The 250,008-nt window shown below is 40.5% G+C and overlaps 3 protein-coding genes across 4 annotated transcripts in view; 1 reads left to right on the top strand and 2 right to left on the bottom strand.

Annotated features, from left to right (window-relative positions):
- The first annotated feature begins 26,628 nt into the window (after nt 1-26,628).
- Nucleotides 26,629-129,944, top strand: LOC146166721 (uncharacterized). Its single transcript, XM_083384792.1, has 102 exons — nt 26,629-26,853; nt 27,788-27,915; nt 28,519-28,663; nt 29,900-30,054; nt 31,114-31,217; nt 32,414-32,605; nt 33,021-33,124; nt 33,920-34,045; nt 35,037-35,199; nt 37,799-38,001; nt 38,509-38,693; nt 39,184-39,370; nt 41,313-41,497; nt 41,903-42,143; nt 43,180-43,341; nt 44,383-44,554; nt 45,674-45,828; nt 46,507-46,668; nt 47,860-48,015; nt 48,458-48,591; nt 49,378-49,512; nt 50,501-50,774; nt 51,560-51,619; nt 52,231-52,385; nt 53,358-53,514; nt 54,308-54,499; nt 55,525-55,734; nt 56,175-56,307; nt 56,964-57,083; nt 58,189-58,372; nt 59,185-59,398; nt 59,928-60,081; nt 61,100-61,225; nt 61,920-62,088; nt 62,985-63,216; nt 64,923-65,159; nt 66,012-66,128; nt 66,629-66,745; nt 67,918-68,054; nt 69,023-69,209; nt 69,770-69,937; nt 70,769-70,887; nt 71,635-71,825; nt 72,347-72,644; nt 73,175-73,343; nt 73,872-74,071; nt 75,355-75,528; nt 76,612-76,804; nt 77,569-77,751; nt 78,714-78,833; nt 79,811-79,948; nt 80,809-81,088; nt 81,573-82,419; nt 82,710-82,791; nt 83,883-84,022; nt 85,437-85,518; nt 86,184-86,402; nt 86,924-87,081; nt 88,108-88,228; nt 88,657-88,819; nt 89,462-89,684; nt 91,150-91,367; nt 92,006-92,312; nt 93,237-93,420; nt 93,709-93,786; nt 94,447-94,593; nt 95,867-96,055; nt 96,815-96,905; nt 97,219-97,323; nt 98,722-98,942; nt 99,870-100,071; nt 101,080-101,238; nt 102,027-102,331; nt 102,775-102,858; nt 103,551-103,734; nt 103,975-104,237; nt 105,777-105,983; nt 106,734-106,874; nt 107,669-107,909; nt 109,148-109,234; nt 110,095-110,281; nt 110,933-111,245; nt 112,289-112,459; nt 113,755-113,915; nt 114,668-114,796; nt 115,505-115,715; nt 116,620-116,694; nt 117,200-117,383; nt 117,971-118,035; nt 118,871-118,985; nt 119,635-119,790; nt 120,616-120,847; nt 121,470-121,637; nt 122,252-122,381; nt 123,553-123,657; nt 124,650-124,761; nt 125,338-125,516; nt 126,413-126,683; nt 127,353-127,594; nt 128,324-128,416; nt 129,230-129,304; nt 129,876-129,944. The coding sequence occupies exons 1-102, from the start codon at nt 26,638-26,640 to the stop codon at nt 129,942-129,944; spliced, it is 17,709 nt and encodes a 5,902-aa protein (XP_083240918.1). The 5' UTR covers nt 26,629-26,637.
- A 7,726-nt stretch (nt 129,945-137,670) lies between these two features.
- Nucleotides 137,671-184,408, bottom strand: LOC146166720 (homeobox protein Meis1-like). Of its 2 annotated transcripts, none has more exons than XM_083386286.1 (11): nt 184,289-184,408; nt 183,764-184,044; nt 173,676-173,817; nt 170,027-170,083; nt 168,400-168,450; nt 167,843-167,986; nt 158,557-158,788; nt 151,689-151,837; nt 149,056-149,132; nt 138,575-138,741; nt 137,671-138,082 (listed from the first exon to the last, which is right to left on the bottom strand). In XM_083386286.1, the coding sequence occupies exons 1-11, from the start codon at nt 184,304-184,306 to the stop codon at nt 137,745-137,747; spliced, it is 1,656 nt and encodes a 551-aa protein (XP_083242412.1). In that variant the 5' UTR covers nt 184,307-184,408; the 3' UTR covers nt 137,671-137,744. The 2 variants fall into 2 exon arrangements, with proteins under 2 accessions (XP_083242412.1, XP_083242420.1); XM_083386294.1 differs by having other exon boundaries at nt 137,671-138,073.
- Nucleotides 184,409-240,812: 56,404 nt separating this feature from the next.
- Nucleotides 240,813-250,008, bottom strand: part of LOC146166719 (adenosine receptor A2b-like) — a 9,594-nt gene continuing 398 nt past the window's right edge. The window contains exons 2-7 of the mRNA XM_083384784.1: nt 247,463-247,667; nt 246,516-246,696; nt 245,803-245,925; nt 245,127-245,256; nt 243,781-244,140; nt 240,813-241,648 (exon numbers count right to left, since the gene is read on the bottom strand). Of these exons, the coding sequence (XP_083240910.1) occupies nt 241,010-241,648; nt 243,781-244,140; nt 245,127-245,256; nt 245,803-245,925; nt 246,516-246,696; nt 247,463-247,667 (1,638 nt within the window). The 3' untranslated portion in view covers nt 240,813-241,009. The remainder of the gene's footprint in view (nt 241,649-243,780; nt 244,141-245,126; nt 245,257-245,802; nt 245,926-246,515; nt 246,697-247,462; nt 247,668-250,008) is intronic.

The raw sequence follows: 250,008 nt of genomic DNA, 5'->3' as shown, positions 1-250,008 counted from the left end.
GCTGAGGCATTATTTTAAGAAAAAATGCTGTAGGTATTTTCGTGTCATGTTTGCATAGTATACTATGCAGAATATCGGCAGCTAAATTACATGGTTGCTTTTACATGGAATAAAAATCTAGAAAATTATTTGAAAACTTGAACATACCATATCAGTAACAACATATAGCCCAGTGCTTTCGAAGTTGGTCTATACAGGTTTTCCAGAATTTGTTTGTTTATTAAGCTTTGTTAAAATTTTGGAAAATATCCACTTCAAAATTCTCATTTTACTTGATAAATGGTTTTACAGCTGTCAAAAAAAGTTTAGCTATCTAAAAAACATTACGAATTTTCAGCATTGGGGTGAGCAAGTTTTTGGGCTAAAGCAGTGGTTCCCAAACTGTGGTACGCGAGAGTCTTTCAGGTGGTACGCGACTAACTTCAGCATACGTTTAAATTTGCGAAAACTCCCAACTTTTAAAACTTTCAGATTGGGTAATTTGCCATGTTGCGTTTTAGTTACCTTTTATGTGAGGTTTCGCACGTTTATGACGTAACACTTATCTTGTTCAAGATAATAAAACGCCAATTGTTAGCTGTTTAACATGAGAGCAGTAAATCGTCTACAAATTAACCACCCAGGCCTCTCTGATTTGGACAAACGGCTTGAACAGTATTTGTTGTCTTTCTCTGCTGGTGATTTGAAATTAATCCATTTCCTATTTCAATAAGTAAGTCTTTGTTAATTTTCTGCAATTATTTTTACGTTGCATTTCAACCGTTTACATCACATTTTTTTATAAAATAACCATCGTCTTGTTTTCTTTGACATTTTTATAGTTGTTGTAAGTATTTTTTTGAGTTTTGCTTAAACCCGAAAAATATACTGATTTGTGTTGGAAATCATGTGGTTGAAGACGCCAAGACACTAATGCAGTACTTCAAACAACAATAAGCTATTTAAATCAATGTATTTCTAACCTAGTCTTAGGTGGTACATGAACACTGTGCAAAAGCTGAAAATGTTACGCGAGAAGAAAAGTTTGGGAATCACTGGGCTAAAGAATAATAAGTTTTGGTTAAAAAAATTCAAATACACCAAGGAGCTTCTTTCCCTACAAAAACAACATTAAAAAAATGTAAATTAGGTGCGTCCTTTCAATTTTACATTAATTCGAACAGGCTGTCGGGATACCGGGAAATTGCTTATCAAGTATACTCGGCAACCGTTCAGCTTGGGAACTGGTCAAAGAACAATGTTCAATGCACATTTACAAGATACAGGCCGACAGACTGACGATAAGCAAAGGCCACTGCAAACCGACTAAACACAATTGCTGAACAACCACCATAAAATCAAGGCAGCTGTCCGTTAGCTCAACTCACACTACCTATTAATTATTATCCAAAATACATGCCTTTAGAATCTATTGTTCGAAACAATGCTGTCGAAATCCTGAAAAAAAATACGAAGCCAGTTTATTTACGCCACCCGATAGACGCGACGGGCGACGGTAGTTGTCAATACCGCGGCTCCAATCGCTTAATAAGGGGAAGTGTCATACGATCCACAAACTATATAGCTTGTAAGGGGTTAACCGCACAACTTAATAGGCTTCTGTATGCCACCCGCTTTGGCTGGCTAATATTGGCGCGCACTCCCGACCGGCGCAACCTGTATTAACCTCAAATTAATAAGCAACCTCTTTTGGAATTATGCTGCACTGAATATTTGCCAAAGCTCTCGACCCTTTGGGCAATCGTTTGCCGCGGCCTTGATTACAAAGCGATCTTTGTAAAGCGACGGCTGGACTTTGTATCACTCACCTGGAACGAACATAAAGTGTAGAAACTTTGCCAACCGCCTTGCTCGAAATAATTCTCTCTGTTACTAGTTCAGCTGCGAAAAGACAAACGCGTATGTCTTAATCAATCTAATTTTGCCAGCTTTGGAAACTATTAGCCTTGGCTCTGTCCTGATTTCTTGAACGGAATTTTTCTACTTGTATTCCTAGTTTAGCGAAAAGCTGTTTTTTAGCGTTTTCCGTTGAAAGCTGAAAATCATACAACATAATTCCAATGAAGGAACACGAGTCTGTTATGCAAAACATTGCATCCCTCTCGATAAAACTGTTAATGTTAAGCGCGAACGCTAGTGGTGCTGAAACTTTATAAGCTTGGGGCACACTAACGACATAAAAAAGATTCCCGACACAATTTCTACAAAACGACACAGTTACACTTTGACATTCAAACGTACACAGCAAGGCAATAAGTAAATGCCAAAATATTGACAAACTAAATGTGTAAAATAGGAATATATCTTCTCCCCCTTACACGTAAAGACGACAATGGCTTTAAATGGGGGCAAATATACTTAGACTTTCCGATCTTAGTCAAAGTCAGTCATTCAGAAGTTCTAGTATATTTCTCTGTTAAAGTCTAGAACTTCTGGAGGTCTTACTTTAATTAAGACCGGGAAGTGTAAAGTATATTTACCAAAATATTATTAGGCTTCTGAACGGATGTATTATTAAGTTTCGATTTGCTTGCCTGTACCCTTTTGTAATGGTAGGGGCTACTTTCGAGAACTACCAAAAAAAATAACGCCACATTGACAAATTCTCGACGCACACAATCAACGAAAACTGGTGTACGCAATTTACAAAACTTGCATCTGCCTAAAACGGCCCTTATACGTTGCGATTCGAAGCAATTTGTCGAACGTTGGATTCGCTTGGGGAGAAACGAATCTAGCTATGCACTACTGCTGCTGGTTGCTAGACCAGGTAGCCTTTTTAGGAAACTCCAGGTAAGCGATACGTCCCGCGGGGTTTACACACCAGGCGATTGCCTACGGGAGAAAACAAGCCAAAGTGCTGGAGCCTCAACGGGATAAACACTTGCACACTGTCTAGTTTCCACACAGTGACGTATTTTGTGAAAAAACAAGGCACCCTTGCTTATATTTTTGCTGAGTGGTTAACGGTAACGTGACAATAAACCAGATTGAAACAGCACATTAACTGTTTTTAATTATTGGCACTTTTATTATACACAAAAAATTGTATCAGGAATCTTATTAATAGAGCAACATTTGGAATCTTGAGTTTGAAATTTCTCTCAGCACCCTTGAGCGTTAAAAATTAAAAACACTGTCCTACTGCATGTTCCTATTTGTAGGCTATAGAAATTAAGCCAGCGAAGTTGTTTTCACTGAAACAATGGCTCGTTTCCCTTCTCAAAACGATGCGGTTTCGGCCACTCCAGTTCAACAAGTTTTATCACGGACAAAAATCCCAACAAAAAATCTCTGTACTATATTTACCTCTAAGCGGAGTAGAAATAAACGAATCGACTTTTAAATAACTAGGTAAGTATAGTCCACTACAACAACAATATACAACTTTTTTTTACGGAGTGACCTGGTTATAGCGAAATCACGTAACGTTTAATCCAATAGGAATTTTACTTTTAAATACCTGGATAAGTATAGTCCTTACAAAAATAAAACTTTTTATAAAGTAAACTGGTTATAGCGACATTACATTACATTACGTTTAATGAAATATGAATTTTACTTTAAATAACTCGATGAGTATAGTTGTTGTATGTATTAATAGTATACTATTAATACATACAACAACAATATAAAACCTTTTACGAAGTAAACTTGTTATAGCGACATAACATTACGTTTAATCCAATAAGAATTTTTATCGTAGTATTTCTCTCATTTCTTTTAAAAAAGCGCATACAGGTATTTGTTCAATTACCTTCCATACGTTACCAACCAGTTGACTGAAGGTCGCATTCACAACTAAGAAAGTCCGAAGACCAAGTCGGTCTCCCTTTTGTACACCCATATGCCGCTTACTGCAGTTCGGTGAATTTGGTTGGCAGGGACTCAGTCAGGTGGAAAGCAAACCCAGACTAGGATGACCTCGCAGTCGGCGTGACACATTTTCCGAGCCCAGGCGCTCGCGTGGTGTGTTTGTCTGGTTTTACGGGGGGGCTCTCGACTAGTTTGTTTGGCAAATGGAAAAGGTGCTCCCCAGCAATTCGCCAAAAACAGGAAAAGGCCACCGAAATGGCGAACCGTGAAGTCGGACCAAACAAAGGGCGCAAACAAGTGCCCCCTCTTTCTTTTAAAGCCACCCGCAGTAAAACGTTGCTAGAATCGAAATGTTATTGCGCACTGCGGTTTCGGCGCTGGCCCAATATAGACGAGTTTATCGTAAGGCGTGTTCTGACTTGGGCACAGTTTCTAAACCAGTGGTTCTCAAACTTGCGTGGCCCATTTACGTTGCAAAAAAATTCTGTGGCCCAATAGAACATTCATGAAAGAAAAAACTTTAAAATAGGTTTAGAACAAAACACAGCAGAACATATTTCAAAACAGATTATTTATTCAACCGTGCATTAGTGAGATAATTGCGGCTGAACAATAAATTTACATTCCTTTTTTAATTCCTCCCCATAAAATATAATGACACAAACGAAACTAAATCTAGCTTTTTAAATTGGTCTATGGCCCACCTCAAATGTTCTGATGGCCCACTGGTTGAGAACCGCTGTTCTAAACTGGTGTGGTAGCAAAATACAGTAGGCTGCTTTAGAAGGCGAAGGCGCCCAAATTTTTTGCTAGTTCGGTCGTCGCTTGTAGGTTTTATGTTTACACAAATGCATGTCATTTTCTATCTCGGGGAAATTAGTTCAAGTTTTAGCAGCGGTGATTCAGCTCTTAAGCAGCCGATAACGAAGCATATGTTACTTCGTAGGCCTATAGTTGGAAGCCGAACTGTTAAAGGCACAACGCAGTTCTGCGAATTTCTCTGCCGTTTCCCGGCGTCAGTTCACAACGGAAAGAACAATTCCATACGTCTTAGCGACTTGTTTTACCGCGGACCCCTTATTTTTTTTGGTTTTGTATGGACCAGTGTCGGTACAAGGTTTTTAGAGATGACGTCATAAATTTACGTCACAATACAAATAGACTTGAAAAATATTTTTATTCTGGTCCAAAAAATGTGGAAGTGAAAGGGAGCCTAAATACCTTCAGTGTTAAAACGTTTTATTTTTAATTAAACGTTTTTTTTTAATTTGATTACTTTTTAAATATATACTAATACTCAATAATAAGGCCTTCATCGACCTCCTAAAATGAGTTCATCTATCCCCAAGGGGTCAACGCCAAATCAATAAATATCCAGAACTTGAACGTGGGCGTTTCAGCGACCAGTAATGTTCTCCATACAAGATATCTCTTGCCGTTTGGACGATTGAAAATCTTACAGCTCAAAAAACCGGCCAAAATCGAACACACCAGCCTAGATCTGTCATTCTCTCAAGATAAGCCACGAAACAGGTCTCTCGCAGTAGGGGATTTTCGTTTAAAGCCTTAACCATCTGTAAAGTAACATTCACGGCAAGCAAACAGACGCGATCGTGCTTGTTTAGCGGCTCAACACAATTTTTAAAGGTCGTTTCCTCGCTGGATATTACTCATCGCTTAAGGATGAACAAAAACAACCAACTAAAAAGCACACGTTGCGCCGTGGTAGGTAAACAACCCAAATTTTTTTTAACACTTGAAACTATTGTATAATACCTTGAAAACCAACTAAAAAAATACAACATTAATCTCAACAAAACAGTTTTTCAAAACTATAATACGCCCAACTAATACGCATCGAAATCAAAGTAGTTGGACTACGGTTAAGTATTTCGCCAATGTTCTGGTGCAGTTTCGCATTGATGTTTAATCACGAAACCACGCGGTTAGTAACCGTTTAAGAGACTCGCCGTTGTCAATACAAAGAATTTCCTCAGGCAAATGGATCCTGCATAATACGAAAATTTCTGTATTCAGATTTGGAGCGAGGAGATTTATAGCTTTACACATCACAAAAACTGGAAACGGTTGTTTCTCCGGACTTACGACGGAAGGCATTTAATGAATGACAAATGATACAAAACAATGGGACCAGTTTCTAAAAAATATCTAACCAGAAGTTCCAAAAAATATTTAATGTTGGACTTTTAAACTTTGCTATAAAACTGATTCTAAGAAAAAACATTTATTTAAAATCTGCAAATTAAGAATCTCTCTCTTTTTTTAGTCTAATGTTGACAAATTTTCGCACTAATGCGCTTTATCAAGTACGAGTAAACCTACTAATAGTAAAAAGAATCTAAGACCATTTTTTATGAATTTTCGCAAACCTCGCAACTTTAACCGAGAGACCTTCGCTCAACACACAGCTTTCCGAAATTTCCGCAAACGATTTTCAACGACTGCCCAGCAGTAGGCACGCCTCCTATACCACTGCCGTCAAAGAAAAAAGTCGGGCGGGAGTAATTCGGGTGGAGGGGGGGGGGGCAATTTTTAGCTTAGCCGAGTCGGCATTTGCGGGACTGCGGCGGCCCGCGGCCAAAGCAAGCGCGCGTAGCCAGGGAAACGATGGGGCCCTTCTCACTAACCGATGACGTCAGCGGTGGGATTTTGACGCGTCGACGTCCCAAATAGAACTGGCGCACGGCTACGGCGGCGGCGACCGCTGGAGAAAACGCGCCAATTCGGCATCCTGCTGAAGCCTTTCGGTGCAATTATAGGGCGCTTTCCGATCGGGAAGAATTTCTCGTTTGCTTTCGAGTTGATTTCTCTCTTTCGCCGTCACGTATTCGCGGAATCAGCAGAATTGGGGTTTAGCGTGCGTACCGAATGGCTTGAAAGGTATGTTTTTGCTAACAATTTTGGTGCAATGGACTAATATAAAACGGTAAAAATAACGGTAAAAATAACGGTAAAAATAACGGTAAAAATAACGGTAAAAATAAGTTTCTAGATCCAGGAAAAATAACCTCAAGATTTACTTCGGTCGAAGAAAACTAGTTTTTATAAATGTCAATACTCGGTTTGAACTTTTTAACATTCCAATGGGTTTCGTCAAAGCCATTGCACGACATTACGCAAACTCGAGACGGCGAGATGTATTACATTATTGAAACGGAAAACAAATAGACCTTTAGGCTTGGCTGTCGTAAATCAAGCTGCCCTGGCGGAACGACACAATTGCGCTTCTAACTCAAAAGCCAAACGTCGTTGATTTACGCTTTTCACTATAATAGTATTGGCTCATGGCAAAAAAACGCGGCGCCCAGTGCCCATACATACACGCACACACACAACCAGCGTCTTTTAACGTCATTCCCGTTTAGCGTTCGCTTTAGGAAAAGAAAATAGGCGCGTGCGGGCTGGCGGCGTCACTCTGTTGATTTGGCGCGGCGAAACGAGCAAGGGCTCTGGGTTCCAGCCAACATTTTAACTGCCACTCGGATACAAGACGCTTAACAGTGTGCAGAGCTGAGCTGCCTGCGCCTACCAAAATACTGTGGTCGTTGGACGACCTTGGTTAACCGACAGCTAAAACATTGCCCTATCATTCTTGGCTATAATGAAGTATTTCAGTCTCGGGGTTGTGGCACCTTAACGTATTTCATGTTGACCGGAATTAAAAGATTCGCACCTTTTACATGAAACGTTTGAAAGGCAGCCTCAACTTTTAAGCACTTGAATTAAAAGATATGTGATGCATGGTACTTGGTACAGTAAACAGAGGTTTAAATTTGTTAGAAATAATGGCGTTTATAGCGTAATTTAACAGAAATTGAACTGTAAAGTTTATGAGTCACGCGACGCAAAATGGCACACAATAAAAATCGCCTTTATGTTGAATAGACGAATAAAAAGATCACGCGAAAAATTACTATGTACATAGTTAAACTTGGCTAAGAGTATAGTTTAATTGTGCCTGGGTATGGATACCTAGTATGAAAATCATATTAAATCTGAAATTTCCGGAAGGGAAAGAATCGCACAGCAGAACTATTCTAATCCTGTGACTTGAACCATTTTTAAGGCAATCTTAACTTTTCAAGAAAGCGCTTACTGCTTTCTGCACTGCTTTCAGTCATGTATACATAGAACTTCAGCCTTCAGGTGAACTAACTCACAGCCAATTCCCTGCGACACAAATTAGTTAGCCGTAAAAGCTTGACTTGGGACTCGCTTGAAATCGCCTGACGCCCCAAGCTGGCCTGTGGCGGCCCATGGACAATAGACATACCTCAAAACGTCAACTCTACACACTGTACGCCAGCCGCCCACTCTCGGGCAAAGCGTTTCTCGAATAGCTTGGTTGACCTTTCAACAACCACTGGAGACGAGGGTTGGCGTGACGTCGAAAATCAATCAAGCGTGAGTGCACGAAACACGGCGCGCAGCAGGGCAGCAGCAGAAAGAACAGTAGGCAGGAGCAAGTTATTGCAGTGGGTAGTGGTCTAGAATCCTACCACAACCAACATTTTTGGGTTAAGGTTGGTGTTTGAGTTGGGGTAGGTCAAGTATTATAATTAAATAATAAATGTAATATTGCTTGACCCACCCACACACAAACGCTAACCCGCACCCTAACCCAAATATTGTGCGTTGATTTAATAATTGTTTCAACGCTGTGGTAGGATTCTAGACCAGTGCCTTTATTCAGATTATTGGATAACTTGTTTTTATTGTAAAAATTATCTAAAGGCAGTTCGAAACTGTTGGCTAAAAGCGTTATTGCTGCTTCTTTACATAAAAGAAACTGTCACTCGCAACACTATATTCTAAACTCCGACTTCTAGCTGACTTAATAATCTACCATCCTAACTGTTAGCGACAGTACGAGCAGAAAGTTTGCGGAACTGCTTAAAGCGATTTTTGTTCCGTCCTTTACCTAAAATAAACCAAACCACACGCGCAACACTGCGATCTGTACCGTTCCTGAAAACCCTTCAACTCTAACTGCCTGCCAGTGTACGCATAAACAGGTTTGCAGAACTTTTGAAACGCTAGCGAGGATGACTATTACACGATCCAGTTTGCACAGAACGAACTTGCTCACGAAAACGTGGCTGCTGTAAGCGCGTCTCGGTCCAACCACGAGACGCAACACACTCGAAGAACCGTTGACCTAATTTCGCGACAGGCTGCCTGCTGTTGGGCCAAACGGAAAACCTGGACGGGGTCCGTGTTCGCGTGTTTGACTTGCTTCTGCACACAACTGCTGGTGCTACAGAACCGCCGACTTACACGTCACGTACAGTGCAGATAGTCCGAATACACAGCTAAACGCTGTTTCGCAGCAAACGAATGTAACATGCAGATCAGCCTGGCCTAAGAAGTTCACTGAAATTTTAGAGCAAAGAAAAACATATATTCCACTCCACAGTGGAACAAACAGCATTTTAAATACTGATGTTTCGTCCTAAATCAGTGTTGCAGTCCTAAATCACTGTAAAGTTGATTTAACTCGTCCTAAATCACTGTAAAGTCGATTCAACACACGAATAAATATGTACTATCAGCAAAGCAACCCACATTTTAGTTCGTATGTAGGTGGATAACTCTACATTTGATATTTCAAGTCCTTAACCCACGCTAAATCATCTTCCGGTGGCATTTAAACCGGGCGAAATTTGAGCCTTTGTAAGCAACTAGCACCCGAGCAAATCGGCGTGAGTCATCGTGCGAATTCCCCCGGTAGAACACCCACTTAGTACGCGACACGGCAACGTTGAACTGCTAGCGGCGCGACGCAGAACCGGGCCAACCCCGCTCTGCTTGCTATTCGCGGTTATTTCCCACAATTGCTGAACGGAAAGAAGTCTGTTTCCACCCATTGGCGCGCGACGTACCGTGACCCTTGTCGGTTCTCCTCCGTCGCCCGGAGAAACGCGATATAAGGTTACAGGCGCTCGCCCTCTGATCTTTTAAAACAAATGCCATGCTCTCCGTTTTCAATGACGTTCTGTTCGAGCTTTTGGTCTGCTTACACAGCCGCTTCAAAACCAAAACTTTATGAATTTGCAGAACGCCACTAAGATATGCTTACTTTTCTATTTGCTTTAACACCTACTTCTGTATGAGCTTCTGGTCCTCACATATGGCTGCCTCAAAACAAGCCAGGACTTTATGGAATTGCTAAAACCACGAAAACATAGCGTGAACTAGTTGGTCGGGCGCTAGTTGCAGCAAGATTTCGTGTAAAACTGGTCTCTTTTATCAGAAGTATGTCAATGACAGATCGTTGACTGGTGGTCGGCGCGTTTAATACGCCCACGTTTTCCTTGAGTGCGTGTGACTGCAGCTTTCCACTATAACGCAAACAAAGGCTGCTTCTGATCTGCTGAGTTGAATAACTGCGGGTCTGTAGTACGAATCTTGACATACTGTTTTTCTTAGTCTGCGCAGTAACTTAATTTTCCTCGACGTTTTGCTAAAATTGTGCTCTGGTAGTTATAAATAAACTGCAAGTCACGAAACCTTGGGCGCGTCATGTTACGCAAAGAACGTAATGGAACACAAAAATAGGTGGGCGATAAATTTAGTCACGGAAACGACGTTTTTAAACATCTCAGCGGCAAGGCATTTCTTTTAAGTCCTGATACGTTTAATACATGTGACCGAAAAATATGATAAAAACTAAATGTCGAAGGGGATGAGATACTGAAGTAAATAACAAAGCAGGCTGTAATTAAAACAGAAATATAGAATATGCTTTTAAGTCAATGTATAAATAGAGAGTTATGTTACTTCTTATGCGATACACTTATGTTACCTTCTTCTTTGTATGGTATTCGATATCTGGCCTATGTCTAAATAAACAGCTTGCAGATACAATACTCCATCTCGTAATACATTTAAACCCACCGTTCTGCCTATTTTTAATATACGATTTTTTTGTTGTTGTTTGTTTTCCAAAAATGTCTATATTGGGCTCACTTAACATGTATTACTGGGCGCTCTAAATATGCTAGTTAGGGCTACACTAGGGTAAAGTTTACATGGCCTATTTGAAAACACTTAAACACAATCCCCTCGTATCCTGTGGCCGCGCGCACTTGAAACGCCAAAGGGTAGCTGGACTGCTTCTGAAAGCCGACATAGGCTGGCCAATAGTTAGAGCTGCAAAAAATTCAAGTTAAGTTTCTGCAAAGTTTTTAGCTGACCTGCTAGCAGAAAGCAGAACTGAGCAGTGGCTGCAAATCTAAAAGCTGAAACTTCGCCCGCTTCCGCCGTCCTGAGCAGTGAGTCACCACCTCCTATGCGTTTTCTCTGCTCGCGCTACCTGAACGCCCTGCCAAGTCGCCTCCTAATTGCCACCTCCCAGTCGCGACCGCTTTCAGCTACGCCCAAAACTGCGCAGTATTATCCTGGCTTGAGATCGCGTAAGGCACGCACGTCGCCCACGCAGAGCAATGGCAGTTTCGCGTCCTTTTCGCCCATTGCGCGCAAGGTGCGGCGGCATCGGCAGCGGCGGCAGCGGCGGCGGGTAAAAACTGGCACGTCCCCCCCCGGGGCGATATGCTTTCGAAGCAGCGCGCGCGCCGCTTGTCGCCCGAACCGGGCCGCACCTAGCGCGATCGTTTTCCCCGAGACAGGAAGTTGCTGAGGAAAGCTACGCCCCTCGGCAGCCGCCGCTGTCGCCAAGTTAGCCGCCTTCTTCTGTTTGTGGTTAAACGCCTTTTAAGATTTGCCAGATCTGGCAAAGAGCGTTCCAAAATTGTATATTGGTAATGTGGCGAAATAAAGTAGATTATTTGAAATTGTCAAACATTTTACCTTGTCCCGTACTCTTTCGAAAAACGGTCCAATATTTTACTCTATGCTTCTCAGGGGTGAAAATTCTCAGGGGTGCAATCCCACTATACGACTACCCACCACTCTGCACCAAAATATCTGTCATTTTTTACTTATTACCAGATGATAACTTGTACATTATATTTAGTTTAAGTTTTGAATTAGGCTTATATTAAATTAACCGAACGTACGTAAATTATATCGCCACGAGTTTGAGTAAAGTTCAGGTGAACTTCTAGTATGCGAGAAGGTACTTTGAAAGAATAAATCCTATTTTGAGAATTCTGTATACCATATATATATAATATAATATATATATTATAAGACTCACTGTACGTATTAATCTTTGGCCGTATGGACCAATACTTGGTAATTCGTGACTGATTTATCCAGTCCAGCGGACGCCAGAAAATTAGTTAGACGTTGTTACCATAGTTAGATAGGGAATTTCTCAACAAATTTTTCTCGGCCGATTTACGAGAACCGCACAATTTTGACGTTCCGCTTTACTTGACATAATGTGATTTCTACACTTTATGAACACTGGTGTATTTTAACTCTCTGTATCTCTAGCTTTCAAACAATTAAATTGCCGAACTGAAAGTGCTCTAAACCAGTGCTTCGCAACCTTTATAAGTTCGTGACCCACTTTTAATGCAAGTTTGATTGTACGACCCACAATAAGATATGACCAAGCGAATGAAATACAAATTAATGAGAAAAGAAAAACAATGTATACACATGTAATTTACTATTATTGCGAAACTTGGGCTTGCATGTTGGATATTATCAAATTGAGTCGAGGCTTGATTTGGGACAAGCTCACACGCAGAGTAACATTCCGAGTGTCCGAATGCAGTAATTTCCCGATCTAATAGAAAACTGTAACATTTAGAAATGCTTCGCGACACACTGGTTGGGAAGCACTGCTCTAAACTGTAGTTTCCCTGTATCGTAATCAAATTTGCGGCAAGCAAAATAAAGACGCCCTTGTGGTGTTTACTTCCACGGGATCACTGTACTGGTTTCACCCCCGCCTTACAAACTAACTGATTCTAATCACAGTCGAAATAAAGCACAGGTATGGCTTTATTTTTATCTGCGTTAGTACTCGCGTTCTCCTATATATTTCATGACGACAAAATAGACTCGTGACTATTTCTGTTTCCCACGCAAAACACACTAAGAATAGGCAACTGACTAACGTCATAACGTTGTTTTTCAGAATACAAGTATTCCGTTCCTTAGATCTATACAACGCTTCCGAACTTTCCGTCGACATCCTGAATGGCTAGATATTGGCGTGAATCAGAAAACTGCGATTACATATGTATATATACTCGAGCGACGAAACCGAGGAATTTCGCCTTTCGTCGCAAATAAGCACCCAGCCCCGGGGCTTACAGCGTGTCGTTTCGCCCGTTTTGCCAAGCGATCTTTCTGTTATACGGACAGTGAGTGAAATACCCTCTCACATATACGACGAATGTATCCCCCAAGTAAATTTCTGTTTTACAATATATTTTTTTTTGTATAAAAATCTGTGAAGAAAAATGCCTGTAAAATCAAGATTGTAATCAGAGAAATATGGAACAGGTGTGACCCAAGGTGTTGCGTTTTAAAATTAAAACCAAATTAATTTTCGTAATGTTGTTATTGGTTTTCAGACTAATACCGTCGGTTCTTTTTATTTCAACGGCTCCATTTGGTGCGGCCCCCGTTTATTTATTTTTCTCAAGAAGTCGCAAATCTGTGTTCTAATAATGACCTAATTTAGTGACTTGACTTAAGTGCACTTAAGTCACAGTTTTCAAATAATTTGACTTGTCTTAAGTCTTTTTGACAAATGAATTTGGTTGAAATAATGTGTCAGGTAGTTTTTTTAATTTGGTTCTTTATCTTAATTATTGCACATAAAACAGTTCACTTGCAATATGTTGCGTTGATATTATATTTTACTTGAGTTATTGCTCATAATCGAACAAGTTTATCAGTTATAAAACTTTAATTTTTATGACAAGGACTTAACTTGAAGTGGACATGTTATTTATTCAAAATAACTTGACTTAAACCTAAGATATTCCACAAATGACTTGAGTGGACCTAAGTCATTTCAAAATAACTTGTTTGTAACACTGCCTCAAATTATTGCTTTGCGATAGCTTGACAAAACTTTCCGATTTAATATTTTGAAGGCGAAACCAGAACTACACGAAAGTATGACTAAATGGACTCTTGTTGTAGAAGCTGTTGCGATTAAAAAAAACTACGTTTTAGGGATTTTCGTTTAAAATAAAATTCCCATTGTCAGACGTTGTTTGATTCACAATGCGCCCAAAGTGAAAAAAGTTTAACCGCTAAAGTGTTTTGTACAATTTACGCATTACAGTTTATACCACAACGCCGCTTTGAATTTTGAGCAATGTTATGCCGATTAAAGTAGCAACTGGCGATCCTCAATTGTTTAATTTGGAAATGAGATGGTTAAACAACGCGTATATGCATTGTCATAAACTTGTCCTGTTGGAAGTTGAAAGATAAGGTTATTCTGCCAATATGTAACAAGTTGTTCTATGCGGCAAACTAACATCACTTTATTTTTTATAAGTTACCTTGCTCTAGTGTATACGACATTTTTTATTTTATCGTTGACGTATAGACAAGTTTTGCCGTAGAGTAGCAACTTGCAAGACTTATACTGCAGAGATTTTGATATTCGTATTCTGAATAAAAGAATAATACTTTTTGTTAATCTCGTCCAACCTATGTATAACCGATCCAATATATGCAAGAATCGGTTTAATCAAAAACAAAAATTAAGATAACCAAAGCAATAATTTTATTCTAGGCCCTAATAAACCTCCCGGATTTTCGGTTTCGTTCGTTTTCTAAAACACTGTCTTGAAGAAAGGCGTTGCACATACTGTCACGTTTCTCGTGATTATTGCTTCACGTTTTTTAAAGTTTCGCATGAAAAACATCTGGTTATACCCACAAAGAAAATTCTTCTCGTGCAAATACCGCGCACCACAATATTCATGCTTGCACAGTGAAATTATGCACCGGTACAAAAGTGTGGGTTGCTATAGCGGTCTCCGAGCATAGGATATTAATAGAATTTTTTTTACAAGCATTATGATTCACCTTCGGGCCCTGGGAAATATGATTTCGAATGGGATCGTGCGGTTGCCGAAAAGTAATAGAGTGCACCACTGCACCTGTTTGATGGAGCCAATAAAACTCAAAGTTTAAAAATCCAAGTAGTTTTTTTGTTAAGATACGTGTCATCGGAACAGTGACCGACAGGCAGAAACCTGCTGCCAATGGTTTTGAATTCCAGAAAGCTACGCCCTAATATAGATTTATTCGAATTAAGAGACTGATGATGCCTTTATGGCGAAATAAATTCTCTTCTAAATTACTAGAACTTTATTTGACTGACTTTGACCAAGACAGGAAAGTCTAAAGAATATATCCTTATTATATATATATTATATATTTCGTTTGATGGAGAGTAACACGTTGGTTTCGTGCAACTATGAATCCATTTGATTACTAAAATCGCGTGGAAAACGCGTGGTATTGGTTTATTAATTACTGAAAAAAATGGGGCTACAAAATTTTTAACATCAACAATAAGGGGCGGATATGACACCGCGGTGGCAAGACAGCACAAAAAACATAAAAAAACAAAAGTAATTGTCGAAACCCGGTTTCAGCTGCGCGTGAAAGCGAAAAAACCGAACCCGGCGAAATTTAAAGAGGAACCTGATACCGTCTCGGTTACAAAAATGTGCGAAGAGTCGTAAGGCTACAAGCACGAACCCCGAGGCTGTGGAATAAACTGCCTTTATGGCCGTGGTCGGCGCCGATGTATTACTCGACCTGCCTTCGCGGGCATTTTGCGCGCTTCTGTAGATTTTGGTAAATTTTGTGCGCCCGAGGGCTGAAAGATTTCAAGCGGATTTTGGCGCATGATGCCGTCCCTGCTGTAATTTCCGTATTCGCCCGCAAATTTCAGCGAACGTTAGAGCGGTTGGGCGAGAAACGATCCGAAACGAGTTTCTCCCGAAATGACGAAGCGCTGTAACGCGGTTCTAATAATAAAGTATTAGGTATTCGTTATTTTATTGTTGGGTTGTTTTGCTTTCACTGGAGCTCTACTATACTAGTTTTGTGCGTTCGAAACGAAAACGAACACAGCGGTGTGTCCCGAAATAGCGTCATGTCTTCATATAACTTTTCGTTTATTTACAAGCTTTTCTGTGTGGAGTATCAGTGGAAAGTTTTTTTTGGTAACTGCTTATATGGCCATGATTTAAACCCAATCCATCTTTGTTTATTTTGGTACTTTTGCCCACTTTTATTCAGCGGCCTGATTACTTTTATTTTAGCTGTTTATCGTTAAATAGGCTACTGTCACTATATACTGGATAACGGCAAAACAATCAGAATTTATATCTCAATTTATTTATCTATCGCAATTCTTCAATAAGCATAAAAAAATGCGAAACGTGTTTTTATGTTAAAAAGCCAATGACACCGCAAATTTTACAACTGACTGTTCAGTAGTTTTTTGGTAATTATATGCCTATGTTTTCAGCTCACGAAAATTTCAGAAATACGCCCATTTGTAAAAATTTTCGATAGCTACGTTCAAAACGCATGAAATTGTTGGCAAAGTTATTCCGTAATTGGTGCGGAACGGTTTAAGTGTTAAAGCTTAATTTCTGGTACTTTTGTGCACTTTTATACAGAGGACTGGTTTGACTTTTCTTTTAGCTGTTTATCGTTTAAAACGCTACTGCAACTATATACTTAATAATGGCACAACAATTTAAACCTAAATTCTTCAATAAACACATAAAATTTAAACCTAATTCTTCAAATGAGTTTACATTGCATTTTACAACTCACTGTTTAGTTTGAGCAGTTTTATTGTTTATTAAATGCCTGTTTCAGCTCATGAAAATGTCAGAATACTCCCATTGTAAGTTTTCGATATCTATGTTTAAAGCGCACGCAATTGTTAACAAAATTATTATGTGATTGGCGCGGAACAGTTTAATTTCCCTTTGCGTGTTTTGACCGATTCTAAACAATTAGAAAGCCCGAACCTAGAAATTGAGTTACCCAGGAAGTAGGCTAAAAAGTGATTTCCCTAAATAATCTAGCCCTTGTTTAACTCGCGAGTGGATCCATTGATCGTAGTCTATAGGCTTGCGAGCAGTGAGTCAAGTTATGTCACACGGCGACGTCGTTTCATGACTCCAACGATTTCAATTATGTTACGTGTGGTACACTGGGGTTAAAGATAGGACACCTCGCAAAGTGCCAAGTCACGATGTAGCTAAATAAAGTCTACGTATAGGACCGGGTTTACCAACGCTCTGGTAGTTCTTTGCAATGAGTCAAGGGTTACGGCTAAGGTTTTGTGATACGCCAAGAAGGGAGAATTTTTGTATTGCGTAGCTCACAAACGAGACTTTAATACTCGCAAACGATTCAAGTGGGCCATACTTTAAATTCTATGCTAATATTAGTTCTGCAAATGAATTGTTTACAGAGCTTCACGCTGTAAGGATTGTATTTTTACATGGTTTAAATCACAGTGCCTTGTTACAAATATTTGAGTTTTTGGAATCTCTTGTTTTATTCCAAATATTTGATCTTATGTGACTACCTTTTTAAAATAACAATTGGGTCGCTGAATGCTGTAACCCGTAACTTTGTAACCCGCGGGCCAATTGTTTGTCATCCTTTGCCTAGTTGCATACTAGCGCGGGGTTTGCTAACAGCAGCAGGATTGTAAAGTCAATTTGTTTTATAACGTCATCACTTGGTGCACGCAAACCAAAAAAATATTTTAGGGATAACTGTTTAAAAAAGCTCAAGAATCCCTGCTTTACATGGTAGTTATAATTCTTGAGTTATAATATCCTGACGTTTAACGCCATTGCGGTTAAACTTTTGTGGGATGTAGCAACACCCTTAACCTACCTAAAAATATATATTTACACAAAACTTGACTAAAATGTGCAGCTATATGTAGTACAGCGAAACTGATCGGCAAAATAAAGCCTATAATTTATAACATGAGCTTGTTAACGTCTCATAAACTTATCCTGTACTGGACATATCGCCTGTCTTTTCTATCTGGGTCATGGATATAGTCATCTGGTTAGTGTCACGCCAGTATAAAGGCAGGAAGACGCTTAGACAAACAAGTTTCAGAGCGGCCCTTGTGTGGACAGTTGTCTGGCTATCCCGTGCAGCCTTCCGTTATGACATACGTGTCCAACCTTTTTGAGTAAAGGGCCAAATTTGCGTTTAAAAAGTTTTCGTGGACTCTAATTTAGTAACATTCCGGGGCGGACCCGGGATTTTCCTTTGCATGGCCGTTAATTTATAACGTTAAATCATAAAACAATTAACCTTTAAAATACCTGCTGTTCTCCAGCGAACTCGAGCGCAAACATGCAGCCATGTCCCAAATGTTTTCAAACTACTGAATGCTGTTTAAACAGTTGACAGTCGCTGCGTTTGGGGGTGCCTTTTCATGGGACCATGACGGCTATTTCTTCAGTATTGTAAAAATACACGCACAAAAAAGGATAACTATTATGCAGTATATTTGTTGTCCGTGCTTTTACTAAAGGTGAATGAAATAAAATGTAAAGTCTCAAAATTTTGATGGTTCTTAGATGCGACTCGTTGCTTAAATAGCTTATTTTTCTTAATATTGTTTTAATATTTATCGCCATAGGTTGCTAAAGTAGATTGCTTTTGTTTCGATTAATGCTTTCACAATATACCTTTTAGGCTGTAGTGGCAACAACAAATCCTTGTTGAAGGAAAATTTGTTAAAAATATCTGTTGTCAAACAAGCCCTTTTTACAGGTTTGTAATTTTTTTCTCTTTTATACTTTGGTGCACGAGTTGGTATATATATTTATATATATAGTAATTTAATATTATACTCCTACAACTCTGAAAATGAATTTTGCGCTTAAACCTGAAGATATAGATCGTTTTTTTTCTTGACTCGTACTTACCATACTCAAGGGCAATATACCGCATTGGTTTGGGTGACCCCTAAGTAGTTTTAAGAGACCGCAAGTGTTTCATTTAAATACCAAAAAGTTGCGAGTCCAAAATTTGAAAAACCGGTGGAGAAATTTGGGGGACCGTTTCGGTCCCCCAAAACACCTTAAAAAAAACACTGCGTACATGATTAAAAATTTTCGTTGCTCAAAACAGATTAATGCAACAAAAATGTGGATTAAAGTTTTGGATTATTTTATCTGATTTTTTTTATTATATTATATATTTTTTTATTAAAATAAAATTTTGTGCTAGTGGACCGTTATAAATAGCGTTACTTATCAGGATTGAAATTTATTTTTAATTTGACTTTGGTTTAAATTATATTAATTTGACTTTAATTTGACTTTTTCAAACATTATTAGTTTGACTTTGCTTTGTGATTTAGTATAAACGTTGCCTACTTTGTAATTTCCTTAACTTGTTCTGCAAGCAAAAGCAGATATGGGCCGCATATCTGCTTATTAAAATAATAATACCAACACAAAATAATAATACCAACAAAAAACAAAAATACCAACACAAAATTTTAATACCAACACAAAACAAAAATACCAACTCAAAATAATAATACCAACACATAACTGAATCCAATTTTTAGACAAAAATAGGGTCGTACTTTCGCATCAAATAACAACACAAATAGTAAAACCAACATGCCAACACGGAATAATAATACCAACACAAAGCAAAAATCCCAAGTCAAAATAATAATACCAGCACAAAATAATAATACCAACCCAAAATGACAAAACTAACGAAAAAAAATACCAACACAAAATATAATGTTGATTAGGGTTGAAATGATTAAGAAAGTTAGTAGGAGTGGGGTTTGTGGTAAATTGAAGTGTAGATCATGAGAAGAATGCCTTACTTCGTCGGGTTTAGGACTTATTTTGATTTATACGGTAATACGATTATTACTTATGTATTAGTCCCATTCTGGTCTTCATCCGAACTCTGTTTTATTCGGACGTTGGTGCTGTTCTTATTTTGGTCTTATGACTAGAGTCCAATTTTTAGACAAAAAAAGGGTCGCACTTTCGCATTAAACAACAACACAAATAGTAAAAACAACATGCCAACACAAAACAATAATACCAACAAAAAACAAAATCCCAACTTAAAATAATAATACCAACACAAAATAATAATACCAACAAAAAACAAAAATACCAACACAAAATAATAATACCAACACAAAACATAAAGTTGATTAGGGTTGAAATGATTAGGAAAGTTAGTAGGAGTTGGGTTTGGGGTAAGTTAAAGTGGAGATCATGAGAAGAAATCCTTACTTTGCCGGATTTAGGACTTATTTTGAGTCACAATGTAATACGACTATTACTTATGTATTAGTCCCAATCTGGTCTTAATCCGAGCTCCGTTTTATTCCGACGTTGATGCTGTTCTTATTTTCGTCCTATGACTAGAGTTCAATTTTTAGACCAAAAAAGGGTCGTACTTTCGCATCAAATAACGACACAAATAGTAAACCAACATGCCAACACAAAACAATAATACCAACACAAAACAAAAATCCCAACTTAAAATAGAAATACCAACACAAAATAATAATACCAACAAAAAACAAAATTACCAACTCAAAACAAAAATACCAACACAAAATTTTAAAACCAACACAAAACAAAAATACCAACAAAAAACTAAAATACCAACACAAAATTTTAATACCAACACAAAACAAAAATACCAACAAAAAACAAAAATACCAAAATAAATAATAATACCAACACATAACTGGAGTCCAATTTTTAGACAAAAAAGGTCGTAGTTTCGCCTCAATTAACAACACAAATCGTAAAACCAACATGCCAACACGAAACAATCATACCAACACAAAACTAAATCCCAACTTAAAATAATAATACCAACACAAAATAATAATACCAACCTAAAATGACAAAACCAACACAAAATATATTGTTGATTAGGGTTGAAATGATTAGGAAAGTTCGTAGGAGTGGGGTTTGTTGTAAATTGAAGTGTATATCATGAAAAGAATGCCTTACTTCGTCGGGTTTAGGACTTATTTTGATATATACGGTAATACGACTATTACTTATGTACTAGACCCATTCTGGTCTTAATCCGAACTTTGTTTTATTCCGACGTTGATGCTGTTCTTATTTTGATCTTATGACTAGAGTCCAATTTTTAGACAATAAAAGGGTCGTACTTTCGCATTAAATAACAACACAAATAGTAAAACCAACATGCCAACACGAAATAATAATACCAACAGAAAACAAAAACCCTAACTTAAAATAATAATACCAACACAAAATAATTATACCAACAAAAAACAAAAATACCAACTCAAAACAAAAATACCAACACAAAATTTTAATACCAACACAAAACAAAAATACCAACTTAAAATAATAATACCAACACAAAATAATAATACCAACAAAAAACAAAAATACCAACACAAAATAATAATACCAACCTAAAATGACAAAACCAACACAAAATATAATATTGATTAGGGTTGAAATGATTAGGAAAGTTCGTAGGAGTGGGGTTTGTGGTAAATTGAAGTGTATATCATGAAAAGAATGCCTTACTTCGTCGGGTTTAGGACTTATTTTGATTTATACGGTAATACGACTATTACTTATGTATTAGACCCATTCTGGTCTTAATCCGAACTTTGTTTTATTCCGACGTTGATGCTGTTCTTATTTTGGTCTTATGACTAGAGTCCAATTTTTAGACAATAAAAGGGTCGTACTTTCGCATTAAATAACAGCACAAATAGTAAAACCAACATGCCAACACGAAATAATAATACCAACAGAAAACAAAAACCCCAACTTAAAATAATAATACCAACACAAAACAAAAATACCAACTCAAAACAAAAATACCAACACAAAATAATTATACCAACAAAAAACAAAAATACCAACTCAAAACAAATATACCAACACAAAATAATTATACCAACAAAAAACAAAAATACCAACTCAAAACAAAAATACCAACTCAAAATTTTAATACCAACGCAAAACAAAAATACCAACTTAAAATAATAATACCAACACAAAATAAAAATACCAACAAAAAACAAAAATACCAACACAAAATAATAATACCAACCTAAAATGACAAAACCAACACAAAATATAATATTGATTAGGGTTGAAATGATTAGGAAAGTTCGTAGGAGTGGGGTTTGTTGTAAATTGAAGTGTATATCATGAAAAGAATGCCTTACTTCGTCGGGTTTAGGACTTATTTTGATATATACGGTAATACGACTATTACTTATGTACTAGACCCATTCTGGTCTTAATCCGAACTTTGTTTTATTCCGACGTTGATGCTGTTCTTATTTTGATCTTATGACTAGAGTCCAATTTTTAGACAATAAAAGGGTCGTACTTTCGCATTAAATAACAGCACAAATAGTAAAACCAACATGCCAACACGAAATAATAATACCAACAGAAAACAAAAACCCCAACTTAAAATAATAATACCAACACAAAATAATAATACCAACACAAAACAAAAATACCAACTCAAAACAAAAATACCAACACAAAATAATTATACCAACAAAAAACAAAAATACCAACTCAAAACAAATATACCAACACAAAATAATTATACCAACAAAAAACAAAAATACCAACTCAAAACAAAAATACCAACTCAAAATTTTAATACCAACGCAAAACAAAAATACCAGCTTAAAATAATAATACCAACACAAAATAATAATACCAACCTAAAATGACAAAACCAACACAAAATATAATATTGATTAGGGTTGAAATGATTAGGAAAGTTCGTAGGAGTGGGGTTTGTTGTAAATTGAAGTGTATATCATGAAAAGAATGCCTTACTTCGTCGGGTTTAGGACTTATTTTGATATATACGGTAATACGACTATTACTTATGTACTAGACCCATTCTGGTCTTAATCCGAACTTTGTTTTATTCCGACGTTGATGCTGTTCTTATTTTGATCTTATGACTAGAGTCCAATTTTTAGACAATAAAAGGGTCGTACTTTCGCATTAAATAACAACACAAATAGTAAAACCAACATGCCAACACGAAATAATAATACCAACAGAAAACAAAAACCCTAACTTAAAATAATAATACCAACACAAAATAATTATACCAACAAAAAACAAAAATACCAACTCAAAACAAAAATACCAACACAAAATTTTAATACCAACACAAAACAAAAATACCAACTTAAAATAATAATACCAACACAAAATAATAATACCAACAAAAAACAAAAATACCAACACAAAATAATAATACCAACCTAAAATGACAAAACCAACACAAAATATAATATTGATTAGGGTTGAAATGATTAGGAAAGTTCGTAGGAGTGGGGTTTGTGGTAAATTGAAGTGTATATCATGAAAAGAATGCCTTACTTCGTCGGGTTTAGGACTTATTTTGATTTATACGGTAATACGACTATTACTTATGTATTAGACCCATTCTGGTCTTAATCCGAACTTTGTTTTATTCCGACGTTGATGCTGTTCTTATTTTGGTCTTATGACTAGAGTCCAATTTTTAGACAATAAAAGGGTCGTACTTTCGCATTAAATAACAGCACAAATAGTAAAAACAACATGCCAACAAAAAACAATAATACCAACACAAAACAAAAATCCCAACTTAAAATAATAATACCAACACAAAATAATAATACCAACACAAACCATAAATACCAAGTCGTTCAATTTTTAGACAAAAAAGGGTCGTACTTTCGCATCAAATAACAACACAAATAGTAAAAACAACATCCCAACACGAAATAATAATACCAACACAAAACAAAAATCCCAAGTCAAAATAATAATACCAACACAAAATAACAATACCAACACAAAATAATAATACCAACAAAAAACAAAAATACCAACACAAAACAAAAATACCAACTTAAAATAATAATACCAACACAAAATAATAATGCCAACAAAAAACAAAAACACCAACTCAAAACAAAAATACCAACACAAATTTTCAATACCAACACAAAACAAAAATACCAACTTAAAATAATAATACCAACACATAACTGGAGTCCAATTTTTATACAAAAAAAGGGTCGTACTTTCGCATCAAATAACAACACAAATAGTAAAACCAACATGCCAACACGAAATAATAATACCAACACAAAACAAAAATCCCAAGTCAAAATAAATTCCAACACAAAATAATAATACCAACTCAAAACAAAAATAGCAACACAAAATTTTAATACTAACACAAAAAAAATATAACAACACAAAATATAATGTTGATTAGGGTTGAAATGATTAGGAAGTTAGTAGGGGTGGGGTTTGTGGTAAGTTAAAGTGTAGATCATGAGAAGAAGGCCTTACTTCGTCGGGTTTAGGAATTATTTTGATTCATACGGTAATACGACTATTACTTATGTATTAGTCCCATTCTGGTCTTAATCCGAGCTCTGTTTTATTCGGACGTTGGTGCTGTTCTTATTTTGGTCTTATGACTAGAGTCCAATTTTTAGACAAAAAAGGGTCGTACTTTCGCTTCAAATAACAACACAATCAATAAAACCGACTTACCAACACAAAATGATAATACCAACACAAAACAAAAATACCAACACAAAATAATAACACCAACACAAAATGACAAAACCAACACAAAACAAAAATACCAACACAAAATTTTAATACCAACACAAAATTATAATACCAACACAAAACAAAAATACCAACACAAAATAATAATAATACCAACACAAAATATAAATTGATTAGGGTTGAAATGTTTAGGAAGTTAGTAGGGGTGGGGTTTGTGGTAAATAGAAGTGTAGGTCATGAGAAGAATGCCTTACTTCGTCGGGTTTAGGACTTATTTTGATTAATACGATAATACGACAATTATATATTAGTTCAATTCTGGTCTTAATCCGAACTCTGTTTAATTCCGACGTTGATGCTTTCTGTATAACGTTTCATTTTTGACTTGACTGGCGACTCATATTAAGATGTAAGGAATTTCATTGAATTTTTACAACAAACAAATTTATTTATTTGTTTTTCTGAAAATAATTTGCGATTGCTAAACATGAAGTATTGCAAAACAATGAGTTCGAGTGCATGTGACATAAAATAGAAATATATGTTTTTATTTTATTATCGCACTTGACTCCATATGGGAAACAAAATCATGAACCGATGTCTTTGAAATATCAAAACAACGTACCATGGCGTCGCGACGTACAATTTGAGAGCCTTTTAGTCTATAGTTAGAAAATGATAAAATTATATTTGCAAGATTAAATCAGTTCTATAACAAAATATATTTAATTCATAAAACACTTATTACTATTAAGTATTCTATAGCGTCGCGTGCTTAGTTGTCTATAACAACGCGATCGACACGGCTGAGTAGGTTCAGTTAACAATGATACATTATAAAAATAGGTTTTTGAAATAGAATAAAAACTTAAACGACGCCAGCAAGCAAATATTCAAATACCTTTACATTTTTTGCACGTCTTTTGCATTTCAAAGAACAAAACACCAAATAATGTAGATATGCTGGTACAAGAGCTAATTGAAATTTAATTGTTTGTGCAATAGTTCCTAACTCTTTTTTATCCATGTAAGACAGCTAGAGCAAGCTAGTTATACTTTACCACCATGTTTTTTAGTATATGTTCTTATAAAGACGTATGTTGTGTGACCTCCATTATCTAAATACATTCTACTGTTTTAAAAAGCTTGTCTAATGCTTCTCAAATTAGAATAAAGTTTACCATAACAAGTGTTGTGTGCATAAAACTATGGACGCAATTTTGATTAGTGCAAATAGGGCGCTGGTATATATTCCTATCACAATACACAGTATTTGGTTAGGGTGCCTGTTAGTGTTCGGGTCGGTCAAGGATTATAAAATAATAAATATAATAGTATTTGATCCACCCATACCCAAACCGCACTCTAACGCAAATATTGTGCGTTGATTTAATAATTGTTTGGACTCCGCAATTAATGATCACTTTTTACTATCTGCCGATTCATTCTGCACTGAAAAGTCTGAATGTCGTTGCACTTTTTGTGAAATCTTTTGTATCCAGCTCCAAATTTTTGTATATGAGAGTGTTTGTTTTGCGTGTCACATATATAGTTTTAAGCAAACACAGGATAAAATTTGGCGCTGGTCTAGAATCCTACCACAGATCTAAAATCAACGCACAAAATTTGAGTTAGCATGCGGGTTAGCGTTTGGGTGTGGGTGGGTCAAGTATTATTATATTCCAAATTTAATAATAGTACTGGACTTACCTTAACCCAAACGCTAACCTGTACCCTAACCCAAATGGTGTTTCGTTGTGGTAGGATTCTAGACCAGCGCCTAAAATTTAGATGTTCAATTTACAAAATCGGCTGACCATACAAATTGCTTTAAAACAACTTGGGAATGCAAGCTGATTACTTTTAATTCAGATTGTTAAAAGTTTTGCACTGGAAAGTTCAGATTATTAAAAGTTCTGCACTGGTCTGGAATACTACCACTTTTTTTATCGCAACAAAATGAGCTGTCAAAATCAAGAAATAAATAAATATGGGAGAATCAATATATAAAAAATATTTGACCCACTATATAATAATAACAAAACTCACACGCTAATCAAAATAATGTTTCCAATATAAACCTCAAGACAAATGAAGTGTGGTAGGAATGTAGATCAGTGCCAGAAGTTCTGCATGGAATTTTATATTTTTGAAGTAATTATTTTATTTTAAAATGTACTAAACATGATAACTCTTTATGTTGATTTATTTTTGTTAGAATGAAGTCATTATAACTAACATGGATACAGATGAAAAGTTAAAATGGCTGGAATCGAGAATTTCTACGTCTCTGCGACCGAGAGCTGATGAGCTAAGGGGAATCTTTGTTCGAGATGAAACAAGAGCAACCTTTATTGAATTTTTCTCAAACGATGAAGCGCATCGTTTGTTTGTATTTTTTGCTTCTGAAGACAAGGGAGGGGGACTTAAGGTTTCACTGAACGCACCTAAAAAGGTAATGATAAAGATAAAAACCTTACCATTACTTGTCGGAAAGGCTATATATGGAAGAATGAGTCCGTCGCCAAAGTTTGAAATTTAAACTTTGACAAACAGCTATAGAATTGCAATTGCAACTAAGATATGTACCTTCTTGTACTATGCCTTAGCTGCACAACATTTGGTAGTGTTTGGAGAGGGTGTGTCAAATATTATAATATTTAATAATAATGGTTTACCTATACCCAAACGCTAACCCGCACCCTAACCCAAATAATGTTTGTTGTGGTAGGATTCTAGACCAGCGCCAAAGTTATTTCCCACCGTTTACCGAGCTTCAAAATTCACACAACCTTAAACGCAATTAGCAATAAATCGTATCGTAATTTTTGCGGACCGGGTTACTATAGTAAGAATTTGTTTGGTTAACAGGCGAGCTGGGTGAATAGCCTCTTTCCCACTTTAAAGGACATAGGAGTTTTTAAACCATTTCTGTGGTCTTTTACAATTGTTTTACTAATAAATGTATTATTGATTAAAATCATATAACTTTTAAGTGATGTTGATCATTTTTACTGCTTGAATATATGTATAATGTATTTGCTTGCAAGGTAAACAAATATTACAATAGATTTTCGTTATTTACAAATTGGTTTGATAATGAATTGCAAAGTCAACAAGGTCAAGTAGATCAACATCATCTTAATAAATATGTTTTCCTGCCAACTTGTATCATCTTCATTTGTAACTTCATTCATTTACTGAAAATGATGCAAGTTTGTATCGAAACATATTAATCAAGATGATGTCGATCTACTGAACCTTTTTGGCTTTGCAATTCATTATCAACTACATTACGGATCCGTGCATAGTGCCCCCAACTACAAATTAGTTTAAATGTTGATTTTATTTATTTTATAAACTTATAAACATTTCTTGCTAATGTGTAGGTAATTGAAAAATGCATCTGCTTTGTGAAAACTGGTACAGCTTCCCAACTTCACTCTGGAAATTTTGATGATGGTCTTACATGTTTGGATTGGTCACATGCCTTACCACATGGAGACATGTTTGTCAGGTTGGTTTAAAGAAAAAACACTTATTTTGTGTTTATGTTATTTCCAAATCTTTGTTATTCTGATTAGTTTGCAAACAAGTTACCTGAAATTATAAGATAAATGGAAATTTACATTAAAAATTATAGAATGTTTTTCTAATGCCTGTGTTAAAGAAGTTTTTTTTTCTACTTGCACAGTTTGTTTTTATGTTATTTAGATTTGAATTTAATGTTTTGCATACATTCCTATTTATTTTACCTATCAAAATAAATTCTCATTATTAGTCATGTATTTTGTGTTTATGGTATTTTCAAATCTTTGTTATTCTCACGAGTTTTCAAAAAAGTTACTCAAATTAATAACATAAATGAAATTTAATGTAAATAAATTGTAAGATTTTATTTTCTAATGCCTGAGTTAAATAGTTTTTTTTTCTTATTGCACAGTTTGTTTTTATGTTACTTAGATTTGAATTTAATGTTTTGCATACATTCCTTTTTGTTTTACCCATCAAAAAAAGTTCTCCTTATTAGTCATGTATTTTTTGTTCTCTTGCTACTTTTGTTCAAGTCTGAAAATCTCTTAACATGGCTCATAACATGTATACATTATTGTTGTTATAGAGAAGTCTTGCTTCCACTGCTATGCACTGATACAGATCTGATATCAGCCGATGCCGGCCTGGCCATTACTTCAGATAAGCTTATGGACATACTGCACAGGCTGCTTGGCAATATTGAAGTATCAATGGGCGTAGCAGAAGGAAATGTAAGCATTTTTATTGTGACATTTTTAGTTTTCTTATTGTATTACCCAAATGTAAATTCTCATGGTGATCATCTCACATTTTGTAAATTATTTTGCATTCTATGCATATAAAACAGTTTTTCGTTTAAAAAACGTTAATTAGAAAAAAATAGTTTACAGAAATTTTTGGTGGAATTCGTTTCTGAAATAACAAAAAAAACTGCTGGGTTACAACCAAGTCAAATATACTTAAATAAACTATTCAGGTTGCTTTACCCACATGTGTTTTATACTTCTGTGTCGGTGGTTGTTAAACTTTCTAGTAAAAAGGTATAACATTAATCACTTACAACAAACTTTTTGGAATCGGAAAACTTTTAAACTTTTAAGGACCGAAAATCTCAGTTTCAGTCCTCATGATCTTTGGCCGGAAAACTGTTAAAACAAGGGAAATAACTATTCAATAATAACTGTAATGATCTCTAATAAATTGTGGTGCAGTTAAAACTTTTATTAAAATTTAGCTTTACATTGCATTCGAAATCATTTCAAATGTACTTCATCTTCATTAAGGAAGTATGTGGATTTTTTTATCTGGCCGCGAACCGAAGTTTAGTGACTGAGACTTAAACGACCTAACAGCAGGACCTTGAAAAACAAAAGGAAACATTATAAACAACATTTATACTGTAATGCAAAGACAGTTAATTTCACTTGTCTAGATATTGTTGACACAGTGAGTCGGTAGCTAACATTTTGCCACAGTAAGTCTGTTGCTTTAAAATCGAAGTTTTTCCACCGCTGGTCAGAATCAGTTAATGTTAATGTTTTACTTTAATCTGTATTGGATACCAATATACTTAGGTACACTACGCACGGATCTGTAATAGCTTGATAATGAATTGGAAAGCAATAAAAGTCGAGTAGATCGGTCATCTTGATTTAAGACGTTTCGATACGAGCTTGTACATAGAACATTAAAATGGTAACAGTTGCGTCCCTCCTTTTTTAGTGATGCTTTGATTTACTTCTCAATCACGTTAAATGTAGATGATACAAGCTCGTATCGAAACGTCTTAATCAAGATGACGTCGATCTACTCGACATCTTTAGCTTTCCAATTCCTTATTAAGCTACATTACAGATCCGTGCATAGCGTACCCAAGCACTATTGACTAATATATGGCCAAACCTCGTTTTTAAAAGGTGGAAGCGGGAATTTGTCTTAAAAACGTCGAAAAAACTGATTTTGTCCAGGTTACGCTGGCTCTGCCTTGTATCGAAGTCCTAGCCGAAGCGGCCGCGTTCGACCAACGTCAGCCTGCCGTCGTACACGTTCTCGAGTCGGCAGTTGTCGGTTGGATCCGCCAGATTAAGAACGTCCTGCATCACGACGCCCTAGCCGCTACAATGTAAGACAATTTTTTGCATGACCAGCTAAATGTATCTCGACTCGCTCCTCTCTGAGCCTGTGAAGCTGAGTTGCAGGTAGAGCGACGGTCCCGGTCTTACCGAAGTTGGAACCTCACTGTGGGCTGGTTGTGTGTATATTTCATTGAATGAATATATGGAAGAGTAGATCTACCAGTAGATCTTTAATGTTAAGTTGCTTGTACTAATAGAATGTAGCAAGCATTGGTGTATGGTTGTTTCTCGATTCGCTCCTCTCTGAGCATGTTTAGCTCAGTGGGTAGAGCGACGTTCCTGGCATGCTCGAGGTCGTGAGTTCGACCCTCACTGCTGGCTAGTTGTTTTTCTAGCCTGCCCTGCTTGCATCATTGATCGACAGATTCGGCGAGTCTGCGATGGATTTTCGGTGTGGTAAATTTTGATCAGTATTTGAAATGTTTTCAAAGAGATGCGTAAAAATAAAAAAAAATCGTATCGAGCATATAGTAAAGTAAAAACCCTTTTCGGTCAACTTTAACAAAATGCGCGTTTTGTAAAAAATTAAATAACTTATTTCAAACTAGTGCTTATTTTCTGAGTGATTCTCACTGATAGAACAAGAGTTTTACTGCAAAGTGGTTAACGTTTTAAAAAGGCGACATATGCGTATGTATACTTAAAATCTCTGCAAAATTTTGGCCATTTAAATTAACATCGAAATACTGATTCTATACGCAGCTGTTTAACAAATATCAGTTGTGTATGGTTGGAGGTTGTAGTCAGTCGTAGAGTGAAAATCAAAGCGCATACAGCAGTATAGGCAGCGTTTTGTGAATGTTTCGAATAAATATAAGATAATGGCTCTTCAGAGATATTCGAAACGTTCAAAATGCTCCCTACTTCTGTATGGGCGTTCATATACTTACCTTTAGAGTTACGTTGCTGGGTTTGCAGATAACATTAAATCCCATCTCAATCGAGTTCAAACAACCACGAGCAACTAACTGAGCATAAAGGTTGATATCCCATGACCAAAGCGCTTGATATCCCATGACTAAAGCGCCATGGTTTTTTTATCGCAGACAAATCAGCAAGGAAAGGGGAGAACCGGTTCGGCCTCACCACGAAATCGAGATGTGGAACAAGTACATCGAGCACACCACTTCCATTCTGCAGCAACTCGAAGGTGCGTATGTTAGTTTATGTATATGACAAAATGCGTTCGTTCCATGCGCGTGAAAAGGGATAAGCGCGCAACGTTACGGTGCCATAAACAAAGCAGAAATTATATTTTTTTGATATTAGCGAAGGCTATTTTCACCTCTGGTCTATACTGTATATATCCCTTGGTGGCCCGTGAAATAGTTTTAGGTGATCCAAGGCTTAATTGAATCAATTTTTCAAAGAAAACATAATCATTTTTCCATAGAAAATAGTTTAATTAAAAATTAAACGGTTTGCACTGAACGTACTTTTCACTTTCACTATTTTTGACCGAAATCTGTAGATATATTAAGTCTATTTGTATTTAGACGTCAATTTATGACGCGAAGTCTAAAAAAATGTAGGGGTCCGCGATTAAATAAGTTTAAGAATCCCTGGTCTAAGGTGAAAATAGCCTTCGCTGATATCAAAAAAATCTAATTTCTATCAAAAAAATATAACAGAGCAAAATTGTCGACAAACGAAGAAGACTTAATGAAAAAAACATAGGCGTTCTTTTTTGTCGAGAAATTTTGCTCTGCGACATTGCCAGTAAATATATGTTACTCTTCACAGAAAGCCAAATCGCATTGCAACATTTTCAGCCGATGTTGAAATTCTCTTTCAACCGCACCGTTTTAAATTTTTAACCCTTGAAAATATTCTAAAGCTGCTTTCGTGTTGCGCAACGTCTTTGGTGCACAACGGTCCGAAATAAGTTTGCGTTCCTGAATTTTGTAACATTTATTCATAGCGTCGTAATGCCTTAAGTCAATGACTTGACTTGAACTATTTCTTTCGAACCAATGGCTTGGCTTGAACGGAAGTTTTTTCATTAGACATTTTTTTGGTTAAATTGGGTCATTTATCTTATTATTTGCACATCAAACAATTTGATTGCTATAATTTGCGTTTATCATTTTTTTTACTTGACTATTGCTCATAATCGGACGAGTTTACCACTTTTAATAATCTAATGTTTGGGGGACTTCACTTGAAGTTGACTTGCCTCAATTATGACTTGACTTGGACTTGACTTGGGCAACGGCTGACTTGGACTGTGGCTTGGCTTGTTATTTATTCGAAAAGACTTGACTTGGCTTAAATTATTTTACGAATGACTTGACTGGGACTTAAGTCATTTAAAAATCACTTCTTTACAACGCTGCTTTTTCACAGCGCCCGTGGCTTCGGACATCCTAATGAACCTGACCCACGCAAACAGCGTTTACGCGCAGTCGTTCGGCGAAGTTCGTGGTGAGATAGAAAGAGCTCTGGCCGAGGCTCGAGCCAGGTTGAGGTGCTTTGAGACTGTGAGTCCCTGGATCCACGACATGTACCGCACTTCTTCCGTCGATAGCATGCTGAAAGGTATAATTGGTCATTGAAAAACGTCCTATACTCGAACTATTTTGATACCTGGCTGAACAGGCTGAAATGTTTAACTAAGTTTAATTACGGAGTATCAAACTCGTTATAGCTGGGTATGTACATATATTGGTATTTAGCAAATAACAATATACTTAACAGACTAACCAAATCAGTCGATCACTTAACTGAAGATGATACAAGTTCGTATCAAAACGTCTTAATCAAGATGATGTCGATCTGCTCGACCGTTTAAGCATTGAAATTTATCACCAATTCAAGTTTTACTCTGTTAAATATTAAAAAAAAAAATCCTTGTCAATATTTTCCCATTAAAAATCGTATGCCGATAGCGTTCGAGATTGTTTGGACAGCTGCGGTGGCAATATATTTAACCCCTTCTTCTCTAAAAACGCAGTTTTTCCCGCGTTGCTCCACACTGTGCTGTTGATTTGGAAACACTCGGAGTATTATCACGAACCCAAGCCATTTGCCCAGATGCTTAAGATGCTGTCGAATGAGGTAGGTGTGCAATAAGTACGCAGGCATGAATGCCAAGTGACAGATGTAAACAAAACCTATCCACATTTTTGCTATTGTTTTATTACATGATCGTTTTCGTCGAAAAGCGCTTGAAAACCTGGCTGTACGAATAAAATTAAGCAAAAAGAGAGCTGCTTGTTTTTTTGATAACCTTCCTAGAGCTAAAAAAAATCCATACGCGTTTTACGCTGGCCTGAATGCCAGTTGACAGCAGTAAACAAAACAAATCCTTGTCAAAAGTTCATTCTTGTTTTGTTACAGGATTCTTTTTTGACGAAAAGCGCTTGCTAACCTGGCTATACGAGTAAAATTAGGAAGGAAAAAGAGCTGCTTGTTCTTTTTTAGTAAGCGTCCTAGGGCTAAACAATTTCAAACGCGTTTTACTAAGGCCTGATTGCCAAGTAACAGCAGCAAACAAAACAAAACCACATTTTTATCCTCGTTTTGTTACATGATCCCTTTTCGTTGAAAAGCGCTTGCTAACTTGGCTGTACGAATAAAATTAGGCAAACAAGAGAGTGCTTGTTCTTTGTTTTAAGCACCCAAGAGTCTAACAATTCCAAACGCGTTTTATGTGATTTTATTTTACGTTTTCTCTGGGACTTTGACTCTTTTTCCAAGAGGATCCGATTTGTTGTTGTTCTACATTACTTTATGTTTTTGACCTCCAAAGTGGTAAAAAATATGGCGTGCGCTTTATGCAAGTTATCCATAACAGAAATCATGTTTGAAAACACTATTAAAAAAGCTTATGCACGTGTTTTAATGTTTTAGGTCGTTGCCCGGGCAAGAAGTTTGGTGGGGGAGAATCCCTTCGATGACACCCAACGTTCATACAAGGCACTAAAAGACGCCCTGAGACTTTGCGCCGCTTTTCGTGGAACCTATTTGGATTTTAAGGTTTAACCCTTAGAATTATGTGTATCAACCTACAAGCATGGCTGCGGAGTCGGTTAAAAAAGGCTCGAGCCCGACTCCTGCAAAAAAACTAACTTAACCCGAGTCCGACTCTGGCCAAAATAATAAACTCGATTCCGACTGTTGACTCGTTAGCCAAGCAAATTTAATTGCTGTTAACAAGTGTTGCATAAGGATTGAACCTACAGTCGTATACGTGTTACGATAAACTATTTCAGGACTCCCTACTTCACGGCCTGTCGGATGCCTGAGCACTACACGAGACTTATCTGTATTGTATATAATATAGGACGACAGAGGCGAACTAACATATAAAACATAAAACAACGGAAGCGCGTAATATAAAGCGACCAGAGATTAAAATAGGGCGTAAACGACGACGATCTAAACGGTTGGTAATCCCAGCCTTGCCCAGCCTGACTGTCCACCACCATCTAGCCTTTCTGAAACTACAGGTCAGGCGAAAAAGGTGTGAGGCTACAGTAGCCAAAGATAAAAAGGTGTCAACAGCAAATGTGATTAGGTAAGGTATAAACGGGTGAAAAGTGAGGTGTAGAAGTGAGGAGGCAAGTCAGTTAAATGAGTGAGTGAGTGACAACGCAATAGTTGAAATAAGGCGAAAACAACACACAACAAACAATAAAACATTTTGTGTAACATACGCACCTATAGCGATATAGCTTTTTGTGACTAGTTGTTAAAATTATTTGAATTTCAAATTTAATAGAAATTATCATCGAAACATTGAAATCATTTGAATTAAGAAACCTATATATGCCAGTATAAACGAAATATATATTCCTTTATCCTATCTGATCCTGGTTTTACTCGGGTTTTCAAACTTTGAGTTTTACTGTTTCTATACGCTTCAGCGGAACAGTGATGACAAGCAGAAACCTGCTGCCCAATGGTTTTGGATTCTATAAAGATACGCCCTTTTATATAATATCGCGCTTATGTTCGATTTTTGAAGGAAACGGCCAACGCATACAACCAGGAGAAGGTACAGGCCACCGTACTTACCATGGCCCGTCTGCGGCCCAAGGACAAGAACGTGCTCTTCCGTACACGAATGTACGGCGCTGCCGGCTACCAAGACTGGGTGTCCAGGGCCGGACAACGAGAGGAATCTGACGGTAGGAATAACATAGGTTTTATGTTGTTTGCAAGTGAAATAACGCTAAAGCAGTATACAGTACTAAGGAGTTAATAGCGATAACTGAATACCGAAAATTGGTAAGAAGTTAAATAGCGAAAATTGTCATAAATATTAATGAGTTAAATGAGGAAATTTGAATAGCGAAAATTAATATACCAAGAAATGAATTCGCGAAAATTGATACAAATACAAAAGAGTTGATTTAGGAAAATTGAATAGCAAAAATTGATATATTAAGAAGTTAAATTGCGAAAAATGATACAAATATAAAGGAGTCAAATTAGGAAAATTGAATAGCTCAAATTGATATACTAAGAATTAAATATCGAAAATTGAGTAAAATTTGTTGAGCGAAATGTTACAGCTTGACAGAGCAGTAACCAATTTTTACCAACTGAATACGTGGATTAAATGAAATTCTTAACTAAACCAATGTTGATTTGAGAGCGTAAAGTTTCTGTAAACAGTAATCTACGCTGTAACGGATTTGCGGTAATTCAATTCATAATTACACGGTACCGCGTTAATTGTTTTTTTACTAAAATCGTTTTTAAGTTAAATAAAACGAAGTCGTTCGGTGAATTCAAATGTCTGTCGAAAAGTTTTATTTATTATAATAATCTCACTTTGTATTGCAAATGGCCGTATATAGCTTTTCTTAAAATATTTTTGATTTTTTATAAAAATAAGTCAAACTCCATGTCCAACGATGGAATTCCCTGGCAAACTTTGAGCTAACCTTTCGGTGAAAAAGTTTCCATAGACGTATTTATATACTTTTTTCAACAGTGACACGCTCGTCGATTTACAGTTTATCAGGTATACAATAGAGGTGTTAGTGGTATCTAAGGTACATGAATTAGCTGTAAGTATAGTTACTGTAGTAGTTGTCATGATCCTTTATACGCCTGCCGAGATTCAACTGTACCAGTAAATATTACCAACTAACCCGTAGCTTTTCTCCTAGCGTCTATCTGCAAGTTTTCTGTACCTGGTTATAGCGAAATGCTTAAACGCTTTACGAGGACTGTTATATATAGGTATGTGTAAAGGCATGACGTACACACTTACACACGAGCGAACATTAAAAGCACTGTTTCGCCACAGCTTGATTTGCTCTCCCTAAATGGGTTTGAGTAAAATGCATGATTTATCGCACAACAATGTCCTACAAGCTGCATGCATGTATGCCTTTTCTTATTCTCCTGTATTCCGTTTGTTAACTTCTGAACCGTAATATTGCGGTAATTTGCGTTTATTCACCAAGCTTTACAGCACATTACACACATGTATTTTTTATCATCCGCATTTTATGCACATAAATGGGTTTAACAGCATGTTTTCACGTATTATCTATTACCAATATTGCGATTGTAGCGCATCCTATCCTGCCGTGCATTATCACACAAAAAGTTGTTGTACCCAGTTATTTTTGAGGGTATACATTAAAGGATGTCCACTTTTAAATCTAAATTTGAACCTGTACCAATTAATTACAGTATTATACATTTTGACTTTGTATTCGAAATAAATACCTTGAAATGAAAATTTTCCAAAAATTTGTAACAACCACAAAAATATCAATTAAATAAAGCCTTTAAAACAGTTTTAAGTAACTCTAAGGCTGGGCCTACATCGTTGTAATGCATCGTTCTAAAAAAAAGGAACGCGTCCCTATTTTGGTCTAATATTATCATGCACATTTCTCCCAGCACGAAGAGTTGACCTGATGACCAACGGGGCGTGAGTATGTCACGAAAACTGCATGAAGTTTTTCTCAAGTTTTCGCGTTAATCGCGTAATGGGAGAATTCGTGTTTCGAAAATATGTCAAAAAGGATTGGGCCGACTTCAAATAGTCCTCAGCACGTCAGTTTACGCAAATTCCCAAAAAATTGCAGGGCTTCTTATTTGAGCATGACAGATTTATTTTCATGGCTGATTTACAAAAACCTTCTTTTATAACCACACGTCGTGTTTATGCCCTTGGTCAGATTTTCCTACCCTTTTTGGCTACTTAAATTCGCCCAGTATTACGCCCTTATACTTACTATATGTTTTGGTGTTTGTTTCCTTTCGCATGTTGTCTTGGATGTTTTAAATGTGCACAGCGACTTTTTCTTCTTTCTTTTTTTTGTTTCTCTTTTTTGAAATGCTTGCAAAAAACACGAAATTATCGGTTGAAAATAGAGCCTGGATCCTGCCCGCTAAACAATATAATCCGGCCCGCTGCTCAATTTTAATAGAAGTGTTTTTGGCAAAATAAGACTTAATAGTCATTTTTTTTATTTTATAATATTTAATTAAATACATTACTCTTGTAAGGCATCCTCACCCATTCCCACTCCTACCATCTTCTCAAAACAAGGATATTTAAAGATTCTTTTAAAAGAAATCACACGTTGTATTGGGAACACACAAAAAGACCAATAAGACAACAATATCCCAAGCAAAATAATCTATAATACCTCAGCATTAAGACCGACGACATGATAGCCACTGTTTGGGGTTAGTGGAGGGTAATGCTAGGGGTTAGAAATCAAAATATTTAATTGCTCACCCCTGGTCTATATACAGACGATGCCGAGCAGTGGGCTGACTCTCCGTGGCCTGCTCGCAACACACGTTGTTTCGCTGGACTCAGCCGATTCGTGGAGCGCTGCAACGACCTGCTTGACCTTGTCGAGACCACGCGCCACTTTCTCACGCTCGAGGAAGCTGCGCGGATTGGTGGAGCTGGGTCACGTGCGCTTGACGCGCTCATCGCCGACATCCACCAGGTGAGTCATAACCAGACTTGGACAACTATTGATAAATCTAATTTTCTAATTCAATGAATTAGAGCAAAATGCGGCTGATTGTAATTCTAATATAGTTTGTGAATCGATTGTCTGCTTTAATTCTAGTTCTAATCTAATTCGGATCCAACGGCATTTTTAGTCACCCAATCGTAACAAAATTTAAATTATTACAGTTTGGTCGGAACGACTTGCACGATTCGGTAATTCTAATTCCAATATAAATTGAGAAACAAAATTATCTAATTATATTCCAATTTGGAAAAAAAATGCTCTAATTTTGATTCTAACCTAATTTAAAAAAAAGCAAAATAGGCTAAAATAAATCTAGTTGTTCAATTCTAGGCATAAGTAATTTATCGGCATAGTTGCCATTTTAGATTATTTTAGTATAGATCTAGATGTTTTGGTCTGGTTTTGGATATAGGATTATACAATCTAGATCTTGGATGTTTTTTCAGATGATTTAAAAAAATATTGTATTTCCAGGTGTTCGTACGCACCATTAAGGACTTTACGAGCCACAATCGCAACGTACTGACCATCGACGAACGGCAGCACTTCGAGAATTCCTTCTTCCGATATCGTTCGGTGATCAAGACTCTCGAGCACCGACTGGCCGGCGTCCTACGCAGCGCGATTCGACTCTGTCCAAACGCAATGTCACACCTCAGGTCAGACTGGGACAACTGGCTAATTCTAGGGTGCACTATGCACGGATCTGTAATGTTGCCTCATAATGAATTGCAAAGCCAAAAAAGTCGAGTAGATCGACATCATCTTGATTAAGACGTTTCGATGCGAGCTTGCATCATCTGCAGCCTTGGATAAATCTACTCGACCTTTTTAGCTTTGCAATTAATTCTTAAGCTATAGATAATCCTATAGTTTCCTATTTTAACAAACTAGGGCAAAATGCGATCAATTCTAATTGTAATCTAATTTGTGAATTGTTTGTATTTTAATTCGGATTTTATCAAAAATGCCGCTTTGTCCAACGGCATTTTCAGTCTCTCGTCTTTTTTGTTTCTCATCCATATACGTGGAAGAAGCAAAAATTTGATGTAGAGGTCGTAGTGAAAATATGATATCAATTATTCGACTGCCTTGTAATTACTAAAACACCCGCCGATGTGTTAACACGTCTCTCGATTTCGCGCGCAGAGTGCTCGAAGTATTCGAGGGTATCAGCGCCCGAGAGTTGCTGCAGAAGGAACTGCAGAGCGAAAACCAGTCGCTGATCGTCTCGCTTACGAACGAGTTCAGGCGTGTAAAGGAAATGTTCTCGGCAGGACTGCACGACGTTCCTCACCACGTCAACATGCCGCCCACTGTCAGCAAGCTCGTCTGGGTGAGTTTTATCGTCTTTTTAGGCTTGCTCGTTTTTGCTTTACTCGTCTTATGTTTGCTGCTCAGTCGGTGTGAGAATTGCAGTGTTGTAAACTAGTGAATTTGAAATGACTTAAGTCTAAGTCAAGTCATTTAACAAATGATTCCATGTCAAGTCATTTGTGGAATGACTTAAGTCCAAGTCAAGTCTTTGAAAACAATGATAAGAAATAAAGTCCCCGCCTAAGTCATCAGTTGCCCAAGTCAAATCCCAGTCAAGTCATTATTTGAGCAAGTCATTTAAGTCCAAGTCAAGTCATTTGTCCAAAAGACTTAGGTCAATTCAAGTCATTTGAAAACAATGACTTAAGTGCACTTAACTCAAATCATCCGAAACAGTCTTATGCCCTGTTTTTCCTAATTTGATGGGGACCTTATTCAAATTTAAAATAGTATTTACCAATTTTTCAAGATCTTAAAGATGCCTCGTGCAGTTTGCTAGGCAGAGCGTCAGGCTTAAATCTGTAGCTTGTTTAGCCTATACCGAAATCATAGCGACTGACCCCCATTGAATTATAAGCCCAATTATCAACAATTGGGTCGCCGCCTTAGCAGTAAAATGTTAAACATGCTTGAAATGTACCGCTAATTTTGTTTAATATAATGTAATTGGTTTGGAGTTTTTGTTTGTCATGTATTTACGATTAGGTTTTTTGTAACGTGTTTTGTTTCATTTTTTTCTTGTAAAATTGCTTCACGCGATTTGAATCACAGCCAGGGGACAGCTGACTAGATGACTTGACAGTCTTTTGCCGCCTTCTGGAACTGTGCGGGCGCTTATTTTATTTCAATTATTTTGCATGCATGTACTGTTGTTCCGAAATAATATAAATCTATCTAAATCAGGGGTTCCCAATCTCTTAACACGGTGGCACCCTTTGAAAATTTTGAAAAATCAATGGCTCTCCTATTTTTGGAAACCTTTGGAAAAATTACCAAACGTGTTTATAAATTAAAATATGGTTTATACAGTAACCGGTAGTTAGAATCAGGGCTGGGGAGCCACCGTAAAATAGCATTAGCTTTGGCTCCAGCTCCGGAGCCATCGAGCAATGATTAAATGGCTCCGGCTCCAGCTCCGGAGTCGTAAAACTCAATCCTTTGGCTCCGGCTCCGGCTCCAGCTCCGGAGCCATCAAACACACACCCAATGACTCCGGCTTCAGCCCCGGTGCCACCAGTCACTTATTCAAAGGCAAGTTTTAAAAATTGCTTTTGGCTAACTAACGTTGGAGATGGAACAAAATATAATTTCTTAGCTTTAGCACCACAAATTGAAAAATGGCTCCAGCTCCACAAAAATAATAAAATGGGCTCCGGCTCCGGCTCCAGCTCCACAAAAATAATAAAAATGGCTTCGGCTCCGGCTCCAGCTCCACAAAAATAATAAAAATGGCTCCGGCTCTGGCTCCAGCTCCACAAAAATAATAACAATGGCTCCGGCTCCGGCTCTGGCTCCAGAGAAAATGCTTAGCTCCGGGCTCCAGCTCCGGCTCCGGCTCCCCATCCCTGGTTAGAATGATAAAATAACAACACAGCTAACTATTGTCATACTTCCTTCTTTTAAGTGGGGTAGCCATTTATATTAATAAATCTCAAAAGTAAAATAAAAAAATTAAACTCAAGATCATAGCTCATTGCTGTACTAGTAGTTTTATTAAATTTTAATTTATTTATTTTGTTATAGTGGAGACAAATTAGAGATGATAAGTAAATAAAAATATTTTTCAATTTTTTGCATGACCCACTTAAAAAGATTCATAGTCCCTTATAGCATAGGTCCATGTCTCCCAGGTTCGGAATCCCTGATCTAGATCAATGGTTGAATTCGACCAGTTATATACCAATACACATTTCACTTCGATCGCCCCGTGGCCCAACTTCTAATTTTTCCTGTCCCCAAAGGTGCGCGGTATGAAGGAACGCGTGGGCCATCCGATGGCCAAGGTGCGCCAGGTGTGCCCGCACGCGCTCGAGAGCGACATCGGGTGGCAGCTGCGTGACGCCTTCATGGAGGCGATGAACGATTTGGAAAAGTACGAGACCAGGCTGCTGCTTTCCTGGGCTAAGAGCGTCGACTCCGATCTAAGGCGAGCGTTCGTTAGAGTTTTCGCTTTTTAAACTGATACTGTTTGAGTTGAGTAATAATGGCCGCCGTCTTTGTAAACATCTCGGTCGCTTGTGCCCTCTTGCGGCCAATATAGCTTCAACTTCATACCAACCTGTGCGACAATGAGTAACTGGGATTGTTGCTGCCAAAGCGGCTTACCTTACCCCTTATGCAATATCTTGTCCGCCCTTTTTTACGACTTTTAGGTAACAATCCTAATTTAGTCCGTTCTTTTGATTGATTTTACTCAAACTTATGAGTCCGAAATAGTCGTCTTTCACGCCAATATCTCGTTTCCCTTTTTTCGTCGATCTCTTGTTTTTCTCGCCGCCTTCCTTTTTCCTTCGCAACTCTCGCCTCACTCTCTCGCTTTCGAACCGCGCAGAGAGAAACTGAAGCAGCCGGTGCTGGCAACCGAAAGCCTGGAGGCGGTTCGAGGTAGGAGCGAGTCGAGACTCTGGAACCCGCACAACTCAGCTCGGGACACGACCTCGAACGGAGGAACCGAGTACAGCTCGGAAAAAGGCGAAAAGGCGAGCGCCGTGTCCGGCCTGAAAATCAACCTGGACCCAAGGCTGCTGGAAATGCTGCGCGATGTCCATTACCTGCAGCGCTCACCTCACGATGTGAGAACCGTTTTATTTTTTTTTGATTTTGCTTACAGATGTTGTAAGCCTCTCCGAAGGTATCTTGTGTTAAAAGTTGACTCTAATTACCTTTAGATTAAATTGATTTCTAAATCGTCTGTGCCTTTCAAACCGATTAATATCAGTAAAAAAAAACAAACGGGGTCTTCGGTAGACTTTCTACAAGTTTGACTACAGTATGAAAAGTACGTTAATTGGGAATACACCGAAAGCCATCGCAGAATCACTGAATCTGTCGATCAATGATGCAAGCATGGCAGGCGCTAGTAAAACAATGAGGTTCGAACTGACGACCTCCGGTCATACAGGGACTGTCGCTCTACCAACTGTGCTACACAGGATCAGAGAGGAGCGCGTCGAGAAACAACCATACGCCAAATGCTTGTTTTTCTAGCCTGACCTGCTTGCATCATTGATCGACAAATTCAGTGAGTCTGCGATGGCTTTCGGTGTACTAATGATACGTAAGCCGTAATTGTTGGTCAAAAATCAGCTTCAGAAGGGCTAGATCAGTGCTCTTCAACCTTTTTTGGTTTGGTGAACCCTTAAAGTTGTTGTGACGAACTCATGCACCCTGTTTACTTGAAAGGTAAACTGAGGTAAGAAGCGATATGAAAAATCATTATGCATATCAATATCATAATGTCAATTACACCAAGCGGAGCTGCCGACGTTTTACACACTGTCGGTGAGAGTTTGATTTTGGCTGCAGGCTGCTTGCGAGTACTATTGCATGTCATACAACAGCATTCAACGTCAAATATTAATGATTCATTAAAAGTTTGTGGTGCACCCTTGTATACCTTTTAGTAATGGTGCACCCCAAGCATATTTTGGTGCACCCTAGGGTGCACCGTGCACAACGTTGAAGAGCACTGGGCTAGATCACAGTGATTAACGCACACATGTGTGTGCAGGTTTCATTAAATTGGGAATAGCGTGACTTTAGTTTTCAACCTCTCCGAAGGCATCTTGCGTACTCAAGAACTTGTAATTATATACGTTCGTTATCCAGGTGCCCGTCCCGGCCTCTGTTCGTGCCTTGCTGCGAAGTGTGGACAGCTCGATTCTTCAGAAGCGCGCCACCCGCCTTGCCACAGTCGTGTCCAAGTACAATCACGTCAAGCAGAGGATGGAAGAATACGAGGAGCTGCTGTTTGACGGCAGGATGGAAAAGGTGCGAGAACAGTGGTTCTCAAAGTTTATTTTTTGTATTTCCTCCCCTACAGGCCCAAACTCTTGTCAATTCCTCCTTCCCACAAAAAAAAACACGAAGTATTTTACCTATTATTACTGATTACTTGGATGTATTTATAACTGTGAAAGAAAGTAACTGTGAAAAAAACAATATAATTAGATTGTTATGTGCCTAGTAGACTTTTTACAGTACCAATCATTACAGTTAAATAAGGTTTTAATTGCCTTTTAACGATTAAATAACTTTGTTTGTTTTAATCTTTGTTTTAATCCATTTATCCTAATTTCTCCCTGGAAGAAAATTCGTCCCTAAATTTAAAAATCCCTCCCTTTGATTACTACTGTGCTGGAGCTTCCACGGGTTTTCATTTAGATTTGTATCCTCGGAACTAGAGCCAGTCTTTACGCCAGTGTTGTTAACAAGTGATTTTGAAATGACTCAAGTCAAAGCAAGGTCATTTGTAAAATCACTTAAGTTCAAGCCAAGTCTTTTTAAATAAATAACATGTCGAGTCCTGGCGAAGTCCCTGTCCAATAAATTAAACATTAAAGTATTAAAATTGGTAAGTTCGTCCAAATATGACAATAACAAGTAAAAAATAGACCAAAACGCATCATATAACAAGCAAATTGATTTATATGCAAGGCTTATAAACAACCCAATTTTATAAAATATGCTTAGTGAAAAATCATTTCAACCAAAGTCATTTGTCCTAAAGACTTACGTCAAGTTAAACGCCATTTTGCGCAAAAGACTTAAGTCAAGTTAAGTCATTTGAGTACAGTGACTTAAGTGTACTTCAGTCAAGTCATTGACTTAAGTTATTACAACACTGCTTTACGCATGTTTATTGCTTAAACAAAGTGAAGCTAAAATTAAGGATTGGACATATTTTTAAACTGAGTTTTATTGTTGATTAAATTAAATTAACTATGGTAAAAAAATTATTTTAACTTAGCAAAATAATACCTAACGTTTTGTTTTGGGCATTAAAAGCAACTGTTAAATTCGACTTCGAAGGTGGAGAAGATAATACAGGACGGTAAGGAGAAAGTCACATGGGGCTCGGCTGACCTCGACGACTTTCTGGAGCAATCTTCGTCAGTGGTGTGTGATGACGTACATGCCGTACTCACCCGAGTCCACAACAACTGGGACCGCGCTAAGGACATGTCGATGTCTTGGTCACAAGGTGTGTGTTGAAATATATTAGCTTTTTAATGAAGTTGACTCATTCTTATACTGTTGCGTTTGTTAATTCAGATGTACTGACAATGCCTTTGTTGACGAATTATATAATCAATTAAGATCTTTTAATAGTCTCTGACTTGTATTGCTAGCTTTGCTAGAGTATTCTGCTGTTACCGATCAGGAATTAAGGTCGACATTTATGTTGCAATGGTCAAGGTAATTTCTAATATCAAATATACAGTCCAACATAATATATTTGCGTTACTGTGTTACGTCGGCGGTCGGTTATAACAGCTTGTAAATTTTCCTGTTGCGTCTGAAAAAAATATAAACCTCCGGAATAAGTCCTAAATTTATCGTAATACGGCCTAAATGGCACAAATAACGCTAAAAACCGTAGAGAGGGTATGAGACGATCGGGGCCGACGGTCTGGCATCGGCCGTTTGGTGTCAACGTTTGACGCCCTAGTTTGAACGTTTTAGCACCAGATTCTTGGGCTCTGTTTGGGGTTAGTGGCGAGGTTAGAAAATGCACCAGGGTTAAAATTATCATATTTTGGTCTTATTTCGAATGTGTTTTATTCCAACGTTGTTGTTGTTCTTAACTCGGTCTTTATGGTTGGAGTCCGAATATTTACTTATTTACTTTTTTACGTCGGTAGCCAGTTGTAGCAGCTTGAAGTTTTTCAACACGTTAAACTGATATATTACATAACTATCATGTCTGTTGCCCCTATTATGCGTCCAACATTTACTATTACTTCTTACACTTTTAGTTCTTCCGTTCCTAATTGGCTGTGTTATCAAATGGTGACTGGTTGCTGTGTTTTTGCTTCCCCCTTTGTCAGTCGGCGTTTTGCGGAAATCCATCAAAGCACTGTAGAATTAGAATAGAGGCTGTCAGTAAACGCGGTTTGATTTACGAATTTATAGTGGAACCTTAAAGAATTCCGTGGAGCTTTGATGAGGTTAGCTGGTATCTGCTGCCGAAACGTCGGTTTATAACTTCGTTTACACCAGAAGGGGGGATTTCTATCTATTATTAAACAAAACATTGGAAAGCTGCTCATTCCAAACGACACTGTTTTTTCACTGTTTTAATAAATTCATTGCTCGGCAGGAGCGTTGGACATCTTCACCAGTCACATCCAGGAAAAAGCCACCAAAGGTCTGAAGCAACTGTTGGATGAGCAGAATCTGCTAGATGAGGAATACCGCCGCAAGATTCTGCCCTCAGGACAAGAGATCCATCAAATCCTCTACGATTCTTTCAAAGTAGGTGCTTAGAAATTAGGTTAGACTAAAGTGGCCAATTTTTTTGCATTCTTAGAACTTTATTGAGAGCATAATGGTCGGAGGTTATAATAGGACGTGATAAAATATCAAAGTCGGATATTGAAAATAAATAGATAGTTTTTCGAAACGTTGAAAATGATACCTACTTCTGTAGAAGTATTTTCGAGGTTCCTCTCATTGTTTAAATATAAAATATAAAATTGCCGATTTATTATTTTAAATGTAAAAAAGTATGATTTTTTTTGCTGATTGTAACATAAGTCTGATAGTATATTTTAACACTACAACAGTTACCTGTTTAAATAAACAATATCGAATATGATTTTTCTGTTATCTGTCCGCTCTTTGTGATTCCCAAAGTTAACAACCGGTATTGTATAGGTTAGTTTAAAATCACTTTTGGCAAATATCGGTTTACCTAACATAACAGTTCAAGAACTACATAAAATTGTTTGAACCCAAAACAGCTTGATACTTTAGAGTTAGTCTATCAATATACTTGTTAATAAAATAAAAATAATAATATGCTTTAATTTTAATTCTAATCTAATTTTAAAAAGCTAAAAAAATCTTATTGCCCAAGTCTGCCTTATACCACTGCCCGTACCCACTGCTAAACATATTGATTTGTCACTAAACCGCGTTTTTTTACAACAGGCCGTTGAAATGAGCGAGGCGTCCCCTGCCTGGCAGATGTACACTGTCCAGATGGACGCCCTGGTCCTCATGGCTTTAAAGAGCAGTATCCTGACCAGCCTGGACGCCATGTACCGGACTGTGGCCGGACTGGACGCCGAAGGCCGGGACGACCCAACTTCGGTTTGTTTGGCGTTTTATTTATTCCAGCTACATTACAACGTAGACATTCCAGTGTTGACATTCCAGTATTTAGATATCACCATATATAATCCTTAGATAGAGGAATCAGGTGGCACTTATCGGTCGAGAATGCAATACAATTTATCTTTATACAGTACTACCTGATTCCTCTATTTAGAATTAGACAAATGCGGCATTTACAAAGCCTTATATAGAAATCGCTCTTATGTTGTAAACGAAGTATAAACCGACGTTTCGGCAGCATATACCAGCTTGCCTCTTTAGGGTTCATAATTAAAATTACACGTTATAATTGTACGTTTGCCGTTTCACTAATTCCAGCGATATTCCAGCGTATATAAGCCTTGTTTACGATATCTGGTCGTGCTTGTTTATAAGTAGCTCTACGCCTGACCCACTTCCTTGTTTCATTCAATTCACTATAAACATTAGTTCCCTTTATCAGTATTTTTTAAACAAGTTTAGTATTTAAACCATTAACTCCAGGCTCAAGTTTTACGGATGTTCACTAGTAGCGGTTCACCTTCATAGTGGTAGTTGACGTTAAGGTTGGTTCACACTAGACGCGTCTTTGAAAAACGTTTTCGGTTTTTGCGCTGGCAACGTGTTATGTGTGAACTGGCAACGCTAGCGTTTCGCACCAGACGCTAACGCCAGAAGCAAAACGGGTCTAGTGTGAACCAACCTTAAAAAGTATAAGTTTATGGTTTTGTGCGTGTTGAAAAACAAATCCGCCCGGAAAATCGTAATCTCTGTTTAGTCTTGCGCTGCCTACACATACCTTAAGTACAAGGAACTTCATAACAGAATGTAGCAAGCATTGGTTATGGTTGTTTCTCGACTCGCTCCTCTCTGAGCCTGTTTAGCTGAGTTGGTAGGGCACGGTCCCGGCATGGCGAGAGGAGTTCGAACCTCACTGCAGGCCAGTTGTTTGTCTAGCCTGCTCTGATTGCATGATTGATCGACAGATTAGATGAGTCTGCAATGGCTTTCGATGTACTAATGATGCTTAAGCCGTAATCGTTGGTCAAATAGCAGTCCAGAAGGGATAGTTCGCAGTCGTTAACACACATATGTGTTTGCATGTTGTATTCGTCAAGAAAATGTCTAATTGTTAGCTGTCAGCCCAAAATATAGAACATCCCCAAATAACGCCCTACACTTTGGTAGACTTGCATCCTCGAGATACGACTTGAGTTGGTCGAGCAAACCGTCGCCTTCTCTCCTCCTCTCGACCGTTCTGCATCGGTGGACAATGTGGAGGACGCGGTCTCCTCCTGGCTCTCCTCATTTCTCAAGCGATCCACTCTCGTGAAGAGGCTCACTGTGAGTAAAGACCAGGAGTATTTCAACTTTTGTTAGTATCTGAGCCAAGTTTAAACAGTCAACTTTAAGTGGAACCTTTAAATAATCTAGGAGTTAACAAAAAAGTAATAGCAACAAAAGAATGAAGTAAATGCGTTTTTATCTTTTTCAATTATAAATGTTTTTTTTATTTACTCTAAAACGTCTTATTTTCTTGCTGAACAGTGCAAGCAAGTATTTTAAACTGCTGTTTGTGAAGAAGGCTGACCGTGAGTCCAGTGATTCTTAAACTTCTTTCACGGCGGACCCCTAAAATTTTATTTTACTTCACGTGGACCACGGTGTCAATGGTTAAAAAATATTCACCATATACTATTCCACCTTGGTAACTGGCAAAATGGCGCGATTTAGTTGTTGGTTGATTTCTGACCTTCTTTATTTTTAACACTTTCTTTTCTGGCAGGATGCTAGCGAGACGTACAAGGACTTCCTGACCACCGATCAGGATGTTTACGAGATCGTGGAGGAGATACGCAACGTTGTTCAGGAAAACACGAGCTTGTGCAAGAAGCTGCTCTCAAAGTTCGACGACTATAAGTACGTATTAGGCAGTGTTGTAAACAAGTCATTTTTGGAATGACTTAAGTCCAAGTTAAGTCATTTGTGAAATAACTTAAGTCCAAGTCAAGTCTTTTTTTAAAAAGCTAGTCAAGTCCCAGTCCAAGTCATCAGTTGCTCAAGTCACAGTCAAGTCATTATTAGAGCAAGTCATCTCCAAGACAAACCACTAATGTAATAATAAAACCATAAACCATTAAAATAGGTAAACTCGTCCGATTATAAGCAATAATTGAACTAAAAAATAGCAAAATACAACATGAAGCAATATAATCGTTTTATGTGCAAAACTTTAATAGCTTAATTTTATATGTTAAAATCGTAAATGAAAACCCTTAATTTTAACCCAAGAGATTTGACTTGATGAATTAAGTCCAAGCCAAGTCATTTGTCTAAAAGCAAGTCAAGTAATTTTACCGAAACGACTTAATCCAAGTCAAGTCATTCGAAAACAGTGACTTAAGTGCACTTAAGTCAAGCCATTGACTTAACTCGTTACAACACTGGTATTAGGACGCAAACTTTATTGGTGTTAGGACGCGAAGCATCATTTTTTTTTGTTTAAATCACAGTACACTTGTTTTGCTTATGAAAGCATCTGCCACTGCGTAGCGTCACTTTAGTCGAGGCTGAGTAATTCCACCAGTTGATTCAAACCTAAAAACACCTACCTAACTCACGCTGATCTCATTTAACCTGACGAAAAGTTATGTCTTTAAAAATGGTAAATTAGTCATACACCACTGACACTGGTTAATTATCCAGGTTCCTATGGGTGCAAGATGTCCAGCAGTCCTTCCGCGACTTCTTGAGCGGTCGTCCCTCACCCAACCCGCTGCGAGTCTCAAAGCAGTCGCATCGCAAGCGGAGCGATATGAGTCGCGCCACCACGGGTCAAAGGTCAGTCAAAGTCATGTTTTTTCTGTTGATGTTGTACCGCAATTTTTACTTTGTAATACAATTTTTGGTTTATTCGGCTACTGGACTAATTCTGCGTACACTACAGGTTTGGTAGGAATGTCCCTGATTAAAACTGCTTAGACATTTGGTAAGATGTACAAAACAATAGAAAAGTAAACATTTCGCATTGTACATAGTTGAACAAATTTTATTAATATTGCTTGTAGTATGAGTTCACAAAATTCTAAAAAAACAAATAAGCAAAAAAATTATAAAAAGTTATAAACTTTGTATAAACTGAAGGTGCTAGTTGCTGCTTACCCCCAACGCCAAGAGTATAGCGTTCCACATCGTATAAGTGAGCGTATTGAATAGATCATAGTCTTTTAACAAATTATCATACAAGTATACGCATCGAAACGTTTTCCTAAAGATTATTTTGATTTATTCGACCTCCTGGATTTGCCGTTCGTATTCAAAACATGATAAAAATTGCTTAAAAAAATTGGGTAGCCGCAAAAAAAATAGCTCTACCCCAATATTTAACTTTTTATACTGATTATATTGGTTCCAGGTTGCATTAGTTGTTAATTCTGCTTTCATGCTGTCTCATGCTTAGATCAAAATTACACATTTTAGATTAGTAACTGAAGAAAAACGTTCATAATTTTGCGAATTGCGAACTTTGGGGATACTTATGTTTTAATATAGTTTTTTAGGGACAATATTTGCTACTTTTTACGACCGACTGGGGCTAGGATATTTTTAACAACAAAACGATATATATTAAAAAAAATGAATTACAATTAGTATGATTATTGTCCAACATCTAAGGGAGGCGCAAGGCACAGGACAATTACCAAAGGGGGTGCGCTAGAAAAAAGATTAAGAACCACTGGTGTATAGTATATGCCTGGTAGCAACAGCATATTTATTAATTTCCGAAGGTTAACGATTTTTTATTATCAACCAACGACTTATTTCCCAGATCCCGTTTCCTGGTTCACAGCCCGGACGCGATAAACGAGGCCGAACGGGTGTTCCTGACGCCGCACGCGGACCGGGGCGATTTCGGGAGCGGCGGTGGGTCCGACCCGGACCTGGAACCAAGGGCGCCCGGGGGCGAGTTCGTTGTGGTGCCAGGCCTGGCCGATTTCGACGATGAGATCGCCATCTACCGGACGGCCCGAGACAATATTGCCGGCCTGCCGGATCGTCAGTCGGTCGGCTGGCTCGTCTTCGACTTTCAGCCCATCAAGCAGGTTTGTGCGGCTGACGTTTTGGGTTCTGTCAAAACAACTTAAAAAATTTTTTTTCGATATTTACTTCTGTTTTTTATTCGAACTGTTGGGGTGTATTTCCGAACATGAACAGCATAGTAGAAAACATAATACTGTTAAAATGTCGTTGAATATAACTCAAAACTAATTTTTTTGGATAAAATGTTAACTAAACAACAGTTCAGTTAAAATGTAACTATATTTTTTGTTTAATTTTGTAAACGATTATGTGCATTTTTAATTGATTTTGACTTGAAATAATTTTAACAAATTTTAACCTAACGTGTAAATTTTGACAAAAGAAAAAAAGTCAAAAAATAATCGCCCTAGTGGTAAGGTGATTAATTTATGAAACGGCGTTTTAGGCGTCGTTTTTGGACGGAACGCGTTTTTATGTATAGACAAGACCACAGTGTTGTAAACGTCATTTCGAAATGACTAAAGTCCAAGTCAAGTCATTTGTAAAATACCTTATGTCCAAGTCAAGTCCTTTTGAATCAATAGCAAGTCAAGTCATAAAATTTTGATAAACAGCTCAATTTTATGAAATTAAAATACTTCATTTCAGACTGAGTCATTTGTCCAGACTTAAACCAAGTCAATTAGTTTTGCCCGAATGACCGCCATGTTTTGCCATTTAACCTAAAAGTTGTTTATCCTCAAATTTATTAGAAAATATTAAAAAAAATGATCTTCGCTAGAGCCTTTATAATGCAACAATACAATTAAAAACATCACAATACAAACCAACACTTTAATGTTTGTAGGTGCTGACCACTTACGCCAGCAAGTGGATGTGGACCTTTGTACGTTTTCTGTGTGATCAGGTGAGATAAACCCTTTTCTACCTGTTTTTCAGCGAACTTACACATATTCAAAATGTTTCCGAACCTAGGCTTAAATCCTACTAACAATGCAAAAAGTGTGTTATTTTTTATTTATCTTTTTTAGTTTAGGAGAGTCAATCTTATTTAGTCTTCTTTCGCCGCCAACCCTCCAACAGGAAAAGTGCTAGGTTTGAAACGCCAACCCCACTAACCCCTGAGATTCCTTGGCCCTGTTAAAATATTAACTCTAATTTTTCATTAGACCAGACATGAAAGACGATGTTAATATTGCATATAAGCCTGGAATAACTGAAACAAGTACACAATGTGTTACCTAAAAGCACTCTTAAAATGTAAACTATTGCTGCCGGCATTATATTAATCCAAACAGCTCCTTTTGTTGTAGTAAGACCTAGGAGGAATATCAAAAATAATGAAGAAATTAAAGAGTTTTTCAAAACGTTAAAAATGATACCTACTTCTTTATAGGATTTGAAATCCTTACTATAGCTCCTCTGGTAACTGTAAATTCGGACTTCTGTTTGGAACTTTTACTTCGTTAATTTAGCATTCGAGTTTTCAACCTCCGGTGTTTTACCCTATCCATGAAGGTTACGGACTCCCTGGACACTCTGGCCGACTTCCTGGCGCGCACGGAGCCGGAGATTGAGAGCATCACCGGGGAGGAGAGGGACACGGCCTCCTTCATGAAGATGATGCGCCTCTTTAACGAGGTGTCGGCGCAACAGCAGGACATGGACAGCAGGTCTGGCAGCATTCAAGCTTTTCAGGCAGTGTTTTTAATGCATTTAGCCCCTGGCTGACTGGGTTCACCCTTTCACCCCTTTTTTAACTTGCGTCCATATAAAAATATTTTTAACGAGGTGTTGGAGCAGCAGTAGGAGATGAAAAGCAAAAATAAAAGTGGTGCTCATTTATTGCAAAACTTCAGCTAGAATTCCATCGGTTTAATTCAATGCGACGGCTGCCATTGCTTTCTGGCAACGAGTTGTCCAATGTCTGGTAGTAGATAATAACTGTACCAGTAGTAGATAATAACTGTACCAGTTAAGCTGTACTCAGTGATTCGAAATTTACCCCAGGTTAAGAAGGGCTGTTTTATCTTCTGCGGCAATACAGCCTAGTTTATTCCTTGAAAACTCCCCTCTTCGGTCGCCCTAACCCTTTTTTAGGTCACTTATCGCTTTTCTTAAGTTATGTGTTCGTTTTTGTCCTTTCGGCAGCTTTAATGGAAAATTGTGTTGGGTTCTAGTAATTCATAGGTCGTTACCTCAAATTGCAAATCCTTCATAAATTTCGATAATTTTTATATTACTTTGTTAAGTCGTTATCGCACTCGGGACTCGAGTAAGACCACGCAAAACAACACGAGCCCGAGTCATGAGCAGTACCAATTTTAAAACTGATACGGCCGCCGACTTTAAATTGTAAAACGGAATGGCATACCGTGTTTTGTGCGTGGATCAATTATATGATGCCCTTATGAAGGGATTACTGAAAACCAACCCTAATTTAGTTACGTAAATAGGTGAAATAAAAGCTGTAGAATCTAAGCCGGACACTGGACTTTTGGGAGTTGGACAGTATTTTTAACCGTCTGTTTAGCCCAGGTGGCAACGGCATATTTCTTAGTTTCCTAAGGTTAATGAGTTTTACTATTATCAACCGACGACTCTTCATCATCCCAACTTATACCAACACAAATATCCGTGTGCAGATTCGCTGTGATGCAGCGCACAGTAAACCTGCTCGAAAAATACGAGATGAAGCTTCCCGCCGAGACCCAGCAGATGTTTCGCTCGGCTCCCGACCGCTGGAACCACCTGAAGACCAAAGTGTCGCTCGCCAAGCAGAGGCTCGGGCCCAGGATACAGGTCAGCTTTAATCTTTTCCAGACTTTTTTTCTGACTTAAAGTTTGGGATACTTTTACGCCTATTGGGTACCTATACTTGCCTGTCGCACGGCCTGTCGGATGCCTGAGCACTACATGAGACGTATCAGTGTTGTTTGTAATTTAGGGAGATACAGGCGAACTATAAAACACAAAGCAGTAAAAGAGCGTTATATGCGTAAACGAAGACACTTAGTGATGTACTTAGGGATGGGTGTTCACTGCTTAGATTAGGTAAAATATTGTATTGGCCGGATTCTGTTTATTTAGGTCTAATACCGACAGATTTAAGACTCATTCCGATTGAAACATTATTACGAATTTAAGGTATTAGTCTTATTTTTCCCTTATTCCGAACTGTGTTTCATTGGAACGTTGATATTGTTCTTATCTCGATCTTATAGCTAGGGTCCGTTCACATTTACCTTATCTTTTTCGGTTTCTTTTGTGCGAAACATCATTGTATTCTTGAATTACTTACTACAATTAATATTCTAAATTATTTATTGAAAGTTTAATAATGAATTGCAAAGCCAAAAAGGTTAAGTAGATCGACATCATCTTGATGAAGGCGTTTGGATACAAGCTTGTATCATCTTCATTAAGAGGATAATACACATTAACTGAAGATGATACAAGCTTGTATCAAAACCTTCTAATCAAGATGATGTCGATCTACTCGACCTTTTTGGCTTTGCAATTCATTACCAAGCTACATTACAGATCCGTGCAGAGTCTACCCAAGTTTGTTGAAAGTTCTTTATTCTTTCCACAGGAAGAGTCTGACCGCATCACACGTGACCTGTTACGCTTCAGTGACCGCGTAGAGGCGCTCGCTTCTGAACTTCGATCGTCCGAGGTCTTCTCGCGGGAATGCCCCTTCCACGCCGCCATAGAAATCATAGACGGCTTTTCGCGTCGCCTGAGGGCGCTACAGGCCGAGGCGCAGGATCTGATCGAACTCCAGGTTTATAGCTCATTTGTTTTGTAATAATTTTGAGTGAAATCACCTTTTTTAGCAGTTCTCGGTGAAATGTTAACTAGGAGTGTCCGATACTTGAAATTTATTCCGATACCGATATCCGATATTTTGGACAAAAGCGATCCGATACAAAATGACGTCATTACTATGGCAAACCGAGTGTAATTGATTACATCGAAATCTTTCAAGTTTTTTTCCAGGTTATTAGGCTAGAATGTACTTAAAAAAAGTTCAGTCACCTCCAGTTGTTAACCTATAGCTGCGTTGAGCGCGAATCTTAGCTGAAACTTAACATTTTTGTATTGGATCGTCACCAATACCAACCTAGTATCGGACGAATTCCGCTACTATCACCTGGCATCGGGCATCGGCATCGGCTCCCATCCCATCCGATATTATCGAACACCCATAATATAAATGATTGGTGACACGAAAATTGTTCCAGCAGACATGAATTTAATGTGTTTGAACCGTTTGTTTAGCCCTTAGATTTCTCAAAGCAAACTTAAGCTGCATACCGAATTACGAATGCCTTTGTTACATTTAGGCGGAAAAGGTTTGTATTAAAGAAATCATACAGAAATGCAATTTATATTGCCCATTTGCTTTACCGTGTTCATAAAGTATTTTCCGCATGCACCAAACTTTATGCCGAAAGTATTTGGTCTGAAATATTTCTTTGATGTTTTAGCAAACAAAACGCAACTTCCAACAATTTTGACGCTTTCATTGATCACGTTGGTTTGTACCAGCAAATTTTGATTTATTGAAAAAGTTTTGGTAAAATTTAAAATGTCTTTGACTTATTTTTCTAGTTTGAACAACAAATGCGTCCCTGAAATTAAAACATGCATATAAATCTCTATAAATTTCCAAGTAAAAAAAGACTCTCTTGGCCTATATTTCTAGTTGAAAATAAATCCATCCTTTAATATAAAAATTTGTTTACAGCGCATTACACATGGTTCGCCGGTCAAATTATTTACAGTCTCGTTTTTCTCCACCTCCAGGAGCTGCTGGAAACGGCCGTGGTCAACTTCTCGGTGCTTCCCCAGTACCAGCGCGACCTACGCAACCTCAAGCTGGTCTGGGATCACGTCCGGATGTTGGAGGAGGAACAGCGAGACTGGAAGCGCAAGCACTGGCAGAAGATCGACACCAAGCATCTCCACCAGGCAATCCAGAAGCAGAAAGACCTTATCCAGTCGCTGCCTCCTGAGGTTCGTGTTGCACACATATGCAGTGTTGTAATGACTTAATTCAATGACTTTATTTAAGTGCCCTTGGGTCACTCTTTTCAAATTACTTAACTTGACTTAAGATGTTTTGGCAAATGACTTGACTAGAGTCTTTCTTACAAATGACTTGATTTAAGTCACTGTTTTCAAATAACTTGACTTTACTCAAGTCGGTTTGGTTAAATGACCCGACTTGACTTAAGTCGTTTTTATAAAATTACTTGACTTGACTTAAGTCGTTTTGGTAAAATGGCTTGACTTGACTCAAATCACTTGGGTTGACGTTTTTTTTCATTTAACGTTTTCTTTCTTTATAATCAAGCAAAAACGTGTACCGTATGTAGCAGCTCACCAATGTTCTATGTCACTTAAATCAAGTCACAACATATTCATAACTTTGTACCATACGGCTGTATCTCCAGACTACAGAGTGGGACGTTTACATGGGAATGATCGGCTCGATCGTTGTGATCGAACAATGTCTGCCGCTCGTTGAGGATCTCAACCACCCAGCTATGAGGACACGCCATTGGAAGCAACTTGTCAGAATAACAGGTGACTACAGCGAATTGTAAACCAAGATGTTAAGACTGTTTATTAATAAAAAACGTACGAAACATAAAATCCTTTCTTACAATAATTGTAAGAAATGATTTTATGTTTCGCACGTTTATTTTATATTTATCGTTTTATTTTAATTAAATATATATATCGCCCTATAAATAGGCAGCATCAGTTTCTGTACTGAAAGAAAACAACTAAGTTAAATGTTTACTTGATTAAAGTACAAAAAAAAGTCTTGAATTAAGTTAAATGGCAGACTTAAGTTAAGTTAATGATGACTTAACTTAAGTACACTCGAAGCAGTCTGGTAATGCCTGAAGTTAAGTTAATGACATGACCTGACTTGACTTATGTATGCTGTTTAAATGAATTCGAGATTGTTTTTTTGTACTGTAGTTCAGTTATCTCTATTTGTTAACTTAATATTTTTTATTAAATTTTTAAGTAGAAATCGCTGCGTGATAAATCGTAAATCATGCTTGAAATTCCTATATTAATTGTGTATCGCATTGGCCCCGTAATATTGGACGAGTACCGGTTCTACCACTTGGCATCTAGTACCTGCTCCGATCTAATAATATCAGAATTCCCTACCGCCATTCCTCAGTAAAACCTTAATTTCATGTTGATGATTTGTCAAATTGCAGGCGGTTTACTCCAGACGGACACGGACAGCTTGCGCAAGATGATCTTGGGTGATTTACTGGAGCTCGGATTACAGAAACACGGAGACGAGGTGAAGGCAATCGTTCAGAGGGCTGTCAAAGGTGAGCTCGGGGAACCAATAATTTTTATCTCTATATTCGTTACCATTAGGCCAAGATACTTAAACCAAAGACTAGAACACGGATCGAGCATTTACATAGCTTAATATTCATATTTGTATGTGCAACAGAACAATTTACATTCCCTTTATTTTATTACCGGCCAAACAAAGGCAATGCGTATCTGGTCTCATACTTTTAGAATAATTGGCGGGTTAAAGCGAAAGAAACCACATGATTGTTATCGAGTCAGTTTACACTAATGAAAGCCGAAATCGTTGGTCAAACAGCAGATTCAGAAGGGCTAGATTACAATTGTAAACTCACATATGTGTGTATCTTTCACTGAATGATATGGTACTGTAGATCCTCTTCAATGTGAAGTCGCTTGTACTAACATAAAGTAGCAAGCATTGACCTATGATTGTTTCTCGACTCGCTTCTCTCTGAGCCTGTACAGATCAGTTGGTAATGCGATGGTCCCGGTATGGCTGGAGGTCGTGAGTTCGAACCTCACTGCAAGCAAGTTGTTTTTTCTAGCTTGTCCTGTTTGCATCATTGATCGACAGATTCGGTAAGTCTGTGATGGCTTTCGGTCTATTAAAATCTCCAATACGAAAAACAGTGTTGTAATGACTTGACTAAGTACACCTAAGTCACTGTTTCCAAATGACTTGACTTAAGTCTTTTGGCCAAAATGACTTGACATTAAACAATTATTTATAAAATTGAATTTTTCTTAATTTTTCCACTTTTATCCTATTTTTTGTTTTGTTATTTTTATGGGCTATTGTCCATAATCGGACGAGTTTACCAGTTTTAATAGTTTAAACTTTTATCTATTGTGACAAGGACTTGACATAAAATTGACTTGTTCTAATTATGACTTGACTTGGACTTGATTTGAGAATCCGATGACTCGAACTGGATTTGACTTATAATTTATTCCAAAAACTTGACTTGGACTTAAGTTATTTTACGAGTCATTTCAAAATCACTTTTTTACAACACTGGTCTGCGATGACTTTCGGTGTACTATACAAATGAAACTATTGAAATCTTCAATACTGAAAATCGAATTAAAACACCGTTCGCACCTTTTCCTTAGACCTGACGATCGAGAGCTCTCTGAAGACTTGCGAGGAGGTTTGGCTGAGCAAGGTGTTCGAGTTGCGCAACCACACGCGCAGCCAGTCCAAGAATGCAGGGCCTGTGCTGGAGGGTAGTGAGGCAACAGGGAGTGAAATGATGCCCCACGCGCTTATGCAGACCCACGAGGCCGGGGGCAGCAAGTAAGTGCAGATTTTTCGGTTATCCTTTTTATGAGGAGCCCTCTTTTGGTTGTTGTAGTGTTTAAGAGTTTTGTTTCGGAATCTTTGTAAATAGCCGTATTTGTCTAATTCTAAATAGATGAATCAGGTGGCACTATATAAAGACAAATTGTCTAAAATTCTCAACAAGCTTTGGCACAACTGTGCTTCATCAGGTCAATCAGAATCTTTGACCTGATGAAGCACGGTTGTGCGGAAGCTTGTCAAGAATTCAATACAATTTGTTTTTACATAGCGCAACCTGATTCATCTGTTTTTTTTTCGAAGTATCTGCATTTGGCAGCAGTTTGGCAAAAACATACCAAACCTTTGAAAGCACATTAGACATGCCATCATAATTATGTAACTGAAGTCCTAATTTTATTAGGTTTTACTTTTTGTTATTCCGGCAATTCGATCTGATTGACGATGTTTGGCAACCTGACAAAATTCAGTATTTTTCTCGATTATTACCGTAAATTAAGGGTTTTTCGTTGTGCATCTTGCCCAGTTACTTTTTAATGTTTTTGTTTATTTAAATTGAGCATACTTTGGTGCAGCAGCCTTAAATAATTAAGGGAGGCTGATTTTACTCCAGCTTAACACCGACCTAAAAATTGGGACTAATTAAATTTTGTTTTGTTCTGCGTCTTGTCCAGTTACTTTTTACTGTGTTTTTTCAATTCCTTTGCAAATCAACATTTGGCTTTAAAACAGCAAGTATTAAGGTTCGAACTAATAACCACACATCTCTTGTTCTTCGTAAAATATCGATTTTACTTTTCTCGATTTAGAACCGGAGGAACGAGGACCAAGAGCATGAAGAGCGGACCTCACAGTCGCTCCTCCGACAAGACCGGAGCAGGATCGATCTCCAGGGGTCGCGGAGGAGGCAGGACTTCGGTGCTCTCTCTTCCGATTAGTCTTCTCAACCTCGTGGATGACCCGAGTCCGATCTGCCTCCTCAAAAACGTCGAGAAGATTCTTTCAGACTTGGAACACCACCAGGTTTGAGACATGCAGTGTTGTAAACAAGTCATTTTAAAATAAGGCCCAGTCAAGTCATTTTGAAATAACTTGAGTCCAAGTCAAATCATTTTAAAAATTACCTAAGTTCCAAGTCAAGTCATTTTAAATAAATAACTTAAGTCCAAGTCAAGTCATAAATAGAGCGAGTCAATTTCAAGTCAAGTTCTTTTTATAAAAATTAAGCGTTAAACTTTTAAAATTGTTAAACTCTTCCGATTATATGAGCAGTAACTCACTTAAAAACTAACACAAAATGAAACCTATAGCAAGCAAAATATTTATGTGCAAAACTTAAGATAATTACACAAATTGTATAACGAACACCGCCTTATGAAACACTTCATTTCAACCCAAGTCTTTTGTCCAAAAGTCTTGAGTCAAGTCAAGTCATTACACCGAAATATTTAAGTCAATTCAAGTAATTTTGTTCAAATGACTTAAGCCGCGTCAAGTCATTGAAAAACAGTATCTTAAGTGCACTTAAGTCAAGTCATTCGTTCGGTGATAGATGGAGTTGACTCGGATGCAGAGCAACAGCGCGATCGGCTCTTTCCTTGACGAGGTCACGAAGTGGCAGAAGAAGCTTCACCTGATTGAGGCCGTACTCGAGTCGTGGGTCAACGTGCAGCGCAAGTGGGTGCAACTCGACGAAATATACTCGGGTGAGTTTGCTACTCTTTGATATAATCCCAAAAGTTTGTAAGTCTGCTGGTTTGAAGTGGGACAACGTTTGGTAGGATAAGTTTGTTGTTAGGGTGATTTTGTAACTTGGAAAAGTTTTGTTACTCGGGTGAGTTTGCCGCTCTTTAATAATCCGAAGAGTTTGTTGGTTTGAAGGTTTAGGACAAGTTTGCTAATTGGCGTTTTATACCTAAGAAAAAAAATCGTTACTCGGTTAGACGAGTTTGTATCTAGTTTGCCATACAACAGTGTTTCGTAACCTTTTTGAGCTTGCGTCACTCTACAGAAATTATAAATAGTTCGCGGCACACTTGTTCGTATTTTTCTAAGTAGTCAACTGTAACGTTGCAATAAACGAGATTGAAACAGCACATTAACTGTGCAAGGTTAAAAAAAACTTTTTTTGGCACTTTTATCGTGCACAAAAGAATTGTACCACCAAGCTCACCAATATAGCATAAATTGAAATCCTAAAGAATTTGAAATATCTCTTGGCACCTTTGAGCGTTTAATCTGGCACCCTAGAGTGTCCCGGCACTCCAGTGAAGAACCACTGCCATACAGTGTAGTTTATTACCCGAAAACCTTATTTCGAGGCAATAATGAATGTGATACCCGGAAGAGTTTCCAAGCACCATTTGACAAAGTATAATTTACCACCATTTTTCTGGAACAAAGTAATTTCAAGTCGGATTGTGTTAGTTGATAAGCAAACACCAAATTTTACAAAATGTTGTTCACGTTATTTTCAACGTTGTAACTCCACACTTGACTGTATTCCAACCAGAAGTGAGTCAATTAAATTAATTCAGTTCAATTGCAATTACAATCACCCCCTTAAATGCTTCAATTACATTACAATTACATTGAAAACTGTAATTAATTACATCCATTACAATTACATTAAAAATGTAATTAGTAACATCAATTAGAATTACAAATTATAATATATCTAACTAAAACATTTTATTTTGATGTTTTTCATGTTTTTTCTTCCAGGAGCGGACGTTAGGACCGCTCTTGCTCACGAGGCAAACATGTTCGCGGTGATGAGCAAGGACTTTCGGCTGTTGATGCGAGCAACCGAGAAGAACACTAACGTCCTCCAGGGATGCTCCAGGAAAGGTAAGACTAGACCAGGGGTGACAAATCAGTAACGGACCAAGAGACGCATTGTTTACTCACGTAACCGCAAAGAGTCATAGCTTTTACTTGGGTAGAGATTAATATCACACTCTTTCGTCCTGATTTACTATAAATGGGCTCCAAAATAGAGACTTAAAAATAGTTACCGGCACATGCCTCCTAATAGCGACTCTTAGAACGGTGATAGTGCAACCTCACAATAGCGATTTATTTAAAACAGCGACTGCCGCAACAGCTACATCACTATACGTTTCCTATCGTTGGATTTTTTGCAGAGACGCAGAGAATTATCACATGTTGCGTGCCGTTTTAAGTTTTGTTATACTAATAATGAAACAGTCCAACAAAAACAAAACTAAAGGCTTTCATGCAAAACTATCTTATTCGCAAAACACAAGATTCTCCTCACATTAAATGTATTTCTCTCACACCAATTTACCCATCTATCATGACAATGTGATTTATTCGCTCGGGGAATCACACATTACACAACAAACGAAGGATAAAATCATAAAATAAAAAATACCTTTAAAAAGAAAAAAACAAACAAGTTGAAATAGGTAAATATATTAGAAAACACGATTGTGCAACATTGACCAGAACCATCAAAAACAACTTGACATGGTTCATAAGCTTGATTCGACCCAATTTATCGTCAATGATGTCGTTCCAGGACTTTTGCCCATGCTGGAGAAAATGGACGTCAAGATGGAGCAGTGTCGTCACGCGTTGCTTGGCAACCTGGAACGTCGACGTCAGAAGTTTCCGCGCTTCTACTTTCTTTCGCCAGAGGACGTAATGAACATCGTGTGTTACGGATACGACCTGAACGCAGTCAACAAGTGAGTGATGCACTTAGATGCTGTACTTTTCGAATGGTGCTTCAGGCAAAATGCGACTAGTTACAATTCTGAAACACTTTAGCAAGTAAAACGTCTCCCGCAGACAACAACATGTAAATGAAAGATTTTTCTTTTCGTGTCAGATGATCTAAAGACTGTTTATAAAAACAAGTGCAAAACGTAAAATAATTTCTTAAAATTTTACAGAAAAATATATTTCGCCTATAGGCATCTTCAGTTTCATATTCAAATAGAATTTTAATGTTTTATATCTATTTTTCTAAACAGTCTTAACATCATAATTCTAATTCTAATCTTAAGTGTAAATTGCTTGTGTGCTCTAATTCTAGTTCTAATCTAGTTAAAATTTGTCAAAAAAGCTACTTTGTCCAACGTAATTTTAGTCTTTCAGTCTAAACCAAGTATTTGAGTTGTTAATTTTGGTTGGGTCTTGCAGTTGATTTTTACAATCTAAAAAGCATACTGAAACGTACCAATATTAGTACAAGGATATTTACCATTAACATTCTAATGAGAATAAAATGCAAATTTAAACCAAATAAAAAACATATTGAACACCATTTGCATAAGACAACGTATTCTAGAAGTTTTTATGCGCTTTTTACTTGAACGTTGTATAAGTAAATAGTGAATACTATATTTTCAACTCTAAAAAAACATGTTAAAAGCAATCAAATTATCGATTTTGGTGATAATAAAGTTTGTTTGATATAGGGCATGTTTTAGCCGAATGTACGTGTACTTCAGTCGCAAAATGTAAGTCGATAAGAAATACTTTATCAGCGCAGCATTTAAAGTAATAAAATTTGTCCGCTTTTAAACTCAGTTATCAGATCCAGTTATGCAACTAATTCTGTATTACCTTTTCCGTCAAGGTATCTTTGCAAGGTCCTGCCCCACCTGGGTCGTCTCATCTTCACAGAGCAACCTCCAGCCAACAAGCTTGCTCCTGGCCGGATGACCGCTGGTGGGCGCAAGAGGTACAAGGTCACCGGGGTTTCAAGCACTGCTGGCGAGGTCATGACCTTTTACCGGCCGCTAATGTACGAAGGCCCGATGTCACTGTGGCTGCCCCAGCTGCTGATGGCCATACAGGCCACTTTGCAGGTCGGTGTTTTTTGTGGCCACATTTAGGTCTTAATATAGTACAGAGAGCTCAAGAATTTTTAGTCAATGTCGGCGAAGCACTGATATCTTATCCCTCATGCGAAATATTTTACCATTGAGTACTTTTTTGATTTATTTCGAGGGAAAAGTACTTGAAAAGAATTGTTTCTGGTTTAATTATAGTAAATAAAACATCTACAAGTGGAGGTTGTCCATGGCCACATTTAAGTCTTAATATAGTCGTCTTGCTATAGAAAATTTCTAGTCAATGTCAATACAGTACAGAAAGCTACATTAATTTCTAGTCAATGTCAATATAAAACAAAAAGCTGCAGAAAATTTTTATACATTGTCAATGCAGTACAGAAAGCTACAGTAAATTTCTAGCCAATGTCAATACAGTACAGAAAGCTACAGAAAATTTCTAGTCGATGTCAATACAGTACAGAAAGCTACAGAAAATTTCTAGTCAATGTCAATACCGTAAAGAAAACTACAGAAAAATTCAAGTTAATGTCAATACAGTAGAAAGCTACAGAAAAATTCTAGTAAATGTCAATACACAGTACAGAAAGATACAGAACATTTCTAGTCAATGTCAATACCGTACAGAAAGCTGCAGAAAATTTCTAGTCAATGTCACTACAGTACAGAAAGCTACAGAAAATTACTAGTCAATGTCAATAAGGTACATAAAGCTACAAAAATGTTTCTAGTCAATGTCATTACAGTATAGCAAGCTACAGAAAATGTCTAGTCAATGTCAAGGACAGAAAGCTACAGAAAATTTCTAGTCAATGTCAATGTCAGTACAGAAAGCTACAGAAAGATTCTAATCAATGTAAATACAGTACAGAAAGCTTCGGAAAATTTCTAGTCAAATGTTAAGGACATAAAGCTACAGAAAATTTCTAGTCAATGTCAATACAGTACAGAAAGTTACAGAAGATTTCTAGTCAATGTCAATACGGTATATAGAAAGCTACAGAAAATGTCTAGTCAATACAGTACAAAACACTATAGAAAATTTCTAGTCTAAGTCAATACAGTACAGAAAGGTACAGAAAGTGTCTAATCAATGTCCGCGGAGCTCTGATAATAATCTATTCTTCATGCAAAATATTTTAACATTGGGTTGTACTTTTTTGATTTATTTCGAGGGAAAGTAATTGAAAAGAATTGCTTCTGGTTTAATTATAGTAAACTAAAAATCTGCAAGTCGGGGTTTTCGATTGCCACATTTTAGTCTTAATATAGTAGTCATGCTACAGAAAATTTCTAGTCAATTTCAATACGGAACGGAAAGCTACGAAAAATTTAAAGTTTTCAAAAATGCTCTTCCTTTAATTCTAATCTAATGTTAAAAAAAGCTAAAATAAATTCAAATTCTAGATTTCAAGAATTCGGTAATTCTAATATAATTTGGAAAAACCGAAATGCTCTAATTTTAATTCGAATCTAATTTAAAAAAAAGCCAAAATAAATCTGGTTGTCCAGCAAGCCTGCGTTTTTTGATTTTGCAAAAAAAATTATAACATCTTGATGACCCGAGTTAAATAAAAATAAATAAACAGTAAATAGTCCCATGCTTTAACAAGCGTACTAAGATATTCACAGACGTTATCGTCGGTGTGCCTTCTAAGCAAATTACTTTATTTTCGTTCTTATTTCGAAGTTTCACTTAGTTATAAAACAAAATTTCGCAGGAGCACCTCCACGTCGCCCTTGGCAACGAGCCGCGTCCGGCCCAGATTGAGCAGACCCTGAGGAGCGTTGGGGCTTCTAAGGTGCGGATCAGTCGCCCCTCCTCCGCAGTGTCCCAGCGTTCCGGGGGCTCCGACCAGGGTCCCAAGGTGGTGATGACCCCGCCAGGACCCCCACCCGCCTCCGACAGCGAGTCAGGCCGTGATGAGCAGCCTCTTGGAGCGCCACAGGTATATCGAGTCTCTTAGTATTTTTTTTATCAAAACTATTGAGGTTAGGAAAAATGATGGAAATACGGCACGTGTATTAATTTGCTAGACGGTGTCTCCCACTGGAATTTTGAGTCTCTTGGTCAGGGGCAGTTTTGTAAACAAGTAGCTTTGATAGGACTCAAGTCCCAGTGAAGTCATTTGTAAAAACACTTAAGTCCAAGTCAAGATTAGAGCAAGTCAAAACAGTCTCTTGGTACTGTTTATGTCATTACTTAGTGTTGAAAACTACTTAAGTTGTGTTATTTTTTTTTTTCCCAGATAAAACTGCCGTTTATCGCTAACACCTCAGTCCAATTTCTTGTAAGGGGCATATTGCTTTCATGAAATTTTAAGCCGAAGCATGACTCAGAAAATATTTAACCCTCTAATATTAAACAAATTTGGAGCAGTATTGGATTGCTGCAGGAACTGCAAATGAAAACATGAAAAATAAATTTCCAGACCAGTTCGACGTGTTAACGAATTGAAACCGTTACGCTTGGGGCAGCAGGGTTAGATCTCCGTTGTTGAACATATACGTGTGTTTATCTTTGAATGATGATATGATATGGTACTGTAGATCCCCTTCAATGTGAATTTGCTTGTACTAACACAATATAGCAAGCATTGGCGTAAGGTTGTTTCTCGATTTGCTCCCTTCTAAGCCTGTGTAGCTCTGTGGCAGAGCGATGGTCCCGGTTTGGCCGGAGGTCATGAGTTCGAACCTCAATGCAGATTAGTTGTTTGTCTAGTCTGCTTTGCTTGCCTCATTGATCCACAGATCCAGTTAGTCTGTGATGACATGTCTAATCACGATTAACAGTGAATTCCTTTTCGCAGCGCACAGATATATCGGCCCAACTCAATGCAACTCTCGGTGGTTCGATCGAGAAGGATGAGGTGTCATGGACTTTGGACAACACTACACAAGTGGTTCTGCTCGCCACCGCCGTAAAGGTACTCGCGGCATTTAGGACCGGCCCACAGGGCCACTTGAAAAACTCGAATTCCGTTGTTGCGTTTTTTTTTTTCGACTGTCTACTCAAGTTATTTTGTAAACTTGACTTCTGACTTTAACAGCTATGCCTGGCCCGAGTGCACAGCCTTCCGCCATGTAAAAAGCTTTAAAAATACGTATTATAATTTGCGATTAATTTATAAACAAGAAAATATCAGAAATAAATTTTAACGGAGTGCATTTATAAGTACCTTGCTTGAAAGTGACCTGTATCTGGTAAATATAAAATTTAGTAAATAAAAATAACTGAACCAGTACTCTCTTGATCAAATCAAATAACTAAACCAGTACTCTCTTGACATTTCACGCTACTAGATTCTATATTAAAGGTCCCCCTTGTCGAAGTGTAAACGTGGATTTGGTGTTGTTAACTGGTACATTGTTACATGAAAACCCTATCCAAGTACATATTCCACAATTTCATGCATCACTTTGCCAGCTGACGGATCGAATGCGTGATGCTCTGAGCTCGGTCCAGTCGGGAGATCCCCAAGCGCTGGTCAAAGTTGCTGATGACGTCAGCGACAGTTTGCACGCCGCTGTCATCATGTTAAAAGTAAGTTATGGGAATTATTATTAATGTTTTATAATTTTCATAAAGGGTGAAAATGTGGGTAAATAGTTGATTAATATTGAATTCAAAATGTAAAAGCGTAATTGAACTTCTATTGTCGTTTATTTTCAATAAAATCGACTTATTTCTCTTAGATAGGCCGTCATCATGTTAGAAGTAAGTTATTGTTTGGACGACTCATGATTCTGTTTGTTTATAGCTATTCGTTATTCCTTGACACTGGGGGTTCTTAAACTGGAGTTCATTGACCACTTGGGGCTGTTTGAACTATTTTTGGAGGGTCCATAAAGGCCTGTTGGAATATCAGTGTATATTTAAAAAGTAATCATTTTTTTAAAGAAACAATTCAATTAAAAATAAAGGATTTGTACAGAATGTATTTAGACTCATTTTTTTCACATTTTTGGGCCGAAATCAGCAGATTTGTGAAGTATTATGAGGTCAAGTTATGCCGGCCTTTTTTGAAATTTTCTTGCCTAAAAATGGGGGCCCGCGGTAAAAAAAGTTTGAGAACCCCTGCTTTACACTTTACCTGTTAATTTGTTTTCCATTTTAAGGGAGGCATTAGTTCAACGCCCATACAGAAGTAGGTTGCATTTTGAACGTTTCGAATAACTCTTTATTCATTTTCAACATCTGATGATCTTAAGAGAATGTTCTTGGAGAATGAACAGATAAATCACCCTAGGCCACGCCTTTTAATTGCGCTTTTCAATTTAAAAGGAATTTATTTGTTCTCAAAATGAAGACAACTTTATCGTGAAAATACCATTACTAGTCTGACTATATCAAAAAGCAAGAAAGTATTTTTTCCGTGTTGAAAATGAATAAAGAGTTATTCAAAAAGCGTTCAAAATGCAACTGTATGGGCTTTGATATTCTTATTACGTCTTACTACAACCTCCGACCATTATGATCCAAAGATGGTATGGAATAGTGGTTTCCTTACTAGAGATTCGGTTAAATGTATTGAAGAAGTACAGCTATTTTGATTAACTGACAGAATATTTGTGAACCGTCAATTGACAAAACTAAGATTCCTACTCTATAAAATGCAATAGGATGAAAACAGCGACACGAGGTAAAACAATATAAACGTACGACTATCCAGTTTATTGTTTCTGTTCGTCAACGTAAAGTATAATTCCATTTAGGGAATCGAGGATGAACGGATGGTTCACACCAAGGGAACGAGGAAGACGGTCGGGAGCCGTGGGAGGGACAAGGATCATCCGGATGGGAAGAACAATGAGGACAATGAGTCGGACTCGATCGGAGCTCCCTCCACCAGGTAAAGAGGAAAATGTGGGAGCATATTGCGTCGTTTGGTTTCTTGTATGGTTTCTAGAAATCGGAGTTTTAAATGCTCTAAGCACCTTATTTGCTCAATAAACATGCACACACATGTGATAACGACTGTATTCCAGCCCCTCTGAAGCTGTTTTTGACCAACGATTACGGCTTACGTTTTATTAGTACACTCCCACTTTAGTGTTTTACTACGCCTCATTTGGTGTTTCTTTTTAAATGTTCCAACTTAGGTTTCAAATGTTACAGCGCATAGGTTGTAAATGTATCAACGTATATGTTTTAAAGGTTACAACCTATCTAATTTGGTTTAAAAGGTATATTGTATTATCCTTGTCCAAAATTAAATATTTTTACAGAACAAAATTCGTAATCAAAACATAACTTGAGGTTCCTTCTTTAATAAAAATGATTCTAGGTGAAAACAAACTGTTTTAACTGGCTGTAATTTGAACCAAACATTAACTAAAATGCCTATCAAAACCCGAAAAGTTGTCGAAACAACGCTCTAAACGAGATTTTATTACGTTTAAGTGTCTCATGAAAATTTATTTTAAGCACAAATAGGGAAAAACTTGAAAACTAATATGCACACATAGAAAAAAGGCAAGGCCATTCGCAGCTTTAAGTCAAGCGTATTACTAGCAAAGGGCCACTCGCCCCCTTGAATCTTTCGCAAAGCAGACCGTCATTGTGACGTCAATTCAATAAAGCATTTCAATCTTTATTAACGTCAACAAAGCAGGACAATTGTCGAGTGGAGTGATCAAGAACTTGGTATCGTGGGGTGTCCACTCCATTGGCACCCCAATAAAATGCTTTCACCAACTCAAGTAAAACAGCATTTTAATTTTATCCCGCCAGAAATTAGATTAAAAACGTCGTAAAACCTCTATGCCAAACCATTCGCGAAGAAAATCGTTTCGAACCAACGCTCTTTCTCCATTTCAGGTCAAGTCTTGACGACGACATGGACATGGATGTGGACGACGCGTACAACGAGGACGCCATGGGACCTTCGGGGGATTCGGGTCAGGGAGGACCTATCAATACGATGCAGAGTCTCCTCTTCACGGAGCAAGTGCGATCCGGGAGCCGAGCCACCAAAGGCGACCTCATCGAAATGGAGTTGAGAGAGGCAAAAGACCAGGTCTCTGTTTTTTTGTGTGAACTTTTATTTTTGCGTTGGGTTTAAATACAAGTGTTTGTACGCACTTGGCACATCGGGTTGTGTGTCACTCGCTGAGCACTCAGTTTTTACAGTGTGTTCAACCTTCATTTATAACCTAAAATATTTTTGCGAGGATTTGTTTTTTCAAATGACTTCCAGCTTACTATTAATGGTGCGTGGTTAAAAATTGATGAAATTTTGCGAAAAGCAAGATTTAATAAAAGTTAGCAAAAAACAAGCGCTTAATGGTTTAATCTTCATAAACTGAAACCCAAATACCGCGCTTATAATAAGAGCAATAAGAAGTCAGGTATGAATTCTGGTTCCAAAAATAGAAAATAAACCAAGGGTTTCCAATGGTAAACTTCGGGGTACGTTAGGTAGTTTTTGAAAGGGGAAAACATTGGTATTCGTCTTTAAAAGACCTGTAAATCATTGAAACACTACTGATAAAAAAGGTCTGGTCCTAGTTACATTATGCGCATAAGCATATATTTAGTTAAATTTAACTCCCTTACTCGTTTCAGGACACACGGAACGCCAGCTCGGCGAGGAACGACGGCAAGTTGCTCCTCTTCCCGTGTCAGATCCGGAAGATCAGCGGACTCATCGGGCTCCTCACCCAGCAGCGCGACCTCTGTCATCGCCTCCGGGACGCTATTGTGGCCGAGGGCTCACAGGACGCCGCTGAAAAGGTCCAGCCCATAAGTTAGAGTAGTCACAATTGAAATTCTTAATGCTCGTAACTGGGTTACCTACCCTATTTTTTTCAATGGAATCTGTTATATTTTGGTGAGTTTCGTCATTTATTAATTTTAAACATAATTATATCATTGTAGCTTGATAATTAATTGCAAATCCAAAAAGGTCGAGTAGATCGACATTGATTAAGACGATTCGATACGAGCTTAAAAATAATGAAGTCGTTCCTCGCAAGACCATTTCAAATGTGTCGATGTATAGATTCGCATATTTGACGTCTTTACATTCATGCCAAAAGTCGCATTTACGTTGTATTACAATACAGTTTTTTTACTGAAAATCGATAAAACCTGTTATGGGATTGCGGGAGAAGCCAATGAGCCTCACAATCGCTGCCCTTTGATTGTATTTTAAATTTAAATAACAAAATAACAATAAAACCTAGAGTTTAAAAACCCGAGTAAAACTAGGCTCCGACATTTTTTTAAGGAATATATTTTATGGAATATATAATATATATATTTTTGTTTTGTACAGATAAACTGATGATGTCAATCATATGGCGAAAATAGGGCGAAATGCATATTTATATTCAAAGTTTTAGACCTTGGTGACTGATTGTTGTTTGAAGCGGTGCAGTTCTTAAGCTGTTGCAAAGCAAAGTTATAGTAAAATAATAAAGAGTGAAAAACATTTGAAAGCAGTACAGATTAGGTAAAAGTTTAATCAGAGGAAAGCTATATGGCTTTCTGGAAGGTGACTGTTTAAAATGAAATAAATACCCAATATTAAAGATTTCATTCGAAACTCTGTGTCTCCCGCAGCTATTTGACTGGGAAGCTCACCTCAAGCACAGCTACTCGCCTGACGACATGGGGGTCAAAGTTCAAGCCATGACGTGGAGCTTCGACTATGGATATGAGTACCAGGGGTCGTGTCAAAGGTCCGTAAAAAAACTTTCTCCTCGTAAACTAAAAATAAGCTCTTCTAATATATATTTACACTGTCATTCCCTGATGAAGGCTTTTTGAATAATAAGCCGGAACGTTGAATAAACAAATATATACCAGAAGAACTTATTTTTTGTATACTATGCCTGGTAGCAACAGTATATTTATTGTTATCTTCTTAATTTGATTCACAGTTCTTTTAATTATACAATGTCAGCTGTATCAAATCTGTTATGGATGATATATATCTTGGCTAAATAAATATGCTGTTGAAAGGTATTTATTTGTTTGTCCAACGTTTCAGCTAACTATATAGGTACCTATATATAAATACTTTATATAAAAAGCGATAAAAAAAAGAGCGACGACGCACAACTCGTTTTATTTTGAACGTTGTTTAGCCCGATTTTATCTCTTTTTTGTGTCGTTTTACTTTGCGTGGTGTTTGGCGTGGTGTTGTTACATTCCCTGACGAAGGCATCCAGAATAGGAAACGTCAGATAAACAAATAAATACCAATCTAATGTGGGGCAAAATTCAAGAAATGTGACGTCATCGAATAAAAATTTTTACGACGTACTTCTTAAACGATCACAATTCAGAGCAACCAATCATGAATGCGTTTTACTTCCATCGCACATTTCGTTATTCTACTGTTGCTATAGTAAATCCAAATAAGCGAAACCTTTGCCTTGGCTTAGACCTTAACTGGCGCGTTTTAAACAAAAGTCTTTCCCCAGGTACGTTGTGTCTCCCTCGTGCGACCGAGTCCTCCTCTCCATTTGCCAAGCTCTTCAGTCCCACTCCGGAGTGGCCATCACATCCGGAGGAGTCTCTTCGGCTCCCGAGACCCTCTCGGAGCTCTCCTATCAACTCGGTCGGGGACTCTACGCAGTACTTTGCACGCAATCGATGGATCACTACATGTTAGGTAAGCATAAGTTCGTTTTGTCTTGGGTAAACTATGCTCACTTGTTTCAACTGTTTCTATTCGGAATGAGTTTTAAGGGTTAGCGTTTTTCATAACTTATAATCTAAATTCTGGAAATAAAAACCCGAAAACAGAAGTACAGCGACTGCATATTGCAAAAAATAAAGATGCATTGATAATAATATGAAATGCAAACCCAAAATGTCGAGTAGATCGACATCATTTTTATTAATACGTTTCTATACGAGATTGTATCATCTTCAGTGAAGATACAAGTTATTCTTCATTTAAATTATTTGTATTCTTCGATTTTTTTCTAGTGAATGAAACGGGAAAATTTTTATCTAGCTTTTAAAGAGATGTTGGGCTTTTTATATCTATCTGAATAACAACCTTAAACTGCTTAAAGAACAGTGTCTTCACTCTGTTATCACTTAAACACGCACAACGCTGTAAAAATCTTGGATTTAGTTCAAAGAAAATGTGACTTTACATTCCTAACAAACTTGCGTTCCTCGCAGGCGACCTGTTCAAAGGCACGGCTGAGACGGGCTGTTGGATCTGCTTACACCGCTTCAACTCCCTACGTACTTCCCTACTGTCGGTTGCCGGTCAGCTGGCAGCTGAAGTACAGCGCGCTCTCAAGGCTGGCAAGTCGTCGATCACATTGATGAGCGAGGACATCAGTCTTTCGCCGAGCGCCGCCTGCTTCGTGACCCTTGACCCCGAGAGCCGCGTGACCCTTGACCCAGGATCGCTGAACCGTGCAGTGCCGACGGTGGCGGTCGGGATGCCCATCGAGTGCACAAGCTACTTCAGGTGACGCATCGTTTTCTGGGATTTGGGCCGAATAGCGACTATTAGAACGGCGACAGTCAGAATAGCGCCCTCACGAAAGTGATTGATTTGAAACAGCGACTGTCAATAGAGCCACTGTATTAATTTGTTTGTTTTTTACTAACTAAAATAAAGTAAAGAAAGTAATGTAAAATAAGTGGTGAACGGTTAGTGGCTTACCTACTGATGTCCATCAACGATCATTAAAGCGCAGATCGCCCTTTATTTTCCTATTTTTACTTTATAAACGCGTGTTTGTCTTGCGCTACCGTTAGACTTTACCATGTACCAGCTACGCAATAAAGCACCAACCGCTTTACTGGTGACCCCGACGTGATCTAGGCTAGCGCAGCAGAAACACGCGTTTATAAAGTAAAAATCGGAAAAAGGGCGATCTGCGCACTTCGATGTACGTGGATGCACATTAGTAGGTTCGCCACAGTGTACGTATCATGTATCATCATCACTTATAGGTAAATAAACCCAAACCGTAAACTTACACAACTATACAGGGTTGTTCATGCGGTGAGCCCGGACAGACGAACCGTGCTTGAGATCCAGCTGCTCTCCCAGGGCTTTACCCAAGCTCACGAGCTTTCACGCAAGCTCTGTCACCTGCTGGACCTCTGTGGATCTCTGCTCTCAACCATCCCAGCCAATCGCTTGCAAACCGGTGAGCGGGTTGGTTTTATTGAGTGTTGGGCGGCGTTTTACTTGATTTAAAACGCAATTTCGATTCAATTACTAGTTTTGGACTGATCAATGAAAGATACACACACATATTATGTGAATATGCTGTTGTTGCCAGGCACTGTTTCTATTTCTATTGTAAAATTGTTCTTCCGGCAAATTTGTTTTAAAGTGCCAACGTTTCGACCAGCTATTCGGGCAATCTTATTCAGGGCAATTATATTTTAATTAACGGGAAAAAAGTAAATATATATATATTTTTTTCTAGAAGATTGCCCGAATAGGTGGCCGAAACGATGGCACCGAAACTTCGGTATGTAGCATCTTGATGATTTTGAACAACTCTTTATTAATTTTCAACATATAAAAGATGTTGATGAATAAAGAGTTATTCAAAACGTTCAAAATGATACCTACTTCTGAATGGGCTTTGATATTCTATTTAATTAAGATTTGTTGTAATTAAATCACGCTTTACACAATTTTACCACATCTTTTCCAATTTCAGCACATTGCCAGGACTCGTCGGCCGGTGGCGCTAGAACGCACATCGTCTTCGGCGACAACGCGATTACGTCACTTCCGCTTTTCGAGCATGTGATCGCGGGCGCGGGATCGTCGCTTGACGTCCTTCTCCGCGAGCAGCTAGAAATGAAGCAAGAATATCGCGACCAGATTGTGCAGAAGACGAGGAAGTTCGCCAGCATCTGGAAGCACCGGTAGGTTTGGGCGTTTTTGAAGCCAAACATCCCTGGCGCGAGTCAATCAGCGCCGACTTAGCTGTAGTCTCGCGGCAGACCTAACTGCTCGCTTGAACCGACAACGTGATTTTGAAGCCAAATGGGTCCTGCCGCGAGCCAATCAACGCCGGCTTGGCTATAGTTTCGCGGCCGCCTTAACCTGAACCGACAACGTGTTTTTGAAGCCAAACAATCCCTGGCGCGAGCCAATCAGTGACGCCTTAGCTGTACTCTCGCGGCAGACTTAACTGCTCGCTTGAACCGACAACGTGTTTTTGAAGCCAAACAATGCCTGGCGCGAACCAATCAGCGCCGGGTTCAGCTGTAGTCTCGCGGCAGCCTTAACTGCTCGCCTGAACCGACAACGTATTTTTCAAGCCAAACAATCCCTGGCGCGAACCAATCAGCGCCGGGTTCAGCTGTAGTCTCGCGGCAGCCTTAACTGCTCGCCTGAACCGACAACGTATTTTTGAAACCAAACAAGCCCTGGCGCGAGCCAATAAGCCCCGGCTAAGCTGTAGTCTCACGGTAACCTTAACTGCTCGCTAAACCGACAAGTGTAAATTGACTGGTGCTGGTGGGCGTGTAGTTGTGGAAAGATTTCGGTCGGATTATGGTCTAGAGTTAGACACAAACTATATAAAAAAAATCTGGAGTCTGACGCAGCAGGCAATGACGCCATGTTTCTTTTTTGACTCGCTCCCGTCTGATCCTGCGCAGCTCAGTTCGTAGAGCGACGGTCCCGGTATGACCGGGTTCGTGAGTACGAACCTCACCGCAGGTTAGTTGTATTTCTAGCTTTGCCTTGCTTGCACTACAATCCTTAAAGGTGAACTGATTTAGGTAAGCCTGTTCAAGGCATTTTGTGTGCAGTTTAATCCTGATCATGACTGATTTCGGTTAGCCTCTCCAAAGGCATCTTGTGTACTACTATGTATAGGGGTCGTTATCATTGGCCAGTACGACTCCAGAAGGGCTTGATCACAGAATACATTGTGAAATAAGTGAATTTAGCCTTTTGTGCTACTGCTTTGAGTGGGATAATATTTGTTAACCTGTGTCTTGTAAAAAAGGTGGATTAAGTCTTTTGGGTTACGAGTTTTGGGCGTGATAATACATATACACATTGTGTATATGCATGTTCCAAATGCGCTTCTAAACTGTTTGGGCTAAGACATATGTATTAAAGTTTGCTTGACATACGCGTTCAACTCCAATTTGACGTAAATGCTAAGTTATATTCGATTTATCTTCTTTCCAAGATCGAGTTTGATGTCAAGCTCTGGAGGACTTGCCGCCAGCTCCACGGCGGGAGGCGACAGCGGGACGGAAGGAGGACAAGGACTCGTCCTTCCGGGAGTCGGAGGCACGTCTTCCTCTTCCATGGAACAATCGCTGGATCTGACCACCCAGGAGGCGATGCAAATAAGCAAAGAGTAAGTTTATGTAGTATGAAACGCGGCGTGAGATTCTTTTGTACAAATTTAACGAATTTACTCCTTTAAATGTTCGAATTACATTGCAATTACTTAGTGCTAAAAAGACTTAACTACACTTACAATTACAATGAAAGGGTCCGTTTCGGCATGGCATAGACTTCATAATATACACACCACAGTCATGTTAACGGCCACGTGTTTAAAAAGCATTTAATAATTACAATTACTTGTAAACAAAGCATTTTATCAACCAAAATTTTAAGAAATGATTTTATGTTTTATACCTGTTTTCATAAACAGTCTTAAAATCATCTGATACGAAAGCAAAAAAATCTTTCTTTAACTTTTTATTGTCTCCTAAAGTGTTTGAGTTTAAGCCAGTAGTTCGCAACCTTTTTTAGTTTGCAGTACCCTACAGAAATTATAAATAGTTCGCGGCACCCTTGCTCGTATTTTTGCTGAGTGGTTAACTTTAACGTTACAATGAAGGAGGCTAAAACAGCACATTAACTGTGCAACAAGGTTAAAAAAACTTTTGAATTTTGGCACTTTCATCGTACACAAAAAGTTGTATCAAGAAGCTTACTAATAGAGCAAACATTGGAATCCATAAGAATTTGAAATATCCCTTGTCACCCTTGAGCATTAAAAATGGCATCCTGAAGTGCCCTGGCAGCACCCCTATTGAGAACCACTGATATAAGGCCTTAGATTGTTGCATTATAAATGACTTTGCAGAACTGAGACAAAATGTAGCAATGCGGTATACTGAAATTAAGTTCTTCTGGTACTTATTTGTTTTATCCGGCATTTCGGCTACCTAGACAGGATACCTTCATCACGGAACGTTTAAAACCACGCAAAGTGAGTGGTTAACTGTAAGGTAGATTGAAACAGACGATAAACGAAATTGAAACACATCAACTGTGCAAAAAGGTTGGAAAAACTTTTTCAATTTTGGCACTTTTATAGTACACAAAAAATCTCGGCACCCTTGAGCGTTAAAAATGGCACCCTAGAAAGTGCCGCGGAACCCCGGTTGAAAACCACTGCCTTAAGCTTTAAACCGGTTTCTTTCAGTCGCGAGATTATCGAGTCCAACGCGGAATCAATGAAGAAAATGGAGGAGGTTGCTCTCGTGACGTCACTCCGGAACCTCCTGCTCCCGCGTCTTGCCGGCAAGGAGGAACGCAACCTCCTCTGCCTCTTCGTGTCCGACCTCTTCCCGTCGGCGGAGGAGGAGGTGGACTTCATGCTGGATGATGAGGATCGGGCGAGGACGCAGGAGCAGCATCATCAGGAGGATCACTTCCCTTCAGTGGAAGGAGGGATGAACCTGGAGGTAAACGATAGATGGTTGACTTTTTGAACACATTGAAAGGAATATTTTCCTCTTGGCTTTGAAAAGTAGTAGAAGCAATTATATGGCTTTGTTTATATGGATAATATTTGTTAAGCTGTGTCTTGTAAAAAAAAAGTAAATTTAGCCTTTTGGGGCTACTATTTTGGGCGGGAGAATATTTGTTAGCCTATGTCTTTAAAACAAGTAAATTTAGTCTTTTGGGCTATTATTTTTGGCGAGATAACATTTGTTAACCTGTGTCTTTCAATATAGATATACAATAGCTTATTTATGCTGTTTAACACGTGTTTTTGCCGTCCACTGCAGACCACAGTGTTTTGCTGAAGTCAATTTTGATATATACCTTAAGAATTGTAACTTAGAAGATATACAGCACTATTATATGCACCTTTTTGCACTTTGTTTTCATTCAAATCACTATCTATTTGGAAAAATATTGACATTTTAGGAAAATGTTGATGTGGAAGCTTCCATAAACATTCCACCTTCCCTCTTTAGTTTTTGAAGCTTGACCTAAAAATTGCTCCTGTAATTCAAACGAATATTTAACCTGTTTATTATTTTTTGTCGTGTTGTACCACAAGTAAACGCCTTTAGGATTAAGGCCTCGCAGCTAAGGGAAAATTAAGTTCTTCAACTTTTGCTTTAACGCGTTAAAAGTCAATCTAAGTTAGTTCCATTTTTCAAAGGTTTCCATTCCTGACCACCGACTCGAGTCGGATTCGCGGCCGTTTGAAGCCAAACAATCCGAGCACGAGCCAATCAGCGACGTCGAGGCTGCCGTCGCCGTGGCAACAGCCGAATGCGGCCTTAGTCCCGCAGCAGCCTTCCAGTCCAAAGCAGCTCAGCTAACCGAGGTGGTTACTTGGTTGAATAACGTTTTACAACACATTTGTTTTATTTTAGAGTCTGAAGTCGAAGCCCCTAAAGTCGAAGCCCCTTGCCTCATGAATAGGCATCATTAGTTTCTTATTCAAATAGAAAAGGATTTCCTATTGGAATTTTCTTTAGGAAACTGTTGATGTATATTCATAAGGCGAAATATATATATATATATATATATATCTTTAAATTTTATTATTTTATGATTTTTACCTGTTTTTATAAACGGTCTTAACATTACCTGATACGAAAGCAAAAATCTTTCATTTCCATTTTATTGTCTGCGGGAGATTCTTTACTGCCAAAATATTCGAGAGATTGTTATGGCATTACTTACTAACGTGTTTTTAGTGTTGATTGGGTTTGCTTTCAAATTTTTTTAGAAATGTTGATAAGTAAGAACGAGTCTTCGTGTGCAAAATTGCATCGACAACATGTATTTTCGATTGATCATTACTTCTCACATAATTTTTTTGTGTGTACAGTTGCGCAACAAAATGCCCTGAGTCGAAAAAAACCTGGTGCCTTTTAAATTATAAAACGTTTTGTCTTTTCAATTAGGTTTCGAGTTTTTTCATGTGGGAACGAAATACAAAACTTTTTTTGCCGAAGTCGTTCAGGCAATAATAGTGAAAATTCTTCAGAACCAAGAATACGATAAATACAATCCGCTAGAAACGCACACTGTCTCCTAACCTTTTAAAAAAGTTACATTTTGAGAAGTTTATTTGAGTTTATACAACAGCATTTTTTTTTAAATATAACTTCATATATCATTTGTTTTACGTTACGAGTTTTTCTCAAACAACTTGTAACTATAGGAACTGACGATGCCAGTATAGGCGAAATTTATATTTCTTTAACAAAATGTCAATGTTGGATTCCATAAAGATACGCCAGTTTATAGAGTTTTTTTTCAAGTATAGTTGTCTTTCAGCTGGCGGAATCGATGCGTTCTGTTGTGGTTTGCGGCGAAGCAGGTTGCGGCAAGTCGCGATGCATTGACGTTTACGCCGAGACCCAGAAGCAGCTCGGATTCCGAGTCACAACCAAGAAGGTGGGTCCTCTATCTTCACTAGTTTCAGACATCTTCTACTTATTATCACCCCCTGTATTCTTATGGGGCTTCGTGTATTTTTGTAACCCATTTTGCCTGGGCTCAACTACTACCCAGAAGGTGGGTCTGCTATTTTCACTTAGCAAAAGTGTCAGTTAACCTTTAATATACACATCAAGTCAATACAAAAATTGAAGATTTTTACTTTTAAAATTTATTGAAATAATTATCTTTTTTGACGCTATAAAAAAGTTTCAAAAAATATTTATGATGATATTATTTTTAAAGTAATAGCAACGCAAATAACAAATTGTGGCATAACAGAGAACAGAGTCGTAAAAAAAATATGAAAGCCCGTACAGAAGTAGGTATCATTTTGAACGTATCGAATAACTCTTTATTACTATGTTGAAAATGAGTAAAGAGTTATTCGAAACGTTCAAAATGCAACCTACTTCTGTATGGGTTTTGATATTCTTATTACGTCTTACTACCACCTTCAATCATTATGCTCCAGAGAACAGAGTGTTTGTGCAAAGTGCTTTTCATAGCACAGATGAGGTTGAAAAGTGCCTCTTGCACTTGCTGTAAATTCCGTCAAAAATCAACGTAACGTTTAAATCATTGCCTTGATGCAAACATGTATCGCATCGCATTTCAGGTTTTCAAAAGCTTCTCAAGATATCAACACAATTTGTCTTTATATAATGCCACCTGACTCTATTTAGAATTAGACATATATGGCCATTTACAAAGATTGTTTACAACACGGCTCGAAACCATGACCTTGACGCAAATATGTGCCTCATCGCATTTCAGGTTTATGAAAGCTTGTTGAGATATCAATACAATTCGTCTTTATTTCGTGCCACCTGACTCTATTTAGAATTAGACAAATGCGGCCATTTACAAAGATTGTTTACAACATGGCTCTCAACCATTGACTTGACGCCAACATGTGCCTCATCGTATTTCAGGTTTTTGTAAATGCGGTCGACTCGCGTCGCAAGCTGTTCGGATACTTCGAGGGCGAACATCGCGAGTGGAGGGACGGACTCATACAGCAGATGATCAGACCTCACTGCCTCAAGCAGGACAACATTGACCAACCCGAGGTAAACACCTTGGAATTCTGTAAATTCTGAACAACATTGAGTTGCTTTTTTTTTCTGGTCATGCAAAACCACATATAGTTGCTATTTTAGGATTTATATTTTGCAAAGTAAATAGACTAAAAATGAATTTCGAAACCAAAAAGGTGGAGTAAATCGACATCATCTTGATAAAGACGTTGGTTAGAGCATTTTTATTTTATGTTTTGATTCGTTTTACTTTGCGTGGTTTTGAACGTCCCTTGATGAATGCATCTTAGGTAGGTAGCCTAAATGCCGGCTAAAACAAATAATTCCCGGATGAACTTCTTTTCAGTATACCGTATTAAATCATTTTGTCTCTGTTCTGCAGATTCATTTATAACAGTAATTTTCAACCGTGTGTATTGTACACCCCAGAGTGTACCAGAATGAATTGTTAAAGGGTGTACACTGTACACACAATAATGGGATATACCGGGGTGTACACGATTCCGCATTACAATAAGCTCAATATCATATTATCAGGTTTATTACCAGACTGACTAGAGTGTACATTACCTATTACCTGTTACAACATGTATTTAAACGTACGTAGCTTGTAACATACTATATTCGATTCCTAACATCGCAACCAAATATTTCTTCTAATAATCGTTGTTTTGAAGTACTAACTAGTTGTTCATAACGGTTAGAAGTTCTTTTTGCACTACCAGGTGTATGTTTCTGTAAGTTAAGTGTATTGCGTGGACTGGGGTGTACGTTTTTCAGTAAACGTAAAAGTATTTACTGTTCAAAAAAAGGTTGACAAGCAACAACCCATGACCTTACATTATCGCCTGCTTAGAATGCTTTCTACGAGGTCAATCTCTTTCCTCACACAGTTGCTGGTCAAGCCCAACGTCCTCCTCCTGCACGTGGATGGTTGGATGCAAGCGGAGGACGCGGACATCTTCCTCCAGCTCCTCAGATCCGAACCCGGAGCCACGGCGTCCGCGGGTCCCACCTCCGGCAATGTTGGAAGCTCCTCTTGGCTCTCTCTTCCCAACAACGAGCGCGTGAATCTTCCTCTTGATCTGAGGGTCATTTGGGAGGTGGAGGACCTTTCGTGTCTTGCTCCCAACATCCTTTCGCAGCTTGGAGTCCTGGGATTCAGCGGCAACGGTGATTCTGCTTTTTAATTTGATTTAAAGTTTATGTTTGTCGTTTAAGACATCTTCTACTTATCAGAGTTAGATCAATTATAATTTGTAATTGTAATTGATGTAATTAATTACAGTTTTTAATGTGATTGAAATGTAATTGAGGGATTTTCTTTCTGTGTAACTCTAATTGTAATTGTAATTTGCTAAAATTTTGGCTCAACCCATTAATAAACTGTTTTACATATTTCAGCAGCAATGAAAAACTTAAAAAATTACAAATTTGTAATTGTAATTCATGTAATTATTATCAGTTTTTAATGTTCAAAATGTGCAAATTTATGCATTCAATTTTTCCAAAAAGACTCAAAATCCGCAAAATTTATATATTCAATTTTTCAAAAAAAGTTTTTTTATTCTTATACGCAAAACGCGCAAATTTATATATTATGTAAATTTTCCCAAAAAAGACAGTAGCCGTCAAAACGCGCCTTTTCATAATACAGAGATCTCGCCGCAGCTTCACATCAACCACTGGCTGCGTTCATTCCCCGACGCTCACCGCTTAGTGACGCGCGACATCGTTATGCGTTACGTCACGCGGCTGCTCGGCCACTTCGCCGCCTCCACCACGCCGTCACACCTCATTGCCGATGACGTCAACGGGCCGCGATTACGTCAGACCGTGCGCGTCACGCCGCTTGCCATGACCGGCACCTTCTGTAAGCTGGTCGACTGTCTGCTGCACTCAGACTGTACAGCAGTGGAGCGCGAACGTTATGTCGCCTACGCGGCCTTCTGGGCCTTTGGCGGAACCCTGGACGCCGACTCGAGGGAGGCCTTCGCCGCCTGGTGGTCCAAAACCTGGCCAGGGTCGTTCCCGAGCGGCCTGGGCGACCCTTGGCGCCAGTTCGTCGACTCTGAAAGCCGCAATTTCGCGCGTTGGGATGACCACTTGCCGCAGTTCTCGGGCGCCGACGGTTCCAGCAGCGCGTTCGTCCACACGCCCGACGCCAGTCAGTTGGCCCACTTGGTTGGAGCCCTCATGGACGCCGGACACGCCGCAATGCTGGCCGGGCCATTAGGCTGCGGCAAGAGCGCCATCATGCGGGAGCGCGTCAACAACGTGAGCAGCGGTGAGGTGGCGGAGGTGCTCAGTTTGTTTGTTCACTGCAACCGGCTTACTGAGGCTGGTAACCTGTGGGCGCGAGTCTCTGAGCACCTGGAGTGGAAGCATGGAAGCACGTTTACGCCGCGTGGCAACAAGAAGCTCCTCTGCATGGTCGATGACCTCAACCTAGCGCGGCCCATCGGTGAGTTATTTAGATTTACTTTGGAGCGTAATGGTTGGAGGTTGTAGTAAAGCGTAGTGGGAATATCAAAGCTTATACTGAAGTAGGTTGCATTTTGAACGTTTTTGAGTATTTCTTTATTCATGTTCAGCATTTAGATTTGAATCGATAAAATATAATTTTTAGTTTTCAAAGTAAGTCTCAACTTTCGGGGAAAGAAAAGGATCGAGTAACTTTCAATATTTTCACGACAATTTTGCAGTCTAAGCTGGATAGCTGTATAAGGTAATTCAAGTCACGTAAAAGGTTAATAAGTTTACCTTATTCATTTCCAGGCGGTGATATAAGCAGTCTGCAGTCTGCGTGCGAACTTATTCGTCAACATCTTGACATTGGAGGTGTCGTCAATCCCAACACCTACAAGTGGCAGCAGGTAGGCGCTTTATTTTCAAACTTTTCAGCCCTAATGTCGTGAATAGTTTATGCAGAAGCTATCAGTGTTGTAATGACTTAAGTCAATGACTTGACTTATGTGCACTTAAGTCACTGGTTTTAAATGACTTGACTTGACTTGAGTCTTTTGGGCAAAATGACTTGACTTGACTTAAGTCTTTTGAACAAATGACTTGGGTTGAAATAAAGAATTTCTTTGAGTATTTTTTTAAAAAAATTCAGCTATTTATCCAAATTTTGGGACAAAAACAAATTGCTTGCTATATGTTCCGTTTTCGTTAGTTTTTTTAGTTCAATTATTGTTCATAATCATGCTAGTTTAAAAATTCTAATAGTTTTTAACGCTTTATTTTTACGACAAGGACATGACTTGAAGTTGACTTGATCTAATTATGACTTGACTGGGACTTGACTTGCGCAACTGATGACTTGGACTGGGACTTGACTTGTTTTTTATTCGAAAAGACTTGACTTGGACTTAAGTTATTTTACAAATAACTTGACTGGGACTTAAGCTATTTTACAAATAACTTGACTGGGACTTAAGTCATTTTAAAATGACTTGTTTACAACACTGGAAGCTATTGTAGCTGGATAATGAATCGGAAAACCAAAAAGGTCGAGTAGATCTTCAGTTAATGATAAATGTAGTTGTTGTAGTTTTTATTTACGAGCAATATTTTAAACAAAATTACATTATGCACGGATATCGAAAACTGGGTTTAGTTCAAAAAGCACGAAAATGTAGTTGTTAACTCTTCTAAATAGACGGCACATTAAGTATCTAAATGTTGAGCATCAGCATTTATTGCTTTTCAAAATTTCGAACTAAACCCTATAAAACATAATATAGATTAAAATGAATCTTATTAAAGTTCCTTATAAATTGTATAGCAGGTCATTTTGTACGTCAAAAAACTCTTTATTAGGCTTGTCCAGACAACAATTTGTCATTTTAGTGTTCCGCTTGTGTGCGACAGCTACTGTAATGACGTAACACATATTCGACGCGATCGACGGGTTGGCTACACCTGTTGCATAGCTACAATCTGCTAATTATTTCAACTTCAGGTGACGAACACTGCTTATGTCACCACCATCAACCCCCGTCCGTCTGCTTGCTCCAACCCCGTGAGTCAGCGCATGAGTCGACACTTTTCGGTCTTTTCCTGTCCCTACCCATCCGTCGAAACGCAGCATTCCATTTTCAGGTGATTGGAGGACCCTACGATATTTTGTAGCATATTAAAAACTGCGTAACAAGTCTCGGTCTGATTAAACTGACTGCCTTACCCATGATCTTTCGTTTCGATTTTTAGCAAAAAAGTTAACATTTGTTCTTCCTTATGGTAACTTAATTCGCATCTATTGTGTTGTTGAGAAATGTTGTCCCTGGTTAATTTTTTTGAAAAATATCGGCGAATATGAAGCTTAAACTTCTGTGGTTTACGTTACATTATCCATTAATCTCCTGCTTAAACCACCTTGTATTAAATCGGAGTTCTTAGCTCACAACCGCTAAGATGAACTAAGCAAACCGGATTGGTTTACTACAAAATATTTATTATCACTAGGGCGATTATTTTTTTGACCTAAAAATATAAACTTTGACAAATTTTGACCTGATGGGATTATATTGATTTAAACAACATATTGTTCTATGACAGTGGTCGGCAAACTGTGGGCCGCAGAGCCATTTTTATTGGGCCGCGAGGTACTTTTTGAATAGCTTAGTGTTATCATGTAGGCGGTGTGATAGTTGTGGGCGGTGTGATAGTCGTACAGTCATTGCACTATTTTAAAGTTGGTGTGGCATAGAATTTTTAAATTGGCTCAGCTTTTAAAGGCCCACGTGCCAAATGTGGTCCTGAGAGACGAACTATATTTTTTGCAACTTTAACTATATATAAACGAAATAATTTTCGCGCTTCGCGCGTATAACCTTTCTCTTTTAGTATGTTTGACATTATGACATGGCACTGTTTCGGGCATCAAGGCGCCGTGTAATATATAACCTTCAAATTAAATATCCCGAATCCGCAACGGTTTCGTAGTGGTTTACGTAGTGGGCCTTCAGTAGCTTTAAAAAGAGTACTTTGGGCCGCAACAAAAAAAGTTTGCCGACCACTGTTCTATGAAGTAACGCATTAGTGTCTTGGCTTGGTTAAACACTCGTTTAAGTTGTTTTACTGACTACCCGTCGAACATAAATCGGTTGTTTTTTCCGATTTATGCCAACTCTTGGAAATGCCTAATTGATATTTTTGTCATACTAAAAGACAAACAACTATACAATTGCCAACGGAAAACAAAACGCTTGCTACTTTAGAAAACTGTTGTGTAAAACTAAATTTTTACGAAATTTTACCTGAATGACACTTTAAAAAAGCTAAATACATTTTTGTTTAGTTTATATACGATTTTTCTACATGTTAAATTGTTTTGAATTTAAATAATAATTTTGACAAATTTTGACTTTTTTTTACTCAAAAAATAGAATTTTGAAAAATAACCGCCCTTATTATCATCCGTATGTTTTTTGCGAAAGGGCAATGGAGTTTATATTAAACATACCAACATACTTTACATTGCAAACCAACAAACTTTACATTGCTTTTTGTTTAGCACACTTATCCAGAGTCGGATCCTGACCTATCATGGGGGATCCCCTTCGCTGGCTGAGCTCCAGAATGAAAAGCCGATGGAGGTTTGTTGTATTTATGCTTTAGTTGCAAAGCAGCCGCTTACCTAAGTGAATTGATCATAACATGTTCATGATAAACATTCTTTTCAATTTTAGGTAACCTTCTTGTTGTTAGCATGTCATTTATGAAACACTATTTCGGAGATACCATTACTTTAATTTAACGAATTTTATATTATATAATTACGTATATTATATTATAAGCCGATAAATGCTACCTTTGAAAGAATTATTTAAAAAATAGTTAATATTTGTGTTACGCCTTATTACTTGAAAAACACCAAAAGGTTGACATTTAAAAACACCAAAAGGTAAACATTTAAAAATTACCTAAAGCTTATCACTTAAAATACACCAAATGGTTATCACTTAAAAAACACCAAAAAGTTATCACTTAAAAAACACCAGAAGTTGACACTCACAAAACGCTAAAAAGGTTATCACTTAAAAAACACCAAAAATAAACATTTTTAAATCACCAAAAGGTTATCACTTGAAAAACACCAAAAGAGAACCAAAAAACACCAAAAGGTTGTCAGTTAAAAAACACCAAAAGTAAACATTTAAAAAACACCAAAAAATTATCACTTCAAAACACCATGAGGTTACCATAAAAGGATACCATTTATATTAAAAATTCAACAAACACCACCATTACCCTGTTGCAGGTCCTGCTATCCAAGATCACAATGGTAACGGTGGAACTGCAGGATCGACTTCGGGGAATGTACCTGACCACCCCCGAGCGGGCCCACTACAACCTGGCCCTGGGCGACCTCGAGAAGATCTTCCGGAACCTGATGACGTCACTTGCGCCCGGCTGCCACCAACGCGACCTGCTGTTGCTATGGCGACACGAGTGCGATTGGATGTACCGCAAACGCATGGTAGCTTTTTGAAATTTGTTTTTTGTTGGATTCTTTTTAGTGATTCGGGGTAAACTTTATTTCTGTTCAAATTGGAAAGCAATATATTCACTAGGTCTCGATTAAATTTTTATCGTATTTGTTTATAGGTGATATTTAAGATTGGCATTTTATGTCGAATTTATTGAAATAATAGATGGGTTTCATATTAAATAGCAAAACTTTTGTTTAAAGAAATGTTACTGTCTTTGGTTATAACTAAGATTATCGTTGTTCGTTAGCGAAAAACTATCTATTCAGCTTTATTGTGATCGCCATGTTATTCTTTGTATAGGGCCTAATAATTCGAAACTTCAATATTAAATTACATAAAAAGTGCGTTAAACACGTGATGTTCAGCAAATTAAATTTTGAATGGCTGAGACAATATAATGTAATAACCAGCATGTTTAGTCGATGAAAGAATTTCCTTACATGAAGCCCGGTAGTTAATTAAGTCAGGTTGAAAAACTTTGTTTGAAACCAACAACTTTGCTTTACAGATTTCTACCGTGGATTGCGAGCGCTACCAGCAAGCGTTGGACACTTCGATGAGAAAACACCTCACAGACAACAAGTACTTGCGCCTCCTGCTGGCCCCTAAACAACCACTGTTTAGCAGCGTGAGGGAGCTAGAGAGTGGGATGATTACTGCCGGAAGGTAGGGTTCAATGCAGTGGTTCCCAAACTTTTATTGCTTGTGACACCCAAAGAAAAAGTAAATAGATTGCAGAATTCCTACTATAATTTTCGTTGAGTAACTGACTATTAATCAAGTGGTTTACTATAAATAAACGAATCTTAAACAATACAAATAAACTCTAAGCAATGTAGGAAATATATTTTGATTTATTTTACCTTAATCGTACACAAAAAGTAAAAGGCTTTATAGCAAAAATAAAAATAATAGCAAAAATAAAATTCCTAAAAATTTCAAAATATCTCGCGGCACCCTTGAGCATTAGAAATAGCACCCAAGTGTGCCGCGGCAACCCGGTTGAGAACCGCTGGCTTACTGAAGCCGATGAAAATGCAAAGCATAAAACTATTTTTTTGTGGAAAAAAACAAGCAACTTTTTTCATTGTAAAGTAACAACATTGAAATGCATTCTGCACTCCTAACGTAACGAGAGAAAATTGACTTAACGCAAACTCGTAAGCTAACTTGAATTAAACAAGTGGGATTGTTTACCGTTTCTATTTCAGAGACTAACACTTGAGTGACCTGAATACAGTTTAGGAATATATTTTCTATCGTACCTGAGTGTTTTAACGACTGTCACGAAACAGGTGTTGAGGGTCGCAAAATGGCTGCCTTTCAAAGCACACAGCTAAACGAACTTTGCTATAGGATTAATATCTTGCTTTAGTGATGCCACTTTTACGCTTCGCCGTGTTAAATTTTTTTAGGTTATATATTACCAAAAGCTGTTTTGTTGTGATGACTAACCACAGGGATTTAAAATGCAATTAAATAAGTTCATCAGGTGGCACTTTATAAAAACAAATTGTATTGTATTCTCAGAAATCAGATTTCTGCTTTGACCAGAAGAAACCCGGTTATGCGAAAGCTTGTCGAGAATTCAATACAATTTGTCGTTATAATAGTGCCACCTGATTATCATAAACAAATACGCCATTTACAAAAGTTGTTAAGTTGTGATATCGACTTGTATTTGTTTTTCAGGCATTTCGGACGAAATTCCAGTTCGAAGCACGCCGCTTCGGGCGGTGGTCACGTGACCGATTATTACAAGATGGTAACCAATCAGCGCGAAGTTCACGACCTTTTGGGCGAGGCGTTAAAGGTAAAACTTACAGCTCTACAAAGATACTTTCGGCATTTTATACAGTACATGTTTGCTTTTTGTACAGAAACTGATGATGTCTATTCATATGGAGAAATATATATTTCTGTAAAATTTTAAGAAATTGTTTGGTGTTTTATAACTGTGTTCATAACAAACATGAAGATACTTTGTATTATAAAAAAATAAAAAATAGATATCGGTGACAGTTGTTTTATGACCTTTTAACTAGCGTTATATAATATAACATATGCTTTTCGCAAATGGTAAAATGATAATTAACAGACGCTTGTCCGAAATCTTTTTAGGTTGTTATTTATCACAATAACTTTTCAAGTCTCGGTAAATCTAAATCTTCCTGACACATTTATCCTTTCTGAACAATTCCATGTTTGCCTAATTTAAAAACAATTGTTTTGCACCTCCAGGAATACAACAAAGTAAACGTTCGAATGCGACTCAACTTCTATGACGACACGATCACCCTGATTTGCCGGATTGCGCGCATTCTCCAGAGCTCGCACTCGCAATCCCATTCTGTTCTCTTCGGGGAGGGTTGTCCGGCAATGGCCGCTCTCATTGTTAATATCTGTAAGTCAAGTGTTTTTTGTGTGATTGAGTGCCAAGATTAGCGTATGAGCATTGTTCTAAGTAGCTTTTAAACGGAAGCAGTGTTGTAATCATAAAGTCAATGACTTGTGCACTTAAGTGACAGTTTTAAATTGACTTAACTTGAATTAAGTCTTTTAGGCAAATCACTTGACTTCTCTTAAGTCATTGAGTCATATGACTTGGGTTAAACTAAAGTGTTTTCATTCAGATTTTTTCATTATAAAATTGAACTTTTTATCTTAAGTTTCGCATATAGAACATTTTGCTTGCAACATGTTGGGTTTTTCGATTTTTTTTAGTAAAGATATTGCTCATAATATCGGACTAATTTACCAATTTGAACGTTTAATTTTCATGAAAAGGGTTGACTTGAAATTGACTTGCTCTAATTATGACTTGAGTTGGACTTAAGGTTTGGCTTAAAAATGGCTTGACTGGGAATTAAGTCATTTCAGAATGATTCTAGTTTTTGCGAACTACAGTTTCAATTGTCTTAAATTTATGTTAAACTTCGCTTTAAAGGGTTGAAAGTATATAGTGTAGTTTTAATTTACTTTACAGTATAAAGTGCCTTGCACTGGTTAATAAGTGAATTTACCTTCACTCTCTACATTAACCCAGCCGCACATTTGGGTGGATTCCGAGTGGTTACCCTGCCCCCACACATCGCCATTTCGTCCGGTGATTCCCCCTCGCACGGCCCCAGTCACCCCAAGCCGGCCCCATCTTCGCTGCCCGAACTGGAGCAGCGCAGACTGCAGCACTTCAAGCACTTCCTGGTGCAACTTTACAACAACTCAGGGGTGAAGGGCGAGAAGATAGTGTTTCTTCTACATGACGACAAGTGAGTGTAAAAACTTGATAAGTTTGTGTTTTCTACGTGTTTATAGGGAAACACACAATGAGACCTAAAAGCGGAAAAATATATAAAACCGTAGGATTAAGACCAGTGCTACTTTTTTAGTTTTGTTTACCCCTAGCATCTATCTCCAGATTTCATTTACCCTTGTCTCATGATATGATAACTAAAATCCCGTGTATATATAACAGCACAAAATGACTTAGGTTGTTTCAAATTTTATTAAGATCAACTTAAGCTAAGTTTTACCATTGAAAATCTACAATTTCTCCAGTCCAGAAATATAAAGCTACAAAAGCACAAAACACAGTCACCAAATTTTTGTATTTAAACACTCAGTGCAAACTAGCTTCACTATTATTACAATAAGCAAAAAACACCAAAAGACAACATTTCAATTGTCGTTTTACTGCAGAGCTATCATCCATTTCTGACTGTTCACCCTTATTCACCTCTTTTGGTTGGTTCACCCATGCAAAAATTTTATTGACCCTGGGGTGAACCATTCACCTGTTTAAGAAACACTGATTAAGACCAACGACATAATAAAGCCAAATACGCAGTAATATCCACAACAGAATAATAACTTAGTCAAAATTTGCTTTCTATAAGTTGCGTTTTTCTTGTTTTTTAGTTTAGTTATTGTTTCTCATCATACGACTTTAACAATTTCAATTGTTCAACGCAGTGCTTTTCAATCTTTAAAATTTCCATCGGCACTTTTTTATTTCGGAAAATTTCCATCCGCTCGTAACAAGCACAGTTAGTTTGCAACCTTTAGTTTTATTTGCGAAATAACAATGAAAGGGTGTGTGGCTTAAGCTTTGACCGATATAAAATCAATAGTTTGAGCTGCAATGAACCAATATACGAGCCTATATTACTGTACCTGTAACGCATAAGTGGGCGCACAAGATTATTTGATAACTGTATTAAACATAATAAAAAATAATAACATGCACCACTTTAATCCGCACAACGTTTGTTATCCGCATTACAATTTTGTTCATCCGCACAAGTGCGTACCATTCCACGGGTTGAAAAGCACTGGACTTTATCGTTTCCTTTTTACCAAGGGCGGACTTGAAACTGACTTGCTCAAATTATTACCTGACTTGAGAAACTGATGACTGATACTGGGATTTGACTTGTTATTTACTCGCAATCACTTGATTTGAACTTAAGTTCTTTAAAAAATGACTCGATGCCGACTTAAGTTTTTTATACAAATGATCTGACTGGGACTTCGGTCATTTCAAAATGACTTTTTTTACAACACTGTTAATTGATGACTTGTTATTCGACTTAGAAAAGTATACGAGACTTGTTATTTATTCAAAAAGACTTGACTTTGACTTAAGTTATTTTACAAATAACTAGACTGGTGCTTAAGTTGTCTTAAAATCACTTGTTTACAACACTGGAAGACACTCTCTGCCTATCTTTATAGAGAGCTGAATCACGAGTGTCTGGCCGTTGTCGAGGAGTTCGTGTGCTACGGCGCCATATCTCACCTCTTTACTCCAGAGGAGCAAACCACCATCGCCAACTCGGTGCGAAGCGAGGTGACAGCCGCCGGCCTGACCTACTCCAAGGAGATCGCCTGGCATTTCTTCATCTCGACTGTGCGCAAGAATCTCCGGGTCGTGCTTATCTGCTCCAAGACAGGTGAGCGACAATGTCTCACCGTGAAAACTAATTCGTTTAATATTGTATACCGCTGGCAACACAAAAAGTTTTTAACTAGAACTTAAAAAATAGTATTAATCAAAAAGTAGTATTAATCAAGAATAGTGTGCTGATTACAGCCACGTGTCATGTGAATATCATTTCGAAGCCTTTTCAAGCAATACAAAGAACTTTGACTTAAGAAACAGACAGTTTTGTAATAACTTTAAGTGCACTTAAGTCACTGTTTTCAAATGACTTGACTTGACTTAAGTCTTTTGGGCAAATGACTTGACTTGGGTTGAAATAAAGTATTTCTTAAAGTATTTTTTCATAAAATTGAGCTATTTGTCCAAATTTTGTGCACATAAAACAAATTGCTTGCAATATGTATGTTGCGTTTTTCTTATTTTTTAGTTCAGTTATTGTTCATAATCGTATGAGTTTGAAAATTCTAATAGTTTAATGATTTATTTTTTATGACAAGGACATGACTTGAAATTGACCGACTTGGACTGGGACTTAAGACCTGTTATTTATTCGAAAAGACTTGACTGGGACTTAAGTCATTTAAACTGACCTGTTTACAACACTGGAAATATGAAAATTACATTCTAATTATCTCTTATCTCACACAGGCGACTCCTTCATGGAGAAGAGCCTCCAGTTTCCTTCGCTCTTCAGCCGAATGAACATGATCGCTCTGCACCACTGGAGCAGGGAACAGCTAGTCGCCAACGCCACCTACCACTTCAACAAGCCCAACAGTGACGTGGCCAGTCGCCAGGACGACGACGACGATGACGTAATCCGTGGCGGTGACGTCACTCTGGGCAGGCGCGCCCGGCGTCACGTGATGGACGCGAGGGGCCAGGAGAACGTGGCGCACCTGCTGGCCAGCATGCACACGGTGGTCCGGATTAGAGACGACGATAAGTTCTACAGGTCGGGATAATTTATTTTGGTTGTTTTTTGTCGTGTATTTTTGATTAAAAAAAAAGAAAATTCATAAAAAATAATGTGAGAACGTTTTAACAGTTAAGTACAACTGTTTGGGACATAATGTATATGCTTCATAAGGACTAGGGTGTTTTTTCCTGTTAGAAAAGTTTTACAGGTCGGGATAATTTCTTTCGTTGTTTATCGTCATGTATTTTTCATTAAAAAAAAGAAAATTCATAAAAAAATAATATGAGGCTTAACAGTTAAGTACAACTGTTTCGGACATAATGTATGCTTCATAAGGACTATAGTGTTTCTGTTCGAAAAGTTTCAAAGATGACCTTTTTTAACAAGAAAATTTTGCTATTCAGAGTACGAAAAGTTTTACAGTTCGGGATAATTTCTTTCGTTGTTTTTTTATCATGTATTTTTCATTTCAAAAAGAAAGAAAATTAAAGAGTTTAGATCAGACTATATTAAAAAATATAAAAATAAAATGCTTATATTAATACAAACTAAGTTTCAATATAATTTACAACTAGGAGTTTTGCAAGAATACCTAATACTGTTCTGTTTGGTGCTGAAAATATTATTGATGAAGTTATGTGCAGAATCTTGGTTATCTGCATTGCTGACTTAATCAGTTGAAAATCCTTTTTTGCCATGTGTATACGTACACATTTATTTTTTTTAAATCTGCAATAAGAATTGATCAATTTTAAAAACCGAATAGTAACACTAAAACATTTAACAGTGTTCTACAAGCCACAAATCTGTAGCATATTGCCTGGAAGCTGGTAGACGACCATAACAATATTTTAAACCTGCTATTTATTCTATACGCAAACCAAATACTGGTGTTATTTTTTACTTTTTTTTTTTATAAGAACCGATCCAAGAACTGACCAAGTTCAATTTGCCTTCCAGAGTCCCCGGTCACGTGAGCAACTACGCTTACGAGAAACTCGTCGAACGCTTCGTTCAGCTGTACCGCGAGCGCCGCCAAGCGGTCAAAAAGAGCCACATGTCCACCAAAGGCGCCCTTGAGAACATCGATCGTGAGAACCGGATTGCGGAAGCGCTGCAAAAAGACTTGGACCGCGAAAAGAAGGTGGAAAATTATAGAGATTTTTGAAAAATGATTCCTGTGCCTATTTCATGCCTATTTAACTGATTTGGTTTTATTTTTCAATAAAAAACAATTACTCTGGCTTATTAACAAAGCTATCTCAATAAAATTTGCTCAAAGAAATTATGTTTACAAAACGTTTTTGTACGCAAAATACCCGGTTTAATTTCAAACGTCTTTAAGCACCAACAAAAGTATCCTTATCATATAGTTTCTCGTGATCGATTTTTATTAAAAACGAAGAATTCATCAACAAATATTTACCTTTAGGTTCTGGAAGAACACAGAGCTGGAACTTTGCAGCTGCTTGCGCAGATTGGACAGGACATGGTTATCACTGAACAGCAGGTAACCTTGCTATTTGCGCTTGATCCGAGGTTTTAAAGCTAGGATATAGAATACCGTGAAAACTTGTCTTTAGAAACAGTGGGCGAAACTTCCGAAATGCTAGGAATAATCTTTAAAATAAATTAGTTTACTTAAATAATGTTCTTAGTGTTGCCTGGAACATAACCTGAAGCTGACCTATTTTATATTAACCATAATCTGGATTTTAAACTTTCTCAACTTGGCATTATTGAACTAACTGGTTGACTTTGCCCCACAATTTCCTGTTTTAAACATTTTTTCGTATGGTTATTCCTGTTCACCAATACGCCACGGGATACTACATGACAAATTAAATGTGTAACATAATAAGATCCTTTTCCTAACAAGTAAATGACTACAATAACTTCAAATGGGAGAAAATATTCTTTAGACTTTTCTGTCATAGTCAACGTCAGTCATTAATAAGTTCGAGTAATTTTAAAGAGAAATATATTTCGCCACAAAAATAATCAGTCTACTAAATTTTATAAAAAAAATTGTGATCTGGTTTTCTAGGTGTCGTTATGACTTGACCATAGAATTTCCTGTTTTAGTTTTTTTTCCTTAGTGTTAATTCTGTTCACCAATGCCCAACAGGATACTACTTTTTATACTACTTTTTGTTATCTGTTCTTATAGGTGTCGGCAGTGCGGCGTCAGATCAAGAAGATACGTCACCTGAAGAAGACACTTCCCGAGTACCAGCTTGCCCACGAGAAGGCCGTGTTCAAGACCGCAGCCATCGTGGCCGATACCAAGAAAGTGGTCAGCGAGATCGACGTGCAGGTGCTGATTTTTTGCGTTTATTTCCGTTTTTGCGTTTATTTCCGTTTTTTTCGAAAAGTCGCGAATGCCTGCAGATCGATTGACATCGTTTTATAACTTAAACATAAAGTGCGTGTTATCTTCGTAGCGCAGTTCAAAATTTTAGGTGATTTCGAATTGTCTACGCGTAACTCCTTGACTGTTAAATATTTTCTGTTATTCTTACCGAGCAGATGTCAACGATTTACAGTGACTAGAATCATGTGTTCTTTTGTAATAAGTAAATAATTTATACTATTAGTTGAAACCATATTAGTAAGTCCTTGTTAACTTGAAAATGTGCACAGACCATTTTTGCACACTATACTACCATCATTTCGATAACATAAATAATATAATTGTTAAAAAATGTCCTAAACATACTTTAAATTATTTTTATTTTTATGGACATATATGCTTTATAAATAAATTAAGTTAAAATTGTGTAGCTTATTGAACCAAGTTATTTTTGTTTTTTAGCCACAAGTACATATGTAATTAATATGCACGGTAATCTAAAATGTGTCCGATATGCCTACCCTATCAGGGTGGATTCGTACAATTCCTCCCCTTTGGGATGGATTAACATAGGTGTAAACAGTTTTCTTCGCCGTAAAGGTTAGAACATTTTATCCACCTTTGGGTGGTTTACGGAAAATAGAACCCAAAATTGATCCAGTAGCGACGGTAGAAATTTCCACCTTTTCAGCTAACAGTAAAACAGTACATTAGATTAACTTAGTACGTGTTTCCAAACTTGCCGTCCAACAGAACACATAATGCCGACGATAAAACTTCTAAAATTTTATAATAGCTTGAGAAGCGCTCCGCTTCGAACAAAAATCAGTCAGCAAGGTGTAAAACTTTTAATACAAATATGCATTTTCGCCATAAAAACGGCATGATCTGACTGGTTTTTGTTCGAAGCGGAGTGCTTCTCAAGCTTTTACATTAAGTTATTTTAAGATAAATACCCCAATTGTGTAACGAAAAATGCTTAATGAAAACACTTTATTTCAACCAAAGTCGTTTGCCCAAAAGACTTAAGTCAAGTCAGGTCATTTGTTCAAAATACTTAAGTCAAGTTAAGTCATATGTCCATAATACTTAATTCAAGTCATTTGTCGAAAAGACTTGAGTCAAGTCAATTCATTTAAAAACAGCGAATGAAGTGCACTTGAGTCATTACAACAAGATTACAATCAACGACATCAAAACATTCATTTAACATGTTGTTTGATTTTCCGTTTCCCAGGCGCTCCAGGAGTTGCGATCCCAGCAGAAGCCGGACTCTGAGGTGGAGGACTTGATGGCAGCCATCATAATGATCCTCAAGTCGCCCAACTCGGACGTGTCCTGGAGTAAGGGAGCCAAGAGGCAGATGGCAAACCTCGACCGCTTCATCGACGAGCTTATGACCTTCGACGAGATGACCTTGCCGCTGGTGCGTGACGCAAATGCTGTGTGGCGTCATAAACGTTTGACCACGTGGAGTCATTCTTATACAGAATTAGGATGTTTTTATGCTGGCCAAATATGCGCAGATAGTGCTTCGTATTTTTTTAAATCCTCCATTAGGCTTAAATAGTTTCCCAAATAGTTCTAGAAACACTTTCTGTGTTTTTAACATGAAAGTGAAAGAATAGACAACGTGGACTCATTTATAAAGAATTAGGATGTTTTTTATGTTAGCCAATTATGCACAGATTGTGTCCAGAAAAGATTTTTGGGTTTCTGTGTGTGACGCTTATGCCTTTGGAAGCAACTGATTTAAGTTATTTGCATGACTTTAAAGTGACATACATTTGTCAAAATCTATTGAAGTAACTTGTTTCGTGATTTTTAAATCAAGTTGTGCAAAAAACTTGGTTTATTTATCCTCTATAAGGCTTAAAAATTTCCCTCAAAAACTCTCAAAATACTTCTTGTGTTTTAAAAATAAAAGTCAAAGTCAAATAGGTCGAGTAATTCGACATCATCTAAAGGCGTTTCGATCTACACTTGTATCATCATCAGCTAATGTGACTGAAATCTATTTAAACCTGACTGATAAAATGTGGAACGCAATTTTTATAATTAGGAGTTTCTAAACGCTCGGAGCAAATTAACCTTACGTTTGTCTAATTATAAAACATATCTGGTGTTCCAAAACAAAAACAACGTGTAAACGGCGGTCGGTCATAAACGCTATAATTTTTTAAAGCCAACTTTGGAGAATCTTGAAAGTTTCTTAGAAAAGGAATCCTTCACCCCGGATATTCTGATGCAAAAGGCGGCCGGAAACACTGCTGTCGGTAAGAACTCTCGTTTTGCTGCTGTCACCGGTATATTTCGCCTGAATCAATTTTGTTTATGTGACATTACCCATATTTAAAAGCGATGCGCAGACTTCATTTATTGTAGCTGAAATATTCATGTGCAAATATAAATTCCGATTTGGCTCAGTTTAGTTTTCATGATAATTTCAAATTAAATGATCTGACGAAAAATGTGCAGCTTTTAAAGCCTAGCTACGATTTGTAGCCTACGAACATATATTTTGTGTGCTTGTTACGTAAACAACAGTCTCCGAGATTTCGCTTTAACTTCATATTGTTTTTTCCCAAGGTTCTTTGGTGAAATGGGTGCAGGGCGTATTTCGTTACCACACAACACTCATCAGCAAAGTGAAGCCTCTGCACGAGAAGGTTGAAGAAACCTCTGTTTCGATCGGTATGCTATGAATTGTTTTAGGCAAATAAACTTTATGAATTGGACATATGCGACCTGGCTGTTGTTTTACGTTGCTCCTTCTCTATTTGATTGGTATACTATGGCTTGTTTTAATGAAAATAGATACTCAAAGTGTAAACCAGTGTGCCTATCAAGTTTATATTATAATACACATGTAGTTGTATTTTAAGGTTTGTCTGGTTTTATTTTTTAACACCTACTTTAGAAAAACCTGACTGGTTTCTAAATAAAAACTACGACTCATTAAAATACATGTTTTTTTTAAGTTATTTTAGTGAAACACTAACGCAAATTAATACAATTCTGACTCAAATCGTTTTAACACTTCATATATTTCATTGTACTAACTCAAGTCAAATTTTTTTACAACACAAACCAAATCATTTAATACATACAAATATCATTGCAACACAAACTCAAATCGTTGCAATCCCAGTTTAACTTGTTGCAACAATAATTTAAATCTTTGCAACACCGACTTGAATTATTCCAATCTAACCAGATAATATTAGCACCATCTTAATTCACAATTTGTTATAATACTGACTCGAATCATTGCAACATTTAGTCAATTCATTGCATCATTTACTAAAATTAGTGCAACACTGACTTAATAAATTACAACACTGTTTCAATTTGACAATACCAAAATGAATGACAATCGCAGCACTTTAAGTTAAGTCACTTTATTGCAAGATCAACTCCAATAACTTGTAACTGTAATTGCATTATCATTGCACATCTGGCTGAATTTATTGTAAGACTTACTCAATTAATTGCACCACTAACGCCGTTCATCCTTAGGCGCAACTTGCGTCAGATCGAGGCCAACATATCTTAATTTAATGCAATACCACCTTAAATTGATAACATTAAATCAACTTTTAATTTATTGAGTTATGGGACTTTCTTTTTAGCCTAATTTAAAATTTTCGACGTTTATGAATTTTTGAACGAATATTAATAACATATCCTTGAATAACCGGCTGTCGAGTTATGTTTTTTTTTGAAGAGCACTCTCGTGGGTATATCACCCTTTGTGAGTCAATTCGAGCACATTTGAATTTTAGGGCCTAATATGGCTGAATATTAATAATCATAAATGTTAATATTTCAATAGTTTGTTATTAATGTCTGATTGCTGGCTAAGTTCGATTGCTTTGAGAATTGTGTACACATTTCTCTTGTTTACTTCCGGAGATATTACGCGATGAAATTTCCAGCTGCTTGCTTTCCTTTGGTTCAGGTGACGCCCAGCACAAGTTGCGTCACCTGAAGCCAACATAACTTAATTCAATTCAACACCAACTCACATTGATAACATTGACTCAACTTTTTAGTATATTGTAGCAACGCCGATGTTCCTTTTCCCCACAGGTGACGCCCAGCACAAGTTGCGTCAGCTCGAAGCCAAGAAGGAGGCACTCGAGGCTCGCTTGCGCGACCTAGCGGAGGGATTTGAGCAGGCGACGGCCGACAAGAACACGCAGGAGGAGAAGAGGAGTGAGATGGAGGAGCACCTCCGCGTGGCCGGCAAGTTCCGACTCATCCTGGCCGGGGAACATCGGCGCTGCGGTGGAGTGCTCGATACTTATCAGGTAGTGTTTTCATATTTATAACCACGGTTGCGGAGCCCGTTAAAAAATAACCCGAGCACGACTTGGGGCACATGTGCGATTTCGTCGAGTGCCGAGGGCGGCTTTGCCTCTACAACCTGTATTCGTCAATTTATACGTAACGGAATGCGGTGGATATTTAGCAATCCACTTATATGGGTGTCATAATTGATACATTTGCAATACATGGTTGGAAAATATCCACCATATGCTGTTGAATTCCACCTTTACAATTCACAGTTGACGGTCATATTAGTTTCGAAATTTCTTACTGCCCATGGGCGCATCGGACTCCAGACTCGGGTAGTTTAACGTGGTCATACTCGAGTCCCGAGTATGACTCCAGCAAAACAAACTGACTCCATCGAGTCCCGCGTCCGACTCCGCAGCCGTGTTTTGTAACGTTTTAATTTTATTACGTTTTACTTTTTTAATATTTATGCAGATTAACATGAGTTATGACGTTGTTGTTCTGCTCTTGCATCGTCAGTGACAATTTTGTATTTTCGATGTGTAAGTAGTTTTTAAGCAGAACTGATGATGCATTTTGCGTAACTATACTATTTTGCTTTTTATGATTAAAGTTGTTTAGATCTTAAGTCATTTTGAAATGATTGTTCACAACACTGCTGGTCACTTGCAACCTCCTGCTATTTGGCTTTACAAAAGCACATCTTTCGAACAAACAAAAATCACTTTAAATCTGACCTTGTAAAGTTAGGATGAAACTATTGCCCATTATTACTGCGACGTCAAAAATGCCTTATTTAACCCTGGCAAGTGGTGTTTAATGGATCATCTCATCAACTGTTCATATGAAGGAAATTGTTCTTAATTTTTTGCACTAATTTATAGACAAACAATTATTTTAGAGGCTTGACAATACTATGCTTCCCTTTTTTCGTCCAGGGCCGACTTGACTGGGTGACGGGCGCGGCGGCCGTGTCGGCCGGTTTCGCCACCTACCTCTCGGCCTACCCCTACATGCTTCGTCGCTTCATTCTCACTATCGACTGGCCGCAGTGCCTCGCCGAGCGGGGAATCCCCCTCGTGTTCGACTCGACCGACCCGGTGACTGGTCACGTGATTGAGTTCATGCTTGACGTCAACGGTGAGTTGGAAAGGAGAAAATTAAAGCAAATAGTTTTGACTTTTGGTGCCGTTATCGTTGGCCAGTTGATCACAGAATGCACATTGTGTATATGTAATTATGTATGCTTCAGTTGCTGAAATACGGGCTGTTGATCCCCATTGATAGATGCTGTATGTACGAACAGGATGCAGCAGGCAATGGCGCCATGTTTTTTTCCCGACTCGCTCCCTTCTGAGCCTGTGTAACTAAGTTGGTAGAGCGACGATCCCGGTATGACCAAGGTCGTGAGTTCGAACCTTGGCCCAGGCTTGTTTTTCTAGCCTGGCCTTGCTTACACTATACTCCTGATCCGGCTGGTTTCGGTAATCCTCTCCGAAGGCACTCTTGTGTACAAATAGTTTTCGGTTGATACCTTATGGAGCGGCCACTATGGCTTACTGGGCTGAAGCGACTTGTTAATTGACGTCAATTTCATTAAAACGGTGTTGATATAGTTCGCATTCTGTTCAATTTATATATTTTGTGTATTTTTCATAGATTTTTGTTTTTTTGTTATTATTTTTTTATTTTGGTGAATTTTTAATTTATGTATTTATTTAGCCAAATATCGTTAATTTATTTATTTACTTCTAAAAAATGTTTAATTTATTAGGCCAAATATCTGTGCAAAAATGATTGAAGCATTTCGGTTCTGCCACCTTCGTGCAGATGGGTTGATAGACTATTTTCGGGAGTTATCATTCATAATTTTTTAAAGTGCATTTGCATATTCTAAACGAAACGTTATTTTTAAGTCAGTCATATTACAATGTTTTGATAACAGGTTACAGACAAACCATTATAATACCCTCTAATTAGGACCACGTGCATTTTAGGTAAGATTTTTAAATCAGAAACTGAAACTTTTTAAAGGAACTGGAACTTTTTTTTAATTTTTTTTTTTTTTTTTTTTTTTAATTTTTTGAAGTAAGACAATTAATGGAATTATGCATTTTTTAACTTCTGATTGTTTCGTCACAACCGCAGAATCAATATCGGACATGAGCCCACGCAGACTGACCGAGGGTGACACGATGCTCGACGCCGTCATTGCTGCAGGCAACATGGCGTCACAACAGGAAGAAGGCGAACAGGAAAAAGAAGCTCCCTCGATGCAACCGTCAAGCTCCGAGGAAGCGTTCGATCGTAAGTTAGAAAACCATTATTGAAATAAGTTGCAATATCAATGCTAAAATTGTTATTCCGGCAAAACTTTTTTAAGGTACCAACGTTTCGACCATCTATTCATGTCAGAACCAATCCCAATAAATCGCAACCATATGAAATAATACGGTCGGCGAACCAACGAAATCAAACGGCCACACAATATTGTGTCGCGAACCATAGGTTGAGAAACACTAATCCCTTACGCCATTATATTCCGCTCATATTGTATTCTTCTGTGCTCGTTGCAGTGTTGTAATGACTTAAGACAATGACTTGACTTGAGTGCACCTAAGTCTGTGTTTTCTTCTTCAGGGCAAAATAGTTAAAAATATTTTTCAAAAAATGTAAATAAAAAAAACGCAGCATTTTATTTATGGACTTTAAAATATTTACCTTTTCATTCTTGCAACAACCTTTAAACATCGTGTTCTAACAATAGACTGGCCAATTGTTTTTTCGCCACATGCATATTTTGACACTTTGTCATTTTTTGAAACTTATAGTAACCTAAATAAAAAAACAGCTCCTCTGGTAATTGTAATTCTTAACCAACGTTGCGGCAACCTATGCAAGTCGCCTTCGTCAGGGTGAATGAAACCGAAATCCCGTAGTATAATATATGCAAAAACCTATAGTAACTTAGTGAGGTCATCTCTGAAAACCTTTGTCAAAAAATAATAATAATAATAAATCGCAACATTTTAACGCGTTGTTAACAAGTTTACAAATCCCGTTTATCACATTTAAAAAACCTTCCGCCTGCGCAGCCGTCCAGGGTTCTAACGCTGCCATCAACATGCTGCCGCCGGTGGCCGAGGAGACCGACGCCGACGACGAGGCCGACCCCGGCGCCGACGCCGATCGTGACGTCACAAACGACGGCGGCAGCGGCGGAGATGACGTAGAGGGCGACGCCGAGGCACCGTCCGGGTCGGAGCGCTCCAGAAGCGCCGGTGGAAGAAAGTCCAGTCAGCCCGAAGTGGAGACGACTGCCAGTAGGCTGTCGCAAGGGGCGCTAGTCCAGCCCTACTCGCTTGATACGCTGAGGTTCATCACCGCAGAAGAATATCAGGTCGCGAGAAAGCACTGTGGTGCCTTTTATTTTTCCGCTTTTTAATTTTTAAATTGTTGATATTTTTTTAAGTTGCTTTTATTTATTTTTTCCTTTTTTTAAAGTTTTTTTATTTATCATTTGTTGGTTTTGTTTTTGTAATTTTGGTGAATTGTTAATTTATCTATTTTTCCAGTTTTGTTCGAAATTTTTATTCATTTGGTTATTCATGATTTGGTCTGCTAATTGCCTTAAAATTTAAAGCTAGTGTTTTCCTAGTTTCGATTTTTGTGAAGTATCGTTGGATGATCGATTACCTGATAACAGTTAGTTGGTGCTTAGAGATATAGAAAGCATTTTACTCGCTTTGGTTAAAACAAAAAGCTTTTGCATTGTTTATATAACTCAACCAGTTTCGTTTTTATATATACCAACGTTTGAAATCCGACTCTTGTCAATTTTAGAACTTTTTAAGTTCGGTGATGAAAGTTCTGGTGGGAGAAGATGTCCTCCAGGAATGGAAGACCAAGGACTTTGCTCATCACCAGGTAAAACATAATCAACATAATCATTCCTGAATCTCTAAAGATGGGTGATTTCTAATTTTTTACAGAATTTTACGTGACGGACCCCTTGCAAATTTTCAAGATTTGGGTGTCCCTTGAAATAAAATAATCTGCTAAAGCAAAAACGTCGCTACATAAAGAACAATGGAAAATTAAACAGTCATAAATAAAGTAACAAATATGCGTACTATTTATTGAGACGGGTTCTCTTGCTTCACGGTATTACATTTGCCTATTTCGGGCTTGGCTTAAGGCCAAAATTTTCATTCTCGAAGAACACCAACGGGTCCGCGGTATTACAAAACGCATTACAACAGTGTTGCTCAAGTTTTTGTTGCGTTTTTTAAGGCCGAAATACAGCGCAACCAAATAGTGACGATTTTGCGACCCAATCCTATTCACTTAACTTTTTGTAAACTTTAAGAAAAACTAAACCTGTAATAATTAAGAATATGAGCTTTATCTTTGTATTCCTTTCGCAGTTTTCCTAAAATTTTACAGACATCTTGCTCATAACCAATCCAAAAATAAATCCAACGTAGTGCTGCAATCGGCGACGCAATAAAATTAAAGAGCGTCTAAATTTTGAGTCGCGCCCTATGGGTTTGAGAAAATTTTAAATGTATTTAAAAATTAAAAAAAAATTCTTAAATGTTTTCCATTTGTTTTACCAGCTCCAGAACGCTGCTGTAATGTTGTCGTCATGGCAACGTCCGCCTCTTTTGCTCGACCCCTACTTGAACGGCGTCGACTGGTGCGCCGTCCACCTACGTCAGAATCGTGACGTCACACCGGTCAATCTCACCCACAAGATCAACTCTGGTCACGTGACCGCGATTGAGAAAGCGGTCTTGGCAGGTAAGTTAAAAAAATAGAATAACAAAATCTAAACTCAACGAAAATTGCAGTCGGGGTTCCGAAAATCTTCTATTTTCTTTTTTTTTTGAGAGGCGCCGTAAGCCATAAAAGGTTGAAAATCACTGGTTTAAAGGTAGCAACGTTTTTGTTTAAACTAATAATAATTTTTTTATTTGTTCTTTTTGTTGGCGCTTATATTAACAAAACAACAAACTAAGAAATGTACAAATTTAACTGTAGGCAACACCCTTATCTTGATGGACTGCGAGCATCACGCTGGCGCCCTCGCCCGGCCGCTCATTCACTACGCCAATACCGCTGGAGGGCGCGACGAGCGCTCAGACGAGTCACAGACCGTTCGTTTCCTTGGACGGAGGCTGCTCTGCCCAGAGTCCTTCAAGTTGTACTTGACCACCACGCAGATGACGTCATCGCGTATTCACCCTGACGTCATGGCCGCATCGCAGCTGATCAGCTACGTTTCCAACGGCGAAACTCTGCAGGTTGGAAATGTGCTGAATTTGTGTGCGCCGATTTTGTTGCCTGAATCTTGCATAGCATATAATTCAAAGTAGAGCACTTTTTTTTGTGTTTTTTTTTGCCGGGCGATGTTTTTTAATTAAGTTTCAATATTTTAAATCATTTGGAAAAACTTATGTTGGATCCATATAAAGTGTGCCCCGACTACTTAAAAATAATTATATGCATTTTATGCTTATGCAGTTAATACCATTTTTATATGTTTATTTGATTCTTAAAATATTTGCTTAGGCTATATAATTTAATGCCCAAGCAGGTTTAAAACGTCCAAATCTGTGGTGGGAAATTCTTTTCGACTGGGAGGCGCGTGAAAAACAGATAATGTTGTGCCGGGCGGTACCATAAACAAACGTAAACTAATTTTGTGTCTTTAATCCTAAAAAACTGTATAGACTTTGTTTTGGCAAGCTGGTAAGATTCAGATTCAGATTCAGATTCAATTTATTTTTGTGCATGTTTGCAAAGTAAGAGTGGGGAAAAGAGTGTGTGCCCATCAAGGGTATTTTTTAAATATAAATGAAATGAAATATTCTAAATTCAAGTTAAACAAAATCTATATGGCCTAATTTTAATTTAAAAAAAAATGATAGAAAATAGGCCGCGGGCCAGGCTATTTGTTTGTGTCGTACTTGAAAAGGTGTATATTATTTAAGTAAAAATGGAAAAATAACTTTAATTCCGTGAACAAAATCCAAATAATAGCAACAATCAATACATATTTTCACACACCAGGCCTGCTTTAAGCAAAACACAACTGAAAGTCGGTAAACAAAACCGGCATGGAAAACTCAATGCGTAAAATACGAAGCTATCTCAATGACAAATACAATCTATTTGAATAAGAAATTGATGATGCCTTATTTTGTGACGAAATATATATTTCTCTTTTAAATGACTAGAAGATATGTTCGTATTTTACACATTGAGTTTGCCATGCCGGTTGGCTAGAAATTATTAATGACTGACTGTGACCAAGACAGGAAAGTATAAGAATTTTTATTCAACCCTGCTCCGTTTGTTCAGGGCCGGCTTGACTGATGTGAGGACGTGTCGGCAGTAATAAAATTAATCGCTTTATGAAAGGTTCATTTTAAATAGCCACGCAACTCGTTTTATATTCTCTTCGGGCTTTAATATTTATGTATCTGGTTACTGACAACCTTCTACTATTATTTCCAAACCGGCATGTATGCGAAATTGCAGGAAGACCTGTTGCTTCGCGCCTATAAATAACTTCAATACGTGAAATCTAAAACAAAATCTAAATAAAAACAACAATTAATACATATTCTCACACACTAGGCCTGTTTTAAACATAACACAGCCGAAGGTCTTTAAATCCAAACCGGCATGTATGAAAAATCGCAGGAAGACTTACTGCTCCTTGTCCTTAAAGTGAATGACGACAATGACAATTTTGTGCTGGAATATATTTCTCCTAAATAACTAGAAGTTGCCAAGTCTAAACAATATTTCCAACCGGCATGTATTAAAAATTGCAGGAAGACTTACTTCTCCGCGCCCTGATGCGAGTCCGGCCCGACATCTATCGCGAGCGTCGTCGCGTGGCCAGATGCGTGCGCCAGCACCGCCACACGTTGGCGCAATTGGACGCGATCCTGTGCGAGCGTCTGGTGACCGGCGACGACCCGAAAACGATGGAAAACTCGACCAAGTTCCTCTCCAACGTGGTCGAACTCAAAGCGGTTGTAAGTATGGATGGCCGGGCGATTAAAGCCTCGAATTTGGTGAATGTCGTATAGTTCGTAAAACTACTAGAGATAGACCGTTTTTTACCGATAATTTGACCCGATATTTGGCTTCTTCCGATGTATCGGTATCGGTATATTTGGCCCGATATATACTACGACGGTATGATATAGTTTTTGGTTCAACATCATTCCAAGTTAATAGGCTAGAAACGAGTTTAGTACGTATAGGTATAGATTGTAATGTATTTGAAGCTGCTTCAAAAATAGATCTAATATACCTGAGATCCCTTTTATGTTACAAACCACCACATATCAACAAATCTCACGAATGTAAACTAAACAAACTTTACCATCAGCGCGAAACCTCATGATTTAGTGCATAAATCAAACCTGAAAACCAGTGGTCGGCAAATGTCGGCATTTGAGCAATTTTAGTGGGCCACGGGCTAACTTTTTAAATTCCAGTTTTGTCATGTAGTTGTGGGCCGCATGATAGCAGTAACTTATAAACGCTACAAAGTTATTTTTTTATTAAATGAATTTTTGCACTACACGCAAGATTTTTTAAGATTAAGTGTTTTGTGATGAAACGTTATGATGCCATTACTTTCACGTAGTGGGCCTTCAATCGAAAAGCATTTTTGGCCGCGACAAAAAAGCTTGCCGACTACTGCTGTAGACAAAACGACGAGCTGCATATCGCTTCTGGGCCTCTTCGACGACAGTCGTTTGTGTTTTTTGCTTCAGGTCGCCCAGAAACTGACGGAATCGGAAAGGCTTCTTTCGACGCTCAACAGCTTCACTGACGAGCTTTTCCCGATCGCACAACGAGCCGCTCTGCTGTACTCCATCTGCAGAGCTATACCGGCACTCAACATACACTATCAGGTGCGTAATCTTTCTCGGGATAAGACCAAAATCGGACTAATACCTAATATAGTCGTAATACCCTTTAAATAGGAATAAGCCATAAACCCCCAAAAAGATTAGAATTCGAATCACCGAAATTGCCAAACAAGAGCCAAACATAAACTAAATTCCCAACTAGATAATTGCGCCAAAACGAATGCAACGAGAAGTCCGATGGTTTATTTATATAAAAACGTATTAATTTAATTGTCGAAAAAGCTTCATGTCCTCTAACCAGACTTCGACTAAAACTAGATAATTCTAGTTTTCTAATTCAATGAATTAGAGCAAAATGCGGCTAATTTCACTTTTAATCTAATTTGTGAATTGCTTGTGTGCTCTAGTTCTAATTCTAATCTAATTCGTTTTTTTTCTACTTTATCCAATGTTTTTTTTAGTCTCACAGTCTAAAAAAGATTTCAAATTAATAGTATTAATACTATTACAAACTTGTTTTGATCTACTGTTAGATGATTTTTACAATCTGAAAAGCGTAGGCTGTGCTACAACATATCAAAATTAGCACAGAAATATTTAACATTCACATTCTTAACGAAGCAAATTACAATTCGGAATAAATTGATTGTGAATAATTAAATGTAATTTTAGATTAAACTCTAGTTCAAACTTTGGTTTGGAAGAATTCGTTAATTCTATTTCTAATCTAATTCTAATAATAATCTAATATTTTTTAATGTCAAAAAAAGAAGAAAAGCCAAAAGAAAGCTCGTTGTGGAAGTCTTCCTCCTCTAATCTTTCTTTCCGCCGTTCAGATTCCTCTTCCTTTTTTCCTCCACCTCTTCGACTCTTCTGTCGGGAGCGAGTTCGAGGACGAAGAAGACGGTTCCTCCTCCTTTGCTCTCCAGGATGTTGAGATCGTGCACGCGAGGGAGGACGCAGATATGGAGGAAGAAGAGGAGCGGAAGATGAGGAAGGAGGCGCTGGCCAGGAGGAAGGCAAGTCTGAGGCTCGGAAGTGCCAAGAACTCTATGAAGAAGAGGAAGGGAAGACGAGGTAGGCGGAAATTTTTATTGTTTTATTGTTTTTCTGCAGCACGGCTGGAGGGTTTCTGTAAAATGTAAATTAAATTTAAAAATTTTCAAGCAAAATGGTTGGAGGTGTAGTAAGTGGTAGTAAGAATACCGAAGCCCATACACAAGTAAGAAGCATTTTGAACGTTTCGAATAAATCTTTATTCATTTTCAACATTAAGTTTAAAATCTTGTTCATTTTTTTACTATTTTGTTACTTTGAGTCCGAGAATTTTTTGAACAGTAATTTTTTAAATCCGAAATACGATACATTTTTGCTAGGAAGCTGAATCAGTGTGAAAAGTAGTTATTTTTCTGTAAACTTTATTTAAGTTTAACTATTGTACATTTATGTTCTTCAACAGAAATATCCGCTTATGAAAGTTAATCGATTTTAAGAACATGTGTAATGTTGGTGCAACCAAATTAAAAAAAACTAAAAAAATATTGAAATCTTCTTATGTTGTACGCTACATCTGTTATTCTTTGTAAATTGTCGTATTTGTATAATTCTAACTGGGTCAGGTGCCTTCAGTCGTTGGACTGCTGTCTGATTGTTGTTAAAACAAAAAAACCACCATCATCTTGATGTTTAAACTAAAAAAACGTCACATAAAATTAACCTTGCAAATACCGGTTGACTCAAATATGCAGCTGGAATACAAAAAACAAATCTATTGATTCCTTATATCCGGTAAAACTTCATTTAAACTGATAAGTGACTCATGATGCACATAAAATATGTCATAGTGTGAAATAACGGCATTTAAAGTCTAATTTGACATAAATTGGACTGTCGAGTGTCTGAGTCACACGGCGCAAAATGCCATAATATGCATAGCGCCTATGGGCTAAATAGATATAGGTCAAACAGATAAAAGTATGGTATTTTCATAGTTAAACTTGGCTAAAAGTAAAGCTTAGGGAGGCCATTGACTGTAGGCGCTGTGATGCAAGAATGATCCACATCGACTTTTAAAATACATTACAACGAAAGTACAGCTACCACGCGGCCCACAAATCCACAATAAAACTAAACTATTATTAAATAGCTCGCGACCCACAATACACTATAAAACTATTCTATTACAAAATAGCCCTAGAAACTGCAAAGAGGCCCACATTTGTGTCCGCGGCCCACAGTTTGTCAACAACTGATCTACAGTCTTAGTTTGACGATGACTAGCATTTCATCGTCGCCTTTTTAACTTGTGCACTCAGTTGCTGCAATAGCTGAAAGCAGTGAGGATGAGAATGAAGAGCACCAAGTAAACTCTGACGAGAAACCAAAGCAAGATGAGGAAGAAGGTAACATAGACATATTATAACTAACTCATTTCATAACGAACACATTGATCAATTCTAAACGCTCTAATATTACGATGTTATGCCAGAGACATGTTAAATATTGCATAAGGGGCAATTGCTGGCTTACATCAATAAAATTCGAATTTCTTTTTTCTGCCTAAGTTTATGTAATATATATGATTCATTATTTAATTTCCAAATAATATAGTAGTACCAGGTGGTGTCGTTATAACACCTGAAGTGTATTTGCTATAACTAGCTTAAACACGAACATCTCAAGAGCATTTGTACGTTTTACACTTAAAATCCAAGTTTTAAGGTTTCAAATGAAACACTTAATATTTTTTGCAAATTACAAAGAATTATTATTCATGTTTATGTTTGGTGTTGCACTGAATGTGTGATATTGAAATTTGGAAATCATGTGAACCCTTACAAAACAAATGTTGGCCCCAATTACTGATCAGTAACATCAGAATAGTTTAGCAATGCTGGTATTAATATCAGGCACTTAAATAGGTTAAGTTATATTTATACAGGGTGGGCCTAAAGTAGGCTTTATACAGGGTGGGCCTAAAGTTATTCCACAGCGTTGGCTTGGAAGAAGAGGTAGCATTGTATGGCCACCACGCTCACCTGACCTGACACCAATTGATTTCTTTTGGGGGGTGTTGTAAAGAACAAGGTGTATGAGAAGAACCCGAAAACAATAAATTTACTTTTAGACCCAAATCCTACTTTTTATAACTGTAAGCCTATCTTTGGCCCACTCTGTATATACATATTGCCTATAAAGGCTTTGTCATTGGTTGGATCTTTGAGTTTATTTTAAACCTGTTGATGTTCCGCTCTTACTTCAGGCCAAGACGAAGGCATCACCGATGACGACGACGCCGCGAGCAAGGCTAGCACCGGAAGCTACGTGGTAATACCGGACGTGACGTCACCGCGTGGCGAGCAGGTGGAATACGAGAGCTACCCCGGAAATGACATCAAGGAGACCGTTGATCGGCTCACGCGACGCGTCTTCGCCAACATTTACGTCAGGTTGGTTGAGTTTTTTTGCCACTTTATGCTGAGGGTGTAAAGCAGTGTTTTTTTTTTCTTTTTCCTTGCTGCACTCCTTTCAAATCTCCAACCAATTCTCGCACCCTTTTTAAGTCAAACAGCAACTAAGTTTTTGTTGAAAGAAAATTGCCCAGGCTCTGTTTTTTCTGTGATTGTCTGTTGTCAATATTTAAAAAACATATTAGTAGACTTTTTTTTATTTAACTCAACTTTTTTTCCTGACGTTAACTTTAAACCTTTCGACTTCTGTAAAAGGGCGTATTTTAATGAAATCCAAAACCATCGTCAGCAGGTTTCGCTTGTCGATCACTGTTCCGCTGATGCGTATACTAACAATAAAACTTAAAGTTTAAAAACCCGAGTAAAACTAATATCAGACATTTTTTAAAGGAAAATATATTTTGCCTCTAGGGCCTACTGGCATCGTCAGTTCCTATAAGTAAAGTAAAAGCAAAGTTATAAAAATGTTAATAAAAAGTTAAAAAAATATGAAAGCAGTACAGATTAGATAAAAGTTTTGACTTGCAATACGTTACGCGATCGGATTTTCAACTTTGACTAATGTTTTACGTGAATGAAATAAAAATTTACCCATTTAAATAGCTCAAGCTCCTGTGTAAAATCCTCTAGTGTCTTCCCGGAGCACCGCATCCTCATCACCACCCTGGCGCTCCTCAACATCCAGCAGGACTCGGCCGAGCCTCCGTTCGCTGAGGAAGATCTCGGAATCCTGATCTTCGGAAACCCGGGATTCGGAAAGGAGATCAAGGTGTCCTTGTCCGACTTTGGATGTGAGTCCTCTCCTCCCGACTGGCTCCCGGCGGATCGCTGGGATGACCTCCTAGCTTTCGGAGTCTACCACGAGTCGCTGATGGGGATCTGCGTCCAGGTGGCGGAGGACCCTGGGTCGTGGAAGGAGTGGTACGAGATAAAGAATCCCGAGGTAGGATGGTTTTCATCTTCAGCGTTGTTTCTTCGTGTAAACTTGTATGGTGTGTTTGGCGTATCGTTATTGCTGAAGCATTTTTGTAATAATTCGAAACATTCGGAGATTATCGAAAGACTCAAAAGAGTTTCTAGCGACTAACTTTTAATCCTACACCTGACAACCATTATTTAAAACAAGTTTGTAGATTTATAAGAATTGTTTGAACCTCCGTAAAAAAACAGCATGAGATAATGCTATGTCATTGTAAACAACACTGACCCTTGCACATTTGCATTAACACTTTTACACATTTGAGTGAACGAATTCCCATGAGACACGAGATCATCGTAAGAATGTTTCAGCAACAAATCAGGTGGCACGATAATGAAAACACATTGTATTGATTATCGACAAGTTGTTGCACAATCGTGCTTCATCAAGTCAAAGTGGAAATGAAAGCAATTAAAATGCACGAAATAGAACACGAGCGCGAGTAAAAGGTGAAAAGAATAATGAAGTCTAATATATCCACAGGCAAATGCTCGCAAAGACGTGTGTGACTGACGAAAAAACAGTAATAACTAGGGGTCTGCGCTTCAAAGTGCGCTGGGTGTAGACAAGCGTGCTATGAGGGCATGAGGCGTAATGCGACATAAAACTAAATCCCGATTAAGCTTTTAATATCTTCCATTCTTCACGGCTATAAGTGACGTTCTACCAATCCATTTTTTATTAGATTTCTTTCGAGCAACCTGTTGTTCCCACCAGGCAACATATAAACTCTACCTACAGTTTCAGGCGTTATTTTGGCCATTTAGGCTTTATTCCGATCAAATTAGGACTTATTCCGACAGGTTTAGATCTTATTCCGTCGTAAATATTACTGCGAATTTGGCTTTATTATGTTGTATGTCTTCATGCTATGATTTTATAGATTGTTTTGCTTTAGAAATTGTTGCTTTGTAGGTTTTATTGTGTATTACCGTTTATAAAAAGAAGCTAATCAGGTGACACTATATAAAGACAAATAAGATGTTTATAAAAAAACATGTTTCCAGACTGCGAAGTTTCCTATACGAACGGAAGAAGGAGAAGGTGAAGAGACCGGCGGTGATAATCTCAGCGAACTACATCGCCTCCTCCTCATCAAAACTCTGCGTCCGGATCGCTACGAGCCGGCACTCTCCTCCTACGTCCAGCAACATCTCGATGGAACTCCTCTCAAAGAGGTGGAGTTTTAACTTGCCGTTATATCATTCTATCCCTCTAAAGCAGTTCTTCCCAACCTGTGGGTCGCGAAGCTATTTTGGGTGGACCGCGAAGCATTTCTAATGCTACAGTTTTTTATTAGATCGGGAAATTATTACATTTAATTATAATTACCGGTACATAACCTTTATGCAACAATGTAGCAATCAGATGTGTTGTGTCGCATTATCTATTTCAGTATACGTACGCCATTAGCAAAGATGCAGGTTTTATGTAACTGTTAATCTTATTTCCAATTAGTTACATTTTAAATTATTGCTAAACAAGGGTTAATTTAGTTTATTTAAACTCTCTAATTTTATTTGATTCTTTTTGTAGTCCACAAAATGGATAGTTTTAAAAAAAAAAGTAATTGTGAAAAGAAAGGAAATCTAAGAAAGCTATAATTAGAAAATATGACTCTGATTATAGCAAATATGGCTTTACTAAGGCAGGAAATGACTTTAAGCCAAAGGCACAATGTGTTGAGTGTGCAACGATTTTGTCCAACGCGTCATTGATACCATCGAAGCTTCAGAGCAGGGGTGGGCAAATGTATTCAATGGAAGAGCTATTTGCAGAAAATACAAGCACCAAAGAGCCTGAAAAGTATTTCAATACAATAACGGTAAATAATGCAAGGTAAGCCGCAATATTAACAGAATTGTAATATAACAAAATGGTAATGATCAACACAATAATAACGGTAATAGCAAAATAACACGCACAATTTGTTAATATTAGTATTTTGTTAACTAACTCTTCGGACTCTATGTCTAGTGTTGCGTCATAAACGAAATGCTGGCCTAAATAAAGAAAAGGAAAAGATAGAAACGTTTATAAACGATACTCTTGGTAACCTTTACAATTTTTCTAAAATTTTACGATTCAACCAGAAGTGCCACAAAAAACATGCCGGAGAGTCGCATGTGGCTCGCGAGCCGCAGTTTGCCCACCCCTGTTTTAGAGGGACCAGCGCTGCTCTAAATACACGAGGCAATTCCCGGTCCCTGGTTTTAAACAAACTCCCTAATCCCACGCGTCATCCAGGTTGTCGAGAGTGACAGGGTTCTATAGAAAATAAGTTTAACTGTGACGTAAGTCATTTTGATTTGTTTGCAACACCGAGACTTGACTCGACTTGGACTGTAGGTTTATTATGAAACACTTAACTGAGACTTAAGTCATTTTAAAACCTGGTAAAGTATACGAGGGAATTCCCGGCTCATAGTATTGACACAACTGAACAAACTCCCTAATTGCTTGCCTTATTCAGGTGGTCGAGTCCACGAGTCCTCCCATCGACACCGACACGCTCTTCCGTGACGTCAGCAACACGCTAGGCATCCTCGTGCTCTTGCCGGAAGATGACGAGCCGGAAGTGATGTCACGCGTCTCGGCGCAGCCTGCTGACGTCATACGACGCTTGGCAGAGAAGTGAGTGGTTGGTTGTTGGGTTGAGCGGGTCATTTAGAAATCTAAATGAACTATGAAATAATCAATACTTTTGACAGATGTTGTAGTGAATATGTAATAATAGAAATCACCTTGACCCTTGCAAGATTAATGTCGACCTTAATTCGTGATCTCTTCTAATTATCTGACTTATTCTTAAACTGTTGCGTTTGTTTATTCAGATATACTGACGATGCTTTGTTGGCTAAATATAGGTATATATCTTTCAAGATCTTTTAATTGTGTCTGACCTGAATTGATAGCTTTGCTAGAGTATTCTGCTGTTACTTTTGGCAAACGTAATCACCTCGCCTAACTTTATCAATGCATTATAATTTACATTTTAATTGGATCGGTTAAACTTTTTAGCGAAGCGAAAATTGGTAATGGGTATGCAATTTGGAACCTTTCTCTATGGATAAAACTATTTCTCGCTTCGTACACGAAAGGTTAAGATTGCCATATATAGACTTATTTGGTGAGACGGTTTCGCGTTTTTTTCCATCTCATTCGTTCGCGGGGATAAAGATTGAATTTCATAAAAAAAATAACGAACTCATTGCTATAATCTTTCAGCTATCTATGGCGTACCATCAATAAGAGTATACTGATACCAATTGTAGCCGGGGTCTTGTTGTATCATATCTATTTACGTTTTAACTTACGATGATAAACGTATATCAAACTACAAAGTGATCTGAAACTTAATCAACAAAATTTTCGGCCGTATATAGGTTGAAGGTGACGATGGAGTCTGTGGTGTTGGGAGACGGTTACCTACAGGAGGCAACGCGTTGTATCGACAGCGCTTTGTCACAAGACAGTTGGGCATTGATACACGGTCTACACCTGGCCCCCGACAGGTTTGTAAAGTTACTACTATTCCACGTTTGTTGAACATAGGAGATTCGAATGAAACCACGGCAAATCAACTAGTAACAGATTTATGGTTTTATGGTTTGCGATTTTGACAGAATTATTAAAAACTGGACTTTAATATTTTTGTCTCTTTCGTAAGAGCCTGGTTCGTACCATCTTCAGTCAAGGTGCTGAGAAATAAATCAAAGCATCACTTATAAGAGGTGGGACGCAATTGTTATCATTCTGGGTTTCTAAAGTCAAAAGAGTTGATAAGAACTGCGTCCCACCTTTTATAAGTTATACTTAAATTACATCTCAGCCAAATTAACTGAAAGATGATACAAGCTCGCATCGAAGCGTCCTAATAAAGATGATGTCGATCTGCTCGAACGTTTTGGCATTGAAATTCATTATCAATTCATCTTAATTTTTTACGATATGCAGTTGATGTATCTTTTTTACGGCTTTTATTTCCGGAACTTTTTTTGTAAGTTATGAAAAACAATATCTCTTGAAAACTCAATACCAATGAAAATAATTTAATAAGGTTAATGTCGATCTATTCGACCTTTTTGGCTTTGCAATTTATTATAAAGCTACATTACAGATCTGTGCATAGTGTACCCAATAATACTGTAAAAAATCCCAAAATACTGTAAAACCCTACAAACTGAAATAAAACGGTACAAACCAAAAAAACAAACAAATAGATTCTTCGAGGACCTCCAGATTCAGCTGGCTCGGGTCGGCAACGTTAGCCGACGGAGCGAGCACAGCGGGGAAAACCCCCAAGGCGCGAGCTCGCAGGCCGCTCACTTTCAAGTGTGGTTGACTTCAACATCTCACGCTTCGCTGCCCTCGCTTCTCACCCAGTACCTCTACAAGCTTTCCTGGGACTCGCTCCTTCAAATGGTCACCGAGGTTTGGAAGCCTTTTGACGCATTGATTGATCGAAATATGTATCTATTAATGGCTGTTTAGAAACTGGGTATTTTTTTGTTTGTTTCCGAAATCGATATTTCTGAACTTCACTTTAAGAGTCAATTCTAGATTTTACTTTTTGGCATGAAGTGGATTTTTTAACGATTGCTTTATTACAAAGAAAGCATTTGAAACTTATTTATCCATTTTTTCTCAAGCCGGTGCCCTATACCACAACCTATAATATCGCTAAAACTAAAGGTATTTTATACTTACTTGTGGAGTTTTTGAATAATTGTGGATTTTACTTTTTAAAACCATTTGTTTTTTCCAACGTTGGATTTATTGGAAAGAAATCATTTGACACCACAGGGTTTTAATTCCCTCATTTTTGTTTATAAAACCTGTGCCATTTTTTAATGCAACCGCCATTCCCCAAAGTAAAACTATTTTGTACTAGATTTCACTTTTGAACCTAAACTGGATTGTTTAACGATGAATTTATTACAAAAAAGCTATTTGACACTAAAGGGTTTAACTTCCCCACTTTTTTTTATAATGCCTGGCCTACATTCTAACATAACCTGGCATCGCTCAAAGTAAAGGTTTTATTCGCCCCAAAAAGTTTTGAGCACTAATGCGTAAATATTTGTTTGAACTGTTGAGCCAATGTACGATGATCTTGTATATACGAAAAAAATCAAGGATATAGATCGTCAGCTTCGGCAAACAGCATTTGAAATTATGGGCTCTTGTTCGTAATTCAAGATTAATTTATGACATTAAAATATGTTGGTAAATATTTGAATCTTAACCAACCTCAAAATCGAACATCGATGTTCAATTATTTTTATCGTCTTATCGGCGTGGTAATATAAATATATTTATTAAATACTTTTTTTAGATTCCATCGATAACGAGCATGGCCGCAGCCAACTGTTCCATACTGAAGTCTTGCATCGTGTCATCATTTTCAATGGTAAGTTCCTTAAATCAGTGGTCTCCAACCTATGGGTCGCGACCCCTTGTGGGGCCGCCTAAACATTTTATGAGGTCGCCATCATTCAACAATTCATGCAGTTTTAGTGGTTTCATTGCACTCGTGGTTTGAATGAGTATATTATAAACGTTAAAACAACTTAAAAAATTCGTGTTTCACGAGTTAGTGTTAAATTCACGAGTTAACCTAAACTTCCCACTTTGGTACACATGTGTAAGCACAGTTCTCTGAAATTGTGTATAATTGCTGCATAATTAAATCAATCGCTCATGGTAAGTAGTTTAAGCATTAAAAAGCAAACTACGTTCGCATGTGAATGCTAATTTCATGTTTTTTTGTAAATTGGGGTCGGTTAATAAAAAGTTTTTTCTTAAAGTGTGTAAACTTATTGTTTATTCAGGAAAAAATAAAGTCGATAACTGAAAAAAACCCGGGACCAAAGAAAACCTTCTATTGTGTCAAAAACGTTTTTTTTGTCTTATAGGTCTCGCCCGACTTACATGCGCCCTGGGCTGAAGCTGCGGAGCCAATCAGGCCGCTCCTTTTCGCCACGCCCCTCTGTCACGCGCTCCTATTGGCCAGACAGTCGGTGGGTTGGCATGGCAACCACAGGCGCTACCTGGTCCAACAGACGATCCTTAATCAAGCCCTGACGTCGATTTTGCAAGGTCTTGTTTTTTATACTAACATAAACATTGCCATTATGACTTAAAAACTAAAACGAGGGGTAGAAAGGGTCACCTTCTTCGACGTCTACTATTAGAGGTTTTGCAATAACGTTTCAACACTATAGTTTTTAATACACTTCGGTAATGATCCGACTATAGAAACTCAGAATGACAACAAGTCCTACCCACCTTTTATAAGTGATGCTTTAAATTACTTTTCAGTCACATTGACTCAAGATGACACAAGTTCGTATCGAAACGTCCTAATCAAGATTATGTCGATCTACGTGAATAGTCTAACTAAACACTATTACCTCTTACCTTATCAAATATAGATCATCTTAAATTTTTTCTGTCAAGACCAAAACTTCATTAAAAGATTATGATAAAATCCTTTGTTAGGCATTTAGTGTTTGTTGGAGCCTCAACAAAAAAAATAAAATCGCCATTAAAATTGTACAATAAATACATTGCGAAAGAAGCCACAATTTGCGTTCTTTGCACATATAAGCCGCGTTCTTACCATTTTTTATATTATTTGGCGCAATTTAAGTGTTTTTTTAACATGTTTTACTCTGTGGTTACAGAAGCAGCAAACGCGTCGACTGTCAAGCAAATCTATGCAGACATCATCAGTACTGAGAACGATCAGGTATGTGAAATGCCTCTCACAAATCATAGGCAGGCTTCCCGAACGTTATTTCATGCCACAAATAGCGGCGCTCTGGTCTAGAACAGGGGTGTCCAACTCAAACATGAAAATTTTATTTAGCAACTATTTTTTTTTCTCATATTAAAAGCGCTTTTATACAATAAATAAAATACAGTATAATTTTATAATATCAGAAGTAATTGTTTGTTGTCGTAATTGCTGGGTTTGTTTTGTATTGTGAATAAACAATGACAATTGGCTGTATAGCAAATTTAGCTTTTTTGGCAATTGGCTGTATTTTGGGGGGCTTGCGTGCCATTTTATATTAGGTCGCGTGCCTCATGTTGGACACCCCTGGTCTAGAATCTTACCACTTTTTTAGTAACGAAAGCGTGTGAAAATTAAATTGCGAAGGGTATATAAACAGGAGAGAACAAATATAATAACATTATTACTTGATCCTCCCGAACTCAAACGTTAACCAGCACCTTAACCCAAATAATACGCGTTGAGCATTTAGTTGCGTGTTAGGATTCTATACCAGCGCCCAAAAAGTTACTAACAAAAAGTCTAAGGGTTGGAAAATTCTTCAGATCCTGAAGTCGGCCCAGTAACGATTATTACGATATTAAATGACATTAAGGGATTAACTGTTATGACCAAATATGCAAACTTTTTTCGATTAAATCTGTTTCCCAATTTTGCCCAAATTTCGTGTTGACACATTGTAAAAAATATTTAGGGTATATAATGTAGATATAATATTTTCAGTGGACCAGGTTTGGTTTTGTGAGTGTATTGAGACAATTTAATTCAGATAAAATTATGTTTATAGATGTTCATGACGCAACTCTTTGACGACGTCATAAATCAAGTGACGTCATCTAGTGGTTCGATCACGTTGAATGACGTCAGCGTGGCGATTCCACCGTCTAGGACGCCGTCGAATGGTAAGGTTATAACGTTCTCTGACAATAACTCATTTGACATCGTAAAGATATAAATCCGTAAAACTATATTAGTGAGATAGAAAATAGAATTTGGCCACAAGATCCTAAAAGTCATAAAGGTGTCAAACAGTGTTCTAATCTTAAAATTTGGCTATTTATCCTAATTTTTGCACATAAAACAATTTGTTTGCCGTTATTACGTTTTTTGATATTTTAAGTTAAGGTATTGCTTATAACCGGACGAGTTTACCGTGTAATTTTAATGACAAGGACTTGACTTTTTGGTATTGTGTTGCTTTAATTATGACTTGACTTGTTACTTATTGAAAAATACTTGACTTGGACTTAACTCATTTCAAGATGACTTGTTTACAACACTGGTGTCAAACTACACCAACAACAATCTACAATATAGAGTTTTTTTAACGGTATTTAACACATTTTCTTATATTTGCAAAATAACATAGGAAAGCGGAGCAAACATTGTCTGTTTACCTCACTCACTTTATTATTTTTTTACTGTGCTTCCGGCCGAAAACACGACTTTAGGAAACAATCACGCAAGATTTTTTTAAAGTGAAGTTTGCTACTAAACATCCTAAAAAATAAGAACTTGCAATAGTTTTCACCGATTTACAATCCCGTACAGAAATGTCGGCCTGGTTTCGCCAAAACCTTCCGGACGAGCTTGACGTCACTGCGGTGCTTTCCCTACCCGATACTGCCACCCTGTGGCGAACAGCGCAGCACGCGGAAACAATCAACATGCAACTCCAGCACCTCTTCAATGCAATGCAGCAACCGGGTAAGCGTTCATGTAAAGCCTTTTCTCTTGCTGTTGTATTGAATTTTGCTTGATACCTATCTTAGGTTCGTTGTTTAAATGTGTTCTGTTGAACTTTGTAGGCATTTGAGAGTTTGTAGTCATTTTGCTGGGATCAAGTAGGCGCAGAAAAATTAAGGGTTAGGGATACACGATACTCATTTGTTACGATACCAGAAATTTGTTTTTTTTATCCAATTCAATCAAAAAAAATATTAACTTGAAATGCAATGCAGCAGCCGGACAAACCTTCATGTTTTTCAAAGCCCTTTCTTGTGCTGTTTTATCGATTTCGTTTAGGTTGTTTTTTCTTCAATTTCTTTCAAACTTTAAACAACAGCTTGTGTCAATTACTTGCTAGAAGGGCATCTACGCTACTGGTGGGCGTAAATGAGTATACCCATCTTAGGTTAGTTGTTTAAATGTGTTCTGTTGAACTTTGTAGTCATTTGAGCGTTTATAGTCATTTTGGTTTGAGTCGGTTTGTTCAAATCTGTATATCTCCATTGTTTAGATATGAATATTTCGATGTTTTCATTTTAGTGTTAAATTTAGATGAATAAAGCGATATAACATATAGGTTTAGTTTATTTTTAATTGTACTTAATGGCCGATTACTCGTTTGCATTAAAATCAATGTTAAACTTTTAAACTTGCTTCAAAGTCAATTTTTAAGATCCATTGGTCAAACCATGACAGACTGCTGCCAGTGTATTTACTTCCGCGGACAATGAAAAAAGAACATATGTTTTTTGTTTTACCTCCTTATTTTGATGGCACCATATATATACTTGGCCTTATGACTAGGTTACGAGACCAACCTGCTGTCGCCGGGAAGCACTCGTGACGTCAACGAACCGACTCTGACGTTGGCGCGCCTCCAAAACGTCATCGACCTCTGCTGGGAGAAGCTGCCACCCCTGTTGGAGCTGGGTCAGGCCAACCAGGGGCGACTAAAGGACTACGACTTCCCTTATCACCGTCCTTCAGTGCTCAGCGCCGAAGAAACAGGCTTGCCCCACATGCCCGAATCTATCGGGTGAGGCGTTTTACTTGCGTCTTGTGGAATTGCGGGGCGTGTTCATTTGGGGAAGAGTTGGGTTGTTTATGTTAAAATAAGATAACGGTAAAGCAGGCTTCACCAAATATTTTCATAAAGGCCTGGATAACACAAGGCATGACTGACGATCACGGATGTATGTATATACAACTAGTTGGTCAAACTTTATTACCTTTTGTATACACTATACACGGATCTCTAATGTAGCTTGATAATGAATTGTAAAGCCAAAAAGGTTGAGTAGACCGACATCATCATGATTAAGACTTTATCTTTACACTGAAATGGGTAATGGGCCGGCAGAAATAACTCTGATTGGCGGCCCCAGCATCAACAAACCGAAACGTCTAAACATATATATTTTCCACGTTCCCATTTCATGTCTGTTGCTGCCTTGCAACGCTATTCGTCTTTTAATATATTGACAACAGGAATCGAATAAAATAGAAGTCACGCTAATTTTGTTATTGTAAAATTGGGCCCCGAGTGAGAACAATGTCCTGAGATTTCTTCCTGAACATAACGCTAAAAGGCGATCTTTACAGGCTGACACCAAACATCTTAATGCACCATCATATAACCACCTGTTATTTCCACCCAGTTTCGTGCTGCTTCAAGAGTGCATCTGGTTCAATCGTTGTGTGTGCGTGGCTCGCCAGCAGTTACACGAGCTCAGGTGGCACTTGTTTGCAACAGGCGACTACAAGCTTTCCAAAGACCTGCGGGAAACTGCAGAGGCGCTGTATGAGGAAGAGGTACCGCGATCATGGTACGTATACCGCGTCTGTAGCCGACTTGATTTAATTTAAATGTTTTCCAATCGCTTGTTGTTCAGTATTTAGCGTTGCAAGTCACGGACGAATATTTTCGTTGTTTCTATCGATTTTTTGACTCGAAAAATTGTTGTTACATTCAAAGTTACCGAAGCGCCGGCGATCGGCTATTCCAATGAAATTTACAACCAAATCAGTCGGTAAACTAGTCGGGCAATTTGTAACACATAGTGGATATAGTTAGTCATATCAGCCTTTCAGGTGTATGTACCAGCCAGGGCTGCCGAGTCGGTATAAAAGTTATCGCTTTTTGAGCAATCCTTTGTGACTATATAAATCCCTTAAAAGAATAAACGATGTGTTTGTTTTCCTACGTCGTCTGGGGAAATGTAATGTGTTTTATAACGTATGCACTTTGGGTTATATTTTGTTCCACCACTTTAAAGTTAATGACATAAACCAGTATATAAACAACCGTCTTTAATTTGGAAGTCAGAATCGACCCCTTATAAGTATAAATTGCTATGGTTTCTTTATAAAAATACGTGATAAAAAAATAGGTCTTATCGAACACCAAACACTCCATTTTAAAGTAAAATTTTCGCCGCAGGCAACATCCCAACGAGCTTCCCAACACTCATGTGCTTCTCACCTGGATCGATGACGTCATCAAACGTTACGCCCAGATGCGCTCGTGGGTAAAGACGGGGATGGTACCCCTAGATGGCAAGACCCCGTTGGTGAGTCGGTCCGTTTGGTTTCATATACTTGGTAACTTTATCACAATATCGTACACAAAGTCGCGTTTTTTTGCCACCCACTAAAAACGTTGTCGGTGTTTTTTCATCCTATTGTATTCTATGAAGTAGGAATCATCGTAGTTTGGATCAATGAAAGACACGCACAAACATATGTGTTTAATAACATCTGTGATCTAGCCCCTCGGAAGTTGCTTTATGACCAACGATTACGGCTTCCGTATCAATAGTAGCCTGCATAGCTCAGTTGGTAGAGCGACGGTCCAGGCTTGACCGGAGGTCGTGAGTTCGAACCTCACTGCAGGTCAGTTGTTTTTCTGGCTTGCTCTGGTTGCATTATAGATCGACAGATTCGGCGAGTCTGCGATGGCTTTTCGGTGTAGTTTGGATCAAGTTAGAGTATAAAAATTTTCTGTCAGTTAATCAACATGGCTTTACTTCTAATTCAATATATTTAACCGAATCCCTAGTAATGAAACCTCTACGATACAATCTTAGGAGCATAATGGTTGGGGTTGTAGTAAGACGCAATAAGAATATCAAAGCCCGTATAGAAGTAGGTTTCATTTTGGACGTTTCGAATGACTCACTGAAAAATGAATAAAAGAATTCGAAACGTTCAAAATGATCCTACTTCTGTATGGGCTTTCATGCAATCTTGTTTTACCACCTGGCTGGTTAATTAAAATCACAGGCAATCCATCCCAAGGTTAACACGGCAAGGTATGCACTTGATAGTGTAGTAAACTGATTTTGTTTAACGATATATACCTTGTGAGTCTAATGTTGGTAGTTCTGTTCATTTGTTTACAGCTTTTCTACTCAAAAAGCAAATCATTCAATAAGCAAAAAAACGGGGTTTACAAAGCAAAAAAATCAATATCAAATTTAATTTGATGGAACAGTTTCAATATACATTTACATAAATAGGCATCATAATTCTGAAGTCTATTTAATTGTCACGTCAATTTTTGAGTCATTGTAAAAAAAATTTTGCCTACCGTGGTCCACACAAAGCAAAAAAAATTGGGTCCTCGGTAAAACAAAGTTTAGGAACTTCTAAGTTAACCGAATCTCTATTAATGAAGCCCCTATTCCATACAATCTTGTTTTACCACCTGGCTGGTTAATTAAATAGCAATTTCCTTGGCAGGGACCTGTAACGTCGATATGGTTGGGCGGCCTCGTGAACCCTGGAGCCCTTTTGATGGCCCTCTGCACGGAAGCAGTTGCAGCTTACGAGACGACCCACGACCAGGTTCGATCAAAACCGACAACTTGTATAGTTTCGCAATGACAATCGTTTGGGTTTTCCTTCTAGTCCTTTTAATCTAAATTATTTTACTTATCAAGTCATAATTATCAAAAACGGCTTCTCTAGCAATTCGCTGACAACCAAGGCGATTCTCATACCTCTGACAACCTAGTCAAATCGCCTTCTTCAGGGTAAATGACAACCACCAAAGTGTCACCCTGAAGAAGGCGATTTGAATAGCTTGCTGAAACGTTGGTTAACAAGTATAATTGTCAGAAAAGCTGTTCTTGATTATAATATATATGCCTGGTAGCAAAAGTTTATATAATATTTAGTCATAGTTGAACGCTAACTATTTCAAAATAGTTAAGGTTGGGCTAAAATGCCTTCTCCTGATTCGCTTTCACTTTATTGGTTCCTATCCCCAACCTAGGGGCGTTTTTCATTCAACCTTAGTTTAAAATCTTACCGGCTAGGTAAGAGAGTCGTGCACTAAGTTACTGTTTTTAAATTACTTTACATTTTGGCAAAATAACTTGACTTGACTTAAGTCTTTCGGGAAAATGACTTTTCAAGTCTTTTAGGCATTTGACTTGGGTTGAAATGTCTTTTTTTTAACAAAAATGAGCTATTTATCCAAATTGTTGCACATAAAACGAATTGCTTGATATATGTTGCGTTTTTCTTATTTTTTAGTTCGGTTATTGCTCATAATCGCGCGAGTTTAAAAATTCCAATAGTTTAGCGTTTTGTTTTTACGACACTTGACTTGAAGTTGACTTGCTCTAATTATGACTTGATTTGCGCAACTCATGACTTGGACTCGGACTTTTCATTTATTCAATAGACTGGACTTGGACTTAAGTTATTTTACAAATGACTTGACTGGGACTTAATTCATTTTCAAAATGACCTGTGTACTGGGACTTAATTTATTTTCAAAATGACCTGACAAACTGGGTTGTGAGTGACCACTTGCAAACTGATGATCGCAGATTCGCATCCGTTGCCTCCCGGTAAGCGAACACGAGGAAGTGGCAGAACAGACCGCCGGTATGTTCCTGGAAAATGTGCTCGCACTCAACTGCACTTGGGACGAGGAAAAGGGTGAGTTGTTGCTTGTTAAACTTCCTGGCCAGCAACTATCCTTGTAGTTGACTATTCAAAAAAATGTTGGTCCATGATATAATGATCTCAAAGCCAAAAAGGTCCTTTATCTTGATAAAGACGTTTCGGTACCTAAACTAGTGTTCATTAGTTAAGGTCGTTAGCAGGCTACATTACAGGTCCGTGCAAAGTGTAATTTGTATTTTTGTGGTCCTTCTTTAAAAAGTTTGCACCGATATGGTGATGAACCACAAAATGTCATCTTTTCAGTGTTCACGACTTTCCTTATGCTCCCTGAAAACTGTTGGTGTGTACGTCAGTAAAGTTTGCCAGTACGATCTTCCAAAGGCCTCGTAATTGTGAAAATACATATACTGTCGACAAACTTTCTCGGTTAGTGTTACAGAGGCTCTCACAGTGTTATATTGATACAGAACCGTTTGACTAGCTGAGGGATCTTCTAAAGTACCTTATACACATAACACTTGTACACATGAGTAGAATCACATTAATCATTCAAATGTATATAGTACAAAGGTTCGAAAGTCTTAAAAAAATCTATTTTTGCATCGTCAGGCCGCTTTCGACGCGTCGGCTCCACGGATGACGGCTTGTGCGTTCGACCGTGTCCGCTCCTCTACTTTTACCCGATCGTGATTGGCAAGGAGGAAGAGGAGCAGGAGCAGAGTGGGAAGAGAGGAGCACAGCAAAATGTTGACGAGAACCTGGTTGAGTTCCCAGTTTACATGAACGTGGTAAGTGGATGAAACGTGGTTGGTGATTCCGCTAATTCGGTTTAAGCTTCCATATAGTTCTGAAGTTTCAAGCGATTTGTGTTTCAACTTTGATTAGATTTTTTCTCAGCAGTTAGCATCAGGGCTGCGGAGTCGGTTAAAAATAACCCTAATCCGAGTCCGACTAAAAAAATAAACCCGAGTCCGAGTACCCAGTCCTACTTCGGCCAAATGTAAGATTTTGTCGAGTCCCAAGCCTGGCTCCGACTCTACAGCTTGTATTTTACCCATTTAAGCAACTAAGTTAAGGTGGATGTTCTGTAGTCCACTTATATGGGTGTCATAATTGATCCACCCGCAATACACGGTTGGAAATTCTTTCACCATTTGCTATTACACTTTTACAATTTACAGTTGGCATCTGTATCAGTTTCGAAATTTGGTACTGCGCATGCGCATGTCGGACTCGGGTAGTTTTACGCGGTCTTACTCGAGTCCCGAATCCGACTCCAGCAAAACAAACCGACTCCGCAGCCCTGGTTAGCATTAACAGTTTAAAGACACGTCGTGTAACGCTTGGCATCCTAGAGACCCTTAAGTAGGGCTCCTGTAATTTGGCGTAACATGTATATTAAAAAGTATACTTAGGGCTTCTTCATCACTTGCCACTTGTCGTTTTGTAAAGGTTCACACTAGACGCGTCTAGCATCAACGTAAAACGTTTTCAAAAATCGCTTTCGGTTACGTAAAGTATGAATATTTCAACTTTGACGCTGTCGGTTAGAGGCGAGAATAAGTTTGCCGTTAACGCTGACAACACGTTATGTGAACTACGACGCTAGCGTTTTGCGCCAAACGCTAACGCCGGAAGCAAACCGCGTCTAGTGTGCCTTACCGCCTCCTCTTTTTACGCACAGTCTCGCCAGAGCCTCGTCGCTTACTTTCCCCTTTCCTGCGATGACGCGGCACGCTACAAGGGGCGTCCTGGGCGCCAGGGCCCGGCCCGAGCCCACGACTGCGGCGTCCTACTGCAAGACGGCCCCGACCTGGCCCGCCGCGACACGCGTAAGTCGCGGGCCTACTTGGCACAAAAGAGACGCGAGCAGTGGTCCCGCGTTTCGCCCGCCGTCAGCGAACTGATGTCCCGCTCCGGAACCCGCATGTCGTCGGCCCGCCAGTCCTACTCAGGTACATTAAATAAGCTATTGCTGCTAGGCATAGTATATATAACCGAGTGTTGTTCATCCAGCAGTTTATTATAAACAATCGACGTTTCGACGTCCTTGACGAGACGCGAAGGCGGCAAAAACGCCGATTGTTTATAATACAACTGCTGGATGAGCAATACTTGTTTCGACGCCGATTGTTGATGTTTACGCCTGAGGCTTATTTATTTAGTTGGTATTGTGTAGAAAATCTCTAAAGATTGTGGGTTTTTTCCCCCAAAGACATCTCCAAGATTTCTCAAAACTTAAGCTCGACGTGATTTTTTTAAACAGTTTAAATTTCGTAAAAAAACATGGCGTTTGTCATCCGATAAACAAATCTATTTCACATGGAAAATAGCAGAATACTCTAGCAAAGCTAGTAGTAATTTAGGTCAGACACTTTTATAGACGTTAAAAGATATATATATTTTTCGCCAGCAAAGGCATCGTCAGTATATCTTAATTCGAATGAGTATAAAAAAGTGTCTTACCTAAATTACTAGCTTTGCTAGACTATTCTGCTAAGATTGATTGGGAATTAAGGTCGACATTTAACTTAAAAGGTCAAGGTGATTTCCACTATCACATATTAAGTGCTACGTTCACATGGAAGACAGTATTTTCGGCGAACGATGACGTTTATCCTCAGGTCCTCGCATGTCCGTGACGTCACTGCCCCCCAGCATAGCTGGGGCAACAAAAGCTCCCCTCGGCGAGGAACAGCCAGGAAAACATCAGCTGTACCCGGAAGACACGTTCGTAGTCTCGCAGAAGTCCTCGTCCAGCCGATCCTCTTCTATTGCGGATGCGAGACAGAGGGATCAGCTTCCGGGTGCTTCAACACCTCCGAAGGAGAGGAGACCGCTCCCGAACGGACACGTTACGCATTTGGTAGGTCGTCCGTTTTGCAAGTTTTAACAGTATCGCAACGACATAAATGCAGTTCTTTCAAATGGCCGCATTTGTCTAGTTCTAAGTAGGATTATCAGGTGGGACTATGTAAAGACCAATTGTTTTGATTCTCGACAAGCTTATCTAGTTGGTCGCCCGTTTTACGGCTCACTTCAATCCTTGTTCCTTATGTTAACATAAATTCAGTGTCTAATTGCAAAATGAAGTCCTTTAAATGAATAACTTGACTTAGACTTATTTTAGAGATGACTTGGCTATTTTGATGTAAATTTTGAGACATGGTGGCTCACTTGTCTAATTTCCTACACGTGAAACAAATTACCAGTTTTTAGTTTAGTTTTTGTATTCGCGTTGTAAAATATTGAACGTTTTGAATATGGCAATTACAATACTTTCAAATTTGCCTTTCGATGCGAATGTCATGACTTGGACCAGTATCAATAACTTTGACATGCCTCGAACTTTACTTGCAATTGTTAAAAACGGCATTTTAACTTATTTAGCGATTTATAATGTAAATAACATGAAACTTAAACAAGTTAATTTTCCCAGGAGCCATTAGTCTTTAAAGACAGCATATAGGTGTTAAAAAAGTCCCCATAGTGTTATTCGATTTCAAAAAGGGCAAGTACAAAGTTCTATTGGTTTTATAGGGTTACACAGACTGTGTTTTATGTTATATCACCTTTGTTGTCATTCTTCCTACAGAAAGGCGACCATTCGTCAGAGGAAGGGGCAGCTCCACCAAGTGGCGAAAATACAGATCGCGAGCCAAGCCCAAATGAAAACGGTCCAAACCAGGCATGTTTAAAACTCACCTCCTTGGGCCCTGCCTTTTAATTTAAATCTGTTTTTATAGCTTTATGCTTGTGTCCGTTTTTTTTTTCAGAGAAACAAAAAAAAAAAGTTGCTATGCTTTTCACTTTATTTTAGATTTTGTCAACTTTTGTTTTTCGCTTCCAAATTTGTCGAAACCTGTTTCAATCAGTTACAACTGACCAATCAAAAGCATACTGCTCACTATCTATTGTTTATTTCGAAAATAAATAGATGTCACCGAGTCCAAAAAGCCAGCCAAATGAGTACGATTCGCATAATAACTCGATGAAACATACATAATTATACACAATGTGTATATCCGTGATTAAGCCCGTTTATGGGAGGTCTACTGGCCAACAATAATGGCATTCACAGTTCACATGATGCCTTTGGAGTGGCTTACCCAAACCAGTCAACCTGATCAGGATTGCAATGCTGCAAGCAAGAAATGGGCTAAGGCTAGAAAACAACTAGCCTGCGATGAGGTTCGAACTCACGATGTTCGAACAGGATGCAGCAGGCAACGGTGCTATGGTTGTTTCTCGACTCACTCCTTTCTAGGCATGCGTAGCTCAGTTGGTAGAGCGATTGTCCCGGCATGACCGGAGGTCGTGAGTTCGAACCTCGCCGCAGGTTAGTGGTTTTTGCTAGTCTGACCTTGCTTGCAATAAAACCTGATCAGGCTGACTGAGTTCGGTAAGTATCTCCGAAGGTATCTTGTGTAGTTAAACACAATTACAGAACTTGATGTGGAATAAGCGCACAACCATTTAACTCAGCCGTATATACTGTTAGGATTCACAGCGAACTGGCGACGGAGATAAACCAGAGGAAGCCACTAACGATGGAGAGTTTGTTGACGATCCCCATGTAAGTACTAATCGACAGGTGGCTTATGTTTTCTTTGATTTGTTTTAACTGTGTTACAGTGTTCTAAACAAGTCATTTTAAAATAACTTAAGTTTAAGTCAAGTTTTTGCAATAAATAACAAGTCAAGTCCCAGTCAGGTCATTATAAGAACAAGTCAATTCCAAGTCATGTCCTTTTCATAAAAATGCAACGTTAAACTGTTAACGTTGGTACACTCGTCCGTCTATGAGATATAACTTAACTACAAAACTACAAAAACGCAACATATAGCACACAAATTGTTTTTTGTGTGTGCTAAAATTGAGATAAATAAGCCATTTTTATGCAAAATGTTGAATGAAAACACTTCTTTTCAGCCCAAGTCATTCGTTTAAAAGACTTAAGTCAAGTCATTTACCAAAAAGACAAGTCATTTGTCAAAAAGACTTAAGTCAAGTCAAGTCATTTTGCCCAATACACTAAAGCCAAGTAAAATCATTTGTAAACAGTGACTTAAGTCCACTTGAGTCAAGTCATTGACTTAACTCATTACAACACTGTGTGCTGAAAACCAACTTGTATATTATTCAGCTCGAGCGAGAGGGCAGTTTGTTGCAAGCAATACTGGATGACGAACAGACAACAGAGGACGAGGTCTAAGCTGTACATCTTCTGAAATCAGGCCATTAACTAATTCATTGTGAGAAATTAACTCCACCAAGCTTATTTTCCAGCTCGAATTGTTTCACAGTGTTTGACTTTTTATTTGTAATGCTTTACCTAGCATCACGTACAATCACAATTACTGTATACTTGCACCGTTGTTACCTGACATTTTTGCACTGTGTGTGTGTTATTTTTGATATAGAGACACTTCATATACAAAACCGCTTTCACTGTGTTATGCAATGATTGCATGCTTCAAGTTTATTGCGTGATTTACCTACCACTTTCAGCATTACATTATTTTTTATTTGGGAACTTATTAACCTGTGTATTTTAAATCTAAAACATTTAAAACTTGTGTTTTCCTAAAATTCCTAAAAGCTTCGTATTGGTCTACTTCTACTCTTCGGTCGTGGTAAAAAAAAACATTGTTTGCCGACAAATTTAATTAAAGTTGCGGTGCCACTTCTCTGAATAAAACATCGCATCTTGTATTAAACTAGTTTTGAAATGTTTTATTTTTGATTTAAAATTGAGTGCTTTTTCAAAAGAAACAAAAACGTAAGACTCTTTTGCTCTTTGCCATATCTGACAATTGCTCTTTGTTATATCTGACAATTGGTCTTTGTTAGCTCTGAATTAAAAATAACATTTTTCAAATATTCCTTAACAAGGTCATTACAACAGCAAATATACAAAGGTGTGAGGTTTGCTCACGTGTGGAAAACTGTAGAACTTGTTTGGAAACCTTGATGTGAAACAAAATATGAAAAAAAACCAGAGATGCAATTTCTTGGAGTGGTGAAATGGCATGAACTGTGTCACAACGTGGCGAAATTGTTTTGCTACGGTAATCTAAGGTTACCTAAATATCATTAAATGTATAAACTGTATTCTAGGAAGTTAATTAGGCGAACAATATACGTATATACACTCCCCCTTTTAAATTCGAGATTTATTTTTAGGTAACGACTATGTTATCTATAAATAAATTCACTTAAAACGATTTACGCAACAAACCCTTGCTTAATTAAGATATTTAAAACAGCATAAGGCCAGAGGGTAAGGCGACGTAGTCTAAGCGATAATGTCGTTGATCTCTGGGCAAGAACAACACGTCGGTGCCAAATAATTATAAGGAGTCCGTTTATTTCGCTAGATTCGGATTCTATTACGACTACACAAGTCCCTAGTCCGACGTACGCATGTGGAATACCAAAGTTGGGCCCTATAGACTTATAGAGATACAATTAACCGTGGAATGGGATAATGTGGAAAATTTTCCAGCACGTATTTCTGTTGTTGAGATTGACTTATATGACACTCCTATATATGGATTTGTGCACATCCATCTTATAGTTGCTCAAAAGGTGGAATACAGACTGTATAGTCGTAACCAGACTCGGGACTCGATGGAATTGGCAAATTTGGCTGGAATCAAAATCGGACTGTTTTAAATCGAGTCGGAACAGCTCATTAGGACAAATGTAGGCTTACTTTGCTAATATAAAGATTTGTTTTTACAAAACTACTTTTTGGTTAGCGCAAAACAACTCGCACCGTTCGTACGCAGTTGGCCATATGAGCAGGCTTACATACAAATTTCATTACTTGTGCTTAGCAACAAAACCTTTCGCCCCTGGAATTTCAAAATGCGATTATTAGTATTATTTGTAAGTGTAATATGTATTACTTATAAAGGCTAAAAATATTATACATTATCCATTGCCCCCAGTGGCGTGTACACAGGGGGACGGGAGTTTTTAACCCCCTTTTTGTAAGTGATATTATCGTTTTTTGTCATGGTTTAACAAACTGTTCAAAGCGGCTTGATTTTGAGTAATTGGGTCACGTGTCTTAATCTAATGCGAAACCAAAATCGAGCGCAAAACGCCGTTTTTCATCTTTTGTTTGGTCGACCGTAAATGCTGAATAGTTTTTCTCTTTTGTTATTTGTTTAGGTTGACTGATTAGCAAGTGTGTATTCGACATTTGACAACGCTAAGTCAAACCTTCTTTCTTTTTTCTCGCTAAAAAACGTCGAGTTATACGCACTGTGTTCCTCGCTGTTCGGTCTCTGCGCTAATATTCGATGTTGGTGTAACATCGACATTTGTTTAACTCAGGGGTTTCCAACCTGTGGGCCATGACAAAACTTAAAAAAATAATATTTTTTTTAGTTGATTATCTACGCCAGTATAACAAAAAAAATAAATTAAAGTTTAATGAACTCTTATAGCCGTGAGAAGAGACGCAACCCGATTGAGATTTGAAAAAGATAGTCTTACCACTATTGGGCAAAACTAAGCATTCGTACCCTAAGCTTTATGAAATGGTCATGCCATTGCTGTTGCCCTTTCCATCAACATATCGCTGTGAATATGAATTTTTTACAATGTTACTTCTGAAGACAAAGCAGCGCAGTGTCTTGGATATTCAATATGACATGCGGTTGGCTCTTTCCACCACCAAACCAGCCAGCATTAAGTGTACAATGGACACAACTTATTTCCCCTCAACCGCAGCTTGTAATTTAGCTGACTTGGAACACAGCTCGGCGCAGATGTTGCACTAATCGTGGCATAATAACACCCGGGAAAAACGTTCTTTGTTTAGTATTGCAGCTGGCGAAATTCGTGCTTGTAATTTAGCGCTAGTTCCGTTCATGGAACTTGAAAACTTCGCTGCTGATAGTCGAATTATGTATGATTCTACCACAATTAATCGTACATATTTCACGGTTTTGGTTTGTTTTTTTTGCCTGAAGTTAACGATTGCACACCGTGGTTTCGCAGCTGGCGCCTGACATGATTGTCGACGACGCACGTGGTCGCTTTTGTTGAACGTATTTGGCTGTTTCTGATTAGTTTTTTTATGACGTCTTGCAATCACCATTCTATGACGTCATACTGTCACTGTTTTATGACGTCATTATTCATTAACGTCAGACGAAAAATAGGGGAATTCCCTAAGTTTAAAATTCTGGACCCCCTTTTTGATTTTCTCCACCCCCCCACCCTTTGAAATTTGGCGCCCCTGGCAAGACGTTGTATATATTTCCAACAAATGACTGTAGCCATGAAACATGCTAAATTGTTGGTTTAAAAAAGGTTTACCAACAAATTGCCCTACCAGCCCCCAGATTGAAAACTTTGGATTTTGCGCGGGGGAGATGATTTTGCAGCTTGAAATTGCGCGGCTGTAATAATGTTATTTGTAAAATTTGCTTGGATGAAAGGAGTATTATACTGAAAACCGTTAGCTCGACAAAAGTTGTGCGTGGTTGACGCACTTTAACTGGATTTTACATGAAATGCACGGCTATGACCGCGGCCTCAGTGTTACTGTATGGCAGGCTATGTTCTTATTTCTTACAGAAGCTTGTCTAGTTAGTCTATAGCAGGGGTCGGCAACCTACGGCCCGCCGTCTATTTGACAAACTAGACATGAGTCTATTTCACATAATTTTTTGCTATTGTAACTATACGTGTGTGCGAAAAACTTTCGCGCGTCGCGTGAACGATCTTTATACATCCAGTTAGTTTACGTTCGTGGTAAGCTGACAAGTGCGTCGCGGACAAACGGAATACGTATTTAAAATTTTTTGACATATATTTTTTAACATTTTATTATTTTCGGCAGTGTAATAAAAACTTGCAAGAAATTTAAAAGAAATAACGGTATACCAAAAAAATAAATAGCGCTCGCATCGCTCGCCAAGTACGCCAAGACTTAAAAAGTTAGCAAATGCTGCACTAGATTGAACAACAAAGTTATCGCGTTTCTTGAAAGTAGTTTATTACACTTTTCATTAGTAGTAGGGATGACGACGTGTGGACTCGAATTTTACACCAAACAAACACTTTTTTTGCGCTTTGCCCCAAAAATTTACTGCCTCCTTAAATGTAATTAAACACGTCTTTAAGTGTAAAAAATCCGAGACCCGCCTGATTGACGCCGTTGTTTTACCTTTGTAATAACACAATTCTTAGTTAAATTGTTGTGCGGCCCGCAGATACCTTTCCAAGTTTGTTTTTGGCCCGCGACTAGAAAAAGGATGCCGACCTCTGGTCAATATAGCATACAGATAATTTCAATGATATTTTGTTTAAACTATTTCATGATCTCGTAAAAAATGATCATTCCTTATTGGCAAAAGTTAAGGGAGCCGCAAAGTGTTTACGGACTGAATCTGAAAAATATATTTGATTTGTTGTTTTTGTACTTTTTGTCTACCAAAGAAATGTAAATGCATCATCAAACTCAAACGTAACAATTCTACTTTCGTTTTTCTTGCCAGCAAAAAATGTCCTCTTTTGGGAGCTGAAAATATGGTAGTCCTAATCATTGGTCAAGCCTGCACAAGTTTTTACAAGCGGAGTATGTCTGTTACCACCTGATGAGTCAAGAGATCCACTTAAGGAGGAAAAGGCAGCTAAATTACGCCGAGCGCAATCTTCGTATGGTGCTTATGTCTGTTACAGGGGTGGTATTTTGCGCCCTCAATGTGTGACGGATGCACCCCCACGTCCGTCGACTGCTTATGGGTTAGAAAGGATTACACAAAAAATAGCACGAAGTTACAGAACAAGATATATAAACACACAAAAATATACTCAGGGGCCACAAAAAAGTAAAATGCTAGCACAGAAAAGATACTCTAAAGTTGTTGCTTTATGCGACATGTTAAGCAACAAACCAAAAGTTCGTTTTGGCTGCAATTATTATTGTTAACGAACATTTGGATGAAAGTTTTGGTGGTAAGTTTTGGTGCACTGACAGTGTCATGGTTTGTGTATTACACCCACTCGGAATAGTTGTGTAATACCTATATAGTTCAGAGCGATTTGTTGGTTAAGTAATGTACCATCAAGTTTATTGTGAAAATTGTTATTGGCGTTAGTTTGGCTCGCCTGGGTACATGACACCGATAGTCTTACTCGTAAAGATCAGAAAAATAAAAAAAATTGACTTAATTCAGTAAGGCAACAGGCTTGAGAGGTTTTATTTTCAAATATTTTTTGTAAAATACTTGCACCGACCTTTTTGGCCATTTTGCTTGTTTAGAAACATGTTTGTTCCTTAGTTTTTCTCCTGAATGCTTTTTGTCACTATTGTCACCCCTAAAGTAGTTCGCCTGATACGCATGAAGAAGCAGGTTTGAATTTCACTATTTTAACACATATGCTTTATAGTTAACTCCATTAAACGATTTATATTATATAGAGTTTAACATGTGGGCCGAAAATTTATTTTCGGGACATATCTTGTTTAATTTATTCTTGTTTTTACGCCTCAAAATATTTTTGGCCACGCCTTGATTTGTGTTGTTCTATCAAACCGACGATGCTCCCGATTGTAAATAAGCACCGTGCCTATATCCTGGTAATCATATAATTTTCTTGATTGTGGAGGTTCAGTGCCCTTTATGTCACTGGAAACACATCTTTTTTCGATAAACTGTGCAAACAATCCATTTATCGTTATCTGACTTGCTTTTTTAAGCATTTATATTCGAAAAAAACAGTGCTTTTTTAGCATCCATAACTAAAAACAATTAAAAGGACGCAAACCTAACGCCATATAGGCGGTTCGTTAAGATCAATGTATGTTTGTTAATCTTTTACTTGATCAATGTATGTGGAATGTTACAATCGCACTCTTTCTTGGTCATTTGTATTGCTTTTTTTATAAGAAGGGCAACACTTCGGACCTTCGGACTGGCTTCGGTGTATGGTTGCAGTTTGTATCTGACAATTTTATACGAAAAGTTAAATACACAAGGGGCGGGGATGGCTAAAGTAATGGATCATTTGCAACACCATACTCGCAAGTCCCTTAACCCTTTCATACAATTCCAACACCACGCCACACAATAATACAGTAGTATTTTACGTATTTTAGAATTTTCTTCAGTCGTTTCTGCACGAAGTAGCATTTTTTATGACTAAATGTTGGAATAGATTAAAAAATTGCTGGCTTTTTCACCTATTTTTAAGATATGACGAAAGTTTTGGATTTTTCAAAATTCAAATTTAGGAGTTTCGGTGTTTTCCTCATTTATGCATTTTTTTCTTATTTTTGCATCATTCCGAACTTTCTTCATCCGAAACTTTGGAGTCCTTTTATCATTTTGTTCCAGAAAAAATTAAACTTTTTAAATGTGAACCGTTTTAGGTATTTGTAATGATCCTAAGTTGCTAAAATAGCAATGTTTAAATTGGGAGTTTTGCCGGATCGGATTAAGAGTTTTATACGTGTGACATCATTCTTATTGACTGCTATTTGCGCGTATCAGTCGAGAGATACAAATTTATATTGGGCATCCGTATATTAACCTGTCTAAAATAGCTGTAAAAATGTAGGTAGTATGTTAAAATAATCCGAATCTTTTTTAGGGTGGGTTTAAAATTACAAGCTGGGCATTATTTCTAAACTAATGTGTTGACAACTTTTCTTGAATGCAAATATGACATGATATTTTAAAATACTTTCTATATACGTACAAAAGATGAGCGATTTATTTTGCTTTACAAACCTATTACTAAATTATAACCCGAACCTTTATTATAATAAGGGCTTGGAAGGCCTCAGGGTTAAAAAATCATCACTCGCAAAAATCTCCACTTCTTGGACGTCTTTATTTTGTGTTACAAAGAATAGTACTCGTATAAAAAGGGAAAAGATCCCGCGAACAACCACGAAAAAAAGAGGACATTTTCTTGTTACTCGACAACACAAACAGGTTTCAATACGTAACAAAGACGCACGGGGGGAGGGCGGCGGTGGGGGGTATGGATGAGTGACGTCACGCGTCAGTACACCTTCACGAAAGTGATGATTTCGATTTGGCGAGGAAATTATAGCACTACATCGGGGTGGAAAATGGTAGTTTTTTCGAACTTTCGGAGTTTCGCCTTCGATTTGCTATTTTATGAAAACAAGAAATGAAAAACGAATCGAAATCGCCCTAAAAATGGAAAACAAAGAGCAGCGTCCAAAAGGGGGTGATAATAATAATTTAACAACAAACGTGTGCTGAAGAAATGTTGCTTCGAAGCCTAAAGTAACGCAGCGCTCTCACAAAACTCGCGAGCAGGGTGTAGGGGTGGTGTGTGGATGAAAACGCACATCGAAAAACCGCGACTGAAAAAAACGAAATCGGCGAACCGGTGCAACAAATGACGTCAGGATTGGAATCGTTACGTCACGGTTCGCGTGACGTAACAAAACAGAAGAAGGCGACCGTTACTGCATTCGGGTCGTCGGTAAAACACATAGAGCGAGAAAAAGTGTAGCGATGCCCTGTTGACAAGCATCTCTTGTGTAGCAGGGCCTAGAAAGAATTGCACATTCCCAAGTGGAAGGGCGAAAGAAAAACTTGCCGCCGTCCGAATTGCAACAATCCACCGCTCGGTGCATAGCGCCCACTGGCGGCGCCCTTTTTGTCCCGTCGTTGTACCGTAGATCGCGCGCGCGTCGAACGGGGAGAGGGGCGTTTCTCGCGTCACACTGAATAATAAATAGCACGTCTATGACGTCACAGAGGAGGTGTGCTGTCGCTGGCGCAGGGGGAGAATGGACGAAGGTGGGAGGGACGGTTGGAGCTGTGTGGCGACTTGAGAAATATAAAGTGAGCTTCTGTGTGTCTGTGTGTGCTTTTGGCAGAGGTAGCGAGCAAGGGCTTAGCATCGTGGAACCATCGTGTGTGTGTGTAGCTCTGTAAGTCGGTGTGTCCCGCGAACAAACCTCACCCAACGGCAAGCGGCAGATTCTCCAAAAGGCCGCGACGCGCTAGCACGTGTGGCCGAGCATGTGCGACGACATATCGGTGGGGTTCATGGGGGCCTGGGGTGCGTGCAGGGGGTGCCCGTGGTGGGAATGCCCCATGCCGGCCGCGGCGGCCGCAGCGGCGTGGTGAGGCATCATCATAGCAGCGGCGGCGGCGGCTGCGTGGTGGTGATGGTGTGAGCCAGGCAGGATCATGGCCTGCGAGGGCGGATGACGTAACTGATGATGCAGGCCGGCGTAGTGCGGTGACGTCATGGTCGGGTGTGCGTTGAAGGAGTTGGTGGCCATGGACATGTGCTGGGCGGCCATCATGTCGGCGGCTCCCGGCATGCCTTGGAATCCTGGAATGATATAGGATTTTTAGGGATTTGAAATTTTACAATTTTTTTAATTTTACAATTTTTTTTTTAATTTTTTAGGATGGCATAAATGTGTTAGAATAAATATAATAATAATACTTGACCCACCCCAACTCAAACACTAACTCTCAAACTAACCAAAATAATGTTAGCAATTTCAACCTCTGGACGAAATTGTGGAAGGATTCTAGACCAGCGCCTTTTGAATTTTAGAAGTGTTCAAATTACGTCAGAGCTCGCAAATACCTAACTAAGCGATTTATTGTTTTCCAAAAAATTAAGAAAAATAATTTTAGGGGACGCAGCTGTGTAGTAATATAGAAGTCTGAGTATATTTTTCCCAAAATAAAAAGGACGTGTCAATTTTAAAGTACAGCTTTTTATTTTTCGAAGTAATATATTGTAATGTTTTATCTATTTATTTGTTTTGATTTTCATTTTTTTAACAATTTCTGTGTTTGGTGTTTTTTTTACCTGAAGGCCAGCCGGGCGGGCGCATTGGCATGTGGTGGGGTTGTCCGTCCATGATGAAGTTGCCCATGGCCTGGCCGTCGGGGCTGTAAGGTCCCATCGCGTTGCTTACGGCGCGGTTTGACTGGTCAATCATGGGCTGCACGATTCTTCGTCGGGCGTTAATGAACCTGCGTGAAACAAGTTGAATTTAGCTTTGCTTGATCGAGAAGGTAAGTTGAAGAGGCCTAATGTATTATTTACACAGCTTGACTCTTTTTCATGGTTTGCTCGTCTATCTGCTATACTTTTTCTCCATTTATCAATAGGCATTTCATTTTGCTTTTTTAAACCTTCGGCTATAGTTTTCTTACGGAATTTTTTTTTTATTGAGGTTGTTCTCAACTTTTTCAAACTATGTTTTGGAAAAACTTAAAAAGCCGTTTGCCTCTGTTCTTCACGCTTGTATGAGCTAAATGGCGCCAAAAAAACAATGCGAGCAAGTTTTTTTTTATCCTTAGGTTATTATTAATTCATGTAAGGACACAAAATGAGTGCGAAAAGGCGGAATTTAGCAGGGAAGCATTGAAATACAGCTGGGAATTCGGGATTACTTATACAGGACTTCAAAAGAGCCCTGTTCACTTGCAGAGAAAGTCATTAATTTTATTATTTTTAGTGGCGATAAGATGTTTTTGGACCGATTTGATCACACAGAGGAACATATTTGGCGAGCAAGTTAAGCGGTCGTGAAGCTGTATGGAGACTCCGCGCGGGGAAAACAAATGCTGGGTGCAGCGCGTATATCAAAGCGTGGGCGCCCGTGTGAAATCTGACACGAAGTCAATTTGTTTAACCCCGAGCGCGGCCCAGAATGCGACCCCACTGACGCGTTCGTGCGGAAAGCGAAATCACGGCGAGGCGCCAGCGCACCCCGGGGACCCAAGCGGGGGCCGAGGGGGTTGGGGGCCCCGCAAGGCGCCTCGTCGAGAGGCTAATGAAGCGTGTGTTTACAGACGCATAGTTGTTGTTAGCGCGAATTTATAAAGAGTGTTAGGCGCAGTGTTACAGACCTTATAGGCCCAGTCTCCTGTCCAGCTTTGACCGGTCAGCGACCTTATTTTGGGCTCGTGTGTCGCGCCCCTTTGCCCCTAGCAGCGTCAACACGGGTCGGAGCCGCATTCCGAACAATTACGCGAGGTCAGCGGGGTCGCTGCTGATTGGCTGAGCCGGCGGCGAAGCGCCCAGAGCAAACACGGCGCTGGGATTTGGGCGAGAAGCCGCATCGCCCTTCGGCTAAAGTAACAACTCGGCGTTGGCGTGCGAGCCGACGGACCGACGGCCCTTGAACAGATTAATTAGCCTCGCTAATTTTCGGCGAGCGCGGATCGATTCCCACGCGCGCACCCCCCCCCCCTACAAAGGGCCCCACTGGCAACCGTGCCGCATTGCTTCGGCGCTGAGCAGTAGAGCCCTCCAGTCTTGCCCTGGCGAGATAAGACGGCCCGATAAGGGCTGACGAAGCGCAGACCCCGCGCGCGGTGCCACCGCCTGACGCTCTGTTTGGCTTCGAGGATCAGCTAAAACGGCTCTGGAGTTCTTCAGTGAAAACAAACACCCGTGGCACAAGCGACTGGCACTACGGAGCTTTCGGTTCCCGTTTTGAACAACTGCCTTCGGACAAATGTTAAAGGGTTTGGGAAAAAGTGGAACAAAGCCTGAGAAGAGGATGTCTGGATTGTGCCATAATGTGTGTGAAACTGCAATGATGTGTAAAAAAACACTGGCATATGTGTGCGAATTGCAACGTTTGCGGCCATATTTCACTTTAAACTTTTTACAAATACCAAAAAATAAGGGAGGGGCAGATATTGTTCTCCAGCAATGTACATTGAACACACGGAGGTTTTGTAAAGTCGCGACACATTTAGCGTATAGATCTGGTGGGTGTAAATGTTACGTTGGCTCCAACCCAACACACTATAGTCTCACTGCGAAGTTCACTGGCTCTTTCGGAAGTGTCTGCCAGTGACGTAAAAATGCTTGTCTGGCGTTGCCAAGTTTCAAGCGCAATCTTGGAATTCGGCCGCGCGCCATAAACACACTTATATTCGGACAAGATTGGAAACGGGTCAGGGACTTTAATATCCGTTCGGCATCCCGAAAAAAAAAAACAGGCTGTTTACGTCTCAAAAGCTCGCTTTTCGCGAAGCAAGGAAATTTCTCGCTGAGAGATCGCGGCAAAGCACAATGGCCGTTTTTTTTCTTCCCCGGCGCGCCACATCATCGCGACAACAATGAGAACACGAAAGCGGCGAAGGGGTCACGACCCCACGACGGTTTCCAGCCCCATCTTTGAGCGATCGTCCGCCCGCGGGGAGAGAACTGACGGGAAAGCCGCGGTGCCCGGGCCCGAGCGTTACGCCTTATTTCGTCACAATGCCGGCGAGCGGTCACGCTACGGTGCGCGCGTAAATGCGCCAGCGGATAAAGTGGGCGTGACGTGTCTGTGATGTCACAATGGGAGCGAGGCTCGCTTTATTTTTCTCGGCCAGCGATGTTTAAGAGCGCGAAAGCAGAAAAAAAACACCATCGGCGGCCGAGATTACTTCATTGTTCCATCTTAGTGGAGACTCATTGGGGTTCGGATGCGGGTGATGGGGGTTTAGGGGGGTCGCGGTCCCACTCCGAGGAGGGGGGTAAATGATGCGTGGCGCGCGGGCCGCATTCCGCACTCGCGAAGTAAACAATGGCCGCTCGCGCTTTGCTTCGTCACAATGGGGCGAGCGCGCGCGGCAAGGGGGTGAGCAAACCAGGATCCGTGCCTGGGGCCCCTTATCGCCCCATAAACGTGTCGCTATGCCGCTGCGCCCCCGCGTTATCAAACCGCCATCGTTCAGCTGGGCGCGCTCGTCTCTAATAAGCAAGTGACGAAAGGATGCGATGGGATTAAATGAGCGGAGAACCAGGCACCTGCCGCTCTTATGTTCGATGAATGGCAAAAAAACGCTTTACGCTCTATTTGGGAAACAGAGAATCTGTCCGCTTTCGGCAAACTCATCGCGTCTGGGTTTTTTTTCGGAAACGTGTACTCTCTGATATGGAGCAACGAAACCCCTTCTGCCTACGCGTTCCGCGAAATGCCCCGTCATCCTGTGACGTGATCAGTAGGGCAGGTTTCGTGAACAAGAGCGCTCGCGGTTTTCGAGGTCTTTGCTCAGTGTTGTGTATACGCTTTGCATCGCGACGTTGCCTTGTTGAGAAACACCACGACGTTTGTTTATTTTACGTTCGTCCATGTGTGGCGTGAACTTACTGCGCTCTGCGGATGGGCAACTTAATTTAAATTAACAGGGTCAACTGTCGATTCAACAAGAATCAAAGAAACCAGTTGAAAAACGATTAAAGTGCGTTATTTTTACAAGCGAGTACGATCAGGTAGCAGTGGCCAAAAAAGGCAGTTTGGAACGCTCAATTAAGCAAAGTGCCTCGCCGAAATACCCAGGTAAGACATTTTCCAGCGCCGCTTTTCCTAATTGCCAGCATCAGCGGCGGTAAACAAGTATTGACCCGGGATTCCAGGCCATATTTGGAGGCGGTGCGAAGACCTCACATGTAGGGCGAAACACAGCGAACCCATTACCATAGTCGACCGTTGAAGCCGCTAATACTACACAGCAGCTGGTCTGTTATTGGAGCCCGACGTGTTTCGCCGAGAGTTGTTGCCGTAAATGGCGATGAACCCCATGGGTGAATCGTTGGGTGATATGTGGGTAGCGCGGGGTGGGGATTATCGTCTACGCGGAACCGGGCGACGACAGGCGTTCGGGGGTTCGATCGTGAACCCCCGGCGGCACGACCTTCACCCCCGGGGTAAGCCGATCGCTTTGGAGGGGCCGCGAGGGGGTCGCGGCGGGGTGAGGGGGGTCGGGTTTCGCGCCACTTGTGTTGTGAGCGGTGAGATAAGCGACGCGCTCCGCTGCCCGAACAAACTCTCTTTGGTCTGCCGTGCAACCCATTCTCAGTGCTCGCAATATGGCTCCCTTATTGTTTGGCTTCCAAAGAGCGGAATGACTCGCCCCTTGCCTCTCAATGGACCGCGCTTCTCTATAGGCCACTTCGAAAGGCGCCAGGGCCTGCCTTCAAGCCGCACTGTGATTTCTAACCTGTTTCGAAAGTACTGCCATGTTTGCGCAAGAATTTCGATACCAAAATGGCACTAAAACGTGGGTAATGAAAATGGAGCCGGGTTGGTTTACAAGAATCGTAAAATCCGTCCCGAGAGGCGGTCTACTTCTGTTCTTAGGGCGTGCCGATTACGCCGTCGCGCCGTGTCTCTGTCACGTATGCTGGCTCAAAAGTCGCCGCCGACTTCAAAAGGCGTCGAAAAGATGAGAGCAATAACTGCCGCTAAGCGTCGCTGGCGAGCAGGCGATGACAGACGAATCGATTTTGAAGAAAGTACGAGTTTATTTTCAACTTATCGTGGTGCGCTTCCCTTCTAATGAAGGTTCTTATTCTTAACCAATATTGCAACCAATATGAACCGGTGTTATATATAGAGTTAAAAATTCAACCTATCTGCACGGAAACCAAACTTTGACATATGGAAAGGTTTCGTGACACCAACAAGGTTAAAAACCAATTTCCCAACTCTTAGACGACAAACCGCGCAAACAAAGCATAACACCCAGGTCCTGGCACGTCAAGATTGGGGCTCGGGGGGATGCCACCCCTGTCCTGTTTGCACGAGCGGTCCAAATCGGGCGGCAAAGCGGATTAAAGCGGGCCGGGCTTGCGAAAACAAATGGCGCCCGCGGCGATATCGGGGCCGGATGATCGAAATAGCCGAGCCAGGCTGGTGCCAGTGGGCGCCGGTGGTCACTGCAGGTGGTCCAACAAGGCCGTAATACCCCCGAGTGCTGGGCTGGCACGCGCCCCGACACAAAGCAAGCCGTTAGTGAAAGGGTTTGAAATCGGAAGGACAAATATATGCAGGACAGTGCAGCTCGTCGGCCGTTTTAAATCTGTTTTTCGCCATGTGTGTTGCTGTCGTAGAGATTAATCGGAAAACCGCTGCGCCGTAATCTTTGGGGCGGGAGCTTCGACACGCAGAATTGGGTGGGGGGATGAGATTTACAGGTGCACATAATGCCTCGCTTAAAATCCTCAAAATAGGGCTTGGCAGCAACGTTTTTAGAATTAAGTTTTGGGCTCTAACGCGGTGCACCCATAACGTTTACAGGTTACTTAAATAAAAGTTGGTCCCTAAGGTTTGTTGAGGTGATGAACAGATAAGGCCCAACTGTGGGGTCATGTTCGGCTTGTAACCAAAATAGCCCTACCAAATCTAGTTTAAACTTCTAGGCACAGTTGGGAGATCGGCACTTGGCAAATCCGCTGCCATTTTCTCTGATCCCTTTCCTAGTTTCGAGAGCCTGAGCGTAATCGGGCGCTGAGCGTTGTTCGACCCAGGGCCCTCGTTGGGCCTCAATAACAATCGCGATGAGCGCGCCGATAACCGCTGCCGTGTTTGTTCAAGGGCGGCGCGCCGCGCGAGGCCACAATGGCACAGTTGCCTCCCAGAAATCGCCGATCGCGTTCCGACAACAATGGCCGGTGTACGACGGGGGTAGGTAAAGGGAGGGTAGCCTAGGCCGGACTGGGCAGAACGCACGGACCCTAGGCGCCGCGTAGCATCGAAAAATGCCAAGGTATTTAGCCGGGCAAATAGACGCGGGCCCTAGGAATGCGCGCCCGGGAGGGGGTGTATGTGTTGCGAAGGCGGCGCGAGGGACGCGTACACAATCCGAGTCCGGTGATTTTGATGGATCGGTAGGATCAGTGATCGACGCAAACACTCTTCCCTTCGATTTCGGTGGGCGAAAGGCCGCTGTGACTGTAATGCTAAGACGCGACAGGCGGCGCATATAGCTGTCGCCCGGCCCAAAACACACAAACGCGCGGATCTGAATGTGAATGACATCCCCGACCCTTATACACAGGTCTCTCGTATCGACGCGGCGCAGCGGGCGGTGTTGAATCGTGCAATTGCAGCGATAAAAAACGGCATATTGCGGAAACCAAGGCGAAAATCACGAGTTGCGATTGGCTGACGGAGATTTTTCGATCATTTTATGTTGTTGGCGATAATGCGACGGCAAAGGTTTGGCAACCGCTTAAAAACCGCCTTAAAACTCCCACCTCTATTTCAGCACTGACTCAAAGCTGGAATCTCTGCGCGATTTAATACAAACGGAATGCCCTATCAGGTCGCGTCCTGAAATAAAATCGAACCGCGTTTAAGGCAAGACAGGCGGGCCAGCGCTCCGAGTTCATTACCGCTTGACCGCCGCAAGGAACTCAGGCGCAATGGCCAAGTGATGGATGACCCGCAACACCTGGACGGTAACGCGGCGCCAGGTTAAAGGTGCTTCACACTTTCACGGCGCATTTGCGATCGGATCGCCACCGGTCGTTCGCTTGATATCGGAGCCCTCCAGTGCCTCGATTATAGAGCGAGCGAGCGCTTTACTTGGCCGGGCTAAAATGCGGCCGGAACCTTTTTAAAGCCCCGCTTAACGGCCGATGTTTACCGCAAAAAAGGCCGCTTTTTTGACTGATGCAACTGGAATAGCGACGTGGCAGTTTTCACGCAGTTTTTGCGATTTTCTCAAGCGGGAGTTCGTAATATGCGCTAACCACGGTAGAAAAGGGCCAACTAAACTGGCCTGCTGTTATCGTTGCTTAAAATCAGCGAGACCGCCCACGGTTTCACTGGACCTGGCTTGTTTACAGGCGAAACGCTCGCGGTCGCGAAACTTCAGAAGCGAGCATAGCTTCTAATAATAGCGCAGCGCGGCGCTGACGATACGATGACTAATCTTCGCGCGGCGTGAAGTTCAGACCCATTAAAGCGAGCCTCTGGCAAATCCAGCGAGGTTCAGCATCACACACGGACGCGTGACTTTAATTTTAAGCTTAAAGAAATCAAAAGAAATAAGAAAACGGCGACTTTCGCGACATCTCTTCCGGGTAAAATCACTTACATCTGACACGACTTTGCGTTAAGCCCCCACAGGTTTAGTAAAACGATCAGCGAACGTTTAAAGCTGCCTGGGAGTTCTACTTCACCACATTGCCACATCTATACTACCCAATACAAAATAAATGTTCTCATTGCAAAATAAATGCTGACTTTTTTTTCAACTATATAATAAGTTTAGTGCATATAGGTTGAAGGTAAAAGTGAGATCTAGTAGAATTAACAAAGCCGAAATATATTAGTAGGTAGAATTTTAAACCTTTGTTATTCATTTTCGATATCTTAGTTTACAAGAAAATCATCCAAAAAGCTTTTGTACTACAGAATGTTTCGAAATTACATTCTGATTCGGGTCAAACAGTTTGATTTATTCAAAAACGCAATTCCGTCAGGCAGAGATGGATTCGGCGGCGCCTTGGGCACTCCGGGAGGAACACACACGCCGCCGATAATCACCTCGCACCGGAAATTCGAAAATTCGACAACGAGCGGCGGTTGGTCCAGGGAAAGGCAAGAAGATAATGCGCGGGGAGGACCTGACGCGAGCGCGAAAATTGCGACATGATTTATTGTATTGGCTCAATTTCGGGGCGATTTGGCCGCCTATCGCGGGCCGGACATCTGCTGCTGCTAGCACTTTTACTGCCGCTGGTTGTTATGGCTGTTGCTGGCTATTGCTGTCCGTTGCTGGCTGTTTTGGGCTGCCGCTGGTTTTTGCTGGCTGTTTCGGCTGCCGCTGGTTGTTGCTGGCTGTTTCGGGCTGCCGCTGGTTGTTGCTGGCTGTTGCTGGCTGTTGCTGGCTGTTGCTGGCTGTTGCTGGCTGTTGCTGTCTGTTGCTGGCTGTTGCTGGCCGTTGCTGGCTGTTGCTGGCTGTTTTTTGGCTATTGCTGGTTGCTGCTGGCTGTTTCTGGTTGTTGCTGCTGGCTGTTTCTGGCTGCTGTTGGTTGCTGCTGGTTGTTTGGGACAGGTTTATGGCTGTTTCTGACTGTTGTTCTTTTTTGCGGTTTTACAACCCGGGAGTCTTTTTTGAGGGTTCAAGACGCGTTTTTATAGGGAGGAGAAAAAGCGGGACTATTCTTCGGGAGAAAGAATTTAAACGTGGGAAAATGATCGAAAGGGTTTTGTTTTAAACTAAAAAGTTCGCACCTCGGTGTCTGCGGAAGTTAAGCTCCTTAACAGACTTAAAGGTAACGCGCCTGCTCTTGTACTGTAGTTCAATTGATCTTCGACCAATCCTCATGTGGGGCTGATGACGAATCCCATTTTAAACCACATTAAAGCAAGCGAGCGAAATTATCGGGCCACGTTGAGCGCTCGCAATTTTGACGAAAAAATTCGGCGAGGAAGCAAGCAGGCGTCGTCATTTTTGGGACGCTGATCGGGCGTCGCCGCCAAACGCTGTCAAGGTTCCCAAGGCCGTTGTCGTGATGGAGTGTCTCGTGTCATGTAAGGCCGCCGTCTAATCGCATTAGCTCTCACGCGCCGAGCGGGGCATTTGATCAGACGCCGAACAAAAGGCCTAACTACGTCTGCACGGCGCTGAGGCTAAGGAAAAAGCAACGGTGGCCGGAGCTTTGGCGGCTAATTATAAACCACAAGGCTAAGCCGATTTAGCACTGGTTGCTGGGCATTTTTCTGTAAAAAAGGCTGGAATGAGCGCAAATCAAACCGAAGCAGTCCAATTGATACCACTACTGTAGCCGATGCCTCCTTCGAAGGTTTTTCCTCCAGTTGGATTGCTTTGGCTTAACCTACGCCCAGTCCCGGCCTGGCATTCTGTAAACAGACGCCGGTTCTGGAGCTGGAATCAACGCAGGTGGGAGCCCACATGAAACAACGCCCGCAATCGAAGAAAAGCGCCGGCGCTTGTTGTAAACAAGTTCTTAAGCGACGACGTTGAACTGAACTTTGATATTGCACGTCGGTGTCTCTGATCTGACAGGGCGACACCGCAGATTGGAAATTATTCTTGTACGTTGCCTCATGATGCAGCCGGTTGAAACAAGAACCAGTTTTTATGCCACTAAATCGGTAAATTTCTAGTTGTAACAGTTTCGGGCGCGGGAACTTTGATAAAAAAAAACAGTTTTTCTAAGTGCAAATTAGACCAATGTGAGAGCACAACGTTTTTTTGTTCGGTTTTAAAGCTGAAGTTTGCACTTATTTAACTATTTCGTCAGATTTTTAAGTTAAAAATATTATTTATTGCTTCTAAGCGAAACAGTGTTTTTGTCCGATTTCTATCCAAAATTTTTGCTAGTTGCAGTACCCGGGGCCTGCATTCCGCAGGGTTGAAACATTCGCCAAATTATCGTCGGAAATCGTCCGTACTCATATAGGCCGCGATTTTTCGCAACCGGCGTTTTAAGGATTTGGTCGCGATTTAGAGTCGCCTGTTCAAAATCATCGGCGAAATCGGCGACGATCGGCCGAACAGATCCGGCCTTGACAGACGAAGCGCAGTCTTGTGTCTTTAGCGCAGGGGCGCGAGGAATTACGGCTCTGCTTGTCTTACCGGGGGCCGTCATTATCGGATCAGCGCCCGGGCGGCGAACACAGGCCGCAGATCGCAAATTGCCGGGCGCGCAGTTACAAGGGTAAAGCGAGGTTCAAGTGCATTAGGAACAGGGCGCTTTAATGAACGGGGCGCTTCAATGGAGCCCGCGCGCCAAATTGTGTTTGTTTGTGCTCGAAGGCAGAAAGCCGATCGGCGGGGAAAGTAGCAAGGGACCTGCATACTTTCGCTGATTAAGACTGGTTCCTTTGTCTGGCGCCCGACCCCCGGGTTTCCTACGGCAGGTCGCCCCAAACGTGGGTGGCTTTTTCGGTCTTTCAGGGTTCCGCAGGTGCGACGGGCACCCCGGGGGTCCACAAGCGGGGTAAATCCGACCCTCTTCACCCCCAAAGGCCGCGGGCGAGATTCGACAAAAACAACAAGGGACCTGGGGCCGGCGCGAGCGCAAAACTTTCACTTGGGTCCGCTAAAGGGGGTTTGCGTCGACTATTGCTACAAGAGTCCATCTGTCATCAATCTCAAACCCGCACTATACGGTCTGAGACTCATTTTTCCTGACTTCACGATTTTTTCACGATTGTATTTTTTTTCCCGACTTCACGATTGTAAATTTTGTGTAGCAATAAATACTAATTAGGTACGTGATGAGATCGACTATAAAATGCGCTTCACACCTTTACCTTAACCTCAAGTTACATGGGAGCATAACGGCGTGAGATTGTAGTAAGATGTAGTGCGAATATCAAAACCCATACAGAAGTATAGGTAGCATTTTGAACGTTTTAAATATCTTTGTGAAACTAACTAAAATAATTATTCGAAACTTTCCAAATGCTACATACTGCTGTATGGGCTTTGATATTCTTACTACGTAAAATTACGTTGATATTTAACTGTGACGTTTTTGTTTTTCATTTCTTATAAACGACAAAGCGCTTCGCTTACCAGTTGTTGACTTGCAGTATCGTCAGGCCGGTTTGGTTCGCCAGCGACTTCTTCTGGTCTTCGGACGGGTAAGGATGCTGCAAAAAACAGAAAAGAAACAAATGTTTAGTCCAAATAAATGGTTTTTAACTTTTTTCTTGCTGCACCCCTTCTAAATCACCAACAACTCTCGCACCCCCATCTAGAATTGAATAAATAACGAAACCATTCTAATTTAATTTTCATGCAAGTAACCAATAACATAGCAACACAATAATAAAACGTGAGTTAGTTTTACATCTAACTGAGCAAAGAAATAAATTACAGTAAAGCATTTTCTGTGTCTGATTCAGCATTCCCACACTCCCTAGGAAAAGTTCTCGCACCCCTTGGGGTTACGGGCACCCTGGTTAATAAATGTGGTCAAAACCGCGAACGTCACAGATTATGACACGAGCGCTTAAACAGGGCGTGGGGGCTCCGGCGGCACCGAAACGACCTAAAACCAAGGGTCGGAGAATATTGCGGGCTGGTCGGCTGACAAATCGATTCCATAGGCTTTAATTTGATTCGGCGGTAAATGCGCCCCCCTCCCCCTAACACAAAAACCAGGCTTAATGGTCGGCTCAGCGAAAAAGCGATGCGGCCTTATTTCGTTTGGTTGGTTGAAAGCGAGATCTCGGCATTGGACATGCGGATTTAACGGTTCCGCCTGATACGGGCTTATGCGCGGATAATGATGTCGCTGCTTCTGTTGCCTCTGCTGTATACCGCTGCTTTTGCTGTGTAGCGAAGATGGCGGCCACGGGAGACGGATTAGCAAATGCACGCTCTCGTGTTTTGCTGCATTTTCGTTTGTTCACGTTTCACCAAATAAAAAAAATTAATCGATATCAACGTTAACAAAGGGCATCCTATATTTTTTCGGGTCTGGTTCACTGTGTTTAAGCATTCGTTTAAACCTAAAGGAACAAGCCAAGGCGGGATACCTGATAACTCTACAGATTAAGTCACACTCCTGACAAGGGATGAACAACACTTTCAAAATACCCCGGTTTTTACAAAAAAAAGCTTACTGAAATTGACCGTTTACAAAGCTTACTGAAATTGACCTTACGAACGTCCAAGTTATCTCTTCAAAAAGCAACCAACAGCTTTTATAAATCGTGCTGCTCTCTGGAAATGTAGACTTCTCACAAATAAGGGAAAGGGGAGAAGGCTATTTTATTATCCATGCGAACCAGCCGAATATGGCCTTTGCGGGAGGATCACGAGAAAACCATGTGTTTTACGGCAACAGAATCAGGCGCTCCAACGCAGTTTCACACGGGTTGCAAGTTTCGCAGGGGCACGGGTTAACGCGATTTGCGCATGTCAGCCTGTCTGCTCAACTCTCGAAATACTTGCGGGAAAAGCGCGCATATGTTTGTGTTTTTTAGCGTTTCTGAATAAACAGCGCGAAACAAAGGAGGGGGTCTTAAAGTCGCTCGGTTGTTGTTTTTAGGCGGTGTCGGCGCGAACGGGCCGCGCTGTTTTCGTTACACGCGCGCACCAAGCCAAACATGGCGTCGAAAAATGGCAGTTTATTTTCGCGGCTTAGCCGGGTTCCTTATTGGGCACTAGGCGAGACTTGACGCTGTGTGAGGCGCAAGTTAAGATATATCCACCAGCGGAGCAGCTGGACTGTTTTGGACGCCCAGGCAGGGCGACTAGACTGGCTTATCCAGGCTTAGGCTCGTGCTTTGAAATGTATCGGCTCGCCGAGCGCACTTTATTCGTTGCAAACGGCAAGTGATACCGTTGGAGTTTGGATACCGCTTTAAACGCCAGTCATCCATACGCGAATGCCACACAGGAGGAATTTGTTTTCGCCTAGCGCTAGCGTATAATGATTATAAACGACAACCAAGCGGTCCTACAATTTCCTGGCTGGATTTCTTATCAAATGCAGCATGTTTTAGTTTTCATTCGACTAGCAGTTTTCAAAGACGGCTGAAAAAGCTACCTGTGCAAAATTCGCAAGGCTAAACGGCCGGTCCCCGAAGAATACAGATGTCAAAGCGTGTCCGGCTCGCAGGACTACAGGTATATCGGGGACCGGCGCCAATTACACGGTGGCCGGTTCCTGTCTTTGCGCTACGGGCCTCGTCACAGTGGCAAGGCGAAATTAAGAAGCTATAATACGACGACGAAAAACGCAAACCGAGATATGGAAGGCGAATATAGGGAAATCCTCGACGGCGCAAATGACGCTGTCGGGTCCGGTTTGACGCATGCGCGCGCCCGCCCGCTACGGATTAATGGCCGACGAGCGGTACGCCTGTCTGATTTCGAAGCCACGGCAAACGAGAAATGAACGGCCGCGGTGATATACGGCCCGCGTCTTAATAGGCTCGACGACAATCTGGGGTCTTTGCGCTCCGTAGGGAACGAGATGCGGCATTAATTAACCGGTATCGCAACGGTATCGCCGGCTTTCTGTCCCGCCAATGCACCATCCCTTTAAAGCGGCCATTACGCCCCTAGCTGCTTTAAGGAGTTTATAACCAAATTTCAGGCGGTTGGGTGTAAAAGCGGCAAAGAACACTTTGGAACTTTTTTACAAAATAAAAATAATTTAAACTAGCCTACGCCATTTTTTATCTCGTTCATACCGTGAGGTTTTGGAAGAGCCAGGCTCGCATTATGTTTGTGGCTTGCTTCGGGAAGATTCCTCTCTTCTTTTGCTGAGGTTTCTTGCCTGAGTCCGAGTCGTCCTCTCCGCCACCGTCACCAGAGTACGTGCTGCCCTCTAGTGTGCTCCCTTTAAAAAATATTAAAATTTAAAAAGGGAAAAAACAGTATTTATTTTGATGTTCAATATGAAGTGTGAAATACAAATGATTTCGCTGTTACATGCGACTACACTCTTGATCTTAAACAACTTTAAAACTTCATTTCCTATTTCGTGAGTATTGGTTGTTCCCATTTATTAGTTTTCTTAAAAATAAATATCTAATAAATGGAAAATAAGTGGCGGCGACCCCCAGCTGTGTATAATAACAGCTACGAAAGCACATCTTGGGTTAGGAGAAACTACAACAAAACAACAACAACCGTGATCTAATAGGCCCCGGGGTCAATGACCCTTACCCATAGCATTCTCTGTGTTGAGTCAGACTGTTTCCCCAAGCCTAATACGTCAACTCGTGAAAAGAAAAGGCGCCACGCAAACACCATCGGTATTGATCAAGATTATAAACTACAACTTCGTAAAAAACAGCGTAAAAGACGGGGCTAAATTCATGCGGAGAAGTCGAACTTGGAAGCCCTACTATAGGTGGATTTTTTGTCAGCTTGCATAAAGATACAAGCAAGGCGAGTTGCGAACGGTCAGCCGCTACATAATTAATCAATCGCTTGGGCCATTTAGTTCGAGCGTTACTTATTTGAAAACACACTTGGGTCGCATGTAAACGCTGATTTCAGTTTATTTAAATCGGGTTCGGGTAATACAAAGGTCGGAGACCACCGCCCAATATATCGCGATCTTCTTTTCTCCAATGACTAACACTGTACACTTGATACAACGCGAAAGGCTTAAACGCGTGAATCAATCAATCTATAGGGGGAGGGCGGGAGTCGTGGCACATGCCGACGACAAGCCGGGCAGATGGCCATGAGCTATGGGTCCCTGATTAATCGCATGGTGACGTCACGATTCCTTAGCCCTGGCCGGCGCCGCGTAATGGCAATCGGCTTGGCCGGCGAGCCAAAGCTAATCACCCCTAGACCGTGCACCCCCTGTCCCCCCATGCCTGGCACAGCTGCGGGCGGGAAGATGGATTGCATCGATTGGCTTGCTGCGCGCCAATCACCTTCTGGCGATTCGTCATCCCGAAGCCCTTTATGCTTTTCTTTTTTGGGCGGAAGGTGATAAATCATGTTGTTTATGCTTGTGCTCTACACTGGTGTTGGGCTGCGAAAATTGCGATATTTTTTAAGCACTATACACTGAGTTTTTTTACAACTCTGTTAATCTTTCGCAGTGAAGTAGAAGTATAACCTATTCAGTATCTTGGAACAATTGGCAGAAAAAACCAAGACAATTTTTAAACAAAGGACCACAGCAAACCGCATACCACCCAGCGGCATTTGTGTTTTTTATTGCCATCCCGGTAATCAAATTAATATTGGCCAAAGTATTAAAGCGATATGGTGGCAATATATAATACCTTAATGTATGAACTTAAGCGAATCAACAAAGCGCTTGAACAGTTCACTGCAAACCAAAAACATCACCGCGAAATTATTCGTCGCCTTCTCGCGTTACGCTTGCGGCGAATCCGCACAGTGGCGCCCTTTCATCCTTGGTTTTCCCCCATTTTTTGCGCGCGCGGGGCAATTGCTAGCCGGAGCCTAATTAATCAGCTTCAAATCCGAATGGCCGCCGGCTGCGGCCGAAAGTCCTCGCCTACCCGAAGATCGATAAACCAAGGAATACGCGGCGAACAAATCTCCAGCGGGGGAGAGCGCGCCTTACAAGGGATTAAAAGCGCGATTTGTGTCGTAACAAAGCTCCAGGACACCCCCCCTATCCCAACCCCCCCAACGAGTAGATGAGACGGTCAGCCGTTGCATCGGCAGATGTTAGTTAGCGGTGTTAAGAGGCGACCGGTTAATCGATCATTATCGGTTCGCGGTTGAAATGCTTATTAGCCGCGGCTAATCGCCCGAATACAGCGGCCCTTAGTCCCCTTATTATCGCTTTGCTTGCAAATTAACAGCTCGTCATCAAGGGGACAGAAATCTGCAATCCGCTTGCTACGATTTGGGATAGGAATTTTTTTTCTTTTGATATCCACCTAGTTGTGTCACGCTGCTTTTAATCTTAATGATCTTAAGAAGAATTTTTATAAGTTACAAAAAATCAGTTTAATGAACCGCACAATCGAACAGATCTTGCGATTGGAAGAACAAAAAACCCCAGTGTATATTCGGAATTTGACAACGCCGACGTCACACATAGGTAAGCACTCAAGACAAGTCGACAAACAGCCCCGCCCAAACCGCCCTTACGTCAATCAGCACTTCGATTTCAAACCACGAGAGCTACAGTAACTCGCTCTGCAAGAGCAATTAACAGAAGAAGAGAAAATGCCAATTAGAAGCCAATTAAGCACATTGTTGCTGGCGAGTAGATGAACTTGATTGTGATGGACTGAGAAGCACTAATGCGTAACTGCGACTTCCCAATTCCATGCCCTGGTGACAATTACCTCCCTTGTTTGTCTATTATGATTTTGATTTTGACATTTTCAGGTGTTTCAGGTTTCTTAATATGGCGCAAATTTTTGTTCTGAAGCCAGTGGCGACATTTATACGGGCGTAAGGTTTTTTCAAAATAAACCTGCACCAGCGTACAGCGTGTTCTATTGATTACTCGAGTTTTAAAGTATAAAAATAATTTTAATCAGCCTATGGCATTTATCAAGCCTGTTCGTACGATGAGGCTCGCAGCATTAAAAGCTAAGCGTCCCTGGCCGACTTTCGCGCGCACATGTTTTGTGGCGCGGAAGAAACGAGTGTCGCATTTCGCGCCGCCAATCACAGAAACGCGTGTAAGTCGAGTTGGCGCGCGCCAGGAAAAACAGAACAGTGTTCGCGCGGTGCTCGAGTCCGGCAAACGCGAGAGCTGTAAAACAAGCCAACTGTTGGCACGGGGGTAAAGGCGCGAAAACAGGAAACGGGGAATCGGCTTGCAAGTTTTCTCGCTCGTGCCTGCGCCCATGTTAGCAAGCCGCGCGTGGCTGGTTGCTGGCAAACGGGCGATTGTTGGTAAAAGTTTAGGACGAATTGCGCGCCGAGCCCTTGTAGCACTAACCCCGATAGCTTCCTGCTACAGCCGGCCTACAAACAATTAATCACGGCAAAAGTGCGCCAGGCCAACCAGCCAGGCACAGGTCTCCTGGGCGGCGCTGGGCTGCAAGACAAGCTGGGACACCCATGGAGCACCAACTTCGACAAAGTTTCTTTCGTTTAATCGAGTAAAATAAAAGTTTGAGTATTGTTTTGATTTCCGAGGCAACTGTTTATAAGCGCTTGCTGGGCGACTTTGGTCAAAATGGTGGCACGTCGGAATGAACAGCCGCCATATTGTGTTGCTTTAGGGGTGGTTTGACTTCAGGTAAAAACAAGCCGCGGTTAAGTGCGAGTATGCTTATTTGACAAAACATGCCGGAATGAGAAGTTTGGTTAATTCGTGTTTTTCCATGAACCCAACTGGGATAGGTTTACGAATAAAACTGTACAAACTGTAAGAAGTGTTGAAGGAAATTGAATGTAAATCTTTTTTATAGGCATCCAACATCAAATACAAGCAAAGCTAGTGTGTTTGTCAAGTATTCTCCAAAAACTGGTACCATGTTGCGTGAATTTTTTCGCATGGTACCAGACTGCATGTTTTTCTTTTTTTTGCAGTTCTACAGCGACAGAACTGTCGCTTTTTTGTGCACGACACGCGATGACGCGACAAACGCAGGCGGTGAGACAGAGTTTGATAAGTCCGACGCTTGCCGCATAACGCACCCAGCAAAGCAGGCAACTAAGCCAAGGACTCAGAGTCCTTATCAGCAGCGTTATTTAGGCGGCGGCGCCTCTTCCTAAAGGCACAGAACGCCATTGTGCTGCTGCTGATGAAATATTAATAGCCGGGCGCGAGCTGCATTCGACTTATGACGCATTAGGCCGCTTATTCCATCATACGGGCCGCGAGCAATGCGCCGTAAAGACCCGGGCAAGGGATAATGGCCTTGCTTTTTCCTTTCCCTCCACCTTCCCGCTACGGGCGCGTTAAGGCCGACCGGGACTTGGCTGCTGCCGCACGGTGTAAAAAGCCGAGCGAATTCCATAAAAATTGGCCGCGAGCATCAACCCGGCAATTCCCAAAGGCAGTGGCGCGCATACGCCAGCCATATAACGCGGGCTCATGCTCGTAATGCGATTACGGTGCGGGCCGCGCCGCTGGAAGCACGACGCGATCGCTTATTAAGCCCCGAAAGCCCCGCGATGGTTATGGGGGCTGTGGACTTCTATAAGGCACGCGCAAGTTATGAGCAGCACTTTTGGGAATGCTGCGAATTGCGTTAAAGCGCGGTCTGGTGGTTTTCACTGCGAGCTTTTTTTGATTCGAAAATAAGTCGCAGGCAATAAAAGCCGCGTCTTATTGAGCCGCCGCGAAAAATCGCCCCCGTGGCAAATCTGTAAACGAAGTCGCGCCGATGAAAACACGCGCGGGCCCAGCGGCCGCCCATGAAATATTCATCCGCTATCGATTTCAGGAATGTTCCGCCGAGCGGATAACAACACGAGGGGGGCCTAATAATGCATCGCGACCCCTCACCCGGGTGCGAGGGCCGTTGCAGGGCAACCAGGTTGATTGACAGCGACCCCCTCCCCCCAAAAGCCCCCCCAAGCCCCGTACCTTGCCGCGTCCGGCAGACGCATCGATTCGCGGCATGATATTGTCAAAATGTTATTGCTGGTAAGCAGCCTTAGCGCGTCCGCTGTATTGGATTTTCGCCGACGGGCCGACGAAAGTGTTCCTGTTGGGCAAATGAGATTGGACGCGCGCGCTCGATCGAAGCACCTATGACTTTGCGCGCTGTATATGATTATCGCGGTTCGTTTTGCTGCCGTTTGCGTTGCGCCCCTCGATATTAGATTGGGAAAATGTGCCCAACGCCCGAAGCGCGCTGTCCGGGCAGCGGCGTGATGTTTAATATTTCAATCTATTGCGAGAATTCGATGATTCGCCAAACGCGGAAGAATTTCGATCGTTAAGGGGCCACTGTAAATTCGCGACTTCTGTGATAGTCCAGCGCGTCTTAGGAGAGAGATAGGGTTAGACATAGGCGAAGATGAGATGCTCCCCTGTCACGGAGAACTAAACCCCCCAGACCCTCCGCCTCGGAAAAACAATGGGCGAAAATTACGAAACGCGACCAGAAATGGTGTTCGGCGACATTAGGAGCATCGGTGGTGGTTGAAATGGGGGGGCGAGCGAATTTCGGCGCTTAAACCCGGGCGAGATTTTCAATCACCCTGCTGGCCGGACGGCTGGGGGGGAGGGGGTATCCGCGGCGCGCGGGCGTACTTAGTGTAAATTAAGGTACACGGGCTCGCGACTGGTACAAGTATCGATTAACATGGGCCGGGCAGCGGCTGGGCGCTTCGCCGGCTTCGCTTGCCATGCTTGGCGGCTAATATGAGGCCCTAATGAGATTCGCCCGATCGATCCGCGCCGAGAGCCGGGCAAGTTCCCGGGATCATTAACACTTTATCTCGGCTGCAGCTAATGGATTTAACACGCGCGCCCGTTCGCCATTGTTGCTGTGCTAAGGCTACGGCTTCCGACGGCGACTCGCTAATGCAGCCGGGATTGGACGGCGGTTGAGGGCGAACGGTCGAGCCAGGGTTATGGCGGGGACGCGGGCTCGTGCTGTTGCTTGAAGCGCAATTAAAATTTAGCCCGATGGCCTCGAAAGCGTAATTTAAGCGACCCGACAGTAAATGGTTAATGGGCAAGGTGCCGGACGGGCGCCAATCAAAATTTCGCGTCAACTCTTGGTCGTTTAACATTTGTTTTGTGCCTAGCCTTCACAGTGTACAAAACGAAGAAAAAAATACGCAATAAGAATATCAAAGCTCATACAGAAGTAGCTATCATTTTGAACGTCTCGAATAATGCTTTATTCATTTTCAACATGCTGATGAACATCATGACTTCCGTATGGGCTTTTCTATTCTTATTACGCCTTCATACAACCACCAACCATTATGCTCCAAGGAAAGAAAATGGGGTTTGTAAAAAATTCGAGACACACTGGATCGCGTTTCGAGGTACCTTGCGCCGCGGCGTGTCTGTTACATCACAGAGCGGCGTTTTAAGTTGTTTAGCGCCGTTTGACGTCCAGCCGTAAACATTATCGCAGCGGTGCGATAAGAGAGGGCGTTTTAGCGGCGAGCTGCTATGAATGGCGTTCTTTTTGTGCCGCCTTCTCCCGATATTATGTGAGTTAGGGCCAAGTTAAACCCTGCACAGGCCAATTAACGGATTTTCCAGGAAGCCAGGAAACTGTTTGAGACCAAGATCAAAGATGTAGGTTAACGCGCGGAGTAATATGAGTGTTCTTTTCGGTTGGAGAAAAGAGGGACAAATATCTCGCCACACAAATCTAGAGCCACTTTATGTCAAAGTTCTACATTCCAAACACGGCTTTAATTCATGGTAAACGCAATGCGTTCCGTTCAACAGCAAGTGCAAAATGTTTGCTTTTAAAAACTTAGTTTTATTGACTTCGAATCAGATTTTTTCTCTAGCTCTTGCATCGTCCAGTATGAAGCACCCAATTCGTTAAAACAAACCGGCGAAAAATAGCTTAAAACGATGCTAAAGCCTTACAACCTACAGTAGAACAGTTTACTGTAAAACACCCAAAAAAACATCGTCAAATCGATAAACTAAAATGCACAAACACTCACCGGTTGGGCTCGAGCTCTCGGTGCCGTGATGGTGATGCTGGGGCGTTGGTTGCTGTGAGTGGGGGTGGTGGGTCGACGGGGTCTGGTGGTGCTGGTGCTGGTGATTCCCCGCTGAGTTTGAGGAACCCATGGGCGTCGAGGCGTTGCCCCCCATCAGATTGGGGTGGACCGCGTTGGGCTCGCTGGGCATTGTGGGGTTGCGGGCGGGATGTGCTTCTTGTGGGAAGAAGGGCTGCGGGTTGGAGAGAGAGAACATTGGCGTTAATTCGAACGCAATTTCAATTCGAAGCAAATGGCGAAAAATCGATGTCAATGCAATAACAGGCGCGCAGCTGGGACTAATATTTTCTGCGGCGATCTGAGCCGTAGAGGCGCTTTTGACTAATTTGAAATGCTTTTTTGAAAAGTATAAACGCTGCTATCAAATACGGCCTTGATTTTTATGAAAAAAGCAAAAACGAAGGGTTTCAATCTCACTCCAGTTTGTCTTCTGCTTGTTTTATTTCAACAGTGCCATTTTCTTTACAAAAATTTGATTTAAAATCCGAGTGTTCGTGCTACAGTTGCGCACCTGTCGACAAACTTTTCCTAGGTGGAAATCCAACTTTTCCTGGAAGTTATTAACAAAAAAACAACAAGCGACAAACAGAGCACCCTGATCTGAACGCGCGAGGGTTATATCGTAAACAGGCGAACGACGCTAAACAAACTCTATCGCCCCGGCAAGTCAGCGAACAGCAGCGTCCGGCATAGCACGGCCTCAGCGAGTCTAATGAGACTTTTCAGGGCCGGCAAGAATGTGGGACCAACGGCGGAATCAAAGGAGCGCGAACTTGGCCGACTCGGCCGCGGCGGCGGGCCCGCAAAGGCACCGGGTAAACATCAAAACAGCGACGACACGAAACAGTATACGGCGGCCACACAGGTGCGCCGTTCGCCCGCTCCGAGATCTGTTGTCGAGATAGGACCGGGCCCGATTCCTTTCGCGCAATTTTTCCGGCCCTTGGGGGGGTTTACGGCCTTATTTTCGTTCGCTGACCGCCGATTTGATTTCGCCGCGTCGGTGGTGGCCCGTTTTTTTTTAATAAAGGCCGCGTCGGCCGGAGGGTTTAATGTGCTGACCAGCGCTCCAAGTTCGCGGTAATAGGACTAAGCATCAATCTCAATCAGGACGCTTTACTATACAGCACAGCGGCGATATTATTGTCACTCGCATCGAAGCTTCAATAGAGAAAACACCGACAGTACGCAGGTGCTCTATGTCGTTTCGAATATGTCCACCATAGTAAAACCTTGCTCGTTTATCATTATAATCGAAGCTTTACTGCTTGCACAAGCAACCGCAAGACTTACCATATTTTTTTGCTCGCAATTGATTGACGTCGAAACAGCGTAATAGATCACCTGATGAACAAATTACCTTTGTCAAATTAGAACCGCAAAAAGCTATTCTGCAAAAGCTATCTTCGTAACAGAACAACAAGCGAATGTTCGCAGCTCATTAAATCGCAGACTATTTAAGTGAAATCGATAGCTCATTGCGAATCTGCAAAACGCGAAGCAGGGGCATCGCTAATCCCCCCAGCTAAGACCCAGGTGCGCGTGGCAGCCCACTTTGACGTCATAGTGTCGGATTGGTGACGTAACAAACAGGTCCCACTGTGGCGCCACAATGGGGCGAGGAAAGCGATGTTTCCTATACGCGCCCTAGTGTTTAAATGTCCGGCTTTGCAGGCAAAATTACACGTGCAAGCGATTATGCATTTTCTACAGCCGCGCACAACAAAGGTGCTGTTGTATAAGATGAATACAATATTCAAATGGTATTCGAAACGGTTAATGAGGAAAATAAAATTTTACACCAGTCTAACTAGTCTCATACTTGCGCAGACTGTCTTGTTTTATTTGTTTTTAAAGAAAATATTAACCGTGGAAAACCGCTACTGCGATGACAGCTGCCATGAGCAAAAACCATTTAAAAAACGCATTTTCTCCACGCAAAGGCAAAAAACACCGCAAAGTCAGCACAAAGACCAGCGAGCAAAGGGCATCTGTTTGCAACAAGGCACCTTGGCAGTGTAGAACGTGCGCGCCGGGCCAAATTGACAAAATATCGAATCGCCTTATCTGACCAGCGATCTCAGTAACGACGCAGCAAATCATGGCCGCCGAGTGGCGCACCTCGCTGACTGGGTGGCCCCTCGCACCTGTGGCCCGTATTCGGTTGCCTCCTCTTCGCACCTACGATTTACTTCGATTTATTTTTCCTACGAATTGGCCAAAACACTGCGCTGGTCGCCTTGTAGCGCGCTATGGCAAAAGGTACTGTTGGACAATCTCTGCTGCGGCAAGTTTTGAAGCTGGTAACTCTAGACGGGGGGATGGGGGGTTGCTGCGGGACCGACCCCGCCTAAGACGGTCTACTCATCTTATTCGTCCCCAATAAACATTAGTTTTTTTATTTACTGTATCTTATCCGGCTTAGTCAGTGTCACTTAACACCTAACGTTATGATATGTGCTTAATATAGAAACAACAGAAAGCCGGTTCAGTATGTTTAGTCATTTTGGGGAAATTAAACTTAGAAAGCCTTGAAATTGCCTGGAATCTGATAAATATAGGATGGTTCGACAGAGGGCCTTATTAAAAAAACGCTTTTCCAGAACCACAAAACGAGGGTTATTTAAAGCTCCTTAAGTATAGTGGCGCTGCGTGTGGCTGTCAAGGTTGCTCATTTTCGCAACGCATTAGCTGATATTCGGGCGATAAAGCGGCGAAGCGACATTTCGGATTGCGAAGTGTCTCGCGTATTGAACAATCAAGCCGTCAGTCGGCGACTGGAAACGATGCAGTAAAGGCGAACGGAAAGCAATTTCAACTGTTTGACATATCGAGCCGTCATCCCGGAAAGGATCACAATTGGCAATTTGGAAGCGTCGAAATGGGATAAATACTCGTCGGCCAAGAGCAACAGGCATCACTGTGTCGGACAATTAGCGCATTTCGCTTAACGGGAGGGCGGCGTTAAGGCTAATGCGAGCAGATGCGTAATGCGAAGCGAGATGAGATCAGCAGATAGTCGGCCGACCTTCCATTTGTGTATACGCGCGCGCGAAGGGCGGCCAATGTGTAGTCTACAACAATAACGGCCTGCGCTGTGCCTGTTACGTGCACTGGTGTGCTCAAACAAAAGCAGGGCTGTCGGTGGGCTTGCGAGGGCGCACTTTCAATATTTCATCGAATGTTTAAACGATCCTATCGCGCGCGAACGAACGCGGGGCATGTGAGCGCACCGAGCGACAGCCTTATCTTTCTAGGGGGCGGCCAATGCATAAAACATTAAGTTTACATCGCGCGTGGGGGAGGGGTGGGTTGAAAACGCAGGGGGTACGCGTGTTGGCGCCGGTGACCCCGACCCGGGCGCCTATAAATCACTGAAGACACGACAGCTTATCAACATCTGTCTGCTGCGCGGCCTTAATTACTGACAACCGCGCCAGGCGCAGTGCGCGACTTTGGAGATAACCTTCTGACGCTAAGGGCTGGATGAACTCGAAATCTCCTGGAGGTCTTAATCATGTCTAAAGAACACCGCGTTGTCAATTAAGCAAGGAACATCGTATCAATGGTAAATCGAACGCCAGGAAAAAAACTCAACTGGCAGGACTGCAGTTACCCGATGCAGTGAACGCACAACACGCAAAAAGGGACCTTTCCAATGTTTTACGTCTAAAACAGGCCGTGTGGCCCCGAAAGGCAAATTCACGCGATTCTGTCGACGGGTGTTATTTACTACAGGCCTGATTGATCGGAACGGCTTCGGCGCCGGGAAGTTTGCTGTGACCTTGTTGTTTTGGTTTCGTGCAAGCGATGGGAGTAAAGGGGTGGGGCGGGGGTGAGACCCCCTAAAGCACAACAACAGCTACAGATCTACCAACGTACTATAGCAGATGTAGCCAACTTATGTTTGATTGCGATCGACTGAGATATTTTTTTAGAGTCTCTCGATCGACTGGATCGGAAAAAAGTCACAAAAACACTTATTAAACATTTTGAGCATTGATTGCATTCCAAGCCAGCGATGGAAGGTTAATCTGTTACGTTAATGAACACTTTGTTATTAGGCTTGTCCAGACAACAATTGGTCATTTTAATGGTCCGCTTGTGCGTAATGACGTAACACGTATTCGACGCGAGCGACCAGGTGAAATGTGGCGATCGACGTTGGCCACCCCTGTACTATAGTATCGTAAGCGCGCCAAATTGGGACACAGGCAAACTAAAGGACGCGGCGTATCAGCAAAGGGCAAGTGTGCCGACCTCCGAGCCGGGTAAACAAGCGGGCAGAACAACAGCAACAGCGACAACACACGAGCGTCCGTCGATACAGCGGGCGCCGACATGGGCGCGACGATTTATCGCCAACATCCCGCAGCCGTGAAATGACAAGGACGACTGGCTTGAATGACGTGGCCCTGATTAATCGCAACGGGGCAGGGGTGTGCGGCGATTACGTATGGGTAGTCGTAGCGTGTGCACGCCCCCCACACTTTTATGTCCGTATGTACGCGTAGCACACGAACACTGGACGCGTGAGTACGATTTCTACCGCCATTTTAGGCGAGAATAATCGTGCCGCCCATGCGCGCGTTTACTATGTGTTGCGAAAACGGAACTGGTTAAGTCACGACGTTGGCTAGTCACTATAGGACAGGGGCTTTTAAACTGTGGCCCATGGACCCCTTTGGGTCTACGTGAACTAACTTTAGGGGGTCCATGAAGGCAAATTGAAATGTTGATGCATATTTAAGAAATAATAATACTTTTAAAGAAAGGAGCTTAATTAAATATAAAACATTTTAGCACTGAACGTATTTATACTTGATTTTACTTAAATCATCAGCATATTTTCTGAAAGTCGGCGGTAAAAAAATTTAAGAACCCCTGCTATAGGACCTAGAGCACAATAACCAAAATTCGAAACTTAATGAACGGAGAAGATTTTTGATTTGTGAAGGAGCCCATTTATTTTCTCAATTTGAAACAACAAAAAAACTTCTTATTTATTTAGTATATATATAGGAAATCAATTTTGTCAAACAAATACTGATAATCAATTTTTCGTTGAACAACAACAGAAAATGTGTTTTATGTATAAGGTGGAAATTTGGTATAATTAGTGTTCTTCTTTTTTACTTTTTGCCATCTAGAGAAAAAAACATTGTTGTTCGTGATTGAACCCAGTTTGGGGTTATGTTCTACTTCTAGTCATCACATTCAAAAAGCGAAATAATATCAATAACCCGAGCCAACCGTATATGCAACGACAAAATCCAGTCATTAAAAAAATATTTAATGATAGTAAAAAATCCTAAGTTAGTTTTTATGTCAAAAAACAGCACCCCGCTCTATGTTGAAAGTAACAGGAACAACTAACGTTAATTAAACAAGCATACAATTCACCGGAACGGGAAAAAAAGGTATTTCTCTTGTTGCATAACATGAGATCACACGCGTTTCCAGACATAAGCGACGTGATTCATTCCAATACCAATATATTTGATGATTAAATATTTCGACCCCAGGGCGCGCGTTTCATCACTACCGCCTCTACATTATTAATTCGAGCTCATCACGACAAACAAGTTCGTCGAACAAACGACAAAAAAGAGACTGTTCATTGCCGGCGGGTTTTTTCCCACAGGCGACGTGATTTGCGATTTTTTTTTGTTTAGTAAATTATATATCAGAAAAGTGGATAATTAAGGAAAAAGTGGATAATTTACTATGAACGAAATTGTATAGGGACAGTTGGAATAGGGCGAAAGCGTTGTCTTTTTCAGGGGAGGGGGGGGGGAGGCAAAGATCACTGTCGCCTAGAGCGCAGGGCTTGTTTGAAGCTCACATACGCCCTGGACAAACCCAGAGATAAGGGGTGCACGCGGCGCAATTACTTGAAACAATCGCTTAGCAGTGGTTCTGCTCCGGGCCACGGCAAATATTTGGGCGCATATGAGCAAGCGCGCGTGAGCGAGCGAATCAACAAGAAAACAAACTTTGTTTTAGGCCCGGGCCGTGTTGGCGCAAGTGCTCGAAAGGCGGCGAGATCTGAGCGCGATTTCAAAGCGGCCAATTAATGATTGCCGTGCCGGGCGAAACCTCTAGATTTGAGGGGGGTATCGCGTGTATTAAAGCGCGCTTTTATATATTGGCGCATCGCGGGGTCGGCCGGGTCGCCGAGCGGGCAAATATTGATATTTTTAGCCGGTCCGCCTATTGCGCATTTTCTCCGGTTCTGTGTTGTTGCGACGTCTGGTCGACGTATCCTTTGACGACCTTACAAACTGCTGTTGATGGTCAGATGCTTAAAAATGAGGGTCACAACCCATGGGTCACATTGGTTTAAACACTCGTTTATCGCTACAATTTTATCGAAAAAAAGTAAAGCGTAGGAATATGAAAGCTGTATAGCTCAGGTTGTGTAATACGTTTCGGACAATATTCCACAGCTTTAGACCAAATACACATCATTGAACATTAACAATAAACTCTGTAGGGGCTGATTTGTGTGGCCAGTTTAAAAGCTTGTTCCATGGTATTTTCTTAAAAAAAGGTGGTCGGTTCAAAAGGAGCTTTTTCCGAGCCTTAAAGTTATAAAGGGAGCTTGGTGTTTCCTAGTGGCCATGTAAACTGGCTGTGTGTCAACTGGTGTGATAAGGCGCCGACGTTGGCCAGACCAGAGCACTACAGTTTAGTTTAGGCAGTTCTACACAGAACTCTGAAACACCAATTGAATACTTGCGCCTGTTTTGTTGCTCGAACATGCCGATAAACGTTTAAAAGCTACTATTTTCGGATTTACGTCTATTTAAATCCATTTTTAACGGTTTCTAACTAAAGTTGGCGCATATAAAGTTTGCAGGTTGCAACTTTCTTTCTGTTATATAGACCATAGGGACGAAAGGCTCAAAACGAGATGCCGCTGTCCGGTTTTACGGCCTCTAAACACTTTCCTTATGTTTATACGACCTGGGCGAGCTACAACTTGTCGTAATGCTGGCAGGTCATAGGTCAACCTCCGCACTCCGTCAACTTGTGTCAATCAGCCAAGTTTGACTTGACGAGGTTCTTAAGGGTAATTGCAACATTCCTCCGTTTTATTTTAACATTTGAGTTAAAAAAAATGTCCCACCATGAATATCAAAGCCCATAGAGAAGTAGGCAGCGTTTTGTAAACGTCTTTTTTAATAGTTTGTTATTCATATTTATCAATACCACATTTATTTATTATCGTTTTCAATACTAATGCTACGTCTAACCACAACCTCCAGCCTTTAAGCGTCAAAATCGTCCACTATATTTTCGATTATAACTCCGGTTGAACAACCCTTAATATCGCACTTAAACACATTTAAAAGCGAAAGCTAACCGAATATCAAACACAAGCTACGCAGAAAAATTGGGTTAAATTGTACAAGTCATCAATTCGACACTATGCGGCCCTGAATACGATACAGGCGGGAGTGACATACCAAAGTTTCGCAGGTCCAAACTGAAGCGCCGGGCAGGCCTGGAGTAGAAAAACTTCAGCAGGGCGACAACCAGAGAAGGGCACTTTGCATTAAGGGCGCGTTTTTTCGGCGATGTCAGAAAGAAAAAATAGCGAAGAGTCGAAAGCGCTATCGCCGAGCCAAGCAAAACCAACACGCGCGGATAAAGGAAAGTGGGCTGGCGTCGGCGATAAGAAGCCAGCCTTTATTTGCTTTCTTACTGCACAACGGGCTCCGACTGAGATCGGGCAACTGTGGGGCTGTGCAGATGTTTTAGCGGAGGGGTCGCGAATCCTATCGTTGACGCTGGTAAAGAAGGGAGCCTAGAAACGGTGCACCCTCCGGAATTTAGGGGATTATACCCTGTGAGCCCGACACAGCGATGTGCTGATTGTATCTGTGGTTCGGGGCGGTTCTATGACGATAGGCTTTCTATATTACAAGGGGAGGGGCACCTCTCTTTCTCTCAGTCGGACGGCAGACATATCGGAGCTCGCCAGTTTGTTTACGCTTATTGCGGGCGCTCTACTTTCAAAGCTGGGCCCACGAGTGAGTTGCTAGATACATGTTGATAAGGCGGCTTGCGCCACGGGCCGCTAAGATGACAAACAACTGGTAATCTGAGGGTTTTTTTTAACTATGAAAAAGTAAAGAAAGTAGGTAAGGGTTGCGGCTCGATTCTTCCCATTGGCCAAGAAGAGGCCGGGAATTTTCTCAATAATCTGAATGCGTGTGGTGCAGCTGAACAACGCTGAAGGCAAACCGAGGCGCCGAAATATGATATCTCGTTTTGCCGAGACCTATTTACATCGGCGGGTGTAGGGAGGCAATGCGCGCTAGATGATGCTATATGACGCAATATGCCGCGATGATGCGCCCTTGATTGATTTTGGCCGGGCAGGGGGCCTCAAGAGCGTGTGTGGCATCAAAGGCGTTGTGACGACAGAGCACGCGTAACTCGGCTACGTCACAAGCGCGCGCGGCCTACGCACACCAAACGGGCGTCAACAACAAACCACCAGCAGCAGCATCAAGCATAATCAGCGGCAGCCCGGTTTCCAAATTAGCCGGGCGCGTGATATACGAGCGAGCGGGCGTCGACGGCGGCAGCGGCTTATTTGCGCCGAGATATTTTACGATATTTGCGCTGATCAGAGGCGCGCCGGCCGACCGACGCTTGTGTGCCGACGCGATGCCGTGCGAATCGCTCGGATGCCGTTGCGTTTGATGTTTTGACCGCGTCTGTCGCGAAAACCCCCCAGACCCCACCCCCGACCTTTGACCCCTGTTTTTTCACTGGTCAAGAACGTCGAAATGCTCCCTGGACTATCACGACTAGCTCGATAACGGGCATTTTTGTTTAATACTGTCGAATTTAACCCTATGTATTTTCAATAGGTTATAGTTGAGAAAGAACTGACTGCAATTTACAGCCCTTAAAATAACAAGAGCTGCTTTAAACTACCGGCATCTTTTATTGAGGAAATCTAGCACTATAACCCTCAGGGGTCAGGATATTAACACCGCAAACAACGTCTAATGTTTGAAATTGAAATTAGGTAAACCAATTGAGAATTATAGAAGCAAGTAATTAATCGCAAACTCCTAAATTTCATTTCCGAACTCAAGAAAGTAAAGTACTACGGAACGACAACCGCCATCGGCTTTAAGACTTAACACCACCAGCTAATCCCGTAACGACAATAAACAAATCGTTCAACTTCAAAGTGACGTACCTGACTCGAACCCGACGGAAGGTCGAGGTCTTCCGGTTTTGACGTCATCGACCCGTCACGCTCGTCGATGACGAGGTCGATTGGCATCTTGCCCTTGAGGCAGTTGATGTAGCGCGAGGTGAAGTTCTGACAGAGCTCGTGGACCTGCAAAGACCAAAATGACGTCACGTATGATAAAAAAACACTAAAATGACGTCACGCATGAAAATAACGTCACGTATGAATCTACGTCATTCGTACCGGACCTTTCTCGAGCACCATTAAGCGACCCATAGGCTACGCTATTATTTTGCGAAAAAAGGGTTACCATGAACATTTTAGGTTTTATGTTCACCTTAATTTAGCACCATAGTATTCTTACTGAAATTCTAGCCTAGTACTGTTTTTTACAAAAAAAAATTACTACAGTTTTTTCATCTAAAAATGGATGAGTGTGGCTTGTCATGTGCTCCTATCATGCACTCTGGGTGGTTAAACATAACTGCACATTATCTTCGCGTGCATGTATAGTCAAAAAACTAACAAAAACGAAACTTAAAAACGTATAAATTGCCTACCTTTTCCAGTTCGAGTAGGTGGAACCGCAAAACCTGGATGGAAAGGATCATCTGAAAAAATAAAAATCGAAATGATAACGAGGATCAATAAATAATTATTTCGCTATCAACTACGGATTACTATGTGGATGTGGTGGTATGTATGGATATGGATCCATTTTTTATGCTTACAAAAATAAGCTACATCCTAAATGATGAGATGAGCTGAATGTAAATATAATGAACAGTCCAAAAAAGCATCATGGTTTGATAAACACCCTTACCCCGACATGCATCTTAGCTGAACTTTACAATCACAGCAAACCACTTATGTAAGCCTAAAGTATGCAACATAGCGTGAATATCGAAGAAAATAATCTAATCAGGCGCGGCGAATATTAACAGATTTCTATCGACGGGTGTATGTAAATTACGGCACATACAACAACACTGCCTCACGCCTCTGCCGCCAACACTACACACTACACATGTTCCTTTTGCCGCGGCTTACATCGTGTACACGTGCAAATGGCTGTAGGGCTCGAAATGCTCAACAATTAATTCCCACAGGGTGCGCACGCATAATTTTAACATAGCTATACGGGGCCCCCTATTTCACTAAAATCTTAAATTAATTAGCGATTTTCTTCTTCCAAGTTTAAATTACCAGCACAAAATGTTGCGACCTTCGGCAAATACGTGTTGCGTTTATCGTTTTGCTAACCCTCGCACGGGTAATAATAATTTTTAACTCATCTTTATTTTGCTTTTAGTGGAAAGCCAGTAAAACTGAACTTATTTCTTCGAAAACCTTGAAAAAGGAAGTTGACATTTAAACATATAATATAGTTGTTGTTCAGCCAGGGGAAAAACGCCAGTGAAACCAAGTTTAATTCTTGACTTATATACACATGTAGAAATTCCTTTAGATTGCATTTTTATCAGTGAAAAACGCCACACAAAGCGAGTTTAATTCTTGGTATATATACACATTTAAACACTTTTTGCCAGTGAAAAACGCCAGTAAAACCTTTGCAAAGTTGAAAAGTTAGTGTCACGCTTGCCAGCAGCCACAAGAAAGCTGATCAGGGGCTATATGCTCTCGATCGAACAGCAAAGCTTTGTCGGGCCCGGTCATTTCGAGTCCTGGTCCCTATACGTGTAATACACGCGCCACCAGCACCCAACCCCCACCCGGGCGTATATGTGGAAAAACGCTCAATTTTGTTCCCAATATCGGATTGCATCGCCGCGATTTTTCCCGGTATTGGCGGCACGCGCCCGCTCAGGAAGGGCCCGGGAAATTGCGAACGAGTAATCGACGCAATTACACGGGTCGCGCCTCGTTCGCGTGTTGTTCTCGTGTTCGATGCCGACCTGCTCGCCAAGGTATACAGCAAGCATACGTGCGCGTGGCCTTGCGATATTGGGGATCGACTTTTTCTTAATTCGAGATATTGGTGAAGAACCTGACTCATTTCATAATTTGTGGATTTTAAAAATTGGCGCCAAAATATTTTTTCGGCCGTCATCCCACACCAAAATAGGAGGATATATACACCAAGAAACAGCTATTTTTATTTGTAAATTTACTAGACATTTTATAAACATTTAGGCAAACTAGGTAGCGAATTGTTTTCTGCCTTACCAGGTTGTCGATTTCGTTGTTGGGGTCAAAGGTTAGGGGTCTGTTTTCGGCTTGAATCTGAAAATAAAGCAAAACACTTATTAGGTTAAAAACTCCAGAACAATGTTTACAACTTAACAACAACAAAAACAGGGACAATTCTTTTAGTTTTTGCTATGTTTGAAATTACGATGGATCACAAGGAATTAAAAACGACCAAGATGTACAGATTTTCTACCAGCTGTTGAGGCCGTCTTGTTAAGCTTGGTTGGGAAATGTATTACGAGAAGATCCAACACACGAGAGTTACGGCAAAATGGCGGACTTAGCTCAGCGCATTAGTGTCGCAAATCACGAAAAAATCTGAATTAAAGCGAAGCGAAAACAACCCCATTATAAAGTTGGCGTACTGGTAACTAGCTCGATCGTAAGATTTATATTGCTCCCATTCAAGATACAAGGCCAAGCTGTAGCCTGATGCGAGCACTTGGTGTGCATGGTTATCTGCCGAATACTAATTGTCGTTCTGTCCAATAAACGTCTTGCTCGAGAAAGTAAAGTCATTCCTATCCTTAGCAGCTACTTTGGGGATCGTGTCCCGATCTAGTCAGCGACAGGCTGGCTGAAGACCGAGCCTTCGTTTTTTGCTTATTTTAGCGATCGTGGGAAACCATGTTTGGAAAGCGAGAACGTCCGCGGTCACGCCTCGGCAATTTCATTTTACAGGCTACCGCGTCGCGCCTGATGACGTATGGTGTCACTGTGAGGTCACAAGCGTCGCCGTGGGCAACCGGGCGTCGCGCGGACAGGCCCTTAAGTCGGCGCCGCCATAAACAAGGGGGGAATGGGCGTTCGGACGCTGCTGACCAGTCGGTGACCACAGCGGGTCTGACCTCTGAGCGAACCCGCCTCGAGTGCTGGTTCTGACGACGGAGAGTGGCCGCGAGGGCCTGTCAAGGACTTGTGGCTGTTGACAGGCCGTGGGCGTCACTCTGTCCAGTTCACACAACTCGGTTCGCGAGAAGTGCCTTGTAAATGCGGCCAGATCCCGTTTTTACGCGCATTTTTGCTGTTCTCGCATTGGCCCGTTTGCGTGGCCGCTCCCAAATCTAAAACACAACTCTGCCATAACCTTGGCGCATAATGGTTGAAGGTTGCGGTATGACGTAATAAGAATATCAAAGCCCATACAGAAGTGGGTATCATAGTTTTGAATTTAGTTGAAAATGAATAAAATTTGAAACGTTCACAATGATACCTACTTCTGTATGGGCTGTGAAATTCTTATAACAATCGTTTGGTTTAAACTTTGTGCACAATTTGTGTACGTTGATAATGAACAAAGAGTTATTTCAAACGTTCAAAATAATGTATGGGCCTTGATATTCTTGCTAACTCTCTTACAGTTCAGACCAGGGGCTGTGAAACTGGGGGTGAATACCCTCAAAAGGAGTAGTTTAACAATTAAGGGGGTAACTACATGCCATCTTTAGCCACTGAATAGCACAAAGTGATATATAGCCTGTCAGTCGTTTTATTATGAGAAGATGGAAGCGCCTACCCAAAGTTTCTCGATTTCGCATAGGGCCAAATTCAACCCCCTCATAACGTGTTTTCCTGTCAAAAGACAACCTCAATATCATCACTGCGCCTTTACCCCTCCACTTCCCACGGGCTGGTGACTGGCGTGACATTTGTCTCGGGAGTATGCCAGAGTTGTGATATTTCGACTGGCTTTCGCCAGACCGCGCGCGCGCCTGGGAGAGCAACGCAAGTCGCCCTCTTCGCAATAATTTATCCTTTATGTTGGCCTGTTTACGCCGAATTTTGCAGAAGCGCGGGTCAGGTAGCGGCTGGGAGCTGGTCGTAAAGCCTCGAAGCTCGGCTTGAAAACTTGGAAATGGCAACTTTTATAAGGTCACCGGCAACTAGGACGTCTGGCCGCAAACGTCAAGGCCCCTGTTAGCCAAGGAATAGACCTAGGATTCCAACGCAAGGCTACGTAATGGCGCGACTTTCTCCTGACGTTGACGCACGCAGACGTTACGTACGCAACCAGACGTCGTGCATGGCCGACATAACGGTGGGGGGCGCATTCCGAACGGGTTGTGGATTCCAGAAGGGCCATGGCCGCCGTTTTACGACCCTTAGAGTTGCTTAACGCGCCTTTTGGACAAAGCCATGACCCCCCCTACCCACCTTGGTGGTTTCGGACGTTCCTGGAACGGCGTCGCGTCACTACGGAGCGTTTCTTACCTCGCTCGCCCACGCACCGCCGCAAGTCGTATCGTACGCGTTTCTCCAGTGACGATTCATGGAGAAATTGCAGGGCCGTTTTGAAAACAAAGCGCGCGGATTTCAGAAACGATCTTTCTCGATTTTCCGGACAAGTATCAAGCAGTACACAGGTTGTTTTATTTTTTATTTTTTTTATAACTTCGCCCCGCGCGCTATGCGAAGCCACGGTCGTAAAAAGTCAGACTCCTTGCTCGTTACGGGGAAGCAAGGCGATTTGCATATACATATGGAATTCTTTACGACATATGGAATTCTTTACCGCTTATGGATTCTTTACGGCACGTCTGCGTAACCTTTTGTTCATTACAGACCAATTTCTGTCTTTGCTGAACGCCTGCACAGGCCATGGTGACCGAAAGGACCTATATGCCAGGGTTGTACTATTTTGTTGTTTTCAATTTAGTCTAAAGCGTGGTGTGCTAAGACGGAATTTGGATAATTAATGAAACAGATGCGCCCTGCTAACTTCCAAAAAATTACAACGATGTTTAAAAACTACAATTTGAAATTATTTGCTGACCACTTTTCAGGATGCGGCCCGCCGATCGCAGTTTGGGCACCCTTGGTACAGTCTTGAATTTGGTTACCGTCTTGAGTTGAGTTTTGTTACAGTCTTAACAGGTCAGCGTTTCTTTTTTATTTTAATTTATTCTGTCGTCACATTGCAACGGGGTCAGAAAAGGAGGGAAAAGCGAATCGAAAACGAAAGTCGGTTAGGTCGCCGTTCAGCTGCAATAATAAAGAATTGCAGGGTCGCGACTATTCGGCGCTGAATGCCAATGCCGCAAACAAAAGGCTGCAGAAAATGCGCCGTAGAAATTCGCAATAAAATTCGCAATAAAATTCGCGGACTGCACGTTTTCCAGATATTTGAGCGAAACCTTTTTTTTTTCGATCTAACGTGTACTACAGGTTATTGACTTCTGTAAGTATTCGAGTTAAGACACTTAAACAGCAATTGTTAGGAGCATAATGGTTGGAGGTTGTAGTAAGACGTAATAAGAATATCAAAGCCCATACAGCAATAGCTATCTTTTTCAACTATGTTAAAAATGCAAAAGCGGTATTAGATGTTCAAAATAATACCTACTTCTGTGTGGGCTTTACATTGTTATACAAATTGATTGTAACAGCACATTAACTAGGGTTGAAAAAACCTTGTTAATTATTGGCACTTTTATCGTACACAAAAAGATTGCATCAAGAAGCTTACCAATAGAGCAAAAATGAAATCCTAAAGAATTTGAAATATCTCTCGACACCCTTTAACGTTAAAATGGCACCCTAGACTAGAATGCTGCGGCACCCTGGTTGAGAACCACTGGTTTAAACACAAGTTAATTCTTTACACGAAATTTTCAAGGAAAGTTACCTGCTTGGCGAAACACGCGATGTCGTCGTTGAACGAGTCCGACGAGCATACGTCACTTCCGGTAACGCCGGGGTCACGTGGTGTGCACGTGGCAAGCTCGCACTTTTCGAACACGAGCGCCAGTAAAGGAAAAAGCGGGTGCCTGCGTGAAAACATAAATTAAAGCTTAGATATTAGTTTAAATGTTTTCGAGTTGTTGAATTAGTCACTTATGACCAAAAATCTAAAAAAGCATATGTCTTAATTTATTTTCGATTATGTCTGACTTTTGGTAAAAATTCGAACTCTCACATATTTCACGTTTATAGTTTTACCATTGCGGAACAATATTTTATCGATTTAGCTTATAAACTTGTTATCTCACCATAACGCCACCAAAATCAATATTTTTCGGTTTGATTTCAAAGATAAAAAAAAAAAAACTCGTCCTACTTATAAAAAAAATATAAGTTGCTGAAGTAAGGAGGACGCTCGGTTTGGAAACCTTTGCTGTGCTATGTACCAGAGCCATGGGCACGGCGGCCCAAATGTAGGCTTCTGAAATGCGGGTGCATAAACAAATCCCGACCAAGTATAATTTACAGAAACAGTGAAAAGACACGCTCAGTCGCTCAAACGTGCTCACGCACCGACGGGCAATAAACAACTGCAGCAGCGGCAAGCCAGAAACAAACAAGTGCCACGAACGCCGCGACGACGGGCGCAGCTCGTACACGCTCACGGGTCAATTGTGACGTGGACAATGGCCGCCCGAGCCCCCCTCCCCCCGCTATTCTGCGACGCCCACGACCGAAACGGTGACCGGGTCACGGGCCTTGTGGCCGGGCCTGGATCGCCATGTTGTTGTTTTAGACGCGAAACGAAAATGGCGAACGCGCTTAGTTTCTCACGGCTGCCCTTGGTTCGTTCGCTTGTCTTGCTTCACGTTGTTTTCCGCCTTTGTTGGCAGATCGATTCCGCATTTCGCCAGCCAAGCGATTCGGGCGACGCACCGACTATTCAGTTCCATCAGAAAATAAGCCCAAACGCTCTTGTGTTTAATTGTTTCTCTGTGAGAAGAAAATCTGGCGGCCCGATGAAAACCAATTGCGAAACAGGCCTCGGTTAACAGATTTTATTTTGAGCTGTGGAAATAGCCTTAAAACAACCAAGTTAGACAACTATTAAGTTAAGCTTTGTAAATAAACCGCAATATTTCATTAAATCACTGCTTAGGGAACTTGTAACCATCACACAGCTTTTCGTGTTGATATAAAATCCAACATGAAAAATTTCGCTGCCCAGTTATGAACAATTGCTAAATAGGCATCGATTAAAATTTCTCGATTTAGGTTGTGAAAAGAAAATTCAACAAATTCAACTATTAAGCTTTAAAAATAAACCGTAGCATTTTTTCAATTTTGCATTAGGAATTCTACACTATCACGTAGGTTTTTCTGTTGACAAAAAATGTAGCCCAAGTGTTTAAAAATCTCGAATCGGCAAGCTGTCGTCATTTCGTGTATTTAATCGTTGACTAACCATGCGGAACTTCGGCGGACATATACTTGACGTCCAGCCTACATTTTCGAATCAAAGGAACACGGCCGCCGAGTCGGCTGCATTTGAAGTTCGCAGCCGACCAATAAACATGTGACAACTGTGGGGTGGCAAGGGACAGGCGGGGCGATATTAAAATCGCGGAATCAATGACCCTCTCCCGTCAGCCGAGTTTGGGCGCACTTTGTAGCACCGAAACGACCTTTTCCGCCTAAAATCGATTCCCCAAAGCTCGCCGAATTCCCAGCAGCCTTGAGGCTCGGACGCTGGGAACTGCCGGGCGCCTTTCAAGTCCGAATTACTTCGCCTTGGACGAAAGACAATGCGCCGCGCCCGTGACGCGCAATACACAATCGGCCCTGTCGCGTCACAAAGGAAGCGAAGGGCGATCGGGCGCCGAAATCGCGCCGAGGCCATTGTTTCACCGAATAAGGCGCTGGCGCGGGTGGGAAGATTTTTTTCTGGTAGCTTCTGGTTAACGATGAGCCGGGAACTGACAGCAATCGACTTGACAGGTTCGATACGGATTACTTTTCTTGTGTTGCATGAGAAAGGTCGATGGGTATTGGGCGGATTTATTTATTCGATGGTGTCCGGGCTGCAAGGTAATTTCACCCGCGGCAGGGTAACTCTAAAAAAGGCCTGATCATTTCCAACGATGGTTCGATTTATTGACAGCCATATCAATTAATTCAATTGAAACTCATTAACTTACATAAATAGAGATGGCTAGTTACATGTCTTGTAACAGGTTTTATAAATCGGATTATTTTTTTTTATTTTTTAAGTCTAAATAAATTCACTCGTTAACCGTAAGTGTAAGAACTACAAAAAGTTTTTTTTTTCTTTTTACAACTCTAAAAAAATTCACTCAGTAACTACACAGTCAGAACTGCTATACCGCCCTCACAAACGTAAAAAATTGAAACGAGGATAAGCATAAAATCCTCAAATACATTGTTTCGCGTATCCGAAAAGTGTTCGACCGTTTTTAAGAGCGCGGCGCGTTTTTCAACGCTCGTTTGATGAAATCACTTTAGCGCCGGCCACTTCCATGTTCAAGCTTAATTGGATCAATCGTGCCAGGAAGGAAAAACGGAAAGGTCGGCTCCTGCAAACAAACTTTACGACTCGCCGGGAACACTGAAAGATTCATCGCCGCTTTGGCGAAATAGAAACGCGATACACCGAGCGAATTCTCCGCCGCTTTCCAACCGAGCATTAAGATATAGCAGGACTGATTAAACTGGGGTCAATGGACCCCTTTTGGGGGTAGGTGAACTAGTGTTATGAAGTCCATGAAGGCCGAATTGAAATATGAGTGTATATTTGTAAAATAATCAAGTTTTCAAGAATAAGATGTTAAAAAATAAAACGTTTTTTGCACTGGATGTATTTATGCGCTCTTTCATTTTTCACATTTTTTGGAACGGAAACAGGAGATTTCTGACCTCTATTTGTAATGTGACGTCAATTTATGACGACATCTCTAGAAATTTCTTTCCTACCCTGGTCCAAAAAAAAAAAACACAAAAAAAAAATTTAAGAACCACTGACACATGGAAACCTACGTGGCCCTGTTTAAAACTTGTCCAATCTCAGAGTTTTTTTATCAATACTGTGCCAACACAGCGCTGACGTCTTTGGCGATTTAAAACACCAGTAAATAGTTTTTAATACGAATGCAACATTTCGAGTTCCGAGTATAGCGTATTGGTCTTAAGCCAGCAAAAATGCTTTACAACAGCGTTCGATAAATCTATGCTGCTGTCCAAATGTCGACGACATTCAGCGCGGGAGGTTTCCGTCGTTCTTTATAGGTTTAACCTTTTCTGTGCAAGAGTCGAGATTTCGATTTAATTAAAAGCGAGCGCGGGGACGACGACACAATTCACATCGCGCCAACGCCAAGGCCGTATTTTTCCAAGGACGTGCGATATTGAATCACGTGCCTTTACCCCAATGCGCCGCTCAAGGGGCAAAGAGTAGAATCGAAATCGGAGGAAGTCGAGTTATTGTCGCCGAAGCGGGCAAAAACACCGACCGGGCGCGCGCGTACGTTTTTCCTTATTAAAGCAGCGCCAAAGCAAAAACGCGAGTGAAAAAGCCACATCACTCAGCGGCGGCAAAGCGCAGAACAGGCAAAGTATCGACGGAGACGCGCCGAAAAACCCGGGTTCGTTTTGTTCGAGGCCTCGGCTCACAACGCTTGGCCCCAGCTGGCAGGCCAAATGACTGTCGGGGTCGCCGGTGCGCCTGGCCCCTGCGGTTGGCGCGGATCAACACGGCACAGTAGCTACGGCAGGTGCGCGTGTTAGCACAGTGGAAGAGGCGGCTGACGAATGTAAACTCACACACGCCTTGCTTTTGCCGCTTTCAGCGGGTGGCAACTTGACGACTGAAGGCCAAGCTCGATTCGAAATGTTAGTGCTGGGAAACGAACGGGAGAGAATTTTGTTTTTACAAAAACCAACCATCGTACAATTTGACCACGAAAAGATTTGTCAGGCCAGGCTGTCAAAATCAAACGACTTATATTTGCATGTTAAAGTACAATCCAATTCGCACCGAAAAACAAAGCAAGGCAAAAGCGTGTGATTCAATCTAGTCAAGCATATTTTAAAGCCTTCATTTCCATAATTTATCAACACCGTTCCTCTGGGATAAGAACGGGGAACGCTGCTGTCTGATAAATATTTTTGCGCCAAAAGTTTGCGTGAAATATCAACAAGACAGGCCATAACACTAAAAGATGTCTTGTAAAATATCGAAAAAAAACGGGGCAACGTATGAGACAGGAATAATGCCCTTTACCACTTTTTTCAACTCTGGTCTCTGTTTGCCTAAGCCAGGGGTTCTTAAACTGGGGTCCATGTACCCCTTGGGGGTCCGTGAACTAGTTTTAGGGGGTCCATGAAGGTATATTTGAAATAATAGTGTATATTTCGGAAGTAATCAGATTATTAAAGAAAAAAATTTAATCAAAAACTAAACGGTTTTGCACTGAATGTATTTAGACTCCATTTCACTTTCACATTTTTGGACCAAAATCAGCAAATTTATGAAGTCTATTTGTATTGTGAAGTCAATTTATGACATAATTTTGTACATTTTTCGCCTACAGTGGTCCACGTGAGATGAAAGAAAATTGTTAGGGGTCCGCGGTAAAAAAAAGTTCAAGAACCCCTGGCCTAAGCTTATTGGAAACAAAGGTTGAACAGCTGTACACGGGAAAGATACATTTACAGCTAGGGGTAAGAATTTCAGGCGAGGGGGGCAATGCTAGATTAAAAAAAAATTGAACCTTTAATAAAAGAGAAACAAACATTAAAAAAATGTTTCACAATTAAGAAATTAAATTTAGAATGAGAAAGGCTTTTCAAGTGTTTCTAGCGCGGCCTTAGAGGTGCCAAGTAAATATCACAATCTACTATTTTGCCTAAGCTAATTAACAAGTTGAACAGGTGCACGGGAAATTGACATTTACAAGCCAGGGGATCTATAAATCACCGAAATGCCAACCGCGCTAATGAGCAAATATTAGAAAAAATATTGGAGAGTTTAATAACATTTTCACTCGACAAACGACAAACTCCACAGGTGCGGAGAAAAAACAACGGCGCCTTTGTACATTCGAAATTTTGCCGAACACCTGTTTAATTCGTGGCATTCAAAACTGTGTTTCACAACACAGTTTTATTAAGTTAATTTTTCATGAAAAACGCAATGGGTACGAATTCTAAAAACAGGTTACACTTCCAGTAAAAATCAAACTCGAGTAGATTACGGCACACTCGTTTTCTCCTACTCTGTCGCTTTTTATTTTTAGCGGGTTCACGCGAAATCGCCAGGTTTGCCGAATCGCTCTCATGATGGCATTGTTGTAATTGCACGGTGAGAGACAGCTTAACATTTTTCGCTGACTGTAATTGGCACTCTGAAACTCAAGCGCGAGATTGCTGAACTTCGGTAGAAAACCGCTTCAGGTTCAAGAGCAGTTCAGTAAACAAATTACGATAGAACAACTCGCCACAAATCATCCGAATCGACAAACAACAAAAATCCAATTGTAATTATTCCATATTGGGAAAGCCAAGCATATGTTGTTGGCCAAAAAACTACCTATCCAATTAGACATGCATGCATATTCCCCAAAATGAATTGAAAATATTAAAAAGTCTCACAACTCACGTTATCCAAAATACCAAAACAAAAACAGCTAAGAAAAAATATAATAAATTTACCTAAAAAAAAATTATTGTGATAATAGATATTTAATCAGTAATAAATTCAATATCACCATGATTTCAAGCAAATTGTGTTATTGATTTGCACTCAAAGTTGTACTTACAAATAATTGTTCACCAGCTATGTTAAGATGTTGTATTAAACAGGACCTTTTGTTTGAAAAAGGTAGTTTTTTTTCAACTATTTCCTTAAAGAATCACTTTAGCTTCACTAAGACAATCGTCATACAATTTGACCACTGAAAGGCTTGCCAGACCAGGCGGCAAAAATCAATCAATTTATAATTGCATTTAAAAAGTACAATCCAGTTTTGCATTTTTCTAACAGAAGCTAGATCATCGAAAAAACGAAGCGAGGTAAAAGTGTGTGATTCAATCTAGTTAAGCATCCTCTGCAGCCTTCAATTTCCATAATTTATCAACACCACAATATAGGAAAGGCCTGTGCTGGAAGGGGTGACGCCCTTTGCCAGAGGGATTAACTTTTAGAAAATCTGGGCAGGCGCAAACAAACAAACACGCAATACAACCAGAACAAGCTAACAAGGAAACTGGAGCGACCTAAGCCCCCTGACACAAGTTTGCAACGCTGGGGACGAAAACTAGCAATTTAGGTTTTTAGTTTTAGTCGAAACAAATGAGATTTGACGAAAAGTGTTCAATAGGCCAACTTGTAAGTAACCATATTTTTGGTGTTAAATGGTACCAGTTTCCTGTATGGACACAGCTCAAAGAAATATATATATAAAAAAGATAAATATAACTTGAAACTGCTGTTTATCATGGTTTCAGAACATTTTTTGATTTAATAATTGTTTCAATGCTGTGGTAGGATTGTAGACCAGCACACAAGGAAGTATTAAATATGGGAGAATAAATATAGTAATACTTGACCCATCCAAACCCAAACCCAAACTCTCACCCTAATCCAAAAAACGTTAGCAATATAAACCACTGGACATCCCTAGTTTTCGCGAGGGTGACGAAAAGTCGACCTGTAACTGTGGAAAGATACATGGGCATTCGACGTGAGCACCTGTGGCCAGGTAAATCGTTAAGAATGCGGCGCACACGCCCCTGACCCGCTTTCGCAGCGCCCGGTCGCGGCCTTGTGTTTGTTTCGCTTATCACCGGGCACGTTTTAACGTGCAGCGACAAGGGCGCGGATGTTTAGCGAACTGCTTAGAACGCGACGCGTCGATTGCGAGCCAAGCACCGACATCCGACGGTCAAGCTACTCTGCTGCTGCTGCTGCTGCTGGCCAAACGACTGGGAAATCGCCCTTGCAAAAGCGGAAGAGACACGGCCAAGTGTTACCGGTTGCCTTTCCTTTAGCGCTGTAGCGCGTTTCTGCCTGGCCACGGATTTGCTGTTGTTTGCCATAGATTGGAAGTGACCGAGTTAGTTTCGATTTATTGCCCCGGCCCGTTCCGCCAAGGGGAAACAAACGGACCACAACTTTGTGGAAGCAAAACTGGAACGCGGCACCGAAGCGCAACAACTGGTGCCGGAATATAACATTTCCCTACCTACGCTCCAAAAAAATTGCGCGCTTTTTTTGGGCGTCTGAATAATTGATTAGCAAAGGGGCACTTGATTTTAACGAAGAATTTCAGCCGACAAGACAATGCGAGTTTCTATCCACAAAGTTAACCTTCGAAAAACAGAGGAAAATTAACTTTTAATTGACAAAAAACATGTTTCACCAATGAAAGAATTTATATTGAAAATTGTGAGGGCTTGCAAGCATTTCTAACGCGGCCTTAAAGGCACTGCGTAAATATCACAATCTCAGTAGTAACAAGCATAACTGATAATACAATGTACTTTGGCGGGGCTGGATGTGTCTGGGTCTTAACGAAATATTATTTTAGCTATGTTTGGACAAGAGAAGGTATTATACTCGGTGCAAGCAACTCACACCGTTTGAACTTATTTTTATTTAACTTGCTAACTGCAAAACGTAAAAAAACGCCATCAAGTTTAAATTTTCACTCGCTGTTGACAACATAACAACAAACAAGGAAAAATATGTAACTTAAGTATATATTTAAGTGGGCAAAACTCTTTAAGCTTTACACATTGGGCTGTTTGGGGGTAGGGCTGCCACATTTTTGTACACGCTAGGACTTGAATTGATTTTAACAACAACAGCAGCAACAATGGCAAAACAACACAACGCGTGCGACTTTTCAGTTACAAGTTGCCCTAATCCGGCGCGTCGTGGGGCAGTTGACGCTTATTTTGTCGCGCTGGGATTAGGCGGCCGCGGATCGCGCATCGCGAGGATTCAGTGCGGATTTAAAGACAACTAGTAGGATTTTGAACGCTGTTACAGGCTGACAGGCCAGTCTTGTACTCTAGGGATACTGCTGTAGCCGCTGGGTTTATTTTTTCTTGGGCAGCCTGGGCGCACAGGACGATTGTGTGTCGACACTTAACTTCAGCGGCGCGCCCGCTTAAGTGTTGTCACAAAATCGCTCAATCGAACCTTTAAACAAACGGCGAAAAACACGATCTGACAAATTAACCCGCATTTTTGGGGAAAATCGATAGCCGCCGCGCCGCGGATTTAAACGACGTTCGTCAAGTTTTCTTTGACACCTTGCACCAGTCTGAAAACTCAGTTTGGTTTGGTTAAAAAAAAGTTGCCAGAGTCGGGAAGGTTTTACCCTTAACGCAGCAGCATACGATTATGAGGCTGTTGATAAAAAAGTGCAAGAGGACAATAATCGATAAGTCAGATGCAGCCAAAGTGCGTTTTTAGCTTCGTGCCGCCGCGAAATCAATAAAGCCTAATCAGAATAGCAAAACCGCCAGCTACCAACAACAAAATATGTCAAGACCGACGACAAACAATATATTCCAAGTTTACATTAACTACCAAATGCGCCAGGCCTTAAAAACGCGGTCTAATCGCGTATATTAATATACTGGGACAAATCAACAACAGGTTGTTGACTGGTTTGTTTTGATTTTCGACTGCTGAATTTTCTAAAGGCCAAAACCTAGAATCCGGCTCACAGCGAGAATCCCTTTTTCGCGTAGCGCATTTTGTTTCAAGGAATTTTTGCAAAGGTGGAAAGCCAGGCAAGGGCCGACTCCCGGCCAACGACCGCCGCCCCTCTTTGCAGCTGGGTAAGATGAGGTGGGAGAACTCGACTGTGTAACTGAAAACGTTTCACTTCTCGCCTTTCCCGTTTCAGCGCTAACGGAAAACGTCACAGGAAGTTTCGTACTCCTAACGCCAAACGAAAATCGTGCAAGGCCTGGTACCGAATTGGAAAAGCGCAATCGCGTGGCCTACATTTCCGCGCCTACTGCTGTGTAGTGTTGTAGGGCTGTGCTGGGAACCCGTTGCTGACTGCTGGCGGCGCTAGAGTTTGAAAGCAGGCCGCTACAGCTAAGTTTCACGCCTTAAAACGTTTGCTATACGGTTGAATGTGAAAGACATTGGCGAAAACTAAAATGAAATTCACCGCGCTTAAGCGAAACTTGTTCAGTTCGAACAAAACAGTCGGCAGGCAAACGTTCGGCACGCGCGTTCTTAATAGCTTTAAACAGAAAGCCACAAAATCGCTTAATGGGGAGTTAAAAGTCTTTTACGGCCGTTAACTGCACGACGGTGGATTAAAAATCGCAAAATCGTCGTTCTGAAAGTGATCAAATCAAGTTTAAGCGCCCGCCGTTTAGGCGACCAGGTGTTGTGCCGCCATTTTGAAATTGGAAATTTCGCGAGACCAAGCGGCGTCAAATAGACAATCCTCGTTTAACTTGACAATCAAATCCGGAGCGGAAACGCCATTTTGTTTGCGTTTATTCGACTTAACAAAGGTTATTGCAGCTTTAATACGTCTTGACGTAACGTTTCTCACTTAAACAACCCAACGTTTAACATCATAAATTGCGTTACAGTCAATTCACATGCAAAAACATAAGAAAAAACGGGCAAGAGTGACCATTTGTCAAGTGCGCGCGTTAATTGACTTGCATTGCGTCTACTTCTGTCACCTTGGACGAAATTCGCTTGCGTAATTGAAGCGTTTATGTGATCACAATAGGACCGCGTGGCACTCAGCATGTTTACATAAATTATTCAAAGCTGTCTTGCTGTGTGCGATTGCACGGACTGCGCGACTTAGCCGAGACACGCAGCATAAGTCTCCTGAGCCTAGCCCAGGCATACATTAATATATATATGTATTTGCCTAGCACTGTTGATTTCGAGGAGATAACCGTCGTTTAGGACTGGTTAAAAATTGGGCTGGACGAGTGAACTTTTTTCTTTAAAACAGTACTCACGAATAAATGGCATCCTTGTCGCCTTTGATAGACATCCTTTCCGAATCGTTCAATCTCTCGTCGATTGCGTTCGAATTTCCCGGTCCCTGACTTGACAGCATCATGGAATGGGGCGTCATAGGACCACTGCTATTGTAAGGGGTGCTGTGCGACAGCGGCGGAATCTGCGGCAAAGAACGGCTCAAATCCCCGCCGTAGAGACCGCCCGATCCCGATGTGGTCGAATTCATGTCGGCCAGGTTGTTCATTCCGCCGAAATGTCCCATCGTGTCGTCATACTGCTGCGGTTAAAACACACAGAGGTGTTACGGGCACCGAACGCTGCAAGTTGGCACGCGAAATAAATCCCGTCTGAAAATGGCCACCGCTTTTACGAGCCAATATCAAATACAAAATGGTACCGGACGTGACTGGGCAAACCGACGACTTGGTCATAAATCAAAATTACCTGGCCGGCGTAAATCATTAATTGAGAAGCTGGCGAGCAAAACAAGGACGCATACACACACAGCGGCTGATACTTACACATGTGGCGGCCGCCATGCTGAGATTTGCGCGAAATCAAAATCCGAACCTTTCACGTTATTGCACCAAAATTCACGCAAAAACGGCGTAAATATTTTCCAGTTTTTTTTTAACTTTATTCAACTCAAAAAATTGCCTAGAAACTAGCAACAAGCGACTGAAAAAAAAAACAGCAGGTCCGGCGTTAAACTGCGAGAACAGCACACACACACTCACTGCCGACTCGGTCTGACAACAGCGAGGATATCTGTCACTGCTTGCTGAGAGCCTGTGTGGCGTTTCAGGCCTGCGAGCTGGAAACTGGAGGGAGTAGGGCGCTCGCGAATGCGTCATGCGCCGAGCGTTATCTCAATCTCGGTGGTGCGTTGCCAAACTCGCCCTGTGCCCATTCCTATGCCGCATTCTTTTCACTGGGGTGCTGCCTGCGCCTTTGCCTGGCTCCGTTTTCTGTTTCACTCAAAAGCTTTCCGCAACCATATCGCCCTTTCTCGATACTGCCTGCACAAAACCCATCTCAAAGCCCTAGCGCTCTCTCCCTCGTTTTTCCCGCTGTGTATTTGACTTCGCCATGAATCAAGGTTGCGCGGGCCGCGCTCGCGACGCCAATCCACCAACACGTCCATTGAATAAAACAAACGGATAAGACGTGATTCTCGCGCGGTCGGCACCACCACTGAGCAGACAGTCGCTCCAATAAACGCGCTGGGTTTTTCAAGTCAAACAAAAGAGGCCTAGTGGCCACGGCCTTACGCTCTCGTCTCGGCGATTAATTAACCACCCGTCGCCTGCGAAGCTCGCGCTAAACTTGAAAGTCGCATAAATCTCCTAGGCTGTTGTGTTCTTGGCGCTCTCGCTTACGACTGATCGGCGTGCGTCGACGACGGCGACTACAATGCCGCGTTTCGAGAAAAAACTGCGTCACGTAATGTATCTTTCGCACCTCGGCAGAGTGCGGCCTGCCTGTTTGTGATCACTCGGCGAGCGCGCGCCCGTGTGAAGAACGCTTGAGTGGCGGAGAAAAAAGGATCGGTCAAGCGACAGGCGAACTGCCGACCGTCTCCACATACCATTGAGCGAAGCGGCGAGCAAGAGGGGTTTTCTGTCCAGTTTTCACGGGTATACTTCCAATCAAATCACTGTTTGTTGCCGAAGCGTAAAACTGGGCAAGTGGCGAAAATAACTAAGCGGATTTCTTTAGGAGCTTAAAAAAAGGCGATTTTAACCGTGGTTGGGAAAAGACTATAGATTTTAATTTACGCTAAAATCGACCAATATTTGACTTACATAAAAATAAAATGTTAAAACCCCTGACATAATACGAATTGCTAAGTTCCTTTTATAACAGCCGGGCATTTTGGTTGACCAATAGACGTACGGAAACAAAAAAACTTGCTATAATAACGGGAGAGTTAAACAACTTGCTTTTGAAGTGGTCCCGGTGCAAATTGGCCCACAGCCAAGCGTGGCAACATCAAACGACCACTGACCGCTGACCGCCCCCTGAAACGGCGCGACGATGACCGCACTGGAAAGTAACGCGAATTTCACGCCCGAAATCCAAGTGAGCCGCCCTTCTCCGCAGAAAGGCATTCTTCGGCACGGCGCGCACGCCCTAACTGTAGAAACCCCTTTGATCCGTGTAATGAAATTTGTTACAGTGTTCTTTTTTCGTCGCGCCCGCCTCTCTTGCCGTATATACACTCGCCGCCTCGCGCAATTAAGCACTTTACACACAAAAACACCCTAAAGTTATTTTATCACCGAAACATCTCGCCAGTCTTAAGTCTATTGTTTTCGCACAAGTTTAACGTAGCAACGCAGGTTCATGCTAGATGAAATCGGAAAACTTTTATCTCGACGCGATTTTCCGCTGATATATTTCTTACCGCTAGATGTCATTGCACACCTTTCCAATTTTGCCGGCCTTAGGAATGATTTTTTTGTGAAATTGTGGCACTTTTGGGCGAAGTAATAGAATAGCAACATTACTTAGGTTATCAATTCTCTGCTTTAACCGATAAAAACCACTGAGAGATAAAAACCTGCATTTACAAACTGAAATACTAAAACGGCACACATTTATCGGTAATTTAAAAATTCCAGCCCCCCTTAAAAAACACTTAGCCTACCTAGTTTTACTTGCCATCCTTGCAAATCCAGTGTAAAAACCCAAATCCGTACGAATCGCATTCCTGTGCCATTAAAAAAGCGCAGCGCGGCGTACAGACAAAACATAAACATAACTTGGCAGCAAGAGACGGGCCGTGTTTATCTCAGCGCATGAAACAGGCCATCAACTAATATTTGCCCTCTCGTAACTCGCGATATAGCTGTGATGGGGGACAATGCAAATTACGCGCTAACAGTTGGTGTGTTCGCTCGTAAACGCGCAGGCAGTAAATTAATGTCGCTGCATGGGCGAGTGAAAGGGTCTCATGCGGGCGCTGGCGACGGCGCTTGTAACAGAAAGCGAGTCCTTTGTGAGCGTAAAATCGGCCCATCTGCAATCGTATCGACATTAATCGGCGACGATGATGGCATCGCGTTCAAACAATGGACGATTATTGCGACAAGATGCGATCGCATAATTTAATGCAGACAGGCGGGTTTTGTGTTTACAGCTATACGCGCAAGTGAAACCCAGATGTACACCATCGGCGATTGGATGATTAGCTGGATTACACTGATTCTATTTGATTTGGCTCATTAGGATTGAATGGTGTTGGAAACAATAGCACTCGTACAGGATAGAACAAAACCTAAACCTTATAAATAAACCGTCGCTTTCATGTTCTGTCGTACAGTTTAGAATAGGGTTGCCATACGTCAGTTTTTGCTGAAATGTGCGGGAATTTCGTGTTGAAATCTGCGTCAGGGAGAAACGCCAAAAAGTTTTTTAAAGTCGGGTATTTTAAATGTTTCGGCAATTTTTCCACACATATTGTTTCCCATTTTTGAAAATCAAGAAATTTGTTTAAATATGTGCAATACTTTATTTGCAACATAATTTTACGAATCACAACTCTATCAATTCTGTTCGTCAGGGTTTGTGCGTAATAAAAAATATGGCAACCCTAGTTTAGACGCGATAGATAAGAAGGCGTGGCTCATCCTTTTCCAAACACCTGCTCCTGAGAGCTTCCTTATAGTGCCGACGGGGTCGGGTCGAATAGGCGTGAAACTCACGTACGTACCCTAGACACAAAAGCGGCGTTGGCCCTGACATACGCCGGGACACTCTGACGCCGCCAATCGTGCGTGGCTCGCTTCACGCCTTCGCACTTGTACATAGGGAGGATTAGGACGCGGACACCCAACACTTTGCCGTAAACGCTTTCGTTTATATGCATTTGACTCATTAGTTTCCGTAGCTGAACTCTGTTCGATAGCTACCTACACACTGCGTTGCGACTGACACTGGAAGGGCTAGCTTCCTTTGCTTTCAAGCTTGAATTAAGAGACTTTAAAGGTTGGTTCACTTTAGACGATAGCGCCGTCCAGTTCACACATTACGCGAGTGTTAAAGGTAAATTTTCTCGCTTCTAACCGAAAGCTTCAAAGTTAAAATATTTTAATTTTTTTGCAACCGAAAACGTTTTTTACGCGTTAGGCGTCCATGTTTTTCGTTGACGCCAGGCGCATATATAGTGTGAACCAACTCCCAAAAAGCGCGCGTGTACCTGTGCTTTTGAGGCGAGTCCTGAATGCTCATACGCCGAGCGCAATTTTCGCCAGAGGAAAAATAGCAGCTATTTTGTGGCGCCGCCGAAACAATTATTCGCCAGCGGATCTGCTCAGCGGCGAGTAACAGTGATAGCGCTCCCGTATTACCTGACAAAGAGAGGGCGGAATGGCCTGCGCAAAGGTCGCCAGCTCGGCTCTTGCCAGCCCAGCGCGCCTGTTTATCTTTGGCCGGATTACCTGCGGATCACCTTGTGTGGCCGAAGTGCCCCGGGCCGAGCTCGCGCGCTTAGCGCTGATGACGTCACAGCAACGGATTGGCGTGGGCGCCCGGGCGTGACCGCCGAGCCCGAGTCGGCTTCTGTTGCATTACCGACACGAACGAAGCAATTCAAGGTCGCGACACCGCTGTTTTGGCTCGTTGCAAGCGTACACAGAAGTCACTTTCCGTCGTGATCTGAACTCGCGCGGTTTGTGGAAACAACTGCGTAGCTGTGCCCTTCCTAGCAGCTGCTACTTCGCCTGGTGGCGCAATTCAAGGACTGGCGTTCCGCGAAAAGGGAAGGGAAGTGCGGCGAAGCTCGCGGCTTAAGGGTTTAGCGGCGGTAAGGCGAGAGCATGTAGCTAGTTTTGCAGCGCGACCAGCAACCACTGAACAACAAGAGAAAACAGCAGTCGAACAGAAAAAGCAGGAAACGAAAGCGACGCCAAACGTGCTGGGCAATGACATTTTCAACGTCCCCTTCGCTTATATCAGCATAGTAACGAGCCTGCACCATTTCCCGCCAGGGATCTTCGGGCATGATTTAAACGGTTTTAGGACGCACAAAATGCCACGACGCTGCAAGAACTCTGGTCCTTTGACCAGTTCAGTTCAGCTCCGATTGCATTCTAGTGCCTTCCCCTAGCGATCTTTGGCGTCGAATGCTTGCCCTAAATTACGACAATGACGCCATTTGGCGTTGAGTATCGCCGGCCTAGTCAATTTCCCAAAAGCAATTGTCGTTTTAGCGCACATATCGTCCGTTTTAGCGCACATATATAAATACCCCCCCCCCCTTTGCGTTGGTTTTTAGCAAAAAAAAAATTGGCGTGATTTTTTGGAGGCCACAAATTATGAAATGCAGTCAGCGGTCCAGCGACTGGATTTCTACGAGGGAAATTCCGTGTTGGCCAGCAAACAAAAGTTGGCGGCCCGCCTAAGTTCCTCTTGCTAAACCTAAAGGTTACTTCCGGTCACGACGACAGGCTATCTCGAAGCAGAGGGAGGTCACGTGATCGGATGTCGTGCCGGATGCGACCGACTTTTGTCTGTGAACTCAGTGTTACCCTGGCAACCAGGAGGAGAAAAAGAAGTCAAATGATTGTGGTTTGTTCGAGCGGCGAGCGGTTATGGTTAAAGTTAATTCGAAAACAGCTTGCAGTGTCAGGGTTGGCATAAGATACGTCCTATACTTAAACTGGTATCCTATGTTTTAAGCAAACACGCCCGTCGGCCTGATCCGATACCTGATGAAGTCACTACTTTAGTCAAAGAGGGGAAATTAGTTAAATTGTAACGTTTATTACCTTTGAGTTGTTAGTGTATTTAATTTATGATAATAGTTTTAACTTTTAAGATAAATATAGTTCGTTGAATCATAAATTTTAGCTGAAATGTTTATATCAACCTCATATCGGATCGGCACCGATATTATCTGTACATATTGGTATCGGGCACCCGCTTAATACGCTTTTATCGAATCTCTAATTTCTATGCTGGATTGTTCAGATTAGACGGCAAATTTAGCTGTTGCAAAGGCCAAGAGTTTGCGCATATGGACACCAATATAAAACCACAAAACACGACGATGTAGCGCACGAAATCGAAAGACGAATAGGCGACACGTCAGACATCATCTTGAAACAGACCAGATGGACAATAGTGGACTGGCCATAAAGTGATCGTCCGGCCATATCACACAACTGCGCGTGAATATTCAATTGCCTAGTATTGATATGCAAGGGTGACACTATATATATAGGGCAGAGGTTCTTAAATTGGGGTCCGTAGATCCCTTGGGTCCGTGAATTAGTTTTAGTAGTTTTAGGGGGTCTATGAAGGCCTAATTGAAATATTAGTGTATATTTAAAAAGTAATTAATTTTTCAAAGAAAACAGTTTAATTAAAAATAAAACGTCTTTGCACTGAATCCTATTTAGACTCCATTTCACTTTCACATTTTTTGGACAGAAATCAGAAGATTTATGAAGTCTATTTGAATTATGACGTCAATTTATGCCGTCCTTTTTTTGAAATTTTCTTGGCTACCGTGGTCCACGCGAAGCACAAAAATAGTTTAGGGGTCCGCGGTAAAAAATGTTTAAGAACCCCTGCCATAGTGCAACTATAACTGTAAAGCCTTTCTTACCGTTGGTTCCATGCCCACGGTCTTCTTGTTTCTTTGCGGTCTTCGCCGAGCGCAGTTTTAAAATCCAAAGTCCAGCACTAAGCCAGCATAGTTAGGACCTCGCCAATTCAGTTTTCGGTCTTTTATTTGTTTTATTTATTTAATTTCCTTTACCGGCTTTGCAGCGCCTTTAAACCAGTCTACCACGGCCAGCAACTATACACCTGCAAAATAGACAAATCGTTCGCAAGGTTAGGGAGCATTAGCACTCTACTTTAAATTGCAATTTTAAACTTAAAGGCGTTTTTCTTACAAACGTGGTTTAGGAGTATACGCTCCACAACAAACATGCTGTGGCTACCAGGCATAGTATATACTGAAAATAAGTTCTTCTGGTATTTATTTAAACAGAAGAACCTATTTCCAGTCTATACATTCCACGTGTCGCAGAATATGAATTGCCAGCTATTACATTCCGGCCAGTGTTTCAGGCTGTGCTTAGTGGGCGGCGCGGGCCACCTCATGCGATCAAGATGTCTTGTTTGTTAGAGTTGTAGGGATTAGCGGTCGTCGACAGAGGCCGAGGCGGCCGCTAATGTCGTTGTCCCTGGGTACACCGACAACATCGCCGAGCCGTCAGTCAAGCTGCTTGAGCGTCGGTAGGTTGCAGTAGCAGTCGACGGGCAGACGCCGAACTGGAAGGATCAGGAACGAAATCCACGTCCACGGCAGACTGTGAGGTGCACGACGGTCGACGAAATGGCCTTAAGCTGATCTGAGTCGCCGCCGTTGAGATTCCTAGCATCGTTGTATACGCGCTGGGCGCGATTTGCGTTGTTGTTTTTGTTTGCATACGTTATTAATTTGCATGCGTTATTAAGCAGACAGCGTGGAATCTATTCCCTTCGACGATGTTAAATCCGACGACACCGCGTCACGGCCTAGACATAACTGAAGGCCTATTTTGCTGAACGCAACACTTTGACTATTGGTGTTGAAAATGTATAAAGAGTTTTTCGAAACGTTCAAAATGCTACCTACTTCTGTATGGGCTTTGGTATTCTTATTACGACTGTGACTATTGATGCGCAAGCACAGTTGGGTTTGGCAGCATTTTGGTAACTGTGATTTTGAAAACACATTGTCAAAATAGATAAAAGTTCGATAAACCTTACATGGGCGACTGTTTTGTTTCCCTTTGCAACTCTGCTGCTAACGCCAAGCTCTGCACTGAACACACATTTAAAGCAAAGTCGTGACGAAGTTTGGCTCACAACAAACCCTCACATATTTCACACGTATTTTTGCAGCGTATACACCGGAGCTACCACACGGGGTCGACATTTCGACGAGTCACGACCCAAACAGAAGGGGGGAGGGGTGCGAGCGTCCTGCAGTTATGACGTCATGGCTGTTTCGGCGAAGGGGACCATTTTTTGTTTAGGGGTTCTTAAAATGGGATGCATGGCAGCTTGCGGGTACGAAAGCCCATATTAGGGGGTCCATGAGGGTTTAATTCAAACATTAGGGTTTATTTTAAAAGTAATCAATTTTTCAAACAAAAGTTTTTAATTAAAAATAAAACGTTTGTGCACTGAACTTTCACATTTTTGGACCGAAAACAGCAGAATGAAGTAATTTTATAGTGTGACGTGAATTTATGACGTTTTGCCTACCCTGATTCATGCGAAGCAAAAAAATTGGGGTCCGCTAAGAAAAAAGTCAAGAACAAAATTAAGGAAGAACAACCGGTTTAGGACGAACCCCTGTATATGGAAACGGTCTGACCCGCCGCCGCTGGGTTCATGAACTCTAAGTGAACGCGATTTGGATTTACAACCAGCGAGTCGAAATGCAACGACTTTCGACGGGCGACGAGCTATTACGTCACGACGACGACGCTCTGCCGCGATCGTTTTAGAACGCGGGGCCGCGCAAAGGTGAGGGCGGTTAACGATCGTCGGGCGACCCATTGTGATGTCACACTCGCCGTTCGTTGAGAAGGGTCGCTTTCAATGAACACATTTCGCCCCTAACAGTACCGTGATAAGTAGAGTTTTTTTTTTTATTGACCTAACACCACATTTTGAATTTTAAAAACATTTTGAATTTTAAAAACATTTTAATTTTATCCTCAAGTTAAAAAAAGTGGGGGTTGAGGGTTCGAATCCTACCAAAATCTAGTTTTATAAACAGATTTCAAAGTAGATATATTTAGTTTGAGCAATGAAATCGAAGGTGTTCAACTCATAATTCTCCTAAAGCTATGTTTGCGATACGTTCAACAAAAAGTATATAACAACTGTTCAAATCAACCTTTACACGTGAACAATTGTCCGTGAATGTATCTTTTGAATTGAAATGTCGAGCGATCTCTTACATCTAACCATTAAAATAATGAGACCAACAAAGCAACAACAAATGAGAAATTTTGACAACATTTTGAACTTTGAATCACTCTATAAGATATCGCGAATTCTGTGGTGTAAATCCTATAGCTTCGATTGGCTTTCTGCGGATTGACACAAAATTTGTTTCCTGGCCTCTATATTCGCTGTTTGACTCAAAATCCCTACTTGTTGTTTTGAATTATGTTTAGAACAGTCAAGTACGGTAACCCTGTTTTTTATACAGCTCTCACGCGATATTTTCATTTAGCCTAAAAGTTGAACATGCCCTTATGAAAACGCCGGGTTGTGGAGTAATGATGTCGTGTGGGTATAAAGACAATACAACATCCAAACACTTGAATTTGACTTTTAAAATGGGCCAGTGGCGGAAAATAGAAAATAAAAACGGGTCGGCCAACGGACCAAGTCGTGTTTTCAGTGACCACAAGAATCGCCCAACTGCGAGCTTCAAATGAGCCGCAACTCTGCGAAAAATCGCACAAAAAGTTCCGCGTTAACTCGACTTGCTGCAACCGGATTTCACGCTTTCCCCCCTTTGCGGTTGTCGTTTATTTGCACGCTTTTCTAGCTGCGACTTGTCGCATTTTGAGTCTCCACAAGTGCGCTTCGCCTCAACACTGCAAGACAGCTGCTGACTTGCGGACAAGGCCAACGCGACAAATGGAATCGGCAATTAGGTGCTGTATCACCTCTCAATAGAAGAGTGTCATGTTGGGCGTGGGATGGGGAGCAAGGTCATTAGACTGGTCCTACAGAAAAACTCATGCGCGATAGCCATAAGCGTTAACGAACAGCATTAACTATTCATTGCAGTGCTTCCCAACCCTTTTTAACTTGCGGCACTCTACATAAATTGTAAAAAGTTCGCGGCAACCTTGCTCGTATTTTTGCTGAGTGGATATCTGTAACATTACAATAAAATAGATTGAAACAACTCATTAACTGAGCAATAAGTAAAAAAAAACTAATTATTTTTTGGCTCTTTTATCGTATACAAAAAAGTGTATTAAGAAGCTTACCTGTAAAGCAACAAATGGAATCGTAAAGAATTTAAAATATATCTCGGCACCCTTGAGCGTTAAAAATTGACATCCCAGAGTGCTGGTTGAGAACCACTAATTTAATGAGTACATGCAAGGTAAGCCGTTCGCTTTGCTAAACAATAACAACCATTCAGCCTAATACAATGTGATTTTAGGAACTTGCCACGGCAAATCAGGCAATCGGCGTCTTTTTTTGCGAGTCGGCCAGCTGATTTTTTACATGCACATTCGGTCGCATATTTCAATGAACTACGATTGACTGCGGTTCTGGTAAAGCTGCCTAACAGCGATCATGGAAATCGCTGTCAAAAATCAAAACTGGCGACCATTTTCTCTCGTTTTATGTTTAAAAACAAATTTCATTGCAATGCTAGGGCGATATTAACATTCTTAAGAGCTAATATAATAAAGCCGATTTTGTCATCCATACTAGAAATATAAATCTATTTGCTTGCAAAGACGCAACAATACGCACACTTTTTAGTGAAATCCTCCAAATAAACAACTTTCTTCTAGCTAAATACTGTCACTTCGCAGTCTGTTTTGATACTATTAATGTGCTAAAACTGGTAACTCAAATCTCGTCGAGATAGGTTCTACAGTGAACATAGTCTTGAGTAATGATTAAAGCGATTCCCTGCCATAACGACTGACAATATCCCACTAAACGAAAAGAGGAAACCCGCCATTATTTATTTTATGAAGCGACTGTTTAAAAGTCGCAAAGCAATTGTTTTCTGGTTTCGATTCACTTTTCGCAACAAAACTGCCATTTCGACATGACTCGTCTTAGTAAGGCTTCATTGTTTCAAGTAGTTTCCGTGAAGTTAAGCGCCTAATACCGATAGATGCACAAAACGCCTAAACTGCCACCATCAGAAATCGATATTTATCTGAGCGATGACTGCCTCTTTAAGTTTGCCTTCTCTACTTTATTTGTCAGGAATTTGCAGAACCTGAAAAAAAATACGCTCGAACTCTGACATTTCCTTCGCTGTGCAATGTAGCGAACTGCCTAATACGCGAAACCTTTCTGTTTTTTACAAGTCATTATTTACTCATTTTCCCAAGCGTTTCGCCAATCCGCACGATTACATGCATTCGGCCGCTATGAAGAAACTCCCCCGCACCGGGGGGTGGGAGCGCTGCCAAGTGAAGCGTCGCCTCGTATGACATCACAATCGTCGGCATTGTTACGCAACGGCGACGGGGTTTGACCGGTCTCTGACCTCATCAGCGACGTTCGGAGAGGGCAATCGACGAATTGAAAGCTCACTTTTACGACCTGCAGCGTTGCGCCGGACAGGGCAGCCCACTGCGGCCACTGTCCACTCCACATTTCGCGGCACGATAATTACCGCTTACCGCCGCTCGTCGAGCAGTTGTTTGGCAAAAGTCGCCCTTTCCAAACCTTTCCATTGTCGCCATGTAAACTCTGCTTTGCGTGAACTTTAAAAGTAACCCGTACAAGCAACTGTTTTGGCGTTGTATAGAGCAGTGTTTCGCAACCCTATTTTGGCTTACGGCACCCTATAGAAATTATAAGTAGTTCGCGGCACCCTTGCTCGTATTTTTGCTGATTGGTTAACTGTAGCGTTTACTATAAACGAGATTGAAACGGTACATTAACTGCGCAACAAGGTTGCTTTTAATTTTTTGCACATTTATCGTACACAAAAATTGTTTTAAGAAGCTTACCAGTAGAACAAAAATTGGAATCCTTAATCATTTAAAATATCTCTCGGCACCCTTAAGCGTTGAAAATGGCACCCTAGAGTATTGACGCGGAACCCCGGCTGAGAACTATCGTTGTATGTGTGAATGAACTAGGCCTAATTAGACTGCGTAATGTTCACTGCGTACGTAAAGGGATGCTGTTCATGCGTGCCTTAACGTTTTTTGGTCCATAACCGAGCATTTGTCAACATACGATGATCGACCATCACGTCATTTAATGACGTACGAAATATACGGCCCCCTTGGTCCATTAAACAGCGACACGGTCCATATTTCATTGAACGTTTTGTAATCAAGCCAAGTAAAAATAGGCCTATGTCAACTTGCAAAGCCCTGGTATAGATTTATCTACCAGTCCTACACACTCCAAACTCCACAATGATTTGACACCTTGCCATGTCTAAAACAGCTCAATATTTGACAGGAAAACCGCTATAACAGTTAGACTTATATTGAAAACGAGGCACCTTGCTTCTATTTACGATTCTTTCCATAAGAAAATGCACCCTTGATTGTGATTTTCAGCTAACTATAAGGCAAACTTTCTGCGTAAAACTACTGGGTGCGGACGTTCGAAGGCAAAACAACAACATTGGCCTGCGTTTACGAGAACGATTTGAGAACTTGCTGAATGTTTGTGTTTTGTGAATGAAGCAATTGTTGTCGTATGGTTGGGGGTGGTTCAAACTACCAAAACCAATTCTTCATTTGTTTTCAACGATATTTGCAGGACGCGACAAACAAAAACAAATATTTTGGGACAAAATTATGTTTCAAACGCTGAAGTGTCGTTAGCCTGCTCTAAGGTGTAATGAATATATTTTAAACTGACATGAAAAAGTCCTAAAGAAAGTAAAACATCTGGTTTGCAACCAACCGTTTTAAAGTAAGCAAAGTTGATAGAACAACCATTTTATGCCATTCGATTTGTTGCGTTTTCCCTATCTATAAGTGGTTTCTAACATGTAGCAGTTTACGCATCCCCTGAAATAGTAAATATATTGCAACACACCCAAATTTCCGTTGATTGGTTTACTTTATTGTAATGAATATGTAATAAGAATATTAAAGCCCATACAGAAGTAGGTATCAGTTTGAACGTTTCGAATAACTCTTTATTCATTTTACTTACCATCAGTGACTTCTCTCTATGTTGAAAATGAATAAAGAGTTATTCGAAACGTTCAAAATGCAACCTACTTCTGTATGGGCTTTGATATTCTTATTACGTCTTACTACAACCTCCAACCATTATGCTACAAAGTAATGAATATGTTTTTGCTGCCAGCCATTGTTTCAATTGTAACAATTGTAAAATTGTCCTTGCGGCAAAAATTGATTAAAGTACCAACGTTTCGACCACCTATTCGGGCAATCTTCTTTAGGGCAATATTATTGCAACTATACCCGAATAGGTGGTCGGAACGTTGGAACTTTAGTACAATTTTGTGGGAAGAACAATTTTACAATTGTTTGCTGTAATATCAATATAAATAGAACTGAAAAAGCAAAATAAGCGGAGAAACTAAAATTTAATTTTATTGTATATAAGTGCACATAGAGAGTTGGATCAAAGGGCTTATGAGTTGGGCAAATATCATATTCATAAAGATTCCGAAATACATTACGGCACCCTTGAGCTCTAAAAATGGCACCCCGGTTGGGAATCACCCATTCATGCATATGACAGGATTGCGCAGTGTCGGCATTTTTTAATTACACAATTGTGTAACTAAGACACCTAAACAGTGGTGTTATATTACCTACAAGATATGCAAATTAAAAAGACCAGTTTTTAACAGTTCGGAGTTAACCTGCTTTGAACTAAGGTCTACTTAACTATTTTTTTGATTTTACAGTCGTTGATTCTAAACCAAAAGCCGACGCAAACACTTCTAGTATTAGCCACAACAGAAAGTTAGTTCATGGAACACAAGCTGATACGTCAACAGGCAAAACAGGCATATTAAGTTGCCCTATTCCCAAGTATTCTGGCGCGAGGCAGCGCTAGAACTGACAAAACATAATTCGATAGTTCGAGGTACTTACACTAATACGATATTTATAACAAACTTTAACACCAAACTCACTGACCAAAGAAAGGGTTATAAAGTTGCACTGTATCAGTGCTTTTCAACCTTTAAAATTTACATCCGCACTTTTTTATTTTGGAAAATTTCCATCCGCACCAAACAAGCACAGTAAGTTTGCAACGTTTTTTTGTGAAATAACAATGAAAGGTTTTGTGTATTAAAATCGTTTGCCTATAAGCCTTGATCGATAAAACATAGATAGCTTAAACTGCAATAACCCAATATACAACGATTGACCAAAAAATAATGTCCTCTATTGATCCTCTCAGTCCTATTTCCCACTTTAAAACTACAGTCACGAAAACAATTTTATTCAGTTTTGATTTTACAAGTTATGTTACCTTTTTCTTTTTACAAATGGATGGAAAATTATGTAGTAAGTACTCCTTTCTTTTATGTAGTAAAGTACCTCCTTTCCCTTTCTTTTTTTGTAATTTGGGTATATTCTGGAAATTGCATTATGCACGCAATTGTAGTTTACCAATCTTTGTAAAGGCCTTTTTTTGTCTAATTCTAAATAGGGCCTGATTATCCCAATTAAGTTTTAAAAGACGAAGTAAAAACCTGCCAATTCTAAAACGCCGGCACTCTGTACACGCAAATTTGGCCTGAACGCTCTGTGTGCCCAACTAACTATTCGCAAGGCAGATACTGCGCTCGTAGACTTCACACTGGCGATATGGGTGTACTAGGCATGTAGCTCGACGCTTGCTGAAACAAAACTGAATGTGGCGTTTGCCGTCGGTATCACGACCCCACCAATCGCACTTCGTAAGCAACTGCTGTCAGTAAGCCGCACGATTATTACTGCTGCTGATGCTGCTGTTCTTACTTGCCCCCTCAAACAACGAGCAGTTAACTGACTAGAAGGGCGCGAATTGCTTAGCACCGACGTGGTACTACTGGACACAGTTGCTGTTGCTTTAATCTGAGACGAAACGCGAACCGACTCTGGTTGTACGGCGATATATACAAGCGCATCATTTTGATTTGACTACCAGACTATTCCAGTTAGACAAAAAATTAGTTCTAATCTGCTGTTTTCAATCGAAAGTCCCCGTCTGCTTTAATCGGTTGAAACTCAAAATCCGCTGTAATAAATTGAAAGTCCTCGTCTGCCGTGATCAACTAAAACTCGGCAATGGTTTATGTAAAAAAAAACGATGGCTTCATTTTGCCCGTAGGTCAAACCCACACTGAGGGTAAAAACTGTGAAAAACGTTTCAGGGATCTTTGTGGGTCTCCTCTGAAGGCCTAAGTTATAAATTAACCAGTTGTTCCCGAAGTTAGGCAGGAGTTTGTGAAGAAACAAATAAAGTGTCTCTCTTTAAAGCTTTTTGGAACAATGAAGTGTTTGAAAGCAGTTTTTTCGGGGTTCCAGGCCGCACAAGTGAAAAGTGATAAGGAGTACCAACGTAAGTTCGAAAACAGGATTCTCTTTTGTGAGCCAAGGGTCCAGGCAGGGCTGACAAGGGTCCAGGCAGGGCTGAGGCCATCATACTACTCCTTAACCCTTTTCCCCTAACACACACACACACACACACACACACACACACACACACCCAGAAATGCTTTCTGGTTAAATAAGGTTGACATTCAAAGCAGGACCGCAAGAAGATAGGCTTACGAAAGGCGATAGCGGCGAAATCTGAGTCAATTTGACGATAAAGTATATTCGACCACTTAAACTAACGCCACTTCGAATGTTACCCCGCTGGCGTCCACACCACCCACCCGTGTCTTTGTCAATCCCTTGTCGAACTTCTGTTTCGCATTTTGTTTTCGTGCCATATCCCTGGATTAAAACAAGGGAGTCAACCGCTTTCCAAACGACCGTGTTCAACCGTCCAATCTAGTGTCTTCGGGCCCCGGCATCTGTCTCGAAAAACATACGCCGAAAAGCGTCTATCTGGTGTCGCGATTCGGAGAAACGGTGCCTTGGCAAAACAGTGAATGGTGTTGTCGAGCCCGCCGCAGTAACAGCAGCACTGTCAGGCGGTGGCGGCGGCACGAACTGCACAGTATAGTAACGCGATACAAACCACCGAAACGGAATCACAGTTGGGGGGAGCAATGCTGTCTATACAAAATGAATTGCGATGGGAAGCGGTCTGACAGCTTCTGCCAGCCGGGATTGGCGCGGATTATCAATTCAAAGCTTGCCTTCTCCAAAGCGGGCCATACACACGCGTTTATAAAACTTCCCCCTCCCGTGTGTAACCAACTATACTCGCTGTGTTGACGAGCCGAGCTCTTCTGCGTATCGAGAAATACAGAAGTGCCGTTTGCCAGGCCCATTGTACGGCTTTCCTTGCTGCTTTCCGCCACGAAACGTTTGTTCCGCGCGGTTCGAGCGGCTGCGAACAATATGTCGCCGTCGTGACAGTCGGCAGCGCCCTGGAATAAACAAAATGGCAATCGAGCACGCACGAGGCGTGTCCTTGCCCTGCTACGCTGCTTTTACAAGCGACAATCTACACGCCGTGCTTGTATTGGCATTAGTCAAGCGATTCCATTAGACGGTTGTTTGTAGGCAAGAGTTGGAAAAACGTTTTAAACCCGCCAACATTTGGCATTTCACTTCAGACTTGCTCACAGACTTTAAAAAGACAATCAAAGACAAAGATTCAAAGGCTTAGTTGAAACCCTGCACTATGTGTGCCAAACTCTTATTAGGCCAATCTGGCCAATCGACCCTATATATATATGTATATATAGGCTATAAACCCGTTCTCGAATCTCTACAGGTGCTTGTTAACTTTCCCGAGGGTACATCTTGACGAAATCGCGTACCTTTGCGAAAGTTGCAGCCCAGACAACGTTTTTCCAAAAGGTGTTTTTCGACAAAATCTAGCAAATAACGCACCCGAGGTATGGCAGACAAAATTTATACAAACTGGACTTCAAAAACGATAACATAGCACACAGAGTTATCACAACCATGTAGCAGTATTGTAAACAAGTCATTTTGAAACAACTTAAGTCTTCGACAAAAGTATTTTCGACAAAATAACAAGTCAAGTCCCAGTCAAGTCATAATTAAGTCAACTTCAAGTCAAGTCCTTAAAAAACTTTAAACTATTAAAACTGGTAAACCTGTCCGAATATATGAGCAATAATTTAAATAACAAATAACGCACGCCACATGACCAAAAGACTTCAAGTAAGTCAACAAGTGACAAACTTTTTTAACAAGTGGCAGTCAACAAGTGACAAACTTTTTTTGCACCGATTTCTTGTTTTTGGGCCAATTCTTCAACCCACGTATAGTCGTCAACTCGCCAGCATTTGGTCACTGCCAGGTAATGAACACTTGTAGGGCATTGGCCACTAAACGTAACGAAAAAGGTCGTAATTAAACTAGATTTTGGGATTTTAACAGCAGTAAAGGGTAACGACCACAATGTCTTGGCTGCACATTGCGCGATGCGATGAGAAATTACTACCACGAAAGACACGTCCCAATACGCGCCGAAACCAAAGGGCTAAAAACAATAAATTAGGCACTTGGCGGACTGCAGGTAAAAATCAAAAGAGCTACCAGAGCGACCGGGCATTGCACACGCACTTCCCATCTGCGAAGGTTGCAATTATGCGCAAAAAAAAACAAGCAGCTAAAAAACGCCAATCAGGACTGACAGTCAGCGAAGGAAGCTTTGTTCCCCTTTCCCTTCTGGGCGTCTCTTGATGGGCTGGGCACCTCGGGGCGACCTCTCGGCCTTAGACGCAGCATCGTGTTTTCACGGGAACCTCTGAATCGCTATTTCGGTCTTCCGGTACTAGGTTTCGTCTAGATTGACGTTTCCACGGCACCTGACTCTCTCTATAACTGCACTGCGTTCGTGGGACCGTTGTAAGGACGACGCATTCAGGAAGGGACGCTTTGTGGAATTGCTGCAATCGCTTATAGGTGCGCCGCCAAGGCAGGGTACCTGGGCTCGCGGGCGCTTTAGTAAAGAAAGCTGTGAGCGAAATGAAACTAAGTACGTTTTGTTTGCCACGCACAAATAAGCAACTGTTAAACCAAAAAATAAACAAACTTCATCCTGAGGGGCCTAAAAAGACCTTAAGTCAGGTGTGAAACACAGTGAGCTCATGCTCAATACAAATACTTGAATTCTGGTAAACGTGAAGCTTTTTGCAGCAGACGGTATCTGTTCGTTGCTAACGCTCATTATATCGTTGCACATATGACGTTTTAATTGTGAGCTTGTCCAACAATTGCAAATCTTTTGCTTATACACTTCACACAATACCTTCGGCAAATCCCAGCAATTTAGTAGTGGACTATAACTTCGAAAGTCTAGACCTATTAAAAAAGCTTGCAATTGCCGTTGGCTCACTTATTGTTATCATCACAAAGATTCATTGAAATTAAGCAATCGCTTTTTTTAGGAAATTGGAAGCTTAGTAATATTAACCAAGTACGAAACTTTTATAAACTCTCTGTTTGGGGTGGGAACGCCGTCAATTGGATTGCAAACCATAATGATTTCCCGAATCGAGAGCGGAATTTCAACTTCTGCCCACTACATTCCACCGAAACGGGAATTTTCCCGCTCTTCACTCATAATAGAAAGGCTGGACAGCGCGGGCGCTCGCTGTTATTTATCAGTTCGGTGTCGATGTCTTGTCACCTGGCAAAACCGCAAGGGTTTCCGAAAACCTAAAAGATTATGCGCTGGAGAAAAGAACAATCGACACCAAATCAATCAACTCTGGTTCCACGTGCTTTCCAAAAGCCTTAGAACGGCACTAAAGTCAAGCGAGCTATAGAGTACTGTACGCTTCGTATAGTCATTGACTTAAATGTTTTGTATACCTTTGCTTACTGTATCTGCTTTGCGAACCAGTTGATTTAGAAAAAAACTATTTGGCTTCGCAGCAGTAGTTCTGCTGGATTAACCTCAGATTTTAATTTGTTAGAAAAATAAGTGTTCTAGCGGAAGCGCATCGTCCCTTTTTTGAAAAAAAAAAAACCTAGCTCTTGTGTAGGGTATAGATGAGTGCGGATTTGTACAGAAATTATTGAACCGTGATTTTGTTGTTTTTATTTGTCTTAAAAAACATAACGGTTAAAACAGCCAATGCGTTTCGCCAGTTGAAAGGTTAAAGAACCACTGATGTATATGGAGAGATTAATGCTGCCTAACGTAAACTCGAAAATATACTTTTTCTTAACTTCGGTAAAGACACGGCTGAGTAATAACATACCTTCAAGGCAATCACAACTCATGTGGATAAATAGCATCGCATGAAGTTCCGCCATTTTAAATCCGAAAGCAACAATTTGCAAGCGCGACACGGACAACTCGAAACACGCCCAAAAAAACTCGTGTTTTCCGCCGATTCGATTAGGCTTTTGAGAACGAAATTAGATCAACGCGACGGACAGCTGCGTATCTAATTCGCCGTGTGCGCCCAACACGGGACGAGCCCATCAAGGAGCAGCAGCAGCCCTACGCTGACGCCGCCTAATCTGACACCTGGAATCAAATGACCTTACTACAGGCGCATCACATCGCATCGCACAGCCCGTTACTCCCACAAGGGCAATACACACACGCCGCACGCACGCACCAACTACACACACACACATACTATAGCGAATGCATACCGCTTCATCGAAAGGTGACGGCTGCTGCATTCGGCGAATTTCGCTAGCGGATGGAGCCTCAATTCATCAGCAGGTAGGCTGGCGCGGCGGAAGGCCGCTGTGACATTTCCAGCGCAGGCCGAAAGCGACGGCTCGTGTCCTGACTAAACGCTGCTGGCTCTAATTACGCTTACAACGCGGGCGTTTCTGGCTGCGTGCGATGCCAGCAAAAGTAAAAACATATGCGATGATAGGGTCCCACCCTGTCGCATAGCCGCTCTTAACCTGGGCCTACGAATAAACTCTGTCGACCTATTATACTTCTGTATAGACTTTTTTTAAAGTTTTTTTTGCTTCGCATAGACCACGGTACGCAAGGAAATTTCCAAAATGACGTCATAAATCGACGTCACAATCAAATAGACTTCACATATATGCTGATTTTTCAATAAATCTATGTTACAATATAAATAGCCTTCAAAAAAAGCGCTGATGATTTAGGTCTTAATACATTCGGTGCTAAAACGTTTTATTTTTAACTAAACTCTTTTCAAAATTTGCTTACTTCTTAAATATACACTAATGTTTCCATTTGGCTTTATTGGACACCCTAAAATTAGACCCCCAAGGGGTCAATGGACCCCAGTTCAAGTACCCCTGCTCTAGCCACTATGCTCTAAACAAAATACAAATGCACCTTGCAGTCTGCAGATACAGTGCGGTGTATTCGCCTTCGTAATTACAACTGGCCGTGACTATATAGGAGTAGATAGCGATAAAGAACTAAAATAGTGACGTCACACTTTTTTAGGTTTTTTGTTCCCCAATTAAAAAGGCTGAAGGGGGGGCAGATTCCTAAACCTCTTAAGCGCACTAATACATACCACTCTATACGTCATGTCTGACTTTTCTACGATGTATACGTTTTCTATAAAGCTTCGGGCAAGATAAAACAAGATAAAATGTTCGGCCCGTATAGTGATGTGTCGAAAGAGGTCCCTTTCTGCTCTTAACGTGGGTGCCTGAACCTACCAAGGGCGAGGATTTTTGCAGATTGCTGGTGCCGGGCTGGTTAAAGTTTATATTCCTTATTGTGAACGAACGCTACGTTCAACGATCACCTTAAAAGAAGAGAATAAATACATTTAAAAAATTAAGAGATTGAATAAGCCTTCCTTGACTTTGCGTAACGTTTCGGATCCAAAATTTTTAGAAACTATTATTTAAGCACAACCAATGTATATTGTGTTCCAACAATTTAACGTTGTTTTACCAAAGTTTAGTTTTTCGCCCAGTGAGAATCTGCTAAAACCAGTTTTATACCGATGTTAAATAAAATCAGTGATTTAAATTAAAACTGATTTATTAAACTTTCAATAAAAAACATTTTGCTGCTCTTGGGAAACAGTGTTTTAATTCATATGTCGCAGAAAACACGAAGCCTATTATTATTTAACTCTATAGTACAGACCCTCACCAAGCAAACACGTTGGAAAAATCTAAAAACAAAATGTAAACGCCAGGGATAGTTAACTGGTCGACTGCGATTAGCATTTGCACTTTTGAGTATATACGTGGAACACATATGCAACAAATAGAAAGGTTGTTGTAGAGCATAAAGCAAAATTAGCGATTGTTCTAAAAACTTAAAACGTTATAAAAGATACAATTTATCGAGCTATATAGCATATCAACAGCGACTATATGTGATTACAAAGAAGACTTGTTGTATTTGCAATAACTTAATCGTAGTGACCGGAACTGAGCTTTAAGTTTTGTATGTTGACATTGCCTCAAATAGGCAAAAAAATTGGTTTAATCTTCCCAAATGTAAGACGGGACTTTTGGCCGAACTGATTTATCTATATTTATATTGTACACCTATTAGTCATGCCCGGTTTTTTGGGCCCGTAGTAAAACCCCATGACACGGTTTTGAATGCGTATGTGCAACGCCGCCATATCTTTGGGTTAATCATTAAAGATAGAGCAAAAACATAGCTTCGGCCAAAAATTTAAAATCGAAATCTCCGCTTTAATGGACAAATGCTTCTCATTTAAGACGTTAGTGTTGAAGAATAAAACGAAAAAAACAATTTTCTCTTTGGCATGAACAGTTCACATAGCTCGGTCTTTTTGACGTGATGATTTCACATTAAACTAGGAAGGTTTCTGAATTAAAAAAAAAATTCAAATAAGCATTCGCAGAGCCTATTCTGCTTTTGAATTAATTATTTTTACTTTTTTCTCACAAAATCAGATTAATCATATGAAAACTATTTTAGGAAAAGTGATTGTTCTATTTTAATAAGAAAAACGCGAGTAGCCAATCTTGTCAACGTCGTTCCAAAAACGAACCAAAATTGACCTTTAAACCAGTCGGGCGAGTCGCTTTTAGTGTCTGGAATCCCGCCACAAAAATCAGAGTCCCACGCCAGGCAAAAAGTCTGACAGTAGCCCAGGTATGAAGCAATGCGAATTGCACGACGCCAGTTATGGCTTCGCACGGCGCCTGTGTTCCAGGACTGCTGTGGTTGATTGCAGACCCACTGGCGGTGGATTCGACCGCAAACGGCCCGTAATCGTATCAAATTAGGGCCCGATAAGCCGGGCCTGCGGAAACACCGACGTTCGATCGCTCGGTCCATTTCATTGCAAGTGAGGCGAGCAAACAAATTAATGCTAGTGACAAAACATGAGGCTGCCTCTTTTTACTTCGCAAGATCTTACTCTCGATTGCAAAGCAAACATCTAGATTTCTATACCAGTCAAAGTTCTTGGGAAGTGGTGACGGTAAAAATTGAATTCGATGGTCGCGGTAAAAACTTGAAAATAAGACGAACGAAAGCAAATTTGTTCTAAAAAACATGTAAAAAATTCCTTCGAACATGTCGATTTCATTTGTTCTTAAAGTCGATTGCGCGAGAAAACTTTTTTATCGTGCGTTATTCCAGGAAACCCTTTCGCCAGCGGACTGATTTGCATATTTTCACTTTCGAAACGCGGCCCTTTTTGCGATGATAAGTTGTACGAAACGAAAAGAAATGAAGGCTTCTGGATATTGGTATTTAAAAAATCCTTCGGGCGCAACATTAGCATTTCAAGGATGCCTATAATTTAAACTACTTCCGCAATGTCCGTACAAGTGATGCTTTGTTTTAGATGTCAGTTACATTAACTGAAGATGATACAAGTTCGTATCGAAACGTTTTAATCGAGATGACGTCGATCTACTCGACCTTTTTGCTTTGCATTTCTTTTTGAAAAGCATTACTGGTGAAAAGGCTTTGTTCGTCAAAAAAAAGATCAAATTGATTCAAACTAATCAGCAAAAAAATTAAAAAGTGGGCTGTTTTTCATTTATTTTATTTGTTTGAGGAAGCACATGTTGATTAATTTTAAGCAGAATAATTTTTGTTTAGCAATTTTTTACGTACCATTTTCCAACATTTTTATGACTAAAAAAAATTTTTATTTTGGTGACACGAAAAAATATAACTTGTTAATGTGAAAAAACATAATTGTTAAAGGTTATAGTAAGACGTAGTAGCAATTTCCACGCCTAAACAGAAGTATCATTTTAAACGTTTCGAATATCTCTTTACTTATTTTATAACATAAAAAATTACCTCTTAAAAAAAAATAAAAATAAATAAAAAGTTATTCGAAACGTTCAAAATGATGCCTCATGGTTCTGTATGGGCTTTGATATTCTTACTGCGTATTTGACAAATGTTAATCGTTTATTGCTGATCGATTGTGAGCCCAAATCGGGCTGCTTACGCCCTTCGACAAACGAACTCACAATTTGTTCTCAGGCGACTTAGGCAAGGTCGGCATCTGCCAGCCTCAGCGCTAAGAAGCAAGGACAAGATGCTTCAAGTCGACAGAACGGCGATAATACCCCAAGGCCGCTTTTCACTTTCCAACCCGCAATAAGCGATTCGTCTCGCGTTGCTCAAGTGCATAATCCAGCCGATTGGCCGCGTTCAAATCGCATCTGTTCATCGTTGTGACGCGTGTGTTTGAGATTACATACACCACCACTCGCATACGTGGCCACTTCAAAACCATACGAGACCGTCTATTCCAGTGTTTCGCAACCTTTTTTGGCTTGCGGCACCCTATACAGAAATTATAAATACCAAGCGGCACCCTTGCTCGTATTTTTGCTGAGTGGTTAACTGTAACGTTACAATAAACGAGATTGAAACAGCAGATGTGCAACAAGGTTGATAAAACCTTTTCAATTTTTTGCACTTTTATCGTATATAAAAAAATTGTATCAAGAAGCTTACTAATAGAGCAAAGTTTAGAATCCAAAAGAATTCGAAATATCTCTCTCCACCCTTAAACAGTAAAAATGGCACCCTGAGTGCCGCGGCATCCCGGGTTGAGAACCACTGGTCTATTCTATACAGTATCGCAACGGGGTTTAGAGCTCTCTATGAAAGGCGTATGTACGTAACGCGCTAAACCAAGAGAAAAAAATACAGCTAAGATTTATCTTATGGGGCCGTAAACGTTTCCAACCCGAAGGTGGATGTTCTGTTTGTGTTCTGGCAATCGTTTATTACAAACGTTCGGCTCCCGGTTTAGGAGCTTTAGCTGACTTCTGTGCAATTTTTGGATGGGAGTTAATATGATTTCAATAAAAATATTACAGCCATTATATTCGATAAAATCGACACTTCGTTGTTTACAAACATTATGGGAATACCTCATGCCATATTCAGTGTGAAAACACAAGCGAAGATAAAAACGGTAACATTTTATCTTCACTTTTATTTTTTTACACTGATGATGGCATGACTTATTGCTAAACCGTTTGTGAACAACGAAACGTCGATTTCATCAAATATAATGGCTTAATATTTTTATCAAAATCACTAATAAACTCGTGTATTGCATCCAAGGAATAAAGATGGTCTACGGAAAATTAACTTTCTTGCAACGCAATACAAGGTTTTATAGTAATTTCAATAAAAACACTAAAACCATTATATTCGATAAAATCCTCAAACTTTTTTTGGCAAGACGATGTTATCGAATATATTGGCTTTAGTATTAATATTGAAATCGATTCAATTGTAAAACTGTTCTTTTAAAAAATTTTATTAAAGTATCAACGTTTCTACCACCTATTCGGGCAATCTTATTCAGGGAAATATAATTGCAACTAAAGGCGAAGTTGTTGTTTTTCCCTTATTGTTTGTCTAGTATATATATATATTTCGCCTATAGTAGCAATTATGTTGCCCCGCAGAAGATTACCCGAATAGGTGGTCGAAACGTTGGTACTTTGATAAAATCTTGGTGAAAGAACAGTTTTAAAATTGAATCTATTTCAATATTAATACTAAAGTCATTATACATCAATTTCGATAAAAAAATTTGCCGGAAGAACAATTTTACAATTGCAACAAGGCCTGGGACGGCATATTCATTGAAATAGATTCCGAGAGTCATGGCAAAAGCGCCATAAATCGGACAAAACTGTCCAGCACGCGAAACACAACAAGTTAAGTCCGATATATGGGCCAGGGCCAGAGCCGCACAGCACAAGGGCCTAGTCCGTTCGACCGTCGACCCTCAAAAGCAAGTCAACTGGACGCGAGATCACGCGCAGGTCAATGGAGCACTAGAAGGTGTTAAGAGGGTGCCGAAGCTACTTAGCATTTCTATGGCACTCAGGCACTCGACGTCGGCACCCACAGCCACGTTATCCAGCAATCGGCCGAGGCAGCAATGTCATTTCCCTGTTAGGAAGAGCCTTATCCAGGTTTTCGCTGCCCAAGCAAGCTTGGCCCGATGTGGAAGTGGCTCTTGACGTTCCAGTGAGCCTAGAATCGGACACACAATCGAAGTGGTTGTTTACCGTCGGTCTGTTTGGTCTCCCAGGCGCCTACAAAGAGTAATTGCTTCACTTTGGTTGACCGCTGGCTCCAATTACGGCTTGTATCTGTCGAGGGCAAGTATCAGTGAAAGTTGAATTGTTAAACGTGAATGCAGTTTATTCGTTTTTCCGCGTAAGATATACAATTACGTTTTGGGTGAGTCATCTCTTTAGACGTTATTTACTTGTCCAACCTTCGACAGAAAGACAAATTTGAAGTGATATATTCGCACAAAAAGTGCCTTTGTGAACACGATATGTATTTACTAATCCACTTTGTTTCCCAGCGCATTCCGGGAAACGCACACATATAAAGATCCCACTTGTCATCAACGGGGTGGGCATGGCAAATCGACTAGTCATTCCCATAAGGCACACATCAAATTCGCGCTCCTCTCATTAACGCGTGTAAACGAAATGATCAATAGTGTATTTACACGAAAGCACAATGGGCGAATATCAATTTTTTCAACATCAAATCATCGAGCGGGCATTTTGTGGAAATCCCGGCAAGGCGTGACAGACTCTTTACTTGAAAACGCGGCGCTGAGTCAGAAAAACAGTCACAGGCCACCGCTGCCACCACTACCAGCACCTGTACTGTACACAAGGCAACTTAGGCGTCTCGCTTTATTTTGCGTTGGACGTCATTCAATTTGATCGCTGTGTACACGGTGACGGGCAAGTTTGACTGGGCATCGCACTCGACGTGGCAGCCGAGCAAAACTAACTTCATTCGCCGGCGTAGGATTCTGATGGGGAGGAGGCGGTGGGTGGCAAAGAACAACTTTCCCGCCACTTGACGACGGTCGCTAGACAAACACGTGGAGGCACCGCGGCAGGGTCACTTGAAGGTCAAGTGATCGCGATTTGGGGACGGAATACTCGCGCCCAGGGCTGTGTCCCTTGCCTTTCCCTATACGCGGCGCACTTCCCCTAAACTTAGCCGCAAGTGCGCGCGAGCTTGCGATAATGGACGGCGACGCGAGGCATTTCCCAAGCGCGCTGTTTGCAAACAACACACCGCGTGACGTAGCGAGAACAAGCGGGGTCGCGAGTGGGACATACGACAGCAAAATGGGGCCAAGCACGACTGGGTTTCGTAGGACAGCTGAACCACCGCTTTCTACAACGCATGAGTAGTAACAACAACAATGTCTTTTGCACTTAGCCGCTGTCAGCGCTTTGATGCCCAGTGAGCTACGCGCTCGCGAAAGCTTTAAATGTCAGGCGAACTCAGGTAAAAACAATCAACTGTTGGGCGCTAACCTGCGCGTTGCAAATGGATTTTAACTCCCAAAACGAAAGCGACATTTTTCGGCGGGCCGGACCGATTAATTATGTGGTTTAACGTTCAACAGTTTGCCAGGGTAGCGATTCTAGGGTCTCGAATTCGATTCCCGCTCGGTGCAACGTGCATTCGGATATCCGCATGTACACATTTGAGACGCGCATGCGACAACTTCGAGGCGTGGAAATGTTTTGACGAAATATTGTTTTTTTGAGACGTTTTTAATTGGAATTATAATATTTTAAAATGCACAATTGAGCATTAGGTACATCGCCAATTTTAGCAGAAATCGACCGATGACTTGAGCATTAGGTCCCGGACTAAAACCAATGTATGGGTTTACATCGCGGTCTAATTGCGTTTCTTGCCGCCCAGACAATGCCGTACCGTTAACTCTTTTCAAAAAAATTAGGGGTAGCCAACACGTCGATCGCCACACTTCACCTGGTCGATCGCGTCGAATGTGTGTTACGTCATTACAGTAGCTGTCGCACACAAGCGGAACGTTAAAATGACCAATTGTTGCCTGGACAAGCCTGAAAAAGCGCTCTTTGACGTAACACAGTGCTTCTCAACCTTTTTTCGCGGCGGCCCAAATATTAAGCGCAATTATGACGATAAGCTTGGCGACCCAATTGTTTTTCTTGTAAGGGAAATAAAAAACAATTCATTGTAAGCGAACAAAAAATAGGCATTAGCATAAAGAATTTCGAATTTTAATAATTAGACATTATTTGTATTGCTTCCTTAATTTTCTAAATTGAGAAATCTTTCTCAGAACCAATCTCAATTAGCATAAACATGTAACTACTGCGGTCGGCGACCCAACCAAATCAAACAGCGACCCAATTTTAAGTCGCGACCCATAGGTTGAGAAGCACTGACGTAATAAGTTAACCTCCATCGCCGGGAAATGCAATTAACGCTTAAAATGATCAACAAGTGTTTTTGTGACTTTTTTACCGACCGGGGTCTCAAAATTTCAGCCGATCGCAATCAAACATAAGTTGGCTTCACCCGATATAAAGTAACTTGCGAGCAAGGCACACAGCGGCTATTCTTTAGTCCTGCGGCAAGAGAGGCTGCAGAGGCAAAAAATCGTCAGTATTTTTCTCGAAGGACGCGCAACGTTCGCCGCACGCGTAAACAGGTCAGGAGAGAGGCCGAGATGCAGCGATAGCGTCGTGGGGACTCGCTGTGTGGCCTCTGAAGGTTCGCGTTGACGCAACAGGACTGACCATAAAGCCCTGACAGGCGGGCGATCCGGCGTGGCGGAGTGGCAACAAATTGCGGCGCCGACGCGCGCTTTGATGGCACCTGATCCAAAATAAACGCCCGGGTCCTGGCAAAATGGCTGTAAAATTATCGCTAATATGTTTGCCCCTGTCTCTTTTGGATTACAAGGCGGCGCGCAAATTTTGCAAGGTCTTTTCGTACTTGTGTACGTTTTTTTTGATGCTCGAAGCGGGCGCCGCGATTATTTATACGGGGCCGGGTGGTCCGCGAAGCGCCCGAGTGTAGACAAATAGAGGTAAAATAACACGCAAAGAGAATTAAAGTTCGGCGTCGGCCATTTTTTACGGCGTAGCGCTTTTTGTCTTTCGTCTCGTGTTCGACGAAATTCGCGCGAAATATGCGACTGAGGTAAAACGCGGAAACTGAGATTGCTTTTGTGAGCTCTCCGGCAATTTTGCTGCCAGCAATCAGCGTAATCGATCGCAATTTGGAGACAGAAACGTTGCCGAATACCTTATGTACAAACAGCAATTTTTCTCTGTATAAAGAAAATGACTCTCTCGTTAAAACAACGCTATGCGATTACCTAATTTGAAAACAACGCAGTTGGTGTATCCATAAATCACAGTATCCTCATTAAACGAGGAATCGCGCCTTCAAAGCAGAATGGACCGTTTTTTGTCTAATATAAAGCTCTTTCAAACACATCACTTTCGATCGCCTGCACAAAGAAATATAAAGCACAGTTTTTATCCTTTTTTACATCACGTAAATCTAAATTGAAGCAGAGAACCGTATCTTCGTCAAAGCCGTGTGATACCGCCAAAAAACAGTTTCCAAACTGGTCGCGCAAGAGGGCGCCAGCACAAATTCGTCTATATTTTGTTATTTCCATCAAGGGGTCTACCGGTCTGACGGTGCGTAAAAATGCGACTTTAAATTTTCCGCATATCTCACCTGAAGGGCGACGTCGGCATTGCGATCATCTAATTAACTTATTGATTGACACGTTTTTACTTTTGCAACGGCAACAAACGTGCGGCGTTGGGCTGGCAGGAGGAATCAAGATGGGCGAGGTGGGCACTTTGACACGTCACGGCGTCGTGACGACAGAATCGCCCGCATCTCGCGTCCACCAATCAGAGATAAGCGACTTTCGCAAGGCTGCGATCGGCCTGGCGCTTCTCCTGTGCGGATTAGAACGGGCAAGGAAAATATACAGAGAACAAGGCGAGACCGCCTCCGCTGCTGCCGACACACACAAAGAGCTGACAGCCGACCTAACAGTTTGGAAAGTAGCTACAAACAAGCAGTCAACGGCCTCCACCGCAAGTCAAGATCGTAGCAGCGGCGTAAGGCGTCATATATGTGCTCGCATCTGGCGGCAAAAATTCTTCTAGCTTACATAAACTGCCTGCAACCGACAAAAGCGATCCTTTTGTAGTGAAGTAATAGGCCGATTCGGATTTACAACATTAAACATAAATAAATGACCAACTTTTCGACCGCCTATTCGGACAATCTTTTTAAGGCCAATATTATATATATATATATTACTTCGCCTATAGTTGCAATTGCCCGAATAAGTGGTCGAAAAAAATTGGCCGGGAGTACTATTTTACTGTTGACACAATGCCTGGCAGCAACAGTATATTCATTCAGTAAACCAGTAGTTCGCGACCTTTCATGGCTTGTGGCACCCCAAAGAAAACATAAATAGATTTCGGAACCCCTACTAGAATTTTCGTTGTGTAACTCACAATAATGTCAAGTGGTTTACTATAAATAAACGAAACTGGAACAATAGAAATAAACTCATGTATGTAGGAGTACACAAAAGGGAAAAGGCTTCGCAATATTAGCCAGAAAAATTCCTAAAGATTTTAAAATATCTCGTGGCACCCCTGAGCATTAGAAATAACACGGCGGCAATAACTGAATATCACCGGGCGAGGGACAGGAACACTTTTTTCTATTTGTTTGACGCAACTTAATCAGTGGTAGATCGAAATCTTGCTAAAACCATAGTAGATACCTTCGTTACATTTATACATATAGTTGGAATTTAAACTTATAAAATCTAAAATATTTTTGTTACTTATCAGAGCCTAATTGTTTAATAACAACACTGCAATAAAATAAACGTTGCTAAGGAAAACGATAAACAAACTAACTTCCACTCGCCCTGGCAACGTATTTTCCTAGCTCTGCGAAAAACAAAACACTTTAGGCGAACACGGCGTTTCGTAGGGCTGCCGCACCTTTTCAAATACACACAAGAAGGCGAAATAAAATGCTTTGTGGGTCGAAAGAAAGGCGCGGGTAAGTCGAATAAACGAAACGCCCGAAGAACCCCGGAAAACTTTGGCCGAGCGTAACGGCCAAGTCAAAATAAGGGCTTGGCGAGTCGGAATAGGCTGCGTTGGCGACGAGTTACGTCTCCTATTTTTTCAGGTGAAATAAAATAATTTCCATCCACGCGGATTTACCTTAAGGGACTTTCGCAGACGACAGTTATCCGTTTGAACAAAATTGCTGCATTTCAAACGAAAAATTTGCCCCGCGTTTTGGAGGTAATAACAGAATATTTTTAACCCTAAAAAAATTTCCTGTTTTTTCAATTTTCTTGATTGTGGTATAAACTGTTTGATTGTATTATAGGATGTTTTTCTTTCCATCACATAAAACCATTTTATTTTTTTCAGCAAAACGCGTTTGTCAAACACAAATTTGTCAAAACTATTAATAATCCCGCCTTCTCAAATTTACCTTTCCAAAACGCGGGTAGTGTGCGCGGCTAAATACACGCACGACACGATATGCCGCAAATCGCTGCTCCGTCAAATCCAAGGTCGGCGATCGATGAAAACTCAATTACACGAATCGGATTTATGGCGCACAATTTCGTTGAAAAACTTGCCCGGTACGCCATTGATCGCCTCGGCTAAATGAAACCGCAGGGCGACTCCTGATAAACATATACGTTTGTATACTAGAAAATAACAGAAAAAAAAACAGAAGAAGAAAAAAAAAGGCCAAAAATTATTTAAGTTTAGTCGGATATCAACACTTATACGTGTGTCGTGTATACATTGTGGGAATTTGAACTAGGATGAGTCTTTATACAGAATGTGAAACCAAATGAGCGTCAGTGTTATTTCTGACTCAAACTGCTTTGCTTACGGTATGTTATCAAATAAAACCTGAAATATAAAGTACCTGAATTAAAGAGGGACAGGCACATATGTGTTCACAAAAACAGTATCACCAAAGTTTGACATACGCCTGTTACAAACCGCAGCTGACAAACCAATATGTAAATACGTTATAAGAATACCAAAGCCTATACAGTTGTAGGTATCATTTTGATTTCGATTAACTCTTCATTCATAGTCAGACTATGTTGAAAATGAATAAAGAGTTTTTCGAAATGTTCAATATGATACCTACTTCTGTATTGGCTTCGACATTCTTATTGCGTCTTACTACAATCCTCCAAATCCGTAAATACCGAAATGATAAGTTTTCCAAAGGTTACTGGTCATTCTGGCCTCGCATTTCAACTTACGTACCTTAAAAAACACGAACGGTTCATTTTCCTAAAATACATAGAAAACGGTTCGGGTCTCACTTCAAAAAAAAATTTATTCAGGCAAACTTGCGTATTGCTGAACACACTTTGGAAAGCACCGCTGTCACTCAACAAATTATTTTACTCAACAAATTATTTGAGTTTTTTAACATTTATTTTAGGAAATGCGTTATTGGTGTTTCATTCCTTATTGGTTAGCAGATCATTTTGATCAAGTTTGTGTTTATTTTTTTAAATCTTAATGCTCGTTTAACTCGGTTCGGGCTGGAACAGTTTACTCAAAGTTTGGCAAACCTCAACAAATTCAACAATAACACATCAGCTTTATAATAGTGCTCATTAGTGAGACTATTTTTACGATCTGCTCAGGCAATATTGAGGTGTCATTTTTTAATTTTTCGTGACATTTTATTTAACAAAATTTCATTTAGGAACACATCTTAAGAGGAAATTTTGTAGTGGTCAGATGGAATCCTGCCAATATAACAAACGGTTTAAATGTTTTGTGTATGGAAATAAAAAAATTAAATTAAATCACAGTAAAAATTGGAAACAACTTTGACAGCACTTAGATTGGGACAATCACTTGGTTTTGCTTAAAAGTTAAAGCACAAGTTGCAATCCAAGGCTCGCGACTTTGCCCGAAACGAAATGCACTTGTCGAAAGTTACCCTAGTAATGGCGGCGAGCGCGACACAAGTTTGCCTGACGCGTACACCTTTAAACTTGAACCAAAATGGAGTCAAGTTCAGCGTAATAACTGTATTTACGACGGCGTGCGGGGCCCTGGGTATCGGTCCGGGCGCTGAAGGCATGCGACGACTAATGCGTATCCCGTGTTTCGGTCGGATTAAGCCTAGCGCCTGCCGATTGGTGCGCTTGATAAAAAGCCAGTTGAGACCTCGCGGTCGGCTTGTTTTAATCAAATATATTCCCAATACCTGGCGAGATAAAAGCGAACTAGGCCGTGCGGGCGGGCGTTTTGCTTGTGGGTGAAATCTTATCGGTGTTTGGACGGCGGAGAAAAGGCTTGGGCGGAATGTCGCGGATTTATTTGGCTCTTTGATTGTCACGGCTTTACAGTCAATTTCCTCCACCTATTTCGTGATAGAGATGATCCTTAAGATCCGGTGCACAGCTTCCTGATAACCCAACAACGGAGACCGAAAAAAATGGGTCGAGATGTTACTGGAAAGTTAGGGTTTATCACCAATGTAATAGAATTCAAACAAAGCTGTAAGGTATAGGTGGGATCTGTAAGGTATACAGTTGCTTAAAAGAACCAATTTAAAAAATTAAATCAATTGTTTGACCTTTAGTTAAATAAAAGGAAGGTAACCAAAGTCACTGTATTTTAAGGTATCCAGCCCGACCTTAACTTGTACTTCATAGGAACTATAAACACCGTTAGCCTTCATGTAGCTTTACCGGTAAACCCGTTGTCAGACCAGGTCCAGGGATCGAACTCCCAGCCGCTTAAACATTGAAACCATGTAAAATATTCGTTAAATATTTAACAGTTAAGAAAACCAAACGTTGCTTTGTTGTTAACGTGTATCAAGGCACTGGCATAGCAAGAAGCAGTAAATTGAAGCATGGTAGCTGCAGCGTATCATGATTTATTTTAAATTTCCGGCAATCAGTCGTACTCCCCAAATCTATTTTAAGACCACTGATGTGTTCTTCCGGGGAGGTTCCTTTAGATAAATTCATAATAAACACCCCAAGGAGGTAAGTACAGTCGGGCCTAATATAGAGTATAATCGCAGAAAGGATAAGACCGGGCTTCATATACTAAATTGCATAGCACGCCAAAACAAATAAATAAATGTAGTTTCAAAATCCTATACCTTGCAAAAAGCAATTTTTATATTAACAAAATCAACCATAATAACCAAACAATGTTTCTTTCAGAATAGTATAAAAACTTAAAACATATACACAAGTTAAAAATCGTGCAAAACCGCAAAGTCATACAAAGCTATCGGTCAAAGAATTTCGCAAGCCTAAACAAGGCTATTGGTCAAACAATTTCAGCCAGTGTCTACCTTAAGCGCGAAATACGAATTATTTCAAGGGTTTCTGATAATTTTCAAACGGATTTCATTCCAAAATGGCTGAGTTCCGCATCAAACAAAAACAGCGTACTTCCTCCGTTAACTTTTCGGGGAAAAAATGGTCAACAAACACGTACGTAGGCCTATACCGACAAAAAACTATACAACAAATCACAGCTAACAATAGACAGGGGCGCCGAGCCGAGAAGTGACCCTAAACAAAACACCTCGACGAGTTTCCTCCAAAGTCAGAAAAGGCCTGAGAACCAGCAGCGATGTCGCTCATAGCCGTTCTAGTATTGGCGTAACCCCTGACCCGGCGGTTTATTTATCGGCATTTTGCGCTGGGGTCCGGCATCGGGCAAGGCCTGACGGGTTAATAGGATTAGAAGCGCCGTGGCTCGTTTGAATTACGCGCAATGCGGCGGGTCGGCGGACAGCAACGGAGACAGATAGAGTCTAGCGGTGTTACAGTGTCCCTTAGTCATCACCGTACCTTAAAAACGCGTCAAAGAGAAGCAATGCTTGGGGGTCTCGGGTGGTGGTCTGACGCTAAGCGCTCAAAGGTTTGCGCGAGATAAAACAGAACCAATCAAAACAGATTATCCCAAGAGATTTTGGCACAGGTAAAATGTCTCAGACGTTTTGCAAATAAGCCTTGCGATATACCTACAGTCCGTTAAATGGTGTCATGTGATGTCTGCGCAAATACACGAATATTTTTTGCTGTTAAAAATGAATTTTTTAATCGGTTTAAAATTGATTAATGCTTACAAATTTGGCGCCTTGAACAGCGAGTTATTTTTGTAACGATAAGGCTATACTGATGATTTTATATAAAAAAAAATTCAGCTTTGGCTACACTATCCACGGATGTGCCACGTTAACTGAAGATGATATAAGTTGGTATAGAAACGTTTTAATCAAGATGCTGTCGATCTATTCGACCTTTTGGGCTTTACAATTTATTATTAAGCTACATTACAGCTTTATTTTGATGTGCCAAACATAAGCAGGTGCCATTCTAACCAAACACATAAAAAGTCACCTTCCAGAGATTGCGACTAGCGTTACCTAATTGCCCGGGCTGTTGCGGTATGTGAAGCACTTAGGAGAAGGCGGAGGGTAAATGTGCGGCGAGCTGTCAGTAAATTTCTTCACCCCCAGATCTCCAGGGACGAAAAGCAGCCCTCGGTCGCAGTATCTACTGTAAGGCGCACCATGTCGCTATAGTATAGGCTACTGTTTTAGCCTGACGAATGCTGGTTCAACAACACGAAAACCATCACATTAAAGCTCTAGTTTTAAAACTCTGACATATTGTTACGTGTGGCCAAAGCGATCAAAATTTACGTTACACAAAAAAGAGAAATGAGCGATAACGGTATATAGGCTAAGATTTGAATGAAAAGTAAAGGTATAAAAACTGCCAACGATTTAGCAATTTAAGGTTAGCTGCTATTACAGCTTATAATTGGAAAAACTATACTTAAGAGCTATATATACAAAAAACGTTCGGGATTCTCGCAAAATAAAAAAATAAAAATATACAAATAAATAGACTTGTTTCCAAAATTAATTTATTTTCCCAAATTATCTTCATTTGATGTGTTTACTTAGTTCACCAAAATTGATACTTATTTATTTAAAAAAATCAACTATGGGTCTATTGTTCCAGTGTAAATTGATTTTATGTTTATTTCAATTTAAAAATATATTTATATATGCCTTTTAAGAGGCAATTTTTTTAGGTGTTTGAGCCATTATTTTCTGAGAATATTTTTCAGCTAATAAGCTATTTTTTAAACTTAGTTGCATCACTACCAATAAAATAAATATTTTAGACAAAGTAAGAAGAAACTACCAATTTTATCTTCTACAATACATACTCCAATAAAATATTGTAAAGTATAAAATAAGCCAATACCTTTTTAAGCATAACCAATTTTGGGAATAACCAAATTTGGCCTTATATCAAAATCAATGAATTTTAATAGCAAAAATGCTATATAAAAAAGACTCATTGTTAAATTTAGATACCAATAACACTTTACAGACTATTAATTTACATCTTAAGACAAAACAACATGTCATACTATTATATAAAATACTCCTATCGAATCAAAATGAAATCCTTAACATTCGTAAAACTGCATAGTTAATAGACAGGTTGTTTTTACACTGTGCTGCGACATGTTTATTTATCGCTGAACGGTTAAGATGTCAACTCACTCGCATAACGAATTAGGCATAAACTATAAGAGACTAAAAAGAGTTGTCGACAAGGCCTACAGGCTAGGTTTCAGACACAAAACATCTCTCAATGTTTAGCCAACAGCAGGGCACCCTATCACCGTTACGCTCGACCTGAATATGCACATTGCACATTACCAGTCGGTGCTAGCCTGTTTTCACACGGGAGTGTTAAGAGATGAGTACCATAACGGCTGCGTGCAGGATAATTAGGCATTCAAAGTGTAGTTCACTGTTCACTTACTACTTAATGTTAGACCAATATTTCCAGTTTTTTTTAATATTTTTTTTACCAAATAAATTGACTACAGGAGAACAGCAACGACCCAATGTACTGATGTAGGGTAAATAGCCTACATTTTATGACTGTAGGTTAAGTACTTGGCCTAACTACCGTATTTAGGCTATTTAGGCCAATCTAATACGACTGTGGACAATAAAACAGTAGCTAACTCTAAACTTAAAGGTAACTACAGACTTACAAATAACATAAAAGTAACTATAGACTTGCAAATAATGTAGAGCAACCGATAGGAAACAAAACGCAATTTTCCTACTGCTCCATAGCTTTGCTAAACACCATAGCCAAATGTACACAATATGGTAATTTCGAATGATGCAAAGTCATAAGCATTTGTTTCGTCACAAAGCTTATGCACAAGTGCGTTAAAAACTGACAAAATGGCGTCGCAGTGAATATCGCTCGATAAAGTGACAACGATATGGCACTCTGTCAAAAAATTCGGCCACTTTGTCTAAGATACATCAACTTAGGTTTTGTTGCTTTATCTAGCGCTAAAGCAACACAGTAGTCATAGTATTTTGCCCCTAGCGCCTAACGATTTTTGGCCGGAAAGGCCAATGCCAATTCCCGCAAGACCATTTGTAACCTGTACTGACAAAGCACAAATGCCGCCGGGATAATTTTAATAATCAAATGTTGTTATTTACAGTAAAACATACCGATTAGGACTGATATGGTGGTTGTAGTGAACCTAGTTTAGTATTAAAATTAAAGTTTCAAGTACGCCAACTCCCCATAAGAGTTTTGTCTTGTCTGGTGTCTGGTCTACCGCACCAAGTCAAGATGCTGCCAATGGCCGGCAAAAGGAGTACCCTTTAGTTTGACAGCTGTAGAAAATACTAATTTCTGTGGCCAATAAAGACACGAGGGAGTTGTGCGGTCAATTGGATGCTTTATTGGCCAATAATAAATTTCTACCAGTCATCGGACGAATCTGAGGCCATATACATCGGAAATTGCATTTAATCGGTCAGTCGTATGACGTCATGCAAGCGCGATGGGAAGCTAGTCGTTTCGTCACTGGGCCGTGTTTTCGCGGCAAAGCTGGGGTTAAAAGTTTCGGCGGTGAACTTTTGCCACGCTGGACCCCCCGGCGTGCGGCATATTGTTGACGCCAGAGGACCGAGTCTGTTGTTTTCATATTGCAGCAGTCTGTTGTGCTGAAACCGCTAAGTAGGCTACGATTATGACGAAACAGCAGGTTGAAAGTCCAAGTTAAGCCGGGCGCCACATTGTGTTTCATGTAGTTTGTTTGGACTTGCATTTCATGCGAACAACTTAATGCTGTAATTTTGCAGACAGCTTAGCAATTAGCATTTTGTTATCCCAAGTAAAATTAAACTTTACATCTTCCATTTTATTGTTAAAAGACAGCTTTCGAATAGTCGGTGAAGAATTGTAGCCCGATAAAGTTACATAATATCATGCATGCCCATGTTTGTCGCTTTAATAAAATCTGCAAAATAATTAAATTGCAGCCATATGTCTAACTTAACATTACAAAAATAAGTCTAAATGTTTATCTTAATTTAATGAAGGATTGAACATAACCAAAGGATCTTTCATATGAAGGTTTAAAAAGTAATATTGTTCGTACAAAGTGTTGCGTTTTATCTATTTCGTATGCGTTAGAGGTTTACAATTATGATTATTATCTAACAAGTTATAACGCTTTGGTGCATTAGTTAAACTTTAACACCTGAAACTTGTTTTTTTAAACACTTACGAAATGTTAGTTTGTTTGTACGGTACAAAAGCGTTTTTACATGTTTAAATGGACGCCTTCACCTTCAAGGTTAACTGCAGTCTGCAGTATTGGAACAACGGTGGCTGGACAACCGTAAAAGCTGTTAAGTTAAGCGTCGCACTGCGTTCAACAAAACAAAAGACCCTATAAAATTAATTCCGAAAAAGTTAAAAAAAAGTTGAGGGAACGCCGTGTCGACAGGGACTTACAGCAAAGCGCCTGAGATCGAGCGCGAAAAAAAACACTCGCGCTAAGCCCGGGCATCAGTTGTTTGATCGGCGTCGGCGAACAATCACAAACAGTCGTTCGGTTTCAGATCGCGACAACAATTGACCCAGGCGAGTCTGAGTGTCAGAGCAGCGCCCAGCAAGACAAACTTGGCGCAGAATGCGGGCGAATGAATGGCGATTATCGGGCGTTAATCTCGACCCTTAAGAAGCATCCGCACGTTCGCGAGCAGCCAAAGTCAAAATCGAGAGAGGATTTTGAGCAATGGATTGGGGTAAGGCCAGACAGTCTGACGACAAACGATTACCCTTAAAGCGATCTTTTATGCATTGGAAATCGCGGCTCGCCTGACAGTTATTGAACAAACACGACCCCCGTTCGTTCCAATGTCAGCTATACGATGGCGCACCTCGCACAAGCTCTTTCGCTCAATTTTCTCTTTCTTATTCTCCACCTCTGTTTACTCATTGTGTAAAATCCGTCTCACCATCCACGTTGGGTGCGAACTGACAACTCCTGCCTGGCACCAACAACACGTTCATCCTATAAGCACGATAATGGTGTTAATGTTTTTCACTAATAAAAGATTGCCGGATTAAGATGAGAATTTTTCTCGAAATAATGACTCTGCCAATGTTGTTTACCGTGCCACCTTTACAAATAAAGCGTTTGTAAATGGAAGAAAATAAATATAAAAAACAAATTGCTTGGTAAATGAAATTTTGTACCAAAAAAATATAGGTTTCTTTCGCAATTTAACAGTTCAAAAAATAAAAATGCTAGTTTAAACAATAGTCTTGTGTAAATAAAAAAGTCGACAAGCAAAACCATATAGCTATTCAGACTTTGGGCAAACGATTTTTCTTGAAAACGAGTGATTTATTTGTTTAAATGGGCAAATAGCTACTTCAAATAACTGACGTCTATGGACACAGTGCAACGATAGGCCATTGCGCCGTAATGTCGTCTAGCGGAAAGTAAAATATAAGGATAAATCAAAACAAAAGCGAGAATATAGTGTACCACCGCGGGCAGGAGAACATGAGGCATTCAGACCAAAACAAAGTAAGTGGTTCTTGGTGAACACAGAAACTGCTTAACACTTTGTTACGGTATAGAGAACTTTGCACACTTAAGTTTGCATAACAATCTAGGAACGTGTTTTTTAGCACCGACAAACCACGACAAAAACAGTAAGAAATCGCTATACCTCTCTTAGAGTGGAAAAACAAATCTATGGTTATTACATTTAACTATTCCCGGTAGCGATCCCCAATCAATCCCTTTGCTGAGCGTTAGACTTTTGCAAACACTAATAAAAAAATTGTAAACATATAGAGTTAAGTGTTTTATTTTAGAAAACAGTTAGAAATGTTGTTTTTTCTAAACTGGAATCCTTAAATTGTCTTATCGCTTTATATTTTGAACGTTGTTTTATCGCTGTGAATTTTGAACGCGTCTCGCACATTTTTATCTCCTTTTTTCTTATTGTGATTTTACTTTGTGTCTAGTTGGCTTTGTGTGTCAGTCCCTGACGAAGGCTTGCCGGATAGTAAGCCGAAACGTTGGTAGAAAATAATATATATTGCCAGAGGAACCTGTTTTAAATATACTATGCCTGGTAGCAACAGCATATTTATGGAATCCTTAAAGTTTGTCAAAGGGTTTGAACCCGAAACGGGAAAAGCTTGAAAGTTGCCAGTTTAATTGGCCAAACCAGTGATTCTCCACCAGGGTGCCTCGCCGTCCTGTTGTGCCATTTCTAATGCTCAAGGGCCCTGATAGGATTTAGGAATTTTTAAGAATATGATTTTTGCTTAATCGGTAAGCTTCTTGATACAACTATTTGTGTACGATTAGAGACCACTATATCAAACGACATTTTCCTACATGTTTAAGTTGATTGTGTTGTTCCATTTCCATTTATGGTGACATTTAGTCAACACTAAAAACAAAAAATCTCAGTCGGGGTATTGTAAGCCATAAAAGGTTGAGAATCATTGGGCTAAACGGGTGTCTTGAAAGCCGCTCAATCGACCAGCAGCCACCTATAAGCTGGTAAAAGGCACATCCCAAAGAATTTAACTTGGAGCCGGGGCGCCTTCGAAATGGCAGCGCGAAAACAAACGAGCTCTCGATTTTACCAAGGTGTGTTTAAAATCATCCCGAGCCGAGCACTTTCTGTCGCGAATATCTGCGAGCGATAAATTTCAAATCGCAGGCGTTTTTGCGTCGAAGGAGGTGGCAAGGGGTTGGGTGCTTCAGCATAATTGATCAGGGTCCATCTGCGCAATCATCAAAAATCGCGGCGCCAAAGGCGGGCGGGGTCCCTCGTCCATCACACCAGGGTCAAAGCCGCGTCCGGACCAGCAGGGTTCGATCGATTGCGCACGAATTAAAACTCTCTCCAAACCGAGCGCGCGCGCGCGTTACAATAGCAAAGCAGCGCTTTTCCGACTGCGACGTACTTTGGCGCTTGACCCCCGCGCGACCCCGGTTCGATTCACGCGCTATGACGTCACAATGACCAGTGGCCGGACGAAGATTTATGGTGGCCCGGGCACTGCGGCGCGACCCCTCGCCGGCTTAATGTAAAGCCTCTGTGACCGGCCTGCTGTGTTGTGCAAGGGGGCATTGGGCGCACAACAATGCAGTGGCGAGTTCAGGCCAAGGACATGCTAGATAACGCAATTTACAAGCTGTTGGCCTTGTAGCGCCTTAATCGAGTGCCCGGTAAACGCCAGCAATCGGATAGGTTTGGAGACAATTAAAAAACCTCGCCAAATAAACGCAAGGTCTAAGGGGCTTACACGCAGGTCTCGAGAGTCGTGCGCAAAATCGAACAGGGTCACTGCTGGTTTGTGAGTTGTTTTTTGAAGTTAAGCCGCGCACATCTGCGCCATGTCGCAAAATCCACCCGATCAGTCAGAAATTAGTGCACTGCCACGATCTCAAGGTCCAAAAGCCAGACTTTCGTGCCCTTGGATGCCGTAGTTGTCGTACCCTTTTTGCTTAGAACTGCACTAATTTCTGGCGGATTGGGTGCAAAATCGCAAATTGGAGAAGCCGTTAGCTTTTTTAAACCAATTAGAAAATAGTGCAGCTGCCAACAATGTCATAAATATTTTTGAATCCGCAGTGAAGTAATGGTTCGAGTCATACACCTTTCGTTAACCAGACGTTAAGTTATTCTCTCTCTGCAAATCTAAACAAATTCCGCAAGAAGGTTGCGATGAAGTTTAAATAGGGTCAACTACAAGCAGCAACCGCTACAGACAAGCACACACTACCACCATGGCACATAAAATGCTTGCAATGTGGTGCTAGCTGTCGCTTTGTACGGCGAGAAATTCCACTACTGGGTGTGGGTGTGTGGCTAACGCTAAGCTGGTAATGTAAGACAATAGCGACAACGATCAATCTCGAGTAAGGCTATTTTCAAACACGCGATTACCGCCTAGTCAAAAACCGCTACAAAAGGACGACGCTCAGCCGCTTACATCTTATGCATTAACTTGTTACATGCGCGGAGTGTTTGTGAGATTGATCGCGTTTAGGCGCAGGTGTCACCACCGCGGCGGTCATTTCTTGTGCCTTGGCGACGTCGCGCTCATAACGCGCTAGTAAACACTCGAAAAATGCGGCCGCCAATCGCCAGCAGTCCGCCACCCGGCAATCACCAAGGCTAAAATGCCTGCGCTCATCGCACCCGGCACTTAGGCTATCGCCGCCTGACTGTAATTGCACGTTATTACGGTGCGCGGCGAGCTTTCGTGATTTGACACATCATGTGGCAAAAGAGCCGAAAGGGCCGGCTTCCACGTACCAAGGACCCGCACAAATGTGTAAACAAGTCATTTTAAAATTATACTGAAGTCCCAGTAAAGTCATTTGTTAAATACCTTAATTATTATAGCAAGTCATTATTATAGCAAGTCAACTACAAGTCGAATCACTGATATAAAAATGTAACGATAAATCTTTAAAATTGGTTAACTCGCCTGACCATGAGAAAAGAAAACAACCAAAAAAAAACAACTTTCAGCAATTTAATCGTTTCAGGGGCAAAAATTGAGATGTATAGCTCATTATTATAATTAAGTGTTAAATTAAAAACTTTAATTATAAGCTAAGTAATTTTCCTTAAAAACTTAAGTCCAAGACTTACGTCAAGTCAAGTCATTTAAAACAAAAAAACATGACTTAAGTGTACTTATGTCAAGTCATGAACTTAAGTCATGTCAACACTGGGCCCACTACACGCAAATCCCATGCTTGCCAAAGTTGGGGACCTCGATCTAAAGCGTTGAGTAAAGACGCTTTCTCCGGCCCAAAACAAAGCGATTATGGCGGTGCTATCTGGGTGGCGAAAAGAAGTGCTTGCGATGCTATTATCTGTTTGGCTCCATTCGACCGGCCTTTTAAGTGCTGCCAAAAACTGCCAGGGCGAACTTTTAAGGCGCACGTTTGACAAGAAAATTTGGCGCATTAGAAACAAATGAAACTTGCCGCAAATTGACAAACTAACCTTTAAACATTTTTTGACATGATGACATCACGTTGGAAGTAGTACCATATGAACGTCATAAGATTACCAAAAAAATAAGATTTTCATAAATATAAATTATTATTAAAGCTTTTAGGCAATCGAGGCAAAATCGCATTCGAACGCTGGTATTTTCGCCATGCCGAAAATATGTAAGCTTTGAAAGGTGAGTAGTATGCATTTTTTATCAGCATAAAGATGTTCTTGAGATTATAGCATTCCGAAAAAATCCTCAACATGACATATAAATACCTTCTTCGTCACTATAAATACCTACATGCGATTGGGCGTTGGTAATTGCACGTGTTTTAAAGTGTGCGGTGATTCTGAGCCTTTTGATTGCTGGTTATAAGGCTCTGATGAGAAAGTCTTCAACGTGTTTTAGGTTTACGTACTGTAGAATATGATGTCACCTAGCACAAGGCAAGCGACTTAAAAGGTCTGGTTTTCTTGGTTTCTCTCCAGCAAACACACAAACGTAAAATCAAGCTTCTAATCAAGCATCATCAAAAACTAGCCAAAAGTGACGATAAACAGTTGTAAACATTACGTGAATCTCTGAGTAATTTCGATGAATCACAAAAACTTATTAGTTCATACATTAAGTGGATAATGTCAGATAAACAATGAGAGCTGTTTACACGAGTTTCAATATATCAAAACCTGTAAATATTCGTCAATTGTGGATTATGAGACACTTGAAATAGAATAACAACCTAATCTAAAAATGATTTGTCAGCACTTATTTCGTCAAACCTAAAAATCTAGACTTTGGAGCAAAGTTGAAAAACGACTTAACTGTAATTATTTTACAAAGTGATGGAGTTATTTACCTTTTGACAAGAAAAGTCTTTACTTTGTTAATGAAAGACTGCTCGGAACGATATTACTAATTTTAACGATTTGTAATTTATTTCGTTAATGCAAATGAGCTCCCAACCTCTGACCTCTGATCACATGGCCAATATACTAATTTCTCCAAAAAAATGTACCGTATTTTATTTTTCCTCTGTTCTGCTGAGAATGCTGCCTCAATAAACTCGACAAAAAAGTGTTCAAACATCGCCACCCACAGAATATAGCGGCTTGCATCTGCCAGGTGTGCAAAGCACAGAAAAACAGCTTGCTAAGAAGATATTCGAATCTGTTTCGGCGCGCGCCTGCGCTCGGAAAATCTGGCATATCGAGGGCAAATTCCGCGTGCGGGCGCGATTTAATGTCTCTTCGGATAATCGGGCGTCCTCTTCGATTCTAGCGAGGAGGAACCAGCAAAACCAGGCAGCGATCAAGGTGTGGAAACGTCCCTTGGGTGAGGCGCAATTTCGTTATGCCGCTTTCTGCCGCTAAGGCCGATCACAAACCGCTTGCTGCCTCGCAATGGGATCGCGCGTTAATGAAATCAGGGCGCTGAACTTAAGCGCTTCTGACGGGCGCGGGCGCAGCGCGATCGGCGGGAAATTCGATTAGGGATCACCGCGGAACCTTGGGCCGGGATCGGGCTGACCCCGCGAAAAGGGTGAGGTCAAAATGGCTGGCGGCGCTGTGCCTTGGCGTGTTGCGCAGTCGTCGCCGTCCACCTCGTTGGCTCGACTGCAGTTAATGGTTCGTGGAGTGTAAGCCAGTATTGTAAGCAAGTTATTTTGAATTGGCTCAAGTCCAAGTCAAGTCATTCCTAAAAAAACTGAGTCCAAGTCAAGTCATTCCTAAAAAAACTGAGTCCAAGTCAAGTCATTCATAAAAAAACTGAGTCCAAGTCAATTCATTTGTAAAAAAAAAAGTCCAAGTCAAGTCATTTGTAAAAAAACATAAGTCCAAGTCTAGTCATTTCTGAAAAAATTAAGTCCAAGTCAAGTCATTTTGAATAAATAACAATTCAAGTCAAAATCAAGTCATAATTAGAACAAGTCAATTTCATGTTAAGTCTTTCTCATAAGAGTTTAACGCTGAACTATTAACATTGGTAAACTAGTCCGATTACGAGCAGTAACTCAATTAAAATATAACCCATATAGCAAGAAAATTGTTTTATGTGCCAAATCCAAAATAAATAACCAATTTTATAAAAAAAAATGCTTAATGAAAAAAAGTCCAGTCATTTGTCCAAAAGACTTACAGTCAAGTCAAATACTTTGAAAACAGTGACTGAACTATTTCAAGATATTGATTTGAATCATTATAGCTCTGTTGTGAGCGAATATTTCTTTCGTATATTCAACCCGAATTTCGTGTGCTGACAAAAAACCTCAATGCATGAGAATCACATTAAATAAATGACTGCAAACTAAAGTGAATACTATTGGCGGTGATGCCAATATAATATATTGCGATAAACTTTAACGGCAAATTTGCAAAAAATAGAAAACTGAAAAACCAACCAGCAAAAACAGTTTGTTCAGTTAGTATTAGTGACAGCCATCATAGTAGTAACAATGCAATAAACCAAAAACAAGCCATTTATTTTGTTTCTTATGTATACCCTTGTAGTCTAAACGAAATACAAATTTACACAACGTATGAGCAAAATTAGTAAGAAAGTTACTGTTAGACATTAAGACGTCCTTACCCTGGGGTTTTTAGCTCCTGACTCCTCCAAACCGTTGCATCTTGTCTTCGACTAATCACGTGACTGAGTCATATACTAGATATGTAAGATATGTAAATAACAGTACAACAAATATGAAAGAAATATCGAGAACTACAAACTATCTATCAGACGCGAAATTACGCATATTATGCGAATGTAAAGGCTTTTTAAAAAAAAGGAAGCTTTTAAAAAGTAGTTTGAAAACTAAAAGGTTTAAATCTAGTACATTTTCTTCCGTCTGGAGAGATATTTGTGAGACAAGCGAGACGGTTACTTGATATTTAATTAGGCCTGTGAACCAAACAAGGGTAAATTTGAGCCAAACCCCAAAACAAATCAGGTTCGCGAGAAGTTCACATGGATTTTCAGTCTCATTGTGTCTTTTCACCCTTGACGGTGAACTGTTGTATGTATCTAAACATACTTTTCGTGTTTCTGGCCATACAGATTAACATACCGTCTACATGTTGTATGCAGCAAGCCAAACCAAAGTCGTAAGCAATAAATTATAAGTTGCTAAGATAAATATTGTAATCGCTTCAAAATAATAATAATGACATTAAAAAGCACAGTTTCAGTTCAAACTAAACGAGAGTCGTGACTTTATGCCTTCTTTTTACAAAACGTCAGCCGTAATTTTACAAACCGTCAAAAAGACACTCGACTGCTACCTAGCGGTTGAAATTACAACGATAGAGCATTGAACAAATAAGAAAAACGCGTTTTGGAGATTAAGATCAGGCCGACCCGACCCGAACTTCGCAGCGTTATTAATTGCGCAAAAAATCACTGCCAGAAATTGCAGCGTCACATCCCAAAGGCGGAAGCCAAACGGGGGCAAATACACTTAAAGCCGTCCGGAGCCACCACCGAACGTCAGACTAATAGGAGGTCGTAAATTTCGCCAAGCAAAACAGCCGGGTTCGGATTTCGACAGCGCGGAAAAACGCGCAAAGAATATCGCGGCCGAGATGTATTAAGCGCCGGCACTGGCAGCGGCCCGCCGTCGCCTAACTGTCTCCGCAGTGATAACAAAACGTTTTGGGGTCTGCGGACGGAAGCGGCCAGTCAAGGTCCGTGGAGGCGTTTAGAGGAATTAAAGTCCCTCAAATGGTTCGAAGGCGCCTGGGGTTGGGGTGGGTGGGTGGATTGGGGATTATGAAGGCGAGGTTTCTACCCCCCCCCCTCATGGCTGTTGCAGATCATGACTGGGTAGGGGGTAAAGTTTGGGCTGGGGGTGGTACACGTAACGGGCATATCAAAGTCCATTGCCAAATTTCTAGACCAGTAGACCTGGAGTAATTCAAATAGGGTTTAGGATTATCTCAACCAATTATGCCATACTTTTCGCCAGATAGGGCACCTTTTAAGGATTGATCAACATAATATTTGTAATCAATAGTTAAGGGTCGCACCTTGACTTTTGGGGAATTTTGTTGGCACAAAAATAGATTCAAAACTCCGTTGTTTTCAACACGAACAAATGCCAAATCTCCATTACATAATATAGATTACGTTTGTTCAAAGCGTTTAGCCAACATGGGCGATATTATTTAAAGGCTCAAAACACTTAAAATGCCTAAGTTTCAATTCATGCGTAAATTCCCTCTAGATTATATCAGAAATTTTCCATTTGATGTTTTGTAATTCGCCAGTAATTCGGTACTTTTTCGAAATGAGGAACTTTCAGTCTCTACTTTCCGGACCAGGCTTTCCTCATTCTGTAATTGGCCTAAGACGATGATGCAAACCAGAAGGCAATTGACATTGCGCTTTTTTTAAGCGCATTTACACGTGCTTTTTCAAAATACAATTTAAAACAGTTGCTTGCACTATGGCAGACGAAAGTTGACATCTAGCAACAATTATATTCATACACACACGATACACGAGGAATGACTCTTAACACATGCGCTATTTTTGTCAATGTTGTTGTTTCCTGGATTCTCAGTAGTTATTTGCTGTTATACATGTTCATGTGTATGATTCAATATCATGTAAAACACAGCAAAAACTATAGTGAATTAAAAAAAATACTTTCTCGCTTTTTGATTCGATCAGAATAGTAATGATTTTGTACGATGAAGTTATTTGCCTTTAGAGGACCAAAAAAATTGCTTTTAAATTAAAAAGCGCAATTAAAAGACGTGGCTAAGGGTTAACTCGGTGCAATTTCTATCTATATTCTCCAAGGAAATTAAATCCGACATGTGACCCCAGGTAATCGCGTCACAGGCCAAATTAAAAAACGAAAATTGGCGGGGCACTTCAGCAAAAGGCAGAGAGTAAAGCGAGGGGGGTCATCGGTCACAGTCGCGTTTCATGACGTCACCTCTCACGCAATTGGACCAATCGCGCGGCTCGAGTTTCGCAGCGGCCGTGATTAATTGCGCGGACGATTGAGATCAGTTTTGACTGACCGACGGGGCAATGGCCAGTGGCTTCTGCCTCACATTACCCTGAGCTTGCCATTCCGCGCATTCGCCCGCGCCCGTTCGGCCATCAATTAACGACAGGTGGCTTCGATTACCTTGGACGCGGCGCGACGGCAGCAAAACAGATAAGGCCGGGATTAGAGTCACTGGAAGACAAGTGGCGCGCCGCGTTGCCGCTTTGACGCAAGGCGATGGGGCATCCCTGGCGCGTTAATTGTCCATGGCAGCAGCGGCGGCCTGCTGTAACGCGGCATTTTCAGCGCCAAGGCTGTGACACGTGCGATCAATTGCAACAGTGACAGACTTGAGAAAAAAGAAGAAACGGACAGAAGGGGTGGACTTGACTGATCTCCGCCTCTCTATTTCACCAGCTTTCTAAAGTAAATATTCTAGACACCTGATGTCATAGCGTACTATACAGAAAGTTACCTGCACTTACACTCGATTTTAGGTGCTTACTGCTACAATAAAACAATTTTCCTCTTTTTTGCTACTTTTTCCTACCATAAAACAGGGAGTTCCGAAGGCGTACACATTTTTTTGTTGATTATTTTAGGCGAGTTCTGTAATTTATTCCTAAAAATTCTGTAATTAACTTACTAATAAAAATGACCGCACTGTTGCCGACTTTGTACTGAAAAAAAATGGTCGCCTCGTCTTGGTTCCATCACTATATTTTCAACACCACACAAAGCTGAATAAGCGCCGATAAGAATTGCTTTCCAGGGCCTTACCCTATTCAGTTGTCTGATGACGTGGCGACGGTGGATGAGTTGTATTCACGCGGCGGAAACGTGTCGTCGCGAGCTTTTCTCGGTCCTTGTTTGCCGAACGTCGCATCGCCCAAGAGGAGTTAGGCCCTCGGATCGCTCCATCTAAATTAGCTGCATCATCTGCGCCGTCTAACTCGTCGCCCCATTAACGCCAACGCACACCCCGATCTACACAGAACACCCTGGGCTTTGAGACCTGTACACAGCATCGCTCGGTTCGCCAGTGCAGGCCTCCTAATCCCGCCCGCTCGTTTATAACACTTGACGTGCCAGCGTGGAACCATAACCCAGAGAGCTGTATATAAGTTTAAACCAGCCAGGCAGCCAGCAGTAGCGCTATAGCGGCTTATGCATTACCGTTATCTTTTGCCAAACGCAGTGACGCCCAAGTCCCGTGATAGGGCTGCTGGGCTGCTAAGGGTGCTGGAATTTTCACGTCTCGCGAGGGTTCTGCCAGACGCACAAATCTATCGCTGGGCAGAACGTGTTTTAACCGGATACTTAAAGTTTCAGCACCAGGCCTATGTGGGGTTAATTATTACAAGAGGAACATAAAACGAACAGTAATCGTATCACTTAAGGTTGCAATATATCGCCTGCAACTATTTGCCTAAACCTTATGTGTCTCCTAAAATGTTTAAAAAAACGAATCTATTAAATTGTAAATAGGCCATCAGTGGCTCTTTGACTAAATAGCGACCAACTAAATTAGTTTATTTCAGTCGATTATTCCTCAGATGCATACCGGGCCTGTCCAACCCTCATCCTTACAAATTGCCCTTGATGGGTTTATTGAAAGACAAATTGCCCTTGATGGGTTTATTGAATGTTTTGCAAGTCAACAACGATGTACGTTGTCTAATGCTCTTATGCACTATACGTTTACCTGTAGAATTTAATGATTTGGTGGCTTCGTTATGGGAATGTACATAGAATGTCTACACGTGTCCGTTAAGTCCAAGTTCAAATCTCTGCAGACCAAGACAGTCGGCCCGTTTGAAGGCGATAACTTGACCCTAGGTTTCTCGTTCGAGTGCCCCTTTAAACAACGGCGTATACACGGCAAACAATCAGCAAGCGAGCGTTTTTAACAGAAGCCGATGCATCAAACTATTTTTAGAGCAAAAAAACAATTAGCGCCGTGCTTCGTTTCCAGCTCGAAACGAAACGCCTTAGAGAAGGCCTTGAAATCCAACTCCACGATTTCAATGACGCGTGGCAGTTTCAACAGTGTGCTGTCAGCGGCCAAGCTGAGAGTCATACGCCGAGGTTAACACCTGGGCCATTTAAAGGTAAAACAAAATGTGAAGAAACGTATAGTTGCGTACAAGTTGCGCGACCAGGGGTTAATCCAATCTAGGCTGTCCGTAAGATTGAAAGGATGTCGCTGAGAGAACCTATAGGCTTGACCCTCGGACATGTGAAGTGTCCTGTTTGGTTTGGGGTTACCTTTTTGTTGACAACTGGCTACAGCTTGGTTTCAAGTTGCGCCAGATTGAAGGCTTCTGGGAACATATTCTGGGACTTTGTCGATGCTACTTCAATATGATTTGACGGAGCTAGCTTATTGGGGACGCAAGGTAACCCTATCAATTTTGCTATTTCGAAAAAATATAATAATATTTTAATCAGGTTTAGACCATGTACTTACCTAATAAAACCCAGTCATTTTGTAAGTAATTTTGATATAAATATGTGTGGTTAAAATATATCGTATTTGGTCTAGTTTGTCAAATGTAAAGGTAGTATGACATTAACATCAAATATATAAAATTAATAGTGTTAACACTTTGAACCATATTGTTGGATTTTGAAGTTAATAACTTACGGAAATGTTATTTCGCAAAGTGATTCATTTGTTTAGTTATATGGTTAAAACATCATTTATTTGCAAAATTAAAAAGTGTTCTTTAGAGTTTAGACAGCGATATGAGAAATTAAATATTCTTTACATTTTAAACCAAGTTTATGAATTTTCCACAGCTGATGATTTATGGCTCAATTGACGCATGTGACAAGGGAGAATTTACAAAAAATACTTTGGGGAACTTTTCTGTATTTAAGTTTTCGCTAAGCTGGACCCGCGCAAGCACAAGACATGGGTCAAGCAGTGTGGCGTTAAACGCTGACCGCATCGGCTGCTTATGGGGAGCTGCAATACGATGACAGATGCACTTGGCTCCGCTTTGCCAGAAAGAAAACACTGAAATCGACACACCAGGAGTCCTTAGCCGCTCATCGCCCTACTCCCACAAACTGCAACGCGTCAAAACTCGAGAAGATACCGATCGGAACCAAAAGATTACTTTCGCATCTCGTCTTCTCGGCGCAATGAAACTTTGTAAGAGCGGCTCGCGTTGCTGCTGCCTGTCACTCTTATCCTGGTAGCCTTGTTTTTCAGTAGGCGGCATCGTTCCTAAAGGCAACATACTCCCTTGATGCTTTTGCACGGCGATGCAGGCCAGCAATTGATGCATTATAACGGCTATACCTATAGAGTGTGAGGGAAAACCTGTCCGATTTTGGCAACTCAGTTCCTTGCACATTGTTGTTTTGGTAACTGTACAGTTCCAGCCGGGATTGGCGCATATTAAAGTGATCGGAAAACTGTGTCAATTATTGCGGTTATCAATAATTAAATCCCCAGCAACGTAGCATGTATAAAACAGGAAAACAAAGTTTCCCTTTTCACTTATTACAAGCAGTAGGAGGTCAAGAAATCTTAGTTACGGATTAATATCAAACCTCAATTACTTTACCTACAGTATATGTACATAGCACATTAATGTTTTTGAGTGATAGAGAAACGGGCAGAGGTGTTATAGTTTAACCGGCGAAATCACACACCGACTCAGGTTTGCTCAAGGTCGCTCGCAGCGCCGTCCGAAAGCTAATACATCAACATTTCCACGCTGGAAGGGAAAAGTTCGCGGCGCGCAATAACAACGAGCCGGCATTATCGCATAAGTGAGGAAAGTATGCGGCGTCCAAACCTCCCGCATACAAGTTCAACGGGCGGAAGAGAGGAACTGTCGGCCGATGAGCGTCTGTGTGAGCTTGGAAACGGTGACGGATCACCGTCCATTGCTTGTTGGCCGCCTCTGCTTTTCCATCGTAAGCCGGCGAACGTTGATGATGAGCGAGTGGCCGGCTTAAGCAAACAGGGGCCGCGAGTCTGCGCACTTGTACTTCGCGCCGCAGCTTGGTGCTTGACAATGACTGCCGAGATTGCGTTTGGCACCGCGGCCTGGCGCACCTGTGGCACAGAGCCAGGCAGGTCCCCTATTCCCGGTGTTGCTTTTGTTGATGTTGCTGTTGTTGCGATTAGGCGTGCGCAAATTACTATATGTCGGAACGAAAACCCACGGAAATTACATTTGCCCCAATGATAAATAGCTATTGGAGCGAATTGCTGTAGTATCTATGGAGCGGCCTTTTTAACTTGTTCATCTATCTTTCGCGAAGCAACGTGCAATCGGTAGCTTACGATTTCTCCTGGGCAGTAATCCTAATCCTGGATGACGGCACTAAAATGGTGCCAAATTAGACTCTTATGGGTACTAAGTCCAGGTTTGGAAAGTAAGGCCTGTTGCCCGCTTAGTTGCGGTAACGGTTTTCCGTATACCATATTTCCAGTTGTGCAAATTTTACAAATAACGCTATTAGTGCCACGTAAAATTTGGCGAAAACATATTCCAGACGCCCAACTTTAATTTCCAGACGCCCAACTTTTAAATCGTCTACTGCGCGCAAAAATCTACTTTCCAATCTGTTACCAAGTGAGGAAAGTTACTGTATACCTTTTGTCTCCTTATCTAAGTATTTTAAAGCTTTATTGCTACGTAGGTTAAGGGTTAGCAAACTCATTACATATAACACTTTGTAAGCCAAGGGTTTCACGAACTTTGTACGAGGCTGACCTTTAGATTCTTCTAATTGTATACAAGGAGAATAAAAAAAAAATCCTAATAATAGTTAATCTGAGGCACAAATTGATAAAACGTATGTGATGCAGCAAATTCAATTTGTCAATCAATGAACTTAAAGCACGTTGAGTGGACACCCTTAAACCTCTTTGGACTTCTGAAACACTGATCCAAGTAATTTCCATTGGCCGGGAAGTCTTTATTAATGCTGAAAAAATATTAGTAATCCACAAGGACGGCAGAATAAAAATGTGACGAGCCGCTACTTAGAGTTCGCGATTTTCAGTATTATTCCGAACTGATAAGAAATAGCGATATTGTGTTGCCGAGTTTGCCAAAACTGATTTTTAAGCCTCCAGTCGCGTTTATGTCGCTTCCGTCGCCGCCGAAACCGGAAGGCAGCCAGAAAAAGCTTCCCAGGCCCTTCGCGACACGATTTATCATCGCCTCCGGCCACACAACACACAGCCAATAATAATAATCGCATTGGATCCTCGTGTGTTGTGCAAAGGTGGAAGCAAGTCGAGAGAGCGCGGGAATCACACCCAAGCAATGTTCCCGAGGCGAATGGGAGGTGAACAGACGGATAGGGCCAACGCGCCGTCGTCCGATCGCTTGTAGCGCTTTGTCGGTAATCGATGATCCCTGTTACGTCACAGCGGGCGGTAGGCCGGCCACCGGGGGCGCAGCGGCGCCGGGCGGCAGGGTAGGGGGTGACGATGACGAACGACTACCGGAGACGCTCGATTGGAAGTGTGTGGCTTTTATTGATGACGAAAGTCGACGCTTAATTGGTCCGCCCTTTTCTCGGACTAACAAAACACGCGATCCGTTAGAAATCAGTGCATTTCTAAGCAAAAAAATGACTACAGCTATAAGAATGAAATATGAACGATACAACGTTGGAATAAAACACAGCCTTTTTAGCGCGGCGTTTACGGCCTTTTTTTTAGACTACCAAAAACAGATCCCTCATAAATTAGTGCATTTCTAGGCAAAAAGGAAAAAAAAAGAACGAAATAAGGACTCCAAGGTCGGAATAAAAATAGGACTAATACCTAATAGTCTTAAAAACGTTTAATCAGATAATTTCAAAATAATTCTAAAATATTTCCTAAAAATGGCCGATATTATACTCTTTATATTATTACCTCTCACAAAATAAATTATTGTTTAAATATATCTCCAAAAGCGTAGTGGTAGGATTGCTTTTTCTGAGGACCTTATTAGTGGTTTGATTTTTCCTGTAATACCAATTGTTCTTCACAATATTTGGACGTTGCCATTAATACTGAATTTAATTTGATTTAAAATATTCTGATCGATAATGTCGTTATTTTCGCAAGCTTTGTCCAAAACGTATCACTTCGTTTGCAAGGCATTTTTTTTACCGTTGATTTATCCTGTTTATAATGGATACACAAAGTTACAGCTAGGCCTAATAAATCCCATGTGTCGAAATGTGTGTTAAGTAAACAAAAAAATACCTTTCATAGGATCGTTTTTGCTTATTTTAATATAACAAAACAGATAGTCCTATAGTATATTTAATAATATGTCTGTATCCATGTAATCGTAGGGTGTGATGCTTTGAAATGTTTTAAAGATTACCCCAGATATTTGTCATTCACTTGCTCTCTTGCTACATTATTGTTCTGTAGCGCCATCTACTGGCCATTTAAATACATAATTATTGTTTCCTCTATATTTAAGATGGATTCATGGTTAATGAAAGCCTTCAGGAGAGTATAATCACCTCGAACAATTCAATATCTGTAATTGAGCCGGATAGTCCAAATTCCTTGGTGAAAATGACAACTTGAGTTAAAACATCAAATAAACGGGCTACTTTGGTTAAGTGTTGCTAATAAACACGGCTGCGGAGCCGGTGTGAGTCCGACTCCCTCCTATTCTGGCCTTACATCCGATTCCGGCCTAAAAATTAAAGTATAGTCAGACACCATTACATTACCTCTCCGTCGTTTCTCTTTTCCTGATCCAAACCAATAGCTCTTTATTTTTTCACCCATCCCGGAAATCAAAAGAGGGTGGGTATACAACAAACATCAAAGGGGTTTCATACAACCCACCCACCCATAAACTGTGGCTAGATATATAAGGCCTTATCTTATTTCGCCTTTGCGATTGACAGTGTGTGGCCTTATCGATGCGAACTTAACTTGATACCACTCAAACGCCCTCGTTTTGATTACTAGCCCTGATGAGGCCAGATTTCTGCTGCCGAAACGTCGGTTTATAACTTTGTTTGCACCTAAAATGCGACTTTTTGGTGTTAACGAAGGCACTCTTAGGCTTTTCAAAACGTTTTTTGTGTATAAAAATTATAAAAGTACGTATGACATGTTGAAACATGTTGATGCGTATGACATGTTGAAAAAAAAAGTCTTTAAGGGTATAGCTTCTTATCTTGATTTCAGCAAAGGGCTGTTTGCGATGGTGTTACCGTTAAGTCAGCAATATCTGGTTGACATGACTTAACTTAATTAAGGTATTTTACACAGATGAGTAAGGACTGAAGTCAGATCAGCAAATGGCTTAGATTAAAATTAAGTGCTTTAAAAAGAATAGGCCTACAACTTTGGTAAAATTGGGATATACTTCACATTTTGGCGTAAAAGGGCTTGCTTGCTATTTGTTTTTGTTTGGGGGGAACCGTTTATTAGTTGCATATAAAATAATTAGTTTCATTTGTAAACTCTTTTCGTCAGACTAATAAATTAAAAGTAATTTTATCCTCTTGGAGTTTTGGTAACGGTTTTGTGAAACACGTAATCTACTGGCACGCATTATTTGAGAAACAGTATTCAATTGAAAGCAACATATGTAGTAACAGTATATAGCTGTTCGACCTAATTGGTCGTATGTCATTCTCGTTAAATTCGTTTTCAGTATAATAAAAAATGCTGCTGTTACCAGGCATAATACAGTATATACTGAAAATAAGTTATTCTGGCATATTTTCATTTGTCCGACGTTTCGGCTACGTATCCATAGGAAGCGTTTATCTGGGAATGTAACTCAGCAGGCCCAACATTGAAGAACTGTATAATTTTTTACTTTGAGTGTTGTTGGGCGTGGTGTGTAACATTCCCTGATGAAGGCTTTCTGGATACGTAGCCGAAACGTTGGACGAACAAATAAATACCAAAAGAACTTATTTTCAGTATCCATTCGACATTCTAAAGCGGGGGTCGGCAACCTTTTTTGCACTGCGGACCGGCCTTAAAAAACAAATGTTCAGGAAAGTGAAATTTATTGCAACTTTCAATGCGAACGTTATGCTTGTTTTGCCGCAAAGAGATGCTCCCATCTAGGAATTATTGAACTTACCGAAACCCGCGGGCGGCATCCGGCCAGCCAAACAATTTAATTTAACTCAGCCCGCAGCTCATTTCAACAAAACTTTTAGGCCTTCACGTTTATTCTTAAATTACACTTGTATACCATTATTGTCAATTCCTATATTCGTGCCAGCCCGTCAAAAAAAGAATATTTAAAGCATTCCTTTAAAAGAAGTCACACTTTTGTATAACATATATTGATGTATGATCCCATTTTTGACCAGGCCCTACAAGACACTTTAAATAGTTAGCCTACCTAATATAAAAACGAAAAAAATAATAACGAACCACAGACCGACACCTGAAAAGTATAGGATAGACATACGTACAAGGCTTGTCAGAATGGCAACAAAAATCATTTTTTAACGTGGTTGATGTCAGAAAAATCATTAGGCTTTTTGACTTTTTGTCATTTTTAAAGAGTCTACATTACAATTATAGAGGCTAAAACTAATTAATATATATAGGTTTTTTCGAAACCTTTCCTGCCTATATAAAAAAAAAAGCCTATATTGTTTGCATGAAATTGTATTGCACTTTAAGGTGAATACGCTTAAAATTAAATCACATGATATTTTAGCCCATTTTTTGATATATTGTAAGTATACTTGAAGTAAGATTTTGTAATAAAAATATGCATTATGGATGTTGTGAACGTTCTATGTAACTCATATGGTTGTATTGAACCTCACGAGAGCTTGATACTAATTGTGATTTTTTTTATCATAACATTCAACCACGGAGGCTATATTAAAACGAAGTTAAATGTGTTTTAATTATACAAATGCATTTATTTATTTTTTACTTTTTACCAGGTATTTACGTACAGTTCGTGTAACAAAATTTTAATCTGACAACCCTGCTACGGACTGGTAACCAACTCCTCGCGGACCGGCGTTTGCCGACCACTGTTCTAAAGGCTGTTTTGGAATTTTATGTACGGTTTAAATATGTTTTTAGTTTATTTTAGGAATATTCCAGGCTTTTAGCGTGGCTTTTTAATTAGTAATCACCCTAAAATGAGGAACAGATTATTTGTGGCGAAATTCATATTTATTATTTCGGTGCAATGCGAATTTAAAATAGGTAAAATTTAAGTTACATAGCAAAAATCTGGCAATAAAAAAACGAATAATGCTGGCAAATAAAAAGCCGCTTTGTGGACGAGAGAAACAGGAAAAAGGATAAATGAACTTATAATTCGTCGTTGTTTACTTTGTAAATCTAAAACTCCACACAGTTTTCATATAAGTTTGTGTTGAGAGAATTTATATTAATGGTTGCTGATTAAACATTTTTTTACGTTTAACGCTATAATTTCATAAAAAAATCAACTTTGTGGTTTTAAAGTAGCGAGCAAAGGGAATTTTATTTCGATATGTTAAAAGAGCAGCGAAAACAATAAAATAGTGCAAAAGGAAACAGTGAACAGAATTCGAACTTGGGTCACGTGAGCTTTACGTTCGTCCCTATACGTTGCGTCATGAGTCCTTGACGTCATTTACGTTGCGTGACGTGTCCCAGACGTCATTTGCGCAGGGTCACGTGTTCTTGCGTGGCGGACAGCCGGCACCTCTCCACGCCTGCTTGACGATCTGCTGAAAGGCGCGCTTCATGTCCCTCAAGTGGAAGGCGTAGATGATCGGGTTTACCAGCGAGTTGGCGTGCGAGAGCAAGATGGCGAAGTCCTTGAGCCAGGCCGGGGTTACGCAAGTGGCGCAGAACAGCGTGACGCAGTTGATGACGTGTAGGGGCAGCCAGCAGAGCGCGAAGACCCCCACAACTGTACAGAGACTGCGCGCGGCACGGAACTCACGCCGCAGCAGCTTGGACTTGCGCTTAAACTTGCGTCCTTGGTGAGCTTCAGGGTTCTCGTCACAGTTTCGACTCAGCGCCGCGACGGATGACGCGTCCGAGTTTAGTCGGCCAGCAGCCGCAACTGACGAGTAGCAACTCGAGCGGCGCGAGTCGAACTCGGTCTCAGCTTCGCGCGGCAGGGTGGACGCGTTCGAGTTGAAGCCCGACGCGAAGGGGGTATGTGTGACGTAACCGCGCCAGGTGTACTCGCTGGGGGGGCTGCGCTCCTGTGCTTTGCCTCCCTTGTAAAAGCACTCGGGCTGCGACAGAGACCTTTCCACGCGTAGCACTTGCAGGTCACGTTCCTCGCCCGAACTCGCGATCTAAGAAAATATGGATAGATTTCTTTATTAATTAGTGTATAGTAATCTGTCGGGAGTTTTTTTTTAAATTAGTGTATGCGTATCTGTTAACAAAGAGCTCGGCCGAGAAAGCGAATTTAATAATGATTTAATACGTTTAAACTAATTGGTTGAGAAACCCGAAAATTTGAATGAAAATGAACCGAAATTTTTAAACAATGACTAATGTTTAATGCACTGTAAATGTTCAAACTACCACTATCTAAAGCGGGGGTGCGGAGTTGGGACTCGAGTAATACGACGTAAGACTACCCGAGTCTCAAGTCCGACGTGCGCATGCGCAGTAAGAAATTTCAAAACTGATAGTGCCGTAAGCTGTAATTTGTAGAGGTGGAATAGAATATATGGTTGAATATTTTTTAACCATGTATTGTGATTGGATAAATTATATGACACCATTATAAGTGGATTGCTGTATATTAGGGTTGTTGAAAAACACTTTTTTGTCAAATTTCAGTGGGGACCCCCTGGAGTTGTTAGGTTGCGTCTGAAAACCCTAAAAAACAAATCTGAGCACGTTTGCTACGTCAATTTGAAAATTCAGTTTTAGGCTAAAATTTTTGAAAAAAATAAATTATTTTACCCCTAAAATAATTTTTTTTTCTTATTTTTTTTGCATTGCTTTGCAATTGAATAGCTATAAACAAACCTGTTTTGCAGTAAAAAAGTGAGTAGTCATGGTACAAATGTTACATTTCAATAACATTTGTTAGGCTGTTTTGTACGAAAAATGGCTTTTTATCACGTTTTTTTGAACTTTAGATAAGTAATTGATATAATTGTGTGAATTGCTAAATGCACTATTTTATTGATTTGATGTCATGTGTGCTGCATCTACTTAATTTTAAAATTTTAAGCTATTTTCGTGCAAAACAGCCTAATAAATGTTGTTGAAATGTGACATTTGTACCAAGCCACAAACTGTTGTTAAATACAAAAAAATCCGAAGCGTTGCGGCAACGCACAATGTTGTATCGCGCTAAACTCTTTCAACAACCCTAAACATTTAGCAATTCCAAATGCTTGTACAATCAAAAATTTAACCCGCCGTGGACAGTTTATCGGCCTAAATTTAATAAAGGATTGTCAGAACGTGTAATATATGATTTTTGTTACTTTCAATCTTACACGCATCATTATTTGCGAACCCACAAATTTCTGAGCTGAAATCAAATGCAATATGTCCTATGTTTGACTTTTTTCCTGGAGTATGATTGGCATCAATGTATAAAACAGGCGACAAACCGGCAGTTAAGAACAAAGAAGCATTGTGGCTGAAAATGGTGAGCGCCCGATAGTCCTGAGAACGTGATTTCGACCAATAATTCCAGGCGTTTCATTGTCTGCGACATTCAATTGATTTCAATAGGGCTATTTCGATCGCAGCGAGTTCTATAAATAGACAACAGCCTAAGTAAATCGGCCTAATCGACCCGTGCGACCGCCGCGAAATTGGAAATGCAAAATAAATACAGCGTCTGACATTCATTTGCTGCCAAAAGGCGGTGTGGGATTTGCGGCAATCAGACCAAAAATTGAGGGTTTTGTTTCTTTAAATGTCGAATACGAGTTATAAATGCCTTTCGGCCGCTCTTGATTCAAAACTTATGCCTAAACGTTGCACTACGTTGCTTTGCTACACGTTGGGTGAGTATAAATTTTATAACAGGTGTGTTTTGTATTTCGCGATGATCGTACGGCATGTATCTACATTGTAAAACAGAAAAGGCCCTGCTCGTCCCCTGACTGTTTGCCGCTGATTGTGTCTGAAATTGGTTCAGTGACGTAAAACTCAGTGACTAAATACGGTGTACTGTAGATCCGCCTTAAAACAACTTGTACTATGCATACAATTACTATGCATACACAGCACGCAGCAGGCAACGGTGTCACGGTTATTTATCGACCTGTACCCTTCTGAGCCTGTGTAGCTCAGTTAGTAGAGCGACTGCATCGCGGGGAGTTTTCCTTGCTTCAACGTTTTTGTACTAAAATCGTCCACTAACTGTTTCGAGTAGGCACCGCATAAAAATATATATTTGAAATATAACGGAACTGAATATCATATTCAAAAAGCTACCATATGTATTTACCTTGGGCGTCGACGAGGACCTGTGCAGCATTCTGTCTGGGTCCGCGCGGGAATACACGACTTTTGTTGGCGTGGCCGGGACGTCCAACACCAGTAAGTCCAAAGCGATAGGGTCGCCGGTGGCCACCCCGCTGTCCAGGATCGACGTATCCGTGTCGTTTCTCTGGTTTTGCTTGAACTTGCGAGCGCCGCATCGGCTGGCCTTTGAGTGGCGACAAACACGTTCCAGGATGGGGGTGATTGCCCCCCTGATCGAAATCGGCTGAATGGCATCGCGCAGTGAGGCCAATGAGGCTTTGGAAAACTTCCAGCGCGAAGTCCTGACGTCAGAGTAGATTTTGCGCAGTTGCTTTTTGGCCGACTGAAAATAGAGACTGGTATTATTTCCTATACAATGCAGGGTTTGTTAGTGTCGACAAAAACACTAAAAATGTAGTCTCTCCGAAAAGGCTAAAAATAGCCCTGCGTTTCTTCAAAATCAAGGCTCCTCATACTGGGATCCATGGCCCCTTGGGGGTACGTAAACTAGTCTTAGGGGGTCCATGAAAGCCCATAATTGAAATATTAGTGTATATTTAAAAAGTAATCAATTTTCCAAGGAAAATACTTTTTGCTTAAATATTAAACTTTTTTGCACTAAATGTATTTATACTCTGTTTCACTTTTACATTTTTTGGAACGAAAACAGCAGATTTCTGACGTCTATTTGTAATGTGACGTCAATTTATGACGTCATCTCTAAACATTTCTTGCCTACCGTGCAAAGCAAAAAAAAATATTTAGGGGTCCGCGGTAAAAAAAGTTCCACTGTTCTAAATCTATTTCTTCCAAATCTTCTAAATCAGGTAAATGTAAAAAAATACAAATCCCCCTACGTACTACTCCAGTAACTGGCAGACCAAATTACGAAATTTGTTATCTACATTAAATATTGGTTTTAATTGATATCGATGTCGTTTTCTTATCGCTAGCAACCACATGAACCACATTAACCCCGTTATCGATGTCCTTTTTAAACAACGCGAATCAATCATAAAGTATAATCTTTTGAATGGTTTATACAGTTTTAACACATTAGCCCAAAACTCTACAAATATCAATAAAGTTTTTAAATAATTTCCAAATGCAAATAGTGACATGGTGATGCGAATATTGCCAGTGGCTAAATTATATTTGCTACCAATTTCATTACAAATATTGAAAAATGAGGAACATGGACCAATAAACCCCCAAATAAAAATCACGATGCACAATATTTGGTTCTACTGTTTTATTTTATATCGCAAAGAAGTGGTTTGTGTTTATGTATATATAAAGTATGATAAATTATACTATATTTCCACTTACCCGAAATATAAGTATGTATAGAATAAACATGATTGTAAGGGGTAGAAGGACACAAACGAAAAAGTTGAAGTAGACCATGTACTCCATGTTTATCACGTCTTCAAATGCACAGTATTGTATAGGTGAAGTGCTGAAAATACAAATTGGGAAGTTTTATGGATGTGGTTCACGACCAAAAACAGTGACAAAAATGTGCTTGGTTTTAACAGTGATAAAAAATAATTTAAAGCAAAACATTAAAGTTTCAATGATGCAATATCGTAATTCAGTCCTAGGGTTGTTTGTCTGTAGGACATTTGTTAAGAGCAAAATCTCCAAAGGGTCAACCTATACACACGGTAATGTCGGTGTTTTGACTTTCTTGATAATTAATCGTCTTACATAGCCAAAAAGCTACCATTCCTACGATGTTGTTCATATTGAGGGCTTATTTAGTATATTATTTCTCTCTTTTCGATAAAAGATAAAACAAATGGTTTCCTCTGTACTTTAGGGCCGTTATACAGTTCGTGTAACACAGAAAGATCTATGCAGTTACCAGCATTGCGTGAGGCTGTTTGCTTCTATTAGCATGTCGCGCTCAACCAACGAAATCGTGCGTAAAATGTAAAAGATGGGCCCACCCATAACCACACAAGTATATATGAATATATGCGTATTACACAATTGTCCGTACTCTGCGGTTTCTTGATTGGCGTCGTTCCAACCGAGCTGAGGTAGAAATCCGATGAGGGCGCCGAATACCCAAGCTCCAGCTATTCCCAGTTTGACGCGAAAGCGAGTAATAATGGCACGGTACCTGTGGACAAATGACGTAAACTTTATCATGGCTTCGCAGACGAGATTTGCATATATTAGATGATCTGCATATTGCAATCAAATCCTGCATTTTAGTTTAATAGTTGATGTCTGCAGATATAAAACAAGGTGGAAAATAAATCACCTGAAATATCAGTAATTAGAATTTTCTTTCGAATAATAGAATTTGCCTGAATCCCAATGGTAAAGCACAAACGACTGTGGTTGCACATTAATGATAAAGATTAAACTAAGTACAGAACTTATTAAATCAAAATGTTTTCGGTTTACCGAGTTCTTTACTTAGTTTAATTTTAGGAAATACTAGTTGTATTTTGCTGGTACTAAAAAGCATGGATTTGTTTAGCCGGGACTATAATGAAAGAGGTCGTAAAGTTTTATACATCCCTGAGCACCGTCTCACTTTCAATATATTGTAATCAAATTCCCGCATTTTAGTTTAATAGTAAATCTCTGTAGAAACAAAACAAAGTGAAAAATTAATAACCTGATAAGAAATACCAGTTGTATTTTAGCCGGGGCTATTATGAAAGATGTCCCAAAGTTTGAACAACTTTACCGCCGTCTCACCTTAAAGAGTAGTAAATTGCGACGAAGCGATCAATTGCGATGATGAGGAGATTGAAGATCGATACTTGCGTAAGGAAGATAACAGAGCTGATTATGACGAAGCAAAATTCTCGACCGACGGAAGCGCGGCCCGCTGCTCCGATTTGTGCTGAGTCAGGGGATCCATCAGAACGCACCAGCCCTGGTTGTATAACGTTTATAGTTAGACTTAGCACGACAAATCAGGTTTTCGTTAGTAAAATTCGTTTAATTAACTGAAGAAGGTACAAATTCGTATTGATTAATCAAGATAATGTCGATCTGCTCGACTTTTTTTGGTTTTGCAATTCATTGTCAAATTTCATTTCGTTAAGACGTTGCCGGTGTGTGTGTTGCTGCATAATTATGACAGGCATAAACTCCGGGAAATAAATGTCGATGGGCATGCCGATTGCAAAGGATGTGACAGTCACAAATGTGATGAATCTATGTAAAGTCCATAACGCTAAGCTCAACGTTACTAGGGATTGTGAACCATTGCTCGTCATACACTTCAACTAGTGAAAATAATTTAAAGCCTTTTTTAGGAAGCAAGCGTGTTTTAAAAGGCTGTAACAATCACTCATTCGCTGAACTCACCAGTTGTAATGACACATAGGTCACTGTTTTTAATTGACTTTACTTGATGGTTGACCTGAATTAAGTCTTTCGGGCAAATGACTTGACTTTGACTTTAAACATTCAGTCAAATAACTTAGGTTGAAATTAGATGCTTTTATTTAACATTTTAAAATATATATATATTCTTGGGCAATTGATGAGTTGGGCTGGGACTCGACTTGCTATTTTGTTTAAAATATTTGACTTGGACTTAGGCTTAGGTTTTTATATATGACTTGACTAGGACTTAAGTAATTTTTTTCAATAATTGCTGGAACCGTGCAGCGCAGTCAGTCAATCACTCTCACCTATCCTCAGCAAGATGGCGCTTGGAATTGCAAAAAGAGCCACGCCGATGTCGGCAAAGGCCAGGCAGGCAAGTAAGGTGTAGGTCCGCGTTCGCAGGTGCTTGAACTTGCATACTGCCAGTATCACGAACGAGTTGTTGAAGAGGGCGATCAGGGCGATCAGGATTTCGGCCGCGATGTAAATCACCATCTCTTCCGAGGCATGCTGGAAAATGTTAAATTTGATCAGTTATTAAGATAACATATACTTTGACCTTTGGACTTTGAAGCTGATACAAGAGGTATTACATAAGACAAGGTTAGCTATATAGATGCCACGATGTTAGCAACAGACTTGGGCAACTAGATAATTCTAGTTTTCTAATTCAATGAAATAGAGTAAAATGCGACTAATGCTAGTTCTCATCTAATTTGGATTTTACCAAACATGCTACTTTGTTCAACAACATTTTTAGTGACTCAATCGAAAGTATTTAAATTAAAACTTTTGGTCGAAACGATTTGTAGCTGAATTTTAAGGCCTATAAAAGCAAAACGTAAAAAAAATGCACAGGCATATTTGCAGTTTACATTTCTGTTTTGCGGTCGAGAGGCGCAATCTTGGTTTACAAAACTATTAAGGTTGAGTGTTTGCTGAGTGGCAGTACCAATAGCTTTCCTCCCCTGGGATATTGTGTCTTAAATGACTTGATAAACATGATAATTGCTGCGCTACACAGTGGCTGAATTTAGCCTACAGCTTTCAGCAGAATTGTCTGCTGGTTTATGTTGTAATGTGCTATGGAGACCTTAAAGATTCGAACGCGCCACATTTATACAAGCGAACGCCAAATTGTAACGCTTTTAACTTCGGGCCAAAGTTGTGAAAAATACTGAACAAGTAGGCCGAAGCAGCAATATGTAGCAAATGAACTTTTTAGGATGATCATATCATATCAATTTCGGTAACGGTGGACATTAAAAGAAAAAATCAGTTGTACAACCCCAGCTACATCCAATAGTTTAGCCAAAGCTATTGAAGCAAGTGTCCTAACTAAGCTGGCTTACCAACATAGGACTTGTAATGTGGGCCAAATCGCTTGTGGTACGCACCCTAATTTGATCGATTGATCTGTCACGTGGTGCCGGACGCATGCTATTTTTAGCAAGCAAAATATATCAAGAATTTCCGAAGAGAAATGAATTGTTTTTATTTCAGGCCTAACCTACTTGCGGGTTAGCTTATCTTTACATATTCTCAATGCCTTTGGGCGATTTCCTGTGGCGATTGTAAGCAATATTTTAAATATGAATCTAAATCGCAATAGAATTTGCAAATTATGCGAAATGACTCATTTCACGGAAAATCATCAATAAAGGCATCGAAAAGATAGAAATAGAATCAGCACAATTGACGGAAGTTTGGTATGCCCATGGAATAACTATCTATGGCTAAAATGACAGTGTGGTTATTTCCATTGTCATCCTTCACTTACCCAAAGGTCAGTTTTGTTTTGCGCCGTTTGTTTTTTGTTGGTTTAAAGTTCGTTAAAGGGTCGAATAGCTGTTAGACCTGACCATCGCGGGTCGGATAAAAACGGCGTGTCAAACTTTATTGAATTGATTATTTAGTTAAATAAATGAAAGATAGATAACTACTGTATTTACTAAAAACTATAGTCTGCTTTATGGAATTGTCATTCACTTTAAATTCATCAACGTTAGCTTGGATTTGAATCCGACGACATTTCAACTGTATTTTGTAATGATTAGGGTGACATGCCGCGGCCGACAGAATTAACCCCTCGGGCTTTAGTTTGGTGTACCCTGGTTCAACCTGTTATGTTATCGCTATGAAGGGTCGTCATGAAAAATAGTATTCATCTGTCCTGAGACTTTCTTTGCTCAGTTAAATGTAAAACTAACTCACACATTTTCGTATTGTGTTACTGCGTTATCAGTTACCTGTATAAAAATCAAATCACAACCGTTTGCTATTAAAACAATTCTAGAAAGGGTGCGAGAATTGGTTGATGATTTAAAAGGGGTGGACGAAGGTTAATGACCACTGATCTAATCTTTCCCATAGGGTATGGGGTGATTGGCTGCCACTCTTTTGGCACCGGCTGTTGTGTCCGTCGCCGCATAGCCGACGCTTCGAGTACCGTACTGTTTGCCCTCGGATATAGTAAGTAAAGTAATGTTTAGTTTCCGTTCGCGGTGTAAAAGAAATACACAAATTATAATAAGAAACATATTCAAGAGCGATACGGCCGAAGCAGCTACGGGTCTGAAAAAACTGCCTAGTCAACTGCACGGTAAACAGGGTTAAAAGTTTGGTTAAGGATTTAGTTATTAGTTGAATTAGTGATGATGTTGAAGGCGAGGCCTGGAAAACTAAAACATTTATAGTGGCTTATTTGAATGCTTTGGCTCTAATACAGTGGTTCTCAACCTTTTGTCTTTCGTGGCCCATTTTCGTTAAACAAAAATTATGTGGTCAAATATTTTTTTGTGAAAGAACAAAGTATAAAAAAGGTTTAGAACAAAAAACAGCGGAGAATATT

The sequence above is a fragment of the Ascidiella aspersa genome, chromosome 1, assembly GCF_963924565.1.
Source record: "Ascidiella aspersa chromosome 1, kaAscAspe10.2, whole genome shotgun sequence".
NCBI lineage: Eukaryota > Metazoa > Chordata > Ascidiacea > Phlebobranchia > Ascidiidae > Ascidiella > Ascidiella aspersa.
The sequence above is the reverse complement of the archived record's forward strand: the minus strand, read 5'-3'. Positions and strand labels throughout refer to the sequence as shown.

Excerpts from the sequence above, each read along its gene's own strand:
- LOC146166721 (XM_083384792.1), top strand. The coding sequence starts at position 26,638 with ATGGATACAGATGAAAAGTTAAAATGGCTGGAATCGAGAATTTCTACG. Across the intron at positions 56,308-56,963 it reads GCAACTTGTCAGAATAACAG|GCGGTTTACTCCAGACGGAC; the intron begins GTGACTACAGCG and ends GTCAAATTGCAG. Across the intron at positions 57,084-58,188 it reads CGTTCAGAGGGCTGTCAAAG|ACCTGACGATCGAGAGCTCT; the intron begins GTGAGCTCGGGG and ends CCTTTTCCTTAG.
- LOC146166720 (XM_083386286.1), bottom strand. Across the intron at positions 173,818-183,763 it reads GACAAGGATGCCATTTATTC|GCACCCGCTTTTTCCTTTAC; the intron begins GTGAGTACTGTT and ends GTTTTCACGCAG. Across the intron at positions 168,451-170,026 it reads ACAACGAAATCGACAACCTG|ATGATCCTTTCCATCCAGGT; the intron begins GTAAGGCAGAAA and ends TTATTTTTTCAG.